Raw genomic sequence first — 288,358 nt, 5'->3', positions numbered from 1 at the left:
TAGCTCTTCCTGTTACCTTTTCCATTATCGCTTCCAGCATCTCCCTTCTTTCTTTTGGCCCTTCTCCTGCCACTCCTCAAAATCAGACTCTTTTTCCTCTTTTCAATTTTTTCTTTTCTCTCTCTTTCTTCTTTTCTCTCCACCTCCTTCTCTTTCTTCTCTCTTCTTCTTCTTATCTCCTCCTCTCTCTCCTCTACCATTCGTCTCAGCCTGTTCCTCTCCTCTTCATGTTCCTTTCTTCTGTCGCTTTCCGGCGGTCTTCTCCATTCCTTCTCGCTCTTCTCTCTTCCTCCGTCACCTTTTTTCTCTGCCGCCCTCGTCCTTCCTTGGCTATCTTGCTTAGCTTCCTGATTCTTCTTGTCCTCACGACTATTATCAGTCCCTTCTATGATCCTTCCCCCTGAATCTGTCGATCCCTCACTCCAGTCCCTTCCCCACCCCTCGCTCCACCTTTTCTCCCCTCGTTCTTCCTTTTCTTCCGTCATCCTCTTCTCCACCACTTCCAGTTGGCTTTTTAGTATTCTCAGTTCCTCTTTGACTTTCATTCCCGTTCGAATTATTTCCTCCTTAAGGGGATGCTGGAGCCGTAGCCGAACTCGATCGGCGTCGGTAAAGAAGACCGGCGAACTATATCTGTCCTTGTATAGACAAAGATATAGACAAGGATAGCACGCTACATTGCACGCACACATACGCACGATGCACGTCGACATTATACTTTTATATTACGCTTCCAAATCTTGATTTGGAGGGTTTATCGATGTTTTTCTTGTTGTGCAATTCGGGGGAACTTGTTTTCGCGTTCGTACCAATGGTATATTTCTTATATGAAATACATCTTGTGACGAGCTGACTAGAGTCCTATATAAAGAAACTTCGCACCTTTTTACCATATTTATTTATCATTGATTAATATTTAAAACTGTAAGAAAGATAAGAACCGATATAAATCAAATGGGTTATATATATGACCGTCTATTTACAACAATAATTATTTTAATATTATAATCTAACCAGTCCTTTTTCTCTTTCGGCCTCTTGGATTTCACCTAACCTAACTATGTCAGTTGTACATACATACGTATGTAAGATCGTGGTCAGCTCCGGTCCCAATATGGCTGCTAACTTAGGAGGGGATATCCAATCAGAATACGAATCAGATTACCAATCAGAAGTTGGACATCAATGTCGCTTCTCTCTTTATATAGAACTCTAGAGCTGACAGCTCGCCGCAACTCGAGACGCCATATTGGGATAAAAGTAGGATAAGGAAATCTGTACTTCCGTAATTTTTTCTCGTTTTCTATATAAAATCAGAGTTCCCCCGAATCATTAATGTATGTACTGCAATTCTGGAGAAGGATTTTTAATTCTGTCAAATTAATACGACGCTACGTGCCGACAAAAAATGCCGGTAAAACAGACGGCTCCAGCATCCCCTTAATTTCACGCCCGATTTTCCTCAGCTCCCTCGTGATTTCCTTGATCCTGTCTTCTCCCTCTTTCGCCCCGCTCTCTGTGCTTCTTCTTTGTCTGCCAGATTTTCCTCTATTCTATCCGCTTCCTTTCTCCTTCGCATTTTCGAACCTTCTCTCCAATTCTTTCTGCGATATTCTATTCACCTGCCTTGCGTTGTGCGCTTGCAGTCCTCTTTCTCGTGCCAGGCATGCGCCGCCGCTCTCTCGACTTTCAGTCGTGCCACCCTAACTCGTCTATCTCGATCGGTCCCCTCACTCACCGTATTTCCACTGTAGCGATTCGCGCCATTTCGCCTTCTCGCGTGCAGATGTCACTTACTTTCGTGCCGCGCCTCGGCGTCCCGCAGTAGTGCCAACCCGCTCTTTTGGAGGGGCCGGCACTCCGCGCCGCCTCAGCACTGATCAACCTCTGTTCCGCGCACGTGTCCTTGCTCCCGCGGCTCGCGCATGCCCGTGCTCCCCTCTTCCTCTTCCTTTTTTCGGTCGCCTGCCTAAGGCTGAAATCCCATGGTGCGGAATGGAAGTGCGGAATAGAGAATGCGTCATAGACACAGCCAATCAGAGCTATGCCGCGTCAACGCATTCTGCAAATGTCTCCCGCCCTGTGCACATGGTGCGTCATAGACGAGCAATGACGCATCCGGAATGAAAATAATTGATATAATAAACATTTTATTAAAATAATTCAAACGTTTTTATAAAAAATAATCTTTGTAATAGCAATAATAATTATTAATATAACATTAAATAAAATTTTATATTAAATATAAAAAATTTGAAAACAATATTTTTAAATTTTTAAACTGCATTGACGCATTTTTGGTCATTTTTCTGCACCATGTGAACAGGCCGGTCAAAGACTTGCGGAATGCGTGATGCAGCCTCGGCACAGTACTGTTGGTCTCGATCATACACGCCATACAGTATTGTTAACGTTTTTTGCTAAAACTTTTGTGTGAATATGGAAACCAAAATAATGATGGTTGAAGAGTCGATTAAAGTTTTAATGACAGTATACATGAGAACTCCAATGCTGCCTTATCGAAAGGAAAAAATAAGATTAGCTTTAGCGAAATTATTATTACTGTATACAACATTGTCAAAAGAGAAATCCAAAAGAAGAATGTGGGTCAGGCCTATTTATTCAATTCAGCAGCGTTTCCTTCAAGGAGATAGTGACAATTTAGTTCATGTGTTACGAATGACAGATCCCTCACTATATTTTAATTGTTTAAGAATGGATAGTAGCATCTTTGAAGATCTACTATTAATAGTAGGTCCTGGGATTGAAAAACAATTCAATATTAGAGGACCAATTGCTCCACATACAAGGCTGCAAATATGCTTAAGATATTTAGCAAGTGGAGATAGCATGAAGTCTATTGGATATGCTTTTCGAGTCGCACCAAATACTGTCTCAAAAATTGTTACCGAAACTTGCAAAGCAATATGGTTAAATTTGAAAGATTTAATTATACCTGTACCGGACGAAGATGGATGGACGAAAATTGCTGAAGAATTTCAAACAAAGTGGAATTTCCCCCATTGCATTGGAGCTATAGATGGGAAACATATTCAGATAGAGGTAAATGTTTAATGAAGCTTTATTTACTTGTATGTTTTATTTCAGTTTTATATCAATAACATAATTGAAAATTGTAATTATAGGCTCCACCTCACAGCGGTTCCACATACTTTAATTACAAAAAAACTCATAGTATAAATCTTACTGCTGTTTCTGATGCACGCTACAGATTTATTTTGGTTGATGTAGGAGCGGAAGGTCGATGTAGTGATGCAGGAGTATTCGCTAACAGTGAATTAAAAGCAAAACTTGAAGGAAATACTTTAAGTGTACCTCCACCTTCTAAAATTGGCCAGTATGAATTGCCATTCGTTTTGATAAGTGATGAAGCGTATCCATTATCACCTTACCTGATGCGTCCTTATCCAAGACGTTCACAATTAGACCTAAAAAAAAAGGTTTACAATTACCGTCAAAGCAGAGCAAGAAGAGTTGTTGAAAGTGCTTTTGGCATCCTTGTGGCACGCTGGAGAATTTTCCGAAGACCTATTAATACATATGTGACGAAAGCTGAAATAATGGTGTTAGCCACTCTATGTTTACATAATTTTATTATTACTAAAGAACTTGTCAAGCATTCTAGAGATAGAAGATATTTAAATTGCACAGATAACGAGAGACAACAACCATCGTTTTTCTAATGTTTTGTACATTTGTGACATTGTGACATACATTTATGACTCAAAACTGTTTACATATATTTTAAAATATTAAGATACTATTATTTAATGTATTTAATAATATTTTCTATGTAATTAATTGAAATAAATAAGAAAACATGTAGAAAATTATAGGTTTTATTGAAAATAATCGTTTATAAAGAATGTTATAAAAATATATTATATACTTTTTAAATCACAAGTCCTATCATAAATATAATTTTAATGTCGCGATTGAAAATAACTAGCTGGATGACCAATATTTTTAACCAGGATTAGTGATGAATGAGTATTAAATTATGAAGTAATAAATTGTGCTTTTTCTTCCGCTTTGTAAGCTAAATCTAAAATTTCTTTTTCAAGAGTTCTTCTTTCTTTGTACGGCAATCTTTGTAAAATGTCACCCAAATGAAGTAAAAATCCATTAGCAGGTTTATTACACTCCGATATAATGTTAACTAACTGCTTTTGAAATTCATTGTCTTCATGTTTAGTCTTTGGACCTAAAACATAACATATAAATATTAAGCATAAGGGCCTATTCATGGCAGACAAACTTGCATAGACGCATAATCATACGCATAAGAAATTCGATTGGTTGAATTTGCGTTATGCACGTGCGATCGTATTGGAGCTTTTATCCAAATTATCCAATAGGATCGCATTGGAGTGAAAAGAAGCATGTTGGGGCATGTGATGAGAACGAACCTACTGTGTCGTCTGTGTCATTTCCTGAAAAACGGACAATGTAAACACATAGTTTTAAAAAATGTGATGCAAAATTACGTTTAGTGTGGTCGATGAAGCTATTGTTTCCAGAAATATTGCTATTTTTTCCTGATGTACCCAAAGAGTCATTGTCTATCATCGATTCTTCAATTGCATCAACATCTAAAGCAGTGGAAGTTGAAGAAGCTTCATTTGAGTCACATGAATGTGACATTTGTGAAATATTACTTGTTGTGCTAAAAAATAAAATAAATATTTTATAAAATATTTTGTCTATTATTTAACAAATTATTTCTTATAGTTTTTACACTTACCGCCTGGACTTTAGTTTATCAATTAAAAACAACATGTTATCATAATGTCGAAAATTACTATCATCACTTGTAGGTGCTGCTGAACCACTAGGTAAGTATGTATTTTTCTTCTTCTTTGCTTTATTGAAAGAGTCTCGTAGGTTTCTCCAACGCTTTTTCACATCTTCTACAGTGAATTTATAATCTGAAAATATATTTCTTATTTATGAAATGTATAGATAAGTTTTCAATAACAAAAAATTTTAATATGTTTATTTTTTACTTACCTTTTAGTTCTTTCAAAACATCACACCATGCATCACGAACTTTTAATAGTTCTCTCTTTTACATCTATTGTGTAATTCCACAAACAAGGTCTCATCTGAACTGCACTAATTAAAATTTCATCAGCTTCGAGCCAACGCCTGTCTAGCTTGCCTCGACATGTTTTCTTTTCTGGTGGATCATCGTAACTATCTTCCATTTGGTCATCTTTATCTACATCAACATCATTATGATGTACTTCAGATTCTTGTAGTAATTCCTCCTCCTCAGGCATTGTCTCTGAAGGATTTTCAGTACAGTTTAATTTACCTATATTTTAAAAACAAATTGTATAACATATATTTATGATATTTGTTATGTATGCATATATAATAATGTAGTATCAAATTTCGATCAAATTGTATTTAGCAAAACATAAAACTAACCTTTTAATAAACGATTTTTTTCATCTACATATAAACTTTCATTTTTCAAATCCATGTGTGCGAAACATGAATGGGTCATGTAATCAAAATTCTTTTTCGGCAGCCAAAAATTGCAGTAAAAGCAGTGATAATACTACAAAAAAATAATTGCTTAATCTATATCTTAATATGTTATAATAATATGTAAATAATTTCATTTCCATTTTTACTTACATTATCACGTATTTGATTGGACTCACATTCATCCATTTTATTAAAAATACTTTATCAAATATAACTATTACTTTATCAAATATAAAAAAAATTAACTGGTTTAACTTCAAGAGAGGATTTTTTCCGTTGGTGTCCTCGGGTGAGGACAGTAAGGTGCAAATGCCTTGTGCACAGAGGGCAAATTTAACCTCAAGATCAAATACTAAGGTTATGGCTCTATGACGCAAATCTTTAACGCAACTGCGCCACGAACGCATGCAGGAAAAATCGTAAACACTGCGGCATAGCTCTGATTGGCTGTGTCTATGACGCATTCTCTATTCCGCACTTCCATTCCGCACCATGGGATTTCAGCCTTACTATGTTCCTCCCTCTTCTTTCTTCTTCTCTCCTCCCCTTGCCTAGCCCGTCCTAACCTCTTTTCTTCCTCGCCGTATTCTCTTGGTTTACTTCCGATTTTTCTTGCCCTCAGGTCTTTCTTCAATTGTACGCCTTCCTCTTTCCTTCCTTTGTGGGTTCTCTTCATTCTCTCCTCGGTCCTTGGCTCCTGCTCCGCCAGAGCTTTCCCTAATTCCTTCCTTCCTTTACGGAGCACCCGTCCTCCTTCCTTACCCAACCAGAAGTCCTCAAGAATACATGTACTATTGTTCTGCCATTATAACAACTCTCATTCGGAACAAACACAGCGCGCGAACCCTCTCTCGCTCAGTTTCTTTCCGCTATCATCGATCGCCGCCAACCGAACCTGGTTATAATTAACAGCATCAAAAGAGAGCATAAGCACAAATATGGGATCGACGAAAGTAAGCACAGATAAAAACAAAACTATATTCTCAAAATATTGTAGCATAACGGGATAAGAATTATCTGAACCAAATTTTAAAAAAAGGTAAGGCAAATAAGTAGAAAACCAGAGCAATTATAGTTATCTCGCTCGTTAGCTCACAGAATGCCCTCGACGTCCTCAGGCAAGGCGGTAGAAAACTCTTTTATGCTTAGAAAGGCAGAATATGTCCTCAACGTCCTCAGGCAAGGCGGTAGAAAATTCTTTTGTGCGTAGAAAAGCCTTCCCAGTGCCACGTGCAATTATTCCCAGTGCAAAGCAGGATAAGTATAAGTATTACGAGTGAAGTTACATTGCAGATAATCGGATAGATTCCGCCCGAAGAGAGTACACTAGACACGTCTGACTCGGACCGTGTCTCAAGACGGAATCCGATTTGCCAACTCGAGATTTGGCAGTCGGCGAGGCACACGAGACACGATACCCGAAATGCGTGGCATCGTGACAACGTCGCACGTGCCGCCGCGGCCAGCATATCCCCTCCAGCTGGATAGTTCGGACACGACCACCAAAGACCGACAATATCGAAAAGTAGATGTATACATAGCACGGACATGAACCAAATTCATCGACAGTATCAAAAAGTGGCCTAGTTCCAATTCCTGAAAGTGGATGTGTGGCGCTACTGTGGCCTAGCAAAAGCGTCTCAAAAGAAAATCGCCGTCATTGCGCCTCTCATTCTTCTCTCTGATGGCAGCATATACACCTTCTCTCCTCGATATAATCTCGTATTTTAAACAGATTTTTATTTGAAAAGCTTTTATTAAATTTTGCATACTCATAAAAACGATTCGAAAATAGGGCTCCAGATACGAGGCTCATAACCTGCATAAAACATCTGTTTTATGACTTCTTTTCATGTAAAAATGATTTTGGATAAAACTTTTAATCCTGAGTATTAGGATATAGGGAAAAAACTTGCAAAAATCTTAATGACATAATGCGAAACCAATAAATATGAAATTAAATGAATGATTAAAAATAAATAAATAAATAAATAAAATAAAAATGAGATAAATAAATATTTTACAGTCAGAGAGCATCGCAGTCACAGCGTAAAATTAAATGTGTAATGTAAATAAATAAGTATAATATATAATTTAATAGCAAACAAGGTCATATATTTATAAAATATGATAAATAAGTAGACATGTGTACGGAGAGTGGCTGCGATATTCCCAGAGCTGTAAATATATGTCTAGTCACATATTATTCACTCACAATAAACTTATATCAATCGTTCAACCGTAAGTATATGATTCAGCAGGAAGTGTCGAGGTAAACGGCATTTTATTTTCCTAAATGGAAATTCAATTATATTATAATTTCCGACATTACTGATTAAAGGATTCTCATGATTAGGCCTAAAAGCATTTTCAATATGATCAGCGATAATCTTGTTCGTATATTGAAAATTAGATTGAACATGCAAATCAGAAATTCGGGTGTCACACGGAAAGTCTAGAATAATTGTAAGGAATTTATTTTGCATACGTTGGATTCTTGTAGTAATATGTGAATTTGCTGCTGGAGCCCAGACCGAGGCAGCATATAAAAGAACTGGTCTAGCACACATTTTATATAATAAAAGTTTTAGCTTAATATCCAATTTACTTTTAGGATTAATCAGCGGGTATAGAGATCTAAGAGCACCATGGATTTCGAAGATCGGCTATTGCAGGACCCCATCAAGTTTAACTCCTAAGTATTTGACGTTACAAGACCATAGGACCCTATGATTCATTATCTTTATTAATGGAGATATAATGGAGCGTGAAAATCCGCGGACATTAATGACAATTAAGGAGATGCACGGTTTATTCAAAACAGATCCAGGGAATAATAAGTTAAGCAAGTGTACACGTTGCAAAGTTATTACACTACTCAGTAAAAAACGTGTTGCGTTTGAGTACAGAACCCACCTTACACACCACAATGTTTATGATAATACCTGTACATTACCTACCGATTTACGCGAACATTCTACGAATATATCTGATTATCATGCAACATGTAATAAGTCTGTATGGTAGTCCATATAGCTATTTATCGGGCAAAAGTAACTTAATCATGTGTTACGTGCGAGCAAAATTTAACTCAATCTTAAAATAGCCAGGAATGTTAAGAGAGAGATATTGATATTGATTAATTATCCAATTTCTGATGGGGAGGCGGTTCTTAGGCCGCGGCTCGCAGGGCATAGAATTACACTTATTGATAAGACCTTCCTCCTTTTTTAAGATTCAAAGACAAAGAAGTGGTGAGGAGCTCGCGCGGGGGGTTCTTGCCACTTGAGTATAAATAAGCGCAAAAAATCATCGTAGAGTTAGTTGTTGGGAGTCAGTCAGTTGTTGGGAGTTAGTTGTTTGTTGTCAGTCAGTTAATTATTTTCTTGCCCTCATAACTTAATCAACCGACAGTCTTTATTCAAGCTAATATATTAAAATTCTGACTTCAGCAAATCTTTAAGACAGATCTTAACAACAATTAAAATCATATCAATTAAACCAGATCTTAAACAATAGTTGTAAGAAAATTCTCCCTGAATAAAGGTAATTTTAATTTTTGAAACCAATTTTACTATAAAATCTTTTAATTCCACAACTCTTAACTGTCGCTGCCAATCAGCGTGACAACAATTTACTGACCTTGTTAAAAAACCGCATTGGCCATCGTATTTATAATAAATATTAGGTCTCATCTTGTAATAATAATGCAAGGGCCCTAAGGAGATTTCAGGCGATGGCAATTTGTCTTGATATTTATACATTTGTTCGCATAAATATGGAGACAATAAAAAAATTCTCGCGCGCGGGTTCTTACTAAATGTTGGGCCATCAATTTTTACGATTGGTCCATATTGATCCCGTGTAGCATTCGCATTAGTCGGATCGGAACGTTGCAATGATATTCACGCAACGGAAATGCCAATAATTGATTTTTATGTAAATGAAAGATCAAGGGAATGAAAAAATATATTTAAATACTCGATTTACATTTGTTTCATGGATAACTAGATAACGGATCTAATTAAGATTATATTCTGTTATAAGTTTTACCGTTAATCGTTTCTATTCAAATTCAAATTTATATCTAAAATTTCAGCAAGATTGGTTGTATTTTATCCTTCGAAATAATGTCAGAATCGAAAAATAAAAAAATATATTTACATTTTATATATCTATATTTTATAATTATCTGTATTCATTATTTTTAATAAAAGGACGAAATAATTGTTATCTGTTAATGGCAAAAATATGTCACGTAAATAAGGCAGGTTTTGTGTAGGATTTGTGATTCTTTTAAAACATACAAAATTTGATATCTCTTCGGATTGGATTAATCGCACAACCTGGTCCAAATTCCGGGTAAATTACTTAAATGTTTTGACCAAAAAACGGACGAATTAACTTAATTTTGACAGAACCGGCAACGTGTTATACGGAAATGCATAATAAATATTTAGCAGAGAAATGAGGGACAATAATTTCTTCTGGATATTGATTAACTCTTAGAAGTTTTAAATTTTCATCTTTATCGTCATTATCAGTGTCTTGAAAAAATATATCCCAAAATAAAAAATATAACCAATTACTTTATTATTTATTTTGTCCTGTAATTCAAGTAGTTTTATTTATTAATATTTTATTCTGAGTTGTCGTTGCCATAACTCACTTTAGCCTCAACATTTATTAAATTTTATTAAGGTTAAATATTAGAGTTAAGTGCATAAAAATACTAAAATAAAATAAGAAGAAGTGAATAGGAGTACCTATATACTTAAATTTTTGCGTGCAAACGAACATACATCTGCAAGCTTGGCCTTCTAATCCAGAGTGGATCGAAGAGCTCAATTTACTCTAAAAATATTAATAACGAACGCAGATGAGATAACACGGAGTAGATGAAATAAATGTTAATTGCCGAACGATCTTTGGATGTTTATTATTGGTTTATAATAAATTAGCTGCATTTATAAAATACAACGGTGGAGTGTAATGGACTGAGCATTCACTAGCCTGGAGTTAATTCTTAGTGATATTTTTTTTTAAATCTGCAAGCCAAACCTGAGCAGCAGATTCCAAGCAGAGTCTGCAAAATTTTTGGTATCAGAAAGGCAACAAATTTCACGCGGAAACTGTTCTATCAGACGATGTTGTCAAACTGTAGCCAGAAATGCGACAGAGCCTGCTGACAGGCAATGTGAGCAAATTGGCAGCAAAAACCGAACAGATCCTTTCCGTGATAGTTTGCAACGACGCCACTAAGCAACGCATATTAACACGATAACATTCAAATGACACCCAACGATAAAGGGATCATGGTGACATTAAATCGACATAGAACATTAAAGATTAACACCCTGTTAACACCAAACCAACATCCAACGATGAAGGTTCAATCTCCAATCTACATTAAACATTGAGACTTAATCCCCAACCTACACTTATATCATTGAGAATAAACTCCCAATATACTCTCATCATTGAAGATTAAATCCACAATTTACCTAAACCTTAATAGTCAACACTCAATCTACACCTAAATTTAAGTGTTGACACTTAACTTTGATAACAAACACTAAACTTACGCTCAAATTTGAGTATTAACTCTCAAATTTGGCCGTAAGCAGTTTAGTGTTAACACTTACATTTAGGTGTTAACCATCAAAGTTGAGTGTACTTTTTTATAAAGGGCGGAAGTAAAAAAAAGGGTAAAATCTCTAAACAATTTGTAAGAACAGATATTCTCTTTTCTATGCATTTCTCTATGCATTTGCATTATTTTCCAAGTCCTTGTATCGCTGCTCGATCTTCTTTAAATCTATATATAATTCCTCGTTTTCACAACGCTTTATTTTTGCATCCTTTAACCAACTGGCAATATAACTGGCTGCAATTTCTGTATTATATAAGAAATTAACACCTCTATCTGATTTCTTTTTTATGCCTCTTCAGAGTAGCTGCAAAATATTAAAAATACATCATTTACATTCTAACTGAATGCCTTGAAGCAAATATGTTGAGCGTCAGGAGGAAGATTTCTATTTAGGTAAATTAGGAATTTAGGTAAATTAGGTAATTTAGGTAAATTAGGGAATTTTTAAGTCAATTCTTATAAATCAAGCTTGAATTCGATGTCTAGGTATCCCAGGTTGCCGATGACAAGGTCCAGATAGTGCGCTTCATAGTTTTCGGTGTCCAGGTGTAATAATACGTTGAATTCGATGTCTACGTGTCCCAGGTTGCCGATGACGAGGTCCACATAGTGCGCTCCGTAGTTTTCGGTGTCTACGTGTATTAATACCTTGAATTCGATGTCCACGTGTCCCAGGTTGCCGATGACGGGATCCAGATAGTGCGCTTCATAGTTTTCGGTGTCCAGGTGTAATCGTACGTTGAAATCGATGTCTAGGTGTCCCAGGTTGCCGATGACGAGGTCCACATAGTGCGCTTCGTAGTTTTTGGTGTCCAGGTGTAATAATACGTTGAATGCGATGTCTAGGTTGCCGATGACGATGTCTAGATAGTCAGCTCCGTAGTTTTCGATGTCTACGTGTATTAATACCTTGAATTCGATGTCTAGGTGTCCCAGGTTGCCGATGACGAGTCCACATAGTGCGCTCCGTAGTTTTCGGTGTCTACGTGTATTAATACCTTGAAATTGATGTCTAGGTGTCCCAGGTTGCTGATGACGAGGTCCAGATAGCGCGCTCTGTAGTTTTCGGTGTCTAGGTGTAATAATACCTCGAATTCTATGTCTACGTGTCCCAGGTTGCCGATGACGAGGTCCACATAGTGCGCTTCGTAGTTTTTGGTGTTTAGGTATATTAATAACTTTAAATTTGAATGTAGGACACGTAGATATCGAATTCGAGGTATTAATACACGTAGACACCGAAAACTACGGAGCGCACTATGTGGACCTCGTCATCGGCAACGTGGGACACCTAGACATCGAATTCAACGTATTATTACATCTGGACACCAAAAACTATAAAGCGCACTATCTGGAACCCGTCATCGGCAACCTGGAACACGTGGACATCGAATTCAAGGTATTAATACACCTGAACACCGAAAACTATGGAGCGCACTATGTGAACCTCGTCATCGGCAACCTGGGACACCTAGACATCGAATTCAAGCTTGATTCATAAAAATCGACTTACAAATTCCCTAGTGGCAGAATTAAAATTATGTCATGACATAATAAAAATTCGCTGAATTAAAATTATGTCTAGACATAATAAAAATTGGACGAATTAAAATTATGTCTAATAAAAATTGGATGAATTAAAATTATGTCTGACAAAAATAATTCCGCATTTTTATTATGTGTATACACATAATTTTAATTCATACAATTTTTATTATGTGTACACATAATTTGTTTTCGATTTAGGATACGAATTTTTTTCCGTTAATTTGTAAGTTTCATGATTAAAAAGATCATGTCGTATTATTAACATATAACTAAAATTTATAAAATCGTTATTAATTTTATTATATTACGCGAATCTCTGTTTTGTAAAAATTATGCACAATATTCCTATGCAAGGATACTTGTTTAATTATTTCTTCCTATTGTATTTAAGTATAGAAAAATATACAATTTCCATGTGTTTGCACTTTATATTTAATGAGCAGGCAATTAAATATATATGATTCAATTTGCGTCTATGTCTCTTTATTGACTGACATAGTTATATACTTTTAAATATTTTTTATTTCTGAATTTCAATCAATTGAATAGCAAAAACTACGTTATCATATTATATATTTTTGGTACGTAGTGTGCAAATGTATTTTGAAATAAAGATTATATATTTTCTACTGAATTATTTACACACACACGTGCGGTTTCAGATAATCATTTTTCGCCAACTCAAATATGTTCCTACTCAACTGTCAAAATATGAAAGATAATTTTATCTAGTTGTCACATTCGCTCGAATTCTCGAAATAATTTTCAAGGATGTGAGTACGAATATATATATATATATATCGTACTATTTAATATTTATAATAGAAAATTATAAACGATGCGTTATGTATGAGAAATTTAACAGAATTGCTTTTATCAAATAGAATTAATTTGCGATTAGTTGAAGGGAATAAAAGAATAAACAAATCGGGTAAATTTCAGACACGTGTTACAGGTGTCCATCTGTAATTATCAAAAATATCGATACCTGAAGATATCGGTACATATACAGTTGCGAACAACATTCAGTAAGACACGCGAATAAAAATAAATAAAGAATTTTGCAGTTAACGACTTATTAACATTAATCGTGCTATATTGCGATTATGTTTTATGTTTAAATTGAAAAATATATACAAGGTGTACAGCTGAAAGGGTTACAGATTATTATTTTTAAAAAACTAAGCAAAATATTAAATTGTTGTTTTCTTTAGAAATAATAATAGTCCGTAACACTTTTAGCTTCATACCTTGTATATACTGTTTATAAGATTATAAGATATATTGTTTATAAGATTAAGATGCGTAACACTACAAAAAGGCGTGATATCCGTACAAAATTACCTTTTAAAAAAAAGGTAAAAAAAGGCGCCAAGTACACGCATAGTAGTGTATATGTATTATGTTGTTACCCTGTTATGTTGTTACCTCGAAAAAAACAAAGTGGTAGTATTATACCTCCAAATAGCTTTACCCTGTACATACTGTTTATAAAATGCGTAATACTACAAAAAGGCGTAATATTCGTACAAAATTACCTTTTTTAAAAAAAAGGTAAAAAAAGGCGCCAAGTTCACGCATAGTAGTGTACCTATATGTTGTTACGTCGAAAAAAAAAAGAAAGTGGTAGCATTATACCTCGAAAAAATTTAAATAACAAGTGGTAGACGTAATCTTTATATCTCGAAAAATCTCGAAAAAATCTAAGCAGTAGTATCTTTATTTTCGAAAAATTATAACTTAAGTGATCTATCAAGACACATCACAAAATTATGTTACCTTATCAAAAAGAAGAGTCGCGCTTCAAGTGATCTATTACAATTACAAAAAAGAAATGATATCTCTCTAAATTACAGCGCCAATTACAGAGAGAACATATATATTGCCTCAAAAAATAATTGTTGCACTACTTTGAAAAATCTTTAAATTATGTTTAAATTTAACAAGGGAATACATGATATTTAAATACAAAGTTTACATGTGTCTTTTTTAGTGGTCACAAAGAATTACAGAGGTAACAGTACAAAATAAAAATATTTTATTAAAATACATAAATTTTTCTTGTAAAAAAACTTGGCGCTGCTAGACCTCGAAATTTTAAATAAATTAATAAACTTATCCTCTACTTAATTATAAGCCGCATTATCCGCCGTCCGCGTCGTCACGCACACCCATATCACTCACTCGCACATCCACGCTGATAATCATTTAATATTACTCTTATCGCATTCTTCTCTGACGTATTTTTATTTATTGTTGTCTTTATTTATTTAAAATTTCGAGGTCTAGCAGCGCCAAGTTTTTTTACAAGAAAAATTTATGTATTTTAATAAAATATTTTTATTTTGTACTGTTACCCCTGTAATTCTTTGTGACCACTAAAAAATGCACATGTAAACTTTGTATTTAAATATCTTGTATTCCCTTGTTAAATTTAAACACAATTTAAAGATTTTTCAAAGTAGTGCAACAATTATTTTTTTGAGGCAATATATATATTCTCTCTGTAATTGGCGCTGTAATTTAAAGATATATCATTTCTTTTTTGTAATTGTAATAGATCACTTGAAGCGCGACTCTTCTTTTTGATAAGGTAACATAATTTTGTGATGTGTCTTGATAGATCACTTGAGTTATAATTTTTCGGAAATAAAGATACTACTGCTTAGATTTTTTCGAGATTTTTCGAGATATAAAGATTACGTCTACCACTTGTTACTTAAATTTTTTCGAGGTATAATACTACCACTTTTTTTTCGATTATATATAGACCGGGAATTATGAAACTAGAATTCACTTGAATATTACCAGGATATAGGTTCCAAAATTTGTGGAATTTTGGAGCCTACATCCTCGTAATTAGTGATGCATTCGAGCGAGACAAAACGAGAAAATACCGATACCGAGATTTAACCCGTTGACTGTGTATGATGGCTGTAGCCGCAACGTAGAAAAAACAAAGTAAAACTTTCTGAATTTGCTTGAAACTTGTTACTTGGGGGTTTCTGGGGTCGCTGATTACGAATTCGAAGTCAGATGTACAAAATTCAAAATGGCGGATTCAATATGACGGATCAAAATTACAAAAAAGGTCTGATTTTTATGAAATTTGGTACCCTTATGTTTTTTGGGTCTCTGAATCTGAATATAAAGTCAGATTTTCAAAATTCGAAATAATAATAATAATATTCCGTCTATCTTTTGTAATTTTGATTCGCCATATTGGACCCGCCATTTTGAATTTTGTAAATCTGACATCATATTCGGATTCAGAGACCCAAAAAACATAAGGGTATCAAGTTTTATAATAATCCGATAAACTCTTTTTTCAACACACTTTTGGCCCAAATAGTAAAATTCTCTTACACAGCCAATGGGTTAATGTCAACAAAGACAAATGATTGAAAAAATTCTCTTATCTCGACGGGCCGAGATTCTCGTTTCTCGATATTCTCGAATTTTATGTCGAGATGTTCGAGACTATCGACTATCTCGTTTTATCTGTTCTTTTATAAAGAGATATAATTCATTTCACGTTATTTATGACAGTAACATGGATATGAAGAGAAGTAATAATGAAACTAATAATTTTTATTATAAAAAGCAACGACTCGCTGAAATATCACGTAAGACATAATTAATATCTTTATCAATTACACAGGACCATAAAAAATAATCTTGAAAAATTAACTGGGATCAGAGTAGGTGTTTCTTATAGAAACATCCGCACACACGCGCACACCCGCACACGCTCGTATCCGCACACGCACCCGCACCCGCGCACATATACACACACACACACCCGCACGCACACGCACAAAACATTCTTTTTTCCCCCTTTTTTCCTCTCCCCAAAAAATATTTCATGCACCAGTACATTTTGTGATATAGCATATATCATCCGAATTTCTGTAAATACACCAATGCTCAATTTTCAAAGTATTTCCCAAGCACCACAAACTTTTTAATAGCTTTATCATATTCAGGAAAGCAAAATCTCTAAAAAACACTATTTCTTTTACTTACACCTTTTTGGGCGAAAATCGGCCCTCTTTTAACATCCTTTTTTTTTTGCTGAACATCCTTTTATTTAACTTACCAAAATATATTTAAATCAGTTGTGCGACCGCATTTTGATGTTATACCTTTTCTCTTTCTTTGATGTTATACTTTTGCTCTTTCTTCAAATGTTTATTTCAATTTTCACAGATTTTCCGCTATTTTTCTCGATTATCTAAAAACCTAGACGTAATGGAGCAAAACGGTTTACAAATTCGGATTCAGTGACCAAAAATCTATAAGAAACACCTACTCTGATCCTAGTTAATTTTCCAAAAAATTTTTTTGTAGTCCTGTGTTATATATTATATTTATTATACTCATAGTGGAGGTAAATTAGGTTTTTATCTCGGAACCGGTTAAAACTACTCGGATTTGAACGTTTGTTTTTTTTAATGTAGGTAATTAAAAACATTACAATGTTTATGGGTTAAAAATTGACGCTAATTGTTTATTTAATAAATTTTTATTTAATAATTATTTAATAAATTAAAGCGTCAATTTTTAACCCATAAACATTGTAGTGTTTTTAATTACCTACATTAAAAAAAAACGTTCAAATCCGAGTAGTTTTAACCGGTTCCGAGATAACGCACTTTTTTGGTCTAATTTGCCTCCATTATCATAACAATATTGCCAACATTAACATTATTATTATTTTCAACTCGCTTATAGAAAAAACGACAAATATGGAAAATGAAATTCAAAATGACAAGGATGACAGAGATTGTACTCCTGATCAAAGCAAATCCACAGATTATTGGACTGGTGATAAAAAAGTATTATTAGAAGCATTTTTATTTGAAAAACGAGAAAATCAAGGTAAAATCGCAGTCTGTAAATTATGTACATCAGAGAAAAAAGAAGTGAAAATGAAAGATGGTAATACAAGTGGAATAAGAAAACATTTTTTAAATGCTCATTCGCAAATTTATGAACTAATATATGCTAATAATGGATCAAAATCAAAACTTACATCGGTAAGATATTTTTTCTCTTCTGAGGAAACTAATTTTTTTTATATTAAAGCATAATTATTACATACACTGTTGGAAAATTTGTGTTAAATATAACATAAATCGCATGTCCCAAACGGTCCACTCAAATTTTTGTGTTAATTTAACATAACATGGATGTGTTAAATGGTAACACCGATACTATGTTAAAATATTTCAACAGAAAGGAAATGTAATTCTGATCGTAATTTGAGGTTAATTATGTGTACAATTAACATAACTTTTATGTTGAAGTTAAGATTGTAAGATAAAATCAACACTCTTTTTCTGTAAATTTTTATTCCTACTTCTGTTATAAAGTAAAATCAACGGCCTTTTTCTGTAAATTTTAACATATTTAACCCTTTAAGTCCGAGACCCAGATCCCGGTGAGTCAAAATTGTGCCCTCTTGATATGTTACTAAAAGAGTGCTCAATTTTAACAATCAATAGGTTTTATTTCGAAAAATTCTCCGAAAATAAAATTTTCTAAATATGCCAAATATGGCACATTCGGACCTATGGGTATAAGAAATGGAAGTTTTCTCGGTATACTAAAAAATTGAAAGATATTTATTTATTACACACATAATGTTGAGTTACATAAATATTCGTCAAATCCGTAGCTTACTTGTTAAAATGCATAAAAACAATTATTGTTGGCGTTTTCACACAATGCGACATTACATTTACAGCAAACTATTCTAAATTTGCCGCTATTGCAGTGCTTACATTGCAATCGTTCATCGTTGAAAGTAGGTCAGTGGCCTACGCCATCGTAACGAATTAAATCGTTAGGTCTCTGAGATCAAGGTGCGTTGATTTTTTTATTTATAAAAGCTTTCGATGGACGTCTGCGTTTTTGTTTACCGTACTGCAAGAGACTCTCTGCTACTTCCAACCGAAACTGTTTGAGTTGCAGTTGCCTATCCATCGTTTCTTTCTTGTATAGTAGCCTCGTCTCCATTTTTGTCTCTAATACGAAAAAATACGACAAAATAATGTTATCGTGTATTTCCAAATTTATATACATTGAGGCCGAATGTGCCATATTTGGCACATTCAACTTTGCGTCCATGCCCCTTCCTCTATATTGCATAAATCGAACTACTATCATGCACACTGCATGCGGCCAACCTTTCTCTTACAGGAATGTATCGCAAGAATTATGAAAAAATATTTTTACTTACCGCTTTTTCAACAAATATACTGTCAACTTTCGGCTGTTGTGGTTTTCGCCGGAGACGCTCTCGTCATATTGGATTTCTGGCGGTTTCAAGCGAAAACGCGCTTACGAAAAAAACACCCAAGATTTTGGTGTTTACACCCAACTTTGGGCGTTTATACGCCATTTTCGGTGTCAACGCCTAAATTTTCAGTGTTAACACCGACATTTGAATGTCGACACCCAAAGTTTCAGTGTAGACACTCAACTTTTGGTGTCGACACCCAAAATTTGATGTCGACACCCAAAGTTCCAGTGTCGACACTCAACTTTTGATGCCGACACCCAAATTTTGGTGTCGTTACCCAAAGTTTCGGTGTCGACACTCAACTTTTGGTGTCGACACCCAAATTTTGGTGTCGACACTCAACTTTTGGTGTCAACACCCAAATTTTGATGTCAACATCCAAAGTTGAGTGTCAACACCGAAACTTTGAATGTCGACACCTAACTTTTGGTGTCGACAATCGGGTTTTAGTGTTGACACCCAATTATAAAACAAAAGATAAAAATTATAAAATGCAAAATTAAAACTAACTTATTATGAGGCCACATTATACATACATCTAACTTTGAATTATATATATATATATATATATATATATATATATATATATACCCAAACAACAGATGATATTTTTTAAATGTTTTTTTTTTATATTTATTTTACATTAATTATTTGTTTGAACTAATGATTTAGACGCTCGACAGCACACGGATGTGCTTTTGCTTTGGTGTGCGTTGGCAGCATGTGAAGGGGATGCGCTGCTAGTGCATGCGCAGGGGCCATATTCTGTTCGTCGTCAGTGCCGTTAACGGCGTCGGCCTGGTCGGCCATGTTGGCGCAGCTTCTACAGCGCAACGACGCTTAATCGAACCGACAGTTATCGGTAGGTAGGAACGGAATACAGGCCCAGCGCATCTTCCGATCTCCTCCACATGCTGCCAACACACACCACAAAGCGAAGGCATATCCGGTGTCACACAATGTATGTATCTGGTATATTTATAGTCAAAGTCGGTAAATGGACGCGGCGTCAGAGTCGCATGATCGCCATTTTTACTCAGTGACGAGTATGTATGGTTTATCTATATCTATGTATAATTCGAAGTTATATGTATAATGTGACTTTATAATAAAAAGTCAAAGTTTTAACCTTGCATTTTATAATTTATATATATATATATACACACATATATATATATATATATATATATATATATCGTTTTTTATGAAATATATACCCTTACGAAAAAAACACCCTAAATAACACCTAAAAAAACACCAAAAAATAATAGCGTAATTTTGGATATCCAAATGGCGTTTACACCATTTGAGCGTTAACGCCAAGAAAAACACCAAAAAATAATGGCGTAATTTTGGATCCCCAAATGGCGTTTACACCATTTGAGCGTTAACGCCAAGAAAAACACCAAAAATGACACCGAAAATTTTGGTGTTTTTTTTTGCGTTAACGCTCAAATGGGGTGCGTTCGAAAATATATTTTTTAGTATTGGGAAAAAAAAATAAGATTGGCAGCATTGAAAATTCCCAGTCCCAGTGCTGCGTTTTGTTTCTCCCACTGGGACTGCTCGACTGCTGAAATTTTAACCTACTTGTTGCAATTAGATATCATGGAAGAGTATATTTACTCGAAAATATGTTTGAATCTTCAAGTAGTTCCTCTTCTTCAGACAGTGATGATAATAATGAAGAATTACAAAATATTTTATTCGATAATAGAGATAATAATAGAGGTGAAAGAAGAATAGTACCAAAAATAACAGATTATTTGGAAAATATTGTTACAAGATATACAAATATTGAGTTTAAGTCACATTTTAGGTAAATTGTCACTTTATTTAATATCATTATATATTAATATAAAATATACGTTTTTATTAATTTAATATATATAATATGTGATATTATTTGTTACAGGATGGAACGTAATACTTTTTATTTGTGTTGCATTTAATTGGACCCAAATTAGAATTACCTCCATTCCATGGAAGAGAGCAAATTAATGCAACAAAACAGCTACTAATAGCTATTTATGTTTTGGCAACACCAGATTCTTATCGCTCCATATGCGAAAGATTTGGTGTTGCCAGATCAACTGCATGGGTTAGCGTCAAAAGAGTTGTTCGAGCATTATATAGTCTTCGAAATGTTTTTATCAGATGGCCTACTTATGGAGAAGCTCAAACAATATGGACAAATATGCAAAGATTGTATGGATTTCCAAAAATTTTAGGTGTCATTGATGGGACACATATAAACATTGCTCGACCAAAAAGAGATGCTAATAGCTATATAAACAGAAAAGGCAGATTCTCCATACAGTTACAAGTAGGCAAAAGTATATTTTTCTTGTTTATTATAGATATCCTAATTTAAGATATAATAAATATTACAAACTATATAAATGTAAATTAAAAAAACAACATCTAGAAGCAGCGAAATGTTTATTAATAAAAATATTTTTCTTCTAGGTAATTTGTAAAGATGATTTGTCTTTCATTCATGTCTTTGCTGGAATGCCAGGTTGTGTACATGACATGCGAGTATTTCTTTATTCTGGAGTACAACAATGTTGTACTCCAGAATTTTTTCCTGAGGATAGTCACTTATTGGGTGATGCAGCGTATACCATACAAAAAAATGTCATGGTACCTTTCTATGATAATGGCCATTTAACCAGAAGACAGAAGGAATTTAATAAGTGTTTGTCATCTGCCCGAGTAATCATAGAAAGAGTAATCGGATTACTGAAAGGACGATGGCGTTATTTATTGGATAAGTTGCCAATGACAAGGACAGATTTAGTTCCATATTATATACTAAATTGTTGTATATTACACAACATTTGTTTATTGAAAAATGATGCTATCGAAATTCCTATTGTTGTGAATGACATACTAAACGAAATGGAACCAATGGCTATCACAAATGAACTAAAACAAGAAGGAAATATAAAAAGAAATCGATTAATGGAAATAATTACAAATAATAATTTGGAAGAGAGAAATTAGTCAACTTTTGTATATACATGTAGTGTGGGGGGTGTGTGTGTGTGTGTGTGTGTGTGTATGTTTGTATACATATATATAAATATTTGTAATAAAGTATATTAGTTTTTATAGCAGTCTTTAAATAAACTGTATGAAGAAATAAATATATAAATGGACATCTTAATATTTATTACTTTTTATTGTATTTACGAAAATAATAACAAATAAAAAATTTGAACGTTTAATAAGCAATAGTATTCTAAAGGATCAACACATCTTGTAAATAAAAAATAAATTACATTTTGACTTATAATAAATAGGAACGTGTTGACTTATAAGAGATAAGAACTACATCGTTTAACTTATTGTTAAATAAATACATTTTTATAATAAAAAGTAATGAAAAGAATAATTAATTAAGTTATATTTAGTAGTAATCTATCACAATACTATTAGTAATTATTAATTGAATTATTAATATCACAACATGAATAGATAATGTGTTTAAATAAAAGATAATATTTAAAGTTTAATTCCTATCTCATAAATATATGTATATTTGTAAAATTTAGTTTTTAATATACTTCTTTGCAATACTTTTATATTCTTTTTATGTATAGTTTTGTAGAAATTTACTTATAGTTTTAATTTGTACTTTGCATTACACTTAGGCATACCGCATTCCTAAGATCCTTAGCTGAATGTGTAATGTGTAACTTGTAATTTCAAGACAATGTTTTATGTTCTTGTAACACATAATAACTGTTTGTATCTCAAATCTTAAATGTATTTATATATATAAAGACAGTCTTTGTATACACATATAAGACTTAAGATACAAAGTAGTTACTTAATATTGTCTTTAAATTACAAGTTAATCACTACGTTAAGACTTCATTAAATGCTTATATCACTTTTTTGTTTGAAAAATGTTTTTCAAATCTTTCAAAATTTTTAATTTTTCTGCTCTATAAGTTCTCGTTTCTTCTCGTCTTAAACGTTTTTCTTCCAGTGATGTCCTCAAATAAGATATTTTTTCTTCATGTAATGACATTTTCTTTTTTTCTACAAAAATATTGTTAGTTATTAACTTAAATAAAACAGTAAAAAGATAATAATATATTCATTTTTTAGCTACTTACTGTTTGTTGGGTCACTGTCGCTGTCATCGAATAAGCTTTCAGGTTCTCGAATGTTTGATCCCGCTACAGATATGGGTTTTATCCAAGGTTTGTCGAAAAAGATCTCGTCTAATGGCTAAAATGTACATATATTTTAAGAAAAAAAGTTATGACATATATTTTTAATTATCAAAATTCTTATTATTAATAACTAAACTTAAAAATTTGTATATTTTATAATTTTGAATATCTATATGTATATATAAGTCACGTTGTCTGTCTGTCTGTCTGTATGTACGCGAACTACTTCCACATTTATGGGCCGATTCTCTCGAAATTGGTACCAAAATGTTGCAAGTTTTTCAGGGATAAAAATGTCGCGGCTTTTTTTGTTTTACGCCCCCCCCCCCACCCACCCACGCACGCAACATACGCACCTACGCGCATATACACGTCTCTCTCTCTCTCTCTCTCTCTCTCTCTCTCTCTCCCGAGATTTTATAAATTATAGAATTAAAAAAATATATGAAAGCTAATAATATAGCGGGTAAGCGGTGGGTACTTTAAAAGTAAAAAAATTTTTATAAGTAAATAACAAATCTATTATATGCCAAGTAAAATATTTATAATGTTTGTAATTTGTATTTAAATCAGTACTTAAAGCAACCAAAAGAGAAAATGTTAAAGTTAAGATAATAAAATATAAACTTCAACTCGACACACATAATTGAAAAAATTCTCTTATATGCAAAATTATTTGATTTAATTATGAAAAATTATTTATTTGTATTTCCAGGACTGTCCTGGAAAAATATGTCCTATATATCTGATATATATATATGTATATATAAACGTCCCGGAACATACCTCTATATAGATAATTGTATATATATTATATTTTAGATTTTTTATTTTTTGAATTATATCAATCTGTATATATATCTATATGGTTAAAGCTAGTTTTATTATAAGTTTACTACCTCCAAATATATCCACTCTTTCCTATCATTTCCACTTTGAGCGTTGTGGTCTGTAATTTGACGGTATCGCCTTTTCAAAGTATCCATTTTATTATAACATTGAGTCGCAGTAAAATTGAGTTGTTTCTCCTTCATGCGTTGAGAAATTATATTCCACATTTTCTTATGGGGTCCTTTACCCAACATATGCGAGTTTTCTTTATATGACAAAATTAACAAAAGTGTTGCGTTATGTGTCCACTTATCATTTGAATCTAAAAATAAAAAAGTAAATATTTAATAAATCAAGCTAAATTTCTGTTATTGAAATTTAAACATACCTATATTTGACACATTTGTGTCATTCTCAATGTCTGAAACATCATTATTTGTTTCATTAATCTCAATATCTGAATCGTCAGATATCATGAGGTTTATATTTTTTGCACTTGTTCCCGAACAACTGGGTTCCTCAATTGTGCTCGAACTATGTTTCTTTGAAAATGTGGATGTTTGTGGAAATTTGACTGTTTGTAATAGAGCATTAGCAAATCTTAAATCTATATAAAAATAACATAATGTATATTAATATTTTTAAAAGTGTATAATATAATTACATTATATAATTAAGAAAAGAAATTATATTAAAATGTTATTAAAATATAGTTATATGTTACATATAATAGTTAAATTGAAATAGTACCTTTAAAAGCGCGATTAAAATCTTCTTCATTAACTTGTATTTCATATTCCATGTTGGTTTCTGCATCAATTAATTTCAATTTACGAGGGTTGTGTTTCTTCATGGATTGCACAGATTTCATTTTTTAATATTTGTTTGACAGTAATAACAAGAGAAGTATTCTGTAAATATTATACAATTATGCTTAAATATAAAAAGAAATAATTTATGAAAAAGAGAGAAAGAGGAATATATTAAAAAAAGGTTAGAATAGATTTATTCTATTTTATGTATTCAATTACGATATAATAACTATACATTTTACATATAATAACTATATACTTTATTAACTACTTATTTATCTCTTTTATACCTTAAGTAGCAATTTTTACCTTTCACATAAGTAGCAATATGTTCTTCATCTGCTAAAGCAATCCCAGTGTCCCAGTGGGAGAAACGAAACGCAGCACTGGGACTGGGAATTTTCAATGCTGCCAATCTTATTTTTTTCCCAATACCAAAAAATATATTTTCGAACGCACCCATGGTGTAAACGCCATTTGGGGATCCAAAATTACGCCATTATTTTTTGGTGATTTTTTTGGGTATTATTTAAGGTGTTTTTTTCGTAAGGGCGGAGAGGAATTTTTTAATACTTACAGCTTTATCTAGGATCGATAAATGGAACTGGCACGATAATTTAGCTATATTACAGATTGACGAGTTTTGGGAGCGGTCCAAAGTGAACGTGCTAAATATGGCACGTACGGACCTAAAGGGTTAATAAATACGTTCAAATTGTGTTACTTTAACATATTCTTTAAATTATTTTAATAATTTTACATTTTAAATTTGTTAAGTTCAATTAAGGGGTAACGCCACTCTAGAGTTCCAAAAAAAAGCCAATTTTTGATAATTTTTTTCAGAAATATACAATAATCATAAATGAAAATCGGTTTAATTATATTTATTATCTATATATTAAAGTATAAAAAAAATTTTTATTAATCATTTATTGCCAAAATGGCGGCACCAGAGCCATTAATTGCTCCAAAGTGCTTTTTTGCGGAAGGCGTCCAACGGGCGGAATCGAAGCTCCTATAATTTCTGAGCTGGAACAAAAATTCAAAGATTTTTGAAAAATATATAAGTTTTTCTATAGAAGTACCTAGGGGAATTGCGAAATATCATTTTTTGTAAGAATAATGCATGTTGGAAAAAAGTGCTTCATTTTTCGCTAAAAAATGTCGCACAAAATTGTTTATAAAAAAAGTTTTGTTCAACTTATCGCAAAATCCCTAGGTACTTCTAAAGATAATGTTATTGTAAAGTTTCACTCAAAATTTCAAGTCAATCGGATAAAAGGTGTTCGAGTTCTGATTCCGCCCGACTTTAAAAAAACGATTTCGAAAAAAACGCGTTTAAAGTTTCAGTTTCACCATTCACAGATGTGAACGCGGCGGCAGACTGATTACGAAAAAGGGATAATAGAGATTTTTTCGAGCTTTGAAACCAAGTGTACCTTATTTCTAAGACCTTAAAGCATCGTTTAACCAAAAAAAATCAATTTTTTGAAAATTCTAGAGTGGCTTTACCCCTTAACATAGCAGACATATGTTAAATCTACACATGAATGTGTTAATTGTTTTACACAAAAATTTTAACAAGGACCTTTTTTAACAAACCTACAAAAATTTTCCAACAGTGTATAATAGTTTGGCTTCCTTATAAAGGAATATTTTTAAGATTAAAAAAATGCTGAAGAAGGAATGTGCGAATTTCTAATTTGCACACTTATTTTCGTTACTTTTATAACCATCGCAATAAATTCAGAGATCATATTATAAAAGCTAACCGATAAATAAAGTAACTTTTATTTTTAATGAAAATTAATAAATAAAGAAATAATTAAATAAATAAATAAATAATTAATTAATTAAATATATAAATAAATAAATAAGTAAATGTAATATATTATACGTATAGGTATCATTCACGCAAGAACGCTTCTCTAAGATGTTGGTTGATTGGGTTGCAAGAAAATATCTACCATTAAGTTTTTTTGAAGATGATGAAACTTAGAGATTATTCACATTTTTAAATAAACAAGCAGTTTTACCTGGCAGAAATAAACTTAAATCTAATGTTCCATCCCAATTTTATAAAAAACAAAAAGCAGTTATTACGATTTTATAAAAAAATTAATCGAAAGTTTCATTCACAATCGATGGATGGACATCAATTGCTAATCAATCTTATTATGGCATAACTGGTCATTTTATTGATAATGATTGGAATTTGAGATCATTAGTTATTGATTCTGCTCCTGGCCTTGACATGCTTCCAAATGAATGTTTTAAAGAATGCCCTGCAAATTGGAAATTGTATATGCTTACTCTTTTTAACAAAATACTTGCTACGGAAGAGATGCCGACTTTTTGGTCGGAGGTAGGACTGTACATACTGCATAAAAAGGGTAGCAAGCAAGATCCAAACAATTATAGGGGCATAGCGCTCGTAAATTGTATTACTAAGATCTTTACGCAATTGTTATGTAATCGCCTGGAGGCCTGGATTCGGGATAGGGATATTTTGCCGGAAGAGCAGTCGGGTTTCCGTAAGGGTAGAGGTTGCGAGGATAACATCTTTGCTCTGCAATCTGCCATCCATCTGCAATTACGACTAAGAAATAGAAAAGTTTATTGCCTCTTTATTGACTTTAAGAGAGCCTTTGACAATGTTGATCACTCTATCCTGTGGTAAAAATTGTACTCGCTTGGAGTCAGTGCTAAGTTTATTAGGTTATTGAGGAGATTGTATCAAGTGGCGGTGCTCCGTGTGAAGGTTTTTAATAAACTATCCAAACGCATAGAGATAACGAAAGGTGTACTGCAAGGAGAAATCCTTAGCCCCCTGCTTTTTATAATCTTCTTATATGATATAGTCTCTTTTTTTCGTGATAATGGTTTTAGGGGGGTAGACATAGATGCCTATATTGATCTCCTTATGTTGTTATACGCGGACGATTTGGTCATCCTTGCTTACTCGGAGGCGGACCTTCGTGCTAAGCTAAGATTATTGGAAAAATACTGCTCTATTAATGGTTTGATAGTCAATAAGGATAAATCAAAAATTGTTATTTTCAGAGCGAAGGGTAGATTGCCTAAGTACTCGAATGATTTTTGTTATAAAAATGAGGTTTTGGAAATTGTTAAATCTTATACTTATTTGGGTGTTCCATTTTCGTCCTCATCCTTGGGACGCTTACCCAGTCAGTATGTAGTTGATAAGACGAGACTGGCGACGGGAGCGACTCTGGCCACGCTGGCCAGTCTCGGGGCGGACTCATGGGAGGGAATTAATAAGCTTTTTAATTCAATGATTTTTCCCGTGACGTTATATACAGCTCATATATGGGGCCTACGTTATTTGGATTTTTTGGATACAGCTCAATGTAACTTTTACAAGAGGCTTCTGCAGCTGCCGCAATGTACAGCAAATACCACTTTGAGGCTGGAATTGGGCTTGGTTAGAGTTGCTCACAAGGTTCTTAAACAAGCGATAAGTTGGGTGATTAGAATCCTAGGGATGGGGGATGAAAGACTGCCAAAAATATGTCTGCGAAGATTGTTGTCTCTATCTGCGATTAATGATAATTTAGAGTTTAACTGGATAAGTAAATTAAGATTTATACTGAAGGAGATGGGTCAGGATGGGCATCTCTTGAGTATGTCGACGGACCACTGGATTGATGCAAAGGAGCAAATTCTATCAGACTATCAACGGTTTTTAAAATTGAAAGATTTAAACCAGTATTGGTTCTCTAAAAGTCAGGGGGTCCCTATTGTTCGCTCCATGCAAAATTCTTTGTATGACTTTTACCAGCCGCGTTGTCCTTTTCACTTAGTGAGATGTAGAGCGCAGCTGCGGCTTGGAAATGATTATTTATACAGAATCACAATAAACAAGATTTCGTATTGCTTGCATCCAAAAGAACTTTGTTTGCTATGTGATCAGCAGGAAAATGAAACTTTATCTCACTTTTTGATCCGTTGTCCAATGTATAAGCATGTCAGAGATGCCCATCTTGCTCAACTAATATGCACCAGTATATCGGATGATGCCGCAGTTGTTAAACTGTTTTCATATCTACCGAACTCTCACATGCGAGGATCATTTTTGGCTTTGTCTCTGAAGCATATAAATTGAGAGCAAGTTTTTTAAATGAGTAGTTTTTAGTGTTGCAGGTTGACTGGGTTCATATATAATATTGAATATAATGATATTAAAATATAACCGCAGATATGTTTTCCGTGTACCGATGTCTGTAGTCTTAAGTAATTCTATTGTAAGGCAAAGTTATTTTGCTTCACCCCTTTGCATATGTGTAAGCATAAAATGCAAATAAAGTTCATTCATTCATTAGTTATTGATTTTGTCCCATCAAATAGAAAACATACTGGCCAAGATATAGCAACACTTTTTTATGGAGTCCTAGAACAATTTGGATTGCGTAAAAAAATTCAAGGCATAACTGTCGATAATGCTGCCGCTAATACTACTTTTATGGAAAAACTCTCACATTTAATGAATTCTGCAGATGGCGAAGTGTTTGATCCCATCAACCAACATTTTCGATGTATGGCGCACATAGCAAACTTAGAAATTCAAGACATGCTTCGTTTGTTAAAAAGTGGTTTGCAAACTGAGAAAGACAATGATTCCTTTAATGAGATTGATGAGGATGAAATTGAGGAGGATAACGATAATGATGATGATAGCATTAATGAGAAATGTGTACTTCAGAATTTGCGTACTCTCTTTAAAAAATTAAAGTATTCATCAGAACAATTGCGAAATAAACTCAATGCTTGCTGCGAGACAACAGATGTCAAACCTATGGCACCGATTTTAGATGTGTCAACGAGGTGGAACTCAACTTTCGAAATGATAAAATCAGCAGTAAAAATGAAACAAGCTATTAATCTACTTTGCGAAAATAATGCAAATATTCAACATCTTTCTATTGCAGAAAATGATTGGCAGATATTATGTGCAGTTTTTAAACACCTTCGTATATTTAAACAATTGTCTGACGTTCTTAGTGGTGAAAAGTATGTGACACTACCACTAGCTGTGCTGACATTTAATCTTTTACTTGACAAAATTGAACAAGTCATTGGAGACATGAATCAAAAACATGATCAATCAGACATAGAATATAATATCCAAACAGCACTTGTTGCTGCTCGCGATAAGCTTGTTAAACGGTACATTATCGAAAAATGAATTACATTTACTGTGTAGTATTAATTTTAGATCCGAGGCATAAAGTAGAAACATTTAAGTACACCGATTGGGAAAGAGAAATGGAACAAATGTCATTGAAAACATTTGAAAATATTTACAAAGAGCACTACTACTACCCAGAAATTAATATACTTAACTTATCGCAGGATGAAGAAGAAAGTAACACATCTGACGATGATTGTATTAATGTAAATAGATTATTTAAAAAAGGGATTAGCATTAATCTTACAAGAAATACTGCATATCGTAATAATCTTTGGAAGCAAGAAATAAATCATTATTTATTTGCTGAACGAGCTGATGCAAAGGAAGATATTCTACAGTGGTGGCATCAACATGAAAAAGTATATCCGACACTGTCTCGAATGGCTAGGGATTTCTTAGCAACACCCGTTACGTCTGTTCCTGCCAAACGATTATTTTCAAGAGCCTCTCTTATTATCCGTAAACACCGTAACAAACTCACAAAAGAATCCGCCAGATGGTTGTTATGTTTAAACTCATGGATAACATGTGATTTAGCAAATAATATACATATATTTATGGAATAATTTCAAAACAGTATAATATGTTCTACAATAAATATTACTTTCCTAATTATTTGTTTCATAACACAGGCACACAAAAAATAAAAAGTGTCTTGGCCGAGACACTACACTAGTGTATTCCCATGTATCTTGATCCGCTGAATCCGAATCCGAAGTCAGAATTGTCAGATTGGCTCTCAGTTCCGAGCAAACCTAAAAAAAAAGTGTTCGTTTCGTTGAGTTTTGAGGTTTGCTCGGAACTGAGAGCCAATCTGATAATTCTGACTTCGGATTCGGATTCAGCGGGTCAAAATACATGGGAATACACTAGTGTAGTGTCTCGGCCAAGACACTTTTTATTTTTTGTGTGCCTGTGTAATTAATTTTCTTAATTTCTAAACTGTTTTTTAATTAATTTTTGTCTTAAAATTTAATATCGAAAATAGTATTTATCTCGTTTTTCCGAGAAGAGACGAGACGAGACGAGAAAAAACAAATGACAGATAATAATCTCGAAAATATTATCTTAAACGAGACGAGAAATTCTGAAACGAGATTTCGAGATTCTCGTATCAAAATGCATCACTACTCGTAATACGTAATACCCACGTGAAACTTTCACGTAAATTCCACGTCGAATCGATTATCTCATCCACGTGGATCCGACTACCGCTTTTAAGCAAATAATCCACTCGATTGTCTACGTGAATTCTACGTCGCTGGTTCACATGAAAGAAACTGGGGAATGTTCAAACTTATAATTTGTACACTTAAAAATTATGAGGAAGCAATGTGCAAGTTTCTACTTGCCCACTTAAAAACTATGAGGAAGCAATGTGCAAGTTTCTACTTGCACACTTAAAAACTATGAGGAAGCAATGTGCAAGTTTCAAGTTTCAACTTGCACACTTTTTTTAAAACTGATTTTTTATGATTATATTTCTTTGTTATTAAATACAAATTATTGTATTTTTAATATTTATATTTTTGTATACATGTATTATATGTATATATTAAATATATTAAAATTTTTCCCAATTTTTAAACAATTTTGTATGGGCGATTAATGAACTCCTATTCAGTATTAATAGGTTCTTTACTGAAGCCACAGTTGACGCACATGCGCGGAAAAACCGGCCAGTCTAACAACACTAATAATTTGGAGGGAAGCGAGGTCTTCGTCTTTTCCTCGTGAACCTTTGCCGTATGCACATCGTTTTCGGAATCTCTCGGAATCGTGTATTGTGTCTTACATCGGACAAAAAGAAATCGTTCCCGGCTACGACTGTGATCCGTACAACAAGATTAATAATATATTATCGAAATTAGATGGTCTTTTCCTGCCGAACCGTCGTCGGGTCCACGTTCTGAGTGATCTGTGAATAATCGTTCAACATCCGACGAGTAGGGAAAGTATCCGGCCGCGACCGTTATCTGCAGGCTTAATTATAAGCTTATTAACATCCGGAAGTGAATATTTTTCGGAAATATATAGTTTTTCATACGAAAATCGCGAGTGAAGCGAGATGATGCAATCGGGGCGTTACTCATTGTAATCCTGTACTTCGAGTACAAAATATATATTCTTGTTATTTGTTTTCATAAAAGCAATTGCAAGTCAATTACCCTCATTAATTCAAATCCCAGAAAAAGCTTTCCGAATCCGAAATACTAGTGCGCGACTTCGTAAAGGGCGTAGTCGACAACAACGCATTATCGCAGCGGAAGTGCGACGAAGTTGAGGATCGACAGAAAGTATTTCACGACAACCGGAAGTCAACCAGGCCTATCAGTGTTCTTCGTAATCGCAGTTAAAACGAAGTGGCGACCGTTTATACGTACGAGTGAGTACATTTTAAGAAAATTATTCAACGCACAGACCCTATGTCCGGCCACAGCCGAACGCCGAGCACGGCCGCCGCACACGGCTGTTCGCTGCTATGTGCGCGCGTCCGTGTCAGATATGGTGGGGGATATTGCACGCGGATACTCCTCTTCGCGGCGCCCGAAAATGCGGACGACTCTACACCACCTACACGGACCGTCAATGCCACCCCCCTTGCCCGCGGACCCCTTGCTCTAGTTGCACGGTTCTTCTCCCTTGCCATCGGGCATGGAGATACCCTGTTCCTCTAACCCCTCGGAGCTCCGCAAAGTGTGCAAGTTTCTAATTTGCACACTTTTTTTCTAATATCATAGGATTATTCTGTTGATGCTATATGGCCACTTCACACAATATCCTTTGGAAATATTATTTAATGTTATATATAATATTACTAGAATATAGTATTTAATGTTCTAAGATTATGCTTAGAATACTACTTAATATTAAATAATATCATGCGCTTATAGGGTAGATGAATAAAAAGTTAAGAAAGAATCCTGGATGCACATGCTAAGAATAATATTCATGCAAAAATTCCTGAGCATTGTTTTTTTATTGATTTTACAAGTCCTCCGAAAAAGATTTTTTCCGTTTTTCCCCGATGTTCTCTCTCTTCCTTTCATATAGGTTTCTAACTCCATCTTTTACAGGTATATAAAACCTGATGATCAGCTACCTGATCGTAGAAGATCTTCCAGAAAGAAATCCAGGCAGGTAGAAATAGAAGGCCAGTTTTAACTGCGAACGTTCTTGTCATTAGGACATCATGTACAACATAACATCTCATTATAAAAATGTATCCGACAAATCCAAGGAGCAATCGTATGGCTTTCTGTAAGTTTAAAATATTAAAAGAAGTCTATTTCTCGCGTAATAATATTTATTATAATGATATAATTTCATGAATTGAAGTTTTATATTTTATCTTTTGTAGAATAAAATATTACTGAAAATATTGAAAAACTTAGATGTGACGTCGTTATGCTGTATGGGCAGAGTAAAAATAAACGCTTCAATAACTTGACAAGGGACCCTGTTCTGTTTAAATGTTTAAAATTAAGAAATTTACGATCCATTAAATCGACCCGTATTAATACTTATAATAGTATTATACCTTACTTTGAATCTAGATGTCATTTTTTAAAACAATTGGCTCTAACATCAAGCGACATTTCTGTTGAAACTTTCGTAAAATTTCTTGATAATTGTGGCAGTCGTTTAACGCATTTACGATTAAGTAACTGCCTATTTGTTGATGACTCTGTTCTAAAAAAAATTTCAAAAGTATGCAAAAAATTGAAAGGTAAGTTTATAAATTAAATATAAATGTTAGGATTACAAATAAATTGTATGTAACTAATACATATATATATTTTTTTTTCTTTTTAGTATTGGATCTTAGTGATCTTATGGAGTGTGATCACCTAAACGAAGGATTTTCGCATCTCGAAAATCTAGACTGTCTGGAAGATTTAAACCTAAAGGGCACATATATAGAAGTTGAAACTCTTTGCAAAATACTGCAGAGGAATCACGGGATACGTAACTTAAATTTGGGTGGCCCTATATTTAGAATAGAGGCTATATATTCTAATGGAATTAAAAAATTCGTGTCCAGAAGTGGAAAAATTAAATTTATCCCGCTGTCCTGTTACTCCGCGAGGAATTGATGCCCTCACAAAATTAAAAAATTTACGAAACCTTAAGATTTGCTGGATGTAAGTGTGCGCTACATTTTCTATTAAAATATACAGGGTAAGTCGCGGGAGAAAATGCCAGTAAGTCGAACATGCTACTTTGTTGAAATAATATGTCGTTTATTATTTGATAGATTGCAATGTTTTCTAGTTGTTAACGTGAGATTATTTATACATAGTGACTGAAACATGCAAGCTTTTGCAATTTTATCGTGTTAAATCGGAAAAATCTAAAAAGACCTTTTTAAATCAAGTAATGAGTAAACTTCTTATAATATTTTACTCTCATCTTTGTTAAAATTTTTCATCATTACTTTTCATTGAAAGTGGATCGACTTATTTAACATATTTTGAAACCACGTGAAATGGCTGTCTCATAACCCGAATAGCCATTTCTTTTATGACAATGTGTGAAGAGTTAGGGGTAGCATCTTCTCCTCGTCATTAGGATAAAATGCTAATTTTTTGCATTTTGGGATAAACATATAATCAAATTACAGCATTTTAATGATAACTTTTAGGGTGGCTATTTTCAGCACTATTATGTAATAAAAGTTTAAGTATCATTTTACAAAAATTCCAAAACCATTATGACTATCGGTTTGTTCATATTTCTATAACAATTTTTAACTATAATATCTATGATAATTCTTAACTGGCATCTTTCCCCGACTTGTCATATGTTATCGTATTCTTTATCGAAATTTGTATATATTTACATCTCTTGCAAGCATCATGAAATGTTATATGTTATTTCTCTCTTTGTGATTGGAAAATTGTAATAATAATATAATAATCGTGATAAGCTCAAATGATTAGAAATAAAATATATATAACGAAAGAGCGCAGAGCCGCAACAAGATGTTTGCGTTAAATTATTTTTAATTTTTTTTTTAATTTAAATAGATATTTTCCAATCATAATAACTACGCGCCGACTAATTGTCAGACTTGCAACACAGCTGTGATTAGAGTAAAATCCCCTCCCTCATTCTAATTAAATCATTTCGATTTAATTTTTGATGTTAAGGGGATGCTGGAGCCGTCTGTTTTACCGGCATTTTTTGTCGGCACGTAGCGTCGTATTAATTTGACAGAATTAAAAATCCTTCTCCAGAATTGCAGTACATACATTAATGATTCGGGGGAACTCCGATTTTATATAGAAAACGAGAAAAAATTACGAAAGTACAGATTTCCTTATCCTACTTTTATCCCAATATGGCGTCTCGAGTTGCGGCGAGCTGTCAGCTCGTCACAAGATGTATTTCATATAAGAGATATACCATTGGTACGAACGCGAAAACAAGTTCTCCCGAATTGCACAACAAGAAAAACATCGATAAACCCTCCAAATCAAGATTTGGAAGCGTAATATAAAAGTATAATGTCGATGTACATCGTGCGTATGTGTGCGTGCAATGTAGCGTGCTATCCTTGTCTATATCTTTGTCTATACAAGGACAGATATAGTCGGTGAGCACTTCTTTATCGACGCTGATCGAGTTCGGCTACGGCTCCAGCATCCCCTTAAGCATCTAAATAATAATATACATGGCTTTTGTTGCAGAATCAATGGAGAACGCAGAGGTTTAGTCGATAAGCTTACCATTTTCAAATTATTTTCTTCTTGTCAGCGGTTGGAAGAAATCAACAAAAAAAAATCGAAATTAGTGGGAACAAATCCAACAGTGGGAGTAACTACTGCATTTAATCCCACTATATACTATATATGTGTATATATAGATATAAATACTGTTTGTACAACTATTTATAATTAATATTTTTTAGATAAGTAGTATAAATATAGTATATACATATATACCATATAGGTATAGTATATGGTATATAGTGTAAAGTCAAATCTAATTTACATTTTATATATTATCTTTGGCCATTTAACACGACTTTTTATATAACATCAATATTTTAATTTGTCCTGGTATACTTAAATCGAGACTTAAATATACTTTGCGCAAAACATCAACGGCTAGTTCTTTGGCTGTCTTCTGTTTTTTTCTTTCTTTCTTTATAAAGTATCAATATATAGAGTTTAAGTATGATATAGAATTATAGCATAAGATCATCATAAATTTGTTCTAAACTGTAAAGTTTTTAATGTAAAAATAAGTTTACATATATATATGTATGTGTGTGTGTATAGAGGATAGTACGTATTAAAATTATAAATAACCCTTACAAAAAAGTATTACTAGCTGGTTAGTAATAAATACTTATTTTGTGTATTAATAATACTAAAATTAAGTATTTATTAGTACTTGAATCACTGTGATCCAAGTATTGCATAGTATTTTATTACTGGTCAGTAATTTATGAAAGTAGTATTTAATACAGGACGAGTATTGAATACTTAGTATTAAATTTCTGATGAGAAAGCATTTAATACTAGGTGAAAAATACTTGTGTAATAAATACTTGTGTTGAATTACTGATGAGTATTTCAATGTTAGTACTGAAGTACTGAACCAAGGATTCCATATGTAATAAATCACTGGCCAGTATTTTAATATTAATACTCAAGTACTGAACTGAATATTCCATGTGAAATTAATCACTGACCAGTACTACAATTTGTATAGAAACATTATAATGGGTAATTCCTGATAATATTAAGGAAAAGAGATAAAAGTAAGGCACAAATACATTTTATATGAAGGTCTGTACTAATTCGTCGTGATAAAAGTGTACAAGTTTTGAAATAGTACTGAGGATATCATTTTAATATTTAATTCAAAATTGTATTACTCTTTTTAAACTGAATTTGTTTCTTAAGATAATTTTTGAAAAATTATATATTTGCGCTGGTTATGACACATGTAGACTATATATAACACTTACATCAAATTAAGAAGTAGTCTACCACGTAAGGCAGTTGGCTCACGATCCAGAGGTCCCGAGTTCGATCCCACCAAGGTAAGTGTTTTTCAAATACGAGAAAATATTTATAATTATAGACTGCATCTTAAGAAACAAATTTAGTTATAAAATAGTAATAAAATTTTGAAAAAAAAATAATTTTTTTTTATGCCGGGTAAATATCGGAAATCGAAATATCGGTGAGTAATTCAATACTAAGCACCAGTAGTTCTGTGTAGTATTAATCACTACCTATAATATTTATCACTACCAGTATTTTCCCAGTATTTCCCAAATAAATATTGACAGTATTAAATCACTGAGATTTTAAGTATTTAGTCAGTAATACTTTTTTGTAAGGGAAATAAGCGCATTTTTTAAGCAACACGTGTTACTTTATTCAATTCTAATTCACATATTCTATATTATCTTCGGCCATTTCACACGAGTTTTTATACGACATTAATATTTTAATTTGTCCTGGAATACTTAAATCGAGACTTAAATATACTTTGCGCAAAACACCAACGAGTTATATACGGTAACTGTTTGCACAAGCTCGCGCACAAGCCTGAACTCTAGATTCAGATGAGGAAGGAACAAATAATTAAGAATCCGGTGTAGTTGAGAGAGAGATTGCATTTAATAAATTTAGTATTTTAATATGACTCGAATGGGCAGAATTAGACACAGAATACCAACATTCGTTGCTTAGGAGAAGGGAAACTGCCCGAAAACCTTCCCAGTATTCTTAAACAGGTTATTACACATAGATTATACAACATATAATGAATATACAATAAATGAATAAAACACGCAAAGGAAACAATTCAATAATTATTATAGTACAGTCCTTTCCTGTTATTGATGATGAAATAAAAGTTGAATGCACTGAAGCCTTGTCTCGATATATTCTCAGGTTAATTATAAAGGAAATATTCCTGGTACGTACTCTCAGAGTTTCTATTGACGTAGTCAAAAATAAAAAGAAACATGTGATTTCAGGATAGGACTGTTCAACAAATAAATCAAATCAATCAGCATATAAATTCAATTCAAACACAATTGAGATAGTTATTGAATCAATGTATCAATCTTTGAGTCTTAAATATAAACTATTTTTCTTTAACTTGTTAAAGTTTACCATATATCAAAATCTTCTCTAGAGCTAATAATTCTCTTTTAGCAAAATCATGTATTCCATACAAATTATAAAGTATAAGAATTTCTCAATAGATAGTATTCACAAAGCTTATTGTTTGGATCGACACATTAATTCATAATAGCAAAAACGAAATATTTGATCAGTCAGAGTTAACACAATACTTAGTATAATAATTATCAAGTTCATGAGAAATCATTCGCCGAATACTTATGAGAATAATCATCGCATCAATGAGAAACAAGTCGCAAAATACTTAGTAGAATAATCATTAAATCAAGGAGAAACAATGCTTATAGAAACGCACGGAAATGAATAATTATATGATTAAACGAACTTATGATAACGAACGATATGATAGAACTTCACTTACAGGTAAGTTCGTTTAATCATATAATTGTATTGCGCGCCTCTTCCTCGAGATCATATGGTAGCTGTTTAAAGTTATTACGGCAGATAGATTATGCCTGAGATTCCGTGAAAGGGACAACAAAATTTTATACATTTACAATTTTTAACCGCATTTAGCGTATATCCACTTAACCAAAGGATTTAAACACAAGGACAATTAAATCCTTAATTTGTATAACTAAGGATAGATTTAGCGATATATTTATATATTTTAATTATATATAATATATTTCAATTATTATTAAAATTATCCTGCGCACCATTTACTGCGCCCGGCTCTAATTGTTTTTTTTTTTTTTTTTTTAAGCTTTGCAAAACATTCTCGACCACTTTGCCGCCTTTCTAACAACGTCTATGGTGACGTCACTTCGCTTATCGGTCGAAATTGAGGCATGGCGGGTGCTATATGCACTGGTCACATCTGTGTCAATTCTACTTACGTTGTCAAACAGCGTTACTACTATTAAGATAGTTTTTCAACCGTTATGACTTAATATCACCCCAGCGCCATGATTCAATACAATACAATCCTGGGATCCTCAGAATCATATTTTGGCCAGTGGCATGCTAGGATGCAGCTTTCTAACTTATCTTCATTCTCGCATCTTGTGTGCAATAGACCTTAGACCAGAACTTGAGATTAACCTCCAAGGCGTTTGTTGGTGTACCTATATATATATGCAACCTGTTCACTAAATAAGTTCTTCTGAGAGGTGGCGAATAAAGGTCGATGATTTCTGGTCAAACTTGAACTCAGATCTTTGGCTCATTAGAGCAGCGCACATCTTTCTGTGCTATGATCACCACCACCTCTGGATTTTATAATAATAAGACTTATCCAAGATTATTATGTACAACTATCAGACACGTCCTATCAGACACGTCCATAAGAGGCTTTACTTTCTTGAAACCTTTTAATCAAGAGCTCCATCCGTGAAGAAAACATGATGTCTGTCGTCTCTTAGCTCGGACGCTTCTTTGGCAGCGTCCCGACAATCAGGATAATCCTCTTCCAGAGAGGATATGACTTCCTGTCAAGGAACCACAGAAAATATTTACTCGATTCTAAATAAAACGAATCAGAATCCAAGATTATTAAGTACACTGGGCCTCATGCCCGAACCGGCCACTTAGGGGCCACTTCAATATTTCTCGAACCTTCCAATTTCACTTTTTTTTTTTTTTTATAGTCGCGAACGGAGAAGTTGCGTAAAAATTAAAATTGTTTCCAGAAATAAGTAAACGCGTTAATAACTAACGCTTCTCAATCGCTTATCCACGAGATATGACGCAAACATTTGGAATTGGTTCGAGATGCAAATAAGTTGATGTTCGGTTTACAAAACCTCTGTACTATCGTCGAAAAGAAACCGTATTTGATAACACAAACTTCGTTTCCGGTTCAAGATGTCTCGACGCTCTTCTTGAATCGTATATACAATGTAAAGATCCAAAGATCCTTCTCTTTGCATCCCCCTCAGTCCTCTGAATTTTTGCGAGTTACTTAAGACCAAAAACACTGATAAGAACTCAAGATAGTTGATATGGCATTCCGATATCCGTGAATCCGCTGAGCTTGGTAAAAAACACCTCAACCGGAGGGTAACGCATCCAAATGTATTTCTAAGGCAAATTTGAAAAGAAAAAAACTTTTAATGAAACACCAGTCAAAAAACCTCTTTTAATTCGTGTTTCTTTGAAACACAATCAATTTTTCTTATTCAGAATACTTCATGTGTATCCAACCAAATTTTAAGGCTACACAACATAAACCTAAGGTTCCTATGAACCTGGCAAAAATCTCGAATGGAATATCGTGTAATTGCCTCGGATTTATAAGCTGTTCACTAATTTTAGGTACTCGTATCCTAATCAAACCAAGAACCATATCTCTGGTCGCCAGCTTCATTTTTCTCCTTTTCTCACTCATTATGAATCATAATGATTCCAGAAACTGCATGTTTCTTGTATGTTTCTCGAACATACCGTATATGTCTCATCTAGAAGAAGAAAGCCATCCAATTAATTAATTAACGGATAAGTAGCCCAATTCTCTTAGGTAAGAGATTGGCTTCATAGTTTTTTTTTTTTTTTTTAAGTGTACGAAGCCGTGTTTTGCACAAAAACGGGTACTTTAGCTCATAAAGAGCACCTTCAACAAAATTCTCAAGTACTTGTATTGTCTGAATCAGCAATGTGAATTAATTAATATGCGTCCTTCAAATCAATCGACGCCAGGAATTATCCTTTAGCCAGAATTTGTTTGACCTTTTTTCTGTCTTTTATTTAAGATGCTCAACATATTAGTAACTTATTTATTAAGCTATAACTTATAAAGCTTTTTCAGATTAAGGATTAACCTGTAAAAAATTTATTAGGTTTGGGAATAAGATAATTCTTGAAATAATTAATTTGAAACTGGCTGATACTTCGGAATGGCCTGCTTTCTCGATAGCTGTATTATTTGTTACGAATCTGTATCTTTACCTGCTCGGCTATTGCGGTTTTTTCGTATATATGAGTTGTCTCATTGACATTTAGGCTGTGCCAGTCTATTGGCAACCTTACTTACAACTAATTTCTTTTCGTAGGCGCTTGTTCCGGCTTCCAACCGGTAACGTACCGGTAATGTGATTTTGAGAGGACAAGTTCTGTTATTGACTGTACATCTGCCTCTGCTCGCTCGCCTTCGATTGACCGTATGGCCTCTGTCGATTTCGGCGAGACAGCCTCGCGAGTTTCTAGAACTCGAGGCCCTTGCAATTCCAGCAATGGCAGCAGTCGTTCTGTGCTTCATTGATTGCCGCACAATTTTGGTTTTTGAACCATACGCTCGTCCTCTTACAATAGTGCTGTCTAAAACAGATTTAACCTCCAAATTTATATTTAGTGGATTTATTACCGCATAAGTTTTCCGGAGGAATTTTTTAATTTGCATTTTCAAGGCGAATTAGTTGGACCAAGACACCTGAATAACTTTTTCAGCAGGACCTTTCGCTCCTCCAAGGGAAGATCTTTTACAAAGACGTCTTCCCGCCTGACTACAAGATCTTTGTAACCCGCTGGTTTTAGGATTCTATCAGGCAAAATGCAATCTCTGAACATATCTACGATCAAACAGGAGAGCGACTCCTCGTATCACGACTCTTACCGTCTCGACGCTAAGCAGATTTACAAGCGTCTTTTTAAACCTTATCTTAAGGGTCGCTGCTAAACGTACTAAGAAACAGATACGCACTAGTTCTTAAGAAATCCTTGTCGTAAGAAAGACCTTCCAAATAATAACGACTACAGCTTTTCCTATTGGCATCATAATATCGCCTGTAAGGATATTCGTATTCGAGGAAAAATAGTCTATCTAATAGTTTCAAGGCGAGTTATACTCGGATTGTTTTTTAATATATTGGTTGAACCAATATATTTACGGATAATATTTTCCGCAATAATTTCTAAAAAATTTTAGATACCATCCTTAGTCAATAGTTGTCGATTGGCAGTCTGGTCGAAATTATTTACCTTTCTGATGATATTCTGAAACAAGATGTTATGAGTTAAGGTTATGTATGCAATTGAATTTTATCAATCACACATTTCCAAGGTGAACTGGTTGGACCAAAACACCTGGCTTTGCATATGCGTATTATATGTGCACAATTGAAGTTCCTCAATTTGTCTTTTCAAGTCGAATTGGTTAGACCAAGACTAAATCCCTTTTTTAAAGTCGCTACAGTCAGTACAGTCCCGAACAGGCTTGATAGCTGAGAGGACGTTACGCGGTGAGGTTTTGTGCACAATTAAAATTCAATTTGTATTCTCAAGTCGAATTGGTTGGACCAAGACGCCTGAATCTCGCCTATGCATCTTACCCCATTTTTAAAGTCGCTCCGAACGGGCTTGATGGTTGAAGGGACGTTACGTGGCAAGGTTATGTGCACAATTAAAATTTTTAATTTGCATTCTCAAGGCGAATTGGTTGGACCAAAACACCTGAATCTCGCCTATGCATCTTACCATTTTAAGATCACTACCGCCCCGACCCAACTTGCTAGCTGGGAGGACGTTACGCGGCGAGATTATGTGCACAACTGAAATTTTTCAATTTGCATTCTCAAGGCGAATTGGTTGGACCAAGACACCTGAATCTCGCCTATGCGTCTTACCTTTTTGAAGTCACTACCGCCCGATGGTTAGGCTATCGTAGGACATTCCGCAATGAGGTTATGCACAATTGAAGTTTCTCAATTTGCATTCTCAAGGTGAATTGGTTGGACCAAAACACCTGAAACCTTCCTTTACGCATTACTGCGTTGACATATAGTCGATATAGACACCTTTATATCTTGCTGCTGCGTCTCGCTCGGTTACTTTCGTCTAACCGTCAGGTGCCTCCTTGGCACCGAGGATGACGACGGTGAGCCACGAGCACGACCGTAATGGTCGTGATGATCACGACACAGCGGCGACGGCGACGACGAGAGGATGCCTCGCGCGCGGTGCTCGCGATTACTCGCAACAACGACGCGCTTCCCTTCACTTCACCTGTTTCCCACGAACGTACGGAAACGCCGTGGAAGTGCAGCGTCAACCATTGTCACGACGACAACGGTCCGGTTTCGTGTAGCCGTCGTTCGTCGTCACTCGGCACATAACCTCGCACCGTACACATATGTGACATATGTAAGTGACACCGTACACATATGAGAACGACGAACGCTACCTCACCGTCGCTATAGTTTCCTTTCTGTACCTCCTCGCCGTCTTCCGAACTCGAGGAACCGTCTCTAACTTTCCTTACTTCTATTTCTTCGGAATCTCGTAAACACGCGTGTGGCTTAATCGGCACAAAGTAAAAGAATGACCAACGGAACGGGAAGCTAACCCTAGCGGAAAGTTTTAGAACTTTAAAACTGTGGTACATCGGTACATAGTAGGGGCTACTACCATATGATCTCGAGGAAGAGGCGCGCAATACAATTGATAGTTTGATAATAACGCAAGATAAAATTTATGTCTCGCACAGAACGCAGTTTCATTGAATACTTATTCTAAATGAATATAAAGAATGTTCGCCAAGTAATATAATACACCATAAGAAAATTGTCTAATCAATGAGAAAGAAATAATCACATAAATACGTAATAAAGTCTGTCTTTACACTCTTAAGCATGTGTCGCCAAAAATTGGAGGTACACGTTGAAATTTTGTCCCTACGTAATTACGAGGGACATAAGTCACTCTTAACCATGTGTCGCCAAAAATTGGAGGTACATGGTACCTCGAAGTTAGGAAGTACGTTATGGGCAACGAATATTCACCCGACAAAAAAAATTATTTATTTCGAAATTTTATTATTATTTTTTAACTAAATTTGTTTCTTAAGATGCAGTCTATGATTATAAATATTTTTTTGTATTTGAAAAACACACTTACCTTGGTGGGATTTGAACTCGGGACCTCTGCATCGTGAGCCAACTGCCTTACGTGGTCGACTACTTCTTAATTTGAAGTAAACGTTATATATAGTCTACATATGTCATACCAGCGCAAATATATAATTTTTCAAAAATTATCTTAAGAAACAAATTCAGTTTAAAAAGAGTAATAAAGTTTCGAATTGGATATATGATATAATATTGCCCGCTGCTATTCGCGAATGTCTTTCGTTCAACAAATGTCGCGATCATGCCATGGTTGGCTATGTATACGAGGTACGTATGTAGGAGGTATATACGGAAACCCCCCTAAAAAACTGTACCTCCTAAAACTGTACCTCCTATGACACGTTCGTGCACGCGTCCGCGTCGAGTGCTTCGCGAATGTCTTTTGTACGAGGTACATATGTAGGAGGTACACATTTGTACGAGGTACATATGTACGTACGAGGTACGTATGTACGGGGTACATACGGGAAGCCCCCTAAAAAACTGTACCTCCTAAAACTGTATCTCCTAAAAAATTGTACCGTGAATTTATAAATGCGGTACCTCCAATCGGTACCTCCTCCTTTATCAGTACCTCGTGTATTCCGTACCTCGTGCTACTGTACCGGGAAAAGTATCTCCTAGCAGCATGTAACTCCAAATGTCATTTCCATTTAGAAATTAGTACCTCGAATTTGGAGATACTACGCGGTACATGCTTAAGAGTGTACAGTTCACGAAAAATGGTTTCAACCGTACAATTAATGATTTTACTTTAAACTGAGCTCAGTAAAACAATAAGACTCGAGATAACTTTTATTGTCTTTTCCAAAAAAAGAGCGAGGAAGTTTTCCTCTCACTTGCTCTCGTGATCTCTGCGAATTGTAATATCCGAGACTAACCTTGAGAGGATTGATGATCTCTCTCTAGAAACGGCAGACGAATGTTTAACGTTAACACTCAGGAACGGTAGACGAAAGTCTAACGTTTTCACTCAGGAACGGTAGACGAAAGTCTAACGTTTTCACGATAATATATTTAAACAGGTTACCTTTCATAGAAGATCACATCACCTCTGATATTCACACAAGGAATATATATATATATATGTGAAAAGCTCAGTCCTTCTCTCTTTCTAAACTTTATGACTTCGAAAGGGCTCGTAATTCCTGTCGTCAAGGCTCTCTCAAACTTTGCAGCAAATGGCTGCCTTCCTTCGTTCCACGTGCCGGCATGGGTCGCCGGGACGGCTATCCCTGGATTCCTCTCGGTAATGCTCGCAGTGTCAAGTATATCTCGTTGAATAAAATATTGAATGTAATTAATCACAATATGAAACACGAATAGACAATTCAAAACTGAAAGACGCGACACCAAAATTATGACGCAATACTATCGACCTTTAGCAAAAGAGCACGAAGCATCGTGCACGAAATCTGGGAAACGAATGGCTCGCTCGCCCGGGCTGCACGCCCCTCCAGATATCCTTACGCAAGCGCGCGGGAAGACCGCGCTCGACCGTTCTCGAGCGCCTGAGTTACTACGCGGTCGGATCTATTTTTCGCATACATATCCGCACGTACCGACCTACCACAATACGAACGCTTGGCTGCCGCAATTATACAATCTCTCTCTCTCTATTTACACGTTGATTTCAAACAGTAACGATAAGTTACTTTTTCAATAAGTAACGAATTACGGTAACAATAAGTTACTTTTCAAACGTAACTTTCCCTGATATTATATTATTAATTAATATACTTTAATATTATATTATTAATTAATTATTTATTTATTTTAAATATATTATTATAAAATATTCTTAAAATGTTAGGACAACTTTGCCGAGTAATTAAGAGCTTCCCCACAAGACTCTCGTATAGTAATGTATAAGCGTTAAAACATAACCACTTTTAATTAACTTTACGGAATTGCACAAATTTGGTCTAGAATTAAAGTACGCATGAAAATGTAAAGGGCTAGATCGGTTTTAACTTCCAAAACAAAAAAAAAATTAAAAATTTGGGCACATAGAGCTGTCACTGCAATATACATGCGGAATGACATGAAGAGTAGTATGGCGTCTAGCGAGAGATGGCGCAGCAATCGAACAAGGACAGATGCCTCTCGTTAGACAAGGGCAGATATAGACCGGTAATATAGAAAATGATAGAAAACGAATTAGAACGGAATTAAAAATGTTCGACATTATCGACATCGAGGAAGTTTGGCCTTCACTATAGGATCCCCTTAAGACCTCAACAAAGTTAGCCCTCCCAAGTGGATTATTGATATATTTTTTTTTACCAATCATTTGGTGGTTGTTTGGTAGTATTTGGTACCGTATTCAAAACGTTCGGTAGTTTCTCGTTTTTCTAGGAAATCAAAAACAAATTTTTGATTTTCTTTTAGCCTCCCCACTTTGACTGTGGTAGTTTTTTTTTTTTAATCGATTGGCGATTGATTGGCAGTGTTTGGTACCGCATTAAAAACTTTTGGTGATTGCGCGTTTCTTTAGGAAATCAAAAAAACAAATTTTTGATCTTCTCTTAGCCCCCCACTTTGACTGTAGTAATTTTTTTTTTTAATCGATTGACGATTAATTGGCAGTGTTTGGTACCGCATTAAAACCTTTTGGTAGTTTCGCGTTTTAAAAAGAAAGAATTAATTGTCAACGAATTAACCTTTTTTAGCGCCTCCACTTTGACTGTTGGAAATTTTAAATTCTTTTTTACCAATCGTTTAGTGGTTGATTGATAATGTTAAGTGTAAGTTATTGAAAATTTTATTTTAAAGCCTTGTGTCCACGATGCTAGAACTGTGTCCGGTTTTCGGTTTAAGCCAATGAAACTGCTACTTTTCTGTAAGAGCTACAAGTTGATTGGCTTAAACCAAAACTCGGATGCAGTTCTAGCTTCGTGGACACAAGGCTTAACATTCCAGTTACGTAGTAACGATTGCACACATTGTGGGCATTCAGAAGCGCAACCGCTATCTATGTACGTATGTACATACACGCACTAGGCTCTGGGGTTACATGCGCATGTTCTAGGGCTTAAGCTATATCCACATAAACTTGCATAGGTGCAAGGTGCATAACCATATGCATAACGAAACGGATTGGTCTATTTTCTTATGCACATGCATATGGACCAATCAATTCTTTTATGCTTATGTTTATGCGCTATGCAAGTTTGTCTGGATTGACCTTTAAGCGGGGAGCACACACTTCTGCACAACGCATAATGCGTAAGCATAAGAAAATTGATTGGTTCATACACATGTGCATAAGGAAATAGATCAATCAATTATTTTATGCTTACGCATTATGCGTTGTGCAGAAGTGTGTGTCCGGGTCCTTAAGGTCTATCCATACAAACTTGCATAGGTGCATAACCATATGCATAAAGAAACGGATTGGTCTATTAGTACGTTTCTTTTTTACTCACAAAAAAATATCCGCGGATTTTGCTCGATTTTAACCCTTATGTTACATACAGGGAAATTTCGAGTCAGCTCGATTTCTACACTCTTAAGCATGTACCGCGTAGTATCTCCAAATTCGAGGTACTAATTTCTAAATGGAAATGACATTTGGAGTTACATGCTGCTAGGAGATACTTTTCCCGGTACAGTAGCACGAGGTACGGAATACACGAGGTACTGATAAAGGAGGAGGTACCGATTGGAGGTACCGCACTTATAAATTCACGGTACAATTTTTTAGGAGATACAGTTTTAGGAGGTACAGTTTTTTAGGGGGCTTCCCGTATGTACCCCGTACATACGTACCTCGTACGTACATATGTACCTCGTACAAATGTGTACCTCCTACATATGTACTTCGTACAAAAGACATTCGCAAAGCACTCGACGCGGACGCGTGCACGGACGTGTCATAGGAGGTACAGTTTTAGGAGGTACAGTTTTTTAGGGGGCTTTCCGTATATACCTCCTACATACGTACCTCGTATACGTAGCCAACCATGGCATGATCGCGACATTTGTTGAACGAAAGACATTCGCGAATAGCAGCGGGCAATATTATATCATATATCCAATTCGAAACTTTATTACTCTTTTTAAACTGAATTTGTTTCTTAAGATAATTTTTGAAAAATTATATATTTGCGCTGGTACCCAAGCAGCAAAATAGGGCGAAATTACGTTTATTCGACCTTCTGATAGGTTCAAAAGTCTGTTCGACCAAGCCCAACTTACGTCGAATCGACGTCGAAAGAAGGTAAGTGGGGAATAAAGTTGAAATAATTTTACGGTTAAAATTAGGTAATGCAAGGCATTTCGCCTTATAAGTCATAGTCTGATTCGGTGAAATGGACCTATCAGAAGGTCGAATATCGGTAATATTTTGGTAATTTTGACCAATTTGTGCCCTCTCTTCGACCTAACTTTTGTCTTTGAGACATCTAGTAGATGGCAGCGCTGCACATCACGAAAAAATATATATTCCATATTAGTTCTACCAAGACGGGTCTATGCTACAGTCATAGCATATGGTTCCAACCAGCCATGGAAACTCGGAGTAAAATATTAATAGAGTCCACCACTCGTCGGTTTTGAAACTGAATATCGTGTGACATGTAACAGAAATATAAGTGCGAAAGAAAATTTTCTGTACAGAATTTTATTTTACTTCGTTAAAAGCAACGCGATGTCGAAAATAAATAATTTAAGCAATTATTAATTAATCGTTAATTATTTAGCAATAATATTTTTTGCATTTAGCACAATAGAAATATTTTAATCTTGCACCTAACGTGAAAAGTATCGCAAAATAGATTTTTTTTCAATTCTTAGTTACTCCGAGAGATATAATATAATTTATTTTATAATGCCTATAATTTTAGAAAGCGTTTTGATGTATCATGGCAGACATACTGGTTCTCATAATAATGGCTGATTTAACGTTTTCGTCTGAATTTCGACCTGTAGGTCAAATTTCCCTACTGTGAAAACCAAATACTAAACTTTGAGGGCAGATTTCCTTAATTAGGGCATTTTTACTTCAAAGTCGTTGACTTTAAAATCGTCTTGTCGATCAATAAGGCATTTTGACTAATAAGTCTGATTTCCCTATTTATAAGTTAAATTGACTTCAAAGATCGACTTCGAGACACGGCGTGCTCCGAGATCTGTGGATCGATATATCGAGAAATGCCGGTCGGCTGTGCCGCGAACGTAAACATTGATCATGAGTTCACCGTGTGACGCGGTCGAGTGCGAACGTGTTTTGTTCTGTAACGACTCTTTCTCGCAAATTCGCTGTTGCTCGCGCGAATCGTCTCGATTATTCTATTTATTACAGTATAGAGAGTTTCTTCTGTACTTCGTAACTTCTTGAAAAATCTCATCCCCCCCGGGTGACGAGCGCCGAATTAATTCCCGTGTGTTTGCGTTTCCTAGCATAACGATCGCAAGCCTTGTACAATGAGAAAAATACAGTAGGTCTTACAAAATGGATAATTATTTATCAGCAAACAGGAATCGATACGTGCAATAATTATAGATAGGTTATGGTAACTTTCAATAATTTAAGGTCCAAGACCAATAACTAACTCTCAGGGCAATTTTGCTGGGCATTTCGACCTAAACTCGGACCAATTTCCCTTATAGGTCATTTTCCGTGGTAATCTCAACTTTGTAGTTAACTCGTAGTACGGCCGCGAGGTTTATTTCGCGCCTAAAATATTCCCTATTAGTCAAGTCAAACACACAGGACTTATATATGGTAAAAATTAGGTAATCCTGACCAATTAAGTCATATCGCCTACGAAATTGAAATTAGGTAATACAACCAGGTCACATTTCCTTCAAATGGGGGTCTAATTTTGACTTATAAGTTGAATCGACTTTGAAGGCATACCTTTGATCAAAATTTAGTCATTTACAACCTAATGTATAACTTTAAAGTCATTAAACTTTGAAGGCATTTTGTAGGTTTGAACTACGTAATTTTCAACCTGTACTTAAGACTTCAAACGCTATTTGATTTTTAAGACATTTTTTATGTCGAAAGTTGGTAATTCTTCACTTAATTAGGGCAATCTGATTTTGGTTTGGTTAAGATGCCCTGCTTTGCTGCTTGGGTATGACATATGTAGACTATATATAAAGTTTACTTCAAATTAAGAAGTAGTCGACCACGTAAGGCAGTTGGCTCACGATGCAGAGGTCCCGAGTTCAAATCCCACCAAGGTAAGTGTGTTTTTCAAATACAAAAAAAATATTTATAATCATAGACTGCATCTTAAGAAACAAATTTAGTTAAAAAATAATAATAAAATTTCGAAATAAATAATTTTTTTTGTCGGGTGAATATTCGTTGCCCATAACGTACTTCCTAACTTCGAGGTACCATGTACCTCCAATTTTTGGCGACACATGCTTAAGAGTGACTTATGTCCCTCGTAATTACGTAGGGACAAAATTTCAACATGTACCTCCAATTTTTGGCGACACATGCTTAAGAGTGTATCCATCAAAATTTCTCATAATTCTGAAAGACTCCCACTCCTTATCTTCTCCTTATCTCTAAATTGAAGTACATTTATTCTACAAACTTAAAAACCTTTTCAAACTGTACCGTAAGGGTTAAATGTTTTAGTACTTACACTATTTATCCTTCACTAATACACTCTTAAGCATGTACCGCGTAGTATCTCCAAATTCGAGGTACTAATTTCTAAATGGAAATGACATTTGGAGTTACATGCTGCTAGGAGATACTTTTCCCGGTAGCACGAGGTACGGAATACACGAGGTACTGATAAAGGAGGAGGTACCGATTGGAGGTACCGCACTTATAAATTCACGGTACAATTTTTTAGGAGATACAGTTTTAGGAGGTACAGTTTTTTAGGGGGCTTCCCGTATGTACCCCGTACATACGTACCTTGTACGTACATATGTACCTCGTACAAATGTGTACCTCCTACATATGTACCTCGTACAAAAGACATTCGCGAAGCACTCGACGCGGACGCGTGCACGGACGTGTCATAGGAGGTACAGTTTTAGGAGGTACAGTTTTTTAGGGGGCTTTCCGTATATACCTCCTACATACGTACCTCGTATACGTAGCCAACCATGGCATGATCGCGACATTTGTTGAACGAAAGACATTCGCGAATAGCAGCGGGCAATATTATATCATATATCCAATTCGAAACTTTATTACTCTTTTTAAACTGAATTTGTTTCTTAAGATAATTTTTGAAAAATTATATATTTGCGCTGGTATGACATATGTAGACTATATATAAACGTTTACTTCAAATTAAGAAGTAGTCGACCACGTAAGGCAGTTGGCTCACGATGCAGAGGTCCCGAGTTCAAATCCCACCAAGGTAAGTGTGTTTTTCAAATACAAAAAAAATATTTATAATCATAGACTGCATCTTAAGAAACAAATTTAGTTAAAAAATAATAATAAAATTTCGAAATAAATAATTTTTTTTGTCGGGTGAATATTCGTTGCCCATAACGTACTTCCTAACTTCGAGGTACCATGTACCTCCAATTTTTGGCGACACATGCTTAAGAGTGACTTATGTCCCTCGTAATTACGTAGGGACAAAATTTCAACATGTACCTCCAATTTTTGGCGACACATGCTTAAGAGTGTAGATAAGTGGTACGATGTAATATTCAAATATTTGCGAAAAATTTACATTGAACGTTTCTATAAGTGCAATATCCCGTGTAGAAATTTGTTAGGGATGGCCTTACATAACATAAGGCCCCGATCATTAGTTATTAGGGATGCCATAAGAAAGATTTCCTTATTTTAACTTAATGAGGTCCCAATCATTATTTATTAGAGATTCCATAAAAAAGGTTTCTTTATTTTTATCTAATAAGGCCCTTGTAAAGATTTGATAAGGATGTTTTAACTTTATAAATATATTACAAACACAAAATTTTGTAATAACCCGGCACTGATTTCTGACATTCACCCGACATTAAGAAATATTATATCATATGTCCAATTTAAAATTTTATTACTCTTTTTAAACTGAATTTGTTTCTTAAAATAGTTTTTAAAAAATTATATATTTGTGCTGGTTATATGACATGTGTAGATTATATATAACACTTATATCAAATTAAGAAGTAGTCTACCACGTAAGGCAGTTGGTTCACAATCCAGAGGTCCCGAAATCCCGAGTTCGAATCCCACCAAGGTAAGTGTGTTTTTATATGTGTTTTTAAATACGAGAAAATATTTATAATCATAAACTGCATCTTAAGAAACAAATTTAGTTAAAAAATAGTAATAAAATTTCAAAATAAATAATTTTTTTTTATGTCGGGTGAATATGGGAAATCAGTGTCGGCTCGATATTGGCTCGATACTGGCACGTAGCATTGGACCCATGTCGCACACAGCACGTATTTACCACTCAAAAATACTCATAAGAATACGTTATTACTACTCGGATATACTCGTACGCAATCCGCTTTAACCACTCGTTTTTAAGCAAAAAGGACCCTTTGCGCCCCAAAAACGGGTCATTGAATCAAATGCACGTTTTTACTACTCAAACTGACCATTTTCGCGGTCCAAAAACGGTCCAAAAACGGTGAAAAATTTTTATAAGGGTAGCGGTTGCACTCGCTTGAATGCCCACAATGTGTGCAATCGTCACTATACGTAACTGGAATGTTAAGCCTTGTGTCCACGATGCTAGAACTGCATCCGAGTTTTGGTTTAAGCCAATCAACTTGCAGCTCTTACAGAAAAGTAGCAGTTTTATTGGCTTAAACCGAAACTCGGACACAGTTCTAGCATCGTGGGCACAAGGCTTTAAAATAAAATTTTCAATAACTTACAGCTCTTAACATTATCAATCAACCACTAAACGATTGGTAAAAAAGAATTTAAAATTCCCAACAGTCAAAGTGGAGACGCTAAAGAAGGTTAAAAATTTGTTGACAATTAATTCTTTCTTTTTAAAACGCGAAACTACCAAAAGGTTTCAATGCAGTACCAAACACTGCCAATCAATCGCCAATCAATTAAAAAAAAAAAAATTACCACAGTCAAAGTGGGGGGGCTAAGAGAAGATCAAAAATTTGTTTTTTTGATTTCCTAAAGAAACGCGCAACCACCAAAAGTTTTTAATGCGGTACCAAACACTGCCAATCAATCGCCAATCAATTAAAAAAAAAAAAAAAACTACCGCAGTTAAAGTGGGGGGGCTAAAAGAAGATCAAAAATTTGTTTTTGATTTCCTAGAAAAACGAGAAACTACCGAACGTTTTGAATACGGTACCAAATACTACCAATCAACCACCAAACGATTGGTAAAAAAAAATATATCAATAATCCACTTGGGGGGGGGGGGGCTAACTTTGTTGAGGTCTCCTTAACCCTTTTAGGTCACACTGGGTAAAATACACCCCAGCGTTTTTTTGACTTCGAAAACGACCCAGTAAACCAATGGAAATGGGCCTTGGGCCGCCATCTACAGGTAGTTGGGACCTTCAAGTATCGATCCCCGTCGGTGGTATATTTTTCGGTCCGTTAGTTTTCTCTCGGCATTTTTTTTCTGCAAAAAATCGCACCTTCATACCTCAAAATTAACATACTTTTTAGAACGGCCACATAAACTACAATAATGAGTGAAAAGTGCGTCATCTGAGGATGAAAAAACCGTTTGAAAAATTAAAATATCTTAAAAATTGAAAAAGTTACATTAGTTTTTGTGAAAAGTCACTTTTCCGACTTTTTTTCAACAATTTTTTTACATATGTTAAATTAATTTTTTGCAAATCAAACCTGTACAGTCTTTTTAAGGAAGACTTAAACTACAACAGGATATTTTTTTTCCTTAAAGTCACCTACAATTTTTTATACACGTGCAAACACGCTGGGGGTAGAGTTCTATATAAAGAGAGAAGCGACATTGATGTCCGAACTTCTGATTGGTAATCTGATTCGTATTCTGATTGGATATCCCCTCCTAAGTTAGCAGCCATATTGGGACCGGAGCTGACCACGATCTTACATACGTATGTATGTACAACTGACATAGTTAGGTTAGGTGAAATCCAAGAGGCCGAAAGAGAAAAAGGACTGGTTAGATTATAATATTAAAATAATTATTGTTGTAAATAGACGGTCATATATATAACCCATTTGATTTATATCGGTTCTTATCTTTCTTACAGTTTTAAATATTAATCAATGATAAATAAATATGGTAAAAAGGTGCGAAGTTTCTGGCTGCCCTGTTAGGCAAGGTAAAGGATTACGATTATTTTATTTTCCAAAATGTGAAAAGCGACGTTTACTTTGGCAATCTTGGATAAGAGTCAACCGACCTGGATGGAGCCCTAAAACGAATAGCCGCATATGTGAGGTAATTACCTAATTATCTTTATGTCACCATATGACATTCTGCTGTGATATGATTTTACGTTTTGAATAATGTAACATTTCTATTATTTTGTATATTTATTTTCAGTTGCACTTTGCTCCAAATTGTTACGAAAAGCGACAGGATGGGAAGAAAATATTGAAAAATACAGCTATACCCAGTTTGCAAGAAGAGTCATTAGAAAACATTGAAAATGCAGAGCATTTAAAGTCATTACCGGAAAGATTTCAAACTTCTGAAACTAGAGTTTGTTATCAGATGTAACCAACTTTTTAGAAGCGAAGAAATCAGCTGTTTTACATGATTCAGATTATTTAAATTGTTTAACATCTGCTTCATTAAAGATATTGCCATCTCAAGTGTCTTCTATTACAGATGATAATATACCAGATAAAGAAAATACTGAAAATTTACTTATGTGGTTTGCACATTTGTGGTCAGTTCGGATCAATTAATAATGTTTCTTCAAGTCATTCTAATTCCTTTTTAAATGAGTCTATGCCAATAGAAGTTACACAGTCGCTCTTATTCTGTCCAGTTAACAATTCTTCTGGTACAGCTGTAGAAAATGACAAAAGTATGATACAGTCTAGCCTAACAGAAAATGTCAGTACTCAAACAAATATATTTGAATGTGATAATGTCAGCACTCAAACAAATACATTTGAATGTGATAATGTCAGTACTCAAACAAATACATTTCAATGTGATAATGTTTCTGTTTCTACTGATAATTCTGTAACAATCATTGAAGCATTGAAGAAAGAGATAGTTGAGAAACATAAGAGAATTGAAACCTTTGAAAAGCAGCTTGATATTATCAAAAAAAGTACCGAGAAAGTTTATAAAATGTATTTTGACACTAAACGCAAGTATGCAGCTCATTACAAACAAGTAAAACGCTTGAAAGAAAATAAAAACAAGATTTATACTATTCTTCGCAAGAAGCTGTATCCAGATCAAATAGAAGCTTTAAGAAGAAAATCAAATAATGGATTGAAGTGGAGCTCAGCTACTATAAAAGATGCTCTTGTCTTTAAAATGAAATGGGGAACACAGGGTTATACCGATTTGTTAAGCACCTTCCTATTATCCTAGCATTCGAACACTGCAGAGACAGTTATATCATTTAAAATTTAACAGTGGTATTCTACTTGAAGTGTTCGACATGCTAAAATCTGAAGTACCTGGCATGGTCACAGAAGAAAGAGAGAATGTGTGATGGTTCTTGATGAAATGGCAATAAAACCTGGTGAAGTATTTGATCCATCAATACAAAGAATGATTGGATTCTGCACTTTTCCTACACACTCAGGAATTGCAACAAAAGTTTTAGTCATTTTACTGGCAGGAATTACTCGTCGATGGAAGATCACTGTTGCTTATTATTTTACCGGTACGACAGATTCCGAATGCAAAGCACAAGATGTAAATGCTACGGGAAATGCACTGAAGAAAATCATCCTCAATTTAATTGAAAAGGCAGAAAAATATTGGTCTGCGTGTCAACGCAGTGATCAGCGATATGGGCAGTGACAACAAAGCCATGTGGAATGCATTCGGAGTTGGATGTACCAGAGAAAATGTAAAAGCAAACATTATGCATCCTGTTAGACCAACGAACAAATTATATTTCATTCCCGATCCAGTACATCTGTTTAAGAATATTAAAAATATGTTAGAAAGTAATAAAACTATTCGTTTATCTGCAGATATCTGTGCCACTGAAAATTTATCTAATTCTTTAGTAGATATTCAACATATTGAAATATTACTTCATCATGAGAGCAAGCATGAAATGAAAATAGCTTACAGACTTAAAGATACTAATTTATACTGCAAAAATCACTATAACAAAATGAAAGTGTCTACCGCTAGTTCAGTTTTAAATAGAAGAACAGAAACAGCATTAAAAGTTTATGCTGATTATACAAATGATAATTCATTTAAAACTACAGCTTTTTTTATCAATCTTGTGGATCGTTGGTTTAACATAATGACAAATAGATCTCGTATCATGGCTCTTAGTAAATCTAATATTGAGGCATATAATGAAGCCATTGCTCATCTAAAGAAGACTCAGCAAGTGTTTCGTTCCATGTTAATAGGAAAAAAGGGACACTGGAAGCCAATACAATCCGGAGTAATAATGGCAACAGAAAGCATTCTTGAGTTGCAGGAATATTTTTTAAATGAAAAGGGATACAAATTTTTACTAACAGGTCGATTCACACAAGATTGCCTCGAAAATTTATTTTCTCTCATACGATTTAGGCAACCTATTCCAAATCCTCTTAATGTTAAACAAAACTTGAAAGTTATTACAATCACTCAAGTTTGCTCATACTCGAAAATTACAAGTTATAATAATGATGTGAAGGAAGATAATTTTGAGCAAGTCAAGTTGGATTTTTTAAAATCATCAAAGGAAATAGCAGCAGCTAGAGAAAAAGCAGGAGAAGTGGATGCTTTTATGGAAGGTGCTGCCATTTATGTTCCAGAATTACAAGATAATTACATGAATCTTATTGATATTTGGGAATGGCCTATTATATATGACATCGCTGGAGCAGTTGTAAAGTCTGTCAAAAAAACAATGAAAGTATGTGACACATGTTACAAATCCGTTCTGTGGCATGGTACAGATTCTCATCCATTTTCAATTGTTGTGGATTTTCGAAGCTATGGAGACAGCAGCTTGTGCAGGGTATCAGATTCCTGTTTTAAAGCCATTATGAAAGCTGAAATTACATTTCAGGAACTGAGAGACGCGTTTGAAAAAGTAGAAAATATTAAAATTATTGATTTTATTGTTGAGAAGCTATTATATGTTTGGGAAGGTACCAATATTCCACAATGCCACAATATTACAGCAAAGATTTTGACCAGGTTTTTCCGTATGCGATTTAGAATGTTTAATATTCAACGTAAAGAATATCTAGAGAAGGAAAATAAAAGCCGCACACATAGTAGTAAAACAATAGATATGCATATGGTTGTTGACCGTCTTTAAAAGGTAAAGTCATTTCTTCTTAATGTGCCTTAATTCATATCAAAAGTAGTGTGTAGATTTATATCAGAAGTACAAATTTTAACTCTTAATTGTGATTCTACATATTGTGATATTATGAAACTAAGAATGTTAAAAATGTTTTGTTTATCTGATGTTACATATAGTATATATTATCGTCCCGTTTGACTACGTTGCAATTAAACATAGCCAATCTCAATTACTTAATTAGATTATTGTTTAATTACATTGCTTAATTAGTTATATCATATATAAAGACCTTTTCATTTAAAAAATGATTTTATTGTATGTTTTATTAGATTTATTGAGAATCAACATACGATCTACATGTAATTGACAAATCAGATGTGGCTATGGTCAACTGCAACATGGTCAATATGTATTTATTCTTAAATAGTTATAATAATCGAGGCATTTCTGCAGTTGTGAAAATTTAAGTTTTTATTTCTTGCGAGGAGTATTTACATTTAAAACTTCTGTCATGTTAAAGTAAAATATTAATAAAGATTTTTTTTAAGAAAGAGGTATAAAATAAAAATGTACGCGATTAATAGATAGATATTGATAGATATCGCGATAAATATCGTATATGCGATATACATATTTTTTACAAATTCATAATTGTGATTCTCAATTGTGATTCTACTTGATATAAAACTTAAGAATGTTAAAAATACTGTATAAAACTTCTTGTATATGATGCAATACTAGCAATAAAAATCTCGATTTTCATTTAAAATCACAAATTTTTCTTCTTTTGTACTCTGGCATAATACTTTTTCCATCGTCGTCCGCTTGAACTTGTAACTTTCATGAATAGTCGCTTCGTACAATACATCTTACTCTCCATTTGTTCAATAGCAGAAAGCATCACCATCAGTTTATTTAGGTTTGCATCATGCTCACGTTCCAGATGGATGATTTTTTGTGAGGCTTCATCATTTTGAGCTTTTAGTTGATCGATGAGCAATTTATTACTTGCAGTATCACAAGGAGTTTCGGAATTAGATTGATTTATAGAAATTTCTGAAGTCTCATCAATTGTGTACTGTAAGAAAAAATTGCTATATTTAAAAAACCATGCAGTAGAAGGCACTATTTAATACACACATATACGTACACAAATGAAATATAAAATAATTAATCCTCTGCAGACTAACCTATTTTTTCACTACTTAGTCAATATGACTAACTTTCCGCAGGTTAGTCTGTGGAAGGTTAAAAGGACAACTAAACTAACCTGATCAATGTAATGCTTCCATTCGTCATCATTGTATATTTGGGAAGCGCTCACTTCCTAACAAAATAGAAAAATATTAATGTTCAAATACATTATGATCTTATTGGAATAATGCATTCAATAAAATTAGAATCGATTGTATATATACAATACGTCATTTACCTCTTTGCATGACATTTTCAATTTTCACCATCAATTATCACTCAATCACCACATTTATTCAATAAAAAACATGAAGAGAATAAAACTGCAACATGTATTAAACATGTGTATCGAACATTTTAACCTCACGCTGACGGAGTATGTTTATATATATTAAATGGAGTTTGATGTTTGATGACATGGAGCGGTCCCAATATGGCGGTGCTGGAGGTGATGGTGGGGATGCGAAGTCTGTAGTGGGGGTTCGATGTCGCTTCTCTCTTTATATAGGACTCTAGCTGGGGGTGTATTTCACCCAGTGTGACCGGTACGGGATTCTCGGGAAGTGTGACCTAAAAGGGTTAAGGGGATTCTGCAGCCGTATGATTTACCGACATTATCGTTATTAGATGGATCTTTTAATTGGCTTTATAGAATTGCAAAAATCTTTTACAGAATTAAAGTCCGCACAAAAATCTAGGGTGCAAAACGCGATTTTATATCAAAAGCACCAAAAAATTAAAAATATTACTTATTGGGGCACATACATAGCTGTCACCTGACGACAATATTTGCTTAAAACAAAAATTCTACTGTTTATACGTACATAATGTTTATCATCCACCCTTGGGAAAACATGTAGGAATAATATCGTGTAAGTAGAAGTAAGATTCAATGCGTACAAAAAAAGATCCATCTAATAATTATTTTAGTAATGCAAATACGGATGCAGAATGACAAGAAGAGCAGCAACAGTAGTTGCCGGATCTTGCGAGAGATGGCGAGCAATCGAAAAAAGGACAGATGTCATTTCGTTAGACAAAGACAGATAATCGCAGCAATACAACCGGCGGAAAACATAGATACGATTCAATAGGTACTTTCCATTTACATCAAAACTCAGATAATTCTCACTTGTGACGTCGTTCTATCCTTTTTGGCAATTAATGAATAATAAAGACAGAATGACATCACAAGTGAGAATTATCTGAGTTTTGATGTAAATAGAAAGCAACTAATGTATAAATAAAATTAACGCGATAAATTCGATTAATATGATTGATGTTACTATATTGAGGGTAAATCGTTGCAAATGGAAGTAGACACGGGTGCACCATGCGGCATTATAAATGTAAATACACTGCGTAAAATTAAACCGAATTTCGCGTTAGAGAAAACAGATAGACAGTTTGTCAGCTACACTGGTCACCAGATTTCATGTATAGGTCGTATTCTAGTTAAAGTTACTATCGGTAACACTTCCCGACGACTCAATCTGTTTGTAGTCAGAGGACATTTTGATGCATTATTCGGAAGGGAATGGATCCCACATTTTGTACACGAAATTAATTTCGTTGATCTCTTTTCAGCGGCGGAAACAAGTACGATACATACAATTAGTACAGTCACTCCGAAGTTAACACAGGAACAGACCGTGCGACTAAATCAATTGTTAGATATAAGTACAAAGACGTTTTCAATTCAAAAGCAGGTACACTCATTGGTCCGTCTATTTCCTTACATAAAAAACCGGGCACAGCGCCAATATTTGCGAAAGCTAGGGAAATACCATTAGCACTTCGAAAAGCGTATGCGAAAGAAATTGACGCGAAAATACAGTCAAGTTTTTACCAACGGGTAGATTATTCCGAATGGGCGTCAACAACTCATGTAGTAGTTAAGAAGAATGGTAAATTGCGTATTACAGGAAACTATAAACTGACAGTGAATCCCCGTTTAGTTGTAGACGAACATTCAATTCCAAAAAAGGAACATCTGTTTAGCCAACTAAGGAAAGTGCTAAAATCTTCTGCCATCTGGATGTTTTAGACGCTTACTCTCATCTTGTTCTTGACGATGAATCCAGCCATATGCTTACTCTCAACACGCCAACGCATGGTTTAATTCGTCCAACTCGAGCAGTCTACGGAGCAGCCAGCATTCCTGCGATCTGGCAACGAAAAACGGAAGAAATTATAAAAGGCCTACGAAACATTAAGAATTTCTACGATGACTTCTACATTTATGCAACAGACTTTAAATCACTCTTACAAATTCTGGATGAAACTTTACAAAGATTCAGAGAACAAGGCCTACATCTCAATTATGAGAAATGTGTATTCGCTACATCAGCTATTGAATTTCTGGGACATAAAATTGATTCTCAAGGTATACACAAATCCGACAGGCATATTCAAGCAATTAAGAATGTCCCTAAACCAAGCACACCGGAAGAACAATTATTTCTAGGAAAGGCAACCTACTACAGTTCCTTCATTCCTGATTTATTCACAAGAGATCAACCTTTCAGAATGTCTGTTAAGTTAGCACTCCTTCCACAAAAAATCGGAATAACACATATACAGAAATTAAGTGCTCTTTATGTGCTAATTATGTGCTCTATTCACGATTTTTGTGCTCGAGCGGTTTCGCGGGAAATCGCAATTGAAAGTGCTGGCTTAACGTAAGCTAGCACCCGCACTCATTAAAATTACATGTAAAATAAAAAACTCAATATGCTAGAATTATGTGCTTTTTATGTGCTTTCAAATGCCTCAAACGAAATTAGTCTATCTATAATAGTTTAAAAAATATACGCAAAAAAAGATCTATATACTACTGATATAAGACTAAAGTATCATTTAAAATACAGAAAACGAAATAATTCTTGTTTTAAAATGTTTCTCGATTAATGTGTTCTCGAAATATGCACAATGAAATTTTTGTGCTCATCCCCTTCCACCAAACCGAACGTGAGCACCTTATACGTACAAGAGTAAAGTACCAGTTAAAATATAGATAGCAAATTGGTTTTAATCTTAAAATGTTCCTTAATTTATGTGCTTTTAAAATATGTAGAATAAAAGTTTTGTGCTTATCCCCTTCAGCTGACAAACCACCTTGAAAGTGAGCACCCCATACGTACAAGAGTAAAGTACCAGTTAAAATACAGATAGCAAATTGGTTTTAATCTTAAAATGTTCCTTAATTTATGTGCTTTTAAAATATGTAGAATAAAAGTTTTGTGCTTATCCCCTTCAGCTGACAAACCACCTTGAAAGTGAGCACCCCATACGTACAAGAGTAAAGTACCAGTTAAAATACAGATAGCGAATTGGTTTTAGTCTTAAAATGTTCCATAATTTATGTGCTTTCAAAATATGTAGAATAAAAGTTTTGTGCTTATCCCTTTCAGCTGACAAACCACCTTGAAAGTGAGCACCCCATAAGTACAAGAGTAAAGTACCAGTTAAAATACAGATAGCGAATTGGTTTTAGTCTTAAAATGTTCCTTAATTTATGTGCTTTCAAAATATGTAGAATAAAAGTTTTGTGCTTATCCCCTTCAGCCGACAAACCACCTTTAAAGTAAGCACCCCATACGTACAAGAGTAAAGTACCAGTTAAAATATAGATAGCAAATTGGTTTTAGTCTTAAAATGTTTCTTAATTTAGTATTTGAACATCGGGTTGTGATACCACCAGTCTTTAGAGAAGCAATACTGAGCGAATTATATACAGCACATATAGGGATAGTCAAAATGAAAGGCTTAGCAAGATCATTCGTTTTCTGGCCTGGCATTGATTCTGCTATCGAAGAAGTAGCTAAAACTTGTTCAGACTGCGCAAAGAATGTGCAGGAACCCCCGAAATACAGGCATCATCATTGGGAGTATCCTAAAGGTCCGTGGGAACGTATACACATCGACTACGCGGGACCAGTGACAGGGAAAATGCTACTCATTATTGTTGATGCATATAGTAAATGGCTAGAGGTAAAAGCGACAAGCTCTACGACGGTATCATCTACTGCAATCGCTATTTTGGAAGAACTATTTGCGACATACGGAGCTCCGGTTACAATAATCGTTTCAAACAACGGACCCCAGTTTGTCGCAGCAGAGTTCAAGGCTGCGTTCGTCTTGACGCTTTCAGCGCTGAAAGCATCGCTCTATCTTCGTTTAACATTCGATGTGCAACAAAAATAGAATGATGCTTACAGCGCTGAAAGCGTCAAAGCGAACCCAGCTCAAGTCATTCCTTCAGAGGAGCGGTGTAAAGTTTCAGAAATTAATAGCACCGTATCACCCCTCTACAAACGGCCGAGCGGAACGCTACGTTCAAACCGTGAAAAACACGTTGAAAACTATGGCAACGACGCCAGGATCCCTTCAACATAACTTGAATGAATTCCTATGCCAATACCGGAAAGCACCACATGCGACAACGGGTCAGTCCCCAGCTCAGTTATTCTTAGGAAGGTCAATAAGATCCAGATTGGACCTCGTTAAACCAGATCCTATTAACGAGAAGATCACACAAAAGCAACAGAGCGTGGCGAATTCAACGTTTCGTGAATTTCGACCCACTTTATTTCTTATCAAATATTTCGATGCATCATATATTTCGATTCTATCAGAATCAACAACGCCTCCAGCAAGTCCACCCCGAGAGCAGGAAATTCCACCAGTACTGCGTAAAATCGACTCGTAGAAGGCATGGCAGCCACCTCAGAAGGTCGTACATACCAGGGGCGAACCGCCATCAGGAAAGAGGGGAGGAGATGTAGGATATGCGATTAATATCTAGCGTAATCGCAGGTGCCCGCGGCGCTGCGTCTACCGTGCGTTGGTAGCATTGAAGAGCGTGCGTGGCATGTGAGCGTCGCATGCGAGCGTCTCAGAGACGTACGACTCGTACGAGTCGTGCTACCAGTCAACCTTCCTGTACGTCCAAGCACAGAATAAAAGTCTTGATAACACTTCTTCCTGTACATTACTTAAAACACAACAGTAATAATAATCTATTTCACACTATTGCAATCCACATTTTTATTACGATAACTTTCTTATATTATAGTACGTTAAAAACTCTCATTCTAAATTTTATAATTATAAAACAATATTTATTTTCAATTTTCAAACTGGAAACGTTTTTTAATATCTTAATTGTAGACACTAACATCTAGATCAGTTTTTTACAATATTAGACTAATTGAAAAAAAAAATAAAAAATTTATACATCAATAAAAATTCTTTGAAGTGTTAATTATGTTATAAAATATTACAGATTTAAATTAAAAAAAGTGTTGTAAACATGTTTTTTTTATATTTTTTGATATTTTATATCCTCTATCGATTTGACTTTGGCATTTGCTAACAGACTGAAACAGACTGAAGTTTTACAGCGACTTTGCAGGCTCTTGAGGCCTCTTTTACTTCCACCAAATTTTTTTTAAAAGAACTTAGGAAGCCTTTCCCTAAGAAAGTTTCTTTGTAAAGGTATAGATACGAAATATGCACCTGTTCATTTTGAGAACTAAAATCGATCAGTTTGAATATAAAGAATGTAAGGCATTAGAGACACAGAAATTGATAAATCACTAAATTTATTGCATTATCATAATTTATTTCATATATATATAAACATTTGATACAGTTTTTAAATTTTATTTTTAAAACTTATCATTAGCAATGGTGTTAATAATAGCTAGATCCTATAAGATATAATATATCAGAGAAAAATGGATGGAGTGATCAAGATTCAAAATTCGGTTTGGCATGGTACTGTTACTCGACTTCGATACATTCAGACACATGAAATAAAACCATTTGCAAAAATAATCAAGTAAGTAGTAAATATTATGCTGATAAGTCCAAAACAATTTATTTGATATTTATATTTCTCCGTTCGAGGAATTATACTATTTTATGCAAGCATATAATAGATTTTTGTATATTTACTTACAAAGAAAGGCTCCCTTTCCCTCAGGTATCCCTTTCCGATTTAAATGAAACTTGGTGGACTTGTAAATGGGATATAATATTCAATTTGTATTTTTTTATCGGCAAACAAACATGTAAAATCAGCCTTCGAAAATCGACCAAATTTTTTTTTTTTAACTATAATTTCTGAACAAAGCATGATAGCTTAATTTTATACATGTACAAAATGTACAGATATGTCGATTATTTCACAGTTTAACTCGCCACACAACTATAACGCACACGTCGAATATGCGTTCGCTAGAGTTATATAATGTACGCGCAGCGCGGCTGGCAGCTCGCAGTTTCGCAGGTCGCGTGCAATTAAATAAAATAAATGTCTAGTCTTTCCTAACATATAGCAACAAAACTGCATTATCACATATTTTTCTATATAAATAAAATATTTTTTTGCACTAGAAAAGCTTTCATGTGCAATAATGGAAAAATAAAAAAATTGAGTTTCATAACTCGTATTTTTTTATGCACAAAAATAATTATTAGACCAGTAGATAGTTTTCAAAATTCTATACATTTTGTATATTTATGAAATTATCCTATTATGCTTCGTTCAGTTTCTAAAAACGAAAATTTGGCCGATTTTTAGAAGTTTATTTTACTCCTTAAATATATTTGCCTAATGATAAAAAAAAATACGTATCGAATATTTTTACCCTTTTTACAAACTCTCCAAGTTTCATTAAAATCGGAGAAGGACACCTGAGAGCCTATCCTTGTTAGATACAAGTAACAAGGAGAATTATATTTCTATTAAATTTCATAACAAAGCGTTTAACTAAAAGGAAATAATAATACTTTTTGATATTCTTTTAGGTTGATACAATAAGTTAATTACATCAAAATGAAGTTATTTCTATTAAAATACGCTTTACGTTTTCAACTGTTGTGAAATTATAGCTCGTTATTAAATAAACCACTGTCTCTTTCCTTATTTTAGAATAAGATAGTAGAAAAAGGAAATTACTCTCCGAACGAAGAATTAAATTTATAATTTCTTTTTTATTTGTCTAAACGCTTGATATTTAAAGGGATCAATCTTAACTTTTCTATTTAGTTCTCTCACGCAGAATCCGCTCAAAATTTTTGAAGACGCAAGCTTTCCGAGCTTCCTCGGCGAGAGTACTCGATTCAAAAGCAGCATAGTCATTGCTATGCTGTGTAAAATCGCGCTTTAATTGCATTTTACTCCTCGTGAGTGAATTGTTGGAAAATAAGGTACGTGTTCTCGGTCTATATAGATAACTGCTTGAGAATCTGTACTGACTATGGTCTTAATTTACGTTCGTTATATTATATAATATAAGATACCTTACTTCAAATATACAATGAATATACATTAATGCTTAGATCGTCAAAATATCCTCGCGATTGTAACTCAATGTATGCTAGAAGCGACTGTCAATGCATATCTTGCGGGAATATATCATATTTTATCTTCTTTCCTATAATATACATTTACATGTTGACGCACCAAGAAGAACTTATAATTGATAAGATTGTCAGTTAAATTAGCTTCACGACGAGAATATTATCACAATTTAAGCATACATATTATTATATATATCGTTACTAATTTGCTTTTTTAATGAATGGACTAGACTCGATTACTTATAATAATAATAATAGTAGCCTTTAACGTTTAAGAATAATGCAGAGAAACGAGACATTTTTTCCGCAAGCTATAACAGTATAAGTCAGAAATATATAGATATACACAAGATTCTTATATCGAAACAGATTACTATCGGCGTATTCTCAATTCTTCGATAATTTTTATTCTTATATTCTTCGTTGTTAGCAACATTTGTCGTACATTAAACGTAACATTAAACGTATTTATAATCGGTTATATATAGGCATCTCTTCTAAAAACACTCGAAGAATAATATCTTGAAAATTATAGTATACCTTGAAGGAATATATAATTACACGTAGAAGACATCGGGAAGACTTTAGCATGTTAAAATTAAATCAATGTTGGTGATCGATAAGCTGTTACTTTACTGCAAACAAATCGTTTAAAAGTATAATATAGTTTCCGAGACTGTTATTTTATAAATATTTCACACATAATGTGACAATGCACGTTTTATAATTTGTAAGGCAATGAGGATACGTCGGATAGTAATAAATTTCGATGTCATCTTGAGTTGCGTTTAGTCACAAAGTCAATCAAAGTAGAGATGTTTATAATCAAAGATCAAGATGCAAATATCGAATATAAGACAAATTTAACTTGGGTGGATACTACAGAAATGCAACAAAGTATCCGAGACATTTTGGGATTTCGTTATCTTTTCAATTATGAAAATAAATAATGTAGTTTTTTGCACTCTTCTACGTGTTTCTTTTCAATACATTTAATTCATTAGTTATTATTACTCTGATTAGTGTATCATCGATAAATAGAAATTCGTACAATTTGTTCGTTGAATAAATTCCTAATATTTGCATCCGATGCTTCGATTGCGCTAAGAATGTAGACACATATATCTCGTATGTATGAACATATAAAATGTACGACGCGTTAAGAATGAAACGCGTAGGAAATGGAATTCGCCTTATTATCCTTAACGGGAGCGTTATTTTTGTATAACGCGCCTGATACGTCTTACATGTTATAGTTAATAAATAATGCGATGATTCGAAAAGTATGGAAGAGAATATCTAAATATATACCGCTCTCTTTAACTGTATACTTTTTACCACTTTGATATGCGGTTGCGGATATGCAAAGTTATGCTGTTTTAGAAGCGCGTGGAAACAACAGCTCTTTTAATGTTATCTTAAAATAGCTTTCTTCATTTGTGCTCATATATTATATTTTTGCTCGCGCGGATCTTCTTTGAGAGTTTATTCTTTAACGGGAGATTTTCTTGACTTTGCAAGTGAGAAATAGAGAGAGAAAGAGAGGGTGGAGAAAGGGAGGAGGAGGGGGGGGAGAGAGAGAGAGAGAGAGAGAGAGAGAATGCGCTTAAAATTATTGGAAGGCCCGCCTAGCGTCGCTAAACACGAATTACACATATACATAAATAATGTGTATAAATTAATTAAGTACAAAAATTACAAACATATTAACAAAATATTGGCAAGACAAGTTTAGCCGAATTAACGGACTACAAATATCGCATCACCTTCCGTCCCCTTATCCGATCGTCTAACGAGATTCTCAACACTCGAAAGAGAACTCGAATAACTTAAGGAACACAAAGCTTTGTATCGATTCCCGTTGCAGTAGCCTATTAATCAAAGTATATAATTATGTTCAGGAAATTTTATAAAAAAACTATAATTTATATTTATATTTTTAATACAAGATGTTCATTGCTAAACAAAACGCCATTATATACTCTCTTAATAATAAATGCTATTAAAATATTTTTAATTTTGAATCTTAGAAATAATTTTTAGTGATTTTTATAATCTCTCAATGTCGTATTGGACAAAATTACTACAGACGAGTTCTTACTTTTATAGTTGTAGCAAGATTAATCGACTAATGCAAACGGGAATTTATATTCATTTCCAACTTTTATCAATAATCCATTAATTATTGCAAATTCAAAATAAATATGCAGGAAGCAGGAGAGTTGCGCAGGATATTAAATTTAAAATATCCGGTGACACCAAAGTCTCGATTTTTATAAAGAAAACTGTCATGTAAAGTGGAGAGTATAGGTTTTATTGTAAAAGGAAGAAAACTTATTGAACTTACTTTATATTTATGCCTTATCCCGGCAGTAGAAATTCGATTTTACTGCATGTAACTTAAAGAGATCGCTTATACATATGTGTGTGATGTGGAATGTGTATTGATATAGTGTCCTTTTTTTTCTTATTTAAACAAGACTATCTTTTTGCCTATCGTTATATAACAACCTGCACTTTTAAAATCATCGTTTCTTACTCTGCATCCTTAAAAAATTCGTGTCCTTACAAGAATCAATCTCTCGTCAACACTTCCGATTTTCACTTAGAAAAGAATTCACCGTCTTGTGTTTCCATAATTCGTATCACGATACATTATATGCAAATCTTTCAAATTTTGGACGAGTTTTCTTATCGCCATTTCTATGTCAATAAATAATTACACTCGAGTTACGCCTTCTGAAGAATATTATTTAAATTACCTAACACATATCACAGAATCCATATTCTCCTTTAGAAAAGAAAAAGAATTGTACAAACGCAATAGCACGGCATACAAAAGCATTAGAGTACGGGTAGAATTATTCGGATATATTAATAGTAAATACAAACTAAAGTCGCATTTGTTGCGCTTGTCGAAGATCAAAATGACAAATTTTGTGCTCTCATTCTTAGATACGAATAGCGTTTGATGCTTTTTGGTTCAAAGGAATGTCGTTTATTACTCCATTTTGCTCAGTGTTCGGGCAGTGATCACTATTTTACATTATATATTTTTTAGTTTATCGCAAAACAAGAACAGAATGCACATTTGCTTATTGCAATAGTAAAACCAATACATTTTCTTATTAATTAAAGAACAAAAAATTATATATAAATCACGGAAATTTTTATTGTGTTACACAGTATATATACTGTTTCAAGTCAAGTCAATGAAACTTCAGAATCTTATAGAAAATTGAATTTGGAACAAAAAATTTCTATAAACATAGGTCCGGAAACACTCCGTTAAAAAGTTATTGCACAATGCAGTCAATCAATATTGCGTAGATGGCATGAATGCATTAATACACAGGAACATTATTTTGAACATATTTGATAATTTGGTTGAAAATTATTTTTCTACTACTTTTAATAAAATTGTTGTCCTTATTCGCATTAATGTAACCTTTGTATTATCACTTTTTTAAGTAATTTTTTTAAGGAAGCGTTTCCAAACTTATGTTTATAGGAACTTTTTTATTCTCAATTCAATTTTCTGTAAGACCCTGAAGTTTCACTGACCTGACCTAGAACACCCTATATATATATATATAATTCGTTCTCAATCTTCATCTTTTTATAGAGTGTAATTTTGCTTTTATATTGCTGAATTTTATTTCATATAATGTGACGAGAATTATTTCTTACATTATAATAAATTAGATTTTTTCTTATATTCTTACAAAAGGACTAGTTAAATTGAAATAAATAGTTGGACATCTGTTCTCGATATAACCAATCTTTAAAAATATAAAAAAAATAGTATAGTTTCGAGATTTGTTAGATTTATCTATTTATATCCGTTCTACAATACGGTGGTATTGCTACTCGTCATGCAATCGTTGCGTCCAGTAGCGGCGCATAAATAAAATCGCAAAACGTCTCGTAATCGCTGCCCCTCACGCATACAAACTTGCGATCAGTGTCACATGCAGACTCAAACTGTGAATCCTGAAGAACATCCACTTAACGTATATCTCGGTATGGATAAATTAATAAAAGTTATGTAATACTAAATTGGTTATTAGCTTTGCAATGAGTATGTTACAGTACTACACGTAAATTCTTATTTCCTTTTAATCGACATTATCTATATGGTACAGTGACACATTTTGGGATCCGCTTCAATGAAGACATACCATCTTCAGAGATACCTGCAAAAGTAAAAAAAATACAGAACGTGGTTTAAAAGCTCGCACCATAATTATTGATTTTTATTCTATATAATGTTACGTAAAATGTATATGCAAAAATAATTTTATATTCGTTTGAGGAAGGGAAGAATTATGATTTAAGAAGAAATTATATATCAATAGTGTATTATTAATTTTACACAAATTTAGTTAATAAAATAATCAGTTTAATATTTTGGTAAAACATAACTTCTAATAATTAAACTACTTTAAATTCATTAAGATAATAAAATAATTCCGTGCTTTGTTATAATTGAGTACTTTGTCAAGCTGTCCGACAACAAAGCCTAAAAATATTATATTTATATAAATCGTACATAAACTTAAATTTATTTGTTGGACAGTTCGTTCTCTCTCAAATCACTCAATTCACCTCGGTGATGCTATGTAGCATTCATTTAGCGTCGGCCAAGCTTACCTTCATTGCTGACGTAAAGCGACACCAAGGGACTATTGACTATTGGTTGAGCAAGGTGTTAGTCACCTCAGAGATGGACAGCAGAGGACTCCCGGCGTCCGGTTTGGAATCTGTGGGACAGTTGGCACCATTCCCACTGCCGCCGATGATCCCACGTGGTGGTGGTGGTGGTGGTGCGGAGGGTGGTACAAGACATTGCTGTTGTTGTTGCTGGTGCTGTTGTCCACCCCGGTGCCCATGCCCATGCCTGCCGCCACCCCCGTCCCCGTTCCCGCAGCTGACGGTGGCGTGCTGCAACCAAATGGACGGTCTCCCCGTTATCTTACGTGTACTAAATTGGGCTTCTCCCGCTACAGATCTGGTACAACACATTGAGCAAGAAATTGGCCAGAAATCTGCTTTTTAATGTTATTGCAAAAACTTTCTTAATAACTCGACCCGAATTAAAAATATTGGACAATTGCAAAGTTTGATTTGCGATCCAACATCAAGTAGTTTACTTATAAAACGATCGACCGTCCAATTACGTCTTATTTATTTCTTAAACATACTTTTCTTGGAAAACAAGATTGAATCGGATGCAATTTCCTAATCATGTAAAAACTATTGTTGTTTTTTTTTTACGTAACACTTGCGTGTTTGGCTTATTCTTTGATTGATGACGTTGTCGAACAATCGTTTAGAGTAACCATCATATTGCCGGAGCTCAACGTTATTAAACTCTTATGATTCTTATAAAGTGGTAGTAAACTTTATTATAATTATTAAAATTAAGGGGGTATGACACCTTTGAGCATGAAATTTAACCTCTTTTTCACGATTTGTTTTAACATATAAGGAATAGCTAGAGCAATCAAAAATCGGCTTTAAGGGGTCTTTTTATTATACATTGAAGATGTAAAAAAATTTTTTTTTTTATATAAAATCATGTTCGTACACCCTGTCAAAAAAGGCCGTGTGCGTCACGGGGGTCCAGCTGGTGTACACGATTTCGGCTGACTGGTATGACCTAGAATAGAAATCCAAAAAAATTCTTAATCTGTGATAGATTGGCTATGGAGGTACGTAGGATTTTTGAAAAATACTAATTTTTGCGAAATTGACACTAATTTGAACAAAAGTGTCCAAATTTACACTGAAAAATCGTGTATAAAATTGGTTCCAAAAAAAAAAAACTAACAATCCAATTTAAAAACGGCTACGTACCTCCCATAGCCAATCTATCACAGATTAAGAATTTTTTTGGATTTCTATTCTAGGTCATACCAGTCAGCCGAAATCGTGCGTACACCAGCTGGACCCCCGTGACGCACACGGCCTCTTTTGACAGAATGTATTTTATATACAAACAAATTTTTTTTTACATCTTCAATGTATAATAAAAAGACCCCTTACAGCCGATTTTCGATTGCTCTATTCCTTATATGTTAAAACAAATCGTGAAAAGAGTTGATGCTCAAAAGTGTCATACCTCCTTAAACTGATGCAAAAATAAATTTTTAATTATGCATGCATTTGCTTTCACAATGTACTAAATAAACAAGTATAAATCATAGAAAATTTACATCCATAAGTGTAAATATTCGCATAAAAATTCAAATATATTTTTATATTATAAACTGTTTAATTGATAGAGATGTTCGAGTACTTAAAATTATCAAGTATTCGAACCTCTTCGAGCCGAAGTATGTCAATCTGTTTATTTTGCAATTGTGATTTTATTTTTCAATGCGATAATGCTTTTGTATTACGAACAATCTGCAAATAACAGATTTTGTATGCAATAAACAATACTAATTATTAATGGTTTCAAGATTCAAATATAATATTTCAAAAAGTATCTCAAAAAATAATATTAAATCCAATTTATATAACGTTCTGTTTATACATGATATAAAAGTGAAAAGTTTTGTATGGAATTTAATTTTTCCTTAAATAGAAATTATTTTAGCATTGAAACCACTCGTATATAGCAATAGCATCTCACATTCAATCTTTAAGTTTAAGATGATCAATCCTCCGATTTGCTAAATTTGCCTTAAAAGTGCTCAATATTTGTTTCATTTTCTTAAAAAGTTTACTATTTTAACCCATTTTTGTATTTGAAATATAAATATAGCAAAAACTGTAATTTAAAGATTAAGTCGATCCGATTCAAGAAGCAAAGATAAAATAATAAAAATCAATAGTGTTCTCAAAGAGCCAAGATCGGTATTGTACAGTTGCAAGTTTAAAAAGCGCAAGCAATGATATATATATTTCTTCGGGAGTTTGATCACCTTACTGTAAATGACGACGAAAAATTATAATAAAATCTGTGAGGCAGCAGTGACACTCACTGGGGCGTGTGCCTTGGTGGTGCGGGGTGGTGATGGTGGTAGGGATAGTACTGGTAGTGATGGTGTTGCACTCCTTGCCATACCTCGGAGCCCGCTTCCCCATGTCCGCCATGGCCCGGATGAGAGTGTGTGTAACCAATCGTGCTGGCGGCGGCGGCAGCTGCCGCAGCGGCAACTGCGGCTGCTTGATATTGCGACGTCGTGACAGGGTATTGTTGCTGATGCTGCTGTTGCTGCTGTTGTTGCTGCTGCTGCTGCTGCTGCTGCTGCTGATGGTGATGTTGCTGTTGCTGTTGCTGTTGCTGTTGCTGTTGCTGTTGCTGTTGCTGTTGCTGTTGCTGTTGCTGTTGCTGCTGCTGCTGCTGCTGCTGCTGTTGAGATTGTTGCGTTTTGTTGTTTCTTGGCGGACTTGGCGCAGTCACTTGTTGATCCGTCGGGGAGGTTTGTCGCCATTTGCAGTCCCCGTTCATGGAGTTCATCTCCGCGAGCGACTTGAGCGGATCGCCGGTAGTGTTGGTCGAGTGCGTGGACGAGTGGGTCGAATGCGGCGTCGGGGGACTGTAGCTGCCGTTGTTTCTGGGCGGTGTGCGTGACGGCGGCGCGCCCCACATCAACACAGTTTGTCGCGGCGCCTCGGCATTGCTGTACACCTCGGTTTTTACGTCCTCGATTTTCGGCGTCAGCATACCGTTGGCCGCGCTGGTCACCGGCGAGCTCCCGGCGGAATTGCTGGATGACGCGCCACCCTCCAGAGAGTGCCTGCTCCCGGCGCGCACCGCATTCATATCGGTTGTCGTTGGATGCATCGTGGACACGCTCGCCACGGGACTGGCGGCGTAGGGTGAACCGCTGACGCTTCCGGGGTGTCTCGTCTCCACGTAGCTGTATTTGGGCGACTCGCCGCTACCGAGTTGCTGGCAGTAGAGCTTCTCCTCCGTCTTACTGGTCAGCTGATGGGTCTCGTACGTAGGCAACGACACGTCGATGAAGCCATTATACGCGGTGCCGGTGTGATACTCCGGATAATATGAGCCCAACGGCCTGTATTGAAACAGGTTCTCCGTCGCAGCTGTGAGATACCTATGTAAAAAAAAAGATTTAGCTGCAATGTAAAGTTCTTTGTCGATGTGTATCTTCTTTTTCATTATACATTCGCGTTTTCATATATATAGCGATTGATGTTTGAAGTGGTTTAATTTAAATCTCGAAATGTTTAAGATTAGATACTCTCAGTCACCTCACCTGTTATCTAACGCGCTCGCTGAATAGAGGGTCTGATGATAGTTGCCCGTGTGACCGATGTAAGTCGTCAGGGATGGATCGGTGCTCGCCGCCACCGCTGTGGGCGGGTACGGTGTCGGGTACATGGTATTCAAATTACTGTACGCCGCAGCGACCGCGGCCGCCGTGCTGGTATCCGCTGCGAGATAATCCACGGACGCGACTGTGGGAGTCACCGGTGGCGAGACCGACGACTGAGCGGAGAGTTTGGTGCGCTTGCGTGTGCACGTTGTGAGGAAGTCCCGCAACTGCGTCTTATATCGCCTGTTCACTCTCTGGGGCGCCGGTTGCGCCGGTAACGTCGGCGTCATGACCGACCCCGTCAGGGTATCGCTGTCCGAGAAGTAGCTGTTGGTCAATCCGGCGTCCAGATAGCTCACCTTAAAGTCCATCGTACGTTTACCGAGCAGGTCTCTACCTTCCTCTTCCCTGAAATGTGAATTAATTGTATCGCTGCCCTCGCTCGTCTCGGCGTAACCGAACGTAACGTTGAAACTTACATGAGAGGTCGATGAGTACTCAGCACGAAATCTGGTTTCGAGTTTTTGTAGACCAGCCTGGAGCTAGTCTGCAACCACTGCCATCCGCCGTCCTTTGTTTGAAATCTGTAGGCTATCATGCCTGATGCACCGGTTTTTAATACTAAAAGAAGAAAAAAAATAGATTAAAATTGTACCAATATTTGCTAATATCTAATTTCGTAAGATAATTCGATGTCGCTTCGGCAAAATCAGCTTTGCTATCAACGAAATTTTAACATCATCAAAATATTGTATAAAATAATTGCAGGTAATACCTAATATTAATTCGCTTTTAGTTACATTTCGTATATTTTATAATTATTATTAATTAAGAACAAAGGAAATATTTATTCAAAAGCGGATTTTTTTATTTTCTGCTGTTCTCTAAATAAAGTTATTTTAGCCGCGGTAAATATAAAAATGGACTTACATTCTTGATGTGCGCTGGCAACGTAGGCCAGGTCGTCATAATGGACTAGATCGTAGCCACCAAGATTCGTTATTTCCGCATCGGAATACCCTAGGAGCATTTTTCCTTTTTGATCCATCGTCACGAGCGCGAGATCCAGCTTGTGTTTGCTCTTAAACATCACTTCTTTCTGCGGCACCTCCAGGAGCGATGGCGGCCCAAACGGTGTGCACAGGGCGAACAGGGCCAGCGGTGGCTCTTCCGTCTTCCGGTTCTGGCCGTGAAGTACTTTAACTCGGCCCCTGATGTCGAGACGCTGCAATAAATAATTCGTAGTGTCTATAAAGTGATGACAAAAAATATCGTACAACTAAATTTTGTTGCACAAAAAACCGTGATTGCTTGGTGCAGAAATATCGTTATAGATATCCATTGCCCATTGCATTTCACTCGTTTTGAACGATATTTAATTCTTCAACTTTTAGAGAGTATTACGTATAATATTTTATTATATGATATTCTTGGAGTGCTCGTAGTTTCATTATAGAACGCAACATCCGCAAGTGACAGATCGAAGGCGCCCGTGGCGCTCTCTTCTAACAGGACAGGATCTCACGTAGATGGAGCGGTCGCAAAAAACGGCAGAAGCACACGGTAGCTAGGTACGTCCCGTCGCGAAGGATGCCGCCAAGGGCAGGTCCCGTGGAGGAGGTGGTGGTGGCGGTGCGCCTCCACGCGCCGTAAACTCTTTTACGATTACAGTTTCATTTTCATAAACGTCAAAGCGGCGCCGTTTTTGTCGAACTTTCGCGAGAACTCGGCGCGGCGCGGAACTCGCTTCTCTCGCTCTCTCTCGCGCGCGCGCCCCGCGTCCTTTACCCAGGATAATACCGCCGTCCGGCCGCGTTCGACACCGAGGTATACCTGCGCGCGTCCGCGGTGTGTTTGCCGTAAGATAATTAGTGTTTTGCCGCGTCTTCGTACTCCGGCTGCCCGACCTTCCCTTCCTTTTCCCTCGTCTCCGTCCTCTCCTTCCCTCCCTCCCGTCTCGTCCGGGGAGAACCTGGTTTTGTTTGGCCCTTGATTTATACCTTTTCTTGAACGCCGTCGGGACAACGGTACCAACGATGGACAGCTCGGCCGTCCGGACGAATTATCGTTTCAATCTTCGCCGCGCGCTGTCACGGTTCATTGGCTGGGTCCATGATTATACACGTCCAGCTTTTACGCGGGGAATATCGGCCTCACGGCCTAGATTTAAGGCCGTTGACGTAAGCGCTGTTCAAAATTCATCCGGGAATATTCAGGAAATCTGTCGAGCACCGGGTGCTTCGCCAGGAATGATCGTTGCGAGAGAACGAGAGCCAATCTGACGCGCCACATTTCATCGTACAAACCAAGCGACATTTGTATCGCTTTAGTGAAAGTTGTTGATACTCGATAAAACAACGTTTAAGTTGGCGACACACACCTATAGTGTTATCATATATAAAAATTATAATGTAATTCGATTGTATTGACGTGCGTCCGATGTCCCGCGAAAATTACGAAGAGATTGTTGAAACCGATACTTCGTGGACAACAATTTAACACATTCCTACGCGGTTTCAGCTCGATGGATGGCAGGTCGAGAGGGTAAGTAGGAAACAACCCGGGAGAGAGGATCTGGAAGAGGAGATGGACGGGGAAAAAAAGCAATTACGCGAGAGAGCGGGAGAGCATGTGGCGGTGTTATGGAACGGAGAGGAGAGTTCGCTCCTCTTCCCTTTACGACAGTGAAATTATTAATTACTGTTTTGTATGCCGGCACGTCGCTTTTGGGAACCGTGAAGGAACGTCGTCCTGATGGCTCCTACCTGGCTTGGTCCTTGCCTGTGGTAGCCAGCGCGCATGCCATTTGTTGTAATTACGTGGCGCATTTGCCGCAAAGATTTCGAGATCGTTTACGTGCTTTCACGAAGGAGTGCCCGAGATAGGATTAGAATCTCTCGGTTCCCAAACAAACGCAAATATACCTTAAGAAATAAATTCATGTCGAATAAATTATTTATATTACATATTGATATGGTCATTAATAAATTTTAAATAATTTTTTACTCTTGAAAAAAATTAAGATATTTGATTCTAATTTCAAGTTTTTAAAGTTATTTAAAAGTTTAATTAAATATAATTCGACTTCAGTTTTACACATGAAGCTACTTAATTTAAAAATTGAAATTAAAAAACTGACAGCCCATTGAATTTATAATAAATCAATTTTAATGAAAAAATATCAGGATGATTTCTAATAAATATTATATGTTGAGCATATCTTGAAAATCCGTTTTCGTCGCTCTGAATTGTGTGCGTTAGTGCGGTTAAAAATGTAAGATACGCAAAAGTACAAGCGATGCGGCATTAAGCAGCGTAGATATACGTACCAGAAAACCGGATGTATTGTCGAGAAGACAACGGAAGCGAACCGTGAAGCTACGTTCGAGCAGATGACAATGCTGGGACGAGAGTGCGTCGTGTAACGGCAGGCTTGCACTTTCGGCAGGCAGGAAAGAATTCCACATTAATTGCCGTTGCAATTCCTCCCGGTCTTCACTGTGCACCAGTTCGTATACACTCTGGTGGACGATGTCAGACTAGAAAAAAGGAAGGAGACAGATTTTGTTAGCGGATTTATTTATCATTGTTTGTTCTTCAATATTTAGCCAGTGCACGCTTTATGTTTGCAGTGCTTTGCTTTCTAAGTCATATCTCTTTTCAATTTAATTAACATTTTTTCCTCTTTTCAATAAATTTCTCTTTTATCTCTTAATATATTTCGTACACTGCAAATATAATAAAAATGAATAAATTCTGAATACCATAATTAATTTTTTTTATCCATCTTAATTTATTTTTTCTTTAAAATATTTTTGTAACTTTTATTATATCTATTCACTTTGTGTGATTTATTTTGCCCACTGTAATTTGTACTTTTACGTTTCTGAAGAGAATCCAATTGTACGAAACGTAAAAATAGATTCACACCATGTGATTACGCACATTTGGTTTACTAAATCACCAAATATTACGTAATTTTTTTTATCAACAAAACACGTCTGCGAAACCGAACGGGTGATACATATATCACGAAGATTTGTGGCCGAAAATAATAAAAACAAAACGTGAGATTCGCTTATCCGCGACACGCGCAATACAGATTTTATTGCGTCCATACATAATTAATGCTCGTTTATTCGCAGTTTAGATACCGGCTATAAAACGAGTTAATAATAGTGCTCGCGCTCTTTGCCTCGCGGGCACCTGACATTCGCGTTTATCCAATCTAAGAATTCGTGCATACATTCTATCGTGTGTCACGAACGTGCGCGAACTCCGGGCCATTATTTACGATTAACTCTTCGACTACCGTTTTCCTCGCGTCAATCCTCGTCGCAATCTCGTTTACGTTGCCTTTGTACCACGGAGGACCACGGTGCGTAGAAAGATTGCTACATGACGATCAGACTTGTCTAAACTCCAAGTAAGCCAAGACGGGTTTCCGCGTTGTTTATATTTGCGAAATATATCGACCCGTTTCCGTGTCAAAATGATCACTTTTGAAACAGAGGAAACGATTTTAATCAGCTCGGAATAATTACAGTCCAGAAAATTGAAAGACCAAAGAGTCATAGGGTTTAAAAAATTTGCGACATCTTCGGAGATTATATATTCTTTTAAACATTAAATTTAGAAATTTTATGAATTAAAAAAAACTTATATAAGTAATGATAAAAATAATCATAGATAATAGAAAATTGTATTAAAAATTCTTATTTAAAATAATCATTTTCGAGGCAAAAAACCGGCTGGAATTTAATTAGCTTGAAATTTATTGCAATTCAAGAAATTTATGACCAAAGTATTGCATAAAGATTTGCATGTCTTCAGAGATATGCTGTCTTAAATATTAATTTTTATAAATTTTATAAATTTAAAAAAGAGAACTTATGCATATGCATATAAATATATAAAAGTAATAAAAAAAAACATGTATATAAAAATATTACAGGTAATGTAAAAAATTTTACTTAAAAACGTGCAAATTTAATTAATATTTTGTATGTAGTATGTACTAATTGTACCACATGTAAATATAATATCTGTATTTTTTATATGGTACATTTTAATCTTTTTAAAGCAAGATAATATATATGTTAAGGTGTTTCTGCAATAATAGCAGTGGCACAACTATAAATTGCATTTCTGATAGAATTTAACTACGATAAACATGGAACTTTAAGTTTTAAGGCTGTTCAACCGTATTAGCAGAGTGGCGCAGTGGAAGCGTGCTGGGCCCATAACCCAGAGGTCCGTGGATCGAAACCACGCTCTGCTAGATTTTTTCTTTTTTTTTTTTCTTTTTTTATATATATATATGTATATAAATTTAAGTCAAAAATATATATATAGTTTGTAGATAAATATATTCATAAATATATTATTGTAGAACGTAATTTAACGATTTTTGCAGGCGTAAGAAGAGCATTACTTGTTATCATATATCGTGATGTAAATTTTAATTCTGCGATTTCTACAGAATTTCCGCCTGTTGTGTTGAGAGAATAAACTAAGTGTATCGGCAAAATATCAGCAAAAATGTCAACTTGCTGAAAATTTTTTAATTTAGAAATTCATTAGATTGTTAATTACGAACTAAAAATCTTTCGTATCTATTTCAACAAAATAATTTGATCACTCTTTTTTCACTCAACAACATATTTTGTTAATAATTATTTTTAATGAAATTTTCAATAAATAAAACCTATAGATGTTTCAAAGAGAGTATGGAGAGAAGATTGTTAACAAACATCGTAAAAGCTCTATAAAGCACCGAACCGTAGTAATAGTATCTCTAGGATCCTCGGGTCGCAACCGGGCGCTTCGCGCGGCATTGGCGATCAATGCCGTCACACAGAATTACATAACAATTTCAAGTGGAAAAACATGAGAAGTGGCAAGCACGATCAATGCTCTCTTTCTCTCTCTTTCGCATCGTTGTCGTCGTTGTTACTGTCTCGCAAATTCTCGCTTATGCGACCAGCAGCAGCAACAGCAACAAACGCGACGGGGAGCGCGCGTGGCTAAACATGGAAGTCGTGAGATTGCGGCGCCGCTGATATACCTAGGCACGAACGTACGTAGGTAGAGGTATAATACACCCGCTGGTCATGTACACGGGAGAGATACAACGCAGGTCCGGCGTTAGAAACGTAGCTCTGGTAGCCGAGGGAAGTCGCCTCTCTCGTATCGTACTCTCTACCCGCGTGATTTATTATATTATTCGCCGGCGAGTGCGAGCACCCAAGCTGACAGCCGTGACCAGGTAATGGCCGATGGAGAGAGAGTCAATTCGATCTGTTGGAGAACTCACGGCCTAGAGCTGAACTCGGCCAGAGGTTTGGATGCGTGTGCACAGCGTCGATTTATCGGATTAAAAGTCATGCGCGTTACACCACCTCGACCTGGCCAAGATCGCTTCATTATCAGTCCTGTTACGTGAAGTAATAAGTATATCCTTGAACACCTATATCTATACGTCATGTAAGATGCTCTTCGCAGCGAGCGCGATGCGTCTTGTATACATTTTGTATTTATATTTTTTGGAGAAAGACAAATAGAGGGTGCCTAGTTTATAATACATTTATAATTTTTATAATTTATTGCTCGCAGTAAATGAAATTTTTCTGATTTAATATGTCGTAATAAATGACATTTTTATAATTTAATATTTATAATAAATTTAATGTATAAAATATATATGCATTAAATTTGTATTAAATTATGTTTGTTATTTTATATATAAAATTTAATACAAACATAAGCACTATCTTCCTAATAACTACCTAATAATACAATGTACTAATATTTACATTACTGTCCGAATATTATGTTATACTTTCTGTCTTAAAATTAGCAAGGGCGATACTCTGACGAGCGACGGGACAGCAGCATAACACATCGAACGCGCGTCCTATCAATTTCTATTACAGTTCTTCGTGAGCCGCGTGGAGCTACGTGGCGTAGAAAATTGTACTTCTTCCGTGCGCGGACTCATTGCTCTCGCCGGAGACTAGTCCCGGATTAATTATGCGCGATAAAGTGCGTCGGACACGTGTAGCTACATGTGCCGTACGCGAGCCAGTGTCGCGGTACGCGACGTCACGGCCGATCAGATATTTTCTGAAATAATGCCGCTCGGTTTTGCCGAGTACATCCCACGTCCGAGGATGAGGCCTCTTCCTGTTTTTGCCCCCACGTGTCATCCCCGACGCTCGGTTGCAGTTCAGTTTATACCTCTTGGGTCGATATGGAGGAAATTACTATGGATCTGGAATCTGCTGTGTCCGTAATATATCACTGTAATGGGCGATGTATCAACTTGATGGGTTTATGCAATGTCATTAAAATTACCGCAATAATGTAATAATTGTAATTTAATTGTTACAATGAATGCGCTGTCATGATTTTAATTCGCAAAGGTATTCAGAAGATTACGACATGGATGGTGCTTCAAAGCACCAAAAGACTTACAGAATACATATTTATATTCCCAACATTTATTCCTACCGTTGAGAAGCTCGGCTGTTTTATATCGAAAATTATGACACAGTCGACCATTTGGCATGCCTTTCATCACGATTTAATAACGAGATAATATATATTAATATCATCACCCTATCCGCAAGTTTATTAAATTCATTAACGACTCGCGCGCTCTGACTTGAGTCCCGAGTAAGTACAACAACATTCGCGTCGCAAGCGCAAGTTACATATCTCGTATACACGATGGATTATAATCGTCAAGATACGGGCGCCTAAGAACGTTCGATATCGACAGCGAGAGCGCAATTTCATCGCGAGACGTTTCCCGGTGCATTCACGCCGATCGTAAAACTCCGAATCCCAATAAATATGATGAGGGGGAGAGGGGGAGAAGAAATTCTCGACGAAACCCGCAGGTAAGCTGGGGAAAGATAGGAGTCCCCTGCGAGGAGATGAGAGAGAAAAAGAGAGAGAAAGAGAGAGACGAGTCCTGGCTCGCCGTGAGAGCCAATGAATTCGAGCGCGGACCGTTTTCCTTCTTCTTCTTCTCCTTCTTTTTCCTCCTTTTCTTCTTCCTCCACCTCCCTCTCTAGTCGCAACCCCGCTGCGATTGCGCGAGAGCCGCTCTAATTTTAATTAAAGATTACACACGATTTCCGTGGTAATCGCCGTTCGTACCTCGTATCCCGAACATACAGTGGACGTGTAATTGCACCAGCCGTGTATTCCACCTTCGTCTTGGTGCCCCTTCATTCCCGCACGCATATGTATATAGCAGGAACGAGAATAAACCCCACTTGTAATTCTCATTGATGCGTACGACGCGGTCGATTATTTTCTGCGCGCCGCGGCCGTTAGAACGCGCTTGTTTATCTCGCAATTGCACTCGGCAGAATTTTATCAATAGACAGAACTTATAATCTTTTCGAACGAATAATACTCGCTATTTATTAAAGAAATGATCTACCTTCTTTTATGACATGTAATTACAGATATTCAAATATTTTTAGAAATTTTTATGGGCAACTTTTAGTGGGCACATAATATTAATTAAGATTGCGATGATATAAGTTCTCTAACCTTATTAAAATAAACAAGATAAATAATTATAATCATTAGACAGAAGCTTGATACATAGATAAATTGTTTTATAGAATAAAAATTAAAATAAAGCAAGTTGTTGTTGCTTGTAGAATATTTTTATTTAAAAATTTTTTTTTAAGATAAAAATATTTATATTACAATATTATTTTAAGATAAAAAAACAAAAATTTCTGATTGGTGAATTAAACTTCAAGAACACAAGCAGACAAAAAGATTTTACTATTCCAATCGTTCAACTTCAATGAGTAAATTCTTTGATTAATATTCAGATATCAAGGTATTTAATAATATGTAAGAAATTTATAAGAAAGGGGAGACAGATTGACGAAATTAAGCTTGGTTCTACAAATAATTTATACTTCAATGTTGCTGAAGAATATATATACAGAAATGCATTTCCCGTCACACGCAAACGTAATCGAATCTCATTGCGACTGAATAAATTCTTTACGTTTATCCGTGTGCTATTTATTATAATTGGAATGAATAACCAATTCGTTATTTATTGTGCCATTGTCCATTGATTGCTGTTATTATACGCCGCCCATTTAGTACAGAGAAAAGGATAGCGCGCGGAGCGTAGAGTTTTCTGGGATACGTTGTTTTGCATAACGTAGTCGAGGTCAGGCGGTGTATTTTTAACCCTTTAACCACACAGTATGCATCGTCGGCCGCGCGCTGTTACATTTGATTCTAATAGCACGTTTCGCCAAAATACTTCGACAATTCAACAATTGCGTCTCCCGATGCGACGCATAAACGAGAACGTTGGCAAATAACGCCGCGCAATGTAACGCCTACTGTAATATCTCGAAGCGATTCCGCGGTAATATACGAGTCCAGCTCTTAAAATCGTCGATCGATAGAGGGCAAGCCGAAGTGTAAATTGCCCTTAACGCCACCGCGGCCGCTTTATAAACGGCCCGCAATTACATCTTACGTCGTAATAGTTTGTCGTCACGTACCAACGCATAATAGGCCTCCAATCTGGGCGATCGCTCTCGTTAAGTGGCCTAATCACAAATTATATTTTAATCGTCGGTCGATACGGAGCGCCCTCCGCCGCCGCGGCCGCCACCTCCCCCCCTCCCGCCTCCCCCCGCCACCCTCCAGGGTCGACTTGACGAGGATATAATTGCACGCTCACGTGCCCGTGCTTCTTACGCAAATTATAACCGGACTCTGTGTCAACCGTCGCTGACAAACGTCGGAGGACGGCCCCAAGAAACTCTCTGATTCGTATCACACGAATAATCAATGTAATTCCATCCCCCCGCCCTGCTCAAGGGGATCCTATAGTGGCGGTAGTTACCGACATTTTTTCATTTTAAGGAATTTTTGAATTGGCTTTACAGAATTGCAAGTTTTTGGTCTAGAATTAAAGTACGCACAAAAATCTACATCGCGTTGTATGATTTCATATCGGGAACAAAAAAAAATTAAAAATTTTACTAATTTGGGCACATACAACTGTCATCTGACGACAATAACAAAATTACTGCAGTTTATATATATATAATGACACCAAGGCGACGTAGGGACAACATGTAGGAACAATATCGTGTAAATAAAACTAAGATTCAACGTCTAGAAAAAAAGATTCCGTAAAATGAAGTTTTATTAAGCAAAAGCACATTTAGGTTGACAGGATAAGCAGTATTGCGTGTAGCGAGAGATGGCGCAGCAATCGAACAAAGACAGATGCCTCTGGTTAGACAAGGACAGACATAGATATATAACATAGAAAACAGGATTAGAAATGTTGACATTACCGACGTCGAGGAAGTTCGGCCTTCGCTATAGGATCCCCTTGTTTTCTTGGAAGCGCGTTTCAGCGAATTGCAAAAGCCCACCCGTTATCGATACATATTAAACATTCCCGAACGATATCAGCTGCTAGTCCTTCGCCGTAACCTCCTCTCCGCGCGACGGAGACGAACGTAATTTACACGTGTGATACGTTAATGCGATTGCTCGTACATTCAAGGGCGTTTCAGCATGTAGGGCGCTTCTCTTTTTTTTTAGGCACGTAATTACTATATTTAATTACATACTATGGATAGGATGTACGTCTCTGGCTAATATATTATATATATATATTTTTTTTACGATTTTAGGCTGATGTCATTATGATGTTAATAAAAAAATAACAGTTTCTTCTTCACCATTTAATAAATTTTAACAATCATTTCTTTTTTCGAAATATTTTACTTGTTCAACACTGAGAAAAAGGTTTCTTTGGACCAAATAAGGCTCGTTAACAGATAATAAATGCATGGTTGGATACGGCGAATCGAATATTTTGTTGAATCAATTGAATATTTCGTAATAGTTAAGGAATATAATTGCTCAATGCTGCGCAGTGCGCGGCGAGAGGTTTTGGCTCGCGCCCACTACGCGGCGCATCGCCGGTATTTTCACTCGTAATTAACCCTTCGCCCGCATAGGTTTTTTTAGCACCTTTACGCCGCATAGGTGGGTCGTTTTCGCCCTAACGTTTTTTTTTAAGTGTTAAAATGTTACAAAAAATCTGAAAAAATTCATGGAGGTAATTCAAACCTTCAATTTGAAGTAATCATAAAATTATAAACAATTTAATTTTTTCACATAATTGGTATTAAAAAAAATGGAGCAACTAGGGGTAAAATCATTTGTTTACTCAAAAAATCATGACTTTAAGACAAATAAAGATATCGAAATGAATAAAAAAAGAAATTGAAGGGAAAGAGTGTAGCTTTCATAAAAAAAATATTGCATGCAATTATTTTGAAATTAAATGCTTAAGTTTGCGACCTCAAAATTGCCAATAAATTAGCTCCAAATTTCGTAGTTAAAACAGTAATAAATATTTAATAATAAAAAAATTAGTAATAAAATAAGTAATAACTTAATAGTTAAGTATCCCAACATTACTTTATTGTTTATCTAAAAAAATACATTAATGTAAGTCGACCGATCGCTGCGCCATTTTTGTCGAAACACTGAACAAAAACATTTTTGTAATTTTTTTTGCGGTCAGATGTTTTTATAAGACTTCTACGGACACAATGAACACTTTAAAACAAAACACACAAAAAAAATTCTTACGTTTTTGGGCAACGTTCGCCGCACAGATGGGTCGTTTTCGTCCTTTCAAGAATTGACGTGTCTCCTGTGACGGTCGGAGGGGGACTGGCGCCTTGAAACTCGGTAGGCGGGTTCTCGAGAAGCATAACTTTCTTTACGGATGCGCAGTGGCGCCTTTTCTACCCGTTTTCAAAAGTTATAAACATTTGATTTTTGCCCGGACGAAAACAACCCACCTATATGCGGGCGAAGGGTTAAGATTCAACATCGACCCCTATATCTAGGGGCAGCTCGACAGGGTTTCTCCAGTGTTCTTAAGTTCGCTCGTGGCGGGCAGCTGACCGCCACAGCCTATAACAACTTATGTTTTTCTCTACCTTGCTTTTTATATCCACGACTACAACAGACGTCTTGTTCTTTGCCATCAACCATATTCTTGATAAAATATAATCGGATAAGATTTAATATTGGATCAACCGTCTATAAATTAACAAACGGAATTTTTGGATCAGATGTTTTTCAATTTTTGGATCGGATAACTTTGCAACTAGATATAATTTTGTGCCAAAATTATATTCCTTAACTATTAAGAAATATTTAATTGATGCAAAAAGATATTCGTTCGTGCCAATATCAGATTCATTAACTATTAAAGTACATTAATTTGGGACAACAGAATATTCACTATTATCACAAACCAACGATTGCATTGATTCAACAAAATATTCGATTCGCCGTATCCAACCATGAGCCTTATTTGGTCCAAAGAAACCTTTTTCTCAGTGAAAGAATGGGTACACTGAGTATCTACCATGAAGAATTTCAGCGCGTCAATATCGCAATATGCATATCCTCTAAATGTGTTTCAACACCCAGCTTGATCGCGGCAACTCTTTTCTCCTTTATCTTACCTACTCAAATTTATCAGGGAACGCAGCACATAGAACACGCAAAAAGTTATTCAATTCTGCAGCGAATACAACATTAGCTTCGCGATATTAGCGAAATAATTACAGATATCCTTCCGATCGACTTATTGTTAGCTGAGTTAATCATGTGCAACCGAATCAGTATTACGCTGAGTTGCAGGTATCGAGCGTGTAAATTATATAGCATCGTAGCGCCGACTATATACGCGCCGCCATTGTCTACGTTTTAAATGAACGTACTTGATCGCGATACAACGGGCAAATTTAATACTTTTATCGCGGAACCTTTAGAAAAAAAAAGACGAAATCGTTTGGCGCTTCTCACCCAGGATTTAATTACCTGTGACAATATAATAAGGCCTGATATGATCGTAGCTGACGCATTGCGTAACGTGTTGTTAATATTGAATTTTTCATCGTATAATATTCGCGTGCGATATGTAATGCGAAATAATTACGAAGCATTTTAATTACACAACCTGAATTAAGGTATATACGCGTGTCATTATCTCTGAGTTTACACAGATAATGGCGAGCTTATATTATCATTAAGAGATGCGACAAATTTTCAAAGTGGACATTTAAATATAACAGTCAACATTATGTATTAAAAGTTACACATATCGCAATATTAATATGAACGAGATGAGTGGACAAGTAAATTTGGAATTTGCTATAAACGTGACAATGACAAGCGCATGTTTTTCAATTCGGTGACAGACGATCTGATGCAGCAATACTCGTATGCAATTTTATTGCGTAATTAGCTCGAGATTGCGCTAATTAAAGCTCCGGCTTACGGCAATTAAAGTCTCTGGAAATCTACCGCTGGTTTGAAGCGAGATGAATTGCCTTATTCCTACATTAGGAATTATTCATCTACCTTAATAGCGCTAATAACATACAAAACGCGTAGCTTTGTAATTGCATTTTTTTCTTAATCGCTTGTTGTTCCTTAAGTAACTGCGATATTTGGGATGCTTAGAGTAATCGTTCTTTCCTGTCTTTAGAGCATTCGCGATGTTCGGCGCAAATGCCCGACCTTGGATTCCAAAGGCGTATAAATTTGCATCGGTAATATTGGTTAATAGCCAATCGAATATCCATTCTAATAAAAATACATTCCATTTTATGAATCCATAGACATTCCGACAGGAAATGGCCTTCAACAGTATCCACACAATAACATCGTTATGCAAATATTTGAGGTATTTATCCGTACCAGATCTAGACAATTTACAATATTAATTTAATACGATTTGAGAGAAATAAATATGCAAATTTTAAAATATATTTTTCATTAGTTCAGTAATAAAATATATACTTACGTAAATGACGTTATTTCTATAAATTTCGCTTTTGAATTTAGACATTTCATAGATTTATATATATATATTCGATTGTTTTATATATTTTATATATTTTATTTTATTTATTCAATTATTTCGAATATTTTATTTTACATATTTTTTAATAGATATTATATATATTCAGTAAAAATTTCTTGCAGCGTCCCTAACGTGAACTAATGTGCATTCGTACGATCGTTTGCATCGTCCGTGCATTTATGCAAACTCATTTCGCATTTTCACATATTCCTAGGCGAATTTAATTAATTACAGTACCAAACCGATGTCATCCGCGCGCGAGACAGCTTCTCCGCTGATCCGTTGTCTCTTTCTCTCTCTCTCTCTCTCTCTCTCTCTCTCTCTCTCTCTCTCTCTCTCTCTCTCTCTCTCTCTCTCTCTCTCTCTCTCTCTCTCTCTCTCTCCCCCCCCTTCTCTCTCTCTCTCCCTCCCTCTGTCTCTTCTTTTCTTTCACTGCGCGCCCGAGCATCGTTTATCTCTTTTTCCAGCTTTTTTTCCGTGCTCACCGGGTACACGCGAGAGAGGCCAGTCGCCAGTCACCGACGGACGGCGCGGCGGCGCGACGGCGGCCACGATCCGGTAAGGTCCGTCCGTATAACGTTTGTTACCATTGCTCGTTTAAATAATCTCGAAACATGCGTCCACGGACGAGAGAGTGAGAGAGAGAGAAAGAGAGAGAGAGAGGGAGAGCGGGGAGAGAGGCCCCGCGCGCTCGTGCGCGGTCACGGATGGCTTTACGATCGGCCCTCGTCGTTAATTAAGAGCTTGTAATTATTTAGTGGTGGACGCTAGCGCACCCCCGCCGGCATCGGCGCGGCCTGGGCTCTCTCCGTCGGCCAAAGAGAGAGACTTGATTTACATTCCTGCGAAGAATGCGTCGGCCTCGCCTTCCTTCGCTCTATTTTCTTTTTCTACTCTCACAACACCCCCGCGCTCCCTCTCTCTCTCCCTCTCGCACGCCAGCTACGTTCGCCGCAGAACTCGCTCATCGCTGGGCCTCTCCGTCGCTCTTTCCATCACGGGCCGCTCATATCATTTTCGTTTTTCTTACCGTCCCTTGAACCCTCTCGTCGGCTCCTATTTCGCAAACCTGTGACCGTCGCATCGCGTTGCCTCGGTGACACGATTTTGAGACCGAGATGGACTTCCGAAGCGAAATGCTACCGTGAAAAGTATTTTATATTGAATAAGATATAAAATTATATAAAGAATGAGATGTAAATAATATGAAGAATGAATAAAGATGATTCCTAAAACACCTAATTTTTTGAAAAAAGATTTTTCTATAATATTTCTAGAAAAACTTATGTCGCTCGTAGAAGAAAGAATTAATTCACGAACGAATGTTTTATTGAATACACTTTCTTTTACACGAATCGATAACATTTCTAATCTTCAAAATTTCCAAAATCTTAAAAGTTCTCCTGATGTTTACATCATGAAAGCAAGCAAAGATTAAATGTGAAAAGTTTTGATGCCGATTTAATTCTTATTGCTATTTGTTTTCCACCACTAAAGTGTATTCTGTCATTTTTAGCAGAGATGGAGATTTTTCGAATAAGAATATGTATCACGATCATTGTGTTTCATAAGATTAGCACAAGAAATATTGTATCTTAACTTAATTAGAATCTAGAAAAGCATGTAAACGTCAGTGTAGATACGTGTGGAAAGTAAGGACACCGGGATACACCAATGCGTTAACACATGACAGATGATGTTACGAGCGGCACGAGATGCGTGTATCAATCGATTTATGAATTCCTGTCGCGTTCGAGGTTTCCATGTTATATTTTTTATACGATTTTTATTATATATATTTTTTTATCGTGAGATATATCGATCAAGAGCATCGTGTTTATTATAAATCGAGCGTGTTTCACTCTACGGAACGGAATTCAAACACGATCATGAGGCAAAAATGTCGCAACAATGCGCGATATATTGTAGAAAAGCGGAAATTATTTCCATAATGTGGAAAATTATATAATCCGATATTTGTAAAACGTATGACGGTTATAGATTATAGTGAAACAAGTGATAAAACACAGTTACTTCTGTGAAATTTAATTGCGGTCGATGAATACTGGGTGCTCGAACGTTAGTAGAGCACGGCGTGATATTGCAGGCTTAAAAACAGTGTCACACTACGACATATTCCGCATCCTTAATTATTAACGTGCCATTTGCATTTTTCAGTAAATACCATGTCAGATGGGCCGGTTTTTGTGTTTCGCAGAGCGGAAACCCCTTCGCTGTCGTTTGTTTCGCATTTCCGTAAAGCAGTAACGGACGAGAGTCGAAGGAGCGTTTCTATTTTCACATTTCTACCTTCAAATTGCTCCGGGGATAAAATTCAAAGGTAATGACGTAATAAGTTAGCGGATACTCTTCTACGTGCTCTCCGTATATCTACACAGATGTGGAAAACGGTTAACGTGTAGCAACAGCAGCGGATTATAGAGAGTTGTCTTCAGCTATTTCTCGTTTGGTTCTCGCGAGATTTTGCAACCGTCTTTTTCCGACGACGCAATCTGAAGTGCATACTTTTGCGTATCTGTGATGCAGGAGAGGACTATGAAGAAATATAAAACAATTCACGTTTTTACCTTGGAGTAAGCATAATAATATTACATCGTATGGTATCAATATCTTAATAATAAGAAAAAATTAATATCATCAAACAATGAGCTAAAAGATAGAGTTAAACAAATTAGATTCAACGCGTAGGACAAGAGAAGAATTAAGTAGCCAGACATTATGCATTTAAAAAAGTGATAAAAAGCTCGTCTCTCTCGTAAGGCCCGGGTTCGCGGGCATGGCGAGATTTTGGTTTTGCGAGGTGAGAAGAAGAGAGAGAAAAAAGAAGAAGGAGGAAGAGGATGTCACACGGATGCCTCATGTTATCGATCGTACGTGCCGTATCCTTGCGCGCCGTGACAAACGAGCGGCGCGCCGCGTCACGAGGAGGGCCGCGCTCGCTCGCTCGCCCGTCGAACTTGAAAATCGTTCTCGCGATATTTCAGTGTCACAGCGGAGGCAGGTACCGAGGGTACCGTCGCGGGTGCCCCACCGGTGGTACGTCCGAGCACCGGTACCGTGGCGCAGGGCCACGGCCGGGCCGTTCCCCAACGAAATAAATCCGGTCCGGTGCGGACACCGGGCGGAGCCGCGACGGAAACACGATTCGGTCGCGATCAAAGGGTCCTCCTACAAATTGAAACAAATCAGCCGGGTAATAATAATTAATCCGTGATCGCGCGTTAATAATTCTCGTCCGACCCCGCGACTAGTCTCGACTATACTCCTCCGTTGCGATACGATCGTATTTTGCGACCGGCATCCCGACGCCGACGTCTTGTCAGCGCGAAAACTGACGCAATTTGCGTGTTTCGACACGGATCTATTGGATTATAATTCACGTAATTGCTGCCGTCTTCCTTGCTGTTGATCTATATTGTAACGGAATGTGATAGACACCTTGGTAATATGAATTATCAATCGAATTGGAAATTATTAATTAAAAGACAATATTTCGACCTACTTAAATGCTTGTAATAATCTATGAAAAAATATATGTACCTATATAGATAAAAATATATAACGTTTAACGTCTCAACATCTATGGGTTAAAGATGAACTATTGTTCAAGTGAAGATAAGAAAACTTCACACATGGAAAAGGATCTCCATAGACATAGACTCCATATCGTATTGTGAGCTATATGAGAAAATAAGTACTTTTATTTACTTCTGTCAGATGCTTCTATGAAAAAAGATGATAAAACGTTTCAGAGTCCAAGAGCTACTTTTTTTTCTAATAGTTACACAAAGAGATAGTAAATTTAGACATCTTTGTAATAAATATTAAATAAAAAAGCTATTATACAAAATATTTGAAAAGAAGAGAAAAAGAGAGAAAGAAGAAGGAGAAATAGAGAGAGAGAGAGAGAGAGAGAGAGAGAGAGAGAGAGAGAGATGCGCGCATAAACAATAAATTTCAAACACTCGCACACTTACCCAGACAGACACACCGTAACATAGGTACGCGATGGAATATCGCGGCCTCGAAGTTGAGCTCTCAATTACACCAGAGAATTATGAAGCTGCGGTGTTTGACCGATTCAGGCCCCTCCCCGCCTCTCCCTCTCTCGGAACCCTCTTGCGATTCTTTGTGATATCCTTCCTTACGTTATTCCTCTCGGGCCAAGAAACGGGGTGAAAGGCGAAAGTGCTCCGGGGCAGCCCGATTGTGTCTTCATTAGCGACTATTAATTGTCAAAATGTGCCACATAATTCAGTTCGCGCGCGCAACGCCCGCTCTCTCGTTCGGATCGCGCGCGCGCGAGGCCCCGCCGTATATATTTAAGCTTAACGTGCTCAATTGATTCTCGCAGAGAAGCAGAGAGGTAAGAGGGAGAGAAGGGCCCCGGGGCCCTAATCCCTCGGTGAATCATTCGCGGATATCTACGGGGAAACGTAGCGATTGGTGCAGCGGCGCCGAGACGCCGCCGACGTTCCGAGGGAACGCGCGCAGCTCGTCGGACGCGGGTAATTGCTAATGGGTAATTAATTCCGGGATAAAGACGGGGCGACTCGGCTCTTGACCCCCTTCGACGCAGGTACGCTACGATTCTCACGGGAGACAACGCGGCGGAAGGCGAGCTTGGAACGACGAAAGATCATGGTAGTCTAAAGTAAAGGTCGAATCGTAATTTGCAGCGAACTGTATGGTATAATAAGAGACGAAGAAAGGGTTGAAAATTTACTGTTTCGCAATAAATAAATCGATAGAGATGAAATTAGAAAGATGTCCTAAGAATGAATGTATATATTCATTCGTAGAGACGTCTAAGAATGAATGTAGGGGAATTGTGTCTAATATCGCACTCCATTTTTAAAAACCAAAATTTTGACTAAAAACTCCTACATAAGAATGTAACTAAACCGCATTATTTTGTTCTAGGATTATCGTAATATAATCTTCATATATGGCATAAATGTGCTCAAAGTTTACTTTAACTATCTTTTGTGAAGGAAAACAGAAAAAGTGGCATTTTTTGACATAAAAAAAGTCATATCTCTACTTAATCAAGGTACTAAGATTCACATTAATTTCATCATATATATTTCATTGCATATAAATTATACTATAATCCGCATAAGGACATTTGGATCGGCATCGGGTCTATCCAATCTTTGACCGACTTGTGGACAGTAGAGACAGATCCTTTCCATGACCGACTTGTGGACACTAGATCGAATTAATTGTACACGAATGAAATTAGCGGCGTTACCGGCGTCTGCGAGAAATGAAAAGGATCCACACGAAGATAGGAATGTAAGCGAGTGTCGGTTTTATCTTCTAATAACGATGTAATGACTTAGTTTCTCCGTTAATTATTTAATTTCAACGACCAAGGTTATTGTTTTTCTTACACTGATGAAGGCCATATTTAGGGCCGAAACGTTTGTTTATGTATTGTTTATAATATAATAATTTTAGCACAAAGATCTTGCTTGTTCGCCAGCCCTCTCATTTAAATTAATAAAAATAAGAGAGAAAAAAGGCTATTAGGGTCGGACGCGGTTCTTGGTGCGTGGAATCAGTTTATTCGTCTTCTTGAAGTACATTGAAAAATATGAACGTTTCGGCTCATTTTTGAGCCATTCTCAGCATTAACAAGCAATTTGCCGCACGTTCCCCATATCAACTGGCGAACTTACAGACTCGAATTAACGTGGACCAAATGATCCTTATCTGTAATTTTTTAAAAATAATTAGATGAAATAAGAACGAAAAAGCTTTATAGACTCACCAAAAGGTCAAAGTGAACGTGGGGCATGAAGCCGTATACCATACAAATAGGGACTTATCCGTCCCATCCACACGTTACACAGCAATGAAATGACAAAATTTGAAAAGAAGAAGCGTGTCACAAGTCAAAACATCGGTAACGTTTTACATAGATAGTTGTGTCTATAAGATAATATATTGTTATGATATCGGATCCAGAGTATACCAGTGACAACGCCAGAACTCGACACGTCACCAAGTTTAGTTAACCAGTAAGAAGCGTTCATGGGCATAGTTTACAATTGATTTAAAACAGCTATATATGCGTGATGTAAAAATTTGGTGTCATTTTGCAAATTAATACTATTTCTCTGTAATTTTATATGAGTCATTTCCGAGACTAATCTTCTTGATAAATATCTTTCTTTATCCAGAATTTCCACGTTCTCCCAATCAAATTCGTGATCCAAATTTAATCTATGTTCCGTGATGACAGATTGTGTCGTGGTATTTCTGTGAATGTGGTTACGATACTCTGAAATTCGCGTTTTTAATTGCCTCTTCGTCTGGCCTACATATAATGCGTCACAATTTTTGCAGGATATTTTATAAACCACATTTTTATTAGATTGAGTTGGGAGAACGTCTTTTTGTACTTTGATAAATTTATTAAGTTTGTTTAAGCTGAAGAAAGACAGGTTGACATTATGCTCTTTAAGGGGATCCTGCAGCCGTAGGATTTACCGACATTATCGTTAATCGATGGATCTTTTAATTGGCTTGACAGAATTGCAAGTTTTTGGTCTAGAATTAAAGTCCACACAAAAATCTAGAGTGGAAAACGCAATTTTATATCAAAAGCATCAAAAAATTACAAATATTACTTATTGGGGCACATACACAACTGTCACCTGACGACAATATTTGCTTAAAACAAAAATGCTACTGTTTATACGTACATAATGTTTATCATCCACCCTTGGGAAAACATGTAGGAATAATATCGTGTAAGTAGAAGTAAGATTCAATGCGTACAAAAAAAGATCCATCTAATAATTATTTTAGTAATGCAAATACGGATGCAGGATGACAAGAAGAGCAGCAACAGTAGTTGCCGGATCTTGCGTAAGATGGCGAGCAATCGAAAAAAGGACAGATGTCATTTCGTTAGACAAAGACAGATATAGGGAAAACAAAATTAGAAAGGTTGACATTATCGACATCGAGGAAGTTCGCCAGTCACTGCAGGATCCCCTTAACAACTCTTTTAAAATCTTCCGAAATGCCCTGAACATATGGGACAGTGAACCGTACGCCGCGCGCCGTTCCTCTTCGCTTAGAGGTTCGTCCTGTCTGCAAGTGCGTTTGTTGAGTAAAGATTTAATTCTCGTGTTGATAGTGTTAAATTAATAAAAAAAGTGTCCCTAGTATCGCATTCTTATATATTTTTTGTTAAAAATACAATAATGACACATAATATATGCTGGAAATAGAAACAATTCGAAATAGGGCACGTAAGGTTAGTAAAGGTATCCCCTTTTAAAGAATTAAGAAAGTCCATGAGGTTTCACGGACTATAGAGTGGGGTGATGTGATCAGTATCCGGCCTGGCAGATTTACTCTCGGAAAAAGATCTTGTTACTTATTGGACAGGAGGCTGAGAGAGCTTCAGAGATATCCTAGAGGCAGATCAGTTACGAAAAATGGGCGGTATAATGAACATTCCTAGAGGGCGGAATTATAGGAATACTACAAGGAGAAAACATAACCGATTAAGGTATCACAATAATAATTAGCAACAAATATCTCTAATTTAGAAATAAAATTAGATACAATATCACATGTCTTCACACAGAAATTCGTTCTTAGTACGTATCTTTTTTGCTGTATTAATAACGGAAGACACCTCTTTCAAATTTTCGAAACCTCGTTGAAACTATGAACTGTCAGGCGATATTAAGCGTGTAGTTCCCCTATTCGATACAAAATCTTAAGTTACACTCACCACTTACATTTATACAATTATTAACATTGCATAAAAATTGTAATTTAAGATTGTAAGAATAAAGTTCGCTTCGATCGCATTTAATTGCAATAACTGGAACGTTAAGGAGGAAAGAGAAACATTTCCACTTCCAACGTACCTATGTCTTTGATTTTTAAACTTTCAAACTTTTGTAATTTTTGTAACTCTCTAATGAGTTATAAATGAGATCGATCGATTATTCATTTTAAGCGTCCGTGTTGGTAATAACTTTTTTTTTCTTAAACGGTCTCGTGTGATCGATAATTTGCTTTCCCGAGGCGCCGGCCGGTGCGCCGTGGGGCCGCTTCATTACACCTACCGGTACGCCAAAAAATTACGCACGATAATGTAAATGACGGCAAGATTTATTCGTGTCCAGGGACAAGCAAGATTTACGAGAAAATGGCCGTTCGAAACACGCGTCATACGACAGAAGGAGGGGTAACGTATTGCCGTCGACGTCGCGTTCCACGTGCAATTTTTTTGTCGGCGCTCGTTGCCTTTCTGCCCGTCTACTTCATCCTCATATCATCACGGAAGCGTCTTTCTGATCCACCGAGAGATACGCGCGAAAGTATACGAGCATGCTCCCTTTCGGAGTCACGTAAGTCGCGATCTTTTAATACCTCAAACGCTAACAAGAACTACGGACGCACGATTTCCCGCGCGCGGGCTGCGCACATACTGTACTTAATTACTGCCCATTTTCCGATGCAACCTGTGTACTTTGTGTTCTTATATAACTGCCACATTCTAAACCTTTGACAAAACGAGAGCAGAAACGTAAAATCTGTTCTCGTCATATACGTTGTTTTCATTTTTTATATTTTTTAAAACATACAATTTTGCTATTTTTTATTTATAAATTTAATGATTGATTTATAAAATAATTTTTTTTTCAAGAAAGACAACAGAATTTTAAATATCTTGACGTGTGGCAACTTGATTTATGTTTAATTAAAAGCCGGTTTTTATTATATTATATTTTAATATCAAGCAAATATGATCAGTATATATATTATTCTTCATATTTTGAAATTTAATGAATAAATGAGTAATTTTCTTCTTCTAGTTGTACCATTAAACAATTTTTACCATTCTCCTGTGTTTATAGATAAATGAAGTATAATATCACCAATAAACCATCTTATTTCCGAGCAGTATAACTCGACATTTTTAAATCGCATTTTATACGCGAATTGTTACAATCTTCAGTAAAGCTTTGCGTTTTGATTCATCTTAACGTCACTTAATTATTTCTGATCCACCATGCGATTACGCGTGTATAGCTTTGTGCCGCATAATCCAGATACCTCGTACAAATAATTCATCACCGCACCGGAGTGACGCCGCGTATCGTGCGTTCGAGTACTTTTCGAGTCCTAAATCACACACGACGACATTTCACGCGCCGGACGACAATTAATACGCGATCGCGGCTACAGATACGTAAACGACGTAATGGCGAGATACAATTCACCGTCGTCTTTTGCGGCTATTAGGCGCGCGTTATCATCCGAGAGAAAAAAGTTTTTCATATACCGCACGGCGGAATCGCGCGCACGAGAGAGAGAGAGAGAGAGAGAGAGAGAGAGAGAGAGAGATTTAGCAACACTGAAGTTTCTCGCCGTGTGCTGTTATTATTTCTTATAAATTGCATCTTTACTGCGCCTCTAACAGACGCGCGGCACTATTAGACTCTCTCTGATGGATTTCATCTCGTACGCGGTTGCGTTTATGCAAATTACACGTACTGGCCGCCGGGCACGAGCGGGGCCAATCCGTTATCGCTTTATTACTATCATTACTATTTATATTTAATATCCTTACGGTGTGCCGTAATTAAACTTGTCATCTCTGCGAGATTAATCTTCAACGCGCCAAACCGCATTTTGCGCCAGATATAATTGACGTTTCCCCTACAATGTTCTGCGTTGCTGTAATTAATAACATCTCGGAAAAAGAGAAATGGAAATTATACTTTGTCGAATTAAAATAAGAGAGAGAGAGAGAAAGATCTATATAGCTATACAGTTTAATGTTAAAATTCCGAAAAGCTCCTAATTATCTTTAATTGCATCATCCACCGAGCAAAATTAAAATCGAGATCTCAGAATATAAAATAATATACATTATACATGGAAAAGTCGCTTTATCCCGAATAAGGCAGTCTACCTCGGCTCAAGGTCTCTCTTTTCCTTCTCTCGCCTCCCTCTTTCTCTCCCTCTTCATTTTTTTCTCTCCATTCCTACTTTCCTCTGCCTCGCTCCCTTCGCTCTCGCGGGCGATAAGCACCCTTTGACCTTTCAGTTAAGTTATTACTTTTATCCGGCGTGGGTCACGGGGCATAAAGGCTCGTTGAGCATCGAATCGACTCTATCAGTCCAATTAAGCCGGCGTGCCGGCCGCGCGAACAATCGCGAAACCGCGCCTCGATTCCTTAAGCCCACGACCACCTAACGGGCCAGCCCTTGTACACCCCCGGCGGCTCTCGCCGCGAGTCTTGTGTCGCAATCTTTTTTATATTTCTCGCGTGAGATATGGAACTAAAATACTAAAAAGAACCCGGCGGTGTCGGCGGAGACCGCGGCACAGACCGCTCGCTGAATTACATTGTGGGTCGACTCAGCGCTGTCATTACGCGGTTTTTCCCTCACTGCGAGACCAACGTAGGCCGCTGCCTGCCTAGGTCTTCAACCGGGCTTTCTCGAGCTGGGTTATGGGGGCGTGTAATCGCGTCGTCCAAAACGCCCCGTCGCGATTACGTCGACTTGAATGCAGCGCGACGAGAGCGCGCTCGCGAGAGCTCTCGCGCGCGGTCATCGAGTCGGGAAATCATCGCGCGACCGTCGCCGCGTCGCGTGCGTCCGCCGCGAATACGGCCGCGCGGTCACGGTTGAGCGGACGAGGGTTTTTACATTAGGATCTCGTGAGCGAGATTTCCCTACGAAGGTTGCGGATGGACGTGAGCTACGAATAAGCGACCGAAACTCGAGGACCTTCAGCGCGAGAATGAGATATTGATTTTTGATATTCGTAAGGTCCCATGTATTTTGGATTTTTAAGTAAAACAAATCTGATAAAGATTATTTACTACGTTTAGATACCTCGTTCTTATATCGAACTTTTCAAACTTAAATCGTGAAAGATGAGTGTCTCATAAATATATTTATCATATCTTCACTCGCTTTTAACGTGAGAGCTGGACATTAATTAACTGCAATTTTATTAAAAAATAAATTTTCATCATATGTTTGTTAATAAAAACATTTTTCTTAATAAACATTGCAAGTTTTTTTTCGCTTACTAATAAATTAATAAATTAATTTTGCAATACTTATTTTGATGTAAATACAAATGATAATCTTTAAAAAGAGATAAAACGTTTTGAATGGATAAGACAGTATATTGTGTGGGGATAGCACTAAAGAAATATAAATGTATTTCCAGGCTATCGTATAAAGACGATCACGTATAGCATGTAGCGTTCGATGGGGTGCTTTTCATAACGTTACCCAATGCTTCCTTATGTATGGCACATCTGCTTATGGACGAGTGCGCTGTTAGCTTCGCGTGCATTTGCTCGCGTTTCTACGAGCACCCGCACCGAGGTAGATTATTCTCATTACGGATGCGGATGAATGATCTCCGTAACGGGACGGGGTGCGTTTTATAAAAATCATGAATAATGATTGGGAAATATCTTTCCCGGATTTAACGAGATCAGAGATTATCGAAAGATACAATAATAGAAATTAATATTTATACCCTGGCTGAGGTAATATTTTTCGCTTTACATTTATTTAGATGCATATAACATCAAAAATTAAATCGAATCGATTTAATTAGGAGAAGGAAGGATTTTACCACTCCAACCGGAGCTGTGTTTCAAGTCTGACAAATTTAGTCGGCGCGCAGTCATGGTTGGAAAATATGTAAAATAAAAATAAAAACTTTTTCGCGCATCACATTTACCGCGCTTGGTTCTTAGTTAGCCCGTTTTCTATATTCATTAATATTTATATACACACATGTATATGTATTGCAGATACTTGTAAGCACTAGCGGATGCTGACGTCGATAATATGAGAGGAGTTTCGGCAAAATTATTTGATTTGATATTTTTTTTAGTATCACGCTTAGCTTTTATTTTTGATCCTGCTTCAACGTTTAATGCATTTTTTTCTTAGATTTTTTAAACAAATTCAATAAAACTGATTTCTTTTATTTAGAAGAGGGGTTTACTCCCCCCCCTCTCCCTAGGATCCGCCAGTGCTTGGAAGATATAATTCTTAGGAAGAAATACATTGCTAAATAAAATATATATTGCAATGTAAAACACATAAACGATAAGTATGGTGGAGAGAGGGGAAGAAATGGGCTATTAATCATGCGAAGAAATTTTGTAATGTCATTCCTTGTCACGTTAAGTAATTCCCGCCACAAAAGATAGAAGGCAAGATTCGCCTGGTGTACATAATAACTGTGTACGAGAATCAACTAATGTAAAACAAATACTGCAAACACCGTGATTGAAAACGCAATCGTACTACAATCGAAGATAAAGAGAAAAAAAAACAGAAGAAAAATCGTATAACGAGACGACCATTTTCCTCGAACGTGTAGCTTCGTGCGAAGTCATCGTCCTTGTTTTTCTTAATATATTGTACGTATATACGGTACCGTTGCGTGCATTGTTATGTCTCAATGGATACTCGTGCACACGAAAGTTGGCGTAATAATTCGAGCTTGTTAAAGAATACGAATGAAAGGCCTTTCAATATAATTTCCAACGCGTGTTCCGTAAGATCCGTTTACGAACAACGTTGTAAAATACTATCACGATTATCAGAAAATCTGCGCCACGAAGGTAAGAAACGTAAAACACGAGTGCGCGTGAATAATCAATAAATCATGAGAATTGAACTACCGGTGCGATTCTGTGGATAAGAAGACGAATTATATCGTAAGATTCATCCCCGCTTTTCTATTTTCAAGTCGAAATATAGCATTAGTTTTGAATATATAAAGTAAACTTATTATAACGATTAAGATAAGGTTTAAATACATTAGAAAGAAGATCAAATGTAGTATTAATTATTAAATTAATGTAAAAGTACAATATTTGATGAAGCTGAATTATATTATAAATATTATTTTTTATAAGGCATATTTTGTTAACTATTTTTTAGCACACACTTATGACACGTTTCTAGTTGATAAACTTTATCTAATATGTCTTCGAATTATAATTTTTTCTGTTAATATACACCATCGCATTTATTTTATAAAAATTGGCCATAAATAGCAGAAAGTATCAAAGTAATAATAATAATAATCTGATATGTGAAATTAAAAGATAGATTAATTTCTATCAATATATAAATTTTTTTTCATACATCTTAAAGCAATATAAAACTGCAGCGCACTTTTTTCCCACAATCACATTCGCGCGGATTTCTGCAAGAAGTTGAATGACTTCCGTCATTCCCAACGAAACCGGGGTGGATGATTTCCGTTCGGTGATTTCGAACGCATACATACGCGCATATGTGCGCATATCGTGAGGGGTATTTAGGAGGAAATCTAGAACGCGTTCATATAACAAACCGCTTCTTGGTTCTTTTTTTTGTTGTCTCGGATATGCGGTCATCGAGTCAGAAAATCATCGTCCGCTATTTTCTGCAATTCATACTCAACGGCGTTCGCGTGCGCCCCGTATAGAGAGTCATCGGCTCGGGAAATCATCATCCGTCATTTTTTACAATGTATGCACATTGCACTCGCGTGCGTGCCCGGGGTCCCTCTCTCGGTGTGTACCGAAGGGGCTCGAGTGACGGTATTATGCCGGGTAGTCGAGCACCTATCCCCCGTATAGATGGATGATTCTTTAATGCGCTCTCGCGTGGACGGCCGACGATAACGCGATCGAATTTATTTTTTCTTGAAATACGGAGAACGTAATGTATGCCCTGTCTCAAACGTCTCACGCGTCTTCCGTCCATCTGGAATCCATAGATTCCAGAACTCAAATTATAAAATAAAATTTTTATAGCGTATTTATAAAATGCTGCATATAAAGAAAATTAATTTTCTTTTCTATGATTCTTCAATCATATTTATAATTAAATTGGTAAAAAATTATAAAAAATGATTTTTACTCGACCCAACCAGCCATATTTATTAATTGTAACATTCACATTGTGATTGAAAGATTTACACAAAGAAGAACCACAACCAATGTTACAATTGATAAATGCATGTAGCTGGATCGAGTGAAAGCCATTTTTATTAATTATTTACTGGCAAAGTTAAGTTTCTGATTTGTCAATAAATTATGTTTAAACACACATTGGTCAATTATTTATCATTCTTATCTCTTATAGTTTCAATGCGGAGACACGCAGCAGTAAGGAGTACTCATGCGACCGATTTCATACGTTTCGATCGCGCCGACGATTTGGCGAGTTTGAGAAATTAAAGATCCATCGACACCTCACGCCGTCATTAAATCTCGGCGATTTCGAAACGATCGAAACGCGACGGATGGACGTGCCGTTGAGAGCGCGCCGATGTATCGGCATGAATATAGCGTAAAATCTGTTTCTACACTGTGTACACAATTCTCTCGCGTGGAACCAATAGCCCACGCCGGGGCTGTGGTTACACACAGCCGCTTTATCATTAAGGGGAAACCTCGGTGTTCGAGCGGGAGCTCGAAGTATTCAAATGATCGTGCGCGCGCGGGAACGCCGGTAGCAATCGAATGTGCAACAGTGTGGATCGTGGCCGCGCAATTAGATTCGGTCTGCACGGTCGAATCGGGATCGGATGTTCCGTGGTTCCCACACCGCGCGCGGATCCATTCGCCATATACCGAAGAACGCCAGCCGAGGGACGATCCCCTCTCGATACCCGCGATCGGCCGATCGTCGTCGCCGACGGCGGCGATCGAATAAAATCGCCGGAGTTACGTCGCCTTTAACGAGGTCCTGCCCGGCACGATTATCCGGTGTCATAATTAATTAAGGACTTCGTCGGAATTCGGATCTGATGGCATCTCGCTCCCGATAAACGTTTGTTATTCGACAATTCCGCGTTTATTCGAGGTACTCGCGTATATGCAAATCCGCGGCGACTACGGCAGCATGTATACCTACGGTACCGGCTCGGATTCCGTTCGCAATGAATTAAGATAATTGAAATCGCGATAATTGAGATCTGGCGCACATCGCCGTTTGTGCAGCATCGAGTTGTAAAAAGAACTCGCCGAATCATGCAATATTAAAAGACGTTTCAAGAGCAGGCTCGATTCCTATATAAGGCGCGTTATAACTTGATTTACATTTTTATCGTCCGTCGCATTCATTCGGAACGTCTTTAGCGTCTTTAATATGTTCTCATGTTCTCCATTTTTTTAATTATTAATAAATTATTATAAGTAAACATTTACAAATCTGATAAATTTCGAGCGATGAGTTATCACGAACAAACTCGTGACAACGAATTGAGATTTTTCTGTCCAAACATCAAAAGAGAGAAAATCAATCACTAATAATAAGCCGAGCCGAGCAACGTCGCGAGCGTGTTGTCCGTCAGCGTCGATGACCTACTGCTACTACTGAAAAATGCATGCCGGCCGTCAGTCCTGGTGAATGGGGTACATTGTCTCGCGAAAGGGATGATGCCTTGAGCAAACGTGACACGTACGGTGAACTTGACTTGACAGCGTTGGCGTGATTGCCGCGTGTTGGGTGTGGACACACGTTGACTGAACATAAACTAACAGCGAGGGTGAATTATGTCTAGAATTACTTTGCAATAAGGGGGACTTGGGGGGGACAAATGCGCAAGCATCCTCGATCTATAAATACGTCGACGATTTCTGCCTTTGAGATACACGTAGGTGATTTTTTTAAAAGCCATCGGATTCGTCGGCAGAGATTTGCGCGTCGAGTTCTGACGGAATTTTTTGACGGGAAAATATTTTTAAGGCATTCGATTTCGGAAACAGTATTTTGGAAGAGTCGATATATTTTAATTATATTATTATCTGTACTAACAATTGTGTGTGAAAATTGAATTCCGCTTGAAAATGTTAAGTAATTTAGATGTAGAAATATGAATAAATTTATAACATTGTATTACAGTATACTTATTATTCTGAATATAAATCTAAGGACTCTTTTATGCGGTATATCTGTGTCTCCTCTTCTCTTTGCTAAATTGATACGACAGTTGTCTAAATTATAAATTCAATCATACCTGATGGAAGCCAAGATAACTCTCTATGCTATGGGTCGCGAAAAACACTTCCCCGTCGCAAGTCAGTATTAGCAGGAACCCGTTCAGTGCCTGGAACAAAAAATCGATCTGTTAATTAATTCAATTACGAATGTATGCGAGAGCAACGATATTAATACAAATTAATAAATTTGAAATCAAACATTAATACGCTTTTTTTATTTCGTAAAAATATTATATTGCTGATAATCGCGATAATAGGCGGAACTGATTCCGCCTGACTCGATCGTCTCTCAAACTAAAACACGTAAACTCGTCCGGAATTGAACGTAATCGGGCTTGAGACTGCTCCGTTTGCATCAGGTCGAAGCTCAAGAGGCTAATTCGTGGCGCGGATAAGTTAGGGGCACTGCAAAATACAGGTTCAGACGTTGTTAGACGTACGCGGGAGCGCACCCCGCGCGAATAGAGCGGCGGCACGAGAACGAAAGGGTACGTTGCCTTTTCGAAACCGAAGGTAGCCAGTAGCGTTTTGCGGCGGCGGCAGCGGCATCGGTCGGAAATGTTCCGGAAAGTTTTCTCATTTGTCTGCCGACTCGATACCCAGCAAATACCAAACGAGCTTGCACAACTCGAGTGTTCACCTCAAAGCCCAAAATACCTGTTATTCTCATAGCTCTCTCACGAGAGGGAAATAAAAATATACCTTTACGATATTCAACCAATAGACATTGAAGTTGAGAATCGACTGATATCACAAACACGATAAATATAACAAAAATGATAATGTCAATTAAAAAATAAGTGTAACAAAACTTATCTAATAGAAGTTAATGAAAGCTTGAAGAAACAAAAAATAAGATGTCCTTAAAACAATATCTTGCGCTGTCGAATCTACAGATTATAAATCTTCAAATTATTATAAGGTAATATCAAATGCAATTAAGTTGCATTTAAAATGAAGTACTGAGCAAAAGAGAATCTGTTCGATAATTGATTATAGCCCAATAATTTTTCTAGCACAATGATAGTAGAATTTCCTGAAAAAGGGCAAACTTTGGAGCGAGTAAATCTTGGAGAACAAAGGCTACCGGTATACCGATAAGAATAATTCAAGTAAATCACGTAATCCGGCGTGGCACACACGATTAAGCTTTCCGAAATACAGAGGCAATTTCGAGCCGCCACGCGAGAGAGAATAGTGCGGCGGCACGAAAACGGAAGGGTGCGTTACCTTTCGGAAAGCGGAGGGCGGCGAGCGCGTTGTTTCTCGCCGGGAACGCGCTCTGAAAACGCCCCGCCTGGGGAAAGTTTTCCCATTTATCGGCGGTCCCGATACCGGCAAATACCAAACGAGCCCTCGCCTCGGCGCAACGAAGCTGAATGCCGGCGCATCGAAGCCGAAAATATCTGTTCCAGTTTTAGCAGTCCTCGGCCCCGCCGCCCTACCGCCGCGTCGGTTCGTAAGCGGGGTAGGAAACCATTTAAAGCCTCGTCCGCTTTCCGCCGTATTCCGCGAGCTAAATGTGTATTGTTTTGTTTTATTTCGTGGCGGCGGTGCCAGGTACGCCACAGACCGCGGAAACTTATTGTTCTGAAATATGGCGAGGAGCGCGCCGATATCGGCTGAGCGTAGGAAGAAGGTGCACCCCGATCTGGCAGGCTTACTAATTTATTCTCTTGATAAAGTTTTTACTGCAACATTTTTATTTTAATTGAATACTCGATTACGATGACGTACATACGTGCAAATAATAGCCTCCCACAATGCTAAGACAAACCTCGACAAAACCTAGTTTAAATAAAAAAGATAGTTAAATTATAGTAAAAAGAATTTAAGGTTTTAGAATGTTTTATAGATTGTAATAATAATTTTTTTTGTTTAAAGCAGGTTGCTCTCTGTGCTATCCTTATCTTTTCGTCTCGCAATTTTAATACATAAATCGTAGTAGTGTAGGGTAGACCGGGGCACGTTGTCACATCGGCTTTATTTAAAAAACTAATAACCACAGGGCAGCACCCGTCATTCCCAAAATGTGTTAGTGTATGCCCATCTTTGGTGTGTTTACAGTGTTGAGATTGCTCCAGCCGTGTTGACGTAAAATCAACTTGAAAGTTTTTTGCGACCGTAAGTAAAATTTTATTGTCTAATATTCAACGTACTGGACATGAAGCTTATGTTTTTTCAGAATAGACCTTTATATTATCTTAAAGTATGTACTTTTACCTACCGCGTGCAAAACCTAACTTTATGAATATCTCAAACGTGTCGGCCATGAGGCTGTTTGAAGTAAAAAAATGCCCTCGGGGCACGTTGTCACGAATTTGATGGGAATCTATTGCGAATCTTCGGATGACGATAACGAGTAAAAATATTTTATGTTTAATCACCGACATGATTATAAAAGAAAAAATGTGTATCAATAAGTTGCGCATTCGAGTGGAATTCGTGTATTTAGATTAAGACGAAAACTTCGTGCTTTTTGTACTTTTTTGAAATAAAATAAATGTTTCTGTAAAGGATTTTACTTTTTTACATTGCAGCGCACTATAATATATTGATATTTACGTTGAATACAGTTTGGATAACATTTTGCATGCAATTACATTTGATGTGACAACGTGCCCCGGTCACGTGCTCGTAAATTTACGATAATTGCAGATATTTCGCGGCTTCTTAATCTTAATCCATAGCTTCTGACAATCTCGCAAAGAACGATCGCGGACTTTGTAATATCTCATTATTGCCAGGGTAAAATAAGGGCCTTGGCACATAGAAAAACTTAAGCAGTAAAACTTAAGCAGTAAGAAATCAACGATATGGATTCGCTACCGCTTAGGGCCGTGCCTTAAGTTCTTAACCGTGATTGGCTGATTTGCTTACTGCTTGAGTTTTACTGCTTAAGTTTTTCTATGTGCCACGGCCTTAAGGGTTGTATTTTTCAGAAAGGAAGTTAAATAATTATCATGGTAATTGCACAATTTAAATTGAGATGTAAATAGATTTCGAATTGATCTCTTTGGATAAAACAAGGTGTTACGATAAAAAAATATTGTCATTTCAAGATGAAACAAAACTCACGTCTCTCTCATTTAATAATGTCTCATTTAATAATATAATTGGTGAAATTGCAATTTTTATTTCTAGCAATATTAGGTACTAGCTTCCTACGATAAGTTATACTTCTTGTAAGAAACACTTAAACATCAAGAAGACGTAATTAAATAAGCTTCTTTTCTAATTAGATCAAAGTATAAAATTTTATAACATTGCTACTTTTTGTACAAGAATTTATAATATTATTTTACGCGAGATAGTGCAATGTCTAATTGCAAATATCTTTACCGGGAAATCTAATGAAAAATACAAAGACTCGTTCTCTTCTCGGTCACTCATTCGCACGTCAAGTGTGCAACCCTTCGCAGCCCTTATGATTAAATATGTCACTGTGTCAAACTCTCGGTTTCATTTTCTCACCGCGGAAACAGGCGCCCCGATTCCGTCCCGCGATAGCGTGGCATACAAAATGGCACGCGTTTCCGTGCGATCGCATGCGCGGATGCTGCGTTTCGATTGGTTAATCCGCAGGGTGGGCTCCTGCGTTGCGTCAATACGGATGTGCGCGCGAGAGCAGGGGGGGGGAGTGAGCCTCGGGGCTCACGAACTCACGACCCTCTCTGCTTCACCCCACACTGTACCACTCCGCGTACGGACACGAGCTATAATAGGATTTTCTTCTGTGTACTTCCCCCCTTTTCCCGTCCCTTTGAAATGGCCGACGTAGCTATTCCGCGGAAGGCATCATCCCGCGAGACTCGTTCGTCGTTACTACTATAATTGCATTGTTTGGGGAAGTAATCGAGTTTTCTCGATCGCCCGACGGAGTCTTCACGATTATGATACTATACTCGCTTTGTCCAGTTGCCATGTGTTTCATGCCAAAATAAAAACACGAGTAATATTTAGGTGACCAATACGTCTCTTGAAGTAAATTGCATTGCAAACGCAATGCGCGTTAGCACAAATCCATTTTTTTTACAGATAAACATTTATAGAAATAATTTAGGACAGGATATCTTCAGGATCTTCGGAGGATATTTTTCAGATTAATGTATAATCGAAATGTAAAATCGAATTTATTCGCAACGTGTCGACTGTAGTTGAGCCTATATATTAACCGTGTGTCAATTAATTTCACAGCAATTTCCCATGAACGTCTATTGAAGCTTGAAGCCGATTCGAGGAACGCCGTTTCGGTTTCTTGAACTCGGGAGCGCGATCGGCCGAGATTCCGCAATCTATGCATACCAGCGTATCCGATCGTGCTCCGGAGGCTCGCGTCCGTCCGTGCCCGTGACTCCCGAGGCTCGCATGAGGAAAGAAAATGGAAAGATTTCGTGCGTAAAGTATTATTGGCGACCCGCTAATGCGGGAGAGTCAAGGTGAGGATGAAGGGGTATTAGAAGTTCACGCTTGGACGAAACACGCGAGTGAGCCCGCGCGTGGCACGCGACTGATTCGCCGGGCGGCACACGCGAGAAATAGAAAACCACGTACGTGTGTGTCTTTTTCGCCTGCCTTTCTTCTCTCTTTTTCCTCCTCACGGAGAGAAACGCCGCGCGTTTTCCGTAATGCTGAATTTAATATCAAATTTGATGCCGCGACGAGTTGCTTTTCTGCATTATTCTTCAGAAAGACACTTCGTAAAGTTTTTCAGTCTTGCATTTATACAATATATTATAGCAATCTCGAGCGAGCGAAACAACAGCCATCGCATATTATATCGCACGTGGCGTGTAATAAAATTAGATGGGGAAAGTAAAATCGTTAGAGAGTGAAATGCAGATCGTCACGCATTTAGATTATTTCAATTAAGGGCGATTGCGGTATTGTACCAGTATTTTATTCATGAAACGAAGTTTTCGATGGTCATAAGTTACATTATTGCTGAAACATATTCAGATTACAGATACGCGTGTACGCAGTATATATATTTTATGCAACACGTGCATGGAAAGTGCCCCATTACGCACGCTACGCGTGCGTGATAGACCACTTTCCAGGCACTTGCAACATAAAATAGGGTGTGTAAGCCGTGCGTAAAGATGAAAATTCCCGGGTGCGGAGTTTACGCAGGCCTCGCCTTCGGCTCGTGCGTAAACTCCGCACCCGGAAATTTTCATCTTACAGCACTTGTTACACAAATAACTATTTATTTGTTTTTAGCGTGATACCTGGGATCATATTAATTCTTTCCGCGGGAAAAGCGCTGGACACTGGCTCACAGTGTAGAGGATAAACATGCGATATCGCAAAAGTGCAAAACTTGCGGAGCCATGCATTTTAATTCAGTTGCCGCGGTAGAATCGAAACGCGTGTCTTTAATCAGCTGTTAAGCTACAAAGTATTATAGAATGGAATTCACGTGACGCAAGACGAGGCGCGGGGAAAAAAGATACATATACCTACGGTGAAAGAGAGAGAGAGAGAGAGAGAGAGAGAGAGAGAGAGAGAGAGAAGCGAGAAGTCGTTCGCGTTTAGAGATCAATAAGGGTGTCGAAGATAAGCCGTCGCCGCTGAATACGGGCTGAGCGTTAACGCGTTCGTGCCGGAGCGGATTTTCATGGCTTTTCATTTCCATACGCAACAACGGGTCATACGGCTCGCTGCTCCGCGCTCGTTGCATGCGCTATTATCGTTATGATCGCGTACACCGTCTTACTCCGCTCTCGGTTAGCCGATTAAAAGAAATCGCATCCGAATTAGCCTGGTTTTCTGCCTGTGTTCTTCCTCCTCCTCCCCCTCCTCTCTCTCTCTCTCTCTCTTTCTCTTCTGGTTTGGTTTTATCTCGGTTTAGGCCACCTCGCTCCGTTCCGTTATCGGGCGACTAATTGCGTCGCGGGCGAGCACGCGACCGACCCGACGACGAAACTGGATCAGCGCGCTAATGCCGATCCGTCGTGGAATTTCGCCGACGCTGTCAACCGCGCTTAGCAATAATTCCGATAAAATGTAGATCACAGTGGTTATACCCCAAAGCTATACCTAGCTACCGTTTAGCTCGGTTCGAAGGAGCTAAGTAGTCGGGTGGCAACACTAACAATTTACGTTGCTACCATATATTAAGAAAAAGTCCATCAAATCAAACATTGAAGACGCAAATAGACAAGTAAAATCTTATTCACCGTTAAATATTAAAAGATGAAATTTAAACCAATACTTGAGTTAAATAACATTTTGTTATTTTTAATTATTAGTATATTTGTCGAAAATTATTATTTTAACTCAAAATTGTAATATTTTAACTCTATTGGTTTAGTTAAATTAACATTATTTTAGTTAAATTAACATATTGAGTATAGGAGCAGTGAGAGAGACGACCTATAGAAATAGTTAAAAATGACTCAAATTGAGTATAATTTGACCCTACGAATTTAACAGTGTTCATCGAAAATTTAAATCCTCCTAAAGATATACAGATATAAAATCTCCGACTTTTGGTAGCGGAAATGCGTTTCGTTGAAAGATATTTTCAGAGACGCTGTGCGCATATAAACGTTCGTTTCCGAAAACCTATGTCCGTCGGCTGCGACAGCTCATCATCATCTGCTGCAGCTTCGCCATCGTTCATGCGTACGATAAGCGCAAGAGGGCTTCCTGTTCGTCACGGCACGCACTCCGAAACGGGACGATAACTTTGTAAATTCACCCGGCTTGTAATTCATTGGTCGCTCTTACACGTCCAGAGCGCGTGACGGACGCCCTTCGGACCCTCCGTTAATTAAGCTCTTCGGCATCGTATCCTGTTAGGACCGTTAAACGACGAGGTAAATATCTCCCTTTCCTCAAATTGCACGATCGCGAATATGCATATACCGGCAACCATCTTGGGCATCTTGTAACTGGTAGCTACAAACAAAACCGTGTTATCAGATGGTAAACGTGACTACACTTTTCTCTCTCTCTCTCTCTCTCTCTCTCTCGCTCTCTCTCTCTCTCTCTCTCTCTCTCTCTCTCTTTTTTCTGGAAAATATAATGCAAGCAATTGTTGTATAATTGAATCGTGGACGCATGCAACAATTTTTTAGGAACAAACGTTTGATTGAATGAAATTCATATTGCGATATAGACTTAGAAATAATAACCGTATAATAACTATTTTTTACGACACGTCGGATTATCCATCGATATCGCAAGATAATTTTATTATCTGGTCCTAATTGGTAAATAATTTCTGTTTATTTTATGCGTGTAAAACAAATAATGATAAGAATTATTTTATATAATAATAAGAAAGATCGGAATTTTAATACATCCGTATGGTATTTTTATTAGCGTTGATGCAACGGTGAACAATAAAATGAAAGAAATACGGGAACATCATAACTTTTAACTTTCTAAAAATCTAGTCAACTTTATAAATCTCAAAGCAAATATTTTTCAATAATAAGATATACCGAAATACAATTTTACTTACGTTTCCGAAAAGTTGCTGTACAATGAAGTAAAATAAACTAGAAAGCTACGGCCCCCAAATTTTATCGACGAAATTTCGTCGAGTACGGGGAAACACGTTTTATATCGATCGTCGTATTTCCAAAATCACTAAACGTATCTGAATAAAATCTTACCTACGCGTGCGAGACATCGAGATGCTAAGCTAACCAGATTTATATAGATTTCAACCCTTGATTTCAACCTCCAATCGGTGCGGATCCGCCTGTGAACGCCTCGGTCTAAGATCGAGCTTAAGGTAGGAGCGTACCCGGGCCATACGTAAGGCTTAAGAGAGGGTCGACGTGGTATCTAAGGGAGGAAAGGAGCACGCGATCAATACGGGAAGGACTAGCGGTGCCAGACCAAGGCGAGCCCCGTCGACCACCAACCTAACCCGATATCATCCCATCCCATGCACCCACCCAACCTACAGTTACCTTTGACTCAGCCCTCGTCTCTTTCTGTCTTTCTCACGCGCGCACCCTGACTCATTGCGAGTCACTTTCTGCGAATCGCATTCGCTCTCTCTGTCTGTCTCTCTCTTGCTCTTCCTCTCTCTGCTCGATTTCCGCTCATACTGCTATCGACGTCCTTGACTCCCGATCCGATCGCCCGTTCCAAAAGCATCCCAAGGCTGATATCGTAAAGTTCACCGGGTAGCATCAAACAGGCTCGCACGAGCTACCTAAAGACGGCTGCGAGTGATGCGTTCACTCGGTGAGTATTTCGCAAAGTTGAAACACGAGGCTCTTAGATATTACAAGGTTTTACATGCTTATGCTCTGTACAAGCCAAGTGCGATAAGATCTAGCTTATATAATATTTAAATCTGGTATTAAAATGTCAGACGGTAATAATATTAATATGAGTCAGACCCCTGATGATAGCAGTGATTGTGGAGCACAGAATTATTTTCATAAATTATCGTCTTTAGAACACTTTTTCTCGAACACTTTTGATCATCAACAAGGAATAGAGATATTACGAAAATTGTTATTATCGTTATTACGAAAATTGTGATTATCGCGCTTAAATCGATAAAATATAGTTGTATTACATTCCATTAGTAATTTTTACGTACTTTTATGAAATAAGAAATAGAAATAGGGTAACTCCGGTATTTACGCGCGGGGTTTTACGCCGTAGATGTCAGAAAAAATAGAAAGAATAAAGGTACTTGCTCGCAATTATTCTGTTATGTACCTTTATGCCATATTAGTATTGTGTTGTAATTTTAGTTCTTTACTGTTAATATTAACGAAACTGTCGTGAGTTGAATCGATTTCTCATCGTAGTAAGAAGCGCGGTCTTGTGTTACGACCTACGTAAAATGATTACTGTAGGGAATATAAAGGGTTTAATGGTTATTTCATGATACATAAGTGTAGAGGGATAGTAAATGATGGAATACAGCAAAATACAAGTGCATAGCTCTTGTATTTTTCGTTTAACTTAATATCTCGTATATCCCTCCTGTTTAGGATATACGGCAAGTTAGCATGCGGGATTTATGCCATAGTACAGACACTTTGTAAAACTCGAAATCTCCTATGTGTTCTTTTTCCTTCTTTTTTTGGATCGTATAACAATAATTTTTATTAATGCAACTATCGCTTCTATTTTCTCTTTTTTACATTTTTCAGTTTTATAATTTGTTTAACATTCTTACATCTTAATAAATTTCTTACACACATTTTATAACTTATTATGACAATTTATTGCCTTATTTATAAACATTATTTGTAATTTTTTATAAGACGTATATTTCATTCATGAATGTCATATAACCCACCCCTCTGGGATATATGGCAAAAATGCAAGAGTTTCTAAAAGTTTTTTTTAATAAATACAAAGAATGAATATTTTATATTTCTTTTTTTTTTTAGTAGTAGACAGTATAAAGTTGATATAATTCATTTGCCTTAAACATTGTAAATAGTACTCAATAAACTAAAAGTTTCCCTTAGCTGCGACGTATATACCGGAGTTACCCTATCTTTACAAAAAGAAGCTTGATAATGTCATCGTAAACTTATCAAAAATTCAAATTGCAATATGGATCAAATTACAATATAATAGGTAGTGATACAAATTTTATGGTGTATATGTTATAAAAAGGATTGCTAAGAAGGACTATATCAAGGAATATATCAACAGCGTTGATGTTTCTTCGACGAGAGAAGAATTATTTAAAATATTTAAATGGTAAATAGGCCGAATATTACCTTGTACGCAAAATATATCCGGGGATACGTTTGATATCACTAAACCGGTGCTGTGTAATTGCCAACTGCCACTATCTGCATGGCCCCTCTACTAATTTTAAAGATTAGTAAGCCGCACTGCATTAATGGTTACGCCGCAATTATATAAAGCTCGAATATTCGCCGCGTTCCATAAAACGTAATTGGAGTGGACGACCAAGGTTTCCTACTAACCTACCTACCTTTTTGCATTGCGCGTTTAATACCTCTTAAAATTTATTGTTATGTCTGGATACATTCCGGGCGTGCGATAGAACGACTGGCGCATCCATTCTTTCATTTAGCACGTTTTTTCACCGAATTACGCATTAAATGTCGAAAATATCTGTATGATTGGTATAATGCTGAGTTAAAGCATAACAAAATTATAATTAACGTTAAGACGGAAGTTACCTCTATTCTCTTATTATGGACATTTTATTAATATAATTTTTATCACTGGACCTCTCTTTCTCTCTCTCTCTCTCTCTCTCCCTCTCATCGTTATTAAAATACTAGGTAATACTTTTTTGAAATAAAACCTTCTGTACATTCTGCTGCGCATACTCCACAAGTTTGCAACCGGTGACGTTGAGCAAAAATCGGCGAAGTACGATTCAATTTTGTTAAAATCGAATTTCCAGCGAAATGCAACGTGCGTGATGCAAAATGTCGGCAAAGCACTGCGGATGCATTTATTGTATTCCCAGAATGCAATAAGTATTCCTCAGCAATGCATTACTTTTTCCTTTGTCGCTGCATCGCCGATGGCGGTGAAAGTGTGACGATTATTTAAGAAAGAAAAAAAATAGTTTTGTAGGAATCGACGTTTCTGGTCGTAACTTCCACGCGGGACGCGTAAACGCGGTTCGACTTTTGTGCTGAATCCGATCGATTTAAAGACAGGCCTGTTTATCCCAACCGATGCTTTCCCTTCTGCGTGATGGCCGTTTTAATGCTCGTCGTTGCTCATTTTACGATCGCCTTTTTAACCCTTTCACAGCTTAGCACAGCGGCAACCTTAATTAAGCGCAGGATGTGAAATCTTATTTTCTCCCGACTTTCCACGTGCTTAACCACGTTATCAATAATCGCGATTATTACAATTATTTAATCAACGGGATATTACCGTTTAATGCATCGATAATAAATGTCACCACTTTTACTGGTTTATTATACATTTTCACACGTGTAGAAAGCACACAAGAAATTATAAGAACGTCATGCAATTAAGTAAACTGAACGGCTAAATAAAGAATATATTGTATTCACATAATTTACGTAAATATCTTGGTATAAATTTCTGTTTAAACAGATATTTTTTATAAATAGCTAATGAATTTTTTTTATCTCGAATTTTATTTCTTATAATAATTCCGAAAAAATAAGAATATTTTATTAGACCCATGACGCATTTGAAGAATATATTTGATAGTCACGTTTGATTCAACATGGATGACATTGGGTGTTCGCCAAAACGAACTCATGAGTTTACCCCCCTCTTTGGTACGTATAGTCAACCCGCGAAAAGTCACGGTCAAGAAAGTTAAAAAGTTGAATGGCTCTGCATATACACTGTGTGTGCCGTAACACACATCGTGCACATTCCGTGCCCGTAAAAGTTCGAGTGTGCGGTTACTCGAAGAAATTACCCGCGCCGCTTCGTGGATATTCCAAGTGCGGAAAGAGAACCCCACCTAGTATTTATAGACATGCATGCGAGCAACGATACTTTATCTGAGAGAGAGAGAAAAAAACGCGAAAGAATCATTTAATTATGCCTGATAAGTTATTATTTTACGCTAGTATTGTTTCTTTTATAATTTCTATTTTTTGTTAGAACATAGATTACATACGTTTACCTGCATAAATAAGTTCTAATACAAATTTTATTGACTAATCATTCATTTTTTGTGCTTATATTAAAATAAAATAAATATTTATTTTTCAGTCATAATAACTTTTACTAAAATTAATGAAAACGCAATCTCCTCCATTTGAAGGTAAGGAATTTGTAATTATTTATCGTATAAATACACGCGTTACGAATATTGCACTAATTGTAAGTCGCATCTCATAAGACTGATTTCTGTAAAAGATCAATTTCATGGTTTATTCTGATGGATGTCGCACGACGCTATCTAAATCTAAATATGACCAGAAGTCGTGTCCTTTCTTCTTAGCTCAAGCGGGGTTCGCCGTTCACCCCTTTCGCGCAGAAATCGCGAACTTTCGTCCGGTTCAACCGCTGGCCGTCCATCCGGGACGAAGTTCCCTATCGCTTCTCGCATACGGAGCAATCAGCCGAGAAGCAGAAGGCACGGCTCGCCGTGGCAGACATGCAACCATCAGCAACAAGTAAGACCTTATAGCACGGTGATCAACTTGGCCTATACGTTCCTTCTCGTTTCATCCAGCGCCAGCCCCGGCACGCTGACTCGCTACTTCGCTAACTCTTCGCCACGTATATACAAAATTCACTTAGGTCGACTTGGGCGCATCGCTCGCTCACGCGGAGACGTGATCTAAATTACACCACGCGCGCCCGCCGCACGAGTATAACGTATGCGTGTTATATACCCACGCCAAGTGGAGGAAAGTCTCGCCGGGAGGCCTGATTGATGCGGAAAGTGGAGCTTATTCCTGGCCTCTATGGCCCGAAAGAATAGCGATTGTTCTGTCGTGTTTCCGTCGCGAAGCCGATCGAGCGACGATAACGGATCTTGGTGAATAAACGCTTCCAGCGAGAAGAGAACGGGCGAAGTAAAAGCTCGTACTTTTAAAGATTAAGACAAAATCGATAAACAATAAATAATTTTTTACATTCTGCATCATAAACGAATGTACACGCTCGGTACGTGAAAAATGCCGTTTGTGTTAATTCATTCAACCGTGAAGCATGTCATTTCGAGTTTATGACGTTAAGTGGCATTTTGTGCTCGAAGCATCGAACGACATGAAAATACGAGTTCCAGGATCGCGAACGGTAATGTTCGTGACTCAAAAGTAATCAAAGTCACGGAGGTAACCATGCCTGCGTGGCCAGGCTTTGAATAGACCTCCGTAAAATAAGTTAATATTTATTACAAGAAAAAATATAGAAACAGAATAATTTTAAAAAGATTCATATATATATAAAATATCCCCATCTGGTCCTTTCCTTGATAATTATATAGATGTCAGCTTTGCCATCGTATTATCTCAATTGTATAGCGAAAGATATGGTTACCCCTTCATCAGTATCATAGCATTAGTAACATCTTTAGGGTGTAGCCGTGGTCGCAGTCGGAGCTCGCGGGAAGCGTAGATGTGGTAGCAGGCACCGTGAAAGAAAGAGGAAGGAAGGGGTTTTGAGAGAGAAAAAAGAAAGAGAGAGAGAGAGAGAGAGAGAGAGAGAGAACGCGGGGAGAAAAATCGCTCGGTTATGATTACGGGTTACCGGGTGGCGGGGGTCGCCCCGACTACGACCCTCTTTTACCGCTACCGCGCGGCGGCGTAGCTGCCGCGTATTAATGCGATACACGATAGCCTGGTGGCTATTAAATAAAAAATATGAGAGCAAAATGGCTGCTTTCGCGACGATACGTCACTGAGAGGCGTGATTTGTATCGAAGCCCGAGCTGCGCGCCGGGGTAAAAATTGGTCGATCCGCCGTGTACCAGAAAGCGGAGGGGGGGGGGCGAGCGGACGGATTGCGGGACAAGCCGCAGAGGGGGGGACTGCGCGGTCTCTGCTAAAGCCGGTCGCTGAATTTCGCCTGCAGAGATATATCAACAACATAATGCACAGGTTCCTTGCATTTTGATCGGCTCTATCATCGCTTTAACGGGTAATCTCGTAGCAGTACGTCTCGTACGGCCAGTTTTCTGGGCACCTTCGTTCGACCTTACGTTCCTCGGCTTTTGTTCCTGCCGAAATTCTTGCCGATCCACAGGATGCAAATCAATAACGCGCGCGGGCTCCGCTCGCAAATTTTTTAGTCGATCTGAAAACAATTCTCGCGCAATGCAGAGCCGAATCTGATTACGTTTTGTTTTTTTTAAGGTTTGCTACTTTTTAATAAAAAATATATCTTTAGTCGGAAATTAAAATTCCCGTGAGAAAACATTTGTTTCGAATTGGATCGAGAATTGATCACATCTATTTATTTGCATCTTTCAGGCTTTCTCGCTTTTCGCTGGTCGAGATCGTCATACATCACGGCTATTCGCGTAATGGCGGCATCTTAACGCGAAAAATGCAGCCGTCCGCATATTTTCCCCCGCGCGAATGGCGCGCGAGTTAGTGGTCGGAGAAAAGTTTATTCGAGTTTCATAAAGGAACGTAAGCTGAGAGCGGTGCGCGCTCTCGACGGGGGGCCCCCCGCCGTGTATCGTGCGCGTTCGCGCCAGGTGATAATTTCCGAGAGACGACAGAAATGGATTGGCGAAGTATGTTTCGCTCAACGATCGAAAAATCCGGCCGTCCGGCCGGATAATCAGCGTTTTATTAGTTTACTTCAGAGACAATCAAGCGTTTCTAGCATCGCTCACGCTAAAAAAGTTATTAAACGGAAGGAGAAAGACAATTATTTATTACAAAAAAATATTTAAATTCTTTTAGCACATACAAATTCCCGAATTCATCCCGAATTCATTTTTATTTGATTCTAACGATGCTTTAATTTCTGAATGTAAAGTCTACAGTTAAGCAATTAAAATAAAATGCAATTTGACGTGAAAATTACAAATATTAGATATATGTTCATGCTTAAATCTGACGATAATTTTGTCGTATTTTATTTTTAGGGTTTCTTCTAACAATAAACATAATTCAGATTCAATTATTCTACAATTACGAAAATCGAGAAATTTTCATTGCGGAAGAGATTTTCAACACGTAACATTCGTCATTATTTTCTCGGCCTATTTTTCTTTCCGAGTCGTGACTCGTACGCGGATTTGCGAAAAATGCCGGTGTTTAGTGTGGCAAATTACCGGCGAGACGGTTTCGTGTCGAGTTGATCGAAGAACGTTTTCGGCCTGCTTGAACCTTTTACGCCGGGAGATTCAGAAGAAACGGTTTCTCTCCGTCTCTATCTCGCTCCTTTCTTTCGCCCACTGTTTCGCGCGGCTATGGCAGAAGTGACGAAAAAGGGCAGTAAACGTTTTACACGAGGAAACTTTCGTAGAAGTAATGTATCCGCATACCGTTTAGAAAATAGTAAGTATTAAGTAGGAAGGTACTTCCTTGCACGCTACTCACGAAAAACGATACTTTAACGCGGCAAAAGGGAAAAGTCTCTGTATTTGATTTCAGTTGTTGTTTCTTAAATATTCAGCGTTTAGCACGAGAAGCTTGTTTTGCGTGTCTTCGCCGTTACTTGCTGTCGCGCTAGAGACTACATTCTCGACGACTAAACCTACTGTGTATCAGCGCATCGTCCATGAAATTTAATTCAAAACTGTTAAACAAGATTGTCGGTACATTGTCCTCGAATATCGATTGTTAACGTAATCGGATTCCGCGGATCGAGAAACTTCTTCTTCAATCAATTTCGTTAATAATTTACATATTGCAATCTCTCGAAAAATTATTTTCAAATATGAGTGGAATCGTTATTGGCGCTCATCTCAAAAATGGATGTGACACAAAAAGATATCAAGTTTACACTTAGGACTAACAATGTTTTTAATTATGATTTTCAATTATGATATGGCAGTCTGACGAGCGTTCGCTGCTGCTTCTTCTCGGAAGGGGTCCCCATTATGTTTCCAGTCGTTTGCCTTTTTGATACCGTAATGTGAATTGCGCGTTATGATAGCGATAAATTTAAATTAACAAATTAGATGTCCCTGGGTAGTGGACGCTGTCTCAAGCCAGCATCGTGAAACCACCTTCCGAGCGTGAAAATATTTAATAGGTGTATCCACCGTACACGTTCTCGGACGAAAACACATTAAAGTGAGCGAATTAACTTTCCTCGGTCGCGAACGTTCTTCATCGAGTCTATCTTGGATATCACGCGGGTGTATTTAATTAGAAACCTGCCCAGTATTTTGGGGTACCTTTTAAATTAATGTAATTTAATGCTAACTAAAATAATCGTATGCTAAATAATTTTGTATTAAATAATTTAAAGGATTCCTCAATTATTTTATTTTAATATATGATTGTGAAGATCTAAAGAAGGCATTTTATTTCTCTATCTTCTCCCGAAAAGTTATAAAAGTTACTAGATTGTGATTATCTAAAGAGTTAATTTCCGTAGATGGCTAAATAAGTTTCTATTAGTTCTACCTGCGCGGGACAAATCTCTTCAGCGCCTACGAAGACGAGAAGTTCGGAGGGTGGAAAACGCAGCGTGGATGCAACGTGATCTATGCACGGCGGCGGTCCGGCGGACGCTGATTTGATGCCGTGTAATTCGATAGACGCGAATTCCCTTCCACGAGACAAGACAGCGAGACAAGACGTCGTGCCGTCGCGTCTCTAAACGAGTCGTTCCCTCACAATCGCTCTCTCTCGCCCGCGTATACATACACCGTCCCAGTCATGGTATAATTGGGAAGGGGTATAAAAATCCGATCGCGCCGAGCCGTAATTTCGAGGATACCTCTGGTGGTGGCGGCCGGCTTGTCATAAACCGGATTTACCGTCGGGGTTCGTAAAGTTTATGAGGATCGGCGAAACGGTATATGGCGCGTGGAAAGGAGAGACGGCGCGCTGTTTGCGTCGGGAGGGAGTCCGGAGGGTGGCCGAGGAGGGAGGATAGGCGTGTAGGAGGGCCGCGAAGGGAGGTCCTGGAAAGTCAGGTTCACGGAACCAACGCGAATTGTATAAATATGTTATTGATATACGAGACGGGGATGGCGTGAGGTAGATTACCCGGAAACTGGTATCCAGGTTCAGAGAACACGGGCCGGGCTTGAGCCAAGCCCGAGCCCGGTCAAGAAAATCAAGCGCGACCCGATTGCATCGCCATTTTCATAAATCGATACCGTGTCTGGAAGATACGCGCTCGGGCGTTGTTGATTTATACCTCGTGATATGGTCGATGTTGCATTGAGTTGCAGTCTTTCGAACGTCTGGGCTTGACAAAGTAAACCTATGCGGTTTTATTTATAATTCTATATGTAGTATAAATTTGCTGCGCCTTAAAAACTTCGTCATTTGATAATTTATAATTATTCTGTAAAAAAAAATATATTTTTATAACTTATAATTAATTCTAATTTTAATTTCACTTTTTTTTAATTTAACGTAACATCTTCACGTGCATGATTTCTTAATTAATACATAAAATCTTCTACGAAAGAAGTTGCAGTAATTTCATATATTATTTGGATAAGATATAAAATATATGATAATGTGAAAAATACAACGTGATAAGAAACATTATAAAACTGCGATAATTTTCTTGATTCCCTCATAAAGATAATCCCAGTCGCGTTTATCGATATAATTCCATGTCACTCGTCATTTCGCGACTCGAGTGTGTGTGTGTCATCGTCGGAGGCCCGTTCGGGGATTAGCTTCGGGCGTACAAGGGCGTACGTAATGCAATTAACAAGCCGACAATTAATAACCTGCCGTTATGATGCTGATAGGGTTCGACTGTAACGATGTACGTCGACTCGCGAATAAAATCGCGTACTATTCGTATACGTAAGTATAATATTCTACGCCCGTCCCTCCTGATCTCTCGCTCCATTCTGATCCTCTCTGCTTTCCGCCCCCTCCCCCCCTCTATCTCTATCTCTCGCTCTTTCTCCTTTTCTCTCTGTTTGTCCCCCTTCCCTTTTTCTTTCTCGTATCCGCAGACTCGTGTTCCCTTTCCCCCGTGTGCGCACCTAAAACGCAAGAAAGGGAACGTAATAGCCTTGCATGATACACGGCCATTAATCCGTGTATATACCCTTCCATACTTTGGAGGAATAGACACCTCGTACGCCTCGGTTTCATAGCCGGTTCATCAGCCGGATATCTCCCTGTTCTTACTCTCTTTCCATCTCTCTTTCCCGGCCACTTCTCCCACTTCTCGCTTCTCCCTGTCTCTTCCTCTCACTATCGATGATTTAATTTCGGCGCACGCTCTGCTGCAACGCGCGACTCGAGAGAGACTTCTATATTATATGAATCAATTCACTTTATCCATTTAAAAGAAGTACATGAATAACTGTGGCGTTTTGTGAAAGAATAAATTCAGACTTAAGTTGAGAATCTTCTTTTATTTTATACTTATAAAATTTAAAAATATTGTTATCTTTGGCAAAATAGTTATAATATTGCGATATGTTTCAATTAGAATTATGTTTCGAGAAAGATATTAAGTAATATGTACAGGAAGTTAATTTAAAAAATGGTTCTGTAGAAATCAAATCAGAAAAAAAAAATGACATAATTAATTAAAAATATAATTAATATGTCTCTTATTAAAGCACAATTTATTTATTTTTCTAATGCTAAATAAATAGCAACATAGATTACTTATTATTTGGTTATTAATTATTATCGTTATCTATTTTCGGAAGAAAAAAGAGCAAAAATTTTTGTTTATTGTAACGGATCCACGAGTTGTCTCATTTGATATAATAGACTGTTACGTTCGGGACTGATCAGAAAATGTATCTATTTTCGTCGTGCAATTTGTATCACTATATGCTTTATTTCATCGAAATAATATACGAAACTCCCTGTCTCCCCTACTCGTCTGCAGTTCCCTTCAAACGTGACGTCGAATCGTATCGTTTTTGACGGACAGTTCCAATCACGGGTCGTCATTCGGTAGCACACGCCCGTTTCTCTATTCTTGCCTGCTCATTCATCTCTCCATCTGTTCGCATGCACTCACACCACTTTAACCGTCGATCAATCGTGAATCGTAGACGGTGCTTATGGCAGGTGAATGTATCGCGCAGATAATATCGCTGCTCGAAAATAAAGTCGATCGTTTGTAGCCGCGCTGACTTATATCGCGGTTGATTGGTCCTTAACGATTAGAATCAATAACTCGAATGGCGATCTTTTTTCTTTATTTACGGATTGACATAATGGCCTCTTGCGTAAGTGTTTAAGAGATAAATATCGTTTGGTGAACACGTTATAAAAATAATAAGTTAAAATTTAAATAAATTGGTAAGGGAAATGTAATCAGAGTATTTTAACAAAATATATAAAGACAGAAAATGTAACGATAAATTAATTAAATATAATATGTTATTAGATATTAAATTTTATTTAATTCCAATGCATTGAGTGCCGACTTCTTTCGATATTTATTTCAAGTAATAATTCGCGAAAATTTTGCACGAGATTGCATTATAAATACCGACATTATTTCTACTGTATAACATACACACAATATTTCTTTTATATAGACTGTTGCCTCCTGTTCGATTTGTAATCGTAAAGAATTAAAACGCACGTATATAAATATATACGCATGAAACATTTGTCCTGCTGACAAAGCCATCAGACCATAACTTTTGATGCGCACTTCCATTACTAAGGACGCATCGTACGTATCGCACAAATCGGTTGAATATTTCACGCGACTCGTCATCGTCGCTTATTTCTCGAGCGTATAGATCAGAGACGAGATCTCGTTTTCGCGGGAGATAGATTTCTCCGCGACGGTTAGCGAATTGAGACGATCGATCGAGAGAGCGAGGAGGAAGCAGGTGCCTCTCACCACGGCATGCGATAAATACGAGCGCGCGCGCGCGCACGCATCGGGCCGATGTGCATTTTTAAAATTTGGTGCGTTTAAATGAGGTCGTAAATACGGGCTGTTCTACGTAATGAGCCCGTACTCGACGAGAGTACTCACCTGTAGGAACATTTCGCCGTCGAGGTGATGATGGTCATAAGCGAGCGTTGCCAGCTCTCTCGTCCTGTAATGCGAGTCGTGGTGCGAATTCTCCTCCTTATCCTTGTGCATCACCACTACAACAGAAGTAAAGCAGATTATGAAGATACGAGCTCGGAAATCAGAAAGTCAGTGCAATAAAAATCACTCGTTTGTTGGAAAAGTGCCCGTTATGATCTTTAATCTACTGAGACTCTCTTTATTTCTTCGATGTCAAATGTATATAGGTATTCCATTCTTTTTTGTTACTCTTTGAATCACAGCGTACGATTAATGATTAATGTGTCTATAAATATAGATATTATTTTTTGTTGGATAGATACATAAATCTAATTCTTGGTAATATGTATTTAATCATTTAATGTGCCTATTTATTTATATATAATACATACGTTATACCACGTTTTTAATGATCACACCAAGACTACCACGCTAATCGAGTTGATTTCTAATGTTCCCCGACGAGTTTCAAGGCACGGAATGGCGAAAGTGCGAAAAAATGGTCGCCCCCTTGTGGAAAAAAGCCGCATTAACGCGATAATATTACAACGTCGAGCATAAAAACCGTACCGGGGTAACGTTGTCGAAAACGTGCGCGGAGAAAGAGGATAATTTCGACGGTGCAATTAAATTTCAATCAAGCGGCGTGCTCGTCCACGAATCTTAATAAGACGCCCTCCGTCCTCCCCCTCCGTGCCTCCTTTTTTATCACGTCCACCGCAAATCACGGGAATGATTAGAGGGCTAAGCCCGTCATAATCCCTCGGTACACGAATGCGAAAACGAGGCATCCCAGCACTCGTGCAACCGGCCGCAATCACTATCAGCTTTACGATTTCTTCATTCCACGGCATAAACTGCGGTAGGCAGTTTCTAGTCGCCATAGCCGAGAACTTACGACGCGATTTTTACGACGTCTACAAGTGGGCATCGCTTTCTCGAAATCGCATTGAAAGATAGCGCTTAGTCTTCGAGAATTACAGGCCATTCAATAGAGCAACGATATTTAATTTATCTCACCGTTGCATTTAATTATTTTATATTATAAGGCATGTGTATATAATTTATTTTGAGGGAGAAAAGAAACAGAGATAAGATAGAAATATAATATGTAAATTTGAACGCAATTGCAGTATTTTGACCTCTATTTCCAATTTATTTAGCAAAAGATAAAGATAATTTACAAGTATTTTGTAGAAAGAGAAAAAGAGACTAAAGGAACGAACGCAAGATGTCGCACGAAGGATATTCATGAGCGATTTGCATAGGGGATCGCTGATCGTGATTGGAGATTATGACCGATGGAAAAGGACAACGACGAAATTAATATCGTGTCCCGATAAGAGCAAAGATGTGTTTCCGCCGGCGCTTCGTCCGGTCGACAATCGGCACTACTTACTTACTTACTCGAATCACATAAATTCAGTTTACCTCGTCGCGCACCAGTGCGTTACATCGTTCGCACATCGAACTGCCCCGGATTAAAAGTCATTAAAGTCAGTCGTAACAAACCGAGCCGTTATCAGATTTGTCATATTATACGCTGTAACGTTGGCAGTTTGCAGATTTTTATGAAAGATTAAAATGACGATGACGTCGGCAAGGGGCAACTGAAAAGGGCGGCTGACACTTTTTACCGTAACGCAAATTTATATTTCTCGGCCAGCGATAATTAAGCCGATTACTGTCAAAGATAATATAAATTTGACCAACGTTTCTATGTAAACTCGATGATCAATAAAAAAAATGTTTTTTGTCATAATAATATAATAAATCCATAAACTTTTTCACTCTAGTTAGATAAATTGAAGTCGCAATACGTTGCCAAATTTTATGTTATCAATTCTTACTGGAGAAGTGAAAAGAATGAAAAAAAAGAACAAAACTGCATATATCCTTTAATAAGCCTTTCGGTCTAAATATTATGAACTTATCTATACATATTTATTTTTAATTTACCTATAATAAAATTATTTAACTTATCTATAAAATCAGCATTCGCGATTTTAAAATTTCGCAGACTTGGAAATTTCAAGAAGATGAGCTTTGTTTCGCACTCTTCTACTTCTTACAATTAGACAGAGATTTGTTTCAACGTTATAAATTCGGTTCTTCCGTAAATTTTTTTTATTAAGCGGTATCCATAATTAATGTAGAGAATCTAAGCCAATTTTTAGTACTTTTTAAATTTAAAAAAAAAAACTAAATTTGAGAAAGTTATAGCTCGCTAAAATTTCTTTGATGATGCGGCAACTTCAAAAGATTTCGCAGCGACACTATGACGTCACAGCACATTTTCGTGTACTATATTTTCTTCAATTTTGAAGATATTGCAAAAATTCAAAAAGTTTACAAAGTAAGTATGCCATGATCTATCAGAATATACTGTTAGGTAAAAGTCGGTTAAAACCGAATTGTATTATGGATATTACGAATATAGAGCGAACAAATCAGAAAGCCGGCGCTTTGTCTCGCGCTCGCATGCTGAAGTCACGGCGACGAAAGCGACCGGTTTATTATTTAACACGACGGTGTGGTCGCGTATGTTCTAATTATGGCGCGCATATTAAGCAGGAGGCAAGCAGGTGAAACTGTAACAGATCGGCGGTGTATTATAGGGTTTAAAAGGAAGTGTCGCTCACATCCTGTCACGTATGTATCGCGGCGCCGCGCCGTCGTTCTCTGGGGCCCGTCGTTAATCCACTTGCGCTTAAGTTGTTCGGACATCGATAGTCCTTGGGTTCTCGCGAGAGAGAAAGAGGGAGAAGCGCGCACATTTTTAACGAAAAAAAAATTCGGCCTACTTTCACGATCCATTATCTACACTGACGCGTAAATTACTCTACGCTGTGTAATAAAATGGAAATTACGATGGCCGAGTACGAATGAGGCAACAAAGAGAAGGTTTGCGTATGGAGGCTTATCTTGAGATATAAATATTTAAGCAGAGCGTGGAAATATACACGAAATCCTTTCTATTTAAGTATTTTGAAGAATAATCGCTAGCGTCCAGCTTGAACTTTTATCGAAATCACTTTCAGCACTGTTTCAATTAAACTTCCCTCGATCCGTAAATGAATTATTAATGATATTTGTTTAGGTCTACCTTCTCGCATTTTACAGATTTCACTCTCACGTACGGTGACGAATCATTTCTGTCTTTCAATCGCTATGTTCAAATACTTTTTCTCAATTAAATTTGTATTGATAAAGCTTATACTTAATAATTGGAATATTAATTCCGTCTCTTATCTCGAGAAAGAAATCTAGCTATTCTTTTTCAAAATCTCTTTTCACACACAAAAAGCATTAATGCGTGATTAGGAGCGTCTTACACTCAATCCGCGCCTCACTAAACATTGTAATTATAAATTATATAGTTAATTATAATTCTATTAATTATAATAACTGCAATTAACTCGCAAAATGATAAGAGATTTTGGCCGATATGACCATCTTTTCTCCTCGTTAAACGGGGATGCGGTTGGACTAACGTTCCAATTCCGCGAGGCGCAAACCCGAGAGATCGCCGCGCCGTGAGGAGCATTAAACGGGCGGCGGTTAGTATCGCGGAGCAGCGATGCGTGAACCGGGAGATGTGCGAGAGCAGGGTGCAACGGTCACTCGGTAAATAGTCGCACGCAATGTCGTGAAGCGCACGGCGGCGGCGTCACCGCCATGCGACCCTCTGGGACGGGATCCATTAGGACGACTGTCGTCGGAATGACCGCAGGATGCGCGGATACGAGCGATGTTTCTGGGATATATATATATATACGCACGTGCGTATCCGGCATGCACCATCGGTCGATCGGGCAATCCGATTTTCGATTGCCGTGAACCCGGACGGGGGGCCCACCGCACCGGTCATTCGGATCTAACGACCATGCCTAATGCTTCCTGAAACAATGGCTTCTTCGCGACGAAATACGCGAGGATGTTTGAAGCGGTAACAATAAGGCAAACGGAAACGCTTTTGCGGGATACGTGCCGAATGATGTGGAATGTTTGCGCGGCATTTCAGAAAATAAAACGAGGATTGATTGACGTAGGATTGTCGCAGTCAAAGATCTTTAACATCCTAGGTGGATGTGCAGGAAGTGTGCGAAGAAGAAAGAAGCATTATTCAAAAGAGTCACTGCAATTATTAACGCGCGAGCTTTAATCACACACATCGATATTAACTTAATTCCCCCGTTTGTCCTCACGCTTTAAGTATATAATCATACTTAAAGCACGGTTATATCGATAACAGATGGAGTTAACAACAACCCGCGCGGGAGCGTGAGGAGATGTGTGAAACTCGCCGGAAAAACGTTGCTCGCGGGCGCAACAAGCGTAATCGCCGTTGAGGGCGAAACTTAATGAGGGCGGAAAAGAGAGGAAAAGAGAAAAAGAGAGATATAAAAAGAACGGAAAATAACGGGCGACGGACGCGCAGATGCAATCTCTCCCGTCGCACCACGGCGGAGAACATGGAGCGTTTCGAGCGCGGGGAGGTCGCGCCATCGCGATGCGCCGCGCCGCCGCGCGCCGGTGCAATCAGTAATAATAATTATACTTCCTCCGGCAAGGTCAGTTTATGAACATATATATATATATACTCGCCGGAGAGGAACGCAGGAAGCGGCGGGATCTAAAAGCGGAGGCGGAGGCCAATCAGAACGCCGCGCGGGGAGCGTCCAGCGCGAGAGCGGAATGGCGCGCTTGGGGAAAACGCTCGTGCTCTCTCCTCATCAGATGTTTACGCCCGTGGTATCGGCCTCGCGATGGTGCGTAACTTTATCGCCCACGCTTGCCGCACACGAGCGTCAATGAGCCGCTGGAAATTGGCGCAATTGAATGTAACGCGTTATTTTTAGAAATTATCGTCGCCGCAAGATGTGAGAATCCCTCCGCCACCGAGGCGGAAGAGCTCGCGCGGTGTTCGCTATACTGAAGTCACAAGTGCCGGTCATTTTTAACGCGTCTATAACTTAATCGTTCAAGATTTGCAAATTTTTACAAAACACGCGTCTTGTAAAAATAAGAAATGCTCTTGTCACGTACGGACAAAATTTAAATTTAGAGTCTTTTAATAAATAAATCGAATTTAAAGACTATTTATCCGATTTCTGACGGTAAACTACCAGAGACTCTCAGAAACTGGGCTCCGTCTTTCGGAAGAGTTAAACCGTTGATCTACACATAGCTGACAATTGCTATAAGTGTAATCCTTCATTTGCCACTATACCAGGATGCTATGGACCAATCACCCGCACATTTGAATTTAAAGCGATTATTACTGAAACCTCCTTAGAGGCCCCATATTCCACTTAGGAATTAAAAGAATCAATCATCATCATCCTTCTTCCATGCCTAGAAAAAGGAGCAAAAAACACAATTGAAGAAGATTAAATTTCAATCAAGCAATCTAATCAGGATCTTTTCCCACTTTGCCTTTCCTACTGAAGAATTTACAAACAGATAAGGTGACGTAATTCAAAAAGTTCTATATTACTAAACTTTATTTCTCTAGATTTTAAAAATCAATTTTTCTAATTTCAATTTTGTAAATAAACCTGTGATCCCCCCCCTCCCTCGTTACAAAACTTATAAACTACGACATCTTTTCGGCCCCGATTAATCACCCAACCTAGTCCAAATCCCGGGTAAAGTACTTAAATGTATTGACCCAAAAACGGACGAAATAATTCTCCTCGTCAGTTCGTGACACTCTAATTTAAATAAGAAAAGGAATAAAATTCAGGATTAAAAAACGCAAAACGTTCCAAAATCATATAAACATAAATATATATATATATATACGTTTTAGTATTAGTTACGTTTATATTAAATAACCTTAGATTTATATCTATGCCTTCAAATTAATCAATGACTAAAGAATTTGCATGGGCCTAATAAAATCTGTGAAGTTTCTGTGTGAAAGTCTTTTCTCAATATTATTTCGTATAAAATAAACGCACGAAGTACAAAGTTCATTGTCTTTCTATCTTTTTTTTTGTTAGTAAATCCTGATTTGTTTATAATCACGAAAGCCAGGATCGGAATTCCACACGCTCTCACCCGTCGCCCGCGTCAACGACCGTTTTCATTAGATCGTCCCTATACGATCGCCCGGTCGCTTCATTAAGCACCGCCGCCCTCATTTATATAGACGTCTTTGAAGTGCAAATAATGACGCTGCTCCTCAGGGGTGCCTTTCCTACCTACCTACCTTTCTCGTGGTGACTTGGCGTTTTACGCACCCCGCCGCCACCGGCGTCGACCGCGGCCGGCGGTCGTGCGAACCGGACTAAGTGAACGGTTAAATAAGTGATTATCTCCCGATCGCATAATCGATCGATGATTGATGGAGTCGGTGTGCCGCGAGACACGACGTGTATTAACAAGCGCGCCCAACATTAACTGATGCCCACTGGACGCGCCCGACCACCCGTTAGATTGTTTCCGATGTCACGCGGAGAGAGCGACGTCCGCGTCCGTCGGTGTGATTTGGGAGGGCAGGCCATTCGTTTCGTTTTGTAATTACGACGGTCACGGGATGTGTGTGCAGCTCGCAATAAACGTGTCAACGTGCAATGTTTGCGTGAAGTCCCGTTAATTCGAAAGAAAAACGCGATAATAACGAAGTATCAGAAAATGTTAAACTGGCATATCTGAAGAAATCCTGAAATTTAAGAAAAAGATTAATAAACAAAAAGATTTTATATGACGTTGGTAAAAAAAATAATCGCGTGTGTAAAGCGATGTTTGTGAAAACATACATAGCTATATATATATGTTTTGTCCGTTTAGCATTAATAACGAATCATATATTCACGGACCGTGTAACCTTTTTTGTTTTTCTTATTTATACGGCAACATTAAAATAATAATGCAACGTAATTATATAATCGTACACTGGCATCTCTCAGAAATAATTATAGAGTGTGGATTTCTTTAATACAGTATACACTGTGAGATAGATACCGATCGTAGCTTTCATTTCTTCCCCTTTCCATCGCACGTCAAACAGTATAACATTCCACTTTAACGCGGCGCGCATAATTTAAAGATCATAATTATTATTTTCTTTAGCGCGCAGCCACGTGAACACCACGACAACGGCCCTCTTCCAAGAACGTTCGCCAAATTTCCTCGTGAACGAGGCCGTACATCACGGTCGGGCCGGTTCTTTCAGCCGGAAGATTTTCAGCGGTATCGCGCGGAACTCTTTAGTCCCGTGGGATTAAGGGGAAGTGACATGGCTGCGAAAATCCTTCGTGGCTATACATGCAAATGCACGTTGAGGATACGCGCGCAAAGACATTGCACGCGTCAGGCTGCCGCCTTTGGATTCCTGCTGAGTCAGGAGCGCCGAACGGGAACGAGCTTAAAGTAAGCGGAGAGAGGGTTGAAGCCGGGAAGGGGAGGAGGAAGCGAATATTAAAGATTAAGCACGAGGCACGCAGATTAGCGTGCTAATACACTTGTTCTTTGCGACCGGCCGGACCGGCGCGCGGCGCGGCCCGGCGGGGCCGATTGTGTCGCGGAAACGAATGACCAGCCACGATAAGGGAGACGAAGTGCTTTTCGTCAGGTCAGTTGGCGAGTTTTTAGAGGCACCGGGCCCCTGTCAGGACGATACACTGGCAAAATCAACGACCCTCGGTTTCCTGAGGACACCTCCGACTCGCGACTCCTCGTCCATCATGACGCGAAAGCCGTATACCTCGAGACTACTGGGCGAGGAGTTACCTCCGCGTTAGGCATTCATACATTATGTAAAAAAAGTATTTAATTAGATTTATGATAATTTTTTGATATTTTATATTAGCATTTCTTAATATCATCGTTTCCGTTTCGCGCAGATTGTACGTGCTCCGCGATTACTCCGTTCAACAAAAAAGAAAAAATACACAAGAACGAACATAATCGTTTCTCGTAGTCTTTTAGACGCTGAATACGATCCCGTTTACCAAATTGCTCCACCACATCACAATTTTCAAAAAATATATGTAATTGAAGTTACAAAAAGAAATTATTTCAGTGCATTTTGGCATATTGTAACTATGCGACGTAGATTGGAAAAGTTTTATTGCAATTAAGTATATTATTAATACCTTCACCCTTAAAAGGAATTTATTGTATCAATTATGGTAAAAAAAACATTTGTATTTAATATATAGAGTGCATGAAAGTTGCAACTTACATATGCCATAAAGGATCTATCAAATATTATTTAATTACATTATTTAACCTCTGAGCAACAAAGAAGTATAAAAAATAATATGTGTGCAATATCTACGATCTGCGTAAGCTCCTTTCGAAAGATTTGTCTCACAAAGAAGATGTTCTCTTCCAGCGTAGTTAAATATAATAAGAGCTTAGCTAATTAGCTTAACAACGTAATTTAAAAACGTGCTATTAGACATTATACTCCTGTAATAAGCTTCGCTGTGCAGACATTAGTAATTTATGTACGTTTCACCCACTTTAATCGAGAGACTCGAGAGAGATGTGTTGATGACTATGAAATATCTACGTAATCACGGCTGTATAAATACTTTTCCTGTTCTCACTGCATTCCATGTTTCTTAAGAATGCCCAAGTAAGAATAGGCATTCTTACTTGCCTATTCCAGTATAGTCATTGTATCTGCTTTTGTGATTTGCGATTCACACATTTTTTGCTATGCGCACGCGCATGTAATGGAGTATATAACTCATTGTCAGATAAATAAGATAAATAAAACAAAAAATTGCATATATGAAGTAAGCACGCAGAATACTTTTTTATATATCTCTGAATTTTCCTAAAGTTGCATTTTATTATCAGTATTTTCTGATTTTTCAAAATGATAATAGATAAAAATGTGTTAGTAATACTTTATAATTAGGTTTACCTATATTTTAATTAATTACGACAAGAGAATCGTAGATGATTAAAAAGAATATGCAAGAGCCTCCTTTAGAGCGCTCCTTTAGAGAGCATCCTATCATTTTTGTTAATCTAATAATAACTAATCATTTTATTATTATAATCAAGATTGATCTGGAGCTATATTTTAGATCAAGATAAATAAAGTTGCAAGACGATGTATTTAACCGCAGCATAATTAGGAAACAATTTCGAGAGAAGAAAATTGCTCTACAAAAATAAAAACCCATTTGTTACGAGGCTCTTAGAACAAAGATATTTTTTTCAGTTTCTCAATTGTGAATAAGAAAAGGCACTAGATTTTCCTGCAAGTCAACGAAAATGATGTACGAAGGTGTGTCTGCCGGGAACTTTCGCCTCGGCAATGCGGACGACAGATCGGAGGAAACGTTGCTCTGTTGATTGCGTTCGACGTGGAGTTAATGCGCGGTCTGGCTCCGCGCGATGTGTGCGAGAAGAGAAAGAGAGACTATTAACCCGTCCGTCCGTCCGACTGACGAACGATCGCGGGCGCGTATCGCCGATTGCGAATTTACGGGAGCGCACCCCAATTACCGTTCCCGTGTTTCTGCATACCGGTTGTCCGACGTCGTCCGGGGTCGTCGGGGAAAAACGTCACAATGTCGGCATCGCCGCCCGGCGCGGTCGTGCCGTTGCACGTGGGTGAACGTGTATCGCCGGGGATCTTTTATGGTGCACCACGCACCGTGCAAGGTCGCATTATATGTCCTCCCTCTCCCCATTTCTTTCCCACTGTCTCTTTGTCTCTCTCTCGCTTTCTCTCGTTTTCTGCTCACCGCACGATATTGCCACACGGGGATGATTACAGGTATTACCTGAGCCACGATACACCGCGCACCGCGTATAGATACACCCATTTATCGATGCTCGGACGTGTGCTCGGCCACACAGAATTCGGAAGCCGTCAGATCTTCACGGATAATGAGGGCGCGATATTTTCTGTTGTAAAAGCTTTCGATTAGGACCGACACGCTCAGATTTCTAATTTTTTTTTCACACGGCTATGTAAATAAGATAAAGACAGATCGATCGTTCGCTAATCAAATTAAGGAAACTTTAGAAGGAAAAAATTATAAACGTCTCGTATGTATAAAGGCTAGTGATAGGTGGTTTTTATCTATTTTTTTTTAGAAATTTTTTAGAAATATTTATCGTATTACTTGTACTCGTACTTGCGATATATGTACAATATATCTATATCTGAATTATTTATTAAGACATGTTCTCGACGTAGTGTAGACTTTCATAACTCACAAAGTAGATGCTATTTCAGTAAGAGCAATACGCGTTATTAGTTCTCTGCAAGTAAGTGGATTTCTGTTGGATAACCCAGGCAACCCCTTCTCATTAATCAGCATGGATAACGAGTTACGTAAGCGAATCTCGCAATTCGCGAATTATGAAGTGTACCCTACAAAATCTATTATCGCGTATGTCGTCGTTTTGTATGAGACGCGGTATACATTACATTTCCTCAGTTCTCTCGTCTTCAACATTGATACTTAATTTTTTAATTAATTCACAACCCTTCGTTTATAACTTATTTAAAAAATTACACTATCCTCATGCTTTTTATCTTTTAATATCTGCAATAGTTTCGAGTTTATCATTATAAACAAGATCAAGAACATAATTCTGGAGCAGCCTCCACGAGATTTCCGATCCAGGCAAACGACGATTTATAATTACATCGTAATTAGGCAATAATTTCTCTTTATGCGGAAAGCTCGCGTACGCGCGCAAGTTCGGTCGCGGGTTGAAACCGTCATCGGCGCGCTTTCATTTCCTTCTTTTTTTTTACTTCCATACAAATTCCAGCGTATGATCTGATACCCCGAGACTGGAGAAGGGCGGGCGGTCAGACACACCGGGAGTTTTTATCGAGTCCGGCGGCGGGCAGGAGAGTTTTGCAAGCGCTCTTTAGTGCGCGGCGCCGCGCGCGCGCAAACACACAGTCATGACGCACGGCCGCGCATATATATATACACACGTTGACCGTATATAAAGTAATCCGTCAGACAGAAGCGGGGTGATAATGCATGAGCGCGGTAGCCCCGCCCTATCCCTGTAACCGCGATAAAATCTCTCATTACGCAACGAGACGGACCCTCTGCCGCTAGACTGTTATCCTTAGACGGGCAACTCCAATAAAGCATATGTATGTGGAAATTTATTTTTGTTTTCGCCGCACCGCCGCGCCGCACCGTCGACCGGTCAATCTTTCTCAGGAATCGACGAGCGGTGTCGTTCAACTGGCGCGGCGTGCGCCGCGATACGGTCAAGCTTTTGTGAAAAAAGAAACGAAAAAAAAAAGAATATCCGAAGTAGCGAGGGTGTGGTTGCCGCTGCATACGTAAAACGGAAATATTCGTCATTGCGGATATCAGCGCGATAGTCATTATGAGGCTGGTAAGTACTCCCCGCCAGCGATTTATACAAATAAAAAGCAATACGTGGTTAAGAAATTTCTTTACGCTAGCTTCTTCGCTTCACCGCTGAGGGCGCTGAGACCTCGTTGAGATTCGGCTTCTATTCTTTTATGGAAATTCACGCAGAACGTAAAGGACAGCGCCACTTTGGGAACAGCTCATAGCGTATTTATCGGAATTCATAAGCACAGAAAACATATTCTCCTTGATGACACTCTGACTTGGTATTCGCCATTACGATAACGCAAAATACGGAGTACGTAGCGGGCGCAATTACGGACAGATTACACGTTGCGCGAACACAATGTGTTCGCAGAATGCACGTCGCACACACGTCGGCGGATACACATGTGTGTGTGCAACGCAGCACAATTTGTACCCATCGCTAATTAACTCGCTAATAGTGAGTCATCGCCGAATCATTAGATTACATCACGGTAGCGGCATTCTTCTCTCGGTTCGGGCCCGCACTGATTATTCCGTTTTATTACGAGTGCCAATCTGTACGTTTTTAATGACAGGACAGTCTCGTGGCGAGTTCTTCCCGAGTCACGTAAAACGTTCGTTTACTGCGGAGTCTTAATCGGGGGAACACAAGAGGAAAATATTTCTTTCTTCGTTTTTTTTTTATACCGTAGCCTAGACGCTAAGAATAACGTAGATCTGGGACGCCCCTCGCAGATACGAGCCTCAATGTTATAATAAAACGTTTTAAGAATAGGTCTAGAGATCGTTCGTCGATGTGCTCTATACTCTATTTTATCGCGTAAAGCATTTTGCCGGGAATAAGACCACGCGCGCGCGCGCGCGCAATCTTGTAAACCGAACATCATTCTCCTCTCGCAATTTTCGTGGCGACAGATATACGTCGTCGAGTTAATTACCACGGTCACGCATTACGCACAAACGTGATTTGCTCTATCGCTAACTTGCACCGGCCTTTCGCGACGCGAATCAACTCGAGAGTCGTTCAAAAGTACGCGCGTACAGGTGTAATTACGCCTGATGTCTCCCGTTGACTCCAAACAAGCTTTTCACCGCCGCGCCGCCGCGCGCCGAGCAGCCGAGACCAGTTTCTGGGAGCACTTCGCGAAGTACGTTTCCTCGTAGTATGCTTTATGACGTTATCTAGTGGTTGCTTATTAGCTGTTTAACAGCCGGGAAGTTTGCTAAATCATTCGGCAAATTCCACTGTTTTTACGTTTCGCTTCAGAATTTTAATATTTGATCTTGAATTATAAGAATACGAAGTCTATAAAATATAAACGTATAAAGCAAATCTTGCGATTTTTCCTCTGAAAATTCAGATTCTGTCTTATTATCACGAATATTTGAAGATATCTTCTTTTTTTTGCTTTTCTATTTTTCTATTATTGTGTATTGCTCTTCTCTTGATCCAATAGAAGCCAATGACAACGTACTTGCGCTACGTTCCTTACCGACAATAATTACGGATATTATCTAATCATCATGAGATGTATCCGACCCTGAACCCATGAGAAATCTGCAAACCTCTTTGTTGTAATGCAACATCGACGGCTGGAACTATACCCGCGTCAACGACGATGACGATGATGCGACGGCGAACGACGTACGCCTGCATTATTATGCGTCACATTTCCGGTCCCGGATTACGATTCTCGAGCATTGCCTTGACACGGTCCTATCGACGACTGCTTGTCGATGAGATTCCGCATTCGCGCGCATTAATTTGCGTCAACAACGTTTACTGATAGACAATATGTTAGTAAACAAAGTCAGAAACTTTTACTTCGCCATTAAAGGATTAACACAGTTATGATAAAGCTTTTTTATTCAACCGACTGGCTATCTTTATTAATTCTAATCATCACGACATTTGATCCTTCAACCGATGTAACTTTTGATGCTAATAGGTATAAGCATCCTCTTTAAAATCACTGTAAAGAAATTATTGCGAAAAATATCACCTCAGCCGGGATATATTTGTGATCGAATATATTAGTCACTTCGGATAACGTTGCGCCAGTAAAAACTTTTTGCCGTAAAATGAAGAGCTCGCTATCCAGTGCTACCGTCTTCCACTCCTTAAATATTTTAATTACAAAAAATGTAAGAAGACGAAATGTTTTAAATAATAATTGAAAATATAAAAGAAGATTTCGTATCTGCACAAAGAAATTAAAAGCTGTTTCAGTCTAGTTTTCAATTATCCCATAATATCACCGACAATACGCCGCGTGCAGGGACACACGCGTGAATTACACACTCGAAATGTCTCCATTCGCGAGTTCTCGAGATCACGGCACGTCGTCGGTAGCGCGCGCGACGCATTTTTCAGGCGGCGGCGACGTTCCTCCGAAGGGCAAATCACATTATAATTAGCACGTACAGCTGTAGATATAGCACGGCAAATTGTATTAATGCATTCCGCCGGGGGGTTCTCTCTCTTTATCTAAAACTACTACGCGCCGTATACACGGCGCGTATATCCTACGGGGCCCAGCTGTCGGCCGCGGTCTAAGCGCGGTGTATACTGCCCGGCGACACGACACCGTCATTTATCACCGGTGTGCGCCTCGTGTGGGTTTTCTGCATTACTTAATGAGTTTCATAACCGAATTAAATTTTCGGCCCGCGCGCGACGAGTTGGCCCGGAGCGGGCAGGGCGGGTCGTCGCTTCGCGAGTATAACGGGCGAATATACGCGACACGAGGATAGAGAGAAAGAGAGAGAATGAGAGTGACGAGCATCGTTAGAGGCCGCACTATGGTATTAAATTTGCAAGATTAATCTGTGCCGCCATTAGCCCGGGTGTTCCTGTCGTAGCCATCGCTCTAAACCGGGCAGGTGTGCCTCGCTGACGGAGATACGCGAGGTCTCGTGCGCTTCCTTCCTTTTGCGATCTCGCCGCGAGTTCGCGCGGATAAATTCGAAACGCGATTCTTTGTTGCGGAAAAATTTTTAATGATTACTATATTTTCGTGACCGAGGAGAGAGAAATTATAAAAGAAAATCAGACGCAAAGTAATAGAGATAAATGATTGAATGCAAAATAAACTTTATAGCTTTAAATATGAATAACAAAATCTTGATGCGTTCATCATTTAACTATAAGCAGAAAATTAACTGTAAAGATATATAAGTTTACAAAAGATAAAATAACGTTTATCTAATTATTATATCAAGAATTAAATAAAAAAAATAAAATTATCATCAGAAGTTAATAACTGCATACACGAGTCACAAAAATAATATCAATCACTTAAAATTATAACACATTAAGTACAGGATCGTTTTGGTTGTACAATTAATAACAAGTTAATACTAACCAAACCAAGTTAATACTAAATTATTATTTGATACCGAACGTGTGCATGGTCACACATGATTAGATCAGATGGCAGGACACCGATCTAATGTCGATAAAATCTGTAATTGCGCGTCGTTACTAGAATCACCGGCGATTACGCCGATTATTAGAACAAGTTAAAGTTGTTCCGTTTTTTGTTCGAGAGACGGCTGCCGCACATATACTGCATCAGCGCTTAATGATACGTTATGGATTATGCGATTAGCAACGGCAGCGACAGCGCGAAAACTAGTCTCTCCTTCATAAAATCCATTACAAACGCATAAATACATAAATCAGTTACCATGTTCGATAGTTTGGTCGATGACGAATTACAGCGCGGATCGTTGATTAAGAACCGTCGTCTCAGCTTACGTGCCCGATCGCCTAACAGCGCGCGCGTCATTAACCGGGAAGTCATTGTATCAGTTTCCCCCATCTCCACGGAGCTCTTGTGGATCCTTTTACGAATCAATCAACCCGGCGCGGTGGATCGTCAGCGTCATTACTCGGCTTGATCAAGCACAGCTCGGATCGGCGACTGCCGCTGTTGCACTTCAGGCCCATTGCTGTTCATCCGCTAATTAAATTCGATAAAATCGGAACGAATCGATGCGCCTCTCCAATCGAGTTCCAATCGAGTCGTATATACGAACATATTGCGCCACGAGCGCGAGGAGGGTTGTAGACCGGGAAATATTTAGAACTCGCATGGGGAAATAGCCGGCGCATCCTACAAACTTACTATCTACATAGCCGGCCAACGAGGTTGCACACATAGTCGTTAGAAGATATATTTCTCTCCGAGGACTTCGCGTGACTTTCCCTTTGCAGAGAAGATGCAGTAATGATTGTAACTTCCGACTCCATTTCTTTATTTATTTTGCCACGAAGAATCTTTAACGATCCATAGCGCGTTTCTTTCAGCGCGTTGACGATAGTCAAGTTAACGAATTAACTAGACCTTATCAAATCTTTTAAATAAGTTTTTATCTATAAAAAAAAATTAAATTCTTTGTGAATTGTTCTCGCGTGCCTAAACAACTTATAATAACCATGCAGTTCTTAAATCGCCAATGTGTTACGCAAAATATTTTATACATGACGTTCCAGAGATACTGAAGTTTACATTAAACATGTAATCGAAAAACACTGTTCCTCGACTTTAAGGAAAGTCTAGTTTATGGATTCGGTCAATTGTCCGCATAAATGTTCGCAATATGCTTGAAATTGACTCGTCGCGAATTAAACCCCCGGAAATATCAATGATTTCAACTTCAATACTGCGGCTTTTGTTTCACCCTGAATTTTCCCACTATGATTTGCGGGAGCAAGACGCATCGGGTTAGTTGCGACGCAGCAGCACGGTCCTTCGTTGTGTAAAATCATTTAGCCCCGACCGGCGAGGGGAGTCATGGATCATTGATGTCCCGCGAGCCGGACGAGCCTGCGGGAATCTGCTCTTCCTCCCCCCTTCTCTCCCGTGTAGTCCGGGGTACTTCGTGCGTCTAACTAGAATGGATCGCCATAATTTTTCAGCTAACTCAAGTATCCCGGGCCGTTCGGCCCGCAAACGAGCCTGACAAAATACGGAAGGTGGATATGCGTTAGCACGGCTCGTTTGTCCCGGTCGTCGTGTTTCCATGTTCTTGCGCGCGCGCGCTCGCATCCATGGATCACCCGCGGCCTTCTCGACGCGAGGCTGCGTTTCGCGTGATCACGGCTTCTGCGAGCCGAGAGTTTGAGAAACACACAAGTGTCAAGATTTACACGGGATCAGTGCAAATATAATTTTCTACAACTGGTGTACGTAAAATTTGTGGAAATAGAATTTTCTACAACGTGCATATAAGTTACACATTCGTTTCTTTGCACGGATTTATCTCGATTTGTCGTAAACCACGCGTGAAATTGAGGTGTCTTAAAAGCTAACTCTATCTTAAATTTAAAAAATACAAAATTTGAATTTAAAATATGTACTAAAGTGTATTTCTCATTTCTTCATCTTCCTTTTCTTTTCATATCGATAATCCGCCTTGATTTTGTCGCGCATATTATGTCCCATATAATTTAGATCGGCGACATGTCGCGTCACGCCGTAAAATAATTACAATCAAACACCAGCGAGAAGCGTGAATTCCGAGGATCGACTCGAATAGACGGAACGGCCAAAGTTTTATTTAATTATATGCCGCAAATTAAATTTATAATTTAATTAGTTTCGTACTTTTTACCTGCCTCGAGCGGCCGCCGCTGGAAGCTTGCGTGCTCGTCCATACACGGGTGGAAACGGGAGAGAGGCATGGAGGCCTCCGAATTCAAATTAGCTCCGGGGCCGCCATATAACCGCAATTTTCTTTTTTCTATTCTGTCATTCCCGCGATAACCCGCGGTTCGCGGGCGCATAAACGAAGGCCAGTCTCCGGACTCGCGCGGCTCGGCGCGGCACGGCGCGGCGGCCTGTATAATATGGAAATGCAAATAAAACGCAAAAAGCCGCGCCGAACCACCCACTGACATTAACAAGTAGTGCCGATAATTCAGCGGGTCAGCCAGGCCGGGGTCTCCCTCGTATGACTTTGTAGTTAATTACGCGATCGCGAATTGCCGCCGCCGCGCGTCCTCGTAAATTTCTCCCTTATGCCAATTAATATCGCTCGTTTTTTCGCGCTATTTGTTTAACGCCGTCGGCTTAACGAAGGTGCTAAATTCACAATTAATCGCAGGGGGGGAAAGAGAGGACGATATTTATGAAAACTTGTTAAATTGCGAGGAATATTCTGATGATGTAGAAAACACGATTTGTATCTCTGCTAACGCGGAGAATTGTGACGCATGATTTAAATCCACGTGCAACGCTGCCGCTCGATCGACTGATGATAGTTATTAGCCATAACGTTTGATCTTAAAATATGATAACGTTATGCAAACATAATATTATTAATAAGGCCTGTTCAAGTATTCTGAAAATTTTACGCGCATATTTATATAAAAATTTATAATACATGATGAATTTATACATTGATGAATAGTAGAGGAAAAATATCCGTCAACTAATTATAATAAATTTCTAATTATTTCTTATATTCTGTTCAACAAGCGAGTAAAAGAAGTTACAACATTTCCCAATTTATAATTACCCGAGATTGTACGAGATCCATTTATAACATAATAAGATTAAGTGCGAACGATTTATTGAGCACACACTTGTTAAATGTGAAGAAAATTGCCGGCACTTATCCGCAACACTAAATTAAGTAGCGCGTATCCCATTTTTCACATGCGATTATTATTTCATCAAAATATGATGGTCAACGAGCGACGCGAGGTATTAATTCGACAGTTATAGTTTTTAGTCGGTTAATACGAGGGCACGACAGCGACGGCGCGCGCGCTGAAATAAAAGAGAAACATGTGATTTTTACAGCGCGCGCTAATTGTTATTTACGACGGGATATAAACTATATCACGGCTTTATTAAGTAAGGCACGGGACGGGCACAAACGAGACCGAAACGCCCTCAGTCCGAAAACCGCCCGAAATGGCAAGCGCTTAAGTACTTTACAACCATCTGCAACTTTCGGCAGATGTTTTCGTTAAATAGAGAAAGCGCTCGTAGCGCGATGTGTGCAATAAACATTTGGGCATGCTCGCATTTCTCCACGGCCTGCGATCCGCGATCGCGTCGCGTTTAATTTCCACGGTGCGCAGCACAAGGTGCTCCGAAATTATCGATCTCTCGGTTGCAGGTTGTGAAGATCCTCCGACTGATTTGTGAAAGGCTATAATTTATTACGTTCTAATTCTCGTTAACGCGCGAATATTCCGCGGAGTACCGCTATTTCCGTTTCATTCGCACGTTCGATGCAAAAGTCGCTTTACTTCTCGCGCGAACGTCATTATCCCTTTCGCGTCACGAAGGGCAGTGAGGAGCGGGACAGATTGCTCGCTTTTGCATACCTACTCGCGTTATGAAGGAGCTCTTTGAGAAGCAAGATTCGCGGCGGTAATCATTATCCTTCGCGTTGCCCTTAAGGCTTAGGCCGTGCGCGGGCTAGGGGTTGCCGCGACTTATCGCGATGCTAAATCGGGTCGTAATTAGCCGGCAGAGACGGAAGCCCCGGAGTCCCGCAGTATCACTCAAACTCAAAATATCACTAATTAATGCGTCTCTTGGCCGGAATTTTTTCTTTCTTTGCTCCGCTACGCTGCTTCTTGCGATATTTGCGATGTAATCTCAACGACGTGTCGCGTCCCGTGGATAGAAGACAGATGTAATGATTTATTATTTAAAATATAATATAAAAATCATTTCAATAATGTAGTGCGTTAAGCAACAAATTATTCTGATTGCGTTGTTAACGGTATTGGAAAAATAATTTAGAAAATGTACAGTTATAGATAATCTCGAAATGATTATTCTGTCAATATCAATAGAACAATCGCTCTACTTTCTTTTCTAAATTTTCATAACGCATCGTAACCTCGTTAAAATAGAAAAAAGACATCAGCTTTATCTCGTTTAAATAATGCCTGTATTCGAAAAAGGAATTAAGTTTCCATTAAGCTCTCTATGAGATATATTCAACATAAACAACAATTTTCTACAAGTTGTGTTTTCCTAGAGTTTTTTTATCTTGCATTTCTCCGTTCCGATGGGGTGTATTCATCAGAACAAAAGTAGCATTTATCGCGTAAAATTACAATAATAAATAGCAGAAGCGGATGCGTTATCGCGTCAATTTTCGCCGTGAAGATCGTAATCGCATCTTGTTAAGAAAGACACGGGCACGTGAAATTCACATCAACCTCTCGCTCGGCGTTCGAGTATTAGTTCGAATTCGATACGGCAATACCGAACCGAGCCAGATTCCCCGGTAGATTAAAACGCCCGTTGTCTCATTGAAAACCATAATTACCGCGACGGATTGTAATTACTCTCGACTACCCCGAGACGGTTGCATATCTACGCGGTTAATAACGGGTAATGGATACCGCGGAGTTTGCACCGCGCCGGAGCCAACAGCTGAAACGCATCGATGCGAGAGCAGGCCAGCAGCTGCCGCATCGCTCCGCGGCGCGCGGCGCCGCGAAGAGAAGCTCGCGTTTAATGAGCGAGCGATACGCTTCGAGTCCGGGAAGGGAATATCGATAAGCGGATCTTATAACTTCGCCCAATCGCAAACAAAAAAGAAAAGGAGAGAGAGAGAGAGAGAGAGAGAGAGAGAGAGAGAGAGAGAGAGAGAGAAGAGGAAGAGAGAGAGGGGCGTGTTGACCGACAAAGTTTGCTTTCCCGCTCGTCAACCTGGCAATGGTTTTGAGATATCGCGATAACTTCACAGCTGATATCCGGTAACTCGCAATTAATGTGTACAAATTTTGAATTACGCACGACTCTTGGTGAACTGTTACAACAAATTAACATACGCGAGACCGTAAAAGCTAGATAATGAACTAAGAAGAAGGTAATTAATTTTAACGGTACTGACAATTAGAGAATTCGCTTTTCTCAGTATTGACAATTATTCAAAGTCTTGATAGAAATTTACATTTGCGCAATTGTACATTTAAAATACTTCCACATTCGTACACTTAGGAAGGTTGGTTTTTGTAACAATTCAAGAGACTTATTAAAACGGAATCTCTAACGCTGCGTTTATCCGTTACCGCTTTAACATAAACACTTCATTTATCAAGATTTCCGCGAGTGAGAATCGCGCGAGAAAATCGGCTAATTCACGTCGTTCGTAAGCCGTATTTCCAGGTAGATCTCGGGGAGCTTGTTCTCGCTTGAGATCTCTCGGTACGAGCGGAGAGCTCGCGCGGCCACAGCTAATCCACTTATGGTATCCGATGTCGAATACGCGGTGTTCGGTTACGCCGTAAATAACGAGGCGAGGCGGTTAATTCGTAAATCTTCTCAGAGCGTGAAATCCAGTGTGTAAGAGGTATGAATCCTGCCGGTCGCGATAGTGGCGAACGGTATCCGCGATAACGCTAATCCTTATAATGCGTCTTTTCATGATCGACAGCTAGATAATTTTGGATTAATCGAAACAAAAGTGACATGTGACGGCGATTCCTCTATTTGCCAGGTAACGGCCCAGGTAAAAAACAACGCGATGCAACGCGATGTAATAATTAAGCGGAGCTCATTCCGTGCAATTACCATTGTTCTCGATTCGGTCATAATGTGTATTTGCACATTCCGAGAACTACGCCAATTAAGACGTTAAATTCGCAGCTAAACTAGTATTTACACTTATCGCATCAGGAAGGAAGATGCACATCGAATTGTAACCATAAAATAAGCGCAGCAGATGTTATATCGTTATTAGTTATTATGATTTTAATCACAACTCTGATATCGCATACGTATCTCGAAAGAGGAGAAGTACAAATAATGAATTTAATAATAATGTGAAATGCTGTATTATTTAGTTAAAGTGTTAAGTATTTTTTTCAGCTATACCAATATAAATGATAAATACATTGTATTAACTTTTGCTTATGATAGTTTGAATAAATCTAGAATAGTTTGGATGAATCTAATAATTTGCTCTTAAAATCTAAAAGTCATAATTTAATATTCTCACTTCTATATTCTTATATATTTATTATCTGTATAATTTTTAAAGCGCCTTCCAAAAATGTTTTAAGAATGTAGAAAAATATAAAAATGTAACCTCATTTTCCACGTTTCAAATGAATTTTACTTTAATAACATCTTTAACGCATCGAATAAATAAGAATAATTTTATATTAAGATTTTTGTCTAAAAATGATAGATTCCGGATCGACGCCTATGATTGTTCACTTCCATTCTAATTCAGTCACATCCGGACATTAAATTTATCTAAATTATCTGAATATATACATATTATACACACAGACATATTACATCTCTATTTAGTAACTCGCGCGAGACTATCGCATCGGCGCAAACAGTGTTTGACTCGTGGAAATCGGTGCTGAGGCGCTCGGTCAGCGTGGGTTGAATCCATTGGATTCCACTTGGATTCGCTCATTAGCATCATAATAACGAGCCTCTATGTCTTTCGGCCACATATTTACGACGGCACGCCGCGCCGCGCAGTTGATGCGTATTGGTGGAGCGATATATATCTGGCGGCGCGTGAGCGTCGTGAAAGGTGTAAGGTAACACATTGCGTTCCTCCGCTTCTCCGGAGGACCACCCCATCGTAGGTGGTATGGCATCTACGTCCGATGACCGCGTGCAGTTCTCGTCTAACGTTCCCGCCGCGTCGCGTCGTGTCGTTCGCCTTCCTGTTACGAGGGGAATTCTGCGTGATGTATTTCGGCGAGATCTAACTTTCGGCGTCCGCGATATTTTGCCATCCCGTAGTATCTTGATCCTCGTCGATTTCGCCGTGCCGAGACGCACGTCGTATTTCGTCTCGATAAGCCCGCTTGCCATTACAAACGATTGCATTTCTCGAGATTTCCGTTTAACGTTAAGATTAATGAACGAAACTGTCGTATACTTTGTAAACTTCATGTAACGGTTGAAGAGATAACGCGTAGCTCTTGTTCACTAAAGGTTTTACCAGCGTAAGGGCCAGATTGAAAAAGTAGAAAGTTCCTGGGTTAGTTTTTAGAACAAAATAAAGATAAAGCTGCAGAAGAAAGCATAAGAGGATATAAATAAATTTTCCAGAAAATATAACTAATACAAGGAAGATGATAAATTTTCTGTTTTTTTTTTTACGTAATATTAATTGGCAATATTTTTCCTCTTTTCCGCATATATTAATAGTTATTAAGGAATTATTTCAATAATTTAGATTGTTCTCTGTCTAATTAATTTTTCAGAGCTGTGTTATTTTGCAGATGTCGAGAGTTACTCAAATCAGTGATATAACAATAAACAACTTCTGCGATTTGGGAATCTATCTACCGCCGTTAACCCCGTAAAATAATCTCGCTCAGAAGAGGTGTAAAATAACATCGTGCAGACCACCCTGAAACCGTCTTAGGCGCCATAGGCAACACCATTCATCGTCAGTCACCAGTTATTACGGAGGAAGCAGGTAAACACACTTGTTCCTTTTCTACACAAAGCTATGATTATGTCGTATCATTGAATGTACAAAACTAAAGAACTTGAAGAACATCGTAAGTCAGATAACCACGGATTAATATCGCAAGATTCGCAAGTGTTGTAATAAAATTTTACACATATCCTACTTATTAGACTGAGATTTTTTAGACGTTCAGTTAATAATAAAATATTATTTTCTATATTATTTAAAATAAATGGGTTGTATATTTTATTATATTCTTTATTACATTATTGTTTGACATTATTTTAATACCTGTATGTTATATATGTATATTATTACGTATATTTATTTTATTATTATATCATTTTGCTTACATTTTTAGAAATATTACAGTGATAAAGTACATACCAAATAATCAAAAAGATAAAGACTATATAAAATAACTAATGACTATCACTATTGCTAAAACTAATTATTTTTATCCACGAATTTTTTTATTACCATTGTATATGAATTTTATTCTTATAGTATTAGCAAGTTTGCTTTAACAAGCTATATAAAATTCTATAGTTGCAACCTTATTTGCAAAAACTAAAAAATGTGTCCTATTGTACAATGTATATTTTAAACATAATAAAATTAGTCTCAAATACTTTTTACGAAGTATTTATTTATTTACCTCGACACGATATATTCTCTTTCCGATCGCGGGATTTTAATCTAGCGAGAGATCTCGTTTGTCTTAACTACTTGCTGAACCACACCGGCATGCCGTTGTCCTACGCCTTGCTCTGTCTTTCCCTTCGTTCCCGGTCGCGTACGAATGGTCGCGAAATCTTTCGCAATTCGTGGTACTCTTATCGAGATTTGGAAATTCGAGACGAAGCTTAGGCGCATTTTTCGGGGTTTAGGATGAGCGTCGATTTACAACTTGACGTCACGCTGCACTCCCGTTCATCAGCACGTAAAAAAAAAACTGATATTCTGCAACGATGAGGAATTTGGGTGAAATGTTATACGCGGACTTTCCGAAAGTCTGCTGGCTCGTCAACTTTCATTAAGGAGAGGTTTAGCAGTTTTGTGGAACTCTTTAATATTACCTTTATTACCTAATATTATCTTTAAAATTAACAAAACAATAATATGAATAAGAAATAAATTTGAGGACTTTGACTGAGCACTTTCGACATAATAACGCAAAAAAATTGGTAATTTTCGGTCAAAATTTAATTAACTGATTTAATATATAACCTAATTATTACATTTAAATAATTTAAAATGTTTAATTTAATTGATTAACTAATTTAGTAACGCAATATTTTATTTTTCTAAACGTTTTACGATGCAAAGGACGAAATCCTTAGATTTTATTTTACTTAAATTGGATCGATTACCCAGAGTCTAATCGCTTTCTGAATACAAAGGGGTAGCAGCGCGTGCTCCAGGGTAGAAATCACTTTCCGCAGATTCGCTGTAGACCCCGAAATAAATGCATAACGATGGAATAAATGGCGCCAGACTCGGCCTCGTCATTATGCAGATGACCTCTCTTTACCGCATCCTGCGTCTACGTCTCCCCTTGCTCCGTCGCTTTTTCTTCCCCTCCGCCCTCCTCTCACCTCTGCGCGAGGCGCATTCTCTCTCTAATATCGCACTTACATCGACATCGGGCCACTCTGGGTGCAGTGTACAGCGTACAGACAGCGAGAGAGATACGGGAAGATAAAGAGAAAGAGAGAGAGAAAGAGCGAGAGAAAGGGAGAGCAATCTCGACAATTCCGCACGGGACGGGACAGGGCGGCGCACGCGCCTCCGAGCGGAAGTACTTAAATCCATCATGGCGTCCACCGGAAACCGCCTGAGTCACTCGCGTAATCGTACCTCCTCCCGATGTATCGATTTTCCTTGGACGCTTCTCTGAGCGGCTCGGCCCGACTTCTCTTCGGGTTATCTTGGTATATCGCCGCGTAACGTTCACGGCCTGTTCTCAAAGGGGTCGCTCTAAGGAATCGTCCTTCGAAAAGCACCGGGGCACTTCCCGCTTCCAATAAACCACATATATCGATCTTTGATGACATTGTTATTGATGCTATTACTTACGCGTTATTTCATCTGTGTTATCTGCATTAACACTGCATGATCTTATTCTATCTTGTACGAAAGATAGTAATCTGAATTGTGAAACTAATAAAATATCTTTCGGAAACTATTATAAGCGACTTATGGATCGTCCTTTAATGGATCTATATATTTCAACACATAAATTGAGTGTTAACTCGCATGGGTCATTAAAACTGCGTAACTAAAATTTGCTTAAGCAAGAGTGGATAAGTTTAGCCCGATAAGCGTTTAAGTTATGATTACGTACCAAATTTCTTTTCATTATATAAAAATAAAAAAGTAATATAACATACATGTAATATATTGGGTGTACAACTTAATTCGGTCCGTTTTTTTGCTTGAAAAACGCATTTATTGTGAAAAAACGGTACGTACGGTTTTATTCAAAGTATTGTCTATTGCTAGCCACTACTTTTTCCCATCTTTCTGGCAGTATATGGATACCGCGTCGGAAGAACGCTTCATCCTTTGAGGCTTCCACAAATCGACCCAATTTTTGATATCCTCATATGATGTGAAGTGCTGCTCAGACAGGCATCGATCGAAATAAATGGTAATCAGAGGGAGCAATGTCTGGTGAATACAGCGGGTGGGGTAGGACTTCCCATTTCAACGTTTCCAATATGTTTTGACGGGCTTTGCGACATGGGGTCGAGCATTATCATGCTGCAAAATCACTTTATCGTGTCTATCGTTGTTGAAATGGCTTGTTGAGTCACTCCCAATAATCCTGCCAATTCTTCTTGCGTTTGACACGAGTCTTGATCAAGTAATGCCTTCAATTCTGCATCTTCGAAAACCTTCTCTCTTCCACCGCCATGCCGGTCTTCGACGTCAAAATCATCGTTCTTGAAGCGTTGAAACCACTCTCGGCACGTTCTTTCACTAATTGCGGCCTCACATTACGTATTTGAGAGCATTCGATGAGCCTCAGCCACAGATTTCTTCATATTGAAGCTGAAAATTGAAACCTCTCGCGAATGACGAGAATTTGGCTCGTAAGCTGCATTTTCAATCGAGAATAACTTTATGATGCAGACACAAATCGACTAATATTTCGATGGCGTTATGTTTACAAATGCCTAAACTTATTGTATGACGTCTACGATCTATTTATTTCGACACCACTTACTGCTACAGTCATCTTTTGAAAACGGACCGAACTAAGTTGTACACCCAATAAATAAATGAGTTGTGCCCGCGAGATAAGTATAGCAATATAATAAATATAATAAATAGCAATATAATATAAATAGCAATATAATAAATTGAAAAGAACTTATCACACACACACACACATTTTGCGATCTAATAAAAATTTCTTCTTTGGAATTTGGAACCATGCAACGTCATTATAAGGAGAATATTAAAAAACGTCACAATGCTAAAGTAGTCAACAAATCTATAATTGAGGAAACATAATGTGTGTCTAAGATATTCTGTATAGGTATAACATTATACTAATTATAAAAATCATGCAACAGAAGCTGCAAATATAATTCTATAAAATAGCCAAAATTGAGTTTTATTTCTATTTCATTTTTTCATTTTCAATCGTGCGAGTTCTCGGAATCAAGAATCAATGTCGGACTATTTAGAATATTAATTGCTCATTTATATGCTCGATTAATTTCTCATTTATATGCGTTGTTGTAGGAATCGAGTCGAGAAAGTTAAGCTTTCCGTGAAATCTCGACCGTTCTACTTATATTGAATAAGTACGTCGTATAATTTCGAGATATACCTAGACGATGTAATAATCTGACAAGTGCGTATGTGGGCTTTCGACGTGTAATAAATTGACGGATGAATAATGTCCTAGCTCTGACGTGTCGCCACATTGTCCATTTAATAAGACGAATGCGGAAAATTACGTAGGAGATTATTGGCATGTCCAATATGTTATTAAACTTCGTTTCCAAAGCCAACGAAAACTTCTTATATATGAAATTAATATTAAAAAATATCATGCAACAATAACATAAAATTCTGAGTTTATAAGATATTATTAAATTAAAAAAATTATATTACTCAATGTATAAAAATATTTGACGCTATATATATACTATAAAAATAAATAAATTTATTTGCATATAGTATATCTTTTTATTATTTTTTGATGTTTTTATATATACCTTAATAAATGCTACATATTTTAATTCAAATAAAAATATGAGTTTTAAAGATAGGTACACACAAAAATAAAATAAATACTTCAATAAATACTAATATCATAAGCTGTAAGGTACAAAATGTTAAAAATATTTCTGTCTCTTCTATTTATATCCAATTTTAAAAATAATTTCAAGAAAACCTAAATACGTGTCTGGTATAAATATTTTTCACTGATAAATAACGAATCGAAAAAGAATCGACTAGGAAGAATCGAAGAAGATTCCGGTCGTAGATTCAAGAAGAGTCGAACGTAAGAAAGAAAGTACAGCGAACACGCCACTAGGCTTATCGTCGGCGTAGAAGGAAGAAGAAGGTACCAGGGTAGTCGTTTGAGGCCACGAGAGATCGATAAAGTCTACCACTGAGAAAGTTCACCCCGGCCCTCGTCCCGGGTTAACTCCACCAGTCAATTGTTCTCTAATCGTAAACTTCTGAAATGGGCTCTGTCCTGAAAATCGATCTCGTCTGCGTCAGCAAATAAACATATCAGCCAACGCTTCTCGAATGTAATTGTAATACAATTGATTCGACAAATCTGCTGCTCGCTAATTGATCGCAAATGTTTTGTACGTCACATGATATTTTTTCATGCTGTTACTTTAATTGTATTAAAAATTATTTACTGGAAACTTATTGCTTGCTTTACATAAATATCTATTGGAAAGACAACACCCTACGTTTGTAATGTTATTTTTACTTTTATTGTCTCTTCCATATATTCGAAGACAGATTTATTTTAAAAAATATTAGAAAAAAAGAAAAGTTACAAAAAGATAACAGCAATGATTATATCAAACAATTTTCGATTAAAATATATTATTTAAATAAAAGTAAAGTCTTGTTCATGACTGTTTTTAACTAAACAATTTTTTGATGCTCTGTGTACTTTCCCTTACAAAGTTAAAAAACGCGCGGCTTTGTACATCTGTAAAGGGCCTTCTCTGGTCCTCTCGGCCCTTCTTTCCCTTCTGGATAGGAAGGCCTAGAAGGGAAAAGATACTAAAAAAAAATATTCAGAATGCTACAAAAAATTACGTATTTAAGAGTTAAATTAGTAAATTAAAACACAATATATTATAGTATATTTGATTATTTTATTATTACATATTTTTTTAAATGTTATCTTTGGTCTGTATAGGATAATTCCTTGTAATGGCGAAATTCCGGGGCCAAAATAAGCCTCTGCTTTCTCTCTCTCTCTCTCTCTTTCTCTCTGATGAACGAATAGACTAGTTCCGACAAGCTAGACCTCCGGTAGGTCTCGTAGGTTTCTAGCAAACGGTAAATTATGGGGACTGCGGTGAAGTCAGCTGAGCCTGAGCCACCCGGTGCCACGTGTCGGACGAATATGGAAAGGGGAATTCCCGAGAAATATAGTCCCAATGACAGGGGTCGAACCCATTTTTAACCGGCGATCTTACCGCGCTAGACGGGCCACGGCGGGCTGAGATCTATAAATCGTTCCCCAGGATCACAAGACGCGATGCCTATCGCACATTCTCGGGCTTAGCTCTGGATCAATCGAGGAACTCGATTGATATTAATGACAATGTCTTTAACCCTTTGACCGGCTACCGGCGTTAAGACGTTAAGGTCGCGTTAATCCCTCAAAGTCGCGCTAAGTGGTTATCAGACGTTACCGCTTGATCTTCACTCTGATCTCATTTAGGTCGTGTGAGAAACTGTCGTGGACCGGAAATAGTGAAACTTTTTCTCAGACATTTATAACACTCCGGGAATACAAGGTAGTTACATATGCAATAAGATAAATTAATATTTAGTAAATTATCTTTTTGCAACGATTCCGCTTCAATAAGCTAGCTCGTATTAAAAATTGACGAAATGAAACACTCGCCGACGTATAAGAGAAGCCCTTTCAGAATACGAACTAAACAGGTACAACAGCGAGACATCGATCCCCCGTATCGTATCTGCGATCGGCAATATATCTTTACCGCCTCCGTTTCGATTAATGTCGCTACTACTTACGCGTTTAACGTAATTTAGCCACACGCGATACCGGCCAGCTGCTAGCCAGTCGATCGGCGAGATCACTAATCGCGCGGATCGAGCGCGACTCGCGCGGCCTTTAAACATCACATACGTCTTCCTAGCGCATAATCAAGGCGTGACCCCCGCGCGCGCCTCGATTAGGCGCGGCGGGGAATAATTCGCGACGTCTCTCGGCGTCATTAGAAATTCGCAACATGTGTTTTCAATGTAACGACAGCGCGCGAACGGCATGCATCACCTCGCGGTGGCCGCGCTGCCGCGCCGCCGCTGCGCCGCTGCCGCCGCTGCCGCCGCTACTCCGGAGCTCTCATGCAATATGAATGACTCCCGGCGTACTCCGTAATTACCAGCGCATTTCATTAAGGGCATTAAATGATTTCGTGGCATGAATACATTTCTGCTAATGCTGATTGGCGTGCCGTTGCCGCCGAGCCACGCCGCGCGCCAGTGCGGCGCTGCGCCCGCCCGCGCCATCGCCGAGCTTGTTTCCGCCCGGGCGTACGCGCGCCGCGAGTTCAATGTAAGGTCCCGATAAAATCTCGGTGTCCCTGCCTTCCTTTTTTTGTCACCTTCGCCGCCACCTAATTTCGACGCGATCCTCCGACGCGACGATCAGAATTTACTTGCAATGACTTGAATTTACAATGTTACAAGTATGGGCATTAAGCGCTTGGGCATTTAAAAAATAACAATCTACTTAATATAAGCGAAGATAATGAATTAGTTTTTTAATTTTCCAACTTTTGCCTTTTTACAAATTCAAATAATTACTTAGGCTACTGTTAAACCAAACTGAAGAAAATAATAAGTTATCAGAATTAAAAAGTATTATTGAAGAGTTTGATAAAAGTATGTATGTAAACTAATTGAAACGTAAAGTATCTGAAAGATAATGCTGCCCAATCATATTAGGATGTGAATTAAGAAAATTCTGAATTACAGCTTAATATATCGCTTAAAAATAACAAATTTAGAAATATAGGATAAATTCGGGTAAGATGGCCATACAGAAAAGCATGGCCAACTCATGTTCATTCGATGTTTCATGGCGAGCTAGATTGAAAGAACATAGGTTGGCCATTTTTTCCCTATGGCTATCTTACCCGAGTTTACCCTACAATAAATTTCCATTGTAATTAATTTTTAATTTATATTGATATTGTACGACCTGTCAGTCGTATCTGACACGTTTTATCAAACATGTCGGAAATGTCGGATATAGTTATCGGTTAGAAAACTTGAGGATCAAATTTTTTTTCGGAGGAATTAACGACCTCTTAATTACGTTTAATACCTTAAATAAAGGTACGGTGCACGCTGCGTTAATTGCGAAGGGCATTATCTGACGAGACGGTAAATTATTAACATATAAAAGGATTACCGTCCTCAATTAATTAAGGGATATAATTACGATGCATGGAAGTGGGAGGCGCAAAAAGCGTGCTGGCGTCCACGCAGATATGATGAAACAACATGATTTGCGAAAAACGCAGCACCCTGAATTATGTAGAATTTGATAATATCAGGATGTTTGCAAAAAGATTATCAGATTAGAAGACACACAGCGCAAATAATAGCTTTATAAATCATAAAGCAGATCTAAGGTAAAGCATGCAAAGTCAGATTGCTAAAAAAGATGATATATCCTTATTTTATTTACTCTTATATACATCTTTTAATATTTTCTTTAGTATTATTTAGCGATCCAGTTGTAATTTGATTCTTATTTATAATTGAATTTATTAAAAATTTGTTTATAATTTAAAATATTTACAATTATTTATTCTGTCTATAACTATATCTCTTGTGAATTAGAATGTAGAAATATATTCCAGACACAACTATAATTTTATTTTAATGACAAAAAATCTTTTTACAAGAAGAGAATTTGTAATATACATATAATAAATGCAGCATTATTTTTTTGAAAATTATTAATTCTCCAGCTAAGCAAGTTTCATAACTAAAACATTTACATCGAAAATTGTATTTATCTTAATTGTAATATCATTAATGCTAAATAGGCATTTAGCGAATAAAATAAAATATTAGATTTTTAGATATTTTTACGCTAATTACTTTCTCATTTTAATCTTCAATACTCAAATTTTATTTACGTTGAATATTTTATGTCTCTTGCGAAATTGTCAGTCACTCACATTACTGAGCGACAAAATTCTAATCGCACGTATTAGATTATCTAGCGGGGATTTAATTTTCCGTATATCGCGGCTGCCTTCCACCGTCGCCGTATACATCGGTCGGTTTGCGGGGCAAATACCCATTTTACTAACACGTTAAGCCGTACATCACTCTCTCAGCGGGTCCGCGTTATTCGCCATGACGGTTATCACTGCCATTATTAGCCCAGAAGTCATTTGGCCCAATTAATTCAAAATGTTTTTATTCGAGATACTTTGTCCTTGTCGCGGCAACAGACACTACTTGGTTGCCGCACCTACGGGATACCTCCCTTTTCGTATAATTGCTTTGTTTATCGTCCCCAATCAGAGCGCCGATATTAGCATATACGCAAACTACGAGTTTCTCGACCCTTTTTTATATCCACCATTGATCCACCCTTTGTTCGCTCTCCTTTGCCGTCATGCTCACTCCCTTTGCTTCTTTTTTTTTTTACCAGGTCTACCGATAATCAAACTTGGATCACCCTTAGCCTTGTTTCTCGACCGATTCCAGCATTTTTGTAAAAATCATAAAAGTGTGAATTGCTAAATTAATATATTTTTATCAAATTCCTCGACTATCTTATTACATATGATAATCTTATTACATATGATAATTACATATGACTATCTTATTACATATGATAATGATACTTATGATAATCTGTCGTTTTCTCATTTCGATATAATAAGTCCAAAGTTAATTACCTCAAATGCAATACCTCAAACTTAGTGTAAACTTATAATTTTTTTAAAGACATTTACATTTAAAATCTTTACATTTAAAATCAATATAATAGTATTAATAATTTCGTATAACTACGATTAAGGATCGACTGATAGAAATATGTCATTATACTTCTAAGTCATACGAAAACGTTTAAGAATGTTCTGAACAGTTGAACATTTAAGGATTAAAAGATTAATGTTAATATAAATTAAATAATTAATAAAATATGAATAATATTTTATAATCTATTTTTATTAATATATTAATATATTAACAAAAATATTAATATATTTTAATGCAAACATGCTCCTGATAGTGATATTTTTTTTCCATTTCCTGAACACGAAGGTACTGAACCAACGCTGTGTACACATACTCAAATCACGTGCTTCTCCCTTAACGTTATCTTCACCGAGTCATCTTTTCTTCCTTTCGTCTCCCCTAAACTCTTTTCACCCCCTTTTCTGACCGACGTAAAGCAACTTTCCTCGTCATAACGACGCGAGCACCGGCGGCATTTCCATAAAAGATACCGTTCGAAAGCTACTGATAAAGTTTTAGGAATCGTGTAAAGCTATTTTATCATTGCTTCCTTTGAACTGGTTTTATAGCCGTCAGAAATCATGCGTTAAAAAAAAACCCTTCGCCAATATCGCGCACTAGACTCATACATAATAGAGCTATAAGGCAAAAGATTAAATTCTAGATATGTACAAACTTTATAGATGGATTTATTCGTAACTTTGACAATCCTGCTTTTGGGAGAACTGATAACAGAATAATTTGCATAGTTCTCTCTCCAAACAGCGTAATCTCTCATACAAATTTTATTCTTATTTTACGAATAATAATTAGAGCTATGTATAGTAATAGAATTATAATAGAGAATTATAATAGAATTATAACAAAAAATTAAATCGTTTGTCATGGAATCAATTCTCAACAGTATTTTTATATTTATGAAAATGTTTTCTGATTTTTTATTTACTTAATAAATTCTGAATATACCAATAAATAGTATAATAAGAAATAATATTTAGTGCATCCCTCTCTGAAAATATTTGAATATATATATATATATATATATATATATATATATATATATATCGTTTAAAATGCCTGCATGCATAATTCATGTAAAAAGTATTACTCTCGTTCTTCTATCCACAATCCTCGCATTTAAATCAGATCGGAACAGAAAAACATTTTTATGATACGCGATTTCGTGCATCGGGATATTACTAGACCGCTACGACATTCTTAGAGATTCCTGCCGTTTTTTTATATAATTACCTCCTGGAACAACGTTTCCCTAAAATCTCTCGAAACGGTAAATTTTGCGAGTTCCATGCGTGCCAATGCATATTTGTGTCGCGAGACAGCCGGAATAATATTTTCTTGCTCATTTGTGTCGGACGCAGTCCTCGGAATGACGCGGCTGCAATTAACACGCTACGCTAGTAATGAACATGCAAAGTTGAGAAAAGATTAAAAACAGTTAGAGCGTGCGTGGCTGAACTCAAAGTAGTTTTCTCATCCTTACAGCGCAATACTTTCTTATAAATGGACGCGTCATAGTTTTTAGAGTATTGTTTATGCGTCATGTTAAAGTCCCTTCCAATAGTCACGCGATCTTAATTACAAATTTCTACATTGCACTAAGATGTAGTTAATGCCGTGAAAGAATATTCGTCATATTTTATTTTAAATAAATACTAAATAAATGCACAATATAATATTATTAGAAAAGAACGTTAATTGTAGCGGTAACAGCTGCCGCACAAGCTTCACTTCGATGCGCCGACGAATATCAAAGGTCGGGGCGCCATGATTCGAGACATCTTTAGACTCTATAAAGAACTACGTTAAGTAGGAGTTTCATCATCGTCACTATTGAATGACTAACGAAGCACGCGCGGCCGCCGCTTTACCAATTCATGCAGCCGGCACCGCGTCGCCTAATCTCCTCACAACGAATTGACATCGCGCAGCCTGGCCGCCAGGTGATGATATCTACCTATCTTCATATTAGCCAGAATAGAACACGATTGCATGACCGTTCTCGAACAATCATCAACAAGTCACGGAGAGCACACATTGAAAGAATGATTCGTGTATAGACTCTCCCAATCGTTCATCTATCTATTCGCCCGTCTATCCATCCATTACCTTCATCATTAGGTCTTTAACGGAAAAGAGTGGCACCGCTGATCAGTTCTCTACATGATGCCGAGGAAATAAACGAGTGTTAGCGGAAAGTCGTTTCTTCAAAATGAGGTAGAGAAGCTGGACGACTGCAAAGATATAACGGAACAGATAGAGAGCAAAGAGAGCCAGGAGGAAAACTTTGTTTGTAAGAACCCTTTTATTAAAGACTGTGCCTCGAGCGGAACCGATGGCGAAGCGCCGGGCGCGAAGCGAGGAATCGGAATGAAGAGAAATGCGAAAAAGACTGGGGCCCTCGATCTGTCAAATGGAGGAGATCCAGCGACTGGCGGATTACGTGATTCGTACCACCGATTCACCATTGGTGTCAGTTTAATGAAAGCCTCTAGGTAACGCGAGGGATTCGCTCTCTCAGCGGGATACCGATGATCGTCTTTCAGTCTCCGCTAGTGCCTTTCCCGACCGACTTGTACTCGAAAATCACCGTGAAACGACCTGTAGCAATCGCCGGAGAAGGCTGATCTACCTGCGACCGGTACCGGTGACGCGGATAATCGGTTTATTGCGATTTTGATGACGATCATCGCTGGAAACCATAAAAGCGTAACTCTCCGAGAAGATCATTTTCTTCGAAAAAATTCTCAAACTAGGTTTATAATGGTTAAGTAAATATAATACTTTGATATGCAATGAAAGACTATAATAAATAATAAATTACAGAAATTATTTACGGTTCATAAATATATAATACTAATTGTAAGAAAATCGGCTTCTTATTGCCATGATTCTAGTTTGTCGGATATATAAATGAAAATTTACTTTGAGACTTAATAAAAAGAAAAAAATGCTCTCTATAATGATGTTCAGTAAAATTTACAAAAATATATATATGTAAACGTGTGACTTATGACACACCTTATATTCTATTTTGAAATTCTATTCTGAAAGAAGTTCCTTTGGCAATATAGCGAAGAGTATGACGGTAGTCTGGCATATACTACAGCTGTATTTCTGACTGCAGCTGACGTAAACTCATTATCTAGCGAAATTATCCCGTAACATCGTGAGTAAGTCCGTCATTCACGGAACAATCGCGCGCGTAAGTGAGCGCGCGCCCGCTCCAGTTCTCTACTTCGCAATTTCCATTCTTTTCTTTCTTTCTCGCGTTAAGTTTCAGTACGCGTATCCCGCAAAATCTCTCCACCCTCCGACCCCACCTTCTTACGTTGTTTCCACGTTGTTCTCTTCCTCGGAGCGGAGCGGATGGAGTTGGAAGTCCCTATACACTTTTGGCACGCTAGAGCGGAAAACAGGCGGCACGTGGAGGAACACGGTGTTCACAGCTGTGCCCTTTCAAATATAAAGGAGAGAACATAATTTCATCCCCTTCTCATCCCTCCTCTCCTCTTTCTTTTTCTCTCTTTCTCTCGCTCTCTCTCTTGCACAGAGCTGAAAGATACTGTGAGATATCGCCAGGTGCGCGTCTCGCGAAGGTGGTGGCGACCAGGTAGACGATAGATTTACAGCAAATCATTTTACACGCCTATTGCGGGGATCCTGTGCGTGAAATATCGTCGACATTAACTCTCGAAAAGTGATGCCGGCCAGAGAAGGGGGAGAGCGATGATCGTATGCCATTATTGTAACCCGTTTTAATATCTCCTCCGAGGATTTGTGTGCGAAAGACTTATATTGAACAACCGGTCGATGTGATTGTAGTCGAAATTCGTTTTGGAAAATTAATAATTAAAGTGCTGGGAGTAAATCAGAATGTCTATAAATAATTCTGTAATAATTGAGTTTCTTATAAATCGTACTTATCAAAACATTATTTAAAATATATTAAGAATGCTATTTAAAATATGTAACTATCAAAAAGCTACGTGAATATTAATAACTTGGCTATTAATTTCATCAATTATAGTTATAAATTATTTAATTAGTCTCACCTAATTACGCTAGCTAATTTCGCGTTATACAGGAGAAATAAAGTGTAAGGTAAATTATGTACAGCAATCAAATTTATCGAAAAGTTAAAAAAAAGTCTGTAACGCGAAACGTTCAATTTACCAGGTACTCGGAGATTCCAAGTATATTTCGAGATAAACCACGACTAATTAAATGCATCAAAGCCGATCGATGCTTAAAAATGCAATGCACGCGCTTCGTGGACGCGAAGAGTTCTGAGTGTGTGTACGCGATGCGGCATATATACGGGCTATAAAATTGATCGCCAATATATGATTCACTCTGACTCATCAGCATATATCGCATGTATACGCGCGTACGTGGTACGACATAATGCGCATAACAAGGCTATGGTTTGCACGGAATTAAATTATACACATTGCGCTTTCCCAAATTGCTCGGAGCGAGCGCGCGGTAAGCGCGCGTATCATACGTGCCATTCCATTTGCAATCCCGCATTGTTACGATCTATCCGTAATGTCCCGCGACTCGATTAACGGTGAGAAAATACGAAAGGAAATTACCCTGCGATGAAATACCACGATGGGAAGATCGCGGTCGCGTCGAGTTTCGATCGTAATTTAATTCAGCATACATAACGAGACTAATCACGCATGAAAAATAATATCTTTCGACGAAAAATTTTTGGCCAAGCCTTCAATAATTAAATAACGTTTAACGCTTAACCACTTTATTTTATTATAATCTTTGTCGGGTTTTCAGAGGTACACGTGTTACTTAATTTATCTTATATTACACGCTGCATTTAATAAAATTATTAATTAAATATAATGTTTATCTCGGAGAGTTTAATTTATAATAAAGCAAAGCGCTTACCACATCTAAATTTCTCCGCAAAATAATTCATCGGAGAAATTAATAAAAAAATAAAATAAAATAAAATTAACATGAACGATATATACTCGCGTTATTCACTTCGTGGCAAGACTTTCAGGCATTGCTGGCGTTCGAAGAAGGTATTGTACCGCGTGTGTCTCCTCTCGAGTATTCATTTGGAAGACAAATATACCGAGCCGAGTGACTCAGGCCCAGCGCGCGGCATAAACGAATTTCGCGAGCTCCACGCACGCAAATGACGCTCGTTCCACTCTCGTCCTTTCCGTTCTGCTCTCTTTGAGCAAGACAGCCACGAGCACTCACCGGCGTTCATTCGGTAGCGATCGCAACAAGAAGAACGGCGCGACGACGTCGGGGCCCCTCTTGTGCCCCCGCGAGGTGTCTTGGTCCCTTTTCGAGGCTGGACGATCGAGGCATGAAAGGTGAGCCGCCCCGTTACGCGGCTGCCGAATTACGCTCGCCGAGCTCGCCCAAAATCCCCGTATATGCTCAAGCAACTTCGCCCGGCGAGTGCACCTCGCGAGAGAAGAGGAGAGAACGACGAGGAGAGGCACAGACAGGGAGATCCTCTGGGTTCAACGATGCATGATGCATCGACGCGCGTGCACATACACACGCCACGTCGCTCTCGTCGTGCCGACACTCGAGACACGCGTTTCGTTTTATTTCCCTCTTCGCACTCGAGAAGGCAGATTTTTCTGGAATTTGTCTCCGGTTGGGGTCTGTCCGCAAAAGGGCCCGACCCTCCCGAGTCCTCTTCAACCTCGCGTATACCGTGCCGCCGCTCCGCTCCGCTCGGCTGCGCTCTCGCTCCGTTCTCCTTCTTCAACTTCGTGGGAAAACGGCCTCGGGGAGAGAGCACAGTCTCCCCGATCGATCGTCGAAGAATCGCGGCTCACAGTCGCGGCTTGATCGACCGTAAGAAACGACGAAGTCGGTCTTTCCGCCGAAATCGGGGTACCGGGTCTAAACTAGACGGTTCAAATAACCGGACTCGCTTGTCGGGAGCGAAAAGTTGCACCGAGCGGAATGGTAGCTACCTGCTGCGTAAAGGTCAGACCATATCATCAACATTAATTCCGTCGAATAATAGCTTTATCAATACTTCAGCAGCCAAATGCTGATTGTTTGATAGACGGAAAGTGGATAGCGGTCGATCAGATTCACGTAGATGCCATCAATTGATTAGAAATAAGAGTCTAATACTATACATATATGTATGTTTCCAGATGTTGCCCGAAATATGTGACAGAAGAAAGTCTTTTCTTGATGAACGTCAACAATATATAATCCATCAAACGGAGGTAATAGATTATTTCGTTCAAAAAGAGAGTCTAAAGACGAGACAGATAAGAAACGGAAGAAGGAGAGAAGAGCGAAAATTATTTATGTTGCATTCCTCGCAGCTTAATTACTCGGCTTGATGTGTTTGCTTTCAAAGCAAATGTTCATTTCATATTTATAATTTATTTTAATTAACATTAATAAATGAGTATCATCGACCTTAATACAATTTTTCTTATCAAAATAGATAATTTATTTTCCGCGTTATATGACAAGGGAATGCAATATGTATAAAAACCAACTGTGTCATCCACAAGAAACCGTAAATGTGAACAGCACTTTCGAGCGATCTGGTTCTCGAGCGCCAGTAAATCGCGAAGTAATATGTCTCCCTCGGCGGAGGGAGCAACAACAAGACGACCGCGAGTTTTTGTCTATTTCTTCTCTTTTTTTCGCCGAGCCACGCTTACTTCGGCATTCGTCGCGGGTTTTCTTGCCGCAAATCGCTTTAACTCGCGGCACGCCGACGACGAGAAGTCGTCCGCGTCCGTTCCCGCGGAGGTGAAAGGCGGCGGTACGTGGCGGTGGCGGTGGCATGGCGGCGGCAGAGGCGATGGAATATTAGCGGGCTCGTTGCGCGTTTTGCTGGTATCAACAATCATCATACCTCAGCTTGATATCCGGTGATTTGCCACAACGTCACGCCGGGGGATGGTAATCGATACCGCGCGTTTTCTCGACTCGCTCTCGGCTGATGTATCCTCGCGCGTCCATTTACGGTATCCTCGAGATCGTTGGATGCCCGAGGATGACCGGGCGAGACTAATCCGCCAGATTTAACGCGATGGAGAGAACACGACGCTTCGAACGAACGTTTTCTAAGCACTTTGATTTTTTTAACATCTTTAATACAGCCTTTTTAATTTTATTATTATTTTGGTAACGGGACAATCTTATTTAAACCCGAGAACGGGCACCTGGGGCCACTTAAACACCTTAGTGTCGAAAAAATGAAGCTCACGTTATAGTAATTTTAATAATGCAGTGCTTCTTTTGTTTTTTAAATATTTCTTGGTCTCTTACTTTTTTCCGGAATGTGTTGAGTAAATCTGTATACAAATCTGTCCTCAAATACTGATAAATTATAGAACAATTTAATTAAAAAATGCAGTATGTAATTAATAACACTGACTTTTAATTGGGGTGTAAAAATAGCCTCAAGTGACTGTTTATGCAAAAAAAAAAAAAAGATAAGACGTCCGTTCTCGGGTTAAAACCGGAACAAAAATGTAAAAATTTGATTTTAGTGATAGATTCCTTAGTCGAGTTTTTTTTAAATAAAATATAGATGTTAATAAATTATGAATAATTAAATGTGAGATTTTAAGATCATTCAAGTATTTATTTCAGAAATATTAAAAAATCGGATATTTCTTACAAATTCGAAATTGCTCCGATCAATGAGCACTTGAAATAGGTCAAAATAGAAACGATCGCGCGAATTGACAGATGTTAGTTAAAATGTAGACATTAATATTCATGTAATTACGGCATGTGGCTTAGGTATGGAAGGATGAAAGGTAAATTATACTAATATATTCACCACGACTGGATTAGCAACGTCAGTTTTAACTAGGCATAGGTGAGTAGTTTGAAATCAGTACTTTATACCGATCCGCTTGAATCGCACCTGTCACCCGCGACTCGGTCAACGAGAAAGAACATCGGAGGGTGTAATTAAAAGTTCTCGTATCAAGAACCTCTCTGGCAGCTCGCTCGTTCGTGTACAAACGTAATACAATCTACAAACGCACACTATTCTTGCGCTCAATTCTTTCGTCATGCTACTCATACCAAACGCCAAAAACACAAACTGTCAAATTCTGTTTTATATCATAAAGTATGTATTTTGCAATTATAGCGTGCTCGCGGGCGATTATCTTATTTTTCTTATTTTTGTAATATTATATTTCTTCTTAATTCATCTTTTAATTATCTATCTTATTTTTGTAATAGTTTGTACTGAATAAAAAAAAATAGAAGCGTTTCTGTGTACATTTAGCAATATAAATATAATAACAATACAATAAAATGCTTGTAATTATAACACTATTGTCCAGTCATCGTTTACAAACTAAGCTATATCCATTTTTCATATTGAAAATTTACTGCTAATCTGCTTTGTATTGCTAACGCGAATAAAGGCCACAGCGCGTACAGATTTGTATCAATTACTTCATAATTTTTAACGATAGATGAATTAATAACACTCGTACGCAAGACAGACTCAGCTGTCTACGATATATATACCCAGACGACCGTAATTACGGGCAATCGAAAAAATCCAGGAATTCATCCTGCTATGCGACTAATACGTTTTCCACGGCTCGTGAACGCTCGGGATGGAAAGGCTGACCGGTGCGGAGGGGCGGCGAATGGGGGCAACCCCTGTCGATTCGCTCGTAGTCTTTTTGTCTGACCGTTGGTTTGTGTCCATCTAGACACGGTTTCGACCCTACGCAGATACAGGCGAAAGACAGAGGCAGAGAGGTGAAAGGAAGGGCCAGGTGGTGTGTGCCGCTGATGCGATGATGTGATCGCACCATATGCTGCGCCCTCTAGGGGGCTCAGCCATATACGCGCCTACTAATTAATTCCCAGGCCTTTGTTCTAACAGACACTATCGCTGAAATTACCCCCGGTACCTTTGCTTTTGCGCGGCGCCAGGAACCGGCCCGGAATGCGTAATCTTCGTTGGCCCGTGACGGATAAAACATATGTAAGCGAGCGCCCCTGCGAGATATCCCGCGTATACACGTGGAGTACGACATCGATTATTAATATCGTTTCGCGTATCGGTATATCAGAAAAGAAATAGACGGCAGACGGTGTAAGACGTGAAACATTCAGAAAATTATATTTGAGAGAGGTATGACTAAGCTAATCAAATGTCATGCAATCAAAAATACTCGAGCTCTAAACTGAGCTGAACCGGTAAGAGAGTTTATCCATTTGTGCAGCTTCTTCTCTATAACGTAACAAGATATTCGTACTATGTCTAGAATTATTCTTACTTAAGAATATCACTTTTCTATACAGAATAGACGTAATCTGCTCTACTTGCTTCGCGTCAGTTTTAAGGTTTCTAATCCGCCAAGGTCACTTACACTTCGCACCTCGTCTTTACTTTCAACACCGCTAACTGTCCGCCTACTTAAGAAGCTCCACGACTTACAAGATTGCCTGATGATCGAGATTTCTCACCCGACAGTAAAAATCCGCCATTCGAATGAGGACAAATCACGTCAAGGCGAACGAAGCGTGCTATTTACCGAGCCTTAAAGTACAAACCCTGCACAATCATCATACACGAGTTGTAATATTTAGCACGACGATTACGTAAACCCTGACCGTGCCAACGATAATTAACCGGCTAAACCCCGATGCATTACCCAGCCGCGGCACAGAGGCGTAATGGCGGGCTGGCTCCGATTAGGCCGACGGTGATTAGCGACGGTCTCTAACGACGGGTCGTGTACGGCCAGGGTCAAACGACGAACATATAGAAATATAAATACGCCCGTTTCGCGGCGTATAGTCGATAAGGGGGCCGAAGAAGGGGCTGCATCCGCAGGCAGGCAGGTAACCGCAAGGGTAGCTTAGCTAGGAAGTACGCGGAGAGCTGCAGTGCCAGCCCGTGTAACCGACACCAGTCATTCGCCTCCCTCATTTCACCACCATGTTGTGCCACTTGTGCCCCCTGCCACACTCTGTCCCCCCATCCCCCTCAAGCTCCCCTGCCGGTGTCGTGTCTGCTCTCCCTTTCTCTCTTTCTCTCTCGGCGAAATCGCCGCGAGGACTGAAAACAATATGTTTGCGTTTCCTATTCCACATTTAATTCCGATCGCCGTATAATTGTACCCGTCCGTGAGAACCGACGGAGATTATTCGCGCGATCGTGCCGAGGGGAGTGCGCTAATCCGTACTCACGTACGATTGACGTATCAGGGGAAAGGTGTGATCGAAGAAATGGGGCACGATAGAGAACACGGCGTAGAACAAAGTATTTCTGAAATAAAGGTATAACCCGAGGGAGAGCGTTCTCCCTAATCCAAAGATTCCTCCAGCAAAAGTGTGAAGACTTAAAGAGTATTATAAAAAATTAGAAACAAAATGAGATTCCCAGAAAATATAGTAACAAAATGTGATTAGTTATCCGAACAATCGCAGCCAACTGTACTCGTACGGTGTGTTAATAATTCCAGATCGTCGTTACAGCAAGTCAAAATCCCGCGATCAAGATCTAACGTCGGGAAACAATTTCGTGTGTCCCTGCACGCCATTCCTCGCAATACTGTATTCGAGTCCACGACTCCGGACGGTGTAAGAATAATTGGAACGACATTTCGCCCGCTGTGCGACGATATTACAACACCGAGATAACTGTAGAGTCGAGATGTAGATAATTTGTTTTGCAAAAGTGTCATGCGCGTCTGCAGCGAGGCTAGGTACGACAGAAAATCAACAGATATTAAAATAAACGCTATTCAATTTATTTCGTACTGTCATATTTAGAGAATTTAAGTTAGTATTTATTTTAATTAATTTACATAAAAAGCCAATATATTTCTAATAAAATTAATATTTTCTGAATGCTTTACGCTGACACCTCAAACGTCAACTTGAAAAATTCATCAAAAAGTCCAATACTTGTACCAGGGTTACGATTAACATTTCTCTATAATCGGAGACCGAGAGAACGCGCGCGCGCGCGCGCGCCGCGTCTCTTTCGTCGAAGACATTACGGTTTCGAGTGGGAAAGACAATATTCTTGATTCTTCGCGCAACGTGCCGACATCAATCTCGGGATGTCCGGCGGGACGGAACTTTTTAATCGCTCGTCAAGAAAGCCGTCCGATTATTTAAAGGAAGGGCTTCTTTTGTGACGCCCAACGGTCCCACTGACTAATAACGCCATCGATCAACCGGTGACTTCACACGGCGCATTTAATGCGCCGTGATGCCGTCATGATACGCGTACTTTGAATTAGTTCCACGATCAGAGGTCACGGACGTGCGCGGTTTTGTTCGTACGCCGATCTTTTCGGGATCGGGTCCACGCAACTCGAGGTCTGTGGCTGGACGTAATTGGACCAGCCGTCGCGTCGATAAACGTTCGCGGAATTTTTTCAGATCAGTTCCACGATGTCGGGAACGAAACGAAACGAGAAATCGTGTCCTTAAGTAACATTAACTATGCGTCATTCGAATAAAAAAATGTCCATTATATTTCCCGGGATATATGAAATCTCATAATAAAGCTTTAAAATATCACAATCGCATTTAACTATACTTATTTTGACGATATTATCATTCATATTGAAATGTATAAATTACATGGATATTTCACATTTTCTGACAATATTCCATTTATGTATATATGTAGTCTACTGGCATGTATGTAGTCTACTGCATTTGGGTTAAAGATTAAAAATTAAATTTGTCTTATTGTTAGACTGATAAAACTCTACAAGTTTCTATATAAGAAAATTTGAAATTGTAGACATTACATAATAATAATAATAATAATAGCAGAATTGTATTTCCTGCTTACAATAACAATGAAAGGAAAAACTGGCTGTCAGTACAGTGATAATTCCATACATGTCGTCGCGGATTGTTATTTCTTTTTCTCATGCGCATACCGAGAGCTACAGTGCACTCTTACATACACTTTTCCGAGCGTTTCAATGTCTCGGATATTGCGCATAATACAATGCGCTTTCGCTAGTCATTACCATTATGAAATGCAGTGTCATAGCTTGCCTCTAGTTATTAAAAAGTTATTAAAAAGTTTGGTTACATCAACGGTAATTAACCGAAGCATTGTAAGTAAGCGGCAGAAACTGTAAGTTATAAATATGCTTAAGCTGTATTTAATTATATTAAAATATATAATATATATATTATATATAATTACTATATACATATAACATGTATTATATAATTACTATATATATAGTTTCCAAGTTTGATATAGTTTGGAAACTTTATTTACTATATTTTGTTGTTATAAATTACGTTTTGTTTCAAAAAACATTATTTTCATATATCTATTAACAGCATAGACAAAAATCAGCTCTTATGTTGAAATAACCTGCAATACACCAATTGAGAAGTAATGATTACAGAAAAGATGTTGCTCACGCGAGTAAGTACATCATTATCAATTAATCGCGCGAGGAAAATTTCTTATGCCCCGGCGTTTCAAAATCGCGCGCCGCATGCTCATGAATCAAAACTCAGTTCCACCGTATGTCGCAATAATTCTCGAATCAACGATCAACATAAACCTAAGCATCGCGATGATTGCGATTCATTGCTCGCGGCATTCCTTGGGCTCGCCACCGAACGCGAAGTGAACGTAACGTAAACGCATGTTAACGCGACGTGCGCGAAGATAGATCCTGTAGTTCGTTCGGTCAGTATAGTATATACAAAGAAACGTGCTGTAGTATACTTTTGTTATTGAACAGTATCACGCGTCCGTCGGCTTCACGTCCGGCGCGATAAATTGTTGGATTCGTGAAACGACGGTTAATGGACAAATCGATAGGCTATTATCGGACCGACAAATCTGGGGAATCACACAGAGGTGCATGAATATCATTGCGTATTCGTTATATTTTGTGGGACGCGTGTATCTTGAACTTCATCTTTCCGCGATCCGCGAGATTACGTAATTACAGATTATTCGAGCTGGAAAGTGGAGTGGCACAGTGGCACATTTGGTATGGAAAAAAACATTATATGATTGAATAAGTTTCTATCTTTGTCAGAGACTCTCTTTCCTAAATAATTTTTTATACCACTGATAAGACCTCCATATGTCAACTTTCATCGCTTTATCAATAAACTTCCATAGGTTTGTTTTTTTTTTATTTCCCGAACACTATCGGTAATGGTCAGTTCTTGAGGGTGCGGATAAAGCGCTTCGAGTTGACGTTCGCGATCACCAAAGTTTCAGATACCATCGAGCGAGAGGGGGGGGGGGGGGAAGTTAAACGAGCGGGCACACGCAAAAGTGTCTTGTTCACTGGGTCAGGAGTGCCAAGAAACCTTCCGGGTTTCCAGCTGATCCGTGGTATACGGGCATAGCGTGGCGTGGCATGGCGTGGCGTGTTGGCATGATGCGTGTGCGGGTACCGCATACGCGGGGAGAAAGAGAGAGAAAAAGAGAGAGAGAGAGGGCGCAGAGAGAGGTTGCCCTGCGCGCTCGGGGAAGTTAGTTCAGCACGGTCTGCCGCGGGCCTGCCACTCGGATATCATGGATCCACGAGCCTCGTCGGTACGCTCTTGTGTGCCTCCCGTGTCTCTTCGTCGGTGGTATCCGCGACGTATCCGTGTGCCATGGATACCACCTTCGGGCAACTCGAGGTGCCGTGCGTGCAGCTACGTAAAGCTTTGCTCTCTCTGTCTCTCTTTCTCTCCCCTGCCTCCCCCCCTTATATCTCCTCTCTCCGCACGCACCATATACGTTACAATGAGTCTGCTCAGGCGTACAGCGACTTGCATCGCGGTACGCCTTGCGTGCTGAACTTCGGAATATGAACATTATATCCGGCGAGGCTCGTGGAAGCATCACGAATCGTCGAATCCGGACGACAAGCGGAGTTGGTGGCGGAGTTGTACGGTAATAAGATGAGGTGGTATGACGTGATACGGGTAGTAAAACTATCTCAATGGATGATTTAAAGAACTAATAGGACTGCCGTAAATTGAGCATGAACAAATGAACTTTTACCACTATTCTGTTCTATGTTGAGGAACAAGTAAGAACTGTTTCATCTATTAATAAATTTCAGTGGCAGACATTTTACGTCTAACAATAAGTGAAATAGGGATTGTTTAGTTATTTCCTAGATTTCTATTGTGTTTTCTAGGGAAAACGGAATAATTTCGTTCGGAATCTATTTCGAAAAGTTCCATAATACATGCCCATGCAGTATTTGTTGGCAATATTAAAGTCTTAAACGAGTCCGTTATAACGAGAGACATGTTATAATTTAATACTTTTTTCTCGCATGTTCCATTATTATCGAATTATTAGCTATGAAATAACTGCTTTTCTTATTGTCTGTTAGATGGAACTAACTGACTCATAATCTACTCGTTTAGATAAGATTCCATTCGATGGAAATGCTAAAATTAGAAGAAAGTGTCAAGAGACTCGCGCAACGGGTTAAGTAAAATTTCCTATCGATTTACCACAATTTCGCTTCTCCCCTTATCTATGTCCAACGCGATTAGGTTTCTCGAGTTCTTTCTTCCAATTCTGTTTGCGAACGGATCGGACGATTGTTATCCCGATAGCCTGGCGCAATTTGAATTATAAATCGCGATGAAATTAAGACGGTCTTATTTCGCGATGCATAAAGCACGTAATTGCCCGACGGCCGGCGCGGGACGGTCGTGAGCGGGGCGCATTGTGGCCTCCCCTCCAGAGAGTTCCACAATTCATTCTGGTCGATGGATGTGCGCCGGTAGGAAAAACGTAAATCCTGATTTGGCCGAGACGAACGGCGCGGCGCGGGCGTTCCCTCGTAGCTCGGTCTTTATCGCGTAAAACAGCTTAAGTTATTTACTATCACACGGACTCGCCACCAAATTGCACTGTTCGAGCGTCTAGACTTGCCTCTAAGTGCACACTAAGCAATTAAGTTGGACGAAATTCAAGACTTAGGGGGATAAGTCTTGCGAAGTAGATAAATATCGAGAAAGAGAGCGAAGAGAATACATTGTGAAACGCAAGACGCAAAACCGGCCCACTGGATATAATTTTAAAACAATTAAATATATATTTAATAGATACAAGTTTCCTAGAATTTTACGCACAAAATTAATGAGTATGTAATATATCAAATATAATATTGATAAATTTTGTGGACAGGTCTTCTGCAAAAATATCCATCATAATTAATATAATTTATAGGACGTCAAAAAATAGTACCGTTTAGCGTCCCATGTGTGGTTTCAACTTTATTTCCTTGAATTTATAAATATATGGTCTATTAATTTTTTAAACTAATCTTCAAGTAATTCAAAAAATATTCTAAAAGTATAACGTTCTAAATTAGTTTTATAGCAAGGAATGAAAAAACTCAAAGTTAAAAAAACCTAGGGTCTCGATTAAATCATACTCATTGGAGATTAGTCGTTTGAAGGAGAATCCTAGTCCGGCCTTGTAGATGAAAAAGAAATGATACAAGTGATTTGTGTATCGCGGTAGATATCAATAACGCGGTTCTGACGTGCGCCCGAGTGTTAATAACCTTGGCCGTGTAACACGGCGAACGTTATGAAGCGAGTGCTGATTACCACGGTCGTTAATTCTTGGCTAATATACTACAGTAACACTCTCGGTATATATACCGTATATGCGTATAAATATACGGTGAAGAATTAGAAGGTCGTACGTAAAGTATGTTACGATACCATCGCGGGCGATATTTATATCAGGATGATACTGTCTCGGGTTGCAGCAGGAGTTACAGCTGCTGGCTGCAAACGTTGCGCTGCGCCGTCCGCCATGTGCGATTTCGATTTTGCGAGTGTGCTCCGTGTCGACACGACACTCCCGAGTGACCGTGATCACAAAGGAAAAATTTACGATTTTACGTTCGTAAATCTTAACCTTCCACGAGTCTCAACGTCGAACTTGCTCTTACACTACGCAAATAAGCTATCGACTTGCCAATAAAGTTATTAATAAGCCTAAAAATAGAAAAATGGAATAATGAGCTCTCAATAATAGTTTTTATGTCTTAGGTTTCCATATATATTTATCAATGTTTACAAAATTATTATTTTTTAGATTGCATTTATTTTACAGTTATCTCAAAATTGCAAAGTCGAAATATTTGTAAAAGATACGATAAGATTATAGTTATTATATAATTTTAAATTTTACTTTTGTGTCTCTTTCATTATTATTTCGTTATATTCCTTCAATATTTCTCTGTGTCTAATATACTCGATAAGTAATAAGAATAATATATTCAAGAAAATTAAATTTTCTGCATATACTTTAAAAATAAATTTATACACATGTTAACTTGTCCTCCTTTTCCAAAAAGTCATTTCGTTAAGGAGTTTCGGTTGCTTCATCGGGGGAAGTAGTGGGACGCGGGGGTTCTGGCAACAGCGCACTAGCGTTTGAAGTAGTGGGAGTGAAGGGGATTGCTCTGATTGGTCGCCGCGTGTATAATGTGTGCTGCTGTTCACGTCGTTCACGACCGTGGCAATCTAGCAGACAAAAAATCAAGCAATTTATGCTTTAATAATTAATTTTTCTATGAAATGTGCGGTAACTTTCCCTTTTCTTTCACTCATTTATTTGTAAATTATTAAGTTACATGTGCATATTTTTTTCCTTATTATTTGCATTTTTTCTTGCACTTATTTTATTCTGAAGGTATATGCAATACGTCATTTCCCATAAGAACCTATATGTTAAAAATCCAGCCAGTTTCATGAAATTTTAATATCTTGTTCTGGAATCCAAAATAGAATTATGTGAATTTTTTGAGAATTTTTCACCGTCCCGTTTTGAAAAAAATCTACTCTAAAAATTGTACTTTTTAAATTTTTGGAATAATTTTTTTCAAAACGGGACAGTGAAAAATTCCCAAAAAATTCACATAATTCTATTTTGCATTCCAGAACCACATATTAAAATTTTATGAAACTGGCTGCATATTTTTGTAACGACGGAACCTCCTTAAAAGAAATCTAGAAGAGTTTTCGCAGAATCCGGAAATGTCGGCGACGAAACGTAGAAGCTGGAGCATCTCGTCGCTCTACTTCGGATGAGTCAGCCATCGCGAATCTAAACCGTACCGCGCTCTATCGGTTTTACAATCTCCCGCGCATACATTAATTTTTCCCGCCGCGTTTGTGCGCATCCTACGCCATTCTGCGCAATTAAGATTAATGATCGCGGGTAGCTTCTTAGCCGCAACAATTAGCCGCCGCGCGCGTTACATACACGTCGAACGTTTCTGTAACGAGACATTTAAGATACCGATGTTACATAAGCGCAGAAGCCGCCAGACGCGAGCCGCGCCGCGCTGCGCCGGCGCGCATCTTGGCGCTGATTTATGAAGAGATGCATGGAGAAGCCGCCGAGTTTCAGGTGCGGGAACGAGCTCGCTCGCGCGCTTGCGCTTCTGCCGCGCGGTCCTCTCACTTCGCGAAAACGCGCGCGGCTCGATGATTCGCCGCACCTCATCCGGGATGAAAAGCGCGGGAGGGAAGATCGTTACGATCAAATCGCCACGATCACGCAGCCGATAATAATTACTAGTTGTTATTACACTCCAATTCGCGCCCATCGGTTACGGATACGCCTCGACTGTAATCACCAGGATTACTCCCGATTCATATTCATGCACACTGGAGTTACTTTTTTTTATGCGTGCCACGTCGCGCCACTCCGTTCATGTCGATGCTAATACTTTATTAGTGGCGCCAGTATGCGCAGACTTCCCGTCGGGAATTATTTTTTTCGTACGATATCAAGATTGTTTATACTTGCTGCATGCCTCTCTCTTTGACGTTCCTTCATGCTATGTAAATTTATTTTTATCGCGAAATGGGATTTCGTAAAAAAATGTAATTATGTTACAGGAAAGTAATTTTTAGATAACAATGTTATTTGTGTATACATATATGCATATTATTCTTGTAATGTTTTTAAGTCGTTATAAACATAAAATTTTGTGGTATATCTCTTTTGAAGCTGAGACTCTAAAATACAATAAGGGGCTACATCCACCTAGAGGCCCGAAAAATAGGTCGAAATTCAGATATTTTTTTTTTTTTTCCAGAAACTATTACTGGGAATAAAACGAACTTTGTTTGCACTTAAAGATACATGTTTTGAGAACTTTAAAAAAATTTTTATTAAAAAATTTCCAAACACAAAAAAGTTACGGCCGCCGGCAGATGATGAGTTTTTTTTTACACGTTTGGCGGTGGACATCAGATCTGGAAAACCGCTCGATGGATCGTTTTGAAATTTACACAAAATACGCTGAGAAATATTTAGAAGTCGTTCACGATCTTACTTTTTTTAAATCAATCTTTATTTATTAATAATTACGTAAAAATGACGACATTTTCTCACAAATTGTCCATACCTGAGTTTCATTTTGTTGCCATTTTGTTTAAAACATCGATTTTAAAAATCGGCAATCATCAACGACCTCTAAATGTTTCTCAGCGTATTTTGTGTAAATTTCAAAACGATCCATCGAGCGGTTTTCCAGATCTGATGTCCACCGCCGAACGTGTCGAAAAAAACTCATCATCTGCCGGCGGCCATAACTTTTTGACGTAGAACTACGTCTTTCTCGGGGGGTATGGGGGTATGACTGCAACGTTTTCTTGCAACGTTTTCATGCAACGTTTTCTTTTTCTCGAAAAGTATTAAAGAAAAATATACTTTATTATATAGTTTTTGAAAGCTCTCGATGTAAGCTAAATGTTTTCGTGGTTAATTTTTCGATATGGGTTTGTTCTCGAAAAGTATTAAAGGAAAATATACTTTATTATATAGTTTTTGAAAGATTTCGATGTAAGCTAAATGTTTTCGCTCATCGTTGGTTATGTTCTCTTGATACTTCATCGATTTTTCGAAAATTTTTTAATATTGGGAATTTTGGATAGTGCGACCTCTTCGTTGGTTGCTAAATGTTTTCGCTTTTCGTTGGTTATGTTCTATTCTAATAGACGTAGTTCTACGTGTTAATTGCGGCACAGTTGTTACTGTGCTTGTTAATTTTTGTGTTTAGACATTTTTTAATAAAAATTTTTTTTAAAGCCCTCAAAACATGTATCTTTAAGTACAAAAAAAAGTTTGTTTCATTCCCACTAATAGTTTCAAAAAAAAGAAAAAAAAAGAAAAAGTATTTTGACCTATTTTCGGGCCTCTAGGTGGATGTAGCCCCTTAACGTTCCCTCCTTTAAAAACTGCTGCAAATTAAAGATTATTCAATCTATTAATATTTATGAAAAGTCATAATCTTCAATCAAAAAATGAATATTGGACTCTCGAAATTAAATAAAAAAACTGATAAAGGATGGTTATATGAGAGTCAGACGCAGTTATCGGTGCGTAAAAGATCCAATTCACTGATTTATTCAACAGTGTATATATTCGAACGTTTCGGCCATCGGGATTGAGCCATCTTCAGCAAAATACACAAAAATTAATTAATAATTATAATTGCTCCCCTTTTCCATACTCACAGTGAGTTTCACGATTGGAAAATCCAAAAACGACATTGACTATCGAATTGATGTTCTGTAAAGATGTTTACTGATGTAATTCAAGTCGTTTTAAATGATATTGTTAAACTAACCGATAGCCAGGAGAACGAGACCATTACAAAGCCATTACGAGTATAAAGAATGTCATCCGAAAAGGTACAATATTGCATATAAAGAGATGGAATCAACCAACTTGTCAGAAAGACGAATACGAAATATCTGAATATATACACTGTTGAATAAATCAGTGAATTGGATCTTTTACGCACCGATAACTGCGTCTAACTCTCATATAGCCATCCTTTATCAGTTTTTTATCTTCAGTTCATAAATATTCCTATTACAGTGTAACCTCCTGTTACAGTGTCACGTGCAAAACTCGAACAATTTCTGAATATATATAACTTACATTTTCTAAGAAATGACTAAGAAATTCAACGAGCATTTCTATTTAACTTACACAAGAAAAGAAGCCTGACCAAGCGCATATATACGGAGCAATAGATGAAAAACGAGCAGATTCGCCCGAAGAAGCAAGAATCCTCTTAATAAGAAAATTCTGTGATCCGTGGCGTATATACTTGTGCATGCTTCCATGCCCGCGTATCTCACTATGAAGGTGGTCGTACACAAGCCACTTGTTAGATGCGTTCCTAATTGTAACTTAGTTAGGTGTAAATATTTTTCTGTAATACCTCCTTTTTAGTAAAACATTTTTTTACACGGGGCTGCAAATTTTTTTCGATCTATTTTTGATTATCTTATTCTCTTATTGCTTCGTCTTTGACGTTTCGATCGACTATTCGTCATTCGAGATACGGTTCGCGCGAGGAAACGAGGGAGAAATTAGCGATTTCCTAAGAAAGATATCTCCGTTAGTCGTTAGCATGAGCCGCGAACCAGCGGCGGCAGTCTGGATAGCGATCTTCTCGGCCGCGAGCTCAGCGACCATGAGTGGACTGAATATTTTTCATATGAAAATCCAGGTGGGAACCGTATTCAGAGCGCCGGTTAAAGCGAATTTTTTTTCTCACGCACATCGCATACGCATCTATGAACATGCATAGCGCCGGACGAGATCAGCGATGAGATGTAATATTCATAAATGCTCTCTTTTTTCCGATTTTACTTGCTATATTCCTACTGGCAACTCAATTAAGTGTTTGACATAAAAGTGGCTGTAAATGTTCTCCATTTATCTGAGGATTTATTGGTGCGAAATGAAACAGCAATATAGAGAGAAAAATGATAACATTTGTTATCATCAATATGTATTAAAATTGTAAGGAATATTTTTTCTGCCTTAAAAAAAATAAATATTTAGAGAAGAAAAAACTTCTGGGGTTTTTATTTGACATTTACAGCTTGTGTTATATTAAGTCATCAATTTTGTATTGGAAAAAAGGTATACACATAGATTAAATGTATGTGGAATGCATTAAATATTTCTGTTTATCTCTTTCTTTCATATATCTCTATATATATATTCAAGAGAAGTGTTCCGGCATTTTCTTGCTGACTCAGTAATTAAAAAAGCGGTGTTTTATTCTTTGAATGAAACGATTCATGGTTGGCTTAGTTAACTTAATACATATACTGTGCACCGTAGAAAGCATAAGTAAGAGACGACAATATTCTCTATATAGTTGTAAATATTTATTATATTAAAATTCTGAAGGAAAAATTTTTTTGTACAAAATAAAAAAAAAATACTGCCGTATCAGCTGAACTGGAATTTTCTTCTGAAATAAAACTATTTTATGTGATAACTTCAAGACAAGTCCACGTGCTGAATAAAATGTTTTCATTCCTTTATTCGCATAAAGTTTTGTCTATACTCTAATCGCTATAGATACTCTGTTTCTTATCTTTATATTATCTTTGGATTATATATCCGTAACTCCCGCGTGTTCCTCCAACGCGAGAAACTATCGTTCCTATCAAGTCCCCAATCTGGCCGTTGCGTCATGTGAAAAATCAGGTTAAGCATGATGTTCCGGCGGCAAGAAACAATTGGGAAAGCCTTGCAACAGGTATAGCATGATACATACATAAATGATTGTGTTATGATTTCGCGGTCGCTAAAAAAGTCGCGCGGCCACTCTACTCTCGCGACACACGCGAGCACCGGGCCGCGGTGCTCGAGTCTGTCGATGCGGGCAGATCGCGGTACGATAAGTTAGACACGACGTAATTTACTTCTCTGATGGCTCAGCGTATCGAGGCTTACGATAGCTCGATCGTTCGCCCCGCGTTACGTTATGATTATGCTCCTGCCAACGTGACTGCACCAATGTGAAACAAGAACGCGTTCTCGTAGCGCACAAATAACACGTCATTAAAAAGCCGCCAATTATTCCTCGATCGATTGTTGTGCAGCGCTAAAAATTTGCGAAAGACTTAACAAAAGGCGAACGGAAAATGTCAACATTGTCATGTAAATGCGTTTGTTATATGTATGTTTTGTTTACTTATTTTTAGTTAATATAAAGAAATATAAAATAAAATAATAGTCCAGAAAAGTTTATCTTCGACGACAATTAATTGGCAATACATATATTGAAACGTTACGACGTAACGTAATAAAATAATAGTCTTTATACCATTATTAATAATATAATTAATATTTATAAAATTATTTATAATACATTTAAAAAATTAGATATTAAATAAGGAATTTATCTTATTTAATATATAACTTACAATATTTTTTTAAGCTAACGTTTATCTAGCACACGTTTTCATCACAAATGTCAATATATTATTAATTAACATTTTAAAAACTCTTAATAATAATTTTCATAATAGTTATCAAGGCTTGTGAACATTTGCGATCGCATCTCATGTATTTCTATGTTTTTTATCGATACAATTATGAAATGAAATTGAAAGGTGCCCGTCGTTATCGCCGATTCAGGAATTAAATCTCGTATTCCTTTCACGGCGATGGATGACAATAACAGCGTATAATCCGTTCAAGGCTGAATAAGAGCCGGCGCGTAATCCGATGCACAACCGACTGACAGATGCAGCGCAACGAGTGCAACGAATTCTCCATTCACCTGTCGGACATGCTCGTGGAATTGCGAGCGAGAGCCGTGGCCGGTGCGGTGGCGCGAGGAAGAAAAGAATTCGCGGGAAAATGTACGGGATGCGTCGAAAAGCGGGATGTATGTCTTAATTAATGTTAAGTAGATTGCGATCGTAACTCCGAGTAACTGTGTTTCTTTCCGTGCTACGACTGCGATAGGAATGCATTTCGGGGGAGGATACTTCGTTGGGGAGCGAGAGATTTACGTTGTTTGTTTCAATTACATAAAATAAATGTAGCAACAGTTAAACTTGCAGCGAAAGTTTAATGCGTGAATACTTGGCTTGCTCAAATTATTTTAATATGTATTTTAAATACTATAATATATATAATAGTCCAGTATGTACACATGTATATCTATATTTTCCTTAAAACTTATAGATACGTATATCTTATAAAATAAAATAGATTATTCTAACTAACATTGCTAACTATATTTTAAAATTATCAGAATATTTCCAAACTGGACTTTGATATAATTTTAAGATCCTTATGTATGTTTAATTTGATCGAGAAAATCGGATTCATGAACTTGATTAATAATACTCCGGATGAGATACAATAGATTGGTCAGTCGTTTGCATAAAAGACGCCGCGGTAAAATACAAAATACTCCAATTATATGTAAAAGCGTGTGTGTGCGGACGGCGCGTTAAGCCACGACAGGAGAAAAGTACGATAGGAAGACAAAGAAGAAAAGAAAAAGCAGGCTGAGAGAGAGAGAGAGAGAGAGAGAGAGAGGGGGGAGAGAGAGGGGAAGTTATTCTTAATTAAAATGATTGCCGACATTACGGCTAAACTCTCGCAATTATGATTCCCTTTCTCCCATAAAAGTGCTGCTTGATGCCCACTGGTGTTCGTCGTATTTTCAGCTAATAACAGTCTTACACCCCGCGCCATTCTTATCGGAGTTCATCATCCCGCAACGGCAAGACGAAGTGCGCCGGTGTAACGAGCATCGGCGGCTAATTTCGATGAACTCTTAGCCTCAGCGCAGCGCGGCGCGACCTAATGACACGTCGAAAACGCGCGTATCTTCCTACGTCTCTCTCCTTCCCCCCCCCCTCCGGGGGCACTAGCACGGCAAATTAGGGTGGAGGACGCCTTTCGAGCGACTCGGCCACGATTTCGTTTCTTTCTTAATGAGCGATTAATACGCGAGTGTTCACGTCATGCGCATCGTGCTCGGTTAAAAAATTAAGCTCTTCTTACGCCGAATCAAATCGTTCTTCTTTTGCCATAGAGTTTTCAAAATTATTCGCAATTTCTTTTTCACCGAAACAATTTGTATAAATTTATAATAAATTGCGCTTTATCCATCGCGTGCTTGGTATCATTAATTTTATGCAAGTATTGAGATGCAATGTAGACTGATATCCGTATAGTATAAATGACAGTGAGAAGCAATATTAAGTGCACATATTAACATTTAAAAGATCCATATCCCATGATCCATATCGCGTAACGTATCCTGGAATTATGGAGAGCACTAATTTCTCTCTACATTATAATTTTCAAAACAGTTAATTTTGAGAATTATAATAGAAAACTAATTATACCATTTTTATAAAAAGATATTAATACACATATTATTCTAAAAAATAATAAACAATAATTGATATTAATTACTAATTAAAAAATTGATTATACTCTTCATTAAAATCTAAATGTCCTATAGGCTAATCATACAAAGGGGTATCAATAAGATAAAGATATGAAATCAGGCTTAGAACACCGCGCACATCCATCTGATACCGCTAAATGTAACAAATCACTCGAAGCAGGCACGTCATCGAGGACCTCTTTCTTTTATCAATTATCAGCGACAACTATTCGCATTCGCAGTCTCACAACTCGCACCTTTTTTTGCGGCGCGTCCAAGTTCCACGATGGGATCCGACGGTGGAACTCTTATGGAACCCATAAATATCGACGGCCCCGCGACGCGAGTTAATAGCGCGACGGAAAGGGAGACGATGCGACGCGCCGGTTACTCACACTCGAACGAGGCTCGTGACTCCACTTGACCGGACAACTGAAAGATGCGGGGATCCAGAGACAGGTGCGCGCTCGCGAGTACCGCCACGACGCGCCGCGCCGTCCGGCCGTCCGTCGCGAAAAGTGGCCACGCCGGTTTACACCGCGGCAATCGATTTTCCTACCACCTTTGATGATTCCGTCCGATTGCGCCGGCTGACATTCAGCCGCTGATGTATACGGGCTTTAAGCCTATAACCTGTCCGCGGGTCGTTTCGTTTCGCTGTATTCGTATATACGGGAGCCCCGCGACGGGACGGGGGACTCGCAAGAGACAGGGCCCGGAGCCGGTCCCTGCGCGACATCTGCGACGACGGCTTCACAAACGCCTCTGTACAATCAGGTACTACGAATCGATCGCGCGGGCAGGTGAAAAGGAAACCCTCAAATCCTTTTTCACCCGAATGGAAATTTCTTTCCTCTCTCTCCCCTATCATGCACTGCTTTTGCCAAACACATCGCGATAGAAGTGCAGATAATTACGTAAATCAGATAAGCCTAAGTTTAATACCATAATTCTTAAGAAAATTTAAGTATATTAATCTATTGTAAAAAGGCAATATATTAATGTTGATAATATTTTTCCTTGTCTGTAATGTTGCGGCATTAAAATAAATTTATTGGTTCCGGACGACTGAAAATGAAATGAATAAAGTTCTGATAAATCAAGCTTCAATAGATCATAGTTTCTTTTAATGAACGCGCAAGCTGGTTTTTATATTCCGAGACTGAACATTTTTAGGCTAACGATTTCATTTCACGATATCGAATTAATAATTATTATTTATTTAAAAAATACTCAGAATGTTACAAAAAATTGCACATTTAAGGGTTAAAACACGTATCGTGTTAAATGTAAAAATGTTCTTTCAAAAAAACACAGTAGTAATCAAATCTAAAAATAACTAATTCCTGACAAATAGAACGGAGAAGTAGCGTAGAAAAGTTATAGAGTACAAGGAAGTGAAGTTAATGAATCAGATAAGTCGATTCATCTTTCAATTCCATTCATTCACCGTTATTATAATATAACCGACTTCATTCTTTCGCACAACGGCGAAGAACGAGTCCTCCTCTCCTTTATCGCTCCGCTGAAAATGACAGTGCAGTTTAACGGCCGGGACGAACCTCATCGGCGTTGCAAGATAAAGTTAATAATATAATTAAATACAACTCGCTCTCCGCCTTTTGTGTCTCCCTCCGGTCATCTACATATCAACAATCGCCGAACGTTATTATCGCCGCGATTACCAACCGATAAATGCCGCCGTTCGTTACAAACCGTCTCGTTCTCGTCACGCAGCGTCGTCGAAGAAAGGTGTCGAGCGTCAAAAACCGGCCAGTTCTCGGTCGTCGCGCGCCAAACCGTTCTCGCCGATCTTTCGTCCCGTCTCGCATCGGGTCGTCCGTCGTGTGTGCTCGCCGTACAGGTCGATATTCGGCGCGGTCTAATTGCCGCGTTTTTAATAATGACGTTAATGAACGATGCGTATCGCGTGTCCGGTGGGCCCGACTCGAGCTCGGCCCAACTTGGCGCACTGCTGATCCGATTAAAGGCAAATCGGATCTCTCTCTCTCTCTCTCTCTCTCTCTCTCTCTCTCTCTCTCTCTCTCTCTCTCTCTCTCTCTCTCTCTCCCTCTCCCCCTCTCTCTCTCTCTCTCTCTTTTCCTTTCCCTCTGTCAACTTCTGTTGAAACGGACTTGTCCCCGACACCGATGGCGATACTGATCATCGCGCACGCGTACCGTGTTCTCGTCTATAAGAAAAGGGAGTGAAAAAAAAAGCGCACGAACGGCCAACGACGGCCTCTGATCCTTCGCGTGTCCCGTCATTTTATCGGAAATCCCTTCTTCACGACGTTCCTCGCCAGCTACCGAACCCGGCAGATGTCTCAACATACTTTTTCAGCGTCTCTCGCAGAAACGAACGATAAGGGAATTGACAGTGACGACGATAACACTTACTTTAATGCGAGAAATCACGAATAAAATTGATCCATATCAATCCCATTCGCATTCGAGATTCAATATACAACCAGTCAGAATTTGCTCACAATGTGTTCGCATACAAATGTTAATTAAATATTTCCTATATGCTACATGCTCATCTATCTATTTACATCTTTCAAGGATTAAAGCTCAATTCTAGAAAATTCTCTTATTCTCGTTATAGCTATTTTTTAGATCATAAATTATTTTTATAAAGATAAAAACAACTCCGAACTAAATCTCTATAAACTGCAATAGCGTCAAATCTATAAGTTATGAAGATCAAAGCTTTAAATTTTTGTTAAATAAAAATAAATAAAAAATGTGTATCCTTGCTATGCGACGAAATGCGATTGAACAAAAATTGCTCGAGAAGTTAGACGATTACGTCGATGTTTAAGATATATTGAAAATAAAATCTTGTCGTTATTGTTATTCATGCTAACCGATATAAAATTCGAAAAAGTTCCAGTTCGCATTTTTCGTAATTCCGTCGAGATAACGAAAATAATTACTAATTTCGACGTACACGACGCACGAATGCAAAACTAACAAACTGCAGAATAAATGCGGCGTTTAGTTCTTTATTTTCGATCGATCCGATACGAATATCGAGAATTTACGTTAGGAGGACATATTTTAATTCTGTTCCCCGATAGCGATATCAGGCTGCTAAGCAGCTTAACTTGAATCCAAAGTGAAGTAATTAATATCTTCTAGATATGCCAAAGTTAAAGTAAAAATGAATTGAACACTTCAATGAGTTTGCGCTAACAAGGTGACTCGCAAATAGTAATTAATCCTCGAATTAATTTCGTTTCTTTCGATATTAATATGATATCGATGTTAAATAAAGTATTGAAGGGATACGCGATTAACGCGATGCATATCAATGTTCTCTTTAGTCATCCTTTAACTATGCAGCAATCTCAATATTAATGCTGCAATCAGATTTATTTTTAAGAAGATCATTTGTATATAATCGCAAAAAAGACCACTCACGAATTAATGCTGCGATAAAGTGATATTGCTCATATCTGTTACGATTCATTGTCGTAACCTCGACCGAAGGGAGACAACCCAAAGAAATCAACGTATGCAAAACATAAATCCTTCGGCGAGAAGAGATATTGAGCCGGATAGGTGCTATTACGTACGCCATTATTCGAATCGAGTTAACAAACTTGCGCCGAAGGATACTCCGTGTGGATTCGCATTCACGATTGCCGATGGCTATCGATGCAAACGAGAGGCGCGACTCCGATCTAGAATGGAATCATTTTTCAAGCGGTCGACGGACGGACGGACGGACGGACGCAGCGGGTTGGCGAGGAGAGGCGGAACAAGACAGGCGAGATGGAAGGCCGTTGACGACTCTATAAAACGACGTGCGTCGCTCGCAACATTGTCCGGCGAAATCATGAAGGCTCGCGCCGCATCGCGATAATGACGTGAAAAATGAATTCCGCCGCAGATAATCGGCGAAATTAAATAATTGCATTGGCCGGCGGGCCGCCGTCGTATTTTCATCGATTGATCACATCTTCCTTAACCCTTTTACTTCCGAGCGTAAATACGCTTTTTATTTATTCACAACAGGAAGCAGTCTAAAATGTAATTCTTATCGTTCTGGGCTTGAAAGCAAACAACGATATCTCAAAACTGATCGATGTAAAGAATCTGATGTGTTTATATAGCAGAAATGAAACTTATAATAAACTTAAACATGTATAAAAATAAAATTTTATACTATTTAAATTTTTATTCCATTTCTAGCAACTAATATTTTTGATCAAAAATATTAAATATTCATTGCTTTCATGTACAATATTTTAATGCATTCTAACTTTATTTTCCAATTATATTCTCCTCGTATAATCGCGCAAGAAATTCACCGTGCATTTAAAAAAGATATTAGAAACGTGGACGGAAGGAATGCGATGTTGTAAACACTACGGTCATCGCCGGAATAAAGATGAAAACGTTAGTCCGAAACATTAATAATAGTCGCAGGACTAATTACTCACTGGGCGAGCGCATCAAATACTCATTACACAATTCGTTACCCTCAGACGCCTTAATCAAAACGTACCACACATGAACATGACATGATGGCAATATGCGCACGATATATCAGCCTGTGACACTGTGTAGAAACGTCTGCCAGCAAAGTCAATTCAAATTTAAAGCAAACATGTTAGCCGAATCCCTCGTAATTTTCAAGAATTATTCACAAACTAATTAATACCGAATAATTAATCAGTTTATAAAGACATCTTTATTATAATTAAATACGTACGTTATATAATAGAATATGTACGCATTTAAACAACCTAAACACATATTTCCCGCTTATTATTATAGACATTAAAAAGTATATAACTAAAATTATAACTAAATGCAGAATAATTAATAATTATAGATGTACTAATACGTACGTCTTCGATAGTTAGAATTTATTATCCCGTATTCTTTGATGCTCGCCAAGATGTAATTATAGAAAATATACTGCAGTAATAACTATCCGTTATTTATTACATCTCTCCTAGAATGTGAAGGGGGGACTTTTTTATAATTTTATTAACTTAACGCGCAACTATCGGATCCAATAGAATTCTTTAATTTTCTCCCGATTTGTTAGTTTCACGAGAAGCATCCTCTGCATCCGTTATTAACGAGTTTTTTACAGAGTTATTCTGACAACGCGTCGCAATTTTTCAACGTATTAAAGACCAACGCTTCCATCAGATCGTCTGCGTTAATTAATGACGCTTCTGTCACCTTATAGCGGTACATACCTAATAATTAAATTGCAAAACGGACCGTGAGTGTTGCAAAAACCTCACCTCGCGAGATATTAAAAGTATCATCGTTACTGAGTTTATTTTCTTTTTATTACAGTTATCCGGTAAATATGTAGAAACAAAAGGCTCCAAAAAAAATTTAATTTGTTGTTTTCATCAAATATATTGTCTGCACAGATTTAAATTATTCATAAATTTTTCGTTTAAAGAGGTGTCAAGAATTTTTCATAAAAATACGATTATTTAATAAAATGAAGTTTTTGTTTGTTAAGGAGAGATTAATCGTGAATGCGTCCTATCGAAAAATCATCGATTTACCAACCGCCGCCGGCACAAACAAACCGCGAACAGCGATATTACCGCCGAAAAAGGGGCACGCGCGTCTCGTTCCTAAACGATCCGATCGCCTCGGCCGATCGATGTTCGCGCGCGAGCGCGTTTACAAGTAGGCACGCCTATGCTAATATATCATACACACGTGTAAATGTATATCATAAACGCCCGGGAGAGAGATGCGTAAGTCCGCGATGGAGAGATACACCCGGGCGATACGGTTACCATCTCGTTATTACGCCTTATTTGCATTTTCCATTTCGTCCTCGCACCTGGCAGAGCGAGAAAGAGCGAAATAAAGAGAGAGAAAGAGAAGGAAGGAAAAAAGAGAAAGAGCGCGACAAAAGGGAGAAGAATGAGAGAGAAAGAGAAGGGCAAAGTCGAAGAGAAATCAGCGAGACGGATCTGTCGGTCGAAAACCGGAAGAGCGCGAGATAAAAAAAACTAACCCTTTCGATACGTGACTCATTTTTTATTTGCTAAGAAGAAAATCTGAATGTACGTGTGTGTCTTACAAATTGGTTTTATACGCTGTTAACGATTTACGAATTCATAATAATCTTCTGGATCGGAATTTCTACGATAATTTATTTTTGAATACGATGGATGCTAAAAATCTCATACTGAACACAAAATGATTATAGCAAATTTCATCTCAAATTCTTTCTACCATGCATTGTACGTTAATTAATGTGACATTATTATATGAAGTATTCAAGATGCGACGAAGATGCTCCAGTTTTGAAACGGTTAATAGTATCGCGAACAAAACAGATCGACAATTTGTCAGATAAATAAACCGCTGTTTTCTAGCCGAGAAAGTGCTTTATTGTTGCAATTGCGATTCGTTTAAGACGAGAGAATAACACAAAGTACGTTCCAATGCCGATTAAGCACACGCTATGTACGTGACATTCGAAAAATGCATACGGCTAATTATTATCGCACATCTTAATTAATCCGATCTATACTCCCGATACCTTCATGCACTCGATGCACTTTGGACGCAGAGAATGTGTCTTAATAATTAAATCGTTCCAATGACTCGACGCGCAGCGACGCATGTCGATTGCGAATATCTATTAATTACGATCGCTTTAATTAACACATCGCGAACTGATTTATCATTCCTCACACTCGATTGGGAAATTGCGCGGAAAATACGAACAACCTCGCTAGGATGTAGTACGAATAAGACTCGGAGTGAAACGAAAACTATATAATTTATTATTCGATAAACTTAAATAATCTGCATTTATATAATAATTTAACTTTATTTTAATTTTATAGTAATAATTTATTAAAAGCATGATTGAGTTCACGTAAATAAAATGCAATTCATATATCTATTCAATAATTGTTAGATTTATGTTTACTTTATCTTTGTACAGTTAAGATCAATTAATATTTTCTAATTTGTCAATTATAAATAATTAAACAGTCTTGTTTTTAACGTAAAAATGATTTAATATGTTTTTTGTATAAGAAAATTTACATAGAAATTCATTTTTCTCGCGATAATTTGCTTTCATGTCATATTGACGGCGTTTTTGCGTCTTATATCATTTCATCGGATTATTGAAATATCAGAAAATTACATAAAAAAAAAGATCGATTTTGATTATCGTTGACAGTCGTTATTTTATATTTACGCGATAAGTTCGGAGTCATGTGTACATATAAGAAACTATATTACATTATACACGTGAAAATCACATTATTTCGTTACGAATTAAACACGGACCATATCCCAATTAAGAAGCGATACGATATTGGATATTGCAACAATGCAATGTTGTCGAATGCATTATTACTCGAGCAATAGAACACTTATGTGCTTTTCACCAGTGTGTTTACGTGAGAAGCACTATACCGTGCATTTTCTTTCCGCGGATACGACAGCGCCTTGTTTTGTTGCTCGTTTGCGTGCTCTTCGAGGATCGCTCAATTCATTAAAATTGCAATGAAAAATTTCTTCAACGCTTTGCCAAGTATAATTGCCAGCATTACGCGGTTGTCTCACTCGGATACACCCCGGAGGCAGTCTGGGATGTTTAAAATTCGCATAAGCCGATAACGGCGTGATATACGTTACGCGCGTCTCGGTTATAAATCTTTTTTTCTACTAATTACGGCGATAAGGACGTCGTAAATCATCGAAATAATTGGCCGCGCACGGTCAGTCACGCATTGTGTGCGATCCTATTTACGTGTACGATCCTTTTAACGCCTGTCGGCGCGCGGACTGAAGGCCCTTCACGATATAGCTATTAAGTTCTCAAACGCCATCGGGCGAAAAACCGATCGGGGAAAATTCCTCTTGCCGCGACATTTAGTCACGCCTAATCGAGCATTAAGTGCGAGACGACGTGTGAATGAGCCCCGAGCTATTCTCATTAATCTTTTTCCCTCAATGTTTTGATTTAAGCGCTAAAGATAATCTATTTGCTATAAATACGCAAACACAAAGAATCCAACAAGTAAGAGTTTTCCGTTAATTAAATTAATTATTTTTAAACTGTTGTCTCCTATACAAATATATAAACATTTCTTTGATTTATAACTATTTGTCTTTTCTCTAAAGATCTGTCATAACTATGCATAAAAAGGCTTTAAAAGATTAAAATAAAATCGGCGCGCAATGAGCATAAATGTAGATAACAATCATTATAATAATTTATAAAATAAATAAATCAGTTAAAATTCTATAAAATTATAATATATTTCCTATTCTTATATTTGTGCTTATATGCATATTTAAAAAATATAAGTATTGAGATTTCTTGCACCAAATATATTTAATCTTGAAAGAATATAAAAAGGCCAAGTATGAATCTTTCGGGCTCAACCATATTAAAAAAAAATTGTGATGAAAAAAATAAAGAAATACCTACTGACAATGTGTGTTTCTCTACCATATTCTACAGATATCATTTCATTTTTATTTCATATACATATAAATATATATCTTCCTCTCTGTTCTTTGTCTTTCGCGATGTGGAAGAGAACGCCATAAAAATATGTAAATAAAAATTGTATTAATTTTATTTATAAATTATCTTGAGAATTATCTTGATAAATTAGAGTAGCATTCAAAACAATTGATGTTATTTAAAAGATTAATTGTTGCATAATTATATAGAAAATTATTTACTTCGAGATTGCTCACCCGATGCCTCCTAGGCCTCTTTCTCCTCTCCTTCCTTCGTCGCACACATATGACATAATACTCGCAGAAATAATTAATTACGATCACGCGACACTTTACTGGAGACTTCCGACATTAATCATATAATCTTGCAGCATTCCAACGAAAGAACAATCGATAAAAATACGATCGCGTATCTTTAAGTTATAGATTAATTAGTTAGTCCGTTCACCATTTTCGCGACTCGAGCGAATGGACGAGTTACCAATTACCAATGTACCGTTTCGTGGAAAAAGATCACATGTTCGTAAAGAAAGATCACGTTCTGTATTTATCACAATGAAATTTCGAGATGTAATACGACATACGGGTGGCTCGCTCCAAGCTCGCCGGGCGATTACTAAGCAATGTGACTTTGTACGACGAACGGGCCGCATGCTGCCCGCAAGAAAGAAACCAAATATATTTTACGCGTTATAATATTAACGTACACTGAATATTTTATATTCTTCGCATTTCAGATTCTTGACAAACGATCGATATACATATATACATATCTCATGCCTTTCTGTTACTCGAATCACTTAGTTCTTACGACTTGTATAATACAACGTATTCAATATCGAAATATTGGATGATTTGTATTTAAATTAGCGAGATTTAAAGGCGCTATATGACATACATTCGAATTTTAACGCGTCATTGAGAAAATACTTGTCCGTAAGCGATCTATTTTCCCATCTCTCATCATATTTCGGTTCCTTTTTTATCGTAAAACGAACAAATTACGCTTCGAAATACGCTTTGACACGCTTATGAATTTTATTCGCTAGAATTCATCGTACGGGTTAACAATTGTTCATAAAGAATAAATAAAGAGTAAGTAGCATTTCGCTTTATTATACCCGTCGCAAACGCGTCTCGAGAAATGATAGCGCGACGACACACGGAGCGGATCCGCGCCACCTGCTCGAGTTCCGTCGCGTCAATGGCGAACGGTTGCTGCGCGTACGCAACAGCGCGCAGCGTGCCGTATATACGTCACCAAACAAGCGCCAAGGCCATACGCCAGCCTTCTGCGAAATATCTACCGTATTATGAAAACATCGTATACCGAATATTTCATTTCTGATGACTTTAATAAAACGAGATTAAATCGCCACGAAAAATATGATGACTTAATTTCGCATTTCCTTGATTTATTAAAATTATACAATTTTACATCTCTCAGAGCATGAAAGATTGAAGAAAAAGTTAATAATGAATTAATTTTCATAGATATTTTTAAGATAAAGAACAATAAATGTCATTCTTTAAACAAATATTAGATTTTAATTTTTTTAAACGTGTGCGCTTTATATTTATATTTAAATTGTTATTAAATTTTTACCAAACAAAGGATTTTATAATTTACAAATAATAGTCAAATTTGTCTACCATGTAGTCAAGTTATCAAATACTAACATTGCAATAAAATTTGTACTTAATACTTACCTATTTTTAAAAAATCAAGGTAAAATATTATATAGTATATTGTGTATATAAGTATATGTGAGAGAGAATTATAAAAATAATGTATTACTTCTCTTAATTACAAATCTCATATATCGTCCAGCGAGTGTCAGATATGTATTTCGCTTGAAATTGAAGAAACTTGTTGAAGAGAAAAATAGCAGTGCTGAGAAAAATTAACAGCGGCAGATTTTCTCTATACGAAAAAGAAACGACTTCCTCCGCGAGATTGCATTCTGACGTAGGGGACGCGTGCAGGATTGCGCCGGAAGCGCGGCTCGAAACCGATGTTGGTGCGGAGAGCAGCGAGAAGAAGAATCAAGGACGACGCGCATAGCAGGGGTAAGGAGAAGAGGGAGATGGGAGAGGCCTACCAATAATAAGACTAAGTGGCGTAGGTTAATTGCCGCGATTCTCTTCTGCGACCGGTAGTGCGAGCGAGGGTGTGAGGAAAGAGAGTGCCTCGGAAGTGTGAGAAAGGCGCGAGGGAGGCACACAGCCTCTGGGGTAGATCTGCTATCTGGAGCCCCAGAAGGTATCCGAGGCGCAGAGGGACTATCGCACACTACCGCCTCTTCAACGCCCGGCGAATTCACCTCCGGGGCCCGGACTTCGCCACCTTGTTCTTCTTCTTCTTCCATTTCTTTCACTTCTCTCCCTTCTCGTCTCTCCTTCTTTTCCCTCCGTTTCTTTCTATCTCGAGGCGAAGGAGGCACGCACCACGTGCCTACTTGAAAAATCAGCGCGGTTACCGAGGGCCCTAATTAATTTACATAGCGCTCGCGGAGAGCAAAAGGCGGGGGCAAGGGGAGGGAGGGGGGGATTCCTCACGGGTCTACTACCCGTGTTACTCTGAATTAATGTTGCCGATCGAACGCGAAGCTGTTAATCTTGTTAACAGCTGCAACGCTCGCCAAGGCGCGAATGGAGTTTCTTTAATCAGAGGAGCCCGTTTCTGCGGGACGGAAGTCGTTGGCGTCGATAACTTTCCGGAAATTGGATCCCGTCCAATCGATAACGGACGGGAAAGCTAAGAGAAATGATCGAGAATGGAAACGACAGTGCGATTCTAGTAATGCTTCTACACAGTTCCTTTAATTAACGTTACGATATTTATATATCTCTAAAACAAAGCTAAGAGAATCAGTATAGAATTGATAAGAGTATCAAAATTGTATTCTCCATAATGTCAATTAGTTAGTTTTAAATCCACTAGAAATAGAAGACAAACGAGATAGATGAACGATGATAATTAATAAATAACGTAATTAATATTGCTAAGCAGTCCGAGATATATATTATTTCTATCTTGATTTCCTTTAACTTATTGTTAGTTTCTTCTTAATTATCGTCATAAGTCAGTTATGATACTCCATTTCACACAAAAGAAGACAAAATCCAAAACTCTAAGCATGCATATCTTGAATTCCGCGAAAGCGGCGAGGCGGGGAGTGACGAAGGAGGACCTTATGGGCACGAGAACTCCCAGATATCGGAACAGATCGGGGTGCTCAGTTGGGAGTCCCCTCGGCGCGAAGAGATCCGAGCCTCGACAATGAATACCTATTAAAACGGTGTGAACAATGCGCTGCGGGTTAGGTCGCTGCGTCTTTCGCGCGCGTGCGAGTCTGGTTCTGCGGTATCGCAGCAGCAGCAGCAGCAGCAGCAGCAATGACCAGCATAGCAACGCAAGCGGCAGCAACGGGCAGCAACAAGAGCGCTAAGTAGAAGGGCCCGGGCCGCAACCCTCGCGCGCGCGGGCCCCCGGTGATATACTGCGAGATCCGCGATATCGCGCGGAGCGGAGGTAACCGGCAGCAAGTAACGCACGTACACAAACGGACGTACCAGCATCACGGAGAAGGAGGCGTCCTCCTCCGCGCGTTCAATCCGGATTCGTGCCCGTGCATTACCTTGCATACGCTATTGCGCCCTGGTACATTTGCCATCTCTCGCTTCCTCCATCACGCTCACTCGGAAGACGGGGATCGGCCCGGCCGGGCCGTTCCCGACCATCGACCGCGCCGTGTGATGCCCACCTCTTCCGCTAATGGACTCTTTCCCACCCGTTCCTCCTGCGTTTGCCGCTCTCTCTTTCGAAGGAAACGCCGTCGCGTAGTGGCATTTAGCGCGACAGTCATACGTCTAGTTAATTGACCCTATTTACAGAATCAAAAGCTCTGGCTTTTCCCCGAAGAATTAAAGAATTTTTGGATACGAAGCAAGAAGAATTGTGGCAATTAAGTATAACAAATAACGGTTCAATACTATATTAGTATTAATATCATGTTTTCTTGCATAAAAATTGATAGTTATTTTTTTTATCGTTAGTATCAATCATATTTTTTGATAGAATTCGTGAGTAACTATTTAAAAAAATGCCAGACCTTCGATAAAAATGTTTTCCTAACGCGAGCGTGAAATGGGCCGTTTTTCGCGCTTGTTTTGAGTGCATGAGCAAAACGATCCATTTCTCCACTAGTTGAAAAATAGAGCCATTTCTCAACTAGTGGAGAAATGAAATTGTAAAACAAGCGCGAAAAGCGGCCCGAAAAACTCGCTTCGCTCGTGCGACCAACTTCACACTTTCAGAATCGACCACTTTTCCCACTAGTTGTACAATATACTATTTACATCCTGCATTCATAGATTTTGGAAAAAAGAACCAAAATTTTAATTTCAATAAATTATATAAATATTCTAGAAATAGGAATTACTTTTTATAAAAGTCAAATGGTTGTCCCATTTGAATATAAAGTATGATGATTAAGAACGATGGCATCGAAAAGTAGAGATTGTGATCAAGAATTTGAAAGAATAGTAATATAAATCCATTCGCTATGTTTACTTTAAATACATCTTGATATTATTGATTGATTTAAATAAATTTTATAAGAGAATCATACCTTGAACTTATTGCATGATAGTCATTGTACTTTCGTACAAAAAATGTCTAGCATTTATACTATAACGTTAACAATTATTTAAACTAATTATTATAAAGAGACATGCAAAGCGAACGTATCATCTCTAAAATCTCGTATCATTGTATTAAGAAGTTTACAGAATAAATAATCCTTTTCCATTAACTGACGGAGATACGCTTTAAATGGTACTAATGCGACTCCTCTTAACGCCAAAGAAAGTGAGAAGTGGATGCGAAGACAATCTTATTCTTTTTTTCCTATCCTGGTAACTCCGACGTAAAATCAAAGAGCTCGATTTCGCGTTGGCGCAGGAGTCACTTTGCTCGTCGCGAGATTGGAAACAAGGGACGAAAGCACGGTGGCGGATAATGGTAGAGGAAGAAGACGAGAGAGCGTCTACCATTATTCCGCGGTGATTCTTCGATTGGCCCTACCTGATTGCGATTGCAGATGAGATTGCACACCCGTGGTGCAGGAAGGCGTTCTCTCGCTCAAGTTGCATAATTTCTGCATTGCAGCCGAACATATTACTCACGGAAGCGTATATTACTCACGGGAATCAGTTATTTTTCTCTCTTTGGACACAAAATATAATAAAAAAATCTCTTCGTCTCAAAAGATTCTTAAATATGAACTAGAATTGACTATCATATAATGTATCTCGTTATTTTATTTATTTAAATACATTCATTTTTAGCAGTAGTATTTCAGCCATACAGATTCAATTAATACTTAAAATACTTTTAATTTATATTTTAATTTATACTTTTCTCTGTAAATTCTTATTACGCGGATAAAATTGTACTTGATAATTTAAAGACTATTTTTTGCATTCGAATAAAAGATCTAATTTCGATACTTATTCCCGTGCAATGTATAACAAAACATGATTTTGATATTAAGCTATCAATGGTCAATGGATTACAAAAGAATGATGGGCAAGTTTATGGACCGCGCATTGTTTCCGGATCATATTGTCTTGAAAATGTAACGAGTATCTCGCGTGCTGGCAAAAGATCATGGATTGTATTGTAATGGGGGCTCATAGCTATAAGATATTTGTCCAAATTCTACGTATTTCAGCTATCATTTATGCACAGGTGGTGATAATTAATTAATAAATTGAAATAATCTATTACCAGCTTCAGGTAGATTTAACATAATTGTTACAGCGTATAACTAATAATTAACCAATGCGCGTAATATGTTTCTTGAACACAAATCGTCAAATGACTTAGAACAATATAATTATTTAATTTAAATTGGATTTAATTCCTGTGGATGTGCGTTGTACATTTTATAATTATGAGAATTGTACGTACACACTATGTACTTGGGGAAAACTTAGATACGCGACATATACGCGATGAATTGCGATAATACACGTGCGACGTAACTCTGAATACTTACCTTGAAAGTAGCTCTTGGTGCGGAGGTAGCTTACGCTGAGTCTGAGGATACTCAGTCGATCCAGCTTACTGAGGATATTTTGCTCGAAAGGAAGTAATGATGCCAGCGTATCAAGTTCGGCATTTAATCGCTCTCGATGCCGCTTGCTGGGATTCGACTTTGTTACCCCGTCTTTCTGTGGTGGTTTTAAGCTGCAATGAGACAAATACATCCTTATGTAATATGTATATAAATTTTGATAAAGTGAAAGAAAAGAGAGAGCGAGAGAAATTAGGTATTTTAGAGACATTTTCTTTGACAAATGTTATATGTTAAAAATAGAAAAGATTTTGGAGATTAAATAAATAACAATATACTTGGAATAATCTTGTATTAGTCTTTAACTAAAGTTTTAAAGCTTATAATTAGTCAAAAATTATTTAAAGATCTCTTCAAGTGTATATTGCATAAATAACTTAAATTGACAATGTATTAAAAATCGAAGTGCTCATTTCGGAGCAAAAGAACTTAGAACTGCAGAGTGAAGAAAACAACTAAAAAAGATCGACTTCGAATATACTTCTGTAAAGTATAATCAGTTTTCACGAGAAATGCCGTTCAGCGGAGATTGCAAATAAAAATGCAGCGGAGCGCCGCTCTAAGTGTCCAGAAGTTGCAGCTCGTTGCAGCCTGCTAAAAATAAAGCTGTTGCAACGCTCGGCAATCAACGATCTTGCTGGTCCGTGGCGATGAGGGGTTCAATAACCAGCGGGCTTTTGTTCCGAGTTCCATGACTAGGGGATTAACTTTAATAATCAATTCGCGGAGGAACGCGGCGGCACGCCGACCGTTATGTGTATACGCGGATTTACATTTTACTCTTCATTACTGGAATCAGCGTGCGCGCTTCGCGAATCGTTAACAACAGGCGGGCCGTGTCCCGCGGGATTTCGATAATTAAAAGTTGCCGGTGTGCCAGCCGGACTGATTGACACCCTGCCGACACGTATGCGCCTTTGACTTCGCCAATTCGGAGTGTCTTTAGGCGAAGAGGGTGTCTTAACGCATGCCAGGCTCGTAACTTGAAGTATTTACGCCGCGCCGGCAAGCGGGGCCATTCGATTCGGTGTAAGTTGTGCGAGTTATTTAGTAGTTATGACAGTGGTAACTGACAGGTACGGCTACCACATGATGGCCCGATTAGCCAACGTTGACGTAAACATTTTATAGAAATATATAATTCGTCAAATATCGCGCTTGAGAAGCAAACTATATTGATCTTCAAAAGTATAAGAATGTTATCTTTTCTTGTTTGCAAGAGGAATAAATTTATACAACGCAAGATACATGAGAAGTTATTTATCGTGAGCAAAGTTAGATTATTTTTTATTTATGAGATATTTCGTTAATTAACAAAACGACCTTTTAGAATTTAAAGTGTTAAAAAGTTTCAAATCTTATAACTTTTTAAAATACGCATACTAATGGGAAAAATGGGGAGAAGTGATGCCGCAATTTGAAAAATTAATATGCAAACTTCATTTTTAAGCAACGCGCTGTCTGCTTAATTAAAACGCTCGCTATGAATATGGAAGCCATTGGCGTGCATCGTAACAGTTAACATGACATGGAATCTCATCACAATGAAATGCTTACGAAATTAACATTGCAACTCGGAGAGCACACTCCAGAGTTAACAATAATGTGTGACTTTAATACACAGAAGATATTGTATATCAGAACCCAAATCCTCAATTGTAAAAATTTTACGTCCAAAGTTAAATGCCTTATTGGAAGTTGTAATCTTAATTAAGCCGTAAAAAACGAAGTCGCGAATCCATGTGATGATTCTCCCTATAAAAACGTAGGGCACTCTATAATTTTAAGTTCCTTTGTTCCAAAACAAAAGTTTCGATTTTTATTTTCGGTCACGAATATTTTCTTTTCTTTTTTAGCCGCATGACCCAATACTCTCGCTACGCTTAATGCACCGTAAGTCACATCGTTAACGACGTGACTTTTGTGGATTCTCCGACGGCGCCATTGACTATCCATGGAATTAATATGTAAAATCAAATTTTACGCATCTGGCTCCGAACTGTTTGTTTAATTGAAGCGCTCGCCATGGGAAACGGCGACCATGACGTTACGAGACGAGTATGGAATACTCTCGAATACCCCGTCAAAGACACCGCGCTGCCGCGCGATGGCCATTCTCGCGCAGGCCTATACTTAGGAATAATTATTATTCTTACACGGTATATACATATATTTAACAGCCTTTGTACGGCCTTTGCGCGGCCTTTACTTGCGCTGCCCCCAAGGAGCTCGCCAAGGCTGCGCAAAAAAAATAAAAAGAAAACGAAATGGACACGTCGGAATGGTTCGCGGGCAGGACCAGTTCTTATCGCGGGTTATTAAGAAAATAGTGTTAATGAGATGTCACTGTGAGCTCTGCCGCTCCTAGAGACGCCTTGAGACTGACGTCTCTTGTTTCCCGACTTTTGCATCCATGTATCTTATGTTACGCTATACATTCTGCTCGCGAGAGAAGTCCAGTGTATAAGTAAATACAAAAACATGTTATGAGAAAATTTCGAATTCCAGAAATTATTTTTAGTAAAATTATTAATAATTAATTTATTTATTTATTTAAAAAAGGATTTTAAAACGTATAAGTTTTATATCTATTTCAGATATTAGGTTTGATAAACATACATATACCTACGTATAATTCTCGCAATAACAAATAATTTTATAAAAATATAATTTTTCTTTATATTACGTTATTTTCACGTTTTTGTAACATTTTTATACATTTTTTACCGTTAAATTTTAAATAGATAGAATCTTTAAAAAGCGTAATAATTTCAATAATGACGCTATAAACTTCACTGTAAAAAAGAATATATTATAATATTAAGATATTAGAGAATAACGAGGTGTTGATACTCAAATTGATCATTTAACCATATGTAAGCAGTATATCGTCAACGTATACGATATTAAATCGCCCGCGATCAGTATAGATCGCCTCAAGTAGAGAAATTATCTTATACCCTAACAGACTCTAACAGGTCGAGAAAATACCGAGAATTTCTTTTTATTCCTCGAAAGAGACATACATTTGATATCAAGATGGACTCGTCAAAAATAAGTTCTATTCATAAATTCATTGAGAATTTTTAATTATAGCTTGAAAATAAATGTAGTTTTATTGCATGATTAAGTAAGTGTTATTAATATTTAGAATTTTATAATAGCATTGGCTGAAAGAAATTCAGAATAAATTCTATAAATTTCAATATTTTATAATTTTATAACCATATCAATACCCCATTCCTCTTATTCTATGCTCTAATATCTGTGCTTGAAAGAGCAGTTCCGAAGCCGCCTGTAAGTTCATTTTTAGAAGCATGTGGGTCCAATGGACCCGACGAAGGGGACGTAGGGTTAACACCGGACCTACGCAGCCGTGGTGCCGCGCCTGCCCCGTTCACGGGACCAGTAATTAGCTTTGTTTTATCGAGGAGGAGGAGGAGGAGGAGGAGGATGGTGAGGAGGGTGAGGAGGTAGGAAAATGAACGTCCGGTGTGAAACACTAATAGCATTCGAATAGGATTATTCCTCGCGGACCTCCGTCACTCCTCATCCCGGATAATGGATTTGGTGTCGTCTAATAATTAATAGAGTGCTTCTTGGCGCGGCCGCTTGTCGCGCGGTATATGGCCGACAATCCCATTCATCACGCTTTCTAACCCCTAAGCATTTTAATTAACATCGCTTTTTCAGGGCGTACGCTGCGCTTACCATTTTCGAAGATTCGCGGCTTCGAGGATAATAATAGTATTTTTATTCTCCAAAAATTACATTTTGTGAATCATCGGTTAAAGAATATTGTAAGATACATGAAAAATTGTGATTCTTTGTTAATTAAAATATAATTTCTTTCACAAATTTAATTTCTGAATCTCATTACCTATATAACTGAAAATTAGGAATTAGAAAGAAAAGCGACGCGGAATTCTTAACCAATTTTAATTTTGAATTATATAAGTAATACAAAATGGCTATTATGTTATGCTATTCTTCGGGCACCAAGAAATAATCGTTTACTCCGTTATACTTTTATAAACAATAAAAAGACTAAACAAAATAAATTTATACACATATTTTTACGTATTATCTGTATGCAGATTTAGCTAATTAGATGCAAGCGTTCTAATTGCATCATTAGTGTCGAGATTATTCAAGATTATCGAAGTGACATGAAAGTACCTAACGCGACTCGACCAGTCTTGCATAACGCAAAGCTTATACTTACGCATGTATACATTCTATAGAAAGCGTTTATAAAAGTGAAAAATCGTGCGAACTTATAACTGCGTATGGTATAACCATGGACGTACCATAACCGTGTGTACGATCTTCAGAATAGCCACCTCAGAAATACAAACGAGGTCTGACGCTATGCCATTATCTGTAGGTGCACGGTAACTATACCTCAATGACAGATGGATAAAAAAATTATAGATCCGAAGGAACACTGCGACACGCGTCCTGCCTGAAGAATACACGCCGTTATGCAATTGATCGCTTATTCAGTTACTTAAGAAAAAAATGCCGTTTACACAGATTATTATAATTAATTAAGCTACCGCGAAATCCAGTCCGGACCGTGAATGGCATTTTCTCTCATTAATTGTATATCTAAATCAACCCTGTTTCACTTATTATTGATATTTATTCATCGTTGCTGTTTGCAGCAGAAATTTGTTCTACGTTTCGTACTTGCTAACTTATATCGAGAACGGAGTAAATCCACCCCTTTGAAACATGAATTTCGATTCGGTGTATCATTTTATTTTCATACGTATACCTCACGCGAGTGAAGTGAACGCTTCAACGGGACGGATCCGAACAAAACTTGAAGTTCGGTCGTTGCATTTAGCGCCAGACACGTGGCATGAAACGTATAAGAGAATAACGGCTCGATTATTTCATCTTGAGCGCTTATCGATTATTTCGATCGAGCTGTCGAGGTGACGCATGATTTTGACCAGGCCAGAGGTAGGCCAGGTGATAACGTGTCAAGTCCTCGCGCGTCCCCCCCCCTCCCGATAATCCACGCGCATAATGCATTTGGAGCATTAGACCAGTTGCGTAGATGCGTATCGACTCCGCGAACCGTGACACTGTAACGCACTCGAAACATACTGTGTATACTTCAGACTCCGCTTAATGGCAGGGCAATGTTGCCGCGGTCGTTAAGGGAAAGGTCTCCCGGCAATTTTCATCCTGGATCACCGCCAGGGTAATTTTCAATGACGTTTTCCTGGAGAGACAGGTTCACCGACTTTTCGAAGAAAATCGCGCGAGGGACTTCGTGCCGGCAAAAACGCATTCCAGTGTTATATTCGAACTGAATGCGTTTTTTTTTTGCGAATCCAAGAGGAAAAGCGAATGTCGTGAAAAGCAATGCAAGTTATATTTGATCAACATAATTAGAGATTTATTTAAAATTCTCCATATTTTTAAGGCGTTATTATTTATTTATATTTGCATTAAAATTTTTCACGATTTAAATAGACTTGATGGTTTCGATTTGTCATTGTAATTTACGTAAAATTAAATTAAAATCTTTGATAAAAAAATAATGCGTATATATAATAATTAGATAAAAATAAGCTAGATGATAATTTTCCTGAGTATTTGCAAGTGCCAAAAAACGTAATGAGTGCCCGATTGTTCGATTAGGAATTATAAATTAGTCGCATTCTCTCGTCGACTAATTCCGTAAACGACTGACTGATTAGAATTAAATAACATGAGTTACAAGGTGGCGCGTTCAGACGGTCGGAAGCTCTCACCGCACGCCATCCTCGAATCCATCAGGCGGGTAAATCCCAGTCAAGGTTGCCTCGGTGCTCGCATTAAAGCCTGTTTTGTGCACTGCCATCCTCTGTGCGCGCGCCCGCGCGCGCGCGAAAAGCGGAAGACGAGTGGACAAAGAATGGCCGATGACTCGGGACTATGATAGGTTGATATAATCTTTTAAAGAGACCAAATAAAATCACGCGGAGAGAACAATCGAGAGAAAAAAAGATGTCAGCTGCACTGAGAGGAAATATTTAGAAAACTCTCTATAAAATTTCTCATTTATTTAATTTTTCTATCGCCGAAATTTAAACACCTGTACAGAAAGATTGAAGAAAAAAACAAAACTTATTCTTGACATTTTAAAATAAGTAGATAATCACGTTATGTACACTTATTCTTCTCTCTTCTATCTATTTATCTCTTTTACTTTCATTAGTTGATCTCTTAATCTATTGAACTATCTTTTCGTATACCTAATTTTTCAATTATCCTCGTATATATATCTCTTCGAGATATATTCAATACATGTTACAGTCACAATGATGTAGTATTATTAGCTGCATTTGCTTATGTGTATTCGCCGACGCTATTCCACGCCGAGGGCAAGAACGAGGGGTTGGTCGTTGGAACGAAACCAGGAGATGCGCAGGCGCTATCGAGGGTGGGTCCACTATGGATTTTCGAGGGTAGATACACCGCCGGTCGAGTTCCGGGGTGGCAGACAGCATGGGGTAGCAATGGAAGCTCCCACCACCACGGGAGGGATGGTCACCCCGATAGCCGCGTACGCGAGGGTGATATATACCCCTCAAAGAGAGCGCGAGAAGGGTGGAGGGAAAAAGCCTACCTGCGGGAGTGCTCGGCTTCGACCTTGGACCGATCCCTTCTCACGCGAGAGAGAGGCGATGGCAGCTAAAATGGAGCACGTTGTGTCTGTCGTTGCCGAAAGATGGATTGTAAATAGAATAGCGCGTTCGCGGCTAGTTGGCCTGTATACCCTGTATACGATTAGTGCATCGAGTACTTAATTTAGGCGAGAGAAAAAAAGGCGCTCTGTCATTGAGATAATCACATATAGTCTACCAATGAATAATAGACGAGGCCTCGAATGACGCACATAAGAATTGTATTATTATAGTTTTCCAAGGGAAAGTAATGCTATAATAGGTTTTATTATAATTTGTATATATAGTTTTAAGCTATAATGTAGTAAATTGTTGGAATTATAATAGTTATTCCTTGATGATATCGTCATCTTCGAAACATTTTATGTAAAGTTAATAGTATTCTAGGGCTCAAATCATGATTAAATATTTTATCGATATTATAATCTTAAATTAGCATACGGACGAAAAGAGCAAGAAGCTCTTCGCGTGTGTGTTTATTGATTAATCTAAAATAAATTATGCATGCTGAAATGTCTCCATCGCAGTTAATTACATTTTACGCGTCACCGGCTTTTCGTATTCCGTGAGAGAGACGGAGAACCGATTTTATCGAATCAGATCCCGCGGGACGATATCGTTAGGTATCGGTCACGTGGCCGAAAAATTATGACTTGCTTTACCGTGGATAATGGCTCAGGTGCTTTTCAGGCGTCCGTTCGCGATAATTACATTTTAATGGAAAAGTGAAAATTTCGTTCCACCGGAAGTGACACGCGCCGCCGACTGTCCCCATCGTCTAAAAAAAATATCCGATTGCATATTCACGTAATAATAAATAGGGCCTCAGAAGTTATCGTATGCATTCCAACTTCAAAATGTATTTTTATTCACATTTTTACTATTAGATATGTCAATTCTTTACAAAAAAAATCAAAAGGCAAAGCTATTACACAATATTGATCCTGATGGCGATAAGTACTAAATAATGCCTCAGGTAATAAGTTTCCTATTATTTTTTTCGAATTTATTTCTCCAGAACAAATTTTTATAGAAAAATTGTATATAGATATTTATTGATGTTAAATTTTCGTGTCGTTACTTGTGTCGTTCCACCGGAGCGACAAATCGCGAGTGAGTACCTATTCCTTGTCTAAAACTGTCGTAAAAGCGAGCGACACGCGTGAATACCGTAACACAATTGTCGCGGCCTATTACGACAGCCATTTAACGGTCCGTAACTGACAGATCCAACGCGATGAGACGGGGCATTGAATCTAATAAGCGACTATCTCCAGCGCGATCTGGAGGCCGGTAACAATACGTTGAATATACACAGCTGCATCCGTTTACCCGGTTCGGAAAGATTCTCCCAGCGTTCAACTATGCCGCGTTGAACCCGTTTAAGAAAAACACTGCACATTACGGTAAAAACGCTTAACCCCGCTGGAAAATAAAAATTACGAGCAACCGCTATAAATTACCGCTGCCATGTAAGTATCCTTCATCACGCCACAGGGGGCAAAAGAATGTCGAAAAAAACATATCCTCGTTATCATATCGCGATGTGCTATCTGCGAGCAAAGTTGACATTAATCCTGTATTAAAAATCAATTATATGCAAATAAAGTACACCTTATTATTTGAACATACTAATATAGACATTATTTTTCGAAATTTCACATTTCTCTTATAAATATGAATACTATTTCTGTAACAATTATGCGAAAATTCAAATAAAATATATAAATATTAAATATAATAGTTTCATCGCACGATATATCCAAAAAAGCTGTCTATTATATTCATGTTAATTTATAAATTAATTCGAGGATTTCAAAAAGTGTAAAAACTAACTCCTGAAAATTCACGCGTTATTATTATTTTTCTCTGGAAAACTGTTTACTTCCTTCCTTACTTCACACAAATAAGGTAAGGCTACTTAAGAGTTTCTCGCGTTTCGCGAATAAAAAGAGTAGGCACGTATAACTAACTATGTGAGAGAGAGGATGGGCCTGCTAATGAGTAACGAGTACTCTTAATAAATTGCGAAAATTGCTATTTACCTAGCTCCGCAAAATCATTTCTCGCGGGTCAACCATGCGTGGTGCGTGAAAACGCATTCCACGTATCGTTAGCAGCGCAGATCCCGTTTCCAGTCCACATAACGCAAATTATTCCGCGGAGGTTTATTTCACGCGTATACATTTCATCGCGAAAAATTCGCAAACTCCGAAATTAATAACGTCATAAGTATCCATTTGCCGGCATTCTAATTGCAGGCGAAACATTATTGCGCGATGAAAAATTACTCGTTGCCGAGGCAGATAATTGCTCGAAAATATCATACAAATTAACACAATATAAATTTAAAATATTAACCGATCATAATTCGTTTATACATAAAATGACCGTCAAATATTTTTAATAATAGAAATACTGTCTGTCAGATGCGCTCGTTTTTCAATTTTCATGCATATTTCAATAAATTCAAGTTATAAGATTATTCAAAACGGAATTAATATTGCATTTCTGTCTTATCACACGTCACACAATCATCCATCTTGCGAACAGCGCTCGACTTGGCCAAAACAGGTTGTGTAACATCGTCGGGGAGATCACCGGTCACATCTCCGTCCGCTCAGCCGGCGCAATTAATTTCGCACAACCGCGGCGATTATAATAATTAACTTTTAGGAAGCGGAGGAGAAGTTCTTCCGCGACGCTCTGGTTCGGGACGGCTCTTCCGGCGGCGCTTACCACGTATAATAGCATGCAACATCTATACGTCTTCCTATACGTGCTAACGTGTCTAATGCGGCGCACGTGTAACGAGAGAACGAGATACTTTACGCTCCCGTTAATATCACGCGCGCCCGGGAATATCGCGTATAATATGCCGATTATGCCACGGATCGTACGCCATTATATGTGAGGCGCGGGTTGTTGGTCGCGCTGGAGAAGATCCTGCCGATTAAGCCTTAATAGGATATAAAATTCTACGTTCCTGATGCAAATGAAGATCAATCCTGCATGAAGTCGACTCGCTATTTGTATACTTATGTCTAATCTAAGATACTAATTGTAAGATATTCAACATTTTCTTCCTCGTTGTCTTTACTTCCTGCGATTTACTGCAGATATTGACTATGGTTGTTGCGATCATAATTTTTATAGTAATCTCGTTTATTTTAAAAAGATAATAGTAATATTTTCAAATATCTTTTACAGCAGTTTAAAATAAATAATTACGAAAATAAAGTAACAATGATAATTCATCGTAATTCTCATAATCATCTTTTCTGGGACTCTAAAGGGTGTATAAAACTATTCAGTGTATAAATTCAACTGTTTTTTTTTTTCAATTTAACTGCCATCGCTTTTCTTTGGGGGATAAATACGGAGAGACAAACATTGAAAATATTTTACATTGTGCCAACAAATATGTATATAACTATGCACTAAAGTAGATGTCAAATTTTTATTTATACCGCCATCCCGACCAAAGTTCCGCTCTCCATTGCGGAGAAAAAGACGCGCTGCGTCGCGACGTCCGAGCCTCCCCTCATCCTAATGCGGCAGCCTTATGCGGCATCGTGGGTTGCGCGCCTGCGATGCGCGTGCGATCTCTCGCACGACGCTATGTAGAGCGCGTAACTAGCGTGACAAACGGAATTATTATGCCAGCGCTAGCGCGTTATCGGGATGATGCGATTCCGCGGTGCCGGAACTAATTGAGTATATATAGGAGCCGCGACATTCTATCGTGGGGCATCGCACTTCGGGGTGATCGACGCGCGAATTTGGAGCGACGCGACGCGACGCCGCGGGTCGGGCTGTCCATCGAGAATTTTATTGCTTTCGATAAATATAACGTTAATTGAGATCTCTGGGAAACGCAATTGAGAAGAATTTATCCAAACAACCAATGTAGAGCATATCAAGAAATTTAATAATTTAGATAGGAACTCGATACCTGCATCCATTTAACGACTCCGTGATCAATTTGCGACTGGTTTTTCTCTAAAAAAATATGCCCATATAGTTTTTGAATTAAATAAAATATATTTAATTAAATTGAATATGTTCTACAATTTAAGATTATATAAATGCGCGATTTAACGATGTAAATTCCTCGTATTTGCAAATTACGGGATCAGTGATCATCCATTAAACGTTATCGATGCAAAGCCACTTGAGAAATTATTCCGGTCTGAACATGATTTTCAGGGGTACGAACCGTCCATACATCAACTCGTTATCCGCTTCTCGTTATCCGTCGCATTTGGCATTAAATTACACCGCATCAATTTACGACAAGCGGCAAAAACGTTCGCATCGCTCTCGCACATTTTTCGAGAGTAATTCGCTCATTTCTCGCTCGATAAGGAAACGTTTCGTTTAAAAGGATATGTTCTTTTCAAGAGACATATTCAACGCCAAGAGCACTGATTAGTAAATAATTAACAATTTTAAATAATTTGAAATATAATAGAAAGAAAGAAAAAACGTAGTGCGTAATTTATGACGTATAGCAAGGAGATAGATATTGTACAATCAAATTCAAACCATTATTTTAAATAAAGTGCGAATATAAATTAAAGCAATATATTTATTTTTATATAATAGAGCGTTCAAAAATCTTTACTTATTTTTAAAATAAATACCTTTACTGATATACGATATAAAAGATTATATGCAATAATTATGCACATCCTTAATATATATATATATATATATATATATATATATATATTGTATACAGGGTGTTCCCGGGTTAAAAAAAACTTGAAATATGAATTTAGGATCTCAAAACGAGAACTATTTCGAAATTATTAATTCCTAATTCTGTAATTTCAGAAGTCAATGTCTCTTGAACGAAACGTTTGCGACCTCCAGAGCGGGAAATTTTTCTTGTTTCGAGATTCTAAATTCATATTTCTTTGGCCGTTTAACCCAGGAACACCCTGTATAACAGCATCCTTTCCCGGGGGAAGAGAGCACACGATAATTTCGCAACATTTCAAGCACCACAAATCGAAACGAACATTTTTGCGCATCGCAAATTTTTCGTAATTATTCAACTCGGTATAGACATTGCCATTCACAATGTTTCGAGCATTCGTGCGCGTGCGTGCGTGCGTGCATGCGTGTGTGCGTGGTAGAACACAAAATACAGCCTGACGCATACGAAAGTTTCGTGCCGACCGCCGGCTGCAATTGCATTCTCGACGCGCTGGACAGCTCGTATTGTTTGACGTCGCGGCTGAAAACCACTAATTCGGGTGTTTCGGGCATTCGGCCGGCATTCGGCGCAGCATATGGCCGATTGTTCGGCACAGGATGTCGAAAGTTGTTCCGCTGCCAAAGTCACTTTCTTTCCTTCTGGCCAATACTTACGAAACTCCACGTCCAACTGGAAGTCCGATACGTTTCCGTTGCGCTTTTTTCTTTTTTTTTTAGACGTGACGGCGACGAAAGAATAGACGGGTCACCGCGTCTGCTGTATGCTTCGGCACGGTTTTATGCGCGAGAAAACGTATGCAAAATGGATCTTGCGTCGTAAAATTGTCATAAAAATCCCCATTGTAAGTAAAATAAATAAAGAAGTTTAAATCAAGAATAATGCGTGACAGTGAATTATAATTATTGATTTCAATGATTAATTAATAAAACACTAAAATACGTAAATCAGACGTTATTTCACGTCTTAAGTATACGCACATTGCACCTTGCAAAATAAAAAGTCGGTAGAAAAGCTACGTGACGATCACGGTCGGATGTGGAGGGACAAAAAAAGACGATTTCCGGTATATCTTTCCTCCGCAATTCTCGTGATCAATCACATTCGAGTTACGGCGCTTTCGTAAGAAAAAAGGGCGTAGTAGACGAGCGATAGGTGAGAGAAAAAAAATGGGAAAGGCTACTGGATACTCTCTCTTGATAGGGTAACGGTAGGATAAATTAAAGTCAGATTAGGGCAGCTTCAGAACACGGCCGTGCGCCTACCTGGAGCACACTTAAAAAGTCATTAGCAGATATTGGGCTGTGCCCATTTCTCCCACACTCTCTGTGTTCGGAAACTATACGAGGTTTGTAATTCTCCCCGTGTGCGCTTCTTCATAAAAATCAAAAATATTATTCCCGCGGAAGAGAGAAAGCGAAATAATCCGATATTTATCGATTGTCAGTACTTGTATCTATATATTTTCTACATCTTTTTCTACTTGATATAAAATTCTAGCGACGTTTGTATTATAGCTGTGTAACTTATTGTTAGTTTGAGTTCAAATTATTTCGACAATTTTCCATCAATTTTCTAAAAAAAAAATTACTGATTTATAAAATACCAAACACAAAAATTACATGCATAAAGCAATCGAGATGCAAGAAGTTCATTAAACTGCCCGCTTTCTCACGACACGCCGGCCGGGGAGAAGAGGTTGAAGATCGCTGAAACGGTGCCTCCCTTGCATTTAGATGCAGTTCACGAGTCCGTTCGTTAGATACCACTGATTTAAATTCCGCGATGGCAGCTATTGAAAAGACGAGTGATCCCGAGAAGGGCTTGGTAACCGTTGAAGAGCACCCGAATACCTGAATACATTACTCGATGGAATGCTAATTGCAAGACATTTATTACGCTTATATACGTTAATCACCGGATCCCCAATTTCACGTAAATCTTTTTTTTTTCTCGGGTATACATTTACAGATATATATAATTGGTCAATTATATATAATTATAATTAATAAGTTTCTGAGATCAACTATATGCATATTGACAATAATAACATGCTAATAAAATCGTCTCTGGTACAAACCAGTAATGGATTTAGAGCAAGAATTCTATTCGACAGGACATTTCGGACATTTCTTTTCTAGAGATATTTCGAACATTAGAGATAGAAAACAATCTATGTTACGTTTAAAGTCAGCATAGTGATTTAGAATTGTTTGCTAATAATTGCGCTTTTTTAAGACGCAAGTAGTTGTAAATTCACAGATCGTTTTAAACGTCTCTGTACTGTTAATCACAGCTTTATGCGATCGCTTAGATACGACAGCTTATCGATAAATCCACCATCGGGACGCGAAAGCTGCAGCGTGCCGATTTAAGCGGCAGCTAGCGGCGAGTTGATTATTGCAGAAATCGAAGATATCACGGCGTGGAGATCGGTGCTCAATTCCGTACAATTAACGAATCCGTGAGGCCTCTCTCGCTGAACATCCCACGCCTTCTGGCTTTGTTTACGATGCCTACACCGGCGACGTTCCCTCTTCTGATCTCTATCGGCTATTTCTCGCCACGCCACGACACCACGATTTTGCACGGATTTCCGCCAATACGATTTCGCCGCCACAAACGTGCGACAGCATATAATGTGGAAGTTGTAATTTAATATAAAATGCAATTTTATTAAATTGCATATTAATTATTATCGCGGCGCTGCGACGCTCGTTGCTACGTAAAAATTATAAAGGAAACAATAGTCTCTCACGTAATAATTTCTCAACAGTAATCGCTTTGGAATCGTTCTATTATAGAAACTCTCGGAGTAAAAATGCACCATATTTACACGGGTGCTCATTTATATCTTATTTTTAAATCATATATAGCCATAATCGACTGTAATTTTTGTTGTATCGCTTTAAAAGAAAGAACGGATTCCAGATAAAATAATTGGCATTGTACATTCGTATAATAGCCAAAGCGAATTAAATAATTTCACATGAAAAATTAAACTATTTAAAATTGAAATAAAGTGCTAAACTTGAAGCTTGTTAGATATAATTACACGTTCTAATTATTTTGATATCAAAAACGCACCTATTACTTAGAAAATCATTAATTCAATGGGTGTTCGTCAAACTTTCTTTTCCGGCAAATTGGTAGAAAGCCTCTTCTGATTCGTTTAACATCACTGCATTCGCATCTAATTTGGAGAAATATGAAGTCAACAATATGAAATATCGTTCACGCAAAATAAAACATTTGGTTTTAAGAATCCAATTTTCTAAGAACACTTGCATACATTAAAATAGTTTTCGTTGTTACCTACATTCAACACGCTGCCGCGCTGTAGCAAGTATACATTCATATTTTAAAGGAAGCGAAAGAAAAAAAATCCTAAAAAATACAAAGGACGAATATATGCATTTGCAAATATTCTACAGATATGCGTATAAGTATATAATATACGCATCAATCTATGCAAATCGATATGCGAGATGCTAAATCTATAACAGACGGCGAATTTATTCACCGGCGCGCGGCGTCTAAAAGAAAAAGAAGAAGCTCAACGGTAAAAATTGATGGATTTCTCGAAACCGATAAATCTGTCGCGCGGATCTCCAATCAAATAGGGCGCACGAATCGACTTTGTTACTTCTTCTTAGAATAGATAGTCTTCGTGTTTGCAGTGAACAGTTAATGATTTTTTTCTAAATTTCCTATCGCCGGTAAAATCTTCATTAAAATCTGATCACTTCAACGTGCATGGCTCAAAAACAAAAATTACGCTGTTTCGACGATCGAAACTTACACTCAACTAGCTAGTTAATCATAACGATTTAAATTGTTTGGATTCGTATTGTTTCTAGTATAATTAGTAAAATCATTTTTTACCGCCAACATAATCCCTGCATTAATTTTAAAGTATATAAAAAAAACTGGCACAAATTTACGAAGATTTTTTTAATCTCTTTTTCTTATTTAAAAAATGATTAATTTTCTTTCATAAAAGTTTTTAAAATAAGTTATATCTGTATTATTATGACATCGCATATAGGAATTAACATTGTTGTAACAATGATATAATGAAATTATGAAAAAAAACCGTCATGATTGAAGCGCAAGCTCATTCATGCAAATATTAATAATAGTAATTAAAATTTATAACATTTAAATTGCGTTTATGATAAAGAACTAAAAGAAACACAAGCTAAACGGTTTCTTTCACTCACAAGCAATTTGAATGAAAATTCCTCGTTGCACTATCACGTTACATGGTGCAGCGTTACCTTAGCAAATCCGTTCCAGCAGGTTTCCTTCTTCTTCTTTTATTCCCTCTCCTTTTCTCGTGTGATCACACGACGGTATACCGAATTTCGAATTTCGATCGGGAGAATTTATGGCGACACGTTCGATCGCGAGCGGGGTTAGCGCCTAGTAGCTCTATCCGTGGATTCGGTTCGGAGAGAAAGAGAGAGAGAGAGAGAGAGAGAGAGAGAGAGAGAGAGAGAGAGAGAGAGAGAGAGAGAGAGAGAGAGAGAGAGAGAGAGAGAGAGAGAGAGAGAAGACGAAAGAGCGCAGTTCTGCACCCATCGGGTTTTTCGGCAGTCAGAAGATTTGTGGAGCCCGCGTTCGAGACGATTTAGATGTTCATTTAATTTAGTCCTCGGCCCGCAGTCGGCCACCGTGGGCCAGGCGGGACCGGGATGCGCGCGCGCTGCCATTAAGGGCACCGTGGATAAAACGAGCACCGCGATGTAATTTATATACACGTGTTCATGTTTCATTAAAATAATGTATCGGCTGGTCGCAGCCACGGCATTAATTCGTGCCCCGGCGCGCTCGGTAATTATTAAATCACTTATATATTGGCCCCGCGGTGCCAGGGAATTTTTCGCGTGTCTACGAGCTCGCTTCTCGCTCAGCTTCGCTTCCATTAACATTAATTTATTGTTAAGTTAAGATTTAACCGATTCAGGGTCTCCACGTATATGTATATATATCATGAGTCCAATCTTTAACAAACCTCCAATCAACACATTGTTTGTTTAATTTGTAATATTATATTTAACTTTATTAAATAAAAATTAGTTGTCCGCTTTCGATATTATTATTTATAGAAATTAGACTTGATGTAATTAAAGAATCCGTAGAGATAAACGTTCATCAAAATCTTACACACTGACACCTAAAGTTGCCTGGTTACTGCAAGTAACGGTAAAGTAAGATACGCGCAAGATAAGTGAAGTCGAGAGGTTAAGAGGTGGCCGAGTTGTTAAATCTATACGCTACTACATTAAATTGTTTCACGCATTTGTTACGCAGTGCTCGCCGCGGGAATTCATTTCCGCAGGCTGCAAAAAAAGAGAGGAGATACAAACATCGGGGTTAAGTCGACTCCGTCTTCCTTTATAATCACGCGGAATAATTACTTCGGATGATATATAATTCATCGTACACACGTGATTTATTACGCATCACAGCTCTTTAATCACCATGCAGTACTTAGCACTGAACCAACGGTTGTCCCCCAAATAAAACGCACACGATAAAGGTGTTAATCTCCTAGGATTATCGAAGAATTTCCTATAACTGTAATTGTATACCTTATATATACAATATAAATCGCATTTCAATCTTTGCGGTATAAAATGGTATAAAATGACTCGAACGTGAGTTTTCCTTACGTCTTATTTTTGATATTTTTTTACATTTCGTCAAATAATAGCTTTTTTACGGAGGACTCTGATATTGTAAATTGACAGTTTCGAGATAAAAGTTAGATTAATGCCTGAAGATGTTGATGACATTTTAAATAACTGAAAATGCTATCATTTTAACAATGCGCGATTGTCATGCGTATCATCAATGATTATTAGAGTCAATGGTCTGTAAATTGATATATGTACCTACGCGGTTTATTATCGAGTATCCACCACGGCTGAAAATGAGCCAACCGTGTGGTCACATCATATACATTTCAATAAGTACGAGAAACGGTCGCGCGGCGGTTATGATTCAGAAAGTGGTGTCGTTAATCAAGCAATCCCTAGAAATCAACAGGTGCAAGTGGAGCACACCGGAATTCGAGCACAGATGCGGCATATGTATGACAATCACCAACTTGCACCGCACTCTGCATTCGGGCAAACCGCGAGAATATCTCGTTTCGAGTGATCGAAATGTATATACGGATAAAAAGAAATACATGTCTAATAAGCTTTATTTATTCCCAAATGATAAGAATAATTCAAATCAATTTGCACCTATAAAAACCAATTAGATAATTTCTAATTTGAGGCCATGTAAAATATCTCTTTAATATCTCAATAAGATTAACGTTATAAAGAATGATTTTATATTAAAGAATGATATAATTTCTTTTTATAACAAAGATAATCAAATATAAATAATTTTTTCGTTAAGACTGATTTAAAAAAGATTTTGCACACAAATAAATAATAAACCCTAATTATTCAATTATTTTAATTCAAAGACTTAATGATGAATATATATAAAAATTAAAGGAAAAATGAGAGATCTAATTAGATTTCGTCTGGAAAAAGTATCCCAATCACAAATACGCCTTTTCCCGAACGTTCCGTGTGATAATATCATCAGAAAAATAAATTATAGCAAATGTAAGCTATGTGCAACTATATTTCTTAGTTACACATTTCGTATATGCTATAAAACACAAATAAACAAAAATTTATTTGTTCCTTTATATGCTTGAATCTGTGCTATTTGTATATCAAACAAGTTATGCAGTTATTCTCGTATATTAAATCACACGCGGCGATTAGCACGGGACTCGTTTACTCATATATGAGAGAAGTAGAATTAGGTGAATCCACGCAAACCGGTTCGTGGTTTCACCGCCGAGCGTATTACCCATCTTTTGCTTATTGAATTACGAATAGTGGTTCTATATCGGCGTAATTACTAACCGCGAGTCTTGTTAAGTATGCCATTAATGATAGTCGAGAAGCCATATATGTAAATATGACATTTGTTTAATTAATTATCAGCCGATATGATCTAATTATAACGCAATCATTGATAGGGATAAGCATTACTTTCCATTAATTAAGTAATTTATCATCGCGCGTTCTAATCGGGGATCGCGAAATATATCACACAAAATAAAATAATAAAACTTGAGGATATCGGTTTTTGATGATTTGTTCTATTATTTTTCAATCAAGATGCAATCGTCACATTTTGAATCTTTCAAAAAGTTGTGGAGATTATATATTCTTGTAGAGCAATTTATAGATATTCAGAATTAGAAATATTTAATTAAACACAATTCTTTGATAAATAAAAAAAAACACAAGTCCCAGTGTAGTTTTTGTATATACATTTCAAATTTTTATCATTTTTAATTTTCGTAATTTTATTAGGGTAACTCCGGTATTTACGCCGCGCGAGGATTTACGCCGCAGAAGTCAGAAAAAATAAAAGGAATAGAGATATATATACTTGCTCGCAATCACACTGTTATTTGCCTTTATTATTAGTATAGCCATATTAGTATTGTGTTGTAATTTTAGTTCTTTACTGTTAATATTAACGAAACCGTTGTGAGTTGACTCGATTTCTCACCGTAGTAAGTAGCGCGATCATATTACGACCTACGTAAAATAATTACTGTATAGGGAATGTATAAAAGGTTTAATGGTTATTTCATGACACATAAGTGTAGAGAGATAGTAAAGAATGGAATACAACAAAATATAAGTGCATAGCTCTTATATTCTTTGTTTAGGTTGATATCTTGTATATCCCTTCTGTTTAGGATATACGGCATTTTAGCATGCGGGATTTATGCCATAGTACAGACGCTCTGTAAAAATCGAATTTCCCTATGTGTTCTTTTTCTTTCTTTTTCTTGTATCGTATATCAATAACCTTTAATGTATCTATCGTTCTTCTATTTTCTTTTTACAATTTTTCAGTTTTATAATTTGTTTATCATTCTTACATCTAGTCTTAATAAACTTCTTACACACATTTTATAACTTATTTATGACGTTTTATCGCCTTATTTATAAACATTATTATTATTACATTATACATAATAATACAATATTATTATACATAATAATGTTTATTTATAAACATTAACAACACCCCTCTGGGATATATGGCAAAAATGCAAGGGTTTCTAAAAGTTTAAAAAAATTTTTTTTATTAAATACAAAGAATAAATATTTCAGATTTCTATTTTTTTTATAGTAATAGATAGTATAAAGTTTTTATTGGTATAATTTATTTGCCTTAAACATATATATAGTACATAGTACTCGATAAATTAAGTTTTCCTTAGCTGCGGCGTATATACTGGAGTTACCCTATATTCTCTGCATATTAAAATACTTCTTACAAAATTATTTTAATTGACTTGCCCTTTCTTGAATTCAATTATATTGTTATGATTATAAGTTATTCAAAGTTTACGAAATAAAAAAGAATGAAATATAAAACGATAAAATGGAGCGAAATAAAGTGGCTGATGTGAATCCTCTATATAACGTGTGAAATTCATCCTATATGTTTTCTTCCTCGCTCTAAACGCGATAATGAAGAGATTGTCGCGACACGCAGTTCTTAATCAATTCCTCGACGATTCCTTCGTACAATACACGCACACACGGTATACGGCTTAGCGCTACCGAATTCGTGTGACATAGTACAAGCAATCCCGAACACGAACGTTCTGTCCGACGTAAAGAGCAAAAAGCAAATCGTGGCTGATCTAAACGGGGGGAGGGAAGAGAAGGGGACGAAAAGGATAAAAGAGAACGATCTCAAATCCATTTATCGGGTGTTGGCCTCTCGCTTGTCGGCCTTTCACCGCCGAAGATTAGTGGTCCAGGTCTTTCCGCTGGCGTCTAACTTTCTTTTCATTATTCCTATTTTGGCTTCAATTTTTTATAAATCTTTAAAATTACACTAATAAAAAATGGGACGTTCAATTTTGTTATGCCGGAACATCAAATTCTTCATTTAATTATTGTAAATGTATGGGTATAATATCCGCAATGGCGAGAGGATCGAATTTTAATCAGACGATTCTTTGAAACAACAAAGCATGTAAAAATTACACACAAAACATATATGTATATACAGTAGCAGGAATTATATGATATTTCCTGATTTAACAATATATACTGCTAACGCCGAGCGAGTTCGCAAAACGTGCGGCTCGCGAAGAAAGTAAAAGGGGGAGACCTGTAATTATACTTAATTAATTTCCCACTGACCGACGACACGACGTACATCCTCCAGCGGGCAGAAAAACTCGAATAAATAAAGAAGAACCGCTTGTATCGCGCGCCGACTGGAATTCGCAGGTGTCAAGACGGAGTGAGATACGTTTTCGGACGTAGCTGCCTCCTTTTCTCCGGCGCGGCGGCCGACGCGACGGTCTATCAACGTGCGTCACCGTGATGCGTGGGTATACATGAACGACGACCGAAAATGCCGGTTCCCCGGTGATTACCGTAGATGTAAATATCCTACGCGCCGCATTAACATACGTCCCTGCGGGCTCATTAAGGGTGAAATTAATTATCTAATGGAATCGTTTCAGTGCCATGCCGGATCCTCGCGTTTGCAACCGCGCGGTTCTTTCCCTCTTCTTTGTCCTCCCCGGATACGGAAAAGCTGTGTCCGTCTGACGCGGAATTTATCGTCGGGCGTATACCGGATGTCGCCTTAGACTCGGTTGCACCGAAAGTGAATTGAAGAAAATATAATTATCTAGCCCTTGCTGTCTTTTGCTTCCTCATAGAGGAAGCGTTTTCGTAAATTCGTATATGAACCTTTGATCGCGTATAAAGTTGGCTCTAATCGACCAAATTTAAAAAAATTATATATAAAATAGGGGTAGAAGAAACCAAAGAAAAGATTGTTTTTTGAGTTTTTAATGTCAATATGTTCAGAGTGTTCTAAAACGTCGAAATATTGCATTTAAAAAATGTCGGTATGTGTGTATGTATGTATGTATGTCTGTGCCAAATTTACAACAATTTCTACAACTCCAGAATTCACCAACCAAATCTTAACGAATTATATATGAAATAGGGGTAGAAAAGACTGAAGAATATAATAGAATTAATAAAAATTGTTAATAATAAAAGAGTTGCCGATTTTTGTTGAAAAAAATTACCAAGTTTACCGAAATTTTTTAATTTTATTATATTGCTTCCTCACACATAGAGGAAGCTTTGTTTTCGTAAATTCGTATATGAACCTTTGATTGCGTATAAAGTTGGCTCTAATCAACCAAATTTAAAAGAATTATATATAAAATAGGGGTAGAAGAAACCAAAGAAAAGATTGTTTTTTGAGTTTTTAATGTCAATATGTTCAGTGTTTTAAAACGTCGAAATATTGCATTAAAAAAAATGTCGGTATGTGTGTATGTATGTATGTATGTATGTCTGTGCCAAATTTACAGAAATTTCTATAACTCCAGAACTGATCAACCAAATCTTAATGAATTATATATGAAATAGGGGTAGAAAAGACTGAAGAATATAATAGAATTAATAAAAATTGTTAATAATAAAGGGGTTACCGATTTCTGTTAAAAAAAGGTTTACCGAAATTTTTTAATTTTATTATATTCTTCAGTCTTTTCTATATTTCTATTTCATATATAATTCTTTAAGGCCGGTATTTATAGTCGAGTCTTATATCCAAGATCGTCTTAAGTATAGTCTTAAGGCATCATCAGCCAATTAGAGGGCCGTATTAGCATCTTAAGACATCACTTCCTTTATGAGGAAGCCAAGTGCAAATTTCTAATTTGCACAATTTTTTTGCTTGTTTTTAAATATATTTCATAAAATAAATTTTATTTTATTTATCTCTTGCTGCAATATGATTCTATAATATAATTGTAGTATAATTGTAGTTTCTTCATTTTTTAAAAACGTTGATACAATAAACTTGAAATGTGAAAGATTATATTTTCTATTTCAATAAAACCTTTGCATAATGCGCGCACGAATGAAGAAGACGTCTGTCCAATTTTCCGTTTGCAAATCTCGGCGTTTCTCTCTGATCTTTGCAAAAACTGCGAGAAACCGTAATTTCGACCTCGACAGCGCTAAACAGAAGGTGAGCTGACTCCGAATTCGGCGCAAATCGACGTACGCCACCGCTATACGTGCGCGCGAAGTAATCAGCGCAGAGGGCGGAGGCAAGAAAATGCTATACGAAGACTTAGAGGAGCAATTATCCTAATGGATGCAAGTCGCACCCCGATCCCTGCACCGGGCATGGTAATGAGTCGATATCACCGCATACCAGGACCTTGTATCCTCCCAGTTCGGTGTCTCGGAGCTCGCACGGAGGAAAGGCTCACCGTGAATAGGCATCTCTCTCTCCGACCTCATCCGCCACCCTTTTTCTCCCTCCGGCGTATCTCTCTTCGTATCGTGCGGATCCTCCCGTTCGCTCCCTCCCTCTCCGGAATCCAGTCGGACACGAAATTCGCGGTCCACAGTTCGCACCTTAAACGCACGACCGTGTTCACACTTTCGTCGGCGCGCACACGGGGACAGATAACGCGGCAGACGTCTAACTACCTCGCTGCTGTTGCTTCTGATTGTGTCCCTACCGTTGTTTTTTCTGCGGGAGTTCATTCACACGACGAAGCGTGTCTTCGTAAATCGCGTTGCGATCAAATGGCACGAACGCATCTCACGTTAAAAGATAATATAGATAAGTATATTGGAAACTTTTACATATGAATCGTAACTGTAACATTGAATTGAAACATTTCGATCTTTTTATATAACTTGTAGATTTTTCCCGTTTGTTTACACAAAATAACACAAAAATTACTAATAATATCAGCATACTTATAAAATTGCTTTCTTTATTATATCGTAAAACGATGCAAACATTTGGCATGTCCATATATAGATATTTTTATAAGACGATAATTTGTTATTATTTTCATCTAATAACTATTACCTCTTTCTTGGATTTAATACAGAAATCAATTCCGGTTTCCATAACAAGACGCAATAACAGATAATTATATTAACGGTGAAATTGTTTACGTGAGACGGGAAAGCGACGAGCTTAAAAAAAGTAAATCGCAATCGGCTAAATACTTGAAATGGCTTCGCACTTGTCATCCGGCACAATAGGATTATCAGATCCATTCTTAGAAGGTGTTTAGCAGTGCAACAGAGGCATCACGACACCGTGACCCCTGCTGTGTCGCGTACCTGCTACACGTTGGTACCTGCCACGTTTCGAACTGCCGATGACTCGCTCACGATTCTCTGAACCTTTGACTTATATAGCTACTCATCAAGAGTAAACTGATAATCGTGCATAGTTTAAATATTTTCTTATTGAAATAATGTCGTATAGTAAAATTATTTTTATAGTGGGCACTTGCTAAGTAATATATTTACTATTACAAATAGAAAACGTTTGATATATACACTGCCGTTCAAAAGTTTGGAAGCCCTACTTTAAAAAAAAAACAAAAACTAATATTTCCAAAAAAGAATATGAAAAACATAAAAACTTTACTGTCCGTTTTACTATTCAACACAGTATTATTTGTTTCTAATCATTTTTCAAGGATTTTCCAAGAAAGTATTTCATTTAAAAAATTCCGAGTGAACATGCTATGCCCTTGTTCTGTTATAAAGAAAGAACAAGTTTTTCATGATTTGAGTAAAATATAATAATTGTTATTTTCATATTTATTATATTTTACTCAATTTCACTTCTTTGTATATGTAATATGCATATATATAAGAAAAGTTATAGATTGAAAAGATTTATTTGATATAGTTCTGAGAAAAAAAAAATTTTATAAACTTTTGATAAAAAAAAATGTGGACCAATTTTTACTTCAGCGAAGACGTTAAGCCACTCTTCTCGATATTGTTCCAATATATGTGTAATGGCAATTTGTATATATGCGTACTGTAGCTCAGGCACTGATGTGTTGCTACAAGTACAGTTCGAAGGTTCTTAAAACCTACACATATACTATGAAACAGGTAGGAAAGCATTCTCGAGAAAATAGTCAAACTAATCGGGATTTCAGAGAGTCATCGGATTAGCATTAGCCATCTAGTAGTTGATGAGAGATTTACTAGACGACACTACAGACAAAAAAAATTACTATCTGTCTCGCTTTTCCTGCATGAAAGGAATCACCTGAAATAAGTAGTTCTTACTTCGAACATTAATTGTTAAATGCATTATTGGTCCGCGATATACGATCGAGATTATTGTACATATATGTTTACATATATATCAAACGTTTATAATTGGGGAGAAAGGATTCGCTGGCACATTTTATGCTGTCGTAGCAAATGCTGTTTGTTTACAAATAGTACAAAAGTTTGTTAAAAATACTAATTCTACTTACTAAAATTAGTATAAGTAAAAATTAATTACTAAAATACCTATTACTAAATTGGCAAATTATTTTCATATGCTAAGAAATAGTTTTGTTGCAAGAGAAAAATGCATTTGGTAGAGATAAACTTTATTTCACTTTAGCAGCAAATGAAATTTGTATTAGCAATACGAGGAACAGATTTAGCCAGCAAGACTTTTTAACAACATAAGTTTTGTTGTAATATCATATAATTGGTTATGCTAGCAAAGTTTGATTGCTTTCACATTGAATAGCAGGCAGTAACAGTCTTACTGCGGCAGCAAAATTCTTTCTTCCTCTATCCAGTTAACTTATTATTGCTGTATTTGTTATTATAATATTACAAATCCATTTGAGAAATTGCTAACGCGTCTGTAAATATATCTTGTTAATAATTATAAATATCTCTTCAACTAAGATTTTTAATTATTTTAAAATATTTATTGAAAGTACCTAACTAAAAAGTACCTAACTAAAAAGAGATGTTCTTCGCTAATTATTCGTGATAATCTGCAATAAAAATTGTTTTCTACTACAAATATTATCACATTGAACTTCGCGCTTCAAGCAACAACGACTCGAATCTCAACTTTGAAGAGTTTCACAGTACATCTACATACCTATATAAAAATAATTGTGCGTGTTACCTGGTTGTCCGATTATCTCAAGTTAAATGAGTAAAATTGCGATGAATACGTGATGATATCAGAAATTTCGGTATCAGATGTCGGGGAGAGCACAAAAGAAGTCGGTGAGCGTGGACGTGACTGCAAAAGTAGCGAGTTCGCGGCGCAGGAGACAGCGAGTTCTCGTCGGGGCAAGGACGCGAATAAACTGCGGGCAATATGCGCGTTTCGGGAGCTTTTGTATACGCAGCAGGTAGCGCATTGATTGAAATGCGAACCAGTTAAAGGGTGCAACCTAATCCGGGATAAGCAGAACTCCGGTAAACGTATACGGCTACGAACTTTTACAATAGCTCCTATTGCTATCGCCCCTGTGGTATCGCTTCGCCTTTACCTTCGCTAGGATTCGGATTCGGCAACGGTGTCGTTTTCCATCCGCTTACGGAAACAAAAAGATCCGATTGATACGAGCTCGAGGGAATTTGCGGTGAGGCGAGCAATCGAGCGATTTAAAATATTTCCGGACGAAATGATGAAGCCGTTGAAGGTTGCATGTCGATAATCGTATCATTTCGACACCAATGGATGATTTCTCATAGCTAAATGTTACGCAATGACTCGACTTATTATCAATATATTAATATTTATAATAATAAGAATTTTAACGTATTGATTTTTAATTATAAAATATATGTAAAAGCTTGCGTATATGTATTTTTTATTTATGAGCTCGTCTATTAACGTTTCTGTAGAATATTATTTTTATTACCGAATATTCCTTTTTTTTTAATTTGGAAACATTTTATTATATTATGGATATTAATGTATAACGCGGTTTTTAAATATAATTTTATATATGATTTGACTCTCTTAGGCAACATTAAGTTAAATACAATAATGGAAAATCAAAATTAAAATAAAAGTCAAATGTGCCCGATATATTGCGTAATTATACAGATATGAATTTCTAAAGTTATAATATGAAAATTATATGAAAGAAATCATAGACATAAAATTGATTTTTGTATTAAATGTACTATACTGTAGACCCTCATAAAATGCATTCCGTGTTATATGAATTTATGTTATACAAGTCATATAATAACAGTAGATTATACATATATGATATATTATATGTATATTATACATGCATATGGAAACACATATTTGTAAAAGATGTAAGGGTTTATTATAAAAAATGTAAAATAAATATTTAAATGTAATAGTAAAATATTTTTTATTTTTATTTTACTTTAAAACAAACAAATATTAAAATTTTTCCGTCGTGTTATACGAATCCGTGTTATATGAATCCGCGTTATATGAGAATTTACTGTAACATATAATAAATGTAGACAAAAAGCAAAATGACTTATACTCTTCACATATTTATCGAGTGATACTTATATAGTGATACTTTATGCTAGACGTTATCAAGCGTCACCAAACGTCCGATATTTTTCTTGGTATGCTTTATTGTTTAATTAAATTCTAAAATCACCGTTGTTCTCTTAAAAAGCTATAATCTCAGCTCGAAAAACGAGTGGATTGCGGTTTACCGAAGGCAACCTAGAGCACCAAGTCACCCTAGAGGAAACAAATTAGATCATATGCTTCGAATGATACGCAGGGGTGCCCAACATTCCGCAAATGTCAGTTTAAAATGTACGACGCGCGATACGATCTGAACGAATTAAAACTCAAGCAAATAGAATATTTTCGGTGATCCCTCGTCGAAATTTCGTGTGTCTTCGAAAGCATGGAATATGAAGTGCGTATAAAAATACCGTTCGGATCCTTTATTTTAATTCTTCTATTGCGTTTCTACCTTCCGATTCTATTCTTCAATGCGTGTTTAACGCAACGCAAACGGGATCGCGAAAAATCACGCCATTCTCGACGCTAATAATCGCGTATTGTGGAATTTTCCAAAAATATTTTTCGGAAAATAACTGCGCCCGTTTGGGCGTGGTTTGCCAATTTCCATTCAGCGCGGACAGGCCGGATTGGCGGGATCGCAAACGAGATTATTCTGATCCCGAATCCAACAAACTGAAACTGATGCCTGCTAACCGCGGCTCTTCCGCACTCGTACAATTCGAATAATCCGATAGTTCATTGGCATCGCGCAACGTAGCTGGATTTACGGCCGACGTATCCCGTATTTGCATTGATCTGTAAGATGTATTGAGGCGTCATCGCGACGCGGACGTATCGAGTTTGTTGAGAGCCCGCTAGCGTAGTTGGCTTACATAACGCGGATTAGTTTAACGGAAGACCGAGAAATGTCGTGCCGATCAAAAGGGTTGTTTCGCACGTGGATTGAAAGAACGAGAAACTGTGATGTCCCCGAGGATGTCCCCTCTTCGACATTTGAAAGGGCCTTTACTGACCACATGAAAACATTTTTTAATTTAATCGCAATAAAATAAATTAAGATATAGATCAGCCACCAGACTATTGTGTAAGCCATATTTCGATTTAATTTTCTTTTCCAAGTTATATTTTATATATTTGTATTTTTTCTAACATTAATTTAGAAGAAACGCTGAAAAATATTGTATGCAAAAACACTTTACAATAGCTCTGGTTTGTTTAATTAATTGTTGACTTGTTAAATTAAAATCTTTGACTAGAATTAGACTGTATTGGAAAATGAAGCGTTTGTTATTCGCCATTAGAAAATGGAATCGAGAAAATTATGTTTTTCTCATGTATAAATGTATAAAGTGTATTTCGGAATTTTAAAATAATTATAGCTTTTGTTTTGTACCATACGATAATTACAGTATAATGTTATATGGTGTATAATTACTGAAATAATGCATATTGCATTGCATTCATACTGGTATACTTTATGTAATATAAGGGAGAAGAAAAAACACACGTTGGTTATATTATCTTACCTAGCTCGATAGTATCACCCATATCATGAAAGAGAAACTTGTTTAAAATTATAGGCTCTAATGATATCCGATAGAGAGACTGCGCTGGTAGATAAGACAGATAAAGTGCTTGTAAAGTCTTATGATCGTAATCCAGATCATATATAGATACGTGATACGGAAAAAGAAATAACCGAATATAAATGGCTCGTATTACTCTCTTAATTTCCACATTAGCAATTCTATACTTGCATTTTCATATATACAAAAATAATAAGACCTCGTCAAATGTAACATCCTGGTAAACACTGCAATTTCTAAGAAAAAATATAGATGTATCTATTCTTTTAACTTATTGTTAAAATAAAATACTATTCCCGTGAATATTTAGCGTTGCCACGCAACGGTTGTCTTGATAACTTTCGAAATGAGAATTATATATTTATATCATATAATCATATAAAATTATAAAAATTTTATAAAGTCATAATATAGCATTTTACACACAGAAAAAAAACGTGTAAATCAACACTGATATACTTGTATATATACGCAAAAATATATCTATAATCTTCTTTTTTTATTTTAATTACTTTTTTTCTTCATTGAACTATATCAAAGTTTGTTTAACTATATATAAATGACTTCATTCAAGTAAGTTTTCTTCGTTTAATGCAATATAATATCATTTCAAGATTATATATTATTGCGTACCTATATACAAGTATATCGATAGGTATTGATTTAATACTTCTTTTTTTCTGTACATATTTATAACAAAGCCGCATATAAGAGACATAGCTTTAAATTTACAGAAATAAGGTATCTTCACAACTATTCTCGTCATTCATGATAAAATATCTAAAATTTGAAGAACGCATGCAAGTATTTGAAAAATAGCCTAATATTCCAAGTATATCAAAACATTTTCTAGATTTTTGCGTCGAACGCGTGGAAATCTAGAATAAATAAATTTCACACTTTTACCGAGAGATGCACTTTCCAATCGCTCATATCAAAAGATATCGCTGTCCCAAGCCCAAGGACAATCGCGATCGCGATGTTCAAAAATGTTCGCGCTGCGTCGATAAACCGCGTCCCGACGGGCAAGGTAGCCGAATAATTGCGTGTTTGGTTATCGAGAACAAGAGTCGTTCGCTCACGCGCGTTTTCCTCGGTGGTGGGTGGTGGGATCGGGCTGCTGTACGCTCATTCGCTCTCTCGTATCTAAATTACTCCAAGTGAGGTGCAGGCTCACATCGTAATTCCATCTTCTTCGCAATATTCCCTTCCGTTCCCGCGCCGGAACCGAGATAGAGCAGAGTATCGGCTCCACTTTATATTACGGCTACGCGTAGCACCAGGGCAGATGCCACGGACTAATTCTCCGATTATCGCGGCACGCGGCCGCTATCTTAATGGTAATGTCGGTCGTTTCGTATTCCAACGAGATTATTTATAATATTCGACGTCCGCAAAATCGCCAAGCCAGTGTGCGCTCCGAGGGACCGGACCGGCGCGGCCGCGACTGTTCGAGGGACCTCGAGTCTTCTTATTTATTTAATTTACTCCCTTAATGGACGTTAAGCGAATACGCCGATAATAAGGTCTCGTTTCTTCGGCTTTCGTCCAGCAACGCGCAGCGAACGACCACGGTAATTTCGACCGCGGTGCCGCGAAGCAATCGGATGAAAGTGCATCCAGGACCGGTCTGTAAAATCTCATCGATTCTTTTTCTAATGTAATTAAGTAAAAACAGTATTAGAGAATTTGAGTCGCCAGTGAATAATTAAAATTAACAGAGATATTGAGAGCGACCCAACTGGCCAAATTTTATTGATTTACAACGCTACGTTTCGACCGTGGACCCGGTCCTTTTCAAGCGATCTCTCACAAATATATTCGTCAGGCATAATGCCCTAACTACGCCGAATCTAGAAAATATTTGTGCGTCAGGATCAAACAATACAATATAAAATATTTGTTAAACGGCATACTTCGTTAGATGTTTGTGTCATGTCAGAGCCGTGCGGTGGTAAAATTTAGACTACTAAGTAAAGCCTCTAAAGTAATTAAGTAAAGCCTCTAGCGTACTGTTTTAAATTAAATAAAAATGATAACTTATGTTTTATTGAGAAAACCTGACATTCTTCTAGATGAAGGTTTTTTTTCCGTCATACGTAAGTAGAAAACGCAGCATAATATTGCTTTAAAGTATATATAACCTCGTATTATCAAATAAATAACGTCAAGATGATCTCAATTATTATTCTTTGATAAAATAAAATCATCGCTTCAAAATTTAATATAATTTTCAATAACATTCTGTAATTTATATAATAAAATAACAATCATGCAATTACATATTTTTGCGTTGTTAGATCATCCACGACATATATATTTATAAAAATTTATTGCGACAGCAAACGCAAGAGATATACGTTTTTAGAAATTTTGAACGTTCTTCAATTACAAACTGATTTATTCGAAAAAAAAAACGAGCTCCTAATTAATAAATATAAATGATTTAACTTTGGGCGACCGTTAGGCACTATTTCGAATAATGATTTTGCTGGTGATAATCGATTGATATCCTCGAATTGAATTAGCATTAGCAAATGATACATTTAAAGTCGGCCGGGGAACGGTCGAGAAACATTTTCAATCTGTAATTAAGTTCGGCGACTGAATACTTGCCTTTAGTGCCATTGTTATTACCGGCACTCGATCGTTACCACTTTAAGACTGAAATTAATGATCGACCGTTAAAACGATACCCTTCCTGCATTTGTAGTCGAAAGTGAGAGCACCTGCTCACCTTGAGTGATTTCCAGCGGAGCGTAATGTGTCGCGGAGAAAGGAAGAAGGATCGGTTACACTTATAGATGCTCCGATATTAAATTACCTTCCTCTTTCCTAATTGTGTATTACGTCTAATTAAGAATGGCATTCCTGATTATGAGATTATTGTTAATAATCTCATAACGAGATAATTAGATACTAGAGGAATTAGCATAGCGACCTCAATTGTCCAAGTTTAATATACAAGTGTATAATAAGATCTGTTAGAATTTATGTATCATAATCTGTGAATTATCTTCCTAAAAAGATAATTTCTAATCTTTTTAGAGAAGAATGATTTCTTTTCTTCTGTATATAAGTAATTTTATAATATAGAAAATTTTATTATCACTGTAGAATATTTAATTTTAGACCAAGGAATGTATGGCAGCTGTTTACATGTATAAATTGATGAGTCAGCGATATCTGTTGTATCCTTCTTTATTTATTATATTATGTCAAATTATAACGATCGCGGAAAAGGTCGCAGTCATCCTCATGCAAAGGAAAAAGAGAGCTGAGGCCGTTGAGCATCGTGCGAATCTTGTCTAAATCCGAGACTTCATTTGTTACATTATAATTATATAACATTAATAAATACTTGACTCTACATCACGTATTGACGACTACAATTCGAAGATTTTTTCTTCACGGGATATCCGGGATATCCGGGCTTAGCCATTACGCTAATCCGCGCTGATCGAACGTCAAGAGACGACATCATGATAGAAAAAAGAAGAGGACGTGGAAGAAGAGAGAGATTATCGAAACGGAAGCACACGAAGCGCCCGGCCCGGTCGCGGCGTCTTCGTGACGTTCGACGTTGTAGCTTCGCGTGGTCCATTCCATCGGGATGGCGCACGCACGATGACGTGATCACGTGACCATTAAAAACCTGACCTAACCGACACACAGACCAACCCGTCTGCCACGCGGCGCACGCTATCATCCGCGCGCACCGAGTTGGTGAATGAACCACGAGGTGCGCGCCGAAGTGTGTGCAACCTCGACGTGCAACGGCCCCGACGCGCGACGACCCCGTAAATCTATCCGTTCCTCCTCGAGACCGGGAGACATGCGAGAACTGATGAACCGTCCGTCCGTCCGTCGTCGTCCCACCCCGCCCCCCCCCTCCGTCCGAGCGAATGCGTGCATGCGTTTCTTTTTCCGTCGATCGTTTCTGTTGGTTCAAGGTCTTCACGTGTAGGTGCATATCGCGCGTGGATGCACCTCGCGTGTTGCATCGACTTATACTTACCTCCCGATGGCCGATTAGCCACCGCGGTGATATCCGAGCAGCGAATTCGGCGATAGACAGAATTGATTGTCAAAGAAATAAAAAAGACTGCGGATGTCGGAAATAAAAATTGCAGGACGCAAGATAATTTGATAAATAATATTCACGATAAAGTTATTAATAATTATTGCCTTTTTGCGTATGATGTAGAATTTAATATTAATAAAGAGACTCGTTAAGTCAAGCAAAGTTTAATAGAAAAGATTCATATTTTTGGATAGCGGTGTTTATCAATATCTGTAAAATGTAATTATATTAAAATTATTTATAAAAAATGTTTAACTATTGGGTTATTTTTATGAAAAGGGTCTTTTTAGAATGTTTTTCTAAACATGAATTTCTCAGATAGCAGACAACAATTGCAACGAGCCACAGATTACGACGTAAATTCTAATTATTCGTATATATATTCACTGAGAGATGGCTAAACATAGAGCGTAAGATCCCCGCATGCGTGCTTTACGCTATTATTCCCTACATTTATCAGACTAGCGTGTTGCAAACCGTAATTTACCATTCCGTAAATGGTCGTTTACGCTTCAATACACACATATGTTTGCCACGTGTGTTTCTTTTCTTTGCGACGCGATGAATAAACCGCAAAAGTGACCATTTATATACCCTCTCGCTACAACTCACTACAATACATTATACTTATAGGCCGATCGAGGGTCAATTAGTACAACGGCCTCAAAATATCGTAACATTTTTCTCGTTACCAGTACTCTCGGTGCAATGAGATGTCGTCTCCGTGAAGAAACGCGTTCGCGCTTACGCGCGTCGCGAATGAATGAACGCGTTATATCCGCCGCGTGCACTTTGTTTCACGGCGAAGGCACATGCAATCCAATGAACCGTTGTCCTTTTCCCATCAGGAGTGCGTGCGCGTTTCTTTGCCCGATCGGTTCAAGGTCTTACATGACCACGAGTGCACCGTGCATCGCGTGATGCATCGGTATTCGGTCTTCGGTCAATAGGTTAGCACCGCCGCGACGACTTTCACGTACACGTGATTCATGCCACTGTCATTGAACCGGAGTAATTACGAGAGCGTCGCCAAGTTTTCGCGTTCGCAGTTCTTACAGATTTTTTTCAGTATTCTATCGAAAGAACGAGTCACGTAATTCTGTTATAATTAAATCAAATAAGCAATAAACTGTCTACTACGAATTTTTTCGCTAATTAAAAAATATTATTTGCATAAAAATATTAATTGCAAAGTAATATAAAATCTAAACAGTTTAACTCATAGAAATAGATCTCAAAAAATCGAGTTAAGACCGACGTGAATATATATGCGAAGGTTGATGTATCGTTATAGGAATCAAGAAGTCTCCTTTGCTGCAATTATTTTAATACTCCTGCAAGAATTTGGGAGCATCATATGCACAATCGATATTTGAAATAGAGTTTTAATTGGTGATAAAGGTATAAAGGATTCTCAAGCGGTGAACTATCTTGGATAAAACTAAAGCCACCCGGTGGCAAACGGCAGGGTATTGCTATTACGATTCCGCGCGCTTCTCGAACCGCTATAAACGTAAAATAATGTGATATTAATAAAAACAGATTTTATTGGCCGACTGGTTAACTGTGGGAAACCGCCGAAAGAAATAACTAAATAAGCTAGATTGGGCCAAGCTCGACTATCGGCTAATCGAGCAGTCAGATCGATATCGGGATTTGGAAGAGAAAAGCGTTACGAGAGAGTGAGCGACTTGCGCGTATCTTCCGAATATTTATTTCTTTATTCCACTCCTTAGTTAAATCTTGTTTCACGAAGAATAACAATATAATCTCAACGGAAAAAATAAATAAAACTAGAAATAGGAAACTGCATACAAAGTATGAATATTTGATTAATTTTTATTCTATTTTATGCTGTTATCATATTATCTTGTTTTTTTATATGCCTTATTTTTATTTAGAAAACATAATCGATATCTAAAATATCTTTATAATCTTGACGCTATTATTTAAGGACTGTATAAATAATGATATTGACTTCGCAATAAATCTTTTTCACAATAATTTTGCGCACATAATATTAATGAATGTCAACGTACTAGTATAAACGAGTCCTTAAAACGGCCTCTTAACTCCGCGGTAGCGACTCGAGAATGGGCTCCGATTTCGTAGATACCCCGTACATTTCGGGAGACAGATCGGGCAGATGGGACTGCCCGGGCACGAATTCGATTTCGATCTCTCGCTCTCGATCCCATAAATATCGGGGCGAGGCAGCCCGCCGGATAATTACGTATCCGCTGCTATATACGTGGGGCGGAGAAGAACGTAGAGCGCGCGTTCAATAGGCACCGATATTACGCCTATACGTAGTCGCGGCACGCTTGACCCCCTGACATTCGAAATGATATAATAATAATTGTAATATTACCACCATAATTGTAACCGCATTCGCGCACTCGCGCGGATCCATCGATGGTGAAAAAGAGAGAGAGAAAGAAAGCGCGCAGGACCCCCGGATATTGCTCGGGGGGTGGCCCGATACACACGGGGTGGAGCACTTAACTCGCACTTCTCACTCGAAAGAGATACTGCCCTCGCGTTAAAAGGTTATTAAGGCCGAGAGCTGCGCGGGTCAACCTCTGTACGAGGCCGAAATCAAAGTTATATTTCGCGATATTAAAGCTAGTGCATGGGATATATTAAAAGCATTCGGCGTGACTACATGTTTTTTTTTTTATAAGAAAGCTTATTGAGACTCTTAACCATCACGTTACTTCTCTTTTCTTTCTGCAATTGCTCATACAGTTTGTTATTTCTGAATTTTTAAATATAATTTCTGAATTATAAACAATTCAACTAAGATTTTTTTTAATTTGATATTTTTTTTCTTATACAAGTGTTAGCGTATATTTATTATTACACAAATCTGTATAATAATTAAATTACCTCGTTCTATCTTTCTAGTACAGAATATTAAAAAATATAATATTAAATTATGCTTCTCCCTATCAAGTATGAAGAGAACTTTGCAAAGTTTTTCGTAAAATTTTTCTCAAACTGTCAATATTGCACGATTGATCTCAACGCATAAAAGTAAGATATGCGGTCTGCAAATTTAATTTCTTCCGCCGCGCCGGCGCGGAATGTTTCAATCTCCACGAAGGAAATCCCGGCTCTCGTCAGCTGTTCTCTCGTTGGGAGAACAACGGACGAAGCTGCGTGAGAGGAAAAAGAAAAAACAAGACAAGGGAGAGAAATACGAGCGCTTTCAATTGCCGCGTATCGCGAGGCGAGTGTGTATAAGTGCAGCGGAGGGTAGGAAAGGAAGGGACAGCGAAGTTGTGTATAATGTGTATAGTAGAACGATGATCGGCCGGCCATGAAATACGTGGCCATTAACGGCCATAACCATTACCGATTCGACAGAATTGTGAGGTTAGCGTGGCCTGATCTCCCCTACGTGCTTTACTTAACTGTCAAGAAATTAGCATATTATCTGGATGATGGCTTCGGTGCCTCCGATTCTCTGGGAGAAACGCGAGGATGGCGATTTGCCTCCTTTTCGCGTTTCCCTCTCGCTTTCGGAAGTCCTCCTAAAGCGCTCACGATCGGGCGTCATTACGGTCATTAAAACGGGAGTAAGCTCGGAATAATTAAAACCTCCGATAAGTCCGCAGCCGCTCCTTATCCGCCTGACGAAATCGCGTTCCCCGTTCAGATTCGAATTCGTCGAAACCAGTTTATTACTCTCATTAATTTTCAGCATTTTGCGAATGCGAGTCAACATTATTCATAACGAGGAAGTGATAAGCAACGTCGAGTTAATCCAGAATTAACTTTTTTTTATATAATGTATACATATGTGTATATCAGCATTTCTTAATCTTTTGGATAATTTTATATTCATTTAATTTATGTAGTAGCTACATTATACTTGACACATTTATTTTTATCATTTCTATATAAATAATTACACATTAACAGTACTTTTCAATCAATTTTTATTTCCTATATTAAAAAATTATATTTCCATATTTTTAATAAAAACTTTTTAAATAAAATATTTTTAATTATTTTCTTAAACAAAGTGTTGATAAAATTAATGTTTTACTTCTTAACCGTTTAAAAAAACTCTGTAATGCGATCTAAAATAAAAAATCTACTTTATTTCAAATTCATTCTGCATCGATATCTCTCTTTTTTTTCCGTCAAACCAGTTTTGCATTAATCTCCCCGATCCACTACTCTCCAGGGAACCCACTAAATTGATCGCAACCTTTGACAGTCGCAGAAAAAGGCGATCCACTGGCAATCGAGCTTAGTCCGGTGTTGCGCGCTCGAATAGTCTCGCTTGGCAACGAGAGATCGGTAACGAGAGACCGTTTCGGGACAGAAGAGCCAGTAATTACGCGCGGCGCTGCCGAAGATTTCCTCGAAACTTCGTTGTTGATCTGGCCGGTCGTAATCGACAGGACAGAAATATCCACGGCGATCCGAGCGAGTTGTCGAAAGCCGGAAAGGTAAACACGGAGCCGCGGAATACCGGCAAAACCGTGGTTTAAGTAGATTTATAAATGGGTAACAAGCGCGGGAGCGTTTCGACGTAGAGAGTAAGAAACGGCGCGGGATTATCGGCTCTCGTAAAACTATAACTGCCGCTCGTTCAGCGATTATCTCTTATTCTTCCAGCTTTCGAGCAGTTTCGTCGGAGACGGAACTCCGACCTCCTGTCCGTCTTTCTCTCTTTATACCTTATTCTTGTTTCTACAAGGCAGTAAACGTTCCCGAGATGAACGGGAATCGGTTGGACGGACGGTTGGGGTACCTTTCTATGAAGCTGTTAACTTCTCGCAAATGTACGCGTTACCGACTCGTTATGGTCGCGCGAAACTAACCGTCGATTTCTTAGGCCCTTACATTGCACTTTCACTGAAAACGATCACATTGTCAAGTCGTATCGGTCTCCATTGGAGTAGCCGATTGAGCCTGACGTTTATAGCATATATTATTTGCAAACAATATTATAAGTATGTTGAAATCAAAATTATACAATTTGTAACAAAAATCAGCATTATAAAATTATAAAATTATTTTTTTATAATAATCTAAAAAATTTTCAGCTATACGTTTAACGTACTAAAATTCTTTAATTTTTTTCTACGTAAAAAAAACTGAATTTATTTGTGAATTATACTAAAAAATAATTAGAAAAATAAAAGTAATATTTTTATATATCAGTCTTTGTGTCCTTAATATTATCATTCAATGTTATCAGTTTTTAATAACATTTTCAGTTTTCAATTAATATTAAAAAAATACATACACGTACAATATAGTTAATTCAAATGTCAAGAAAGCCGGAAATATTTTTTCTATATCAAGAAATGTTTATCGTGTTGATTTAATTGTGACCATGCATATATTTTTATGTTAATAACAGCTGCAAACTTTTATAAACAAAATTAAAAAAATTACAATAGTCAGTTACTCTTATTTTTCCTGTTTCACAACGTCAGGCAATAAACCCGAAAATTTTTAACGTAAACGGACGTAATTGGATCTTGAAAGAACGAAACAAAATAAAGATCGCGGTAACTTCTTACGGCATCGCAAACTTAATGGAGTTAACCTCGGCTAACCCAGGTATAATTAAAAACAGAAAATGATCCGGGACGAATCGGTATTATTGATCTGTACTTTAATTTGGTGCCTTTCCGTTATATGCAAGTATTTGTAATGTCTACTAATTGCTACTTTGCAAAATTAAGGTTTCGTACTCGCTTTGGTAGAAATAATTCAAAATTGTACTTAATTTCTTAAGCAAATAGCTACAATATTTCTATTGTAATAATCCAATATTTAAAATATTAAGCTCTTTCATTAATTACAACAATTTTTTTGTTAATTATTTTTGTTTAACTCAAGTAAAATTGAAACAATTTTATATCGCACTTATTATAATAACATATAGGTATTGCATATATCTGATAAGTAGATAATTTTACTTGAGTTATTCTCATGTTAATGTTTCAACAGACTACAACAGCTATCAAAAACAATACTAAAATTAACTTTTGCATGTTAAAATAGCACATGTTTTCAAACAATATTTTCGAATGCAAAGATATTTATACAAGCAAAGTCTTTTTAATTAAATAATGTAAATAAAAAATTAGCTTTAACTTTTCGCTATCTGCACTTATATTAAACATAGAGTCTTATTTTCAGTAATTTTATTATTTTTAAATTGGATTGCACGGATGTGTAAATGTACGAGTTACGAGTATATAAGTATTGAGTAATGATCCATAATGTATTTAATTTTTGGGTCTGTGAGTATATTAAACTTAAACAATTACGCGGATCAATCAGTCCTGCAGGATTTATACAGAAAGGATAATTTCCTAGATGCATTTCGGACATATGTGCGAAAGGAATAGCAACAGGATAAGTAAGATTTCGGCGTTGAAGAAGCAGATGCGCGCACCAGTGCAACCAGTGCCACGCGTAATGCGTATCATTGGCCCCCGTCCTCGTAAACACGAGTGCAAAAAACAATTATTAAGCGGAGATTGAAGAGAACGGCGAGATTAAAAGAGGGGAACAGAGGGCAAACGCGCGAGGCGAGCATCCTTAGCGCAAATCCCACGGTCGTTCTTGCTCCTTTGGTTTCGGCTGCATTGGCCGCATCCTCTCTCGTGAGCAGATATTAACGCGCTGATTGTAAGAATTTACTTTGGCTAATATCGATAAACTAGAGCAAATTCAAATCTCAACGATGTGACATTCGGCGCTAACGATATATACGCATCTTGGTTTTTATCCCCGAAATCAGATCTGATTAAAACATATAATAAATGCTTTCAATTTAAGTTCCCACTAATTATAATATTTATTACTTGCATTTCCTGTTTTATGTAACTACTTTTTTAGCTGCAATAGTTATTAAATAAAAAAATAAAGAAATGAAGAAATGAAGAAGTGAAGAAATAAAGAAAAATTGATAAAAAAATATACGACCAATATACAACATAATCAAATTATAACAACCGTTGTAGAAAAATTAAAATAATTAAGCATTAATTTAAAAAAATGTATATTTGTACCTCTCTAAATTAATTATTGCAATAAGATTTTAATAAATATGTAAGGTGCGTTTTATGGCTTATCAATCAGCGTGCAATGCGTATGATGAACTGTAAGGTTCATATTTGCATGCTATATATTTTATCACTAGATATAGCCGTTTGATTCTAAAGTTTATATACGAGGGAGATAGCGTGCAATGTTATTACGGGTTGAGAATCGCATCGGCGCATTTAGCGCTAAATGCGGGATACGAATGAGGGTCTGAGACGTCAACGACGATGCAATTGTATCGATCTCGCAGCTCCCGGCGCGTGATTGAACAATTCCAGTTTCTCACGATTACATAGAGTTAGAGTCAGCGGCCGGCATCGATTTCTGCGCATTATGTACGGCTTGCTGTCACGATGGCGTTTTGAATAATGAAAACGGTCTCTCGCCCAGTCTCGCCGCAGCCGACCGGCGATGTGTGGCATAGTCCGAGAGCCCACCGCAAAAATTTGGGTCCATCGCTTTTATGGATAAATTTACTTGCAAAAGGTAGTTTATAAGTCGTATTATCATAAACGATTGTCAGCCAAACTCGTACCCCCTGCGTTATGAGCAATAAAAATTTATTAACAATTGGATTTCTAAGCGATTTGGGTCCATCGCTTTTATGGACGAAACTTGTTTCATTCGAAAGGGCATCAAATTCCCTTTCAGAAAATACCCGGCTGATTTGCTCTGGCCCCTGCAAAACCCAGGCTGATCATGATTTTTGACTCAACGCGCGAGTCAGATCGAGCGTGGCGTTTGAAATGCGCGCCGTAAACAAGGACAGAGCGTCACGCTTTTATTTTTACTTTGGATACTATCTAATATTATAAATTTTTAAAGATCATAATTGTTGTTATTGTTATTATTTAACGTTTATGATATTATAATATTGTGTAGGGATTATAAATATTTTTAATTTTTTTATCATTCATATTATTATATTTTATATGTTAATTATATACTTTTATCATTTATCATAGTTAAAAATATCATATTTCCAGATAAAAAGTATGGAAAAAAAGTATGATAAAAATCGCTGAAGAAATACTACACGGAAAAAAATGATATGTAAAAAATAATAAAATTATCAATAAAAGATACTGTTTAGCACTGTAATTTAGTCATTTTACTGAATTTTTATTATAAATTGATGTATGAACATCTAATCTTATTGTTTGAATATATAGTAATATTATTATACACTGTAAAAAGCATTGATGTGCATATCAAAAATTCATTTGACGTGTTAGTAGTATCTCATTTATTTCATTGAAAAATTACGAGTTTATCATTACCCGTGGCCGAGTTACATAATAAACTGTAAATAGTCATCAGATTTCTGACGATTTTTTACAGTTTATTTTTTTCCGTGTAGTATTTGCTATGATTTTGTTAAAATTCAATTAATTATAAAAAAAATGTAAAAAACTTGGAAATATTCGACAAAATTCCAATTTACATTACGTTCTCTGACAGTTCCATACTTTTTATCTGGAAATATGATATTTTTAACTATGATAAATGATAAAAGTATATAATTAACGTATAAAATATAATAATATGAATGATAAAAAAATCAAAAATATTCATAATCCCTACACAATATTATAATATCATAAACGTTAAATAATAACAATAACAACAATTATGATCTTTAAAAATTTATAATATTAGATAGTATCCAAAGTATAAATAAAAGCGTGACGCTCTGTCCTTGTTTACGGCGCGCATTTCAAACGCCACGCTCGATCTGACTCGCGCGTTGAGTCAAAAATCATGATCAGCCTGGGTTTTGCAGGGGCCAGAGCAAATCAGCCGGGTATTTTCTGAAAGGGAATTTGATGCCCTTTCGAATGAAACAAGTTTCGTCCATAAAAGCGATGGACCCAAATCGCTTAGAAATCCAATTGTTAATAAATTTTTATTGCTCATAACGCAGGGGGTACGAGTTTGGCTGACAATCGTTTATGATAATACGACTTATAAACTACCTTTTGCAAGTAAATTTATCCATAAAAGCGATGGACCCAAATTTTTGCGGTGGGCTCTCGCACTATCGGAATTGCAACAGCAACAGGAACGATAATTAGAATCATTAATTTTCCTTCGGAATCGGGCCTAACGATCGAGATCTCTTTGAACAATACATTATACAATACATATTTTTCGAATATTCCACGGATATTACATTGCACGTTGAAAATTTCGCATCGGAGTTATTCGCGATAATTGGCTAGCAGAAATTTTATGGCTTACGATACAGCCAAGTATATATCACACGATTGATATAAAACTCACAAGATTAGAATACCTATAGTTAGTATAATTATGATATTCCGAAAGCTTGTATTTATTAAAATCGAAATAAAAAAAGAAATAATCTTTTTAACGTTCCGTAACGCGTATACTGCTAGAAACATTGCAAAAAATAAAGAAAAAAACAAAGAAATAAAGAAATTAATATGAATAAATAAAGAAATGAAGAAATAAAGAAATAAAAAAGTGAAGAAGTGAAGAAGTGAAGAAGTGAAGAAGTGAAGAAGTGAAGAAGTGAAGAGGTGAAGAAGTGAAGAAGTGAAGAAGTGAAGAAGTGAAGAAATAAAGAAAAAGGATAAAAATATATTTTCTAAATCTGTTTTATTAATTATTTTCTAATTTGTGCAACAAACTCTTTAACGAATCGTGTAGTATTGTCGAGGTAAAAGTTATTATTTTATTATTATTATCTATATTATAATTTTATTATTGTCATGATTAAATGCACATGAATGAATAGAGTAAATTAAATTGAAACAAATTAACCCCCATACTATGCTAATAGTTCCTAAGCCACGATAAAAATAACACGCAGATGTAAGAATATACAAAGGTCTTCGCAAGATTCTGTTCCCTTTGCGGCGAGATCAAAGATTTAACGAAATTGGACAACAAGTACTCGTCGTGCACTTGACGTCTCGCGACTTGAAATACTTAGAATCGCTAATTCGAGACTTCATGGTTGAAGTTGCCGGTCAGAGCTCATGCCTTCCTACCGGGTGTCTTTAAAGTATTACCACGTAACGTAACGCAGTGTCAGAATTTTAGTTGATATATAGATAATAATAATTGATGCAGATTCAATGCACATAATACAATTTCAACATATTATAGTTTAGAAAAAAATCTACTGCAAATTTGTCGAAACATTAAAAATAAAATCTGAAAACCTGAAATATTTTTTCATGTTTTGTGTTTTTAACAGTGCTTTTAAAGTTAAAAATAAAGGAAACTTATAATTGTGTTAATATATGGAGGGGTAAAAACCACAGTGGTGTGTCAAATATTTTAAAAAATTCGACTTACACATCTATATAGTTTTTACCTCTCCATATAATAAATCACCACACTCTCAGAATTATTTTTTATGAAAAAAAGTAATGCTAAATAAAGTTTAAAAAATATTTTTTCTGTATATTTTTTCCTCAAATAAACTGCAATTATTAAATCCATCTATGGATGAATTATGTGATTAAAAATAAATTAATATAAGGTAAACTCGGGTAAGATGGCCAACCTTCTTTCCAACGTTCTTTCACTCTAGCTCGCCATGAAACATCGAATAAACATGGGTTGGTCATCTTTCCTGTATGGCCATCTTACCCGAGTTTACCCTATCTCTATAATCTTAATCAGAAATAATTAATAGTATAAGTTAACGCGAATTTCCTGAGAGAATCATCGTTCTATCAAGTATCATAGAATTATCACTTTATTAAATTTTCTTAGATATACATCACAGATTTATAAAACATTATTAATGCTTTAATTGACCGCGAAGATACCAAAGAAATCTTTCTCAAATTACAGATGGATTTATGTCTCCACCAGGCACGTCGATCTCGAGGAGGTCATCGCGAACAGAGGGCGCAAAGCTATGGAGGCGCGCGGGGATTAGAACGGAAGGAGAGATATGCGATCGGGGAGAGTGGGTTAATACCACCACGAGAAATCGCATATTTATAAAATGCAAATTCTAATTGCAGTAATAGAAACGCGAAATTAATGATTGCATTTAAAACGTTTTATATCAACGCGCGGCACATTTTAACTCGAGCTATAAGCAGTATCTACACAGAAAAATATCCGAGATATACCTGCATTATATCAAGCTACGAACGGCAATGTACGCGCGAGCGTATAAAGAAAATAATAATATGGACATTGGACCGACAGGACCAAGCCGCGGAAACATTATACTCGCCAGTACATTGCACATATATGAATATAATGTTGTGTCACTGTATCGACGTACAGACTGCTAATAATTGCGTATATCTAATTAGCGTAATTAACGGTATAATTGAACCATGTCTTGGTGCATACAATTTCTACCCTCGCTGAGGCTATACCAGCCCCCTTTTCCCCACCTCGGAACGGGCAACCTTGTGTCGACATCATTTCTTTTCCTTTTTTTTCCCCCAAGAACGGAATATTTTAGTGACGCACACGCTCCATTGTCCTGATTTGACGGCGTACACGTTCTGCTTCAATCAACGATTTTAATTGGGAATATGATAATACGCGGCGTTAGAGGGTAAATTAGAAACTCCTCAAACTCTCTCAGTTGGAACCTGCCCTAATATCTTTTAATATCTTCTGTATCGTTCACGTTATTCATTATCTTGTATGAAGAAAGAAAAGCTACACAGGTTCGTTGTATATTTAGGTCGTTAATACAAAGTTAATTAATTAAAATTTCTCAGGGTACGTTGGAATAATTATGAACATTGGTGTTTAGCTATATGTATATAATGATATGTATACTTAATACTTGTAATTATACCTCGAATATAAGCGACGGCAACTACTAAAATTCTGCGAAGCTCAAGGCAGGGAGCTTTTCTCTTCGAGAAAAATTTTACGCCGCAAATTTGAAAAATTCTCTCTGGAGACCGATCTACGTTTCGCGGTTGAACGCCGCGCGCGTTCAATTCAGGTTTCTGATAACGCCGGCCAACTCCCGGCGGAAAATCGAGTTAAAAGTATCGAACGAACGTGGGACTTCCGGTCGCGCGCAGTCCTCGCGAAAAATAGAAAAGCATTTTTGTTATCGCCCCGGCGGAACGAGCAAACGGGCGACCACCCGCCCCAATGGGCGGGACTTGCATTTCGCGACGCTTTCACATCGGGTACGTAAATAGTCGGCGAATGTGCGTTGTAGGGTTAGACTGGCAAGCCGACCACGCCTACCAGGCGGAGAGAACTTTCGCACATACACCGGCATTATTACGTGATCCGGCCGATACCGGAAGGAGCTTTCGTTATTTTGTATGAAAACGCACCCTGCGCACCGGTGCTCTGCGCCTCGCCTGGCCGCTATCTTTTTTTCGTTCCTGCAGGGAGGAGCCGAGTCGTGTCACCCCGCTACGACCGGCGACGTGCGTTTCAGCGCACGAATGCATTGCACGGTTTAGCGAGCATCTCTCTGCCACAGACAGTTAACAGCTTTTTTCACGAGGAATACACTACATCGAGAATTCTGGTAAATTATAAAATGTATGTCACGTTTATAATACACGTGGTTTTATTTTTCCTATAGCTTTCCCCGCCTATTCTTAAAATAAAATAAGATAATTATTTCATTTCATATATTTTATATAATATTATTGAACACATGGTATAGATATGCTTTAACCAAAATTATTATATTACAGTAGTAAACTATTCTTAAAAAAATGGCTAATATAATACGTATTTAATTTTAGAAGCGAGTTTTTAATGTCCGTTTTCTATTTAGTGATACATTTTGTTATATACATTAAGACCCTCAAAATGCTTAAAATTATATCGATGTATATAAATATTAATATAATTGTCATGACACGCACAAGCCGCGAAGAGAGTCATCAAACGCGCGTATCTTCGCCACAATTAAAGCGACGCTTCATATTTCACATTGACTAATCGCATCACGTGTTAATTTAAACGGGAATCGGCCGCAAGTTGATTACGCACGTGGAAGTAATTATTCTTACGCGCGCGCGCACACGCACTTAATTTATGCCGGAAGTGGGTTTTTGTATCGCCCAGAGGAACGGAATGTCTACTGCTTTATGTTCATTAACGATTTTCCGGCTTTTTTCCGGCTGCGTGCATTGCGTATCAACTCGAAACCTAATTATACATACGCGTCTGAGAAGTCTGAATATAGACGTCCATTGAATGAACGCACGAAGAAGCGTGTTCGTCCTCCACGTGCGGCCGGCCAAGGTGTGCAATTTATCTAACAGTAAATCGAAACGTTGCCACCGTTCCCTGGTTTTATCTGGTTAGAGAATTCTCATGTCCAGATAGAAATACACAGCAGTATCAACAGATAAATATACAGGGTGTTCCAGGTCAATAAAACATTAGGATCTTACATAAAATTGAATTTGGAACAAAAAATTCCCATCATAAACATAGCTTCGTTAAACAGTTATATAGCTAATAAACTTCGAAAAATCACGTTTTCTGATGACTTTTAAGAATAACTTCAAAATACCCTTCATTTATTTGAAAAAAAGTAACAAAATAAATCTGATAGGTAATTCAATAACAACCTAAATTACACCAATTTTATTTACTTCTGATAAGGCGTTTAAAAGAAAATAAGCTCAAAACATCTTTTATTTTTTAAAATCATTAAAAGAACGTGATTTTTCGAAGTTTCTTAACCATAACTTTTTAACGAAACATTTCCGGACCTATGTTTACGGGAACTTGTTTTTTCCAAATTCAATTTCCTATAAGGCCCTGAAATTTTATTGACCTAACCTGGAACATCATGTATAAGTCGATATACAATATCTTACAACTAAAATAATTAATATCAATCTTAAAGATAAAAAAGTAAATATTCTACATTCTCTTTTACTTCGATTTAAAAAACGGTATACAAAAGTTAAGGAAATTCGGAAAAGTATATTTTGCGTACAGGGATTATTTTTCAAATACTTTAGGAGTATAAAGGCAATAATATTTAACAAACTTTGTACTTCTGCCATCATCAGATGCTCTCTTAGCTTGTCAACGTTCATTATTTAAGCCGAGTACGTCAGCTGATCTTACACGGACGCATCGATAACACGAACAGTCGTCATCGAGAGAAAGATAACGTATCCGTTTATTAATCTGTCAATGTGGGCCGCGAAAGGCTTTACACGAAACTGGAAGCCTGCAGGTGCAACGATGCTAACACGCTGCATACGTTCGGTAATTAACGGCGGTTCCCCACCTCTCGTTAACGATCGATAAGTATCTCGGCGATTAATAGGGTATACCTCGTTTCCTTTAACGCGTTTGTACGAGCGATCGTAATTTGAAGAAAAAAGGGGGCGCGTGCTGCAAGAAGGTCGAAGGGGAGGAAAATGACGGAGGTGATGTCGATGGTTCCGGAAGTAACGAATCGAAGCGAATGACAGTATAACATCGCTTTCCTGTTTGGCGCGATGAACGTGACATTCATCCGGTACAGAATGCAATAGCATGCATCAGATTGTGCGCTATATGCGCGTGACTATCTCGTCACATTTGCATTGTATTATATTCTTAAATTTCATGCTTTAATTTTTAGCAACAAATAAGAAAGCATTTTTCAAGAAAATTTTGCTAGAAAAAAAACAAGTAAATTTATTCAAAGCAAAAATAAATCAGAAACAGACACAACATATTTTTTGTATGAAAAGAACATCATTATGCATAATTAATTAATTTATATAAATCCTCACAGTTCATTTTATTAATATTATTTAGAGAAGAGATAAAATTACTTTAATTTTTATTTGACTATTATATTTGGCAATAAAATCACCAGAGCTAATAAAGATTCTTCGATTGAATGCTGGTATTTTAAAAGAATGGCATCGGATTAGTTGTATAAAGACAGATTCGCTGTTTCAATATTCTCTTTCTCACTAAACGCATACAGAACTAACTGAGAGTAAGTGCAGTTTTTTCGTTTCTCAATATAACTTATCATACAATAAAATATACATATATTCTTTTAAAATTATAGATTTTTTGCTAAGAGATAGTCTATATAAAAATTCAATGTATTTTATTTTTGTGTCCTATAGTTTATACAGTCTTTGTATAATCGTACAAAGTGTTTGTAAAGAAAAACACACTCAGCTCCCATTCGCTACGAGTCGTTATCGCGTTATCTACTCCTTCGCGCTCTGCAGGAGGCTCGTAGGATCATCGCGTAACGCGGATCGCAGTGAGAGAACCGGCAATTTCTCGCGTTCTTGCGCCACGTCGCTCATTTCGCTTTCTCGCCGAGCGGATAATCGAATTTGCCATTACACCCCGCTTCTTTTCCGCAAATGGGCGCGGCCCCGCGGGCTGAGTAATTCGCTCCGGTTCCTTTTTCCGGGCTTTCCCGTCCCTCCGGGAACGCAGCCGGCCTGCCGCCGGCTACTTTTCGCGTAGAATTGTCGCGCGTCCGCGCCACAGGGACCGGTTACAAAGCGCCCCATAAACGTGATTAATCCGCGAGCGGCCGCGTCACGAAAGCCGCGCGTTGGTCGGTGTTGCAGACGAGGAATGCTAGCAAGCGGATTCCTCACGGACTCTAAAACTTGATAGGTTTGAAAAACAAGCGAGAACAATGTTGTGTCGTTTCTTCTTAGCTTTGCCGATGTTTAAGTTCACAGAGCTCGATATTGTGTGTAAATAATATAACTATAATTTTTATGCAAAATAATTGTATAAAAAATTTGTATAACAATTAAAGTTATATTATTAATTATAATTATAATTATTAATTTTAATATAAAAATCATAATTTTCTATTATGATAAAAGTATATTGAAAGTTAGTATGTATGTCACGGTCGCACGAAATCGAGTCTACACTTTTGCTTCGATTATAAATCCTTCAACAGATTTAAAATTGGTTTTATTAGCGGTAATCTATTTTGAGAAAATATCATCTGTCTTCGAAATTTACAATTAAACTCAAGACTTTTTCTCTTTCTCTCTACATCCGTGCACCCCTTCCAGGAAGTATCAATTCCTCAGAACACGAGATGTTGTATACGTCGAAAATCGTAATCACGAGACAATTACAGCTATACAAGCGTAACACAAAGGCATCCAGATACTCGGATACTCGACACGCTAAGTGAAAAGTCGAAGAGCGCCGTGGTGGGTTTCGTGAGCGCAAGTGCCGATGTGATTTCCGTCGAAATCGCCGGGGCCGTGTGTTGTCCGCGCGACGTTAATTTCTCTCGTGCGCCGACCGACGTGACCGACACGCGCGAAACACGGCGCGCGAAACCGGCATTAATATGCCGCCAGCTCGGAAATAAATCCTTTTTACCCAGAACGAGACGCGAGCGATTTCCATATTCCCGTTCGTTGCCACGCGAAAAATATTTACCGCTCCGGGCAACAAGCGAAAAACGAATTGCGCGGCAGAAAAGGAGGAAGGAAGAGAAGAAGAGCACCGGGGAAAACGAGCTCGGAAGAGAGGAAGGGAAAGGAGAGCGGCTAATTCTCTCGCGCCAGGATGGACGCAAATTATGAAAATTTCGGCGCCAAGATAGACGAGAAGCCGACGTCGACGGCGAAAGAAATGTGCGGCGAGGAGGCGAAGGCCATTAGAATCTTTCGCAATTACCGAGCTGGATTAAATTAGTACCCCGAGGTTTCGCGTGCTCGCTAATGGCCTTAACTGTTTGTAAATGTAATCGTGGATCCTTACGTACGCTATAGTGCATACAGACGCGGACATCTGTACATGCGCGCCAGAATGTGGTATGCGTGGTAGATTTGTGTATAGAAGTTTATGTCTCTGTGTTCGAATGGGTGTACCAGCTCGACGGCCATCAAGTATAGTATATAGACTGTGTACGATTGTACGACTCATCCGCCCGTCGCGTCCGCGTCGCACCGGCTATCACGGTGATTCGTCTGCGTGAACAGCGTTTTGAAAGCGTAATGTATGTAAACGGGCCGTGCAATATCGTCGTTTTGCGCCTATCTTCTTATCCCACTTGTTTCGCCCTTTCCTTCTCATTGACGTCAGAATGACGTTCGGTTGTCATTAGCAGCGTTTTTTCTTAAGCCGTTAAATAGCATAAATAGCAGCTTACAATAGACAAATTCTCAATGCAGCAATATATTTGCAGCAACTTCGTTACCCTTATACTTATTTCATATTGGGGAAAAAAAAGAATGTGTCAATAATTTGTGAAGTCCGCTGCAAATAACAATATCTTATATTTAAAACTTTTAAAACTTGCAATTTACGGAGATTTAAATCTACTTTTCAAACTAATCATTTAATATCTTGCATATTTTTATTACAATAATTAATAAAGTTAAATAAAAGAGCAGTTTAGCTTGCTCTTTTCTTTTATTTGTCCTATATATAATCCACATTTCTCCTAATTTATTATTTTAAGTATAAAGCAATTTTATGGATAGGATAAGAAAAAAAAATATATTTCTATTGATAAAGACTTCCTATAGCTGATCAATTAAAGTTACCTGATTTATTGCCGATAATGTGTGTATTTAGGCTCAAACACACACACACACACATATTTTTCCAGAGAGAAATTATGCACAATAATTTACCTGAAACAAAAAAGAAGAAGATTGTTTTAATAATATAAATGATAAATATATTGATTTCTTATATAATCTATTAAATAATTAAAGCAATCTCTTTAATTTCTCGATATGCGACGTATATATGTTAAAATACGTAACATATGCAATATGCAAATAGAAGAATTTTAATTTTACTCATTATTTATTATTATGTTATTGCGTAAATTTTTTCTACATATCTTGCTTAATATCGAGAATTAAAATTTCCTTGAGTTTCTTGCAGATTTCTTAGAGAAATTAAAATTATGGAGACCCAACAATAACCTTGTCACGGGGAACGTATTGATAAAATAATATAGATGTGTTTATATAACGTCACGAAACACCGTGATCGAAAATTCTGCACTGTAACGCATCGATCTTATCCTTATTCATTTAACTTAAGCACGTTCCCGCAATGAAACGCGATTGATGAAAGACGCCGGCCGCGGCGGCGAGGTTGTTGATCGCGCGTGTCGCAGAGTGATTGCTGATACCAGAAAGACTGTATAAGTCCGATAATAAGTCCTTTAATCGCTCGAAAGCATCGCTCACTGCGCAGTTCAAATATTACACTTTCCGCAATAAATGACACATCATCGCTCAGTGACGTCCAATTTACAAAATTATAAAAATTTTATCGATTGTTTCTGAATGGAAAACAAGATGTTTATACATATCCTTATCTACCCCTCATAAACATTAGTAGAAAGCTAACTTTTTGGCAAAAAAATATTTATGCACGCGTGTGAGAGAAAGAAAGAGAGAGAAATTTTATATTTTACACATTATACAATTTTGTATAAGTAACACAGAAAAAAAGTGTTAAATAAAAACTTATATACTTGTATTTATAAGCAAGAATCTGTAATCTCCTTATAAGAATTTCAACTTTTTATTTTAACTTTTTTTTCTTGATTAAACTATATAAATACCTTCATTCAAACAAGTTTTCTTCATTTAACGCAATTTATATCTCATTTCATATTTAGATTATAGATTATAGATTCTTGCTTATATACAAGTATATAAGTCTTGATTTAACACTTTTTTTTTGTGTGAAGACAAATCCATGTCGTTAAAATATATTAGAGTCTCTCACGTCACCTAAGTCTGTCACAATGCATGACGTAGCACACTACATGCAAATAATACGCAGTAATTTTAAGTAGTTTAAGAATATAAGGAGAGATATTATTTTACTTTGTAAATTTGCAAATTTTGCGTGCTAATATGCAATTGAAGAACGATCCGAATATTCAGCCTCTCTGGCGTACATGTCACAGCGCACGAAATTTATGCATTTAATTAACTAATCCTTACGTTAAACGTGATGAGAGAGAGTTAACGAAGGATAAGAAGTAAGTTAGCGGTCTATCGCGAGAGCTGATATCACGACAGCTTCAAAAATCCTATAATAAATCCTTCAATCAACTATATAGCACTGTATAATTTACAAAATTAACTATAATCTTTCCTTATATGTATACATAAATTTTTTAGTAAATTTTTATTTATTATAAAACATGTACCAAAAATTTAAAGCAGCCCATTTTACATAAATATATTAATTATATTATTATACATATTAATTATTTTATAAATATTAAAAGCAATTTTTGCCGTTTTGTTATTATTTCAGCAACCAATATAAAAAAAAGATATTTTTTAAGATTCTATTCTTTCATATTTCTTTCTCATTACAAACCAATTAAAAAATAAATTTTTTAAATAATATAAACTGGGAGCTTTTGCTAACTTGAAGCGACATACCGTTCTTACGGTAGCACAAGACAGGATAAAAAGGGATGGTAACTGAGAAGGTGAAAAGGGAGAGGAAGAGGAGGCTCTGCTGATACCGGAGAGACTTATGTGCTCGAGCTTTACCATCGTAACCCACATCTTGACCGGAAATTAGCCGGGGAAAAATGAAGCCGCGCGGCCGCGCGCTATCGACGAAAATCACCGCGTGGTTAGGTATTCGCAATTTTTTCGTGTATACGATTCATCATTGTCCAGACATTTACGTAACGAGTTTGGGGGCCTGGTAAATATCAATCCAAACAGTGTCTTGATATACAACCTTGATGTCTTAAAATTTTCTTAATACTTATAATTATATATTATTTTATTTTTATAGGTAGGTACTTAAATAATTATATCGGTCGAATTCCGGTTTAACGTGATAATTTAATTTCGATTTTTATTTATTATCTGAAAATTCTCAATATACATAGATATCTCAAAAAATAAAAATTAAATACTAATTGATAAACGTTGATCAAGACGTGTGTTATAACGCGAGAGGACGCATAGCTTTTGTATACACAGCGGCCGATGTTATTGCCATATAAGCACTTACCAAAAGTTTCCTCGGATTAAAATGCATTCTATTAAATGCATCTACTATTTGATCGTAGAAGTTCGCGCATATGATGCGACTGCGGCATGGTAAAATATGGAAATACGTCAGCCCTTTAAGGCATATCTGAAATAAGCGCGTCTACGGTGGATATTAAGTAACATTAGGCCATTACTTTCGAGTCTAGCTCTGCGGAACTCTTTGCAGGGGAGTCTGACTTTAACTCGGCACGCCTCTGCAAATTGTCCGACCATTAGGGTAACATTGCGCAAAGATGGATACGCGCAATACATATACACGCCGTGCCAATGGCCGATTCGACGAGTAATCCGTATCTTTTTTTTTCCTCTCAAGCAAATCAAATTATCGATCAATAGAATACGTAAAAGTGCAACTCGATGTGGGAATGAGAAGACCAACAACGAGAGCCGACAATAATTGGCATCGATGCCGCGAGGTGTGAAATAGCGTGAAACTCCGCTAAGAAAAGAGCTCTGTGATTTATACACCTGGCAACTTTTCTGTATTAATCAACTTCTAAAATTGAATGTTTATAACAAAGTCTGTTAAAATTCCTATATTTAAATTGCCTTTTAAAACTCTCCTATGATGACAAGTTGATATATTATGGCTTTTGTTTTATGTGTTTCAAGTCCGACAAACATGCGACGCGCAGTCTATTAAGTTAGATGTATAATATGTACAGTATGTACATTATAATTCGTTACTTCTTTACTTAGATATAGAATATATGAACACCAACACCTTGTTACAGCTCAATGCTCCATTCCTCTTCGATTGATTTCTAATCTTGTAAGCCTTTATCCTAAGCCTTTATATTTTTATTTTTTTATTATGTAAACTCCAATTGATTTTAGAACTATAAGATATATTTCTTTTTATGTTAGAAGCGTTAAATGTATATAGAAACAATAATATAATAATATATGCAATGCCGTAATATAATTTAATTTTTATAATTATTCAATTTTTATCTTGATATTGTACAAAGTATAAAGAAGTTTGTGATATTACAAAATACATAGTCACTATAATAAATTTTGTATCTTGCATTTACTATTTCATTTTCAGTGCAAAAACGGACTTTAATTAAATTCTCATTCTAAGATTACGTACGAGACATGACTTTTTCTCTTTCATAAGTTATAAATTGTTTCTGGAATTACTTTATAAGAATCGCGTGGAAAAATTGAAAAATATCGTGTGTATATACGATATCGCAGGAGATTGGAGGATTTTTATTTTTTATCCCGAGCTAAAACAAAGCAGTTTTCTCATGACGTATCACTCATCCGGGATATCTGGCCGTTCGCGAGTACAACTAAAAAATATATAGAGAACCTGCTTATATCTCGATACATAAAGTAGTAGCTCTCTAATACAGTCACACACGTACACGCATATATATAGATACATGCCAATACTCGTTCACACACATAACAGGCCACAAAAAAACATATGGCAGGTGGTCGCATAATAGTTTGCATATATTCATTCGTTTTCTGGCGTTATCGAGTATCCGTATCAATGGCATACTTAATTGACTTCAGATTCTCTCATTAGCGCGAATAAGTTAATTCCGAAACCGTGAAGCGCCAAGAAATCGCAATCGCGTTCAAAGAAACGTATACTTACGCCAAAGAGATCAGAGCTTCGAAATGCAAAAGAAACGCTTTAAAAGTTTAAATGAAACTTCAGCTAAAGCAGACTGATGCGTAATGTGATTCAGAAATGTTTTTTCTTTCGAGATTATCTGATACTTTGCAATAAATTCATCGACGTTTTCATCAAGAGCGATATACAGGTTCGTCATGTAATTTACGATATTACGTTTTACGTTTGTTACTTCGCAATTACGAAACATTATACACGAGCGCGGCGCATCCGTAAAGTTCAATGAGTCGTGATATTTATCGGTGAACGCGCACATAATTCTCAAATTCTCGGGGCGATTCTTTAGCGATGCGCTTAGCGGTGACGCTTACTTTCTATGGCGTACAACAATCACGATGATTCTATACCTTGATATAATTGACGTGCGGCGCATGTAAAACTTCCATAGGTTACCTCATATACATCGCCTCTTTTACTTTGAGCTTTGATTGCTCGTCGCAACGCGAGCTAAGACAATTCCGTAGGAAACTTTCAGAAGCGAGTTCGTGTGTTACGTGCACGAAGCGGAGACGAAGCGACAGAATTTCGAGCGTCCCACGCGTCTCTCTAGACCTCATAATCGAGGATGTAATTTCGAGCAGTTATATCCAGAACAATTTGCCGGGCACTTGCCGTGGCTATAGCGTCTACTCTCGGTTGAAAAGAGTAAATAATACCGGACGAATGCCTCCGAGTTATTAGTAAGCGGGAATGCGCGGGAAACTTTCCAGACTATTTCCACAGGACGGCATAAACTTCTGGAAATTCCGTCGTTCTGGAATACATCGTGCAATTTACTGCGGTACTTTCCAGCTTGGACAAAGTACGACTCTCTGAATTTATAAGTCGGCAATTCTATTTTACTTCTTGCAGCGCTTCACATTCTACGCTAAAATTCCGAATAAAAAAACTTTTTATTCTTAATATTTCAACTTTAATTCAGTATCCATGGCACGTAAGAGATAATTATTTCTCGTTTCTTCTTCGTATTTAAAGATTATCAATGTGTGTGAGTTAATATTATGTTAATAATATTAATACGTTGCAGGTACATTGTCTTCATTTTATAGGGCGGGAATTATTTTTGAATTTGCATCTAACCGCAAAAAGGAAAATTTCCAATTACAAACAGGATTGAGCGAGCATTCTCATACGCGTACAGGGCGATCTCTAAAATAGTAATACTGAATTATTCCTATTGCACGCACACCACAACGTGACTATCACGTTGCAACCGCGTCCACAGATAATTCTTAAAAGCGATCGATTTTTCTCGTAAGCCACTCGGTCGAGAGGAGCAAACTTGAGAGTAAAAACCGATCGTGCCGCATGTAGAATCTTGAGAAGATTCTCTTCTCGTCTTCGCAACCACTATGATTTAATCTGTTCTGAAATACTAAGTCCAGAGAATCGCGGATTTCATCTCCATCGGTCATCGACCAAGTGCACAACACAATCTCAAACACGTAACGCGCGCTTACGGACGGCCGCAAGCCTCTACCGGGTGTTCGGTTAATTAAAGAATTTGTTTAACGATTTAATATCAAAATTTTTAAATTTGTTTTATATCTTTTTTTTAATTAAACTTTTATTTGAACCATTATTAATATAAAATTCAATTAAAAGTAATTGCAAGATATAATCGTTCTTGAAATTCACTAAAACAAAAATTTATTCACAAAATGTGTCGATAAATATAATAAATATAATGATGTATCATACGTACACTCAGTATTTTAAGGCAATATACTTTTTGGAGAAAATAATTACTGTGCTCTTGTCTTTTTGCGTTAATTAATGATGTTTCATTGTATTATTTCAATCATTTACACATCAATGCACTATACAAACAATCGTTTAGAGTTTAGAACGTTAAAAGTTCTAGTCTATATAGGTATTAAAATAGACGCGGGTTAGGACCTTCGTTAATGAGAGACGAGCATTTGTTATTTATATCGCGTTCTGGCAATCAACAATCTACTACGCAGCAAGTGTACGTTCGTGTCGAGAAAGTGTCATAACTTTGTGGACCGTAATGATTATAATCTAAGCTTTGTTACCTGTAATCACTGCCACAATGTATCTTTGAATTATGTTTAGTCTCAGATCCTAATCGAGAAGGAAGAGAGTCAAAAATGTAGCTCCTAGATCAAGATTTACATATTACCTATACGTGGTACGCACCACTATTATATTACACGTATTATAAAGAGCCCTTCCTGATAACGGCACACAAGAAGTTATCAGTATAAATTTGCATATCTTCTTACAATTTCTTTGCGTTCAAAATTAACTACTTATTTGTGAATTTAAATATATTTTAATATTTTTTTATACTAGCTAAGTTTTTAGAAGAAACAATCTACGTCAAAATTTTCTCAAATTCTTCTCAATTACAAAATATTTTTTATAAAAAATTGACATATATAAAAACACATATATTTTATTTAATAAACAGTGATTTAGTTCCACACATAATTATTATCAGTTATTTTAAGAATATAATTGATATTAAACGGTATTGTATAATAATTTTTATAGACGTTTCGGAAAAACGTTGAATTACATAATCTATCTTTTCTGACATTTTCAAGTGTTAATCTTAATAAATTGTTGCATTATTTATTATCTTGTTTCGGCAATTTATCGATTTCATATTACCGTCTTAAATCAGCGCAGTCGATTTTATGTATCTCCCCGTTATATGTATATTGTGAGCTGATATATATATTGGGTAAATCGATTTTTAATCGTCCCTGAAGCTGTATGACGTAATGTCTGCAAATTAATTACGATGGCAACGGGCAAGAGAGTATTTATCAAATAGTCTACACATAAGTGTTGCAAGATTGACATGTGTGCACAAAAAGTGCATTGAAAATTATGCAGTCACTCTCAATCATTAATATGCTGACAACTGAATTATGCACGTTTTTACCGACGTCGTTTAACTTTAACCTTAGTTTAATTTACTCTTTGTTTCTTTCTAATAGTCCCCCTTAGAAAAAGACAAAGAGCGTGAGTTAAACTAAAGTTAAAGTTAAACGACGTTGGTGAAAACGGGCATTAAACGTTAAAAGACAATTGCCTGGCGATCGTGGCGCACAGAGTAGTGCGCTATTCTAACGAGCCAAAGATCCGAATTTAAATCTGACCGAAAACTGTCGGTTTTTATTAGATCGCCACCTCTCGGAAGACAATAGCAAACTATCGAGAGTAGTGTTGCCTTTGCCCCAGGAAACCATGCCCTATCCTAGGGAGTAATCCCTGCCAGAAAATCCTAGGGAAACTACTTCTAGTAGAATCTCATAAGTTGTCTAAGGACAAACATAAATCACATATCTAATATATAAAAACAAATTGCATTGTGTTGATGGAAATATAACAAGTAATCTCTCCAAGAGACTACCAGAAAAAACACAATTTGTGTTTGTTTTGGTAATCGTTTGAAAAGATTACTTGTTATACTTCGATCAACAAAAGTGATGTAATTTGTTTTGTTTTTATATATATTATAGATATGTGATTTCTCTCTCTCTCTCTCTCTCTCTCTCTCTCTCTCTCTCTCTCTCTCTCTCTCTTTCTCTCCGGTAATTATGTGTAAAAAAACAAATTAATTTTATTAGTTATTAATATGCAAAGTCTGTATGCAGATAGGATTATAATTAAGCGGTATGCGAATCAAGATTATTTCATGTCGTAATGTATTGGGACGATGCGTTTTATAAGTGCGCAATAAATATAGCGAGCTTCACAGATTTCATTAGACAATTATGACGACGACCTGTTCGCACGCGCAATATAATCATAATCTCGCTAATTAGAACTCTTCGATGCTCATGCTTATTCAATTAACGTTTAGAATTGAACATTTTAATCATATTATCACATAATACGTGTGAATTCCGTCAAAATTTCTCACACGGTCCTTTGATTCTGCGGTAACGTATGATTTCCATGTATAACGTGTGTTTTCAGCGACAAACTTTTTAAGAAAACAATTAACAGAAAAATTTGCTTAATCATCTTCCAAAGATTCTGCAAATTTTTCTACCGTCTTGCAGTTTTTGCCAAAAAATATTTAACGACATTATTCGACAACGCTCATATAAATATAAGAGAGCACGGCGCTATTTTTGTTGCTCAATATGTTTAATTAGCATAATTTCATGCCCGCCAGTACTGGCAGGTGGGACACAAGCGGACAGCCCAGCTTCCGGCAGGCATTGGAGGAAAGTCGCTGCCAATTCGACGCGATTTATTTTACCCAATACCCAATTACGCGAAAAAAATAAAATTAAAGGTCATGAATGCTCGAAATTACGAAGCAATAAATTCTGTTAACGAAATATAAAGATATAGGTTTATAAGAAAAAATTTCATCATGTTTCTCATAAAAAATAAATACAATAATAATCAATTAAACCAATTAAAGCGTCATTTATCGCGCACAGGTAAAAATATACGGTAGTACACGGTATAAAAGTATAGAGAAATAATGCGAATTTTTATAATCTTAACAATTAACTAAATTATTATCTACTATCAAATGTAATAATGATAATAATAAAGTATTTGTTATCTGCAATATGTATAGGGTAGACAGAAATCCTTTGCAAAACTTTCTTTTCCATATTTGTAGTATATCTAATATTTCAAAATTTTAAGTCTTGAAAGATTGCTGCATGTGATGGATTTTTATCACCAAGATTCTCTCTCTCTTCACTGATGTACTAATTGATATTGCACCAGCATCGCTATTGCTATACCAAAAATAATCCTATTTTTACTTCTTTTCTCTCTTTCTCTCCGAAACGACCGATGCCGCTTGCTAACATGCAAATCCCGGCGCAATCGTTCTTACAAATTCGTGTTAGGTCGGGTCAGCTTGAGCCAAACTCGGCTCGCAGACGTGTAATCTGCGGAGCTAGCCACTAGGCGGGGTAATGATACGCTCGCGATCGGCGCGCGGAGGGGTATCAAGATAGTGTAGCCACTAGTATCGCTAGTGAGGTGGTATGGTCGAACGCGGTCGGTGCGGTGAGTACTCGGTGAGACAAGTCCGGAGCTCCGAGACGGGAGCGATCTATATTTACGTTACCTGACGCGAACGCTTGATCTAGACGTATACACAGCCACCAACCGATTCGCCATACTGCATTTCCACTCCGTCATTCGCTAAACGCGAGTAAAACGGCGGCGAAACGACCCGCAAATCTGTCATTGAATAATATGACTCCGATTTTCTCGAGCCTGCAATTCGAACGCTATCCTTCAAGAAACACCGCCGATAAACCTTGTAATTTTATGTGTTTATGGAAAACTTAACTACTTTTATGAGATATATTTTGTCCTGAACACATTGCATTCCGCTGTTTCTTGGAAAATTTTCTCTAACAATAAGAAAAATGCACTTTGCATTTGTAACAATTTTGTAATTAAAAATAAGATTAAGAAATATTTTATTTAACAAGAACTTTCTTTTAGGTATATGTAGGTATTTCATAAGAATTCGAGCAAACAATAATGCTATTTTCTTCGAGTTATGTTTTTATCTCGGACTTCGATAGTTCTCTCTGGGCGATGTGGTGTATTATTGTGCGCTTCCTTGCGTTTTTAATATTATGCGAAGGCGTTTATTCCGCAGTTCCTCGCGGAACGTGACTAATTAAACATCAGGCGGAGAATTCTATCTGTAACTGCGCAAAACGTTATCAGTAAGTGGTGCGAAATGTGGATCTAGTGCAAGTTAGCGAGAATGTGCTGCAATACACGAGGCGGGATTATTTTACGCCACTTGCCTCTAAATACACAGCCGTAGCCGTATAAATTTTTTACGGATACGCCCCTTGTATATTTTTTTCATTCCGTGCATCGCAAGTTGCAGCCATTTTGTCAATTGTTATTAAATTTATTCACGTTTCTAACAATAAACAACAAAAGGATACGATTTGAAAAATGTAAAATATTTATTCAAATTAAAAAGTTTTAAAGATAAAATATCGATAAAACAATAAGAGGATCGTTAAATTTGATCAATGAAACATTGCATTAAGGGCCACTTCGACCAAGCTCCCGTTTAACTTAATCGTTGATTAGTCAATTAGAAATGACTAATCGCATTTGCTCATTAAGCAGATTGACAAATGCGATTGGTCATTTCCAATGAACTAATCAATGATTAAGTTAATCAAAGCTTGGTCGAAGTGGCCCTAAATTATCGCGAGATTAATAAAATTGCGTAAAACATAAGGCTTTATGCTAATTTTGTTTAACGCAGCATTCGATAAACGGATTTGCTAAGTACGAAGTAAGAATTATCTGTATATAGTATATATACCATAATTATTATTACTCCTTTAATTGAACGTCTTTAAATCTGGACGCATACCGACAGTTTTTTAATTGCTACCCGCTCGCGACATAACACGATTCCGAGTATGGTCCCGAGAGTTAATTGCACGGACAAGAGAATTCGTAGTGTAAACTCTGAGAGTAATTTTTGTACGTGAATCGAAAGCTATTCGCGCTAACCGTAAGTCAGCTCGTATAATAATACCGGTTGAGAGAATAATAGAAGTGCAATGCGCGTTGTAAAAGATATCGTACACGCAACTACCGTGATAATAGTAATTAATTTTGCAACGAGGATGTCGCTCGTTCGACAATTTGATAGAATCAATTTCTTACTTTTCAACAAATACGCGATATATTCTCGAACACATATCTATATATATATAAATGTGAGAATATATAATTAATATATTTTTACTTTATAAATTAATATTTTTAATATATGTATATTCTTTTGATATTAAATGTTTTGCAATCTTGTAGACACAAAAGCTAATAATATAAAATCTGTTTTCATAATTAAACTCATAAAAAAGAAACACGATCATAAATTACATTATTAAGATATATGTGCATCGTATCGGAACATATGTCCATGTATCAACGCAAATTGATTACAGTATGCACAATTTACGTCATTATACGTTACGGAAAACAAATTACGTCAGCTGGGATCCTCGCGGCTACTAGTTAAGCTTACATATTATACGCTTCCTTTGCTGAAAAATAAAGCTACACGTTTCGATACATAGTGGTCAAAGCGTTCTTTAGAGACACGCGATATTATATATTCATATGATACATCGATACGCGCATGAAGTATATCATGACGTAATCAATCATTACACTCGATTTATCGGTTATTATACAAGAATAGCCGAATCCCCCGGAGGGAAATTTACAATGTTGTGGTGTAGCGATCAACGAGCTCCACATTTCTCACACCGCTGGCAAATTAATAACAGCGACGAAAAACGATTAGCTAGTTTTCGCTGCGATTGATCACATAGTGTGAAATAAGTGTCCGATTTCTTACGCAAATACGCCGCCTTTCACTGAATCAGTCAAAGAAATAAACGACTGGGGAGGGAACCTAATAATGGTGAGAGGTGGATTAAAGCATAACAAGAAATTTAATTCCGGTCATCTTAATCGCACAATTATTTTAACGTCAATATGTAAAATTAGCTGTCATTATTAAACTTATGCAACGCATGAGATTCAAAACAAACTATCCAATTTGTCATTATCTTAAGAAATAAAATAAATATTTAAAAATAAAAACATCAAACTACCATAATTTTTACAATGTTGAGAATTAATACATTCTTTCTTTAAAATATATGATATCTATTTTATATATAAATATACATTCAATTCAAAAAAATCATTTTTTTTTGCTACTTGTCCAATCACGAAAGTTGATACTGCTTTCGTTTGCGGGGTGAGAAACCCGCTCTAAGTGGGTACAAAAAATCCAGGCTTATCCAGTTAATTTCCATCCCTTTATCTTCAAGAAAATAAAAGAGTGAAATTGCCTAAAGCAGCGTCGGTGCAGTCCCGCGTGTTTCGGGGTTCGCCGCGGTAGCCTCGCTTTTTAAGCCGAAAAACAGAAAGCTCGGCGTAAAGCCGTGCTACAGCGGAAGATGATGCGAAGTCGAAAAAGGGGATCCGGGGCTACCCTGTGTTTACACGGCGCGGCGCGCCGCCCCGTGAGCATTAGCTCTATCTTTCTACTGCCCAATCTCGCGTTTCTGAAATGCAAATTCTACCGAAACGAGCGGATGGCGAAATGAAGGGATGCGGCGCGGCGCGGCGACGACGATCTAACTGTTGGTTCCCGTGACTTGTCCCGGACGCGTTACATTGGTCGGAACGGAACGGAAGCCTCTCTGATAGCCCCCTCAATCGCAATGTCGCCGAAATAAAGCCGATTCGATTGAAGTATATTTCGATGTATTTCTAAAAATTATATTATTGAAAATGTCAAAATATAACTTAATAATTCAAACCAGAATTATTTTGCAATTATTTTAATAAAGAAGTAATCTAACACAGCATCTAAATTTAAATTTGAATCTGAATTTAAATCCAATTATCACGATTAAAAATAGTTTTAAGTCCATCTAATATCTCACTTTATAATAATAAATAATGAGTTTTCCGTGGATATTAATTACCAAGCTAACAAGTGACAAATAAAAAGGAACATTAAGAATTCAACGCAGTTGCATAAGTTAAGGCTGCATGTATCAATCCTTAATAACTATAATTATAAATCGGACGGTTGATTCCGCTTTGAGCCATCTTCAACGATACAATACCTAACAATTAAATAAAAATTCATTTATAATTTATTTTTACAGAGAGTCTACTTGACTATAATATAAAAATTCTTTTACTATAGGAGATTGCTAAGCTAAAAGCACTGCACATTAATAAAGAATTTAGTGTACCTTACTGCAAGATTTTACTACGATTATTATAAACGCATTACGAACGTGAAGACAAAAACTAACCATTGCTAACGACTTTCTTTCAAGAAATGCGATGATATAGAGTCGTCAGCGTTGACACATGCCGAGTTCGAAGGCCCCGTTACTCAGGTCATTTTCTTATAGCAAATTCCCACGTGATTTTCAATGGATTGTAAGGAGGGTGCAAGAAACTATCAATTTAATAGCAGACAAACGTTATAGTGATGTTTCAAAGCTTACGAAAACATTACAACACAATAATTTAATCAGAAATAATTCTCTTAAACATATTAAATTATATATAAATAAAATAGATGAATGAATCTTTAATTTAAATTACGTTCCATGTTATAATTACTTATGTTTTTTTCTGCATTCTCTGCAATTTATTTTAATCACTCTTTTGCGTTTATTGAATATTAAGAAATAAATGAAATAATAACAATTATTTCAAAAATTATATTTTAGAAAATAATAAAATATTAATCTAATATCTAGCGTTTAGAATGAGGCTTAAACTTTCGGAATAATTAATACTCAAGAACAAAAAGATCCCATACGTTAATTTTGTTAAACTTTGCAATAGGACTGATGAGCCAGCACCAATTTCGTTGTGTCTGGGGAGTAAGCCACACCCTAATAGGAAGGCGAATTCAGGATACGCCAGCCACACAAACACAACGCGCACATCAGGTACACAAAGTGCGACACGGGGAGTGAATTCTGTCACGAAAGAAGGGCAGCGGTGGTACTTGAACTAATGACAGGACTACCTAATTAGGAAGACGCATTCGTGGAGAATAAGGTTACGAATTGTGCACTTCACAAATGAACAATTGCAACAATATCAAACGAATATTTAACGTAGTCACAATTCTCCATAAATAATACCGCTAATATTTCAACGCCGCTTTCAGATTTCTGTGTCTTTATACCCTCAATTTGCTATTGTCATAATATATACACGTTAAATTAAGTTAAATGGTATTAAATGATATTGTCTTAGTCTAAAAAATATTTTACACTATTTTAATTTTAAATTAATTATTTAAACTTTGCTGTTCTTATTTTAAGAATATGTATTTTGACATCTGAACCGTGTTAGATTATAAATCTGTATAAATTAGCAACTTCGATAGATTGTTTCCCGAAGTTCTTACTTGACCTTATCATTCTTGGATATCTGGAGATTCGAGTTGGCAAATTCTCAACAACATTAAGTGCATCGCTAATTCGTAAAATGGCTCCACGTTGCGTTCGGGGTTCATCAGCAACGTTTTTTTTGAAGAAGAGACACACGCACGAGCGCGGAGCGGCCGCGTGTTAATCCGCCTATCCTTCTCCGAGGCTAGCTCCATGTGCAATTACAATCATTAAGTCCTCTATCCTCGCGGTGAGAAAAACGGACGCTTGAAAAACCAAATGACAGCCTCTGGTGATGTAATGACAATGAGACGTGCCCGCCTCTGTCTGACACCGGAAGTGCCCGCTACGCCAGAGAACCGAACGATCGCGCCGGTGTCATACACCGGCGTCTTCTTCGTATAACGAATAAATGACTAAATTGCCGCGGTACGATTGCCGCTAATTATCAAGACCTTCGGCAAATAACAAAAAGCGAGACGCTCCGCGAGAGAATTCGAGAAAATCTCGCGCGTCGAACGAACGAGTCGGATCAACAGCGAAATCAGTCTTCGCGTGAAAGTCCTGTGAACTGGAATTTACAATAATATCTGACGTGAGATAAAAATTGAAATTTTGATTAACTCGATAAATTGATATTAAAAAATTGTCAGATACTTTCTTAGCGATAAACTCTGCGACACACTTAAAATCGTTTTTTCCCTATATTTGCAAATTTCTAATCATAAAAGTAAAATTTCTTAAACCTTAAGATAAATTTAAAAGAAAATTACCAAAGAAAAATTTCTTTAAAATAAAATCAAATTAATTTAGTTAGAGAACAAGATTTAGTTAAAAATAAAATTCTCTTTCTTTTTAAGAATTTAAAACAGTTTTTGTTAAAATGAACAAACGATAATATTAAAGTTCGTCCAAGCCATTAGCAATTTAAATCACATTATTGTTGCTCTTCCACAACAAATTTGGTAATAGCTAGCATGATTATTAGCGAAAACCGTACCAACGACGGCAACGAAGTTGTTCTGTCTTATTCGTCATCTGCGAGAAGGACGCAACATAAATTACGCATAATGACGCCGCCTTGAGAATTTGCAATCTAAACTCAGACGTTCTAGTACGCTTATATGTCAAATATTTGAATCCCAGTTTCCTGAGCACATTCTCACGATTTCTAATAAAGTTTTTTTTATTGGTTATTCGCTAATATAACTATTACATAAATAAAATATATATTCTACAGCTTGCATATATATCACATATAATCTTTGTTCTACATTTTCTCTCCATGACTTTACAAAAAAAAAATACATACATAATTATGTATATATAAAAATTGTATTGGTTTGAAATAAAGCAAGCAAAGAAATCCAAATTTCAATCAAATAATATTTCATAAAAACAAAAACACTGTTTAAAAACTTGCAATGAGAAAAAAAACCGCTAATTGAGAACTAATTACTCGTTTAATAGTCATTAATTTCCAGTAATATCACAAAATAGCATCAAAATTTTGGATGCTCCTTATAATTCGAGTTTATTGCTTGTGTATCTTTTATTTCGGCGAACATTAAACAAGCGAAAAATCAACTTATGCATCAGACTCGTAAGGCCAATGATCGTTTCTGGTTTTTTTTTATTTCGGTGCACAAATTTCCGAGAAAAAAGGGCATTATTCGGGTTTCGGGGCCCGCATCAACGGTTAGAGGAACGTGTTCGCGCGCGACTCGACAAATCGGCACAATGGGATTGGATGCCGCGCGCGCCAAACAAATCGCGGCTAATAAGAGGTTGATGCATGGTGCCGCGAACTGGAGGGGGCCAATACATAAAAATAAGATAAATTTTACACTCGGCTGGTGATGAATGGCGGGATGAATTATTGAATAGTTAAACACACAGCGCCTTACCGGACCGGCTGGGCCCCGGGCCCGGGACCGGGCCCGAAGTCGGATAAGATACATCGTTACCGAGCAGAGCCAGGGCCGCTTCTTGCGAAACGGAGTCTCGAATTCCGTCTCAAAGTACCAAATCGTATCGACAAGTCGATTTTTCGCTACAATGGTTCTTAATAGCTCGGCTACGTCAAATAATCGAGTTTAGAACTGATATCAATTTCGGTGAACTCATATATGTTTATAATGAGCGCAACAAATAAATACAAAAACTTTTTTTACATATACAATATTGAAATAAATTTGCCTATTTCTAATAACTACAAGGATCATGAGAGATCAGCGCAAGATAAAAAAAAGGAAAAAAAAACGATTGCATATTGTAAAATAAAATAAAGCTATTTGGCGAATATATGACATACGATAGGGGTAACAAGTGGGATGATGAATTAGGTATGCGACGATACTATCGTTATACTTTTGCTTTCTGAGACGGGCGATTCTACGGTTTTAATTGCTGGGAAAGCTCGTAATCGCCTTCATCGCGAAACGCCTTACCAATGTTACATTTGAAAGGGTAATGGTGCGACGGAGGTGGTACTCCGAGAAATACCAAACGGGACGCAAACGGCGACACATATCCCGCTACTATTTATATTTAAATTCTTCCCCGACAGATCGCCGCGCTCGATAACGAAATTTAAATTCCATTTGAGAAAGTGTAACGAAATTCGTATAATTCGTCGAAGGAAGCCGGCACAGAGATTGAAGTACATGGTGTTGTTGGTGCAGGCGTAACGCAATGAGTAACAGCGATACGCGATAACGATGTTCCATATTCAGACTCTTAACTGTGTCGTCGTGCAATACAAATGGTCCAACTATAACGACTGCCTGCTCTTTTTATGCCATAAAAAAAGGATTTCAAGATTTTTCTAAGTGGGTAACACTGACTTAAAAGTTTTCCTTTTTGCTTCTTCCAATATTTTCTTCTTTTGACTACTTGTAAATACATTATTAACATTTAATATAATAGCACTAACATCTACACTATTCTACACCTAATTATCTTAATTGTTATGGAATTTTCACGTCTTGTTTTATGGAAAAATAATTTTCGCAAATATTCATTGAACATCAGCAGCGCTAATATCTATATATCAATACACTCAAAAAGATAAGACGGAGCTCGTTTCTCAGACGCGATCGCGATCGTAAAATGTAAAAAAATTTCTCATTAAAACATACGCGTAAATAAAATTGTCGCTGCGGATATAACTATATATTTCTTTATCGAGCGCCGAAATTGTGGTCATTCGAGATTGTGGAGTTTGAAAGCTCCGGGTTCGATGTCTCTCCCCTTTTCCCTCTTTCTATCTATATACCATTTCATCCTCCCTGTCTCTTTTTATTCGTCCTGTCCCTTTAGAGAAGTTCGCCTCGAAGGCGCGGGCACTCTTTCTCTCTCTTTCTCTCTGGGACGAAGCTCGAAGGCGTTTCGGCGCTTATTGGTCTCCTCGTCGGGCGCCTCCGTTCCTGCGGCATAAATTCACCTGCGCGTTTCACTTCGTTATGGCTCTATTCACAGTGCCGTAACCACACGAGGACGGATATTCCTTGCTGTGCGGCCCATTCAGCACTCTCGATACACCAAAAGCAACGCAGCGCCAACCGCGGCTGGAGAACGCGCACGGTGCGTATCGTTGATTGTTTAATGCTCTCTCGAGAGCAAAGTATAAACGTGGTAAATGCAATCATAAAGACGTATAATGACAGTATTATCTGTATAATATGTTTACGGGTGGAAACAATGTGGCAAGATTGCAAAAAATTCCTTTTAACTGAATTCATAACATCATAACGAGATGCAAAATATAGAATATATAATTTCTATATATCATTATATCACTATATATCAATTAATTTTAATTTTCCAGTCCTAATAATAGAATTATTTTTATAAAACAAGTCGCTAGCTAAAAAAACATTAAATGTCGAATAGCGGGGGAATATTGACGCAAAAAATTAGGGCTCTATTCATTGACATTCATAATGACAACTACTACTATTACATCACTGTAAATCCAAATATGTTATTTCTATACCCATAAACGTCTAAAAATGACAATTTGACTAAAACTCATTTTACATGTTTCGTTGCGTGTTAAATTAAAAGTTAATACGTTCACCGTTAAAAGACGTGATTTAAAAAGGCAAGAAATGTGTAAGAAGAGTCTCAGTTAAAATAACACACTTGGATTTGCAGTGGCATTTCGGCTGACGGCATCGATACACAATGCAGCATCAATCACGCGCGCGACAAGGGACATTTTTATAATTGGATACAAGGTGTTAAATCTGCTAGGTGTGGCTGCGCACAGGAGTTATGCCCGCCACCAATAATCCTCTTGTCGCGAACGCTATATACGTATTATACACGGCCGCAACGCATCACGGCGCTGACTAACGTAAAGGGGGAGTCTATTAAATTACAGCGTGCGCGTTACCATGTAGAAAGTAGGTAAGCGATATCCTCCTTTAATGCGAAGTGATAGCGCGGTATGTGGGAAACCAGACGAATCTATTTTTGCTGACAAACAAAATTTATAACGAAGAGAAAACGTATTCGTGAAATACGTCCTAATTGAAATAACACGTTCAATTTTACGAGTTCCGCGTCCTACATTTATCTCGAATGTTTGTAGCCTAACTGTAAATTGTTATATTACATAAATTATGCAGAATTATGTTATCTATAGTACAAACGTCACGAATTAATTTGGAACTCGTTGAATAAAACAAAAACCACAACTCCTTATTTATCTATATCCGGTATAGACCACCGCCTGCCCTCTTGATGTATGTACATTCTGGCCGTTCATTGATCGTCGTAGCTAAGTATCTTCGAGCAGTGTACCATTAATCGTTAATGGTAAAATCGATTTGTGGACCTATTTAGCCGATAGCGTAAATAAATGTGGCATATATCTCGCGGGCACCGCGGTGATGCTTAATGGATAACGAAAAATCTTTGCACGCCTCGGAGGCCTCGGCCACGGTTCTTCGACTGGTTGAATGGAGCAAAGGTCTTAGAAGCGGGTTCATTACAAGGCTATAAACTCACGTTATAAGGTCGTAAGGATGCGCGGCAATTACTTAAGAACTAATCAGCCGAAACCCGGGACGATGGCAGCTATCCATCAAGAAATCATCGACCTTAACTCGAATGGCCCTGCTGTACCTTCGCGAACTTACAAATACTCATTGAGAATTTTCGGTTTTCTCATTTCCTCGTTATAATTGAAAAATCTCCAGTAATCCTTTGTAAAATATTTTTTACAAAAAGTTACTAAAACTTTATAGTTTCTTGTAAAATCTCCTTTGATTTTGATAAATTTTCAAAGAAAAATAACTCCCTAATATTTTTCTCGTCGCTGTCAATAATCAAATTTGAAAACAAAAACCATTTTTCAAATCATATTTGTCTAACAATAAGTACGAAAAGATTTTTACATGTTTTAAATGTTTAAAATATTTTTTAATATTTCGATCACTTATATTTGCTATCTAATATTAAATCTCATAAATCCAAAATTAAGCGATCCCGACTGGGCAGTTTGCATTTATTCTGACTCACAACGTTTCAACCATAATTTGATCCTTCTCAAGTGAGATATTATAATTATAATTAAATACGCAACAATTAGACATGCGTCGTTAGACGTTGTGTCCTAACTACATATATCGTGCGAACGCCACGATATTTGGTGCGTCAAAAGAATGGAAATGTAAAATTGTAAAAATTGCAAAAATGTAAAACTGTGAAGAAAATTAAACTGAACATTTTCTCTATTGAATCCGTACCGTTCCATATTCAAAGTCACAATGAATTAAATCTCATATTAATAAAAGGCAATAATGATTAACAAACAAACTCTTGATAATAAAATTAACAAGTAAAAAGGTCTTTGAGAGTACAACGCGATTGACAGTGAGTAAATTAATGTTATATCAATATTTAATAATTAATTGATAGAGTACATAGTTATAGGATTATGTATAACATAATTATGTATTAGGTATATTAAAGATCGATATAATGTTAACTTACGCACTGTCAACCGCGTTGTACTGTCAAAGTTCATTTTTACTTGTTACTTGACTACAAAATAATGTGTAAAGAATATTTCGTGCACTCACACGTTGTTCCCTCATCATTAATAAAGTCCAGTTTAATCCATTTTAATAAAAGCAAGCGTTCTTGAGAAAAAGTCTAATCTCTCCTGATATATGCACCTCTACGCGGCTACCGGTGTCGCGCGAAAGGATCTCAGCGCTGCTAATGGGCGAGATACTAGAGATACTCGTGCTTTCAGTGAGAACCTCGCGAGAGAGCATCAGGACGGCGGAGTGCGATTTGCGTGGTTAAAGGATCGTTCGGGAGATCGCGCGAGGTGGAATAAAAGAGAAGAGAGAGAGAGAGAGAGAGAAAACATCCGTCCCGTGGAAGAGCGCCGTGGTGGCGAACGAGAGCGAAGAGCTGACAGTCGAACGAACGGGTCAAGATCGGGAGAGAGAGACTGACTGAAGTATAATCAGGTTTCGACTGAGTCCGCGGCCGCGTGTAATAACAGTAATCCCTCCCTACGCCGGTAATTTGGCTGTTCGCTCAAAAACTCCAAATTATAGAAGCTGCTGTCATTAGGCCGCGGCGAGCGAGCACCGTACGCGCAGCATCGCGCTGCTGCGCTCGCCCGCTTCCCCGAACCCGACAGAATTTTGGGAGAAACTCGACAGCGCGAGTTCACGTCCGATCGTTAGCGATAAAGTTTCCTTGACGTTGACAAACCCCGCGGCCTGGACATTCTACCGGGACTTCGGCGCTCGAGGTACGAGGATGATACGACGTTCGACGGTTTCTTAATTCTTATTCGTTCGGATACTTCTTGTTAGAATTAAGTAGCTGTCAGGAAAGTCTGTGATGCAATTTTCGAAATAAAAGTAATTGGCAAGTAGAAAAGAACAAGAAAGAGGCAGTATAGCGGAGATTTTGTCATGACACATTGATTAGCGTATTACGTAGCTTGATATATCTGGTATCTGGTGAAGAAGATATTTCTACCTTTTCGTTGTTTCAAACTTATATAATTTAAACAATCGCAAATGTTACCTCAAGAATACGTCATTATTTTAAACAGGAATTTCAACGTGATATTATAATTTTTGTACACAGAAGTTTGAATGATTGCATCCGCGACACTCGTACGCCAAAACAATGTTAAAATTGTATACAACTAACTCTAAGATATTCTCAACAGTATTATTAAATCAAGAAAACCTTGCTGTGTGTGGGTGCACAACAGCTAGTGCCATACATCGTTCCTCATCGATCGTTGTAGTCCTCGATAATTCATTTGCACATTCAAAAATCGAAACAAAGCGATACGGTGCTCGCGCGGAGTTGTTTCAGTTGAAATGGAATTTACGGAATGACGCGCGCGCTTATGCGCCTTCCAAGGTGCATTCGCCTAGGATCGACAGAGCCCGAGGGAAGGACTTCTCCGAGAGAAGAATCCTAAGGAGCCAAAGCAGCCGAAGAAGAAGCGCGAGGGAACGAGCCGGGCTGATACCTTGCGGGCATTTTCTGGCATAGAGCCCCCTGTTCGTTCCTCGCGTTCCCCTCATTCCCCTCCCTTTCGTATCGTATCAAAGGCGACTCGAGGGGAAAGAATGAGAAGAAGATCGCCGATCGTTGCCCGTATGCCTCGAAACGGCCGTTTAAAACTCCATTACGCCCGTTCGTGATCCTTGGTGCGATCACGGGGTACGCTCCTCACCGTAGAAGAGGCATCTACGTGAACTGGAAAAGGGTTCAAACGATTACTCAACGTGACACGTCCTGAAGCTACGGGGGAGGAAGAAGACCCATCTTCAACGTCGAAGACTTGATGCTTCTTGAGCCTGCGGGCCGCGGATTCACGATCGTACACAACTCGTGTGTCTACCCTGATTGAACGAATGTCCGAATAGGCCCAGAATTCTTCCCAGAAGAAATATATAAGCACTTGCATTAAGTTTCGAGTTGTTTCCATTACACTCCAGATTATTTAATACATCGATAACTATAAAATCATTAAGAGACTTAATATATAACAATGTGTTTATAAGATTAAAAATTTATGAAGCACATGCAATCGTATAAAACTCTTTTCTTTTAGCATTTTTGCAAAACATAACTATATAATTAAAATTCTGATCGATATTCATAGTTAATTGCATATATAGTAAAATATTTTCTCTTAAACGCATGTTAAATTTCTAAAATCATGTATAATTGTTTGTTTAAAAAAGTGAACACTCGCCACGTGATTTTTTCATGAATTTCCAAAAGTTCATGATACAGTGAGGCTTTCTTGACACACGCGATAGAAGTCACATTTTTCTCCAGCGAGAGAGAAAAGACCGTATGATTCATCAATAAAAATTCCGAAACAGCTCCAAGACGGCCTTCAAAAATTAATTCAGCAAATTAATCACGCCTCCTGCCTCGCGATACTTTATGAAGACATTCAAGTGGGCACACAAGACGCCAAGTGCACGAAGTGGTTGAAGTTAATGGGCTACCCCGTATACGTATCAGTGGCTAGCCTTCGCACATGTTCGCCTTGAATACCCGGCGAGCGTCTGCGAAGTACTCTACATTTGGACGAGCGCGCAACGCGCGACGGACGGTCTGCAACCGCGATCCATTCCGAGGTTAACAAGGTTGCGGAAGACGCGCGATTCGAGAGAACGCGCGAGTTCGAAGGAGTCGAGACTCGCGGCTCGGAAGATTTTAGTCTTCCGCTTCTGCGCAATCAGCCGGGCCGCTCAATCTCTGTCGGCTTAGCGGCCGACTACCCTATAGGTGCATCCTCCTTTTGATGCATCGAATGCACCGCGTGTGCAACCCGTGCGATCCTCAGCAACCCCTCGCGCGTTTCGCGCACACCCACACACCATCTCACGCAACGCGCGTGTATACGCGCGCTCACGCACGCGCGCACACCGGGGCGCGTGCTCGCGAATGAAAGAGAAGAAGCACCTGGGAGCATGCGAGATCGTCATGAGAGGATTAAGAGCTTACCAGATTGGTGCAGATTGCTTTAATTTCTCAAGCAGCGCGCGAGCGAGACGTATAGTGTCGCGCGGCGAAGCGATGAAAAAATTCCCCGGCGTTCAATTTGCTAACGCAATAAGATGCCAACGCAATGGCCCTGTTTTCCTCTTTGTAACTGAACTGAGACGCGCCGCGACGGCGTGATTTTTTCGATAAGTTTGTGGCACTATGAAGAAGATTTAATCGGTTTAATCGGTTACCATTCAAAAAAATTATATTATCTTTTATAGAAGATGGAATACGTTTGCCACTAGAGTATTATGTACTTTTAGAAATATTGATTGTATTAATATTCGATATGAATAAATACGCGAGTATTCTTAAAGCGGAATTCTGAAAGTTCAAGTGTTTCTACTTGTCTAATTATTATTCATGGATGTGCTCACATTTCTTTTTGAAGCGATCAAGCTACCGAACTGCAGAACAACGGCGGAACTATGCATTCCTATGCAAGTACTGCCGATCTTAATTCCATTAACGCACGCCAGCTTGATTAAACGTAAGCAAACTTTTAGGACATCAATCATCAAACTCTACATTAGTATGATAAAATATCATGTAAAGATATTAAAAACGAATCGTTAATTAATGTCTCCATCATGTTTCACAAGAATGAGAAATAATCGATGTGTATTACATTGACAAATTATTTTCTAAACATATATATCAAAATGTATATTAAGATTTTGTAAACTTGTTAAAGCTACACGTGCAATTTGACACTTTTCCGTGCAAAAAGCAAAATTGCATTTACAATTAGAGTAAACTGCACTTAGAAGCCTTTCTAATAATATTGCGAAACAGATATATAAGTATCGACCAAAGTGTTTCGTCAAATGTACCTACGTATCTCTAAGCAAATGGAAGTTTTCACTGGGATTAAAGTTTCCTCGAATAATCGTGGTGTAACTACGTTGCGTCTAGAAAAACTAAATTGGCGTGAGACAGAAAGCACAAAGAGGGAGCATCGTACGTTCGATTTGATGCGGGAAAAATAGCCTGATACATACACGTGTTCCACGGAACAAACAAACACGCGACCGTACATCTTATTCCGGCCCCATCATTGTTAATATATAACCGTATCTTGCCTGACAAATCACAAATAATCATTTGCAGGCTTCTATACCTAATTCGCCATATATGCATAGGAAAACAACATTTTGTGGCGACCCATGCACCTGCAATTTCATCGGTCATCAGTCGCAACATTATAAACGTAATGACGATCTTTTGTGTGTGTGTGTGTGTGTGTGTGTGTGTGTGTGTGTGTGTGTGTGTGTGTGCACTGTGTGCGTGTGTGTTTGTGGTGCGCATCTATTATTACGTCTTAAAAACCGCTTTATGATATTAAATGTTATTTCCTTTTGCGATAAAAACATTATTTTAACCAAAAAATCTCGTTTTTATTTTCATCTCAAATAAATCTTGAAAAATAAGAAATTAAAGAAAAGTCAAGGAAGTTCCTTGCAATATTAATATGTCTGTTAAATAGATCTATTAAGTATATATCTTTGACATATAATAACTTTGGACATAATCCAACTTGACATATGCGTTAATCAAAGAAATAGTTAAATCAAAATTAGATTTTTACGTTTTTTATTTCTCTTCGGCATAAGTGCTTTGAGGAGAGAAGCAAGTAAAAAAGAAACAAGCCTTAATGCTATAATTCAATAAAATCTATATAATTCGCATAACATGTGAATGATAACATTCGATTAATCATCAAATAAATTAAAACAAAATGTAAAATATTCCATGATGAAAGAAAAACCGATTATATGTTTCCACAAAAATATAATTTCATAAAATTCTACGGTAATAAGCCTATATATATATTATAATCGGTTAGTGATATAAAACTAGGCATAAAGTGAACTCAAGCTACTCATGCGAGGACACCTAATTAAATGAATATTGGAGGTATGTCTGTGAATCAGTCATCGACATTAACTTTACGAGCGAACGCACAACTTTACATTACACTCAGCTTCGTCCCCATTAGCACGGACTTCGAACGCGTGAATTATATATGCGTTTCAAACTGCGATACTTTAAAGCCTTTCAGAGTTAATCCTATAATCCGCTTTTCACGTCATTTCAGTTACTCCCCGAGCGTGTGGAAAATGTTCGCCAATTAAACCGCGAAAATGTTAAATCACATTCAGAGACCTAACTTTGAGGTATTTGCAAGTCAGTGACTTTGCTCGATTTTATATTTTGTGCTAAAACCATATATTTTTTTGTCATGATAGTTTATTGCATAAAAGTTTATTTTTATATGCAAATATCTTGCCTGTCTTTAATTAAGTTATAATCTCGTATTTATTTCCTTATTCGGCGAATAATGATTTCCTATTATGCTTAATTGAGTTAGAATAAATGTGCAATATCATCATCTCATACCTTACTCATTTCTCCTTAATTAAACTTTTATTTCTCTCTGTTATATACATGTGAGCAAAACTCGCCGCCGCGGTCGTAATGCTCGTTGGTCTTCTGAAGTCTTCTTTCGAAACGTAAATCTCTTATAACTTCTATACGTTTTAATTTGTAAGATCAATATTTCTTTCCAATACTTGAAATCCTTCTTTAAGTACGTCAATCTGACATGGCCTCAAACGCGTCTTTAATCCTATACATACAATAGATCATTACACTTCATCTTTATATTGCAAAACGATAACGACTCGTATTGTGTCGCGACTCAGAGATAAAAAGGACCGAGTGTCACGGATAACAGCACCAAGCCTTCCTTTCCGCTTCCGAGCCGCAAAACAACAGTCGGCCGTTCTCGTTCTGCCTGTTGTATCGATTTAACGGACTCGCACCGACCTCTTTCCGTTCCGACGCCGTCTCTTCGTGGCGTAGACGGTCCCCAGCTGGCTCATGGCGACGGGGTTGTTGGGGCCCGACGCCGACGTCGGGGTCGGCACCGGCGCCGAGGTGGGCGTCATCGCGGGATCAACGACGTGGGGCTGAGGGTGAGTGGCGGTCAGGGTGAGCTGCGATCCCGGGGGATAGCATGCCGCCGTCACGTAATCCGTCGGCGCGAGGGACGCGGTCGGTGGTCCACAGATCCCGGCGATCCCCGGTGCCCTACCGCCCCCGCTGCCGCTTCCGCCGCCGCCGCCACCGCCGCCGACGACGCCGCCGCCGCCGCCGCCGACGCCGCCACCACCGACACCGACACCGACACCCCCGACCACCCCCAGCCCCGCCGAGGCGGCTCTGTCCAGCGCGTACACCGTGCAGACCGTGACGCCCCTTGCCTCTAGCGACGACGCTACGTCATTCTCTGTCACCGTCGGTGCCACTGCCACCAGCTGCTGGCGTCGGGGCACTTGCTCCTGATGACACCACCGTACGCGCGCGGCAGCTGCGACAGCTGTTACCGCCGCAAATTTCGAGCGACCAGTGTCCCTTGTAGACGCGGGATTTCTTTCTTTCTTCTTTTTTTGCGAATCGAGATCGGATTCTCTTACACGTTATCACTCGTCAATTGACATTTAACGGCATTGATGATAAAGAATAACGAACTGTCATTGAATCGTAAACGAAGCTAGATCGCTCAGTGGATGACTTTCAGAGCTCACATTGGATAAGTCATCTCTAAATTTCACGAAACGTTATGATGAATGTGTAGTGTCATTAGGAAATCCTTAGACTCGACCAGCTATCGTCGGTATCGTTCTCGACATCGATGTGAGATTCGCGATACACTGTACACCGGAGTGAGATCATCTTTCCACGTCATTCTCTACGGAACAAGTTCACTGTCACTGGGAAATCGCGACACGACATCAACCAGATTGCAATCGCTCAGTCATTCACTTTCCCAGCCGATAGAATCGGAGTCAACAACTGCACTGCGGGGAACATCAGCAACGTTCAAGAATCAGCGATGACCGGGACACCTGGACACAGTGCCATACGATTACCACTTTCAGCCCCAGGATAGGGAAACGCGGGACTCGCCCCATCCTCGACTCTGATATTACGGACGGTTCGAGCGCGCGTTATCTAATCCTCACTGCAGATGCATGTTAAATTTCACTCTCACTATCCCCCGACGAGCGCCAGCACTCTCTCGATGCCCCGGTACCACTCGATATTACTATCATCCGGTTGCGTGACGGTCATGTGGCGCGATATCTCGGTATATCTGCCCAGAACACTCGGAACATCCAGTTGGCCGACCGGTGCGAGCCCGCTTATCACCCAGACTTCCCGATCCGGTCGTGTCACGTGTGCGCGAAACTGACCCGCGCGTCCCTCTCTCGTTCACACGATCGTCCTCTCTCGTTCCCTCCCTCCGTCGATCGGTGTCACAGTGCCTCCCTTCCTATCTGTCACAAACGGGAAAGAGAAAGCCACCTCTTCCCCCTACCAGGGTTTCTTCCTTCACCACCCTTGCGATCCGTCGGAGCGAATCAACTGATGCGAATCACCGAACGAGCAACCCGTTCAAACGCGAATCGTTGAAGGTCCATTCGATCTAGGTTCTATCTGCATTAATACCGCTCGACGATGCTGGAGAACCGGAAACCAGTGGCAAACGCAAAATCTAATTGATAGGTCGGTGGCGGAACCCTCGTGCTGGCGGGTTTCGCGAAGTGGAGCGCGTAACGATGCGGTGCTCGCTTCGTAGAAGCGTATCGTGTACTGGCGCGGGCCTGCCGGGCGTAGCATAAGTCAGGAGAGCGTGGCATAGATCGGAGAGTGGAGGCGCAGGCCAGTGGTGGTGGGCCCAGCAGAGGAGTAACCCTCCACGGGTCGACCGGGAGACCGGCCGCTGGTTTCTATCCGTCGTGACGCAGGGTCACCACTCTGACCCCCACCCGCAACACTCGCCACGCCTACGAGTGAGCCGAAGAGACCAATCGCGGTGCCAGCATGGCGCTACCGGCCTAACCACCGCGGAACCACCGATGGAACGATACCATCGCGCGCGCCTCGAGATTCCACCTACTCCCGGCGTGCTTTTCTTTCTTCCTCCGCGTCCGCGTCCACCTCCTTACGCCTCCGAGTCCGCGAACCTGTGTATACGTTGCGCCTATCTGCTCTCTCTCTCTCTCTCAGAAACGCATTGCTAGAAGCGCGTGAGACATTTGACTACATCAGGCAAATCCGCGAAAGAATGGTTGATATTTTCTAACGAAAGGAAATACTAATATAGTTTATTCCACAAGGAAGAAATGAGAAAAAATGAGATAGTTCCTCATAAAATAGAAATAGATGGACAAATTATGATGGCATGCAACATCTTGCATTATAGAGTTAAATTTTATTAATATGGAGCACGGATAAACCGATCTTTTGAAATTTTAACGTAAAATTATAAGAAACTGATACTAATATTTAGAATTTTTGATCAAATAAATTGAATATTAATTGTGATATTGAACATTTAGAGCAATTGATATAATTAATAAGTAATACAATTAAAATCAATAAATACCCATTAACGATCTAAATTAAACAGTTACATAAGATTATATTAATATAACAAATTTAAACACAATTTGTAACTTCTCTTTGTCGCATCTAATCCGCAAGCTTTACGTAATTTAATAAAAATGTACAAAAAACAATTTTTAATCATAAATTAACTGATTGACTCGTGCACCAAAAAATGCACATCTTATAAAGGTTTTTATATTAAATCTGCATCTATAGGCACAATAACTCGCTTCCTCTAAACAGTCGCAACGTGACATCGATCACACGCGCGTTTGGTAATCCAATTGCACAGGCCACAAAATACATAAATTGCCGGTCACGGCGCACGATAAGCCAGACCGGAACAATATATAATGCTCCGCGATCGTTGACGATTCTCGTGCCACGCATCATTCCGACGAGTGGCGCGTATATATACGTGCTTGTCCAGCAACACGTTCCCTCTTATCTGAAGAGCCATGCTTTTCGTGAACGCTATCTGATCGCGAGACATGAGCGATATCACCAGTAGAAACGACAGCGGTTAAAGCGAAACGCCGATATCGACTGTATGGCAACATTACGATCAAAGGAAGATCAACGGTCTCGCGGGGAACCGCGACGAAAGCGATTTCTCATGCACCCTGGCATACATCGTAAACTGATATCGACATGCCGGATATATGCCAAAAACGAGTTCGTCGGTGATCGAAACGCTTGGACGACACGCAACACGTCGCTTGGTTGTTGGTAATATTTTGTGTTATCAGCGACGATGCGTCGAATACGAATAGTTTCCGAACTATTGTTATTGTTGCGATGCAAACTTTTATTTTTCAAAGTTTCGCGAGATATCGAAAAATGTTAACGGATCACTGGATAAAACTTGGTTTACCTTTGCGAGAAATGACAAGTAACACAGTATTTGACTCGAAGACGAATAATCTTGTTCCATCATTTAGATTTCTTATGAAATTCGCATTTTTTATTCACGTCGTTTTCAAGCCGCCGGATGGTGAGAGTTAAGACAGTACGAGCCGTCGCTTGCATTGTGTGGCATTAAGAAAAATTTTATTACATTAAAATTATAAAAATTCTTCCTTAAATTAGAAAAGTGATAATTATAAATTTGAGAAGATGACAAATAATATTATTTTTATAAGTATCAAATGCTTTCTGTTTGAGAAACTGTAATAGAAGAGACCGGGGCTCGTTGTCACCGTTTTCACAATTTCAGCATTTGAGTTTTTATACAAGTAATTATCAGGATTAAACAGTACTAATATGATACAGAGAACCTTTTTCTACATTTTCATGCTAGGAACGCTTCTGTATAGGGTTTACGCCGCGCGGGATTTTACGCCGCAGATGTCAGAAAAAATAGAAGGAGTGAAGGTACTTCGCAATTATTCTGTTATGTGCCTTTATGCCATATTAGTATTGTGTTGTAATTTCAGTTCTTTACTGTTAATATTAACGAAACTGTCGTGAGTGGATTTCTCACCGTAGTAAGAAGCGCGATCTTGTGTTACGACCTACGTAAAATGATTACTGTAGGGAATGTAAAAGGTTTAATGGTTATTTCATAATACATAAGTGTAGAGGGATAGTAAATGATGGAATACAGCAAAATACAAGTGCATAGCTCTTGTATTTTCTGTTTAACTTAATATCTTGTATATCCCTCCTGTGTTTGGGATATATGTATATACGGCAAGTTAGCACGCAAGATTTATGCCATAGTATACAGACACTTTGTAAAACTCGAAATCTCCTATGTGTTTTTTTCCTTCTTTTTTTTTGGATCGTATAACAATAATTTTTAATGCATCTATCGCTCTTCTGTTTTCTTTTTAAAATTTTTCAAATTTATAATTTATCATTCTTACATCTTAATAAACTTCTTACACACATTTTATGACTTATTATGACATTTTATTGCCTTATTTATAAACATTATTTGTAATTTTTTATAAGGCGTATATTTCACCCATGAATGTCATATAACCCACCCCTCATCTGGGATATATGGCAAAAATGCAAGAGTTTCTAAAAGTTTTTTTTTATTAAATACAAAGAATGAATATTATATATTTATATTTTTTTATAGTAGTAGACAATATAAAGTTTTTATTGGTATAATTCATTTACCTTAAACATAGTAAATAATACTCGATAAATTAAGTTTCCCTTAGCTGCGGCGTATATATCGGAGTTACCCCACTGTATAGTTTCTTTGTAATAAGTGAAATACGGACATGCTGCATTGCAGCCAACTTGCCCCGATAGTAGGGTAAGTTGGCTATGCGACAAAAGTCGATGTTAAATTAATGAAAACGTAATAGAAACACAAAACAGGTAACAGATACGTACTTCTTGATAAAAATTGTATCTCTTAAAGTTATTTTGTAATGATCGAATAGCAAAATGCTGTTGTAGAAAAACAATTGTAGGTAAACTATTTTAGATGTAGCTTTCTTCAATATAAAAATATTAATATAAATATATATCTAGAGCTTCTATCAGCATTTTTAGGTAGCAAATCACATGCTCAAACAGGTCTCACGCGCGCGGCAACAACAAGTCAAGCTAAGTGTGTCTTATATGAGCCAACATATCCCATTCCTACATACGTTTTATTTCAGTAATTTTATTATAATAAATTACTGTTGTTAGTCAAAATAACATGTCGTATAGTAACAGAAACTTTTCTTTTAACTAATGATACGTCACTTGATTTATTTCTCAGGCTAAAAAACATTAATACGATATTTTGAAACGCTCGAAAAACTTGCCACCTCTTGAATCAAAGTTTTCTCTTTTTCTATTGTAATACTTGTTTGATTAAAATAAAACTTTGGGAAAAGTACCTGTGTCATATAAGAGATATTTTGTGATAACTTTTCCATTGTTTTTTCGCTATAAATACATAAACGGAACATTGCCAACTTGCCTCTTGTGCCAACAAGCCCCGGTCTCTCTTACATTTGATTATATAGTATTACATAGAACATGATATTACAATACAATTTGTAATTTAACGACAGGTAAACTATAGTAAATATTATCGTAATACATACAACAAATTAAATTCTGATTATTATTTTTAATACAAGCCAGAGAGCACAATTTTATTGAATTGTTTATATAAAAATTGGGCTACTGTTTATATAACAAATTATCCATAATAAATTGACAATTTTTATCGGTTTATTTAATTTTATGATTAATATATATATTTGTTATTATTTCGTGGTATTCAAATCTATATAATTCGACAGGCCGAAATTTTGATTTTCATTGTGTCTAACTGATTCTTATTTTATCATTATTTTCCTATTAAAATAAATAAAATTCAGAATTTCATGTTATGCTTAACACCAGATGCGCAATGGGAATCCTTCTGCAATCCCTCGCATCTACCACGGCGATCTTCCTTTTCGGAGGCGCGCTACTTGCCTATTACCGAGTAATAAATACCCCGTACGCTGTCTTGTTTTAATAACGTATTACACACCTTTTTACCGAAAAATCTCATTCGCGTTAAGAACTCATTTCACGCATGCGGCAGCAGAACGCTATGCGGATGCTACCTCGCGTCGCCGGGACTTCTTACACGCGAGAGACCCACGGGTGTGTACCAAGCTCTCTCTTGACTCTTCCATCCACAGCTGACTCGCCCTCCACTGCCCTTCCTTCTCATTCCGTCCGCGTACGTTCCATCGTGTTCTGTCTCTTCTCTTTCGTCTCTGAGTCACGCGAATTCGGCCGGCACGGCGTACCTCGTTTACTTCTTCATCGGAATCGAGATCTGACAACTTTTACTTTCGTCTACCGTCTCCCGGCGCACGTATACATATATGCACATCGATGCCCCTTAATTATGAAACTTAACACCGCGTAACCGACGCGACGCGTTACTTTTTAACATGGATGCGTGTGACCAGCCCCGAATAATGCGCGCGGCGCGTTTCTTTCTTGATGCGCAAGTTTGGACAGTTTTACGAATAAAGAACAACGGCAGAGAGTCGCAATTAAATATAAGATATTTTTATTCTATTATTGTATTATATTTTATTGTATTGTAGTATATTTTATTTTATTATATTTTATTGTATTGTAGTATATTTTATTTTATTATATTTTATTGTATTGTAGTATATTTTATTGTATTATACTATTACTATTATAGGCTATTTATTACCTGTTCCTAGGAACATGAAATTGTTAATTATGTCATAAAATTTCACGTTTTACTAAAAGCGCTGTAGTTAAGACATCTTCTAGTTTTCCTTCACCGCAAAGAAAATAACCCCCTTGACTGAACGCAATATAACCATTGTCTCCGTAATTATAGTAGACTTCGTATGGAAACCTCCTCTTTTTGTAACTTTTCATCACCGATACATAGCCAAGGAGTTGTAATAGATTTGTCCTTGACTACAAAATCGATTGTTAACGACTGCATTCACTAACAACTTCATTTACATGTAAAGGCATCAAAATGAAAAAAGTGATACTAAATTTATATTAAATATTATGTAGATATATACTATTACATTTATGCTTAAAAAATGTTTTATTGCATCATATGTCATACTGAATTCGTGCGATATATATAATAATTCAATTTGAAATCAATGATATTTTGATTGTGCATAAACTAAAAATATAATATTATATTCTTCAAATAAAATACTTCAATGTTTTAAAAACTTAGAGAACTCTGTCATCAAATATATAAAACTAACTTTGTGATGAGATATAAAAAATATTAATGTTTAACGGAAATAAGCACTCACAACGCGAATATTATTCTGATATATTTAATTATCTTATATATAAATTACATTTCTTTAAATTAAATCTTTTTCTGAAAATAAAACATTTCTCCACTAGAACAAAGAACTATTTTGATGCAAGTTTGCAAGACGAACGTTTACTTATATAAATGGAAGACGTGTCATTTGTTTATCGTATATTGCTAAAAGAAAGATATATGTATATCGCGCTTGTTTCATGCGACGATATCGGCATATCGGTGAAATTGCCTTCAAAGAAGCCAGTGTATATCTTGGAAAACGCTTAAGAGATTACATAAAGTTTTCTGACAAGGTTTCAAATAGAAAAAAAATAGTGTGGGAGATTAAACATACGCAATACTATCATTGTTCCTTCTTCTTACTCTATGCGATTCTGTAATGGAAATATTCGTGTTGGTGTACGATATATTTATTAGTCTACTATTGTTACTCAGATTGTTAAAAGAACTGTTAGATCCGTCCCGAAACGAATAGAATAACGAATAGAAATTAAGCAATTCGATACTTAAAATAATTTTTTAACGAGAAAGAAAGAGAAAAAGAGAGAGAGAGAGAGAGAGAGGGAAAGAACTTGTTTTTAATAAAAATTTAAAAAATATATTATAAAGAAGAATAAAAAAAAATTAATGGATTTATATAATGTTGCAATATCGACTCGTTATTTTAAATATTTAAAAAAATTATATGTTACAAATTACAATATTAATTACATGAGATATGTTATTAAAACATTAATGCATTCACAATTATTATCGAAGATTTAACGACAAGCATTTCTTAGGATTATAGGTCAACCAGGGATGAGTATATAGTCAACAAAACATATTATTTTTTGTTTAAAGAATATAATCATTTTTTAATCTAGCATCATCAAAACTTTTCTGTTTTCAAATCAAATTATTATATTGCACAAATTCAACACACAAGGCGTGATACAATCGTAAGAAACTTTTCCAGTTTTTACTCACAGTGGAAAAACTGTGAGAAGCTGGTTTACGTAATTCTTTTATTGTTACAAGAATTACAACAGCACATACACATAGAAATCTACTTCTAACATGCGTATAATTCACATTTGCCCTTGCTGTGAAAATCAGATATCATCAGTAGATGTAGATATAATGAGAATCAGACTTCATTAAGCATGATTATTATTATTTCGTCCAATCTTTTGTGTATTATTTCAAAACACAAGCAGAATTGTAATATAGATAGAATATTATGCCAATTTAATTATAAAGACAAAATAATATTTATATATCTGGCTCAATTTACTTAATATTAAAATAATTTAACAAGATTTATAAATAAGACCTGTTAACCGTTTATATCTACATCATCTTTTTTTGCTCTCATGAATATTATAAAGACTTTTTTGTCGTTCTCGCTGATGTATTGCTCAGATGTATTGGACATGCATTTTGCTTTACATTTACGCATGATATTTATAACAAGACCTTTGTAACTGTGTGCACCTTTGGCTATTGAGTCAAGCATACAGGCGGTGTTTGACGTTTGTCGATGCAAAAATCAATCTCTCGCGAAAATTGCACGAGACGAGAGCCATATTTGCATTGCATAAGTTGCGCGTAGTTAATACTTATAATCCAAGCCGCATAGCAATGCGGTCTGTATACGCAGAGGAACTTTGCGTAGGAAACAAGCTTGCTAGGGGAAAATACATAAATATTTCGTAAAACTTATAAATATTAAGTTCTTAAAAACTGTTTTAAATAAAGTGTATGGTTAGCACGTTGACCAAGTTATCATAATATATACATTGTATATTTTATAATGCATATGTTAATATAACTATATTTGTAAAACAGTTTATAATCTCTAATTTTAAAAACACAGTGATTTAATTGGTTGCCCTCATTAGTGGTTCACAAGTTATTTTTTAAATCGTTGTATTTTACATATAACATGTATACTCAATGTGTTAATATAAAAAAATAAAAATTAACTATTAAGATCTGCATATTCTCGAATTTAAACTATAAATCATGGTATATAATCCCTAAAAATTGTTGTGAAACATATAAAATCATTTTTGAATGTAATACGTTCGCCATCTATTGGTGAGACCTTCGACTATCCCTTCAGTATGCGATGAGACAGGATATCTGCCGGTAGACCCCACATTTGCCATGCAATCTGATAATTACTAATTTGCATATCATTGATACAAAAAAGTGTTCTAAAGCAATCAAAACTTCCTTTATTTGTAATTTTCTATTTCCGACCCAATTTTTTTATTTAAGATTTTTAATAACGGAAAAATATGTTAATGACAAATATGTTTTGCGAATATAAAGGTTTGTCTTTCACGCAAAGCTTTATGATAGATTATCGTTTATTGCAAATATTTTACGTTAAAAGTCTTACAATTAGTAATTAAATATTAAATTCAAATTCCAAAAAAAATTTTGCTATCTAACTGCATTGCACCTTGCAAACTTTACATGCTAGCTTATAACTAAAATCCCAATTATAGAACATTTTAATTGTAAAAAATATAATTTTTAAATCGGTCAAAGAATATACGTCATTAGAAAAAATATTGGTTTTTTAAGAATATCCGGGAATGGATATCGGGCATTCCTATTCCTCGCCTACCGTTAACTTCCGTCAATCGTATAAGCGACGCGAGAAATCGCTTTTAAATTCCACGAAATCTAAAGAGAGGCGAGTGCCATGATTGCATGTAGTTACGTTTCCGTAGACATGGACGGGAATGAGCGACTCCTGTACGCGCGGTTTTCCGGGAAACTTTTTCCTCGCGTCACCAGCGAAGGCGATCACATGCGATTTACGAAAAAAAAGAGAAATAAAAAGCGGGGCTTAAAGCGGGGAGAAAAGGAAGGGATCGCGATCGGGTGAGTTGTGGTCGCGTCTATCGCTATTTCGTGCGCCCGGGAGTAATGGGCGCGCTGGGATAATGGGCGAGCGTACAACAACGAAAGCCGCGGCTAACAATGCAAAAGTGAGGCTTAATTAGATAAATCATTGTTTTGAAACGTGCGCCCGCAATCAGGGCCGCAACTAGAGCCCGCAATTGATGCAGCGATACCGTCGCTGCAGCGCGACACGGCCGCGCATTGCTCGTAATTGCACGCTATGAATAATTACTTCTGCACTACCTGACCAGGGGTAGCCAACTGCGAGACGGTACGATCGCGCACCGCGCGGAACTCTTTTACATAATATTATTAGCAGCACCGACTTTAGAACGACCAAAGACATAGATACACATTGTACTAACATTGATACTTTTAAGCAATAAAAACTCTCATTTATCTTCTCGTATAAAGAGCAAAATAATTCTACATATACTCGACTAAGCTTTCATTTCAAGCTATTAGTAAAGACATAAAATTCTAAAATAATCTGTCCTTGATATTGCACAGAGTGTTTCAAAATAATCCCCAGCTGTAGGAAGTTTGAAATATCCTGTTTAAATGAGGCAATGCAAAAATGAATAGCGAATAGAAAACATAATTCGAGTATACAAGATGTATGTTAAATATAAAATAATATCTAATGCAGATCTGAGATTATATTCTGAGATATATGTCTGAAATTTATTCTTGCTTTAATTGCCTAATTCCGTTTTTATTATCTCAATTCCAAATAATCCCCAGTATGACGTAAATAAAACACAATAACAGTTTTTTTTTCTAAATCCAAGAAAAATTAAAAAGATATGAACTTACATATTAATATTTTGACGGTATGATCATGTTCAATTGCAAAAGCGTTTTTTTGGAAAAATAATGAGAAAACGAACTTCGTGACTTTTCCCCTAAACCTTCGACTTGTTTTGCGGCGCATCTATATAAAAAAAAATATCACAACGGAAATTCGAGGCTCCGAGGGTCTTTCGTGATATGCGGTCTCGGCGCACCATCTCTCAGCCGTTAATTTTTGAACATGCATAAACAACTTGTCCGTGAAGTCTCGAAGTAACAACTAAGTCCATCGCAAGGCCGGCCTCTATCTTTTTTTTTCTGCGGCATACTTGACCGGACGAATTAATGCAAACAACGATGCGAACGATCTGTGTGTACGAATAGTACGAATTCGCTCTTAGTTTTATTTGACCACCGTCGTGCGGGGAATATCACAAGGTTTGCCATCCGACTACGCGGCTCGCTCGCGGATTCGCATAGGTTTCTCGGCATGCATCGCGTGCGCGTGTCATTTACAGCGGCGCTGCCATGTAATGCGCGATGCGCCATGAAAACACTTTTTCCGCTGCGATCGGACGGCCCCGCGCTCCGGGCGTCATCGAAAGAAGCATGATTTAAATATCGTCGACGAACTACTATTGATACGTTGACAAAATTATTAGCTCTACGTCTATTGGTCGTATCAATATCGTCATATAGCGATTATCTTGTCCCCACAGGGGTAACTTCGCTAAAAAAACTTCTGACAAATCGGCTTCTAAGAAAATAATTAAAGAGAGATAAATTCTAATCTTTCATCTTATTGATTATTTCTTATTCCATAAATACTAATACCTTCATTCAAACAAGTTTTCTTCGTTTTACGTAATTATATCTCATTTCAAGATTATAGATTCTTGCTTATATACAAGAATATGACTCTTGATGTAACACTTCTTTTTTTTTCTGTGTAGCGATTCTAAAATAATCTTTTTCTTTTAAATTCGCTCCTGCAAATTTAAAAAGTATATTTTATATATAATATTTTTTTATCAGTTTTTTTATCTCAAAAAAGTAGAAAGTTTAATATTAATTAATTTTTTATAAACATTTGTGTAAAAAATGCTTTGTTTTTAAGTATTCTGAAATACGTATATTATTGAGAAAAGTATTGTTAATAATAATAGAATATTTCTTGAAGCTATTCGCTGGTATGAACTTTTACACGAATTCTAACATAAACAAATAAACACATTAGATAAATTCTGTTATAAGATTGTATAACAAGCAATTCCTCATTTTAATTACCATTGCAAATAATTGTTTCTAATTATATTTCTATATATAATTTAACACGTAAGATGAGTATAATTTATGCGAGTAATAAATAAATCGTCTCATTAACGGTTATATTTTTACATTATATGTTAAAGATATGTGCAAGATATAGACGTTATCAGATCACTAAGAAATAATAAAGCACTACGTCAACAGTTCGCGTTTTCTTATACAATAGTGTCACGTATAATAATTAGTTGTGATCATTAATCATCATTTTAAGTTATTTCTTTATTATGCTACATATATGCAACTCGTGATAATATCGTAAAAATAATTTTAGCAATATTTTGGAATGAAGTAAATAGAAATGAAATCTTTTCTTCTATTGATTAAGATGTAATGGTAATATTTTAAAATTATATTAGATCTCTCTCTCAAACTTATCGCCATATTAAAAAATAATATCTCATGTTACTCTTCTGCGTTAAATCTTCTTTTTATATTAAATTGCGTTTTTATTTAATTACATACGTACTAAAAATACAAATATAGCGAGATTATTGAGTAAAATAAATTATTTTGTCCAACCGTATATTATAAAATATATAAGCAATCAATAAATTTCGAGTCGAAAGATTGTAACCCAAATTTTCAAGGATCTGAAGTACCGCTGACAAGCCAAAGTCAAAGCTAACGAGTCAATGATAAGCGCCATGTCAAACGAAGCACTGAACTTTGCCACCGCGGAGCCTTTCGAATTAATGGCAATCGTCGCCGACAGGTTTCGCCGCCTTTATGCGATTATTGGGGCCAATATCGGACAATCAGGGTACATTGAACTCTATACGCAAGTGGTAAAATGACAGCGTCAAATACAATTCTTTTAAAATACTGGGAAGTGTACGCAGTTAACGCTTGCCCAGGGTTGAGCATCAAACCAGGCAGATGTTATTTTACTTCTTTCGAAACATGCAATCTTATAGCGCGCGCACGATGAAGTATTACAGGAAATAGAAATATCAGATATCAGTTATTTTCGTTGATCTATCTTCTCAGAAACGTTTCCCTGTGATTGTCACTACAAGCAAGATCATTATAAAGCGAAACACTTTCGAAAGAAGGAAATCCTATATTAAACGGATTCTATATATAGTCGCAACCGTATGAATTCTAATACTCGTACAAGCACATTGTAAATGCGTTTTCGTGCATTGCGCAACACGCGATACGCAATCCGCGGTACATGGTACACGTGGCCGCGTACGTTATCCCTTCATTATCGAAAATGCAGCAAACGCGCAGCTCGATCGTTCGTCCGCAAGACTCGCGGCGATATCGAGCGGGGTGAATAGAGAAAAGAGTCGGAGAAGGCGAGCGAGATCCAGGGGCAGCAAGTCCCAGCTTTCTACCTACCTACCCGTGTTACGTTTATCTAATTGGCTCGGGACGTACGTAGCGGAGCCGCAAAAATACATATATCCAGGGCCCGTATCGCGCGCCGGCTCGCTGTGTGTGTCGAACTGATGATTATCCCGGCTTCCACCGGGCCGTGCGGCGCGCGTTACATTGTTATTATAATGAAACAAGGATAAATACAAGCCGCCAGTACGTGATCGGTGCAATTACCTTCTTATGATGATTTTCGTGGCCGAGAAGACGTGGTGCGCGGAGAGGAAGGCGCGCGAGAGAGAGAGAGAGAGAGAGAAGGAGAAAAGAGACGGAGAAAGAGGAACGAGGCTGGCCGCGCCAGTTCGCTCGGTCCGGAGAAATTATCAGAAATTATGAGCGAAGAAATTGGTAGTCTAGCCCGCGGTTGATTGACAGCCCGGTCTACCCAGGCAGCGTTCTTCTTCTTCTTCTCTTCTTCACTCCCCCTTGCCACCCGGTATCTGTCCCGAGAGTTCTGTCCTTATACCCGAGCATCTCAGCCACATCGTTCCGTACCCCCGTTCCTTCCGCCGTTTCAGTCGCTCTTCCTCCCATCGTTGTCTCCTCGTTTCGCCCCCCCTCGTTGCTCCTCGTCGCACCGCGAGAAGCCGCGTCGCGTATCTTTTTCCCTCGATTGTCCCTTAGGACGGAGGGATAATCCCATATCCCATGATTGGAAAGCATTATATACGAAGCCGGAGCGAGACTTTCCGAACCGGCAACATATGTCGGGAGAGAAACAAAGGAGCTCCGCTGAAATTGTCGTCAATCGCGTACGATAATGGGGGCCGCGCGGGTCGGCTGCTGCGACTTATTCGCTTGACCGGGAACCCGGGTATTCCGGGAAGGATGGCGAACGAATAATTTAATAATTGTTAGGTGAACGATTTGAATGCGGGGCGACGGTAATATAACCGCCGTTCTTGAAGAATTAAAGCGTAGAGCTGTTGACGAGAAACCCTCTATTGCGAAAATTTGACTCAAAAGATGATGTTTCATACAGCGAAAATAATCCGATTTTTATGTGTAATGTTAACAGAGAAAGAATTTTGAAGAGTTCCGACGAATTTTTATTGTTCTAGCTATTATACTGTACATATGTATTACTAAATATTTTAAATATAATAATTATTTATTGTTAACAGAGAAATATGAAGACCTATGAGACTTAAAAAAGAGTAGAAATCGTCGTAGATACGATAAAATTTTGTAGTCATAAATTATAATAACGCATATAATATACGAGCGATACCTAAAATTTGTTAGAGCAAGATTGCTGAAATTTTTGATGATCTTAATAAGATTTCGAGAATTACATGTAAAGGATACATCCGCGTATATATAATGATCGGAAGTATCCATCACAGCGCCGACACATGCCCAAGATGGCTGCGTCTGCAACCTGGCTGCAATAATTAAAGTATTTAGTGTGGCTTCCTTTCCAGCTGATGAAATCTCGCTACCTCACCACACGAGAGCTTTTTCTCGGTAATGGCAACTATGTGTTTTCCACGTTCGCGTTTTTCTTAGAAATACATTGTGTATGTTGCATAGAAAGCGAAATGACAGCAACGCTGTTTTATGATAATTAAATAAAATTAAATATATATATATGTAAATTAGAAGCAAAATTGATATAAAATTTAAATTAATCTATACTTGTGATGTAAGTGGAATAAAAATTTAGAAATACAAAAATTGATGCATAGTATAAGAAATTTTGATTCAATAAATAAATACAAAATAAAATCTTATAAAAGTATGCCTTGTGTCTCAGCTAAAAGAAGCAATGATAACGTTATCCTTTTTTTTTTCAACGACTTATTAAAAAAGCACAAAAGGCAGACGTTATATTCACAATCACAATTCAAGCCTACAATCAGTCGTCCAGCGTAAATCTTGTTTTAAAGTTTAATAAAAGGCGTTGTTCCAACGAATTTATGATATCGCGATTGAAATTACAGCGCCGGGACAACACGAGACGCGCGCGGTACGCCAAACTAATGCACGCTTCGCGTCTCCCTGATCGATACCCGGCACTTTTCAAACTTCGCGACTCCGCTCTTTACAGTAAATTGCTCCGGTGTATCGTGATTATCAAAGCGCACAATCGGGCGGACTCGATTCAAATGTCAAGGATGGAATAATATTAACATTATTAGTATCGTAAATTATATATTATATTGTTATGTAGTTCCGGTTTTACTTTCTCACTCATGTTAAAATCATCAATGCGCGATATTGTAGCATGTTAAAATCATCAATGCTCGATATTGTAGTGTCAGATATTTATTAATGTTGTATACAATTATAAAGTAACAGATGAATCTCAGACTTAGACAAGATTCGCAACTAATTCGCACAGTGCGCGATGATATCTCAGCTCTTCTTTTCCTTTTACCGCACGAGAATGCGACTGACCTTTCCGCGATCGTTATAATTTAACACAATAAATAAAAAAAAGTACATAGACATATTAACAATAGACACATAGACAACAGACATCGTTGATGATTCAATAATTATGTAAACAGCTGGCATACATTTGGCCAACCTTGGTCTAGAATTAAATACCCTGCAAAATATATATCGAAATAAAATGCGAAGAATTAATCGATAATTAAAAGGAAACATCGATCAATTTCCTTATCATTGAGCATTCGTGCTTATTAAAACTTATTGCCAGATTTAGATCAGGTTCCCAATTTTGTTCAGCACGGAAATTCTGAAAAACGTTTGATAAAACTGCTAAATTACTTTTGCGCCAAGATTTATTGACGATTATAAACACGAATAAGCTTATCGTAATTTCAAGATATTGCTGTATGTTTTAGTAAGAAAAGAAACTGTCTGTCAAAAGCAAAAAAGTATTTGGTCATTATCTAAATTGGACTAAATTGATATCGAGATAATATATTGTACATTTAAATTTGGGACGTTTATGATCCATTATATCTTCGCGATAATAAGTCTCCTTCTAATTCTTCGTTTTTATTATACGCCGAAAAGAAGCAGAATTTAATCTTTTGAAATATAAAAATAAAATTTGTCGTATCAAATATTAAAAATATGATAAATAAAACTTTATGCAAAATGTTATAATTAATTATATACAATAGTCTATATTTATACATATATTTATACAAATAATTCCTTGAGATCCGAAATAAGCGGTATTATTTCATATTTTGTTTACATTTGATCATTAACAGAAATGTCTGTTACATAACAGCATTGCCTGTTACATAACACAATATATGTATGTATATACGCATATATACCTATAGATAATCTTTCTCAAATTATAGTGTGATATTTTAAAAACATTCTGATGATTCTGATGATTAATTAAAGTAAGAAATTCCAATACAAAAAAAAATATACGTTTTAATATCATATAGGTTTTTGATTATAAATAATCAAATTTAGATATATGCTATTGTAAAATTTACATGTTTAAGTCCGTAATTTACGCGCATGCGTATCAATTTATCATTTATTTTTTTATATTTAAGACAATATTAGTTTTCACTCTCCTCTCTCTCTCTCTCTCTCTCTCTCTCTCTCTCTCTATTCGTAATATTCAAAGTTTATTTCACGACTGAAAAGAAATATAAGTTGCAAAAAAAAA

At 37.3% G+C, this 288,358-nt stretch overlaps 4 protein-coding genes, 2 long non-coding RNA genes, 1 other non-coding gene and 3 pseudogenes across 14 annotated transcripts; 5 read left to right on the top strand and 5 right to left on the bottom strand.

Annotated features, from left to right (window-relative positions):
• Window positions 1-2,715: 2,715 nt before the first annotated feature.
• On the top strand, window positions 2,716-3,691 carry LOC139816137 (uncharacterized; annotated as a pseudogene).
• A 132-nt stretch (window positions 3,692-3,823) lies between these two features.
• Window positions 3,824-6,958, bottom strand: LOC139816138 (uncharacterized). Of its 7 annotated transcripts, none has more exons than XM_071783493.1 (7): window positions 6,614-6,951; window positions 5,668-6,412; window positions 5,455-5,587; window positions 5,032-5,338; window positions 4,766-4,949; window positions 4,431-4,687; window positions 3,824-4,225 (listed from the first exon to the last, which is right to left on the bottom strand). In XM_071783493.1, exons 5-7 carry the CDS (start codon window positions 4,798-4,800, stop codon window positions 4,020-4,022), a joined length of 498 nt encoding a protein of 165 aa, XP_071639594.1. In that variant the 5' UTR covers window positions 4,801-4,949; window positions 5,032-5,338; window positions 5,455-5,587; window positions 5,668-6,412; window positions 6,614-6,951; the 3' UTR covers window positions 3,824-4,019. The 7 variants fall into 7 exon arrangements, with proteins under 7 accessions (XP_071639594.1, XP_071639595.1, XP_071639593.1 ...); XM_071783496.1 differs by having other exon boundaries at window positions 3,825-4,225; window positions 4,431-4,454; window positions 4,509-4,687; window positions 5,668-6,956; XM_071783498.1 differs by having other exon boundaries at window positions 3,825-4,225; window positions 4,431-4,454; window positions 4,569-4,687; window positions 5,668-6,952.
• Window positions 6,959-20,449: 13,491 nt separating this feature from the next.
• Window positions 20,450-22,774, top strand: LOC139816404 (putative nuclease HARBI1; annotated as a pseudogene).
• Window positions 22,775-22,788: 14 nt separating this feature from the next.
• Window positions 22,789-25,288, bottom strand: LOC139815969 (uncharacterized). Its single transcript, XM_071783258.1, has 6 exons — window positions 25,168-25,288; window positions 24,797-24,957; window positions 24,435-24,653; window positions 24,115-24,368; window positions 23,156-23,270; window positions 22,789-23,078 (listed from the first exon to the last, which is right to left on the bottom strand). The coding sequence occupies exons 2-6, from the start codon at window positions 24,915-24,917 to the stop codon at window positions 22,924-22,926; spliced, it is 864 nt and encodes a 287-aa protein (XP_071639359.1). The 5' UTR covers window positions 24,918-24,957; window positions 25,168-25,288; the 3' UTR covers window positions 22,789-22,923.
• A 7,850-nt stretch (window positions 25,289-33,138) lies between these two features.
• Window positions 33,139-38,867, top strand: LOC139816024 (uncharacterized). Its single transcript, XR_011732894.1, has 4 exons — window positions 33,139-33,331; window positions 33,432-33,800; window positions 33,887-34,215; window positions 35,764-38,867. It is a non-coding gene; the product is annotated as an uncharacterized lncRNA (long non-coding RNA).
• Window positions 38,868-38,887: 20 nt separating this feature from the next.
• LOC139816025 (uncharacterized) lies at window positions 38,888-43,622 on the bottom strand. Its single transcript, XR_011732895.1, has 2 exons — window positions 42,804-43,622; window positions 38,888-42,174 (listed from the first exon to the last, which is right to left on the bottom strand). It is a non-coding gene; the product is annotated as an uncharacterized lncRNA (long non-coding RNA).
• Window positions 43,623-54,074: 10,452 nt separating this feature from the next.
• Window positions 54,075-57,479, top strand: LOC139816582 (uncharacterized; annotated as a pseudogene).
• A 738-nt stretch (window positions 57,480-58,217) lies between these two features.
• Window positions 58,218-59,191, bottom strand: LOC139816581 (uncharacterized). Its single transcript, XM_071784183.1, has 3 exons — window positions 58,900-59,191; window positions 58,738-58,794; window positions 58,218-58,545 (listed from the first exon to the last, which is right to left on the bottom strand). Exons 1-3 carry the CDS (start codon window positions 58,912-58,914, stop codon window positions 58,237-58,239), a joined length of 381 nt encoding a protein of 126 aa, XP_071640284.1. The 5' UTR covers window positions 58,915-59,191; the 3' UTR covers window positions 58,218-58,236.
• Window positions 59,192-70,708: 11,517 nt separating this feature from the next.
• Ss (aryl hydrocarbon receptor spineless) lies at window positions 70,709-272,779 on the bottom strand. Of its 2 annotated transcripts, none has more exons than XM_071783139.1 (10): window positions 270,918-272,779; window positions 194,746-194,936; window positions 123,899-124,014; window positions 104,368-104,457; window positions 77,656-77,865; window positions 75,257-75,551; window positions 74,806-74,947; window positions 74,267-74,734; window positions 73,108-74,104; window positions 70,709-70,976 (listed from the first exon to the last, which is right to left on the bottom strand). In XM_071783139.1, exons 1-10 carry the CDS (start codon window positions 271,037-271,039, stop codon window positions 70,725-70,727), a joined length of 2,883 nt encoding a protein of 960 aa, XP_071639240.1. In that variant the 5' UTR covers window positions 271,040-272,779; the 3' UTR covers window positions 70,709-70,724. The 2 variants fall into 2 exon arrangements, with proteins under 2 accessions (XP_071639240.1, XP_071639239.1); XM_071783138.1 differs by having other exon boundaries at window positions 73,025-74,104; window positions 270,918-272,778.
• On the top strand, window positions 79,536-79,607 carry Trnam-cau (transfer RNA methionine (anticodon CAU)). The gene has a single exon. It is a non-coding gene; the product is annotated as a tRNA-Met (tRNA).
• Window positions 272,780-288,358: the final 15,579 nt, after the last annotated feature.

This window comes from Temnothorax longispinosus, chromosome 7 (assembly GCF_030848805.1).
Source record: "Temnothorax longispinosus isolate EJ_2023e chromosome 7, Tlon_JGU_v1, whole genome shotgun sequence".
Classification (NCBI taxonomy): domain Eukaryota; kingdom Metazoa; phylum Arthropoda; class Insecta; order Hymenoptera; family Formicidae; genus Temnothorax; species Temnothorax longispinosus.
Note: the sequence above shows the minus strand (reverse complement) of the source record. Positions and strands in the feature narration are given on the sequence as shown.

Coding starts and splice junctions, on each gene's coding strand:
- LOC139816581 (XM_071784183.1), bottom strand. Junction 58,546..58,737: donor GGAAGCATTACATTGATCAG/GTTAGTTTAGTT, acceptor TTTTTCTTACAG/TACACAATTGATGAGACTTC.
- LOC139816138 (XM_071783494.1), bottom strand. CDS start 4,800: ATGTTGTTTTTAATTGATAAACTAAAGTCCAGGCG. Junction 4,688..4,765: donor GATAAACTAAAGTCCAGGCG/GTAAGTGTAAAA, acceptor TTTATTTTTTAG/CACAACAAGTAATATTTCAC. Junction 4,226..4,430: donor TGACACAGACGACACAGTAG/GTTCGTTCTCAT, acceptor GTTATGTTTTAG/GTCCAAAGACTAAACATGAA.
- Ss (XM_071783138.1), bottom strand. CDS start 271,039: ATGACGCCCACCTCGGCGCCGGTGCCGACCCCGACGTCGGCGTCGGGC. Junction 194,937..270,917: donor CGGCGTCGGAACGGAAAGAG/GTCGGTGCGAGT, acceptor GTCTCATTGCAG/CTTAAAACCACCACAGAAAG. Junction 124,015..194,745: donor CACCAAGAGCTACTTTCAAG/GTAAGTATTCAG, acceptor CTTCTGTTGTAG/TGGTGATGCACAAGGATAAG.
- LOC139815969 (XM_071783258.1), bottom strand. CDS start 24,917: ATGAAATCTGTGCAATCCATGAAGAAACACAACCCTCGTAAATTGAAA. Junction 24,369..24,434: donor CACAAATGTGTCAAATATAG/GTATGTTTAAAT, acceptor TTTTATTTTTAG/ATTCAAATGATAAGTGGACA. Junction 23,079..23,155: donor CGACAGTGACCCAACAAACA/GTAAGTAGCTAA, acceptor ATATTTTTGTAG/AAAAAAAGAAAATGTCATTA.